Genomic DNA, 224,009 nt, shown 5'->3' with positions numbered 1-224,009 from the left:
CGCTATATCAAATGCAAGGATTTTTATTACACTGTAATTTACCGCAGCCTTCAGAAGATCTAACAATTTCTCATGAGCGAAAAAACAATACCAGAAAAAAAGGCGTACATTAATGCTCACTACCTTCCGTTTCACCCACGAAATGTACAAGTCAATCATTTTACAGTATGTTCTGCAAAGCGCTTTGAGACGTCTCACAGACGTGATAAAGTGCTGTATCAAATGCAAGGATTATTATTATTATATTATTTCCTTTGTGTCTTTCTTTTAAAAAAAGAAATGCACACAGATTTATTTCTAACAGTGGAGATTTTGATGGCTGAATAATCTCAGAGATTAAAAGCTCCATGTATGCCTGTGAGAATTTTTATTTTTTTTGTCCAATTTACAGCTTCTTTTGAATACCTGACAATTGTAACCAAGTTACAAACCCATTATATCAGAACTTAAAGGTTAGAGAGAAAGGTTAGCTTATTTTGCCTATCCGTTGAACATCTTCATATTATTCTACGACTTCATTTACTGAAGTGTAAATGCAAAGATATTTAACAGTTTAGTCAGACAATGATTTGCAATCAGTGACCCCAGATTCCACTTAGATTTTACCTATAAAAACATTTGGTCTTGAAATTTTAAGACCAAAGGGAAATTTGGAAAATTCTCAAATCCAAATTTATTTGATTGGAAAGCCAATCTCAACTCATGAAAACTGGCTTCCAAATTACTACTACTGCTAATAATAATAAAATTAAGATTGGATTCAAGAATCTCTGCACAATTCTGACCACGTTATATTATGTTTTATGGCAAAGTAATCTAACAGGCTAAGACTGGGTGGAATTTGGGTCCCCAGATTCCTCAATAAGGGAACCAAGTGAGGACTCCTTTTAACTGGATGTACATCATGTCACCTTGCAGGTACTCCACTACAAACATAATAATAATAATAATATTATTATCACAAGAGTAGATCACATCAGAGCAGTGTTACCATTACTCCATATGCCATACTTCCGTTTTCCTTATTGATGGAATCCCATTGGAAATTACCGTATTGATATTAGACCCTATTATGTGGACAGCATTTCTGTAAGATAATGTGAAAAGTGATGGGGCATGGGGATCTGAAGGCATAAAATGCTTTTGTATTATTTAATTTGATTTGTATTTTTTCTGTAAATTTGTTTTTTTTAACGTGGAAATGTATATATTTAGTTTGTGTACCGATTTGATTGAAACCTGTGTTTATTAATAAACAGCAAAGTGTCTTGCGTCCCAGCTTTGAAATAAAATGTTTGCATTCCTACCCCGACATGTTCTCCAAAGTGTCTGACACACGCGGAAACCCATCACCGTTGCTTAAGAGTATCCAAACCGAGCTGAGATTTCCAGGCATCCCACCTACACGTGGAAATCCCAGAGAGAGATTGTTGGAATGGAATGCGCTCTCTCTCTCTCTCTCTCTCTCTCTCTCTGCCTGGAGGGACGCCCCCCTGCTTACCTAATTCCAGAAAGTATTAGGCGCAGGTTGACGAGAGCCGAGGCTTGGGGGGAGCCCAGAGTGTGCGTTGGGGTAACTGCTGGAGTCTAACCAGCTAAAACCGCGCGTCCGAGAATATTGGCAATGTTTGTGCACTGAAACCAGTGCTGCTCTGATTAAGATCAGAAATTCAAGGTATGGGGATTGAACAGGGAACCTTTCTGTCTGTACAGCTGCGTGTGTTCGAGGACTTCAGCATTCAGGGCAGAAATCCAATGCTCCAACAGAAGATTTCAGTAAAGTGCACATTCCAGGAATTATCAGACCTTTGACTTTAAGGTGATGGTTCTCTTCGAGGAACACAAAGATAGAACGGTTCTGGGAAAGGGCTGATGAGTCTGATGCTCCTGTGTGTCTTAGTACCTATTTGTTGTGCAGATGGAAGTTCCCATGGGCTGTAGTTACTGCCAAGTAATGTCTGAAACGTGCAAGATTTTGATAGCTCTGATAGTGAAAGAGATCAGCATCAAGTTTAACACCTCTATGTTGTGATATCATGCTGTCTATTCTGTCACAGTAACTATAGATTTGCAAGGTTTTTTTTATTTTTCTCCCTGCTTGAAGTGGAGCTGAACCAGCAATTCACTTATATTATTGCACCTTTATTCCATCTGAGAGACTTTAGTAGTAATTATAATAATAATCTTTGCATTTGGCGTCTCCGAGATGTCGCAAAGTGCTTCACAGAATATGCTGTAAAAGTGAATTGACCGTATATTTTGTGGGCGAAAGGCGGCAGCCAATTTCGCACAGCAGAGTCCCACAAATAGTTTTTCAGGAACTAAACAAAAAGGTTTGGTCCAGTAGATCTGATTCTGGGGCACAAGTACCTGTAGTTTGAAACGAATTGGTCGATTCACTCGCAGAGGGACCATTAGCGTCTGTCAATAGGGGAAATATAGGTGTTACACTGGTGCAGGCTACTGTTGAAGTCTCTTGTTGAAGGATTAAGAGCCTTTGACGAAATACAGAAGGAGCTTGGGACTGTGAATGTGCCAAACTAACACAGGAGATCAAGGAATTCTTTCTCTTTCTCCCCCACCACCCCACTCCCAAGTCAACAAAAACACAAAGGTATCTTTATTCAAATCTTTCTTGAATATTTCTAATGGAAACATTCCCATCCCGTACATGAGCAGGAATATGCAGTGTTCAGCTGAAAACAGTTAGCAAATATCCGAGGATAAACCACAGAAAAGCAGGAATGTTCACCAAAACAGAATTGGCTGCTTTGAAGGCTAAATGAATTCAAGAAACTTTGGACAAAACCCCATCTAAATTAGGCACAACATTTAGGCAAAGCAGGGAACAAAAAGAGGATTACGTTGATAGATATGCCTTTGTTCCACCCCTGAAGTTTAGCTCAATATCGCCCACAAAATATACAGTCAATTCAATTTACAGTACATTCTATGAAGCTCTTTGAGACATCTCGAAGACGCTATATCAAATGCAAGGATTATTATTATTAAGTAAACATAACCTTTTAACCAACTAGTGATGGTATAAAAATCATATTCAGAATTAATGGGAATGTCTCCTAATTTTACTTTAATTCTGATATGTTTAACGCGTTGTACACGTGTGGAAATACATTGGCTTTCATAACACGCAGTCACACATCATATACACTGCAGCAAATAGTGTCACACATGCTGATTTGCTGCAAATAAACTGCACTCGCCTGTGTAGAGACTTAGATCCCCACCATCTGAAACCTAAATGCAAATCAGTGAGAAAAACAACAGTTAAATATCTGTGCCATGAACATTCTGCCTGTTGCAAAGCACTCAACATCTTGATCAGTCTGCAAACAAACCAATTTCAAGCCAGTAAAGAAAGCACTGTACATCTCTGGTTGTAAACTCCGCATGTTCACTATTCGAGCTTCTAACGGAACTACAGCATTTAAAAATGTCGACTGTTGTCATACTGCAGTAGTAGCTTTTTAACCCAATGACAAAATCTACGATCCGTAGCAATATCAATAAACTAGGATTTCGCCAAGTGGTGCTCACAAGATGAAGCCTAACCCTAATTGGTTCTTAAAAGTTACCGACCCATTTCGAAACGATCTACAAAACACAGCCTCTATTGATGCCAATAACATACAAGTGTTTCAATAATTAATTAATTATTAATAACATTGAGCAATAAAATAGATGTGAGGGGGTTCTGCGCTGCAATAACGGCCCACAATAAGTTGGGATGAGCTGGGATGGTGGCAGAGCATTACATTGTCCTTCCCAGCATTGAACGAATATTGGATTCATTACCGCATACCATTAAGACTCGACGTTTTTTAAGTGGTTTCATTGATCTGATGGCAGAGCTTAAGTAAGGCCCAATGTGGGAGGTAGGGAAAAAGAAACACATATGCAAGAAAGAGATCAACAAACATCCGAGAGATAGATGTGTTAACATAGAGCGGCAAAGAAAAGGAAATTCCGACTGAGGCCACTATAAAAGGTGAATGAGTGCAAGGGAGAGAGACTAAACAATGGGAGATTGTTAAAGAGAGAAAAGTCAAACACAGACAAATGAGGGAAAAAAAGAAAGAAAGAAAGGAAGAAAGAAAGAAAGAAAGAAAGAAAGGAAGAAAGAAAGCCATTTACAAGATTCAGCAAAAGGAAATCCCAAATGATTTCTCTACCCACCGCAGAGCTAATAAATCTCGGCACATTACAGATGTTTGGGCTACCTTGGCTTCGTACAAACCGTGATGAAGCGAAGACGTTCCATAACCTTGCAGACTTCAATTGAGTAACTTGATGATGATAATAATAATAAAAAATAAAGAGGGGGTTAAAAAAAATAGAGCCTGCCTGCAAAGACGGAAGGCCCTTCCATATTTACCCGAATGTTTGAAACATTACTGTATGACTCCTGGGAATGGGATGGCAGTGTTCCTGGGTTGATGCTGGCAGTGAGTATCCAACTCTATATCTGATGTGGTGGAAATTGGTGCCAGATTGCTCTGTCCCTGACAGACGGCAGACATGCTTCACATCTGATTCCACTCATGCAGGAATGGTAGTGCTTATGCCTTGGTTATGCTTTCCTCATGGTTTAGTTGCAGTACAGAAATGGGCACTGATTGCATTGACACCTGATGATGCTCAAGTCAACTGTTAACTACAATAATATCAATAATAATAATAACCATGGTTGCATTTGCTACAGCACCTCATCGCTTCTTCGAGACATCTCAAAGCGCTTCACGGACTACACCGTAAAGTGAACTGACTGTGTATTCTGTGGGAGCGAAAGACGTAATGCCATTACTGGGAGGTTTGTCACATTGACGAGCAGTTTAGAGTGGATTTTACTCTCTGTCTAACCTGTGTCCAATTGGGAAAATATGGAGGCAAGTCCTACTTTGGAAGACCTCATTGGAAACTAAATCGAATGATTGTTGCTGACACAAGATATCACCAATGGCAAAGTGTTCCTTATGAGATCAGACGCCAGGAGAGACCAGCAAAGGAACCTGTGACTTATCTGGTGTGTGTGATTCAGTGGTAAACTGTACGGTGCATTCAGTAGTTCAACGGCTGCCGCATTCTTAAAATGCTCCCTAGCTGTTTAGCTGATGATGGGTTGCAATATCTGTGAACCAAACGTGGAGGGTGTTAAGCGAAGTCGGGCAGCCACACTAATGTGGAAGCAATTTGTTCCCATTTGGGGTAAAACTCTTTACAAGGAATGAACGAGCACAGAGTATTCGGCCAGAAAGGATGACTAATTTGGAAGCTATTATGCTTGACTCATAATTGCACATTTCAGTGCTATGATTGGCACAGAATACCACAGCCGTTAATGCATTGGAATCTCAGGAACAGGTATGACTGTATTAGGAACTGACCAGATTCAATTGACCTGCCCTGCACGACTGAGAATATTGCTCATTTTAGTCTCCTCCAAACTCCATTCAAGTGCTTTGCCTCTGTTCAGTCCACTGTCCTGATAATTGCTCAGTTTGGATGGTTGGCAGCACAAGCACAGGGAATGAAAACAGCAGTGAAGGGAAATTGAGCCAGACAGGCCTGAAAGATCCTAGGATCCAATGCATACACGGGGAGTCCTGTAGCTCAGTGGTTAGAGCACTTGCCTCGCAAGCAAGAGGACCTGGGTTTGATTCCCGGCAGGGCGAAACATCGGGCAAGTTTCCTTACTCCACAGGCAAATGTTTAACTAGCAGTAAGTAGGAACCCGGTTGTTAGTCGATTGGCGGATTCCTTTTCTGGAGGTAATAATCCTTCCAAAAAAAAAATAATAATAATTTGGTCACTGAATCATGACTGTTTGTGGGACGCTGCCGTGTGCAATTGGCTGCTGCGTTCTGCCCCCCCAAATATACAGTCAATTCACTTTACAGTGTATTGCGTGAAGCGCTTTGAGACGTCTCGAAGACTTGATAAGGCGCTGCATCCAATGCAAGGATCATTATTACTATGTAGGATTGATTTTTGTGGACTGGGCAATACAGGGTGTCCCTACTGTAAGGCTCCTTCGCTAGAGTGCGAACTTGCTTATAACATGAATCTCCTTGTGGACACTTTATTTATACTCATGCAGTAGAATGATATCATGTGCCAAAATAAACTGGCCAAGATCAAAAACTCTACGTTTATTACTGTGGCTTCAAATATAGATTGCAGTTGCTTGTTCCCCACCCAATATTTAGACTCGAGTTGTACTGCAAAGCCAGCATGAGCTTATATATCTGTGGCTTTTGCCCTCAGCTTCTCTAAATAGAGATCCAGCCCACTGAATAGCATTTGGAGTAAATGTGGCCATTCTCATATAAACCCAATTTAGCTGACGGGAGAAACATTTCAGTTCTTCAACTTTGCTGCAAAAAGGTTTAACAGTTGGAGCTTTTCGCTTTGGGGATGGGACAGTTGAGAGGGAACTCGACGGAGGATTTGATAAGGTGGTTATTAATGGCTGATTCCACTTGTTGCAAAGGGCCGACTGGGGTGGGGGTGGCAAATAAATCTAATGTAGTCAGTAGATAATTTAGAAGAAGGTGGTGGGAATATGAAACTCATTATCAGAAGCTGTGGAACCAGGAAGTATCAATGTATTTAAGAGGAAACTCAATGCACACATGAGGGAAAAAGCAATAGAGAGGTGGAGGGAGGGCATTAGGAGGGACGGAAGCTCATCCCGAGTATAAGCAATGGCGTGGACTAGCTGGGCCAAACGGTATGTTTCACTGGTGTTCAGTCGACATAATTCTCTATGCAAGTAACCAGAAAAATGCACACCAGGAATGTAAATCGACCAAAAGTTTGCAAATTGCGCTGATCAAGTACGTGGTGGTGGGGGGTTAAATGATATTACCTTCTTGAATGATTTGGCCCAACACGAAGGAAAGAAAACCTACTTTCGCAGAACATTACAGTGTTGCACTAGAAATTTGACCCATCGTAGAAGTCGCTGGGAACACTCAGCAGGTCAGGCAGCATCTATGGAGAGAGGAACGTGAATTAAGGTCTCTCGATAGACGCTGCCTGACCTGCTGAGTGTTCCCAGCGACTTCTGCTTTTATTTCAGATTTCCGGCATCTGCAGCATTTTGCCTTTTGGTTACATGATTGTACTGTTTTCTTCTCGAAAAACAAACTCTTCCCTCAATATATTTTTGAAGCATCAACGTCAAAAGAGGGCACAAACCGCAATCATTTCAGGGGAACCTTGGCCTCCGCCAGTTTGGCAGATGAGGTGGGAAGATTGAGTTCAGAAGAGTTTGTGGCCTGAAAAACCTTTCGAGCAAAAGAGACGGGTCTGGTGAAAATTAACCAGGGGAGTTATGATCAAGATGTACAACTCCACCACCGTCCTCGAATCCCCAGACCAGATTTACAACTTCCCCCCACCCCACCCACCCCGAAAAAATTCCTGGCCTCCAATGCTGCTTCATTTTGTGCTACTTTCCCTTGAGACATGAAAGGAACCTGTTTCAAAGCAGCCCCTGTCTTTGTGTATCTTTGTCTCTCCGACAGTTTGAAATAAACTTTGTGTGACGCGAAGGACCAGATTGGAAACTTACCTCAGCGTAAATAATAGAGAGTGAAACAATTAGTGCTGACTGGGTGATTCTCTCTCGCTTCGTCTGGTGTGAATACCTGCCCTCAGCACGTCGGCAACAATGTGCCGGGATGCAATTAAGACACTTTAACAGCTCTCGTGTGCCTCGCTATTCTTCACGTGTCAGCCCAGACAGCGCGTCTCACCAACCTGTACAATTACAGAGGCATCACAAAGACATCACGTTTCGCCCACAAAATACACAGTCAATTCACTTCGCGGCATATTCTGTATTTTGAGACGTCTTCTCGACACGGACGATCTAATCGCTCTATCAAATGAGAGGATTATCAAGTAGTTTGAGCTTGAGAGGAACTAGGATAAAGTTGGGAGAAGAAGCACTGAGCACGGTAATATTGATAAAAAAAGATAGAATAGGTGAGGTGAGACTTTCTGAAGAGATGCTTGAAAATCCATCCCAGATGTGGGAGCAGCCCTGAAGTTTTCAAGACTTGCGATTTATTATTGGTTAAGAGTTGATGCAGAGGGGGGGAAAAAAATTGTTTGGCATAAAAGAGGAAACTGACAACACGAGAGACAGACGTGGAGAGATACTGAGAGTCTTGGCTGCCTTCCTGTTATTTCAGATAGACACCCAGTGCGAGCAATGATGCAACTCCGTACATCAAAGGGTGATAACTTGACAAGTGTTGGACTGATCAGAGAGGCAGACAAACTGAAGCTGCGTGTTATCTTCATCATGCAGCATCACATGCAAGTGACCCAGTGATGTGTTATCAAGCGATTCATCTCAAAGTAGGATATTAAACACTAAAACGTTTGGTGCTTTGTTCTTGAAAAAAATAGTCGTAAGTAGGAACCCGGTTGTCAGTCGATTGGTGGATCGCATTTGCGGGCTAATAATCCCTTCAAAATAAATAAATAATAATAATAATAATAATTTGGTCGCTTAATCAATGACTGTTTGTGGGGAGGCTGCTGTGCGCAATTGGCTGCTGCGTTTCACCCACAAAAATATGCAGTCAATTCACTTTACAGTATATTTTGTGAAGTGCTTTGAGACGTCGTGAAGACACAATATGGCGCTCTCTTTTCATCTCAGGATTACTTCCCGCTGCTGTCTCTGCTATGAATTTTGTTCGTCATCTCACAGGTTCCCACCGGGAGGGAGGGAGGAGGGGAGAGCGGACGAAGGCCAGTCTCTCAGTGATCTGGAAACGATAACGGGCTATTGTGGTATACCGGTGTCTGTGGAACCCACACACACACACAAATCTGTTCCATCAGACGGAGCAGTCCCTTTGAAAATCTGCAGTTATAATTAATGTGGTACGAACTGTAAACACTTTCTCCCGGAGCAACGTAAACACAGTTTTGGTTCGAGGGGCCTTCATGCCTTGTTTACACAAAGCCGCAAGAAGCAGACTTCGTCGAGAGGGGCTTGAAGGTCCTACGACAACCTGGTGATTTCCAAAAAATAAACTTCACTGAGAGGGGCCGTGTATAACTCTGTGTGATGGCTTAAGTAAATAAATGGGATGCACGCTGTAGCTTATAATGTGACCACACGTCTCATGTCCGTACGGCATATGACCGAGGATGTCATTGAAAGCTTTACTGTCTTGACCGAGGAGCTCAGTTTTGTACATGATGTTTGGCAGGATCACAAGGTTCGAACTGCACTGGTGCAACAACAACAAATTACGCTTGTACAAGGCCTTTCACGTCGGGAGGATGTCCCACTGCACTGGATAATCAGGGCAACCTAGACTCTGAGCTCAAATCCCAATGTGAGGCTTGAACTCACAAGATTTTTGCCTCCCCCGAAAAGAATACGGTCAATTCACTTTATAGTCTATTCGGTGAAGCGCTTTGAGACGTCTCGAAGACGTGATAAGGCGCTGTATCAAATGCAAGGGTTATTATTATTATTATTTTCGCTCAGAGGCAGAGTGCCTGGTTGATATCTAATAGATATCTCTTTTCAAGAGCTCTATCTTGTCTAATTGCTGTTCATAACATATTCCCTCTTATACTGGGTATCATCTGCGTTGCTTTCCTTTGCATTGTTTCCAGGGCCTAGAAGTACAGTATGTTTCTGAATGAATGGTAAAAGATTCACAGCCGGAAATAATTCAATGCTCATCAGTTCCTCTGAGGACAAAAGCATCAAATGGCCTATGCGTATGGATTAAGCCTTTAACGTTGATTGTCCTTAAATTGACCACTTCAAAACAGACCTAATTTCCGCTCCTCAAGTCATGTGGGCAATTATTTATTGTGCAAATGTTTATTCCTGACAAACAGGAAGTGCCAGCAATGATATTCCTTAAGGTCTGGGTCTCTCCTTGTAAACAATTTACATTGTGCTTCACGCTATTTGATAACAGCAGCTCAAATAATGCCGTTCCTGCTTTATTCTTTCTTTTGATTATTTTATTATTGATTTTATTTCCTCCCCTCAAGTTAATCCCTTGTATCCAATTCAATCTCCTTCCCTACCCCTGGGAGGAATGCCTGGCATAACCCCATAAATATCTTTGTGAGTAATGCCAGTACCATCTCTGCTATTCCTCTGCCTTCCCCAAGCCATCAGTAGGCCAAGACAGGCGTTAGGATGCCCTCTAGTGAAGGGTAAAAGTGAATATCAAAGCGCTTGGGGTAAGGAAACTTGCCTAAGGTTTCGCCCTACCCTGCCCTGCCCCACCCAGGAATCGAACCCATGTCTCTCGCTGGCGAGGCAAGTGCTCTAATCACTGAGCTACAAGACTCTGAACCTCAAATCAGACAGGGGTCTAGTGCTTTCCTGCAGCAAAGGGTACAGATGGGGTCAGGGGCAGATGTGAGGACTCCCACACCAATGCAAACCAGATCCACTTGTACGTGAACGATGGCCATTTGGGTGGAGTACTGGTGGGAGCTTTGTACCCAGTGGAACTGGGCTACAGAATGATGCAGTGAACTTTATATGGTGCATTAAGCTTAAACAGCTGTGAGAGATTAAACTACTCTATATTTTAACATCTATATTCAACCCTTTTCTTTCGGTTTACTGCAAGATCGAGGCTGTTTTTGTGTGATTAGGATGACATACTGAACTTATTTTTTTTTTATTTTGGGCTAGATGGCAAAACATGAGTGCAGTGGTTACAGGGTAAGTTAATTCCTCACTTACCCTGGCCAACGTTATGTAAAGTTCAGAGGAACGGAGCGAGAGAGAGCGAGAGCGCGGGAGAGAGATCTTGGAACTGATGCACGAATTTTCAACAGAGTCCTCTTTGTCATAAAACACTATAGGTTCTTAATAATCCTAATAAATAATCCTTGCGTTTGATACAGCGCCTGATCACGTCTTCGGACGTCTCAAAGCGCTTTACAGAACATACTGTAAAGTGAATCGACCGTATATTTTGCGGGCGAAACGCGGCAGCCAATTGCGCACAGCAGCGTTCCCGCGAGCAGCCGTGGATTGAGTGACCAAATTGTTATCATTTTTATTTTTTCGGAGGGATTCTCCTTCTGAGAACCTCCTGAATTGGGTGATGAATGTTACCATTATCAAGTAAACAGTTAATAATTCAATAACGAGTTGCTGTCAGTAATGAGATCACTGGAATTTTTTTGAAATACGTTAACAAATAAAATCCAAATATTTGCCTGATAAAGAAAACGTGATCCAGATTCACTCTAACGCACTGGCTGCCAAGTATTGGGAAGAATGATTAAGACTGTTTCACATTACTGTACAATCTGCCATTGCTAGTGTGGGAAAATATCCCACCCAACTCCGAAAGCAGACAATGCATTAATTCTTGGTTCTGCTGTCCGTTAACCAGCTGTTGAGTTGTCATAGCATTCACTTGCATTCTCATACATTTCAGAGCAATTCAAGTGGGAAGGTCTTTCCGTTGAAATCCATCTGTGAACTGATCATTCGACACAGATTTCATCTTGCACTGCCCGCCATTGTTTCGCCCATGAAATACACAGTCAATTCGCTTCACAGTATACGCTGTGAAGCGCTTTGAGACGTCTCGAGGACGTGATAAGGCGCTGTATTAAATGCAAGGATTATTCTTATTAATATTATTTGTAGCAAGCCTTTTGTTTTGCACTTACACTGCAATTGATGTGCCATTCAGTTAACTGAAAAGCTATGGTGATCTTTTTTTTTAAATAGTTTCATTTATTTTATTGAACATTGCTCCACTTCATTCTTCTTTATGACACTAATCCCTGCATTTGCAATAGCGCCTTATCACGTCTTCGAGACGTCTCAAAGCGCTTCAGAGAATGCACTCTATAGTGAATCGACGGTATATTTTGTGGGTGAAACCCGGCAGCCAATTGCGCACAGCAGCGTCCCCACAAACAGCCGTGGATTGAGTGACCAAATTATCATTATTAATTTCTTTAAATGTTTTTATGAAGACATTTCCAAGCTTTCACAAGCACAGAAAATTAAAACGCCTGATGTAGGATTTGTGAGTTGGGATGATGGCATTTGAGACCCGAGCCTTGGTGCATAATAGGATCTTTACTCTGCGGAATTGATTTATGAACTTTGTGTTAACATAGCGCAGGACACACACATAACAGCGACTAGCAGTGCGCAGCAGTGTTTAACTTGAGCGGAAGTTTAAATGTTACACCTTATGCGAATAGAAAAAGAGCCCATTTTGCAATCGGGTATAAAAACATTCTCGGTTCCGAAGCATTTTCACGGACGCTGAGTTGACCATTTATTTTCCTTTGGCTTATTTGGTCGCTCCGATTATTATTTATTTTTCAGTGTACTGTGTGGAAGGGGGCTGCTGATGGAAATTGTCGGCCCCAGGAAAGGAGCTTTGTGGAAGTTAACTGCTTGTTTAAGGTTCACCTGGAGATTAATTCCTTTTCTGAATTCTCTAACTAGGAAATGAGTCACTGTTGCTGAGGCCGGATGCTTACATTTGTCTCGAGTCCCCTACACTAGGGAGGAAGGGGGAAAATTACAAGGTTACTACTCCTGTTCCTCCACTATCAAGTGACCTCTGTTATAAAGTACATGTGGGTGGCTACGCGAGGCTAGTTTTGGCTTCCAAAATTTCTACTCTGCGTTCATCAATGATACGTCAATGGTCTTAAGGTTGCAACCACGTAGAATTTGGGGTTTCGGTTGTTTAAACGCGCCATGAGGAACGGCGTGGTTAATCTCTGATAAACTAGAATAATAATCCTTGCATTTGATATAGCGCCTTATCACGTCTTCGCGATGTTTCAAAGCGCTTCACGGGATATACTGTAAAGTGGAGTCCTGTAGCTCAGTGGTTAGAGCAAGCGGGACACCTGGGTTCAATTCCAGGCAGGGGGTGAAACCTTGGGCAAGTTTCCTTACTCCACACGTCTAATAATAATCCCTCCAAAACAAAACAATAATAAATTGGTCATTTTCAATCCACGGCTGTTTGTGGGGACGCTGCTGTGCGCAATTGGCTGCCGCGTTTCGCCCACAAATATACAGTCAATTCACTTTACAGTCTATTCTGTGAAGCGGTTTGAGACTTCGAGAAGATGTAAAAAGCGCTGTATCAAATGCGAGGGTTATTATTATTATTATTATTATAAAGTGTATGTTTTGTGGACAAAATAAGCTATGTTCAATTTCAAGAAGCAGTTGACTCAGTTCCTATAAAGCTTCAGGTAGAATGTGATGGATCAGACACATTAACATCTTGTTTTAATAGTTGTCCAGTGATGAGGTTGAGGTACTGGAGGATGATCTGTGGAACACTCTCCAACGGAAGAGTAAGGGTCTTCAGGAGAGGAGGGAGAGGAGGGGGGGGCGGAGTGGAGGTGGGAAGCTGCCAAAAAAATTACATTCTATGAAAATGCTATACAGCGTAGGCACAGTTTGGAAGCCTTAATGAATTAAACTGGAAAGGAATTTCAGCTTTAATGTGTTACACAGTCAGATCGACACATAGATTTGCATCGATTCACATGATGTGCTGGGCAGGGAGAGAGAGATCTTATATCAGGACACAGAATATCTCGCAGAGCAGTGTTATTCCACTTAACGTGTGAACAATTGTGAGTTATGGAGTGTTTGTAAGGCTTTGTCACTGATGAGATAACCGGCATCAATCACGGGTGACATCAATCATAAGCCTCGGCATGTTTCAGTACTTTGGGACGTCCTCCCGACATGAAAGGCGCTATACAATTGTAATTTTGCTGTCCTTGTTGTTGTTTTCATGATATTTATTATACCTTCGCGTATCCTTTTGGGAATCTGACCTACAGCGCAACATTCAAAACTCCTATGAGCATTTCCAGGTTTGCTCCAAAACCTATTGGGCTCTTGCTAATTTGAAAAAAAGGTGTGCGAATAATAAGGATTATTATTATTATTATTAAATATCTTGAAGAACCGAGCCTTCGTTTCGAACTGAAACACGGCCTTATTCCTCGGAGAGCCACTTACTTTCTTGTCAGTCTGAACTGTGCTTGAATCAGTTAAGCTGCTCTTGTCAGAAAGTTTAGTTTATAGTCCTTGTCCCCAATGCAGCAGAGCGGCTGTGAATGCAATTAACTCTCTTGTCTTCTCCAGACGTGTATCTTTTACACAGAGGCTCCAGGTCAGACTATTAAACACAGCGTCACCAAAAATAACAAGTTTCTACACACTCACCAGCCTGGTCTGCAAACCCCAGCAGAGCTTCATGCAGTGTTTGTGTGTACAGCGTGCCTCCCAGCAAGAGAACAGCAGCTCTGTACTCCTTCAAAGCCCCTCAATCATCAATCATATAGTGAGTTAACTGAGGGGAAGAAAGATAACCTTGGACCAGACTTTACTGCATCCAGCCTCACTCTATAGGGAGTCGATGCAGATAATTAATCTCTGATAATCTATGTTTTATTGCGAGAAGTTAGTTGACTCAGTTTTTGTATGGCGTCAGGTAGAATATGATGGATCAGACATGTTAACACCTTGCTTCAATAGTCGTCCAGTTTACAGCTCTTTTGGTATGGGCGGGTAAGGTCAGGTCAGTTCTGACGAAAGGGCGACTTCTGTTTACTGTTTTAAGTTTAGAATAGCCTGATTATTATTATTATTATTATTTAGTAATTTCTGAATTGCCTTGACAGGTCAAGTTGTCCCCAGTGGATTGCACTATTTGTCAGAGGCAGAGAATTCAGCGATCAGTCACCAGCCAAGACAGATTCCGGCAAGACAAAATCTCCCATTCAATTGCGTTGCCAATAGAGTGAAAGGAAAGTATTGACCGCAGGTCCCAGCCTGCCCCGTACTCCTGGTTAGTTGGGTTTGGAGAGCCCAGAAGCTCGCGCAGGTTTGCTGTTACTTGGTGTCCAAAAATACGAACAGATATTATTTTATTTTCAATATGAGAATCCCGCAGCTGTACAGGTCCCTGGCACATTCTGTTTGTGGGGACGCTGCCGTGCGCAATTGGCCGCCGTGTTTCGCCCATAAAGTATACGGTCAAGTCACTTTACAGTATAGCCTGTGAAGCACTTTGAGAGGTCTCAAAGATGTGATAAGGCGCTGTATCAAATGCAAAGTTTATTATTAGTAGTAGTACATTCCTCCTCTGCTTTCAAACCCACTGTTCGACTGCATCTTTTTCTCTCTCCCTCCCCGACCCCCACCCAACTCCCAGCTCAGATTCCAACTCTGTCCTTGTAAACCGCTTTCAGATGTTCTCCCTATGTCAAAGATGCTATTTGACTGTAAATGATTCATGTTGTTTTAGCTGTTAAACCCCAGCAACTCACAATGCACACTCTGGGCTCCTTTCCAACCTGCGCCTAAACTTTAAACGCTCCGAGAGACTACACCATGTGAAGGACGCAATATAGATGCAAGTTGTTGTTGTTGTTGTAAAGTCTCTGAGCTTAAGGGAGTGGGGGTTAGTCCCTACAGGAAAACAGTGCATACTTCACACAAGTCAATTGGAAACCATACATCTATGGGGCTCTGAATCATAAGCTTTGGACATCTCTTAATAATAATCGTTGCATTTGATACGGCGCCTTAACACGTCTTCAAAACGTCTCAAAGCTTCACAGAATGTACAGTCAAGCGCAGTGACTGTGTAATTTGTGGGTGAAACGCAGCAGCCAATTACGCATAGCAGCGTCCCACAAGCAGTCGTGGATCGAGTGACCCATTAAGAATGATAATGGGTTTATGAGTGTGTCCGACACCCAGCTGACCAAAAAAAATGATGAATTATGGGCGTTGTCGTGCTTTGGCCTCATGTCTATCCGCATCTGGTTTGAGATTGGCTCCAGATTAAGTTTTTCATGTAGCTATCTGGCCCGCAGTGTGGAAATTTCCCAGGAGTGCCGTGAGAGGGAAAAGATTGTGTTTTTGTAAGGTTGAAGTTATGGCACTGCAAAATTGGCTGCCGCATTGGCCTACAATGTGCACAGTCACTACATTTTACAGTAAAGTCCTGCAAAGTGTTGTTTGACACTTGTCCTCCCAGGATGCAAGGCTTATTATCATTATTAATAACTGCTTGGATAACACAGTGAACGACGAGCAGTGTAGTAGTGCGGCGTTGTACCTCGCATATTTTAGCATATTTGTAGTATTTTTAGGCTGTATATTTTCGCCCACAAAATATACAGTCAATTCATTTTAGGATATATTCTGCGAAGCGCTTTGAGACATCTCAACAACGTGATAAGGCGCTGTATCAAACACAAGGACTGTTATTATTATTATTAGCATATGTTGTACCCTTCCGTATAAAAGAGACAAATAAAATAACACTTCAATGAATTCACTACTAGTTCACTACTGAATCTGTGTTTTGTTTTCTATCAAATTCAATGATTATTATTGTTGTTATTTTTTGTTCTTCAATATCTCCCTAAACAGTGAGTTCCTGAAGCTGATCTGATCCCAGTCTTTGCAAATTGCAATAACAATAATAATAATCCTGGCATTTGCTACAGCGCCTTATCACGTCTTCGAGATATTTCAAAGCGCTTCACGGATTATACTGTAAAGTGAATTGACTGTATATTTTTGTGGCGGATATTGAGCCACACTTCAGGGATGGCAATCAAATCTCAGTACATCGCTGATAACAGCACTAAAAGCTTTGCAGCTTTATCATCCTGTGAGGTCTGTAGTTAGACCCCGACACAGAAATGTGTCTTGCTCATCAACTGCGCCAAGACCATGTTTAGTCTTTCTTGCAACAGCTGAAAGTATGAAGAAGGCAAGTGAGATTCAAGCCAAGGGTATAGCACTTGTGTCTGTGAAGCATATCAGTGGGAAAATAAATCTGAAATATAAAGCTCAAGTACGTTGGAAGAAAAGCAGACACAGTCCCTCTAAGGCTCAGTTTATAGTATTAAACTATTCCGAGCAGGAATGTCTCAGCTTCGATCCTGGTCTGCACTGAATTAGCTGAGTTTTGTCAGTGTAGGTGCTAAAGTTGGCCTGAATGTTATTTTCCATTTCTGATTGCTCCACGGAAAAGTTCTGCGTTTGTATGTGCATGTGTGGAGGTCAGGTGAAAGCACAACGGTCACCTAGCCATACAGTCTTGGTCCAGGTTAACAAGTGAAGTGCCATTTGGACAAGATATCAAAGGATGACCAGAGTCACACTGCATCACCATCATGTGCAGTCCTGTAGCTCAGTGGTTGGAGCACTCGCCTCGCAACGAGAGGACCTGGGCTCGATTCCCACCCGGGCAGGGCGAAACGTTGGGCAAGTTTCCTTACTCCTTCCTTACTCCACACGCGCGCCTTATAATAATAATAATAATTTGGACACTCAATCCACGACTGCTTGTGGGACGCTGCTGTGCGCAATTGGCTGCCGCGTTTTGCCCACGAAACATACAGTCACTCCACTTTCCAGTGTGTTCTGTGAAGGGCTTTGAGACGTCTCGAAGACGTGATAAGGCGCTACATCGAGTGCAAGGATTATTGTATTATTATTATTATTGCAGATGTAATTTGTTGTCGTTGTTGTTGTAGCTAATCACTAAAGCACAGGGGCAATCCCGCCATGGGCTTTGAAGCAGACGAAAATTCCACAGACAAATGCTTTGCCTATTAAATCCCGACTCTTAATGACTTCCATGTGGAGGTTTTATTTGTTTAAGGCACTGGTTTAGTCATCTGAATCTCAAGTGCTTTTCCTTACAGGCGAGGAGGCATAGGTTTTCTCAATAAGGCTGAGATGCACTCCAGGAATATCAGCAAACGGAAATCTCTGTGGAATGTGTGCCCCCCACCCCCCCCCCACCCCCTCTTTAAGTTTCCCGACGGATCAAAAAAAATGCCTAGCCCATCAATGATTTTTTTTGGGTAGAACATCTGAAAACGAAACGTTTCCAGAGAGCGGGATACAATAAAAAGGCACGCCCTGGTTGGAAATTCTGACGTCCAAAATGTGCAGTTTGTTTCTCCGCTCGTCCTTTCCAACAGCATAAAATTGGTCACTCAATCCACGACTGTTTGTGGGATACTGCTGTGAGCAATTAATTGGCCGCCCTAATTTTCGCCCACAAAATACACAGTCAATTCACTTTGCAGTATATTGTGTCAAGCGCTTTGAGACGTCTTAACGACATGGTAAGCCGCTATATCAAATGCAAGGATTATTATTATTATTATCATTATCAGAAACCCCCAAATCTTTTGTGGCATTTTTGAAATGAAATATCATAATACGTGCTTCTCTCTGAGCCTGATGAATATTTTCCGCTGACATAGAGTAATGTCTCGGAGACTAATGAACGTTCAAGGCAAAAAGTTGACCTCTTTGGCCTGTACACTCTGAGTGAGTTTCTATTTAGCAGAGCATTCTTATGACGTGTAAGTGCAGTCAACTGGTATTCAGCTGCACTAACAATTGCGTTAAACCCTTTGCTCGGGAATAGGTGACTTCCAGATTCCAATCAAGTCTGCAATACAGGCAGGTTTGTTCCAACTGTTGAAACCCAAACTCCCCCATTCTCACTCCTCCCTTCAGAGGGGTCGCAAGAGAGGCGATTTGGGCTTTGAAAGCGATACAGAACGGAAAACAAGGGGAAATCCTATTACCTTTAAATGAGATTAAATGAGAAGTGTTGCACAGTGAGGGATGAAACTGAATGTGGGGGCGTGCTGCTACTTTGAAAGGAAGTTACAAATAGAAACTGCAATAGAGATGTAATCCCATGCTGGATCCAAGTGATTGCTTTGCAAGATGTCTCTGGCATTCACCCTCTTTCCTTCTCCAAAAGCAGGGTTACCTTCTTCTTTGCCAATAAAAAAAGTGACCTAAGTGTCTGCGAACTCGTGCTCTGTTGTTGGGTAATTTAATTGCTAGAGTTTTTCCACCAAGTATTCCAAGGATCATTAGCTTTATCAAATCGAGAAAAGGGAAGTTGTAAGTTTAGGTTAATTTCACCCCTCATCAATAGCTCTATCTCAAGGAATCACTGACATGCTTACCTTAAGCACCTTGGGATGTCCTGCAAAAATGTGAAAGGCGCGATATAAATGTAAAATACCTATAGCATTTTCCAACAGCAGAATCCACTTTTACAGTAACGTTTCTTTGGCTTTCAGTATTAAATTGCTGCCATGATCTTAACGCATGCAACGTGCCAACAACTTTAAAGAGAGAAACGGATAGATATTTGGGAAGGACACATTTGCAGAGCTATGGGGAGAGAGCGGGGGAGTGGGACAGCTCTTTCAAAGAGCCGGCATGGGCATGATAGGCTGAATGGCTTCCTTCTGTGCTGTATGATTCTATATGCTTTTTTTTTTATCCAGACAGTTGTTACGGTCTGGAACGCACTGTCTAAAAGGGCAGTGGAAGCAGATTCGATAGTAGCTTTCAAAAGGGAATTAAGATAAGTACTTAAAAAGGAAAGATTTGCAGGAATATGGGGTAAGAGTTTGTGGGGCGGGGTGGGTGGGGGTGGGGAGTGGAACTAGTTGGGTAGCTCTTTCAAAGAGCCAGTGCAGGCACGATGGGCCGAATGGCCTCCTTCTGTGTTGTGAAATTATACTTTTGGTTCCTGGATTTTGGATCTGAAACAATAGTAAGGGCAACATTCAGACAATATTTTCGAAGGGAGGTTTGGCTACAAAGCTTTGTTGCTTTGGTTCTGTGACCAGAGTCTGAAGTTTTTCCTGGCTTTTAATTCACACTTCCCCACACTAGACTTGGCTCTTCCTCCAAACACATAGGTCTGTCTCATTGTGGGGTGAAATTCTACCAGGGATCCAGACTTACTCTATTTGTATAACATTTTGTAGTTCCTTTCAGAATTGATTTAAGACTGGATTTCAGTCTTGATTTTGGTGTTTTTCTGCTAATTTATGTTAAGGACAGGCGAAAAATCAGCTTCAAAGCTCAGATGAGACTCAATGAATTGTCAATGTTCTGGACGCTTCCAAGTACAAGACAAATAGAGTAACGTGAGACCCAGGGGGAAATTCTCCATCTAAAGAGAGTAGTCAGACACATTCCGTTCTACATTTTGTAACAGCTGTACGAACTTCTTGGACTTTAATTCTTGTTGTTGACAAAATGTATACATTTCACCATCCTTAGTATATTCCCTTCCAAACCTAGACGAATAATTATCTTAGTGATTAATGTTCTCTTTATGCTTCAGAGACACTGCAGCGCTATACTTGGCCCAGGAGGACTTAACAGGCAAAATCAAATGGGGTATTCAAAAAGAGATACATACGTAAAGAAGTAAGATGTAATAGGTGTGGAGTAAAGACTTGAAATGGGATCTAATGAGGCTCGACGAGCTAAATGACCTCTTCTTGTTCTGATCTCAGGCTATCTTACATTGCACATCAACAGAAAAAGACAAATAAAGGAGAATAATAATAAGTTGAAACATCAGCATTACTTGTTTTTCTACCAAATGACAAGGGATGCATCAGTCCTAGATTTGGGGCACCTTAATCTCAGGCTAACATTAACAATAGAATATCTCCTTATCATCTATGAGAGGCACAGAAGATTCAGTCTGCTCGGGAAAATATGTTGTTCTTTAAGTGAATTTGGATCCAGAGAAAAGTAAGCGAGTAATGAATAAGGTAAGTGGGCGGGGGGGGAGGGGGGAGAGTGGGGGGAGGATGGAAATTGGAAGCAGATAATTAAATTAGTCTCTTAGCTCCAGGCAAATCTATGCATTTTGAAGGATTACAACAATCTGAGTCAATAGGATGGGAAACAGAGCCAACAATCTTTTCAGAACTGATGCTCTGGATTAAAGTGCAGTCAAAAAGATTTCTGACCTCTCAGCCCAGACGGCACAAAGCCACAATAAAACCAAGGGAAGCAAAAGCCCTCTTACAATCATGTTTGAAGAGGTCAATCCCTTATAAGCGAAGACATCAAGAAGATTGAACTGTTTCTATTTAATGCTGATTCATGTGATTGATTTCAATTCATCATTCTCCCTCCTCTGTTTTGGCACAGAATAATTGATCCTATCGATGTTAGACTAAACAGCAAAGAGACAAATCTGCGTCTCAAGATGAGAATGGCATATCAATTGGGTCGTACAACAAAGAGCGTTAGGTGCAGTATGTACAACATTGTTTAAAAACAATTAGAGTTTCTTCGAGTTAGCCTTTCTTGGCCTCCAACCACCTCTATTTATTTGGAAAGAAAGATTTGCTATTTGTTCAATTGCACAATCTGGCAGATGAAATTAAATGGGGAAGAGATGTCTAGTCTAGGGGATGTACTTTCTATTTATATTGTCTTTATATTGCAATAATGAAAATTCTTAGCTTTAATACACTACCGAAGACCTATTGCTGCCTGGCCCCCATTCCCAAGTAGAGCACTGGGCAATTGTCATCTGAATCTGGCTTATGCAAGTAATAAAATGCATTTCAGCCCATCCTTACTCCTTTAGAAAGAGTTCAGTGGGGTTTCCTCTGGGGCTGAGCTGGCTCCAAGGTAATATGCCTGGGAATGGAATATTGGAATTGAGTTGAGCCTGTTTGGTAGTCCTGGTATTCCAGGTCCTGAGGCAGGCAGGTCCACAGTACTCCAAGGCACTGTTGCTGGCAGAACAGCCAGCCGGGCATGTCAGCAGGACTTAGAAAGGCAGACCAGTCACTAGGAGTAGGGATTCTTCCCGCTCAGTCTCTGTTAAACCTGCAAAGCAAAGTCTCAATGGGAATGTTTGTCCCAGCTTGACAGGTAGTGGGAAATGTACCAGACAGTCTTCACAAAGGCAAGCTCTGCGATCGGCAGCAACACCCCAACGTCCAGTCTGGGTTCCTCAAGCCTTGGCTCTTACAAATCTTTACCTAATACTTTCCAGAATGATGTAAGCAGGGTGTATGTCACTGGGGAGAATATGTAGTCGATTCCAAATATTCTATTCCAAACAAAGCAAGATTTCAATGAGTAGGTGGCATGCCTACATGGAGCTCGGTTTTGTTTGGATTACTCTCAAGTATGAACGATGGCTTTTCGCCTGTGTCAGGCACCCAGCTGACTGCAACAGAATGTATTTCAACCCATTTTATGTCATTGGGTCATCATAGGTTTTGTAAACCAATGATGACATTTTTTTTTTTGGCCAAATAAAAATTCATGAAGACCACTTTGAGCACTGAGAACCTATTGCCAAATTAAGATTGTTGTTTGCCTTTTGGTGTATGATAAATTAAATATTTGAATAAATCAGCATTTGTGTATTATGAGCATTTGAAGGTCGCTGTAAACAAACCGAAAGACCAGACCATTGATGGAAATTGGCAGCTTTCCCAAATACAAGGAGCATGAGTTGTGAGGCACACATTAAGCAAGATTTTTGTGACAGTATGTATTCACTGACCGGGCTCTGGCCTGCTTTGCGTCCTCTGCCTTGCCCCCCCCCCACCACCCCATCTCCACCACCCCATTGACAGGCAGGCCTTCAGCCTCTCTGCCCCATTTTTTAATCGGCACTCAGACTAAGATTTTCGAACAGTATATGGTTCGGTACCTACGATTCATCATAGTGCCGTGCCGAATCATAAACGTGCTCTTAAATTTGTAGCCTAATTGGAAGCCAAATTCGCACCTTTTTTATCCTGGAGGGCTTTAACCAGATACTAACCGTGTCCTGGCATCGGGAGCTCCACATGGTTGTTTCCTTCCATGCTTCACCTTGTCCTGCGGGCTCCACGGTCCCCACGTCCCAAACGCTCCGTGCTTTTCCTAAATACCTTATAGGCATAATGAGTATACTCAAGCACCCGGAGAGATATTAATTCTAAGTCTCTTTTGGTCAAACCCAACTCCCCAAGGGATAAGACAGATTTAGGGCACCATGCTCCCCTCCAATTGAGGGTTATTGAGGAGAACGTGGTGCCACTAGAATCAGGGAAGGTCTGGTTGACCCAACTCCTGATGGCGGGGGTATTATAATAGGTGACTTTATTACTATGGGCGGCATCCAGATTGGCATTGTCAGCCACTATTTGGCCGTCCAAGACCCATGTATAATGGTTCTTGTGGACTATTAAGTCCGGTTTACGTATGCCCGCTGGCGTGGGGATCGCGGGCTCCGATATTACTCGGAAGCCCCTTCTCCCCAGCTTTTGGGCTACGTACTTACAGACCTGGTCGTGTCTTCGCACACGAATGGAATGGGTGCGAAAGCACGACTGGGAGATGTGGGCTAGGGTTTCCCGGGAACTACACCCTCCGTCGCACCAGGGATCGGCTTCACTCCTGCCCCTTGCACGGCGACTTGCCGTGGGGAGCAGGTTGCCACGGATCTGCACGCAGTCGATGTACGATCGACCGGTCAGGACTCCCGAGCCCCCAGACACCCAATTTTGATATCCGGGGACTAAGTTGTTACTACTGAGCCCTTTCCCGTCGACAGACTGTTCGTGCAGTAACCGGGCCCAGATATTACGCGCCGACTTAGTGCAATGGAGAGTTTCGCCAGCGAAATTCCCCGCGCGTGTTCCGTCCAGAATTCGTTTCCGGAAGGAGGCGGTGTTTGTCAATTCAACCCAATAAAAAGCCTAGCGGAGCGAAAAGGGCTGCTAGGCGGAAAGCCTACGCACGAATCCAAAACATTTATAGAAAAAACCGTAGAAAATGTGCCCAGATGTGCCTGGACGGGACATGGTCCGAGGAAACTTCCTCGTCCCTTCCCACTGACACCTACAGTTATTGGGCTAAGATTTTTAATAAACCCTCCTGTTCTGACGACAGGCCTGTGGACCCCCAACGCACTATTTGGGAGCTTGTGCTCCCGATTAGAGAGGAGGAGGTCCGCACCTGCGTCCGTAGTATATCAGTTTCCTCTCCCGGTCCTGACGGAATCACCGTTGGAACCCTCAAATCTCTGCCGTCCCGTTACCTGAGCAAAATGTTCAACTTATGGCTAAATTACTCTTACCTCCCCTTGCCCTTCAGGGCTAATCAAACCACCTTAATCCCCAAGGTTAAGTCCCCAACCGAAGCAGGACAATTCCGTCCCATAACCGTTTCGTCCACTGTTACTAGACTATTCCATAGAATAATTGCAAAAAGATGCTCACAGAGCGTACCATTTAACTCCGCACAAAGAGCGTTCTGCTCGGGTGACGGAACGGCAGAAAACACAACCATCCTCGATTCCGTTTTCCAATATAGTACCTATATATTCCAATATATCTGGAACTCCATCTCACCCCCTCCCTTGCCTCCTTCAAGACCGGTCTCAAGACCCTCCTCTTTGACTGTGCTTTCGGTTGCCCTCCTACCCCTACCCTCCACTCCTCTTGATCCCAACCTCCAGCTTGGGTGCAGATCCCTGACTGTCAGCGCCTTGGGACGTCCTCCTGACGTGAAAGGCGCTGCGTAAATGTGATTTGTTGTGCTGTTGTTTATATAAAGTGTTTTTTTTAATTGATTTCTTGAGTTTTATTGATATTTCATTTGGGAATATTTCAAACTGATGGATGCAGTGGGTCAGTTCAGTCTGAAATGTGCAGCTCAGCTGTGCATCGCAAAGACCAGGAACTTCCTTTGCAATTGAAGAGCAAAGGGCCACAAATACATCTGATGGTAAGATTTTTGCTTTTAAGGTTAATGCTCTCAACCAATTTCAATCGACCCAACAACACAAAACAGATCAAAGTTTTAAAGAAGAAAAGTTCTAAGGAACTCAAACCGAAGGACATTTCATTGGATTGACCTATGTTTCTTGTTTATACATTTTAATAGCCCCCAAAACACAGATCTGCACAGTTTTGACCGGACATTTCATCCGTCACCGGGAAATTCCTTGCAGATAATGGATTAAAAATTGAAAAAAAAACACTCCAGCACATTCTTGTTGGAACCAATTATTGAGAGTCAGATGTTGGATTGAACCTTCTTTTATCTGATTTTGCTTACACGGAACTAATTGGTAGAAAAAAAAGGGATTAACATCATAACTTAAACCATCAAAAGTACTCATGTTGAGCATAAATACCTGGAATTGGATTTTATCTCATTGGATGGTTTCCATTCACACAATATACAGTCAATTCAGTTTACAGTATATTCTGTGAAGTGCTTTGTGACATCTCAAAGATGTGATAAGACCCTATAAGGCACTATATCAAATGCAAGTATTATTATTACTATTATTTGGGAGAATTCATCAATAGATGAGAAACAGGATATCTTTACCATAGCAAATAACATCATCATCTGCATTATTTAATGTAGTTTATAATGGTTACTTGTAATGACTACCGCTGAAATAATGACAGAAAGATTATTCCAGTAGTTTAACAGTAACTTGTTAATGTTATTCTGAGTTGTCACACATTTATTACAGTACAGTAATAAACACAGTAATGATGAGGAAGAACCTGCACCTTTATAACGCCTGAAACAAATTGCCTGACAGCCATTTTCAGTAAGTACTAGTTACTAGTTTTGTTGGCAAATGTGGCAACTATTTTGTATACAGCAAAATCCTGACAAACAGCGAGAAGCTGAACGATCAATTTATTTGGAGGCTTTTTTGACGAGACACTGGGAGAAACTCGCTTCACTTCTCGAATAGTGTCATGGTCATAGGTTATTATTTAACATCCACTTCAACAGGCGGATTGGACCTTGGTTTAACATCCTATCTAAAGGTTGGCACCACTAATGGTTAGGCTGTGATCTCAAAGTCCCAGTGTGGTTCTTTGAACCCATAACCTTATGACCTAGCGGTACCAACTAAGTCAAGCTAACACCTACACTTCTTAACTATGTAATTGTTCCAAAGCCTCAGTTGATAAAGCCAGTGCCTAGTGTGTAACCGAGCCATAAAATCCATGAAGTTTCCCAATTTGATCTGTGCCAAGGTAGCGAATCGTCACACTTCACAGTATACTCTGTGAAGCGCTTTTGAGACGTCTCGAAGGCGTGATAAGGTGTCATATCAAATGCAAGGATTATTATTATTATCAGTTATTAAAACTAATCTCAAACGAGGTTAGCAGTAGGTGCAGGATAATTGCTGTCAGTGTCTCTTGCTGAAACAATACGTGGGTGTTGCATTGGGCGAGGACCAAGCTTGTGCTTGGCTGAGATACCCGCGATTACAAAGGCTGAAGACACATTTATTGGTGTCTATTTAATGATATTTCATTAAGGGAACAAAAGCACCGTCACCCTTAGGAAGGAAATGATAGCAAAGTGTTAACAAGAGGGGAGAAGAATAATGAATGACCTGCGTTGTGGTTATGGAAGTGTATCGGTTGCACGCCCTTGCCTGTTAAGATCTCTAACAGGTGATTAATAGTCTAGTCTGCACAAGCAACCAAGAAATGTGTTGGGTTGTGATATCAGTGATGGATGTGCATTTAACCCTGACCAGGAACTGTTGTGGACTGCGTGGGCGGCTGGCACAGACATTTATAGCAGGGGCTGTGTTAAAAAAGGCAAACATTATAAAAGGTAATGTTAACGTTTCCAAGGGGGTGGGTGAGAGACGCAAAATGAAGGATTTTGACTTGGGCTTCCCTCTTCTGCTACAGGTGGACATCGGCAGAAAAAGCTTCCAAGCTTCCCTCCAGTAACTTATTTGTTATTGGTTTACCAAACGCCTCGCTCACTCCTCAGTGGATTTCACTGCTGTTTGAGGCAACGGCTTATGGTGGGAGGAAACAAATCTATGGGGCTATTCTGCTTTGTGGAAAGGAAAGATTTTCATTCCTCGTTAATAACCGGCACCACCCAATCACACTAAAATAGCACATGCAAGACTCTCATGACTCGCATTCGATACAGCGCCTTATCACATCGTTGAGACATCTCGAAACACGTCGCAGAACGTACTGTAAAGTGCAGTGACTGTGTTGTTTGTGGGCAAAACGCCATAACTGCAACTGCAACATGTAGCTCCTCGACTAACCTCTTATGATTCAGTTTAAGTAAATATATATTTATTTTTTTTAAAAAAATGAATTCCGTCTGCCTGATGTTAGTGCAGAACCTCTCACCTAAACTCGCATTGTTTTGGGGTTTCCCATAAAGCTGTTCAGTTCAGTTCAAGTGAGGTNAAAAAAATACGTAGGGCTTGTAGTTAGAAGCTAATGATGTGGAACAGAATAAGGAGGGCAGTGCTTTACGCTGAACTATTTCACCTCCACTTCCTCTCTCCTGTAACTGGCCGAAACCTCTTGGGTTCTGAACAGCCGTTGAACTATTTATAATGCCTGTCCCGCCTGTCATAGCGAGGTGCACCGATATGGCCGATTCTGTTGTCTCGTTTGATGTTTTGTCTCACAAAATATACAGACAATTCACTTTACAGTATATTCTGTGAAGCGCTTTGAGACGTCTGGAAGATGTGATAACGCTCTGTACCAAATGCAAAGGTTATTATTATTATATTATTATAATGGAGCTGCTGTGACTTCCGACAAGCATAAAGCCTTCTAACATCCCTTTGAAATCAACCCCCTTGCCAGTGTCTGAGATACTGAACAAACAGCAGCTTATTTACTTTCTCCTGCGTTCTTGTGCCTTGAAACATGGACCAATAGGGCACCAGAAGTGTTGTACACGTCCGATTTCCAGCTCCGACTGACCTGCTTCCTGTGACCATATCTCACTCGTTCCTCATTCTTCCCTCATCTCTTGGACAAAAACATCCACCTGCTCCCTTGACCCCATTCCCACGCAGATCCTGTCCACACAGCTGCTGCTCCTCAGCTGAAACACTCATCCATTCCTTTGTCACCTCCGGACTACATTTTCTCCTTATAATAATCCTTGCATTTGATACAGCGCCTTATCAAGACTGAGACGCCTCAAAGCGTTTCAAAGAATACACTGAAAAGTGAATTGACCGTATATGGTTCTGGGTGAAACGCGGCAGCCAATTGCGCACAGCAGTGTCCCACAAACCAAGTCGTGGCTTGAGTGACCGAAATATTATTATTTTACTTTTTTTTTGCTCACTGGCCTTTCAGCTCTTTGCTCTACAAGCTCCAGATCGTCCAGCAAGGGTCAAAAGAATCGCACGAATCTCCCTAGCCCCCGCGTAAAAAGTGATTAAGTATCAGAAATGAACATTGTAGTTGATATTGAAGAGCTCGATTGCTGTGAGAAAGTTCATCTATCCATTAAAAGATCTCTATTTTAGAGATTGGGGTTAAAAAAAAGGACTTTTTCACCAGTGTCAGTGTTTACTGTCGATAAAAGAATTTGGGCAAATAGATGAAACGCATCCGTTTGAAAAAGCCGGATTCAGGAAGGCGGACAATGCTCAAAGTGCATATGGATTGAGAAACATGTGTGAGCCCAGGACAGCCATTGGGACACTTGCCCACAGGAGTGGTTGGGTGCTGCCCCCTAGAGGTAACGCACTATTCCTTCAGTTTAAATTTTTTTAAAAATGATAATAATACTAAGCCTCGTATTTCGAGATGTATCAAAAAAGCACTTCGCAGAGTACTCTGGGAAGTGAATCGACTGTGTTCGCCACTGTCAAGCACTCTGGGACGCTGCCCGTGTGTGAGGGGCGCTGTATAGATGCAAGCTGTTGTTGTATATTTTGTGGGCGAAACACGGCAGCCAATTGCACGCAGCAGCGTCCCACAAACAGCCTTGGGTTAGGTGACTAAATTGGGGGAGGGCCTTCAGTTAATCTGTCCTCAACCTCTGTAACTCCATCCCACAGTCCCTCCTTCTTGCCTCTTTCAAGATCCGTCTCAAGACCCTCCTCTCCCTCCTCTTCGACCGCGCCTTCAGTCGACCACCTACCCCTACCCTCCTCGCCCTCCACCCCTCATGATGCCCACCACCAGCTCGGGTGCGAGAACAGATGAGGCCGTGTGGCGTAGGGTTGGCAAAAAAATGAAGGTCTAACACAAAACATAACATGTAGAAGCAGGAGTAAGGCCGTTCGGCCCTTCGAGCCTGCCCCGACATTCAATCGTGACTGATCTTCTAATCCAGATTAAGACAGATTAGAACAGATAAAACAGATAGAGCAGATTCAGGATCAGTTGCATGGTGTAGGACTGGTGAATAAGGGTCTTTTGTGCATAACATATGATGGGTCTACTGTGACTGGGGTCTGGGATAGAACCTCGGTCCTGCTCTAGAACTTCCCCCTCAATGACCGTCAGAACCTCCAGTGGTTTGAATTTCTCTCCCCCTTCGGACCACAACGTCAAAGGTGCGTCGGTGAAGAAATGGAAAGCAAGTCAGGAATCTCAGATGAGGAGAAAGTGAGTGCGTTTTTTTTTCCCCCTCTTTTTAAATATATTTCTTGCCGGTGAAAGAGTAAAATCGTTTGATCACCGCCGTGGCTGCAGTGGAGGCCAACTGCTATATTTTCTCGGGTTATATTGGAGGGTGGTGAATTTTTTCTGTCAGTCATCTTCTAACGTAACCTCTGTAACTCGCCTTCAACACAATAACTTGAGATGTTATGTCAAGGAACCCAAGATTCTTTGTGGTAGTGTAGTAACAGTCCTATCAAATAATAATAATCCTTGCATTTAATATAGCACCTTATCACGTCTTCGAGACATCTCAAGACCATCACAGAATATACTCTAAAGTGAGTTGACTGTATATTTTCTGGGCCAAAGTCTGTGTTAAATCAATATTTTGTTGCCCGTAACTACTGAGTAGCAATATTCTTGGTGTGGCCGTAAATCAAGAACTACTCAATCAAGAAAACAACTCATTTAGTTGGCCGACCAAACAGGTTGGTCGCTTTTGCTTCAGATGGAACAAGGTGTCATCTCTGTCTTTAGGGAAATATTACACCATACAATTCAGAAATGACCACATACCTGGAATACTTCCAATACAAATTATTATTATTAACTTTCCTAGTGAGGTACCACATTGCGACTCTATAATCTTGTGGTACCATGGCCAAGCTACGCCAGTTGATGCTCCCAGATGTTTCCAGACCCTATGTTAAAGTCTGATGAATATCCTCATTTAAGAGCCTCTCAGAAGTACTCAGTCTAACTTGCACAGATACTGAGCACATGATGTGACTGGTGTAAATGCCTCGGCAGATGTTTTTTTTTAAATTGCTCTGTGATGTTGCGGAGAAATAATCTTGGTTCATTCTTTTCCAGGTTCAGATATTCCGCCGTTTACTGTCACAGGCTCCACCAGGGGAGTTCAGTGAAGTCTTTAACGGTGAGCGTATTGTACTGACACTTAAAGAGGAGTCGCAGGAACACCCGAAGTGACTAAAAAGCTGGTTCAGCTGGTTGGTTTTGAGACGTCTCAAAGACGTGATAAGGTGCTTTAGCAAATGCAAGGATTATTATTATTATTCTTATGAACTCATGGTGAACTACAGAAAGATCGCTGTGTTTGGATGTGAAACACTGGAAGTTCCTTTCAAATTGGGTTTGCCTTTTCGCGTGCAACACACATGATTTAAAGCACGTTTACAACATCACTTGGTGTAGCAAGCCACAAAGTTAAATGGCAGCTTGTTTGCTTTCTTCTTTCTCCAACCAAGGTTTGCCAAACAGTTCATCGGGAAAGCAATGCGTCTTAAGAGGAGAGAACATGCTTTATATTTGCAAATTCAAAACATTTTGTTCCGACAGTGAATGTTCCAACGGATGCTTCAAAACCAAAACCTGTGGCAATGTGAATGTCACCCTGAAAATAATAATCATCCTGGCATTTGATACAGCGCCTCATCACGTCTTCGAGACGTCTCAAAGTGCTTCGCGGAATATACTGTAACGTGAATTGACTGTATATTTTGTGGGCGAAACGCGGCAGCCGATTGCGCACAGCAGCGTCCCCACAAACAGCCGTGGATCGAGTGACCTCATTATTATTTTTTTGAAGGACTCATAACCCCCGTAAAAGCAATCCACCAATCGACTAACAACAAAATGGGTGGAGGTAACAGAGGCTTTAGACTAACTTAGCCTTAACCTGCAAATCCCATTTTGCCTTTCAATTTAAGATGGTGGAGTATTGCAATTTCTTTTAAATTCAGTTGTCGTTTGGAAGCCAGCGTTCTTAAAAAGAAGCTTCCCCAAAGCTTGGCTCTCGCCAACCTGCGCCTAATACTTTCCAGAATTAGGTAAGCAGGATACAGCCCTTCAGGGAGAGAGATTGAGAGAGAGAGCGCAATCCATTCCAACAATCTATTTCTGGGATTTCCATGGGTTGCATCTAAATCTCAGCTTGGCTTGGATACTCTTAAGCGACGGCGATGGGTGTCCGCGTGTGTCAGACACCCCGGTCAGGCTGACCAGGAATTAAATAAATAAAAAAGAAACTGTGTCCGAATTGAGATCAACTTTAGGAGTTAAGTTTGTCGGGTTCAAGCCTGAGTCGAGTTTCTGTGTAAACCCATCAGAACTCGTGCAAACAACACAGCAGCAACGCACAGCTAATGGGATTAGGTTCTTTCCCTGCCGTCGGCCAGTAGTGTTTCAATGAATAATGTCTAATTTAAGGCTGGCATCAGGCCTTGGGAATACTGAGTGGTGTGAATGTACACACATTCTCAGCTGTAGATTCATTTTTTCTCTCTCTCTTGCTTGTTACAGATGTGCGGACGTTGCTGAAAAAAGATTCTCTGCTGCGTGACCACATCTCAAAGTGAGTAGCAGCTAAAATAAAATTCTCCTTTTCCCCCCCCCCCCCGCCCCCCCCCAACCCCAATGTAATTTTAAAACCCCTAGCATGCTAGAACAAGAACCCCTTTATTTTCTTAAGAACATAAAATGTGATATTTCAGTCAGTCAAACCCATTCCTTTCACTGACGGCATGAAAGCTATCCCAACATAAACATCCTCCTCCTTCCTTATGCGAAGATAATAATAGTAATAATAATAATAATCCTTGCATTTGATACTGGAGTCCTGTAGCTCAGCGGTTAGAGCACTCGCCTCACAAGCAAGAGACCTGCGTTCGATTCCTGGCAGGTCAGGGCGAAACCGTGGGCAAGTTTCCTTACTCCACAAACCTGATAATAATTCTTAAAAAAAAAAACGATAATAGATTGGTTACTTCAATCCACGACTGGTTGTGGGGACACTGCTGTGTGCAATTGGCTGCTGTGCATCACCCACAAAATGCAAGGATTATTAGTATTATTATTATATAGCTCCTTAACACATCTTCTAGACGTCTCAAAGTTTCGCAGAATATACAGAATTTATCGCGAACATGCAGGATTGGATCAGTCCGTTGTGACACTGTTGTTTTATAGGGCCGCAGCCCAGTATAACCTGGATCAGTTCATCCCTGTGGAAGTAAAGAACCAAAATGTAGGTGTACAATGACCCAGGTGAAACGGTTTCTTGTTATTTGGGCGAAATGTCGGGAGAGGACAGCATTATTGCATCTCAATCTTCCTCTTTTAGGCTCATCCCTCACCCTCCTCGCTTCCCAACACACACACACACACACACACACCCACACACTGCCATCGATTCCAACAGCTCCCAATACATTATTGGATCAAAATCCTTCTTTAGAAGGAGTGGGCAGGAAGCAGATTCTCTGGCTGGTTCTGCCGCGTGTTGCAGTGAGATTGAATGGGGCTGGATGCACGCAACAGGGAAACCAATTTGAGTTCAGTTTCAACTGCGTTTTATTCCACATTTACTTTTTGTCTCCTCCAGTCTTTTCAAACGTCTACTCCACCACATACTATTGTTATTCAGGCGCACGTAATAGGCTATTGCTATTTCAAACAAACAGAGTGTTTCTCTCAGTTATCTCGGCTTGTTTTTTCCCCTCTTAATCCAAATTGGTCTCATAATTCAAATTAATTGGCTGGGCTCAATTTATCGTTGTTTGTGCGATTTTGCTGCCACATCTTAGCAGCAATGTTCGCCGGCATAACAACATCGGCTTAATTTCTTACCAATTAAATTTTGCAAGGCACTTTGAGGCGTATAATTACACAAGAGTACATCAATCTGCATTATGGTTATTGTTGCATTGTAGCTCACACAAAAAAACCCCACAAAAATGGCAAGTTTAATATGCTGTGAGTATTTAAAGGTTTATTTATGTTGGAATGTGGTTCACAGTGCAAATGACTTATTAGTTTCACTTAGCGATGATCCTAATTAGGGCACACTGCTTTGTAACTAACTCACCACCTATCCCTTAGGTCCTGCTAACTGAATATGGTGATCTTGGGAAGGGTTACTTCCTGGATCCGGCTCGTAAGATTTCCTTTAAGGTCAATCACATGAGTAAAGAAGCTTCTGATGTCCAGACGTACGCAGCGCAGGCTAACATGGAGACCTGGAGGAGTTCAGTGGAGAGCGTGCTCACTGCTTACGTAAAGGATCACTACCCATATGGAGTGTGTACTGTGAGTAACATCTAGAATTATCTCCTGCTCGTTCCAGCTAGGAGGATTGCTTGAACAATAATAATATGAATAATAATAATATGAATAATCCTTGCATTTGATACAGCCCCTTATCGCGGCTTCGAGACATCTCAAAAGTGCTTCACAGGATACACTACGAAGTGAATTGACTGTATATTTTGTGGGGCGAAAAGTAACAGCAAAAAAAAACCTATCCGAGATGAACTAATATTGACGGATTACAGCTTTTTCTGGGTCCGCGGATGTACTCACAAACATGATTAACTTCACAAGAACGGTGACATTTCGCAAAAGTCATTGTTCTTACCCATTGCGCCCCGTACACATTTTGTAGGCACTCTTCCATCCATCTGATTGCTCGGAAGGCAACATCAATATTAACCCTCCCCTTGTTCCTCTCTCATTTTCTATATCGCCTTCCAATGCCATTGTTATTCCAAGATGGTTCATTTTATTTCTGTAGTAAATTACCGCTCGCACTTTACATTCTTCCTGAAGCCTCTCACCCTTGTGTTAGTTAGCACAATTTGACAGCCTATCCTTCTTTGACAGGTATATGGTAAAACATTAAATGCAGGAAAAGCCATCATCGCATGCATCGAATGTCATAAATATCAGCCAAATGTCTTCTGGTAAGTCACAGTTATATCGCAGTAATGTGCTCGATTCCTCTGATCTACACGCGGGCTATTTGACATAAATGTCCGTCCTGTTACCTACCTCAGTTGCTTGACTACGAAACTTGGCACCAGAAGTTTCTGGGTTGAATTCCCGGTGGATTCACTCAGATTTTCACCCTTGTGACACTCATAAAGTGGAGAGAGAGAGAGAGAGGCAAGTAAGTTAGACCTGGGATTAGATTGGTTTTGAGGAGGTAAACTTGTTAAAAGACAGATAGGTCTTCATTAACCCAAGAGATTGTTCATGGTTGACTAACTTGGGTTGTCTTATCAATGAGTCTCAGAGCTGTAGCGATGTCATCAATCCTAATAAACCATCGCACTAATCAGTAAAGCTTGGTTAATCTGGACAAGTACCATCAGTGCTTTATACCAGGTAATCATGTAATACAGGCAGCCATCTGAATCCAATTTATTTCATCTTTGCTGGAAAATATATTCCCTTTCCTACATCTTCCAACCCTCTTGAAGCCCTGATGGGGTTTGGTTTTATAGGTACTGGTAATCCTCCTGTACTTCATCCAAATGTAATGTTTCATGTGGAGTCAAGTTGTTTAACAATAGGAGGAGAATTACTGACCATCGCAATTCTGCTCACTACCCATCTAAATGCAATGTGTGCGCTTTCCAAGTCTCCAAACAATAGGCGGTTTGTTAATCAATTGTGCAAAATGCTGAGAAGGCCATTTATAATGAGAATAAATTAATAAATTATCTTTTATTTTGTCTTTTAACTTGTTTTTAGGAATGGCCTGTGGAAGTCTGAATGGAAATTTGTCCTCTCCCCACCATGCACTGAAGTGACAGGCACAATTAAAGTGCGGGTAAGTGAGAACTAAATGAGAAACAGGAAGGCTCGAGCCAATATTCTGACTCGCAATATTTCTGGCCTAGGAATTTTTCTAATAGGAATTTTTCTAGTAGGTCGAAGTCCATGTAAAATATGCATTATTATTATGCTTGCGTCATTCATAAGTTTCTAACCTATATTTGTCGAGAGTGGAGGGAACAATTTGAAAAGTGGGGTCGTTAAATTATATATTAATAAATCCTACATTTGCTTCCCAGGCTCACTACTTTGAAGAGGGTAGCATTAGCTTGATAAGCAGCTTTGAAGTGAATGAGAAGCTCTCTCTGACGGTAAGAAAAATAGACATTGCCTGCAAGAATATTTGAGTCTTAACGAAGGAGTCACAACGGGGATTAACAATATATAATAATCCTCGCATTTCATATAGCACCATAATCACGTCTTCCAGATGTCTCAAAGCGCTTCGCAGAATACACTGTAAAGTGAAATGACTGTATACTTTGTGGGTGAAACGCGGAAGCCAATTGCGCACAGCAGCGTCCCCACAAACAGTCATTTTTTTTTAAGGAAACCCTTTACATCTTTCAAGATTACACAGTATTAATGTATAAATCAGATAGGGTGCAATTCAGCTGAATACAGGTCCCTTTTCGGATCTTATTGAATTGACATCTCTAACTTTTCTTTCTCCCAACAGAATGAACTGGAAACAGCCACCAATTTTGTGAAACTTATCGAAAATGCTGACAATGCATTCCAGGTAGTCAGTTAATAGTGGGCGAAGAGTGTTTGCGAGCCTGTTTACAAAAGGCACGGAACGAACTGAACACCTCAGAATAAATAAGTTTATTCTGTGGGCGCAACCACCAGGAAGGTGGAAGGCGAACTGGAAGGACCTTGTTGTTTTTTTTGGCCTGGCATTTCTTACGTTCTTATTATCTGCCCGCAGGTAGACTTGATGGACAATTACCAGAAGTTAGACATTCTGCTCAAGGGACTTCGACGTCATCTTCCATTTACTCGCACGACCCTTGACTGGAACAAAGTCATCAACTCTAAGGTTGTCAAGGAGATGGATCTGGGGCAAGGGCAATGAGGTCCTAAATCCAAAACGTCTCTGAACTTTAATCGAGGATCGCACATTCCAGCATTAAATGTTATGGTTTAACACGCGATGGCTGATTTATTATCTCAAGAGTCAACTTATTCCAAACTAAAGCCCATAGCTGGAAATAATAGCTAGAATAAAACTTACGTCGCCGTCCTGTTTTTTGCAACCTCCACACACGCAAGAGCGACCAGGGCATTTTACATCTTCTCATGCGAGGGTTTCATGAGTACAGGGCAACCGATCTGCACTACTTTTTCATGAGGGATATACATCATTAATTGTGTGGGGTTTACGTCAGAGGCTCGGCTGGGTGGAAGTTCTTCATTTGACTTTCCCAAGCAAACGCGGTTTACCGGAACGTTGAGAGACGTCGCGGGTGTTGTGTTAACGTTACTGATTGTCCCGGTATTAAGCTCGAGCCGGTAGTGTGGAGCAGGGCCACATTGCCTGGCAATTAGTAACTCAACGCATCGCACCATTTGAGGATCAGGCGTGAGCCTGGCTCAGACGGTAGCCCTGACTTCTCAGTTGCGGGTTCAAACCCTGCCCTGGGTCGGGACTTTTAAAGATGTGCATTTGATACAAGCGCCTTGTCTCGGTGCTGAAAACTTCTCAAAGTGCTTCTCAAAGGGATTTGGCTATAAAGTGTAATGACTGCGCAGTTGTAGCCAAAAGCAACGAAAGCACTGGTGGATGGAGTGACCAAACTATATATAAATATACATGTTAAAAAAAATTTGAAGCGATTATAACCTCCGGAAAAGCGATCCGCCAACGTGTGGGCCACTGGCCGTGCGTGCGCAACCGGCTGCCGCGTTTGGCCCAGAAAACGCACAGTCACTACACTTGACGGTTATATTCTGCGAAGCGCTTCGACGTGTCGCGACGATGTGATAAGGCGCCGCCTCAAGTGCAGATTGGGATTACTACAATGATTAATATTATTATCAGTAATATTATTAATATTACTATTATTACCACTGATATCATCAGTGATGTTATTATTATCATTAATATTATTACCGTTATTGATAATATTATTATGAATGTTATTATTATGAATAATATGGTTAATATGAGTATTAATGTCATGACTATTATTATTATTATCATTAATATTATACCCTGAACCTTCACCCCAGTGAATGTGTGTGGGGGGCGGGGCGAGACGAGGGGGGCGGGGCGAGAGGGGGGCGGGGCGAGAGGGGGGCGGGGCGAGAGGCGGGGGCGGGGCGAGGGGAGCGGGTGACGTGGCAGAGGCAGGGGGCGGGGCCAACTCCTCGGGCGCAACCATTAGCGCCGCCTGAGGTGAGGGGTGAGGTCAGGAACAACCCCATCGCGAACAGCGCAGAAATTATAGAAAAAAACAAACTAAAAGTCAACAAAGACCGCGGAACAGCGCGGGTGTGTGTGTGTGTGTGTGTGTGGCGGGCCATAGAGGGTTTGTGGTGGTGGTGGTGGTGGGGAGGTGTGTGAGTTCCCCCCCTCCCGGGGAGTGAGGGGTGTGAGTGAGTGACGAGTGAGTGGTACAGTCGGCGCGGGGTGACGGTAACCATGGCGGCGCCGGGCTCCGAGGTAAGGGACTGAGGGGAAAATGGCGCCTCTCCCCCTCCCCCCCTCACTCTCCCCCTCACTCTCTCTCTCCCTCCCCCCCCTCTCACTCACTCACTCACTCACTCTCTACCCCCCTCTCTCTCTCTGGGGGAGAAGCTCCTCCTCCCCCCCCCACACACACACACAGGGCCCCGGGCCTCAGGCTTCTTCTGGCACTTTCTTTCTCGCTCTCTCTGTCCCTCACTCACTCTCACTCTCTTTCTCTCTCTCTCTCCCTCACTCACTCACTCTCCCTCACTCACTCTCACTCTCTCTCCCTCACTCACTCACTCTCACTCTCTCTCTCTCTCCCTCACTCACTCACTCACTCTCATTCTCTCTCTCACTCACTCTCTCTCACTCTCTCCCTCACTCACTCTCACTCACTCTCTCTCTCCCTCTCTCACTCTCCCTCACTCACTCACTCTCACTCTCCCTCTCTCACTCTCTTTCTCTCTCTCCCTCCCTCACTCACTCTCACTCTCTCTCTCCCTCTCTCACTCTCCCTCACTCACTCACTCTCACTCTCTCACTCTCTTTCTCTCTCTCCCTCCCTCACTCTCACTCACTCTCTCTCTCCCTCTCTCACTCTCCCTCACTCACTCACTCTCACTCTCCCTCTCTCACTCTCTTTTTCTCTCTCCCTCCCTCACTCACTCTCACTCTCTTTCTCTCTCTCTCTCCCTCACTCACTCACTCTCATTCTCTCTCTCACTCTCTCTCACTCTCTCTCCCTCACTCACTCTCACTCTCTTTCACTCTCTCTCTCCCTCACTCACTCTCACTCTCTTTTTCCCTCTCTCTCCCTCACTCACTCTCTTTCACTCTCTCCCTCACTCGCTCTCTTTCACTCTCTCCCTCACTCACTCTCACTCTCTTTCACTCTCACTCTCTCTCCCTCACTCATTCTCACACTCACACTCTCATTCTCTCTCTTTGTTTCACTCTCACTCACTCTCATTCTCACACTCATTTTCACACTCTTGCACTCTCATTTTCTCTCACCCTCTCACTCATTCTCTCTCTCACTCTCACACTCATTCTCACACTCTCTCTTTCACTCTCACTCACTCACTCATTATCACACTCACTCCCATTCTCTCTCTCTCACTCTTCACTCACGCTCTCTCTTTCACGCTTTCACTCTCATTCTCTCACTCTCTCTCACTCGCTCTCATTCACTCACACACTCACACACACACACCAACTCACTCATTTACTCTCATTCGCTCACACACTCTCGGTCGCTCACTCACTCACTCACTCAAACAATCTCATTCTTATTAAATCTGTATCTTTAATTAATTCCTGTGATACAGAAACGATGTTCCTCAAGTGATTCACTCCTGAAATAAAACATAAATCACTTCAATCCACGACTGTTTGTTTGTGGGGACGCTGCTGTGCGCAATCGGCCGTCGCGTTTCGCTCCCCCCCGAAAAACACACAGTCAATTCACTTTACAGTGTATTCTGTGAAGCGCTTTGAGACATCTCGAAGACGTAATCAGGCGCTGTATCAAATGCCAGGATTACTGTGTTATAAATTTGCCTCTAATGGAACATATTAGAGTTCCATTGGAGGCAATTCCAAGCAGAGTTTGATTCCCGGCCGGGCGGATACCTCGGGCAAGTTTCCTCACTCCACCCACCTGATAATCCCTCAAGAAAGAAACAATAATAATTTGGTCACTTCAATTCACGACCGTGGGACGCTGCTGAGCTCAATCGGCTGCCGCGTTTCGCCCACAAAATATACAGTCATTTCGCTTTACGGTATATTCTGTGAAGCGCTTTGAGACATCTCGGAGACGTGATAAGGCGCTGTATCAAATGCGAGGATTATTATTATTATATTTGTTTGCATGAAAAGCTAAAATGGGTCATATTGTCAATGAGGTAGACTCCACTTTGAACAGCTTCACCCTCCGAAATTGGCTGATAAGGCAATCCACTGGTGTGAAGACATTTTTAACTTGAATTTAATCACTGCAAACACGCTGCTTTAGTTGGAAAGATGGTACTGCACTCGAAACTGCCTCTGCCCAGTCAAACAGTCTGCCAGCACTTCGCCATCTCGCCTTTTACTGGAAAAACTGTCACTTATATAAAGTGGCTGTAGAGCAAGAACCAGAGCCATGAGGAGAGATGGGATGAAAATTGAAAGGTGGAGAGGAATTAAGGAATCAATAGCACCAAATTGAGAAATTATTTAGTCATCTCACTCAGAGAAATTGCAACCTCACACATTGGTACAATTTCCATGTTAGTCCATTTGGGGGGGTGCGGGGGTCAGGCTTTTAGGTATGCGCTTGAGCCTTTTGAGTATCAGGGAAACAAATTGCTGTGAGCTCAAAACATTTAATATTCATAATAATCCTTGCATTCGATATAGCGCCTTATCAAGTCGCTGAGACGTCTCAAAGCGCTTCATAGAATATACTGTAAAGTGGATTAACTGTATATTTTCTGAACAGCAGTGTCCCACAACTCATGGATTGAGTGACCAAATTATAATTATTTTTTCCTTATTAAAAACTTAACACTGTGACATTGATAATGTATGCTTTTATGCAGCAACGATGAAATTGAGGGATAGGCAGTCACCTGTAAAGGGAAGCTTGAGAAGGTTATGTCGTCTGAATGGATTTCTATGATGGATGGATGGCTTGAGGACAAACTACTTTATCCAATGAATAAAGGAAATTCTATTCTCTTCCTTGGAGGTGCTGACTGATTCCGAGGATATTGCTGGGATCTACAGAGAATTGAGCAGGTTCCCATTCCTGGCCAAAGCGTGCATTGGACCCGAGGTCATTTCCCAGTATGGTGGGAAATACTGCAATATCCACACAGGTATGTACAGTCAGGAGGAAGGAACGTTACTGTGTAAGAGCACATCGGAAAATTTAAATTCTGTGCAGCGACGACTGCTTCGGGGTTAGACTTGATTGAGGTCCTTTTCATACAAACTTAAACTTTTTGTGTATCGGAAAGGTTAACGTGATTTTAATTGGATGGATGTCGTACTTCTATTGCATGTAGTTGCTACGTTTAAGTTCTTAATCAGTGGCGGACATCTGTGTAGATTCTTTTTAGAGGATTTCATTTCACAGGTACCGCGAAATTGCGTTTTTTTTCTGCTGACTACTGTCACGGTTACGAAGTATTGCAGAGCTCACCAGAAAACCTGCCCCTTAAGATAAATCCTTGCTGTAGACAGTAATAGAGAGGAACGGATCATGTAAATGTACAAAAAGCCTGATCAGAGTAATCTCTTCAGTGTGTGAGAGTTCAAGGAAAAAAAGACCTTTCTGTTCATTTGTCGTTCTGCTCTAGAATGGACGCAGAGGGACCTGGAGCGAGTCGAGCGGGTGAATTTCTGTCGGCAGTACATCATATTCTACGATGAAAATTCCATTGTGTACACCGGCCCTTCAGGAAACTGCACTGAGCTACAGAGCGAGTAAGTGAAGCAATAGTTACATGCAATAACTTCAACACACTGAAGTGCTTTGAGACGTCTCGAAGACGCGATATCAAAGTTGCTATATCAAATGCAAGGATTATTATTAGTATTGTCATACATTTGACTCTGCACCACACGATCTCGGAGAGTGTTCCATTCCCGGGTGCCAACATCCCCAACTAGACGATCACAGCATTCAACCGGAACACTGCTGTACACTGTCACAGCTCTTTACAGTGTATTCGGTGAAGCGCTTTGAGGCATCTCAACAACGTGACAAAGCCCTATATCAAATGCAAGGATTATTATAATGCTGATAGAAAGAAAAGCTGTAGTATTGACACTTACTGGTAAATAATTTGATTGCTTATAAAATAAAATAATTTTAGGCAGGCTCTTGTGCCACTGGATTCCTCAAAGTATTCAATGAGGTATAAATATATATCTTGCATCGATACAGGACCTACAATATCATACATCCCATTGTACCCACAAATGCAAGGAGTTTTTTTAACCTCACAATGTAGTAGAGATGCTTCCAGTGAAATATATCACATGGATCCTGTAACAGGATAATTAGTGTGTTTGCAGTGCTCTGTTTACATTAAAAAGGATATTATTTTGTTCTTACTTTTGACCCGTAGGTTGTTGAGCAGAGAGTCGCCATCTGGTTCTTTAAGGGCTGTTCTACGGGAGCATACCAACAAGAAGGGAGAGGAAAAGCAGTTTCTGGAGGTACCTATTATTATTATTATTATTACTATTACCTACCTAATTGCAGCAGAATATTGGTTTGTTATAAAGCTCAACTCTGGAACTCTCTCCCTCAATCCCTCCGCCTTACTCCTCCCTCCCCACGTTCAAATCCCACCTAAAGACCTTCCTTTTTGATCGTGCTTATGGTAGTTTTGACAGTGTCTCCATCCCCATCTTACAGCAGTATAAACACAGTGGGTGTAAAGTGATCTTCGGGCAGCCCAAGTATATCTAAGGGACATTTGGTTTCATGTTATTAAACAGTGGATTGAATGGTCAGGTATTTAATATTTAAAATGAATACCCATGGACATTCATGGAACTCTAAAATCCGGTGTTAAGCAGCCCCGCCACTAATTATTCTTATTGAGACTATAAAGTATCATTGTTTGTTTGCTACCTGTGAAAAAACATGTGGCTGTTCTTACTTATACAGATCTGGAACAGAAACTCAAAGGAGAAGAGCATAGACCTGACTAGCCTTGACAAACATGGCAAGGTGTATGAAGATGGTATGACATGAACACGTTCAGTTCCAAAACATCGGTGCTTAGCTTCTGAGTCAACAGGAGAAACAGCCGAGATAGTTTGGATATTAATTGAGGCAAAGTTGGGAAGTTTACCATTTTATCCTCCTTTGCAGCAAAAGCAGGAAACCATCAGACTCTTATATAGCCAAGGCTAAAAATAGCGCTGATAACATGGAACAGGGAGAAGAAAAGAGCATGTTACTCTTGTTCGAGAGGATTGAGCACGAAAAACATATCTGCCTCAAAATGTTTGCACTGTGGTTTGTAAATTTAGCTTAACATTAAATATGATGGTGACATCCAGTGGTGGAATATCAATGCTGCACCAATCTGCTCTGTTATGTTGACAGATTGGCTAATTAGAGAAATTTTCAGATGTGCTCGGAGTCTTCTTCAGACTCCGCCACTCTCAAGCACTCCAGGATGCTACCTCGCGCGAAGGACGCTATATGAATGCAAGTTGTCATTGCCGTTGTTGTTTATAGTCCCCATACAGTGTTGTAATATTCTTTTAATATGACCCCTGTTTTGCCTCCCCCCTCCCCACCATCCTCACCCATCAACTCACCTAGGTCAGTTCGGCTGCCTTGTGTGGTCTCACTCCGAGTCTCACATTCTCTACATCGCTGAAAAGAAAAGACCGAAAACGGAATCGTTCTTCCAGAGCAAATCCGAGTTGCGTGTGAACGACGAGGACGAAGACTGCGTCAAACAGACTGCGGAGAGAAGGGAGAAACCGTTGAAGGTACAGTACAACAAACAACTTGCATTTATGTAGCTTCCCTCATGCAGGGCAGCATCCTGGAGCGCTTTAGGCTATTCTCATGTAATATCGACTGGTTTTTGCACGACCCAGTAGAGATTAGAGTTCAGAACAGGAGATGGGATAGGAGGGAGAAGATCAAGTTAGTGCAAATTGCTGCTGTTTATTGAGATTCAATACTGATAGAGGGTGAGGAATCAATCATGAAGTCCTTGGAGAGGATGACAGCTTTATGGTGTGCAACAGTGGTGGCATTTACAGCGTCAGTCAGAGCAGTTTGGGTTTCGGATACCCAATTAATCGTTTCTTTCATTTAGTTTTAGTGAGAGTTTTGTTTTAGAAAAAACTTCCTTTGATAGGAAAGGAAATCATGAAACCTCCCTCATCCTTCAACTGAAGGTACAGAGTCTTTTTGGAAGCCATAAGAATATCATTTGTACTTACGCAAGGATTATTATGTAGCATCATCGTGAAGGAGATGAATAATCAGCAGTAAATCTCTGAATTGCATTACTGACCCATGAAAGATCATTCAGTGAAGATTCACAAAACTTAGCTGAATGTAACTAGACAAGTTCCTGTCAACTAAAAATATTTAAGGTCCTTAATTTGAGAGATGGACATATCAAAGGGATTTTGTAGTAATTGCGTGGACTGATCTACTGCTGCCTGAATCCATTATTTATGATAGATATACAGGCTTGATGGATCTGTTCAAAGATAATGTTCCCAAGATTGCAATTAAGACTGGAAACCCGTCCTTTGGTAGAATATTTTTGTATCCATTTATCTTTATAATCTTCTATTACATTCCCAGTCAGATGTTGCTTCTATCATTTTATAAAGCAGCTAATCAGTATGAGATCCTTTGATGGATCTGACTGCTTTGATTTTGCTCGTGAGAACAGACTAGAGGGCATAATTTTAACATTAAAAGCCTAAAATGAGAGTCTAGATTAAGAGCAATGCTATCTCCTAGGGAGTAGTACATCTGTGGAAAAGACTTACACCCTGATCCAGTGATTCCTTTGAAAAAACAATGGAGTGGTATCTTTTGTGAATGGCATTGGAGGATATATAGAGATAGGCATTATTATTAATAAAAGTAATCCTTGCATTTGATACAGCGCCTTATCACATCTTCGAGGCGTCTCAAAGCACTTTGCAGAATACACTGTAAGTGAATTGACTGTGTATTTTGTGAGTGATAGTTAGTTTGCATGCTGTACGACGTACAAACTCAGTGCTCTAGAAGTTACGAGTCACTAAGCTTAAGTTGAGATATGAAACATCAGTCCGGTTGGGTAAGTCCATGGCAGTTTCAGTTGAACCTTTAACTTGCTTTTTTATCTTACAGGGCGATCAGTTTGTGTATTGGGAGGATTGGGGAGAAGCCTTGGTGAACAAGAGCATCCCTGTCCTGTGTGTCCTGGACATTGAGAGTAACAATATCTCTGTATTGGAGGGGATACCTGAACACACATCACCTGGGCAGGTTTGTGCGTTGTTTAATATATGCTTCCCCCCCCCCCCCACCATAATAAACCAGAAGCCATCTTTCTGAACCTGACTCTAATAGAGTTTCTTTTTCGAATGTAAACAACAACTTTTCCGCCAAACACATCAGATTAACTTTACGCAATGAATCTGCTGCTCCAGTAATTCGGACACTTCTGCTGCAAGAACTATAATAATAATAAAAAAAATCTTGCATTTGATATAATGCCTCATCACGTCTTCGAGATGTCTCAAAGCGCTTCACAGAATACACCGTAAAGTCTAGTGACTGCATATATCATGGGCGAAATGTGGCAGCCAATTGCGCACAGCAGTGTCCCACAAGCAGTTGTGGATTGAGTGGCCAAATTATAATTATTATTTATTTCTGAAGCAATTATGACATTATTATTACTATTGCCTCCTTTCATTCTTTCTTTCTGAGTGCTTATACTGTTGTGAAATGGAGACCTTATAGCTTACTGCCTCTATCTTACCTCACGGGGATGTCTTCCTGACGTGAAACCTGCTATACAAACGTGATTTGTTGTTGTTATTTTTATGTTTCAGGCATTTTGGGCCCCTAATGACACTGGTATTGTGTTTGTCGGCTGGGGACATGAGACACAGCGTCTGGGCCTTGTTTTCTGCACCAACAGAAAGTAAGAGGAAACCTTTAAGCACAAATTGTCCATAATATAATGATAATAATCCTTGCATTTGATATGGCGCCTTATCATGTTTTTGAACATTCAAAGCACTTCACACAACATCCCGTAAAGTGAATTGACTATATTTTGAGGGCCAATCGCAGCAGTCAATTGCGCACAGCAGCGTCCCCACAAACAGTCGTGGATTGAGTAACCAAATTATTATTATTTAAAAAAAATTTGAAAAGATTATTAACCCCGGAAAAACGATCCGCCAATCGACTAACAACCGGGTTCCTATTTACTGGTAAGTGAATAGAGACGTGTGGAGTAAAGAAAACTTGCCCAACATTTCACCCTGCCTAGGAAACGAACTCAGGTCCTCTGGATTGCGAGGCATGTGCTCTAACTTCTGAGCTACAGGAATCCTAAAACTGTTAGGATCTCATTCTGAAAGAAATTGCAGCTGTGTTGAGTTATTTGATGAATCTCTGCAAAAAAATATTTCTGAAGATGCACCACTGCATCAGCATATCAAAATAACATATTATCTTGTAAGTTACATGATTTATCTATCTCATATTACATCGCTTTAGCCAACTTGATGATAACTAAATGGTGATATGGCCAATAGCCAAGATGAGAGACATTTCTCTTCATTAATATAACTAGAATAAGGTGCAATAATAATAAGTGCATTATAATGTCTGCAGCTGTGTTGCTCCAAAAGCTTATCTTTTTTAATAGATTTTTTTATATTATCTAACGTTTCACCCACAAAATATACAGTCAATTCACTTGACAGTATATTCTGTGAAGCACTTTGAGATGCCTCGAAGATGTGATAAGGCGCTATATCAAATGCAAGGATTATTATTATTATTATAAGATCTGGAAATGAAACCTCTGCTAATTTCTACTGACCAAATCTGCATTTGGTGTTATGACAACTTATTTTAAACATGACTCTGTTTGGCCCTGGGCACTTCTGGTTCCATTCCCTTATCTCTTTATTTATTCATTTATTTGAAATCTTCCATGATTTATTTTTCTGTTTATTTATCCTCTGGAGACTGATGATCCTTATTGAGTTTGTGTTATTTTATTCTTAAAGTTGACTGGAAAGAGCCTCGTGTCATACCTCGTGAATTAAGTATACAGTGATTTTTAAAAAAAAGAGTTGATTATGTAAAGGACAAAAATAAATCAACTGATGTTGTACTAATGAAATATTGTTCCCTCGACTTTTTCTATTTCCTTTTCCTGTCTTTACACACTTAAAACTCCCTCTATAATAGCAAGTACCCCACAAAAATCGTCTGTATAACACCCTTTCCTCAGAATATGTAGGGAACCTGTGCGTTTAATTTTTAATTAATAATATCATTGATTTATGTAGGTCTGGTCTGTACTATGTGGATCTGACAAGTGGTAACTGTGGTAAGTTCTCCTCTATGGTTTAGCTCCTTCTATTTTGCTGTTAATATTGTCTGTTTTGAGGTGCAATTTGTTTTCACAGCAGTAGAAGCAGAGAGCAGAGTCAATGGTTGCCTGAAGTCCTTACAGTCCCATGCACTCACAGTAGAATGTACGTCATACAATCGACTTGTATAGTACAATGTATTGGGGAGCGGAAAATAGCTGAGGTCACAACTATTGCAGCCCACACATTTGCACCTTCCAGCGGGGGTCACTGGATAGTGATCGCATGTGGGGAAATTGCCTGATCTTGTCTTTAACCCAGGGCACAGGGCCAGTTGTACTGCCCCCATACTCATCATAGAAACAGGAGGAGGCCATTCAGCCCCTCGAGCCTGTTCCGTCATTCCTATAAGATCATGGCTGGTCTGCACCTCAAGTCCAATTACTCGCCCTTGCCTCCTATCCCCCTTAATACCCTGGCCTAACAAATATTTATCCATCTCAGTCTTGAAGATGTGAATGGATCCAGCATCCACAGCCTTTTGGGGGAGAAAGAGAGTTCCAGATTTCCAGTATCCTTTGGGTGAAAAACTGCCTCCTGATTTCACTCCTAAATGGCCCCTTGTTCTGGATTCCTCAACCAAAGATCAGCTAGTTCACCACAGATTGAGGACTGAACCGTCACAGTCTTTTACTCAGCTACTCACTGGATGAATTTAGGCTCGCTGTGTGGTGGTAGCTTTAGAGAGCAGGCATTATCTTCATTAGCAAGATTTTGGCCGATTGTTTTCTTGTTTAGGGAGGGAAAACAGCCAGAGCAACATTTTCAGCACAATGACCTCTCGAGTAAGTAATGCAGTGATATTTAAATTTTGGTACCATTCCATCGATTAACTGCACTTGTTGGATTGACTTAAAAAAAATGTTTTCATTATGTGACAGCCCATAAAAAGATAAAAGAAGACAATCACACCCGTTATCCCAATTAGGTTTTCTTTTGTAATTGCGTGTTCCTCTCTCCCACAGTGGGGCTAACCTCCCAAGCCAATGCAGTCGTGTCTCCTCGGCTCAGTCCTGACAAGTGTCGGATTGTCTACCTTGAAAGAGAAGCAGGTGGACCCCACCACCAGTGCTGTAGACTCCGCATGGTGAGTGTTTGACTGGGTTAAAAAAAACGCCAGGACGGGTTATGCTGGTGGCTCAGGATATTTATTCCGTCAGTAACTCAACCGTACAGAGAGGTTTGATAGCTGACCTGACCTGAGTTCATTGATCAAGCGCTTTGAGACGTTTCAACAACGTGATAAGGCGCCATATCAAATGCAAGGATTATTATTATTTATTATCTCTGCCAGGGTCGCATTACAACACCCAACAACTGCATTTAAATAGCGCCCCTTCACACGAGGTAGCGCCTTGGAGGGCTTCACAGTGGCAGAGTCTAACAACGAGCGAGGGGGAGAGGGTGGGTAGAAGAATCTGGCCATAAGTAAACTAATCTGGGCCTGGTGAATCACTTTAAAAAAGTAGTAAATCTCGCTCAATGTTGGAATTTATCCAACAGAATCCAGAATTTTTCTTCATGGAAGAAGTGCTCAATTTCAAAAGGTTTGAGTAATGATAATGTGCTCTCTGTAAGTCCACTTTTAAAAAAAGGATGTTGGAGATGTTCCGGGGATTAAAACGCACCCTAGTATCTGTCAGTATATGTTGTCAGTAAACAACCGCAGCATCCCTCATCTCTGTATCCTCATTTGTTTAAGAAAAATGTGTTCTTTTACAGTACGACTGGTACACGAAAATAACCTCCACTGTGGTGGACATAGTCAATCGACCGACTGAAGGTATGTGACATAAACAGCAGTTGTAAAAAAAAATATTGGAGGATTCACAGTGAAGTAATTATGATAATGGAGAAGATGACACATTCTAGACTGTACTTGGATCACTTGGCACTGAGCTTCTTGGTCTGTGATGGGTTTTCAGATGGATTTACTGGCATTTACTCTGGGAGTTTGGCTCAGAACTGCTGGACGATGAACAGCCAGCGTCTACTCATCGACACGCAACAGAACAGCAGAAAGGTAACTGAATCGACAGCGCGCAACAAGTTGGAAACAGCAAAAATATTAGGGTGGGAATGTGGAATATGAGTAGCTCCTGGGGATGAGAAACAACATTTTTAGGGCTAGGTTCTTCATGTGCGCATCCAAGAGCAAGATGTTAATTCAACCACAGGGATGATCGACTGAACAGTGCTAAGTTCTGTAATCATATATCTATCTATCTGCAGTCAGGTATCTAGTTTCAAGCACAACGATCACTGAATCCTATGCCTTTCCCTCCTCAGGATCTCTTTGTAATAGATATTGCGACAGGATCCATCACATCGCTCACCAGCAGTAAGTCACTTGTGAAGACAACTCAACGTTTTCTCAAAAGAATCTTAATTACGACGACTGCATTACGGTTTATATTAACGCATCAATATCACCTGTAGGTTTATGTAGCACTTTTCTAGAACCAACAAAGGCTTCAGTAACTCTCAATTCCACTTGTTGTGTTGCAGGTTCTGAGATTGGGAGCTGGACCCTGCTGGACATTCAACGCGACATAATGGTAGTCAGTTGTTCAGCACCTAACTGCCCCCCATGTCTGGTAAGATTGTCGTTAGCAGAAGTTCCATCCAGTTCCGTCCTTGATCAATATTAAAGGAGGCCATCTCATTAGTATCTGTCATGGGTTGTGGACTAGCTACGTGAGGGGCAGTTGTGTTGGTTCTTTTCCAACTCCCAACGATTTGCATCTATGTAGCGTCCCTCAGGCAGGGTAGCGTCCCAGAGCGCTTGACAGAGATGGAGCACGACGCTGAGCCGGGGGGAGGTGGGGGATGACCGTAGGCACGGTCGAATAGGAAGGTCTTCGGGCGTGATCTGAAGATTGGGAAAGTAGGGGCGAGGTGGAGGGATTCCAGGGTTCCGTTTTCTCTCCAAAACTTCCTCTGTCGAAGGGGAAGCGTAGAAGAGCTAGCCACAGTAAAGATGTGTAAGGCCATGTGATAGAATGACTGGCAAACTGATACTGAGATTCTTCAGTCTCTGTCCTATTGATGATTAAGTGGTCCTCTGGTTTAATGGACCTAGTTTACATAAGTTGAAATGAATCTTCGGCAATTGCAGCTGCATTTTCTCACTTCGTCTCTCCTCTGAGTCGCTCCCAACGTCCTTATATTGATTATCTGTAGATATCTTGTGTCCTTTCCTTAATTCATGTCTTATGAGCGTGTGACACTGAAGGAACAATCACAACATTGCAATCTGTAGATCATCCATTTCGTGATGACAGTTCACAGTGAACACCGGGAAGTTAATGATTGTGCTCTTATTACTGCAAGTTCATGTAGAATCCAATTGCGGTCAATGAGATGGCAGTGCTGTGGCTGTTATCTGATTTCATACATTATACATCTTCCTTAAGAGCTGGAATCGTAAAGCTATTTTCGTGCATTTTTTCAAGTTACTATTTTAAAATTGCATTTTTTCATCTTTATTAATTGCCGAACTTCAAGGGCTATTGTTTCTGTCATACTTTCCTGTCTGTACTCGCTTTGAAATTGTGCAGAAAGTGTAATTTGTTCCTATTTGTACATTGTGTTAAGTGAATGTAATAGAGGCCCTATCAGACAGTTGTTTCTTTCCTGTAGAAAGTAGGCATCCTTCCAGCTGCAGGAAGCGAGCAAGAGGTTACCTGGGTAGCATTAGATGAAGCCGAACGTTTACCTGACATAGAGTGGCAGATCCTAACTTTCACACCTCCGTGTGGACAGGAACATCCTAAGTTCCGTAAGTCAAGGCTTCCGTTAACTTGTCGCTTTGCATTTGTACTCGTGCTGTTTTCTATTTCATCCGTTGATCTAACATTTGTTTCCTTTCTTCGATGTATTTATTTCTTAATTTCCATTCATTTCCAGTTGTTATTTTTGGGCTTTGACTTCATGTTCAAATCCCTTCACTCTCTGGCACCTACCTCTCCCTACCTCTTCGACCTCCTCACTCCCCAATCCACCACCAGGCTACTCCGCTCGACTGGCACCGGTCTCCTGCTCATCCCTTGCGCCCTCCGCCCCACCATCGGAGGTCACGCTTTCAGCCATTACACCCCAAAACTATGGAACACTCTCCCTCAATCTCTCCGCCTTGCCCACTCTCTCCCCTTTTTCAAGCACGCAATAACGGGTTTGTCAGCTTTTTTTTCTCCTTCCTGATATGACAGGGTCAAACACGCTGTTTCTCACACCAGCAAGCTTTTAATTCAGCAAGTCACAACAGTGCATATTGTAGACCAGTGGGGGAACTGACAGATTTACCACAGGGTGATGGCAAATTCAGGCACCCAGCAGAGCTGCGACTGTGAAATGATAGATATGCATGAGTCGATGCATGAATTGGCCACGTTTTCACCTTTGATTTCAGTCGTCTTGGCAAAATAGGGGAGAAAAATGCTGACTTATATTGCAGCTCCAGTGCTTAATACTGCCTCAAAGATCATAGGGCAAGAAATACAGACATGGCCATAAATTTGTAATGGTAAAGTCAGATTTAACCAGGTTAGACATTGCTGACATAGAATAGCTGAGATCTGAGAGAGGACAAAACTAGTTGATGAGCTGTAATGTTGACCTTTATTAAGACTGCAAGTCTTTGGTCTTGCAGATAGATTTAAACCTTCATCTTTGTCGTAAATCAGTTTGTTTTGTTTGCTTTTCATCCAGCTGCCATGGATTTTGAAGTTGTTCTGTTAACACCAGAGAAGGGGAAGGAAGGCTCCCTCCCTCCACTTGTTGTCTCTCCACACGGTGAGTGAAAATGGTGAGGTGTAGAGCCGCAGAAATGAGATGGTGCGGAGTGAACGGGGAATTGAGACATCGTCTTGTGAAGTGATGGAATCGTGTGATCGTTATGCATCCCTTCCTTGTAGGCTGGAAAGCTTCATGTGTTACTGTATCTCAGTGCTATAAAGTTAGGATTGATAGGCACGTCCTCTGACGATCAACACAAATCTCTGAAAAGCAGCAACACTGAGAATTAGCCATTTTCACTCTTAGTATTTGTGGTATTTCGCAGTTTCATAGATTTCTTTCCTTTCTAAAAAAACTACTGAATAATAATCACTGTATTCAGGCTCGTGAGACAAAGATTTAGCTGTATTGCGCAGGATTACTACATTGGATCCTTTGTCTCCTCTCCCTTGCTGAATCTTAGTCCTTCTTTGTCAACAAGGACCAATGTAATCTCATGCCAATGATCTGAAACAGAGATTGTTTTATAATATATAGTCATCAATGCTTCCACTAGAGAGGAATCTTAAACTTAACCTCAGATCACTCTTAAGAATTGAATGTCTCTTCATAGAGGATGCATGGGGTGAGAGAAGTGACCAGAATACTTTGCCTTTATTGTGCTTTATTAGCAGAATGGCCAAGTGATGGCAAGTAAAGGGGGAAAGGGTAGCACTGGGTAATTTGGCTACAAAATTGAAGTTACTTTTCAATAAATCTCATGAAGCGCTTTGAGATGTCCTCCCAATTTGAAAAATGCTATATCAAATGTAAGGATTATTTATTATTATTATTATATTGCTGGTAGACTAACACTTAGTTTTGTTGTGCAGGTGGACCACACTCAGTATTCACAGCAGAATGGATGCTCTATCCCATTGCTCTCTGCAAGCTAGGATTTGCTGTGTTGCTGGGTAAGTAATTCACGAGCTGAACCAGTGGTAAACCGCAAACTACCTTCGTAATGTCAGCCTCGATCATTTTTGGGTGCTCCTGAGCAAACGTGGAGCTGGGTAATAGGGGTGGGAAACAAAATCAGGAAACAAGTTAACTCACATTGCTCTGCGTGCCTCCTAGTGGCTATTTCAAGTGTTAGTACTTGCACTATCCAGGTAACATCAGGGTCCTTTTAGAATCGGAGTGTCCCGCGGTTAAGCTTTCCCAAGAAAATTGATTTTTTTAAAAAAAATAAACTATAGTAGAACAGAACTGATGGGTTCAATTAGAACCAATCGAAGTATAAACATGAATTATAATCACAAATCATTGCATCATTTCTTAAGGTTGTGCTCCAAAGGGCATGCTAACATTACTGAGCAATCTGAAGGAAATGAAAACCCAAAATCTATTTCGCCCACAGTCAATTCACTTTACAGTGTACCCTGTGAAGCGCTTTGAGACGTCTCGAAGACGTGATAAGACGCTGTGTCAAATGCAAGGATTATTATATCCATAAGATATAATTCAAGAGAATTGTGTTGTGTTTGATGGGAGATTGCTTTACCAAGGATGAGGAGAATCTGAAGTGCAGAGTAGCGAGTCATGTAAATCTGACTGACGGCCTTTATCTTGCAGTGAACTACAGAGGCTCAAGTGGGTTTGGGCAGGACAACATTTACTCACTGCTTGGCAGGATAGGAAGCCAAGATGTGAAGGATGTGCAGGTAACAAACTGGGCACTTCCGGGAGCAATACTCCCTTCAAAAAAAAAAATAATAATTTGATCACTCAATCCACGACTGTTTGTGGGTCGCCCACAAAATATAGTCAAATCACTTAACGGTATATTCCGTGAAGCGCTTTGAGACGTGTCGAAGACGTGATAAGTATCAAATGCAAGGATTATTATTATTATTTTCTGCTATTGAAAATATTCATCACAGAAACTTCCCTTTGGTTTCAGTATTCAGTGGAGCAGGTGTTGAAAATGAAATTGGCCGATCCTTCGAAGGTCTTTGTAACTGGAGGCTCACACGGAGGTTTTCTTGCCAGCCACTTGGTGGGACAGTATCCTAATTTCTACAAGGCCTGTGCCACGCTCAACCCAGTCATTAACATTGTCTCCATGTTGGCAACCACAGATATTCCAGACTGGTGGGTTGTAGACTTTGTTTTGTTGCCGAAATTTCTCTAAGCCATCATCATCATCCCTTTTGGAGGAGGCAGTTTAGTTTTTTAATATTAAAACCAATTATGAGAGCAATTAACTAGCCTTAATAGAAATAATATGGAACTATTTAAACATTAGTTAACATTAATATCCTGATATTGAGACTGAAGTGTTCCCGATCTAGTGTTTTTTGGACTCTGCCACCTTGCCTACCTTTACAATATTACTGTAAGGTTCCCTCCAGCTGTCCCAACAGAGGACATTAGCTCCAATCTAGGAAGAATATGGCTTGTTTGCTCCAGTGTGACAGTTCAATTTTGCTAACACCACCTGTGTCCTTTCTGAGTAAGATTGCAGTGTAAGCCTAGTCCGAACTAAGAACTTGTCCATGAGAGTGAAGGAGGGATCCGATCAGTCTCCACTGAATTCAACCTCCGAGGTGAAAGGACAGAGCATTGACCTACATCACCATAACATAACAACATGTAGGAGCAGGAGTAGGCCATTCGGCCCTTTGAGCCTGCCCCGCCATTCAATCTTGATCTTCTAATCTACTCCAGCTAACCATCCACTCTCACAACACATATCTTTCAAAATAATATGATATTCCCCTTAATGTATTGGCCTACTCTCCAAGGGTGAGGTCAAAGTGTAGACTTGATGGTAACTTAGCACATAAGAAATGCTAGACGAGAAAAAGACCAAGGTCCATCTAGTTTGCCTTCCACCTTCCTGGCGGTCGCATGCACATATGTCCCAAACTACGTCCCATAATGTTATTTCCTAAAAGAAAACGATCTAATCTGTGTTTGAAGGAAACAACACTTCTATGAATTTTATGTATTATTTTTTATTTGCAATTACTTACTGGAGCTTATTGCCTATGATAGACCTAAGAGAATAGGCAAAGAAACATCTTGTGTGAGCCAATAAGAGCTATACACTTGTCAATGTGAACGCTAAATTCAATAGTTCCCCTGCAATTTTGTGCACTTAATTGCTGTAATCGGAAATATGATTAAACCGTTGCAGCTATGTATTATTTTGTATACTTTTCCCCTAGGTGTACAGTTGAAGCTGGCTTTAATTATACAGTTGGTCAGATTCCTACCCCTCCTATCTTAGAGGCAATGTTGAAAAAATCACCAATTTCACACGCCTCTCAGGTAAGAATTGTATTATTTTTCCTCTGGTTCAAGTACATACAGTGTTTAGTAACGAACCGTAGGTCATTTCATTGCAACGCGGTTGCACTACTGCATGTTATTTTGACAATCAGTGAACAAAAGCACAATTTAAATGATGGATCTTGTGGCCAGATTTGCAACCGATGTGACCTTTGAAGATGGGGCTGTATCATAGACATGGCCCTGTCGCTCTCTGACTCCATGTTCACATCTAAAATGATTGCTATGAACCAACAAACATTGTAGTGCCCTTCCACGTGTTCCAGGCAGGAACAGGATGATGGAATTTATCCGTGACATTCCTTGTCTGATGGTATAGGCTTCTTGCTTGTGTGTTGTTGGTGGTTCAGTGTGAGAATTGACTTGTTCCTTCCCCATCTCTCTTTCCCACAGATAAAAACACCACTTTTAATCCTGTTGGGTGAGAAGGATAAGAGGGTTCCTCCCTCCCAGGGTCTCGAGCTCTATCGAACAGTGAAGGCCAGGGGCGGTGTTGTACGGTACGTCTGGGATAGAGCAGATGGAAGGAATTCCATATTATCAGTATCTTTTATCAACCTGTCCGCTCCCCCTGCTCAGCAGGCTCCGGCCTGCTCCACGTCCCCTGACCAGCCCGCCCCACCATCGACAGTCAGGCTTTCAGTCTCTCCGCCTACCCTTTGGAACTCCTTCTCACATTCCCTTTGCCTCATCCCCTCACTTGCCTCCTTCAAGGCATGTCTCAAGACGCTCCTTCGGCCACCCTCGCTGTCCTCCTGATCCCAAACCCCCTCCCCTGCTCGGGTCCAAATGTCCAGGACCTTGGGATGTCCTCCCAACGTGAAAAGCGCTACACAAATGTAATTTGATATTGTTTTGTGTCTATAATTGACCAGAATGAAAGAGTAAGAATGGGGTGAGTTACATTTATTCCATAAATATGCTGCATAAATATCACGATTAAGTTCCTTTGTGAATTGCAAGTTACAGATCATCGGCAAATATAAGGGACAAAGTACCTTGAATGTAGTTTAGACGTATGATGTGGCAGGTAATAATTCAAGTGAGCAGTTCTGATTGGGTCATAAAACTGCAAGTAATTTAGTGATTTATTGACAACTGGGGAATAAGGAGGTTGAATTATGCCCAAACTCTCCCGTCAGATGATATTTATATAGTTTGTTCTTAAATTTGGGAATGTTTGCTAAGTGCAAGCACAGTACAGAAGCATATGTAAGTGGGCAATAAAGATAGTGACATTTGATCTTCAGGCAAATGGCATTGCAAGGATAGCAAGACAATACCGTTTCTCCTTTAATATTGTTAGTTAGGCCCCCAGTGTCACTGCCTCGGGTTTCCAAGTCGGGTACAATACAGTCAGACTCGGAATAAAGTGGCCCTTCACTCCGTTTCAACGGTGTACCTCAATTCTTCATCAGAAGACACACCCGAATAGATCCCACATTCCCTTCGCCTCGCCCCCTCCCTCGCCACCTTCAAAGCCCGTCTCAAGACTCTCCTCTTCGACCGTGTCTTCGGCCACCCACCTACCTCTACCCTCCCTCCCTTATCCTAACCCCCCGCTCGAGTCCAAATCCCTGACTTTCCAGGTCCCGACGTGAAAGGCGCTGTGTAAATGTCGTTTTGTATTGTATAAAATGAGCTGAACCTTGTTATTTTGCAGGTTATTGTGGTATCCTGAAAACAACCACCATATTTCCAAAGTTGACGCTGAGGCCGATGTATTCATGAATATCGCTCTCTGGTTTGTTAACCGTCTCTAATCTTAACGCCCACTTCCCTTCATGCTCTCTCCCCCCCCACCACCACCCCCCACAATCACCACCATGTGATTCAAGACAAATTATTGTTGTGAAAATACGGTACAAGCAGCAGTCAGGAGTCGGTCAGAGCAGAGAGCAAAATGGACGGTCTCGCAGCTAAGATACCCAACAGTCCCCGTGTTTCTCTATCCTAGAATCGTATGTTTCATGTCAGGCATTTGTAGCCCACAGCTTAAGGCCACAGTTTGAGACCATTTTCAGACTGAATCAGTTCGTTATAATTTTACATGAACCGCACATCATTTAATGGACGTAAAACTTTAATCACCAGCTTTGTTTAAAGGCAACATCAATCAAACCGTATATTTTCCAAGATCTGAAGGACAACCTTGTTCTGACGACCCTCGCTGGAATGCGGGTTTACTTTTCCGACCTGACCTGAAAGTCAAAATCAAACATAAGTAAAATCTCATCATGGCCAAAAAAATATCCTGGTGGTCAAGTCATTACTTCGTATGTGCTGTGTGCATTCATCAAAAGCGCTGTCAATGTCACTCCTCACGAAGTAAATACTTGTGGTGTTTTCTGAACAAAATACACAACTGTGCAACGTGCAGAAAAGTGATGTCAGCTGTGATCTGATAACCAGGAGTCTGCCGTGCCTCTTATAACGTGGGGGGGGTGAGACATGGACCAAGGCAACCACTGTATAGAGATGTTTCCCTGTATATTCCAGACTCGGTTTCGCGCTGTTCGAAACGTTGGCATTTTTTTGTTCTTTCAAACACAGATTAGTTTTCCGTTAGGAAACAGCGTTATGGGATATAGGACATAGGTAGTTTGGGACATATGTGCATGTGACCGCCAGGAAGTTGGAAGGCAAACTAGATGGACCTTGGTCGTCTAGCATTTCTTATGTTCTTATTTTTCTGCTCTCTGGGATTACAAAAGGCCCCATCATGAGTATCACAGGACGAAGAGAGCCTCAGAAATTGTGCCTTTCCTTCCCTTTTTTAACTGGTGATGGGAAGAAATAGTTTGACCTGTGGATGTATATTTTTTAAACAGGTCACTGATATTACATAAAAAATTGCATGTCTTAATTTCCTTACAGGCTAAAAATGATAAGTGCAACCCATGTAGTGGCATAGCCATTTGCTCATAATTTTTTTAACCAACAGCAAGGAATAAGGAAATAATTCAAGGCTGTAATCTCCAGATTCAGGCAATCTTTAGTAATCCTCTCCAGTTTTGCTGTTGTGGCTCATAATCCCACTGAAACTCCTTGACAGGAATAAAGTCGGGTTCTTCCTGCAATTATTACGTGAAAGTGAATGCCAATACTGGCAATCTTCATCTGCCGTGTGACAGTATATCTATACTGACATTGTCTGCGCCCCCACCCACTCACCCATCCATCCAGACTAATTGCTATCTCATTCATTGCCAATAAAGACTTGACCTGTGCAGGTAAACTTCCCCACTTCCAAAATCAAATCTAGTGAAAAGCTGATGGGAATTGTGTCTTTTTCGACCTTTGCAATGACCCATCACTGTTAAAAACCTATAGATTTGTTTGTAAATTTTGCTGTTACGTACGGCAGTTTTACACACTGTTCAAGTCGAGCTCACCGTTCTTCCTGGTGCAACCCTCAATTCTAATGAAGTATTTTTCCAGATCAGTTTGCAGTGCTAATCTCCCATTCAGCATTAAAAAAGAGGGCAGAATCGACGTACCTACATACCCCAGAATATCACTGATCTGTTTTTTGTTATTGTTTTATTAAAACCGGGATTACTGCACCTAAATTCAGCTTTGTTTTGGTAACGGGCATAAGAATGAGCTGACACATTGGTATAAATGAATCCACCTTAAGGCTAAAACAAAGACTACGTCTNAAAAAAAATCTTTCACGAAATCTCAGCTGACATTTAATTTAAAACCTCTCTTTGTACAAATCTGATTCACGATTATAACTGATTGTATGGCCACCGAATAAAATCAAAATTATGTATCTTATGTGTGTTTTTGTGTTTTAGTTCATTCATTTAGTTTTATACTGAGCTATATCAAATGCAAGGATTATTATTATTATTAATAGGTCCCAACTGGACCTATTAAGCACAACATGGTCAATGCCCCAGTGACTGGTCTGCTCTTCTGTATCCCGCTGATGAGTCAGGCCGGCCGGTCTGTCATTAGCAGCGCTTTGGGAGTCCTGAGCGTACCCACCGTCTCAGGAACTCGGCAAATGAAAACTCACAAAGAGGATCAACTCGATTCTAATATTCTGTTGCCAGTTTTGTTAGCTTGGAGCCAACTCAGCCGGGAGTGCCCCCACTAACCCTCCCCCCCCCCCCCCCTCCCCCACACACACACACACATCCTGGAGGGTAGTAAAATAATATAAAAAACAAGTTTGAAAACATAAGTAAAAGTAATGAGGTTTGGTAGCGGTGTTGTGCTATATCAATGGAAAGGAAAACAAAGAAGTATAATTGTTTGGCCTTGTGGCTTTCCCAGCTGATGAACAGTAATAGGCACATACTCCTCACCTCGTATTTATACTCCAATACTCCAACACAATACAAAATTAGACGAGCTCAGAGAATTATTAGCGCTCTATTTTTAGCGGATTAGCGAGGGCCAGTTCAGGTCTCGAGAAGAGTAAATTAGTTCCATGGTTCACGTCGGCATAAATTAATAATCCTGGCATTTGATATAGCGCTTTTCACATCTTCGGGACGTCTCAAAGCGCTTCACAGATTATACTGTAAAGTGAATTGACTATAATTTGGGGGTGAAACGCGGCAGCCAATTGCGCACAGCAGCGTCCCCACAAACAGCCGTGGATTGAGTAACCAAATTGTTATTTTATTTATTTCCTTGAGGGATTATTATCAGCCGTGTGGAGTAAGGTAACTCGCCTAAGGTTTCGCTTTGCCAGGAATTGAACCCAGGTCTCTCGCGTGCGAGGCGAGTGCTCTAACCACTGAGCTGCAGGACTCCACTGATGGCCGAATTAAGAGCAAATAAGACCATGAAGTAAAACAGATTTCCAATCAATTCAACAGTGAAGCGCTTTGAGACATCTCGAAAGACGTGATACGGCACCGTATCAAATGCAAGGATTATAATTTTTATTGTTTCACAATTTTACCTCATTTAAATTAGTGGCTTGAATATAGAATATAGTTTCCAAAATTCTAGCCTGATATTGCAATGCAGTCCTGGAGATGTGCTTTGAGGCATTTCAACATAAATAAGGCACTATGTGAAATGCAGTAGTTATTATATTACCGATTATCCTGAACTTCTGTCCTCTCGGTTACAGATTGACTGACCCAGGGTGTCCTTGCCTGATGATTTGATCTATACGGTTAAATACGTACAGAGATAATGAATGCCAGAGGCTGTCTTGCTCAGTCTCAAATTACCTGCTAAATGAAATCATTAATTTCAATTGGAAAAGGGCATTGTTCAACTGGCTGTTGAAGAAGGTAAAAGTTCTGCCTGACCGCAAAAAATACTCTCCGCTTCATGGCTGGACTCGACTGTAACTTCAGGGTAGAGAGTTGTCAAATGTGATGGAAATTCCTCGGTAAACAAGCACTTACTATCTCACGTTATAGTCCCCAAATCCCTTCTGCGCTTTCAGTCACAAACTGTAAATTTACTCAAACTCTCCCTTTGCTCAAAACACTTCAAAAATGCACTGGGTTTTGTTATTTCAAGGTCTTTATTGTTTTCCCATGGAAATATTTGGGTTGGACACCTTTTACACAATCACATTACATAACATCATGGTATACTGAGAACTACAACCATCACAGGATACAGTGCAGCAGCAGCAGACATACATTTACAATGTTCATACGTGGGTTAATTCATTGCACTTATATATAACAGTGTGTGTTTGCACTCCTCTTTCCAAGTATACGGAAGCCAGGTTTACTTTAGGAAATCACTTCATTTTCATACACAACATGTAAAAACTCTACACGGATAACAACTGAATACATTATTTCTCGATGGTCTATATGTGCCAGCCACAAACACAATATGCTCCATTATTGATCATTTTAAATAAAGCTTTTTTTCTTTTCTTTCCGTGTTAAAACAAGCGAGAGTTGGCAGGATTGTTGGTATGTGTGATCCACACCCAGTGGCTGTTTCGAACATTCGGACAGATTTACACACTGTACAGTTATTTACACGAGAGAAAGAGAGTGAGAAATATCATTGTCAGCAGTCCACTCAACTGCGTTAAGAAAAAAAATGTCCAAGCTTGGTTAAGAGTGGAGGCTCCAGCAAGGAAAGGCTGTTCATGTGAGGAGGGCTAGTCCTATTTAGGGGCCGGACCGGAAAATGAAGCTGAGATCAAATACGTCGTTTCCTATCTGGAGATCTCACTCGAGCAACGATCAGCTTTAGTTTCCCTCTTTCCCCACCCACCTGGGACCCTCCATTTCCAAAACAAAACAAATCTCGGAGATGTGAGAAGGTTTCATCTGCTCATGCACACTCTCAACTGAAGGTTTGAACTGGGGGCAGAGGTGAAAGATTACAATGTGGTGTCAAAACGGAAACAGCAATGGATGGTATATAACGGAAGGGGGAAGTTAATGGATGGACAATTTTTTGGGGGAAAAAAAGTTCATGAGAAACATTTTTTCCTCCGTAGAATTCCTTGTTAGATTCTGGGAAAACAAGCCAAGGTCACGTTTCGTTTTTACCAGGTGTATAAAAGAATGGTTGAAATGATATTTTGGATGTTAGTGACACAATACTGATCTCAGAGTTACAAATACTTGGTTCACTTTCATCCTTTTACAACACCCTCAACTCCCAAATGAATCGAAACCCCTTTTTACGAAGGTTTCAATGTGACTGCTCCCCCACAACTGCTCAGTAGATAGACTACAGAAGAACTTGGCTCTCACCTTAAACCTGCTGTCATCGTGGAAACTGTTGAATTTGTTTGAGTAATTGTTTGAAGTGAAGTCCAATTTACATTTAGTAAGGTTATTAAAGAGCCTGAAAGGAAATTAAACCTGAATAAATTGCAGCTATCTATTGTGGGATACTGGATATTCTGGCTCTGTGTAAGTAGCAGTGAAGGTATGTAGAGATCCCGTGATCAATTCATTCATCATCATGCTGTGTGACACATAACGAAATAGACATGCCATTCAAAACATCAATATTTTGCCCCCAAGAGGTCTTCTTGAGAAATTACATTTTTAGAATCCTTAATTAAAACATTACGACTGTATTGGAAAGTTATTTTTAAAAAAAATTCAATTTCCCAAAGGGGACAAATTTTTAATTTTACCAGTTCTGAAGGGTCAATTATTCTCTTGTACTGGGAGTGATGTTGCAACGAGAGTTTTGTTAGGCATAGAATACGCTGTGAGATTTTGATTTGAGAGTTTTTTTGTTAAGTAAATCTGTAAACAGATGTCCTCCCGACGTGAAAGGCGCTATACAAATGTAATCTTGTTGTTGTTGTGGTTGTCCCCCTTAGGTCAGTGGAATGGGAGTTAAACGTGCATTCAGATTTCCTGTTTCATTGCTTGGCATGTTTCAGATGGTATTTGAGGTGATTAAGGGCACCGGTTAGTTGAATGCAGGATAAAAGTATCGTATTTTCCAATTTGTAGTACTATTGTGTTCTCGACTATATATCTATGTTCTTCATTCACAAATACAGTAAAGTAATGCTCAATTGCACTATCCCCAAAAAAGACATGAAGCCTTACTCTTTGACCAATAAATCTCCTTTATAACTTATATAGACCGTCTCCCATATAGAATTGCAAATTATTTTATATACATTTATTAAATCTGAATATCTTGAAGTAAAATCTTAGTTTTTGTAGATAGAACCGCAACATTTGTTGTGATGTCTAACTCCAGTTTAACTGAAACACCAGCTATTGTCATTTTATATCCTGATTTAGAAGTGCGGACGCATTTCCTAAAATATCTAATCGCTATCGTGAAGGTATTTTGTTCTGATATTTTGTCACTGAACGCTTGCTTACTTGAGAACATGAATGTCAGTCAACATGGATTATTCATGCATACAGTACATTTACACATACATGTCAATGTCACAACGTACACGATGCCCATAAATCTAGCTCATGACAATTCAAAACTGCACAAGCTGTGGATAGACCAGAAGCCAGTGAAACCAGCCAGACAACTAGAAAATATAGCTTCTCAATATGTCCAGGCAGCAGCAGAAATGGTATTAATGGCTCCAATAATTAACCCAGAAGTGAGTGAAGTCAACTTCAATTTAGCAAACCTACTTTAGAGGTTTATTGTGTTAGGGGAAAGGTTCGGATATCAGTATTCAATGATTACTAATCCATTGCCAAGTGTAATGGATTTAGTTTGATCCGACTTATTATGCACCTTAATGTGAGGATACGCTGGGTGGGATTGGGAATTTGGGAAATGTGATTCATTGCCGTACAGAGCTTTGAGCTAACAGAGCTGAGGTTCCAAAGCAGGAAAAGAAAGGGATCTTTTTAAAAAAAACATAGGATGAGGCAATGATTCGGTGACAGTAACTAAAGCAGGTAAGGAGTTCCACAAAGTACACAAAATTGGTAATAGATTGGAGAGAAGGACATTTTTAGGGTTTCTTCATTCGTGAGGGAATTATCAACAATGTACATTTGATTCGATTGTACCAAGGCGGCTGGATCATAAACGAACATCAATACAGTCCCCACTGCTGTTTGGCTGCTATACTATACCGTAGATTGTTCTACAATGAAACAGGATCTCTTCCTAGGTCCTGGGTTTCAGGACATCTCATTCCATCTTATACTGAAATATCCCACTTTGGGTGTAGCAGATCCCATTGCAAGTTATGATGATAAATCAATTCCCCTGAGTACTGCTGTCCTCCCAGTCTTCTGGCTCATCAACAACAAGTGCATCCAGTAAATGTAACGCGAGGAACGCTAACAACTCCAATACATAACTAAATGGAAGGCAAGCACTGAATCAGCAAGTCATGCGCTAAACTTGCAGACAAAAAGACACGCACACACTCACACAAACTATTATCCCATTGGTTTTAACGTGGCTTCCCTTTTGGCATCAGGCCATGTTAACAGGTCAAGCCAGTTAACGGATTACAGTTACAAAACATGACTCCCCAAAATCAATAGCATCGTCTGAATTTTTACTCCATTTACATAACATGAGTTCAGTATTAAATATTAACACAGTTTTATCATTGCATAGAAAATCTGAAACGGTAATTGCTTTCCTTCATCCCATTCTGATGAGTGGAAGCCCATACACATTGCACATTAGCGTAGATGCAGAGTGGAGGCAAATTTTCTCCTCCATAGTTGTGCTCTTATCAGGCTGCTCTACTCTATTGCTTCTTATAGTACCATTACTCCTTTTCTACCCAATACATATCCAGTACCACGTAAGCAACGAGGGGTGGGGAAAGGGGATGGTGGGGGGAGGGGGGAGGGGGGGGGGGAAACTGGGGCATTTAGCTCCCAGCCCTATAAGAAGTAGGTGATGTACGAAACAAAAAACATTTGAGGTATACAATTGAAAATTGGAAATGATTAAGGCGGTTTAGAGACAGCGTCCAGAAAAACATAAACAGGCAAGCACGTTGAGGGGGAAAACATTGTACTGTATATATGGAATACACACTTCACTGCAAATGAAAAAGGACTGGGAGGACGACTGATTAATGGCTGCGTGGCGTGGTATATCTTGGCCACCAAGCCAGTCCTACGAGCAGATATCACCAATCCCGTGGCCGGTTTCAACACTTATTGGTACTTTGTGATAAATTTTTTTTTTTTTAATCGTTAAACAGTGCTAGGTCCTGGTTAAGAGGCTGAGTACTGCAATCTTACTCTCCATCACTTTGGGTCCTGCAGCGCTCTGCACACAGGGTTGCGTTCGTCCCGTATAACCAAAGAATATCAGCTGCAAACTCAACACGAGATGGTGGAATGCTTGGGAAATATGGAGCATTTAAGCTCCCAGCCCTAAAAGAAGTAGTTCAGTTCTTCACCCCAGGAAATCCTGGACAGCGAATACAGAAAAAACCTATGAAGATGGAAAACTTGAACGAGAGAAATTGGACTCTGTACTCACTCCAAGTCTTCCCCTTTCAGGGTCCATGGGGTCTTGCACAGAAACCCAGGCAGAAGGAATTCCAAATGTTGCAAACATCTTTTTTTGGAGACCGAATCATTCTGATTGTTTACCTTCAGGCAGAAGCTATCCTCAAACCGTTCGCCTTCCAATTTGATGTTGTCCAGAAGGATAGCCAATAGCTGGAGGTTCTCAATGCTTTCACTTTTAGTATTCCATTAAACCAGCGTAGCACTCAGACTTGGGAGAAAGATTGGCATCCAAATTTCTTCATCTACCGATTGTTAAATGTATCCTGAGAACCAAACTGAAGGCGTTATATGTTCTGGAATGCCGTGTAAATCTCCGATCAAACGATCGCCTCGTCAGCCGTTGTGTCAACGTACAGCATTCTCTATCGGATGCATTTTCCTACTTACTTTGCATAGACAGACATCGACAAACTTTGCCTTACGATTTCTGTTGGGGATAAACCAGAGAATCCTAAAAAAGAGAGAAAAAAAACGAAGGATTTTATTTGGAGGATGAGTTTGAGTTCTGTGTTCATCAGAGTGATAGATGTTAATGCTTGGAAATAATAATAATAATAATGATAGTAATCCTTGCATTTGATGTAGCCTGATCATGTCGACAAGACGCTTCACAGAATATATTGTAAAGTGAATTGACTGTATGTTTTGTGGGCGAAACCTGACAGCCAATGGCGCACAGCAGCGTCCCCACAAACAGTCGCGGATTGAGTGACCATATTTATTTTTCTTTTTGGAGAGTTTATTGCCCCTGAAAAGTGATCTGCCAAGCAACTAACAACCGGGTTCCTACTTACTGCTAGGTAAACCGAGGCACGTGGAGTAAGGAAATTTGCCTAAGGTTTCGCCCCGCCCGAAATCGAACCCGGGTCCACTTGCTTGTGAGGCGAGCGCTCTAACCAAATGGGAGCTTTTCCATTTGATAGCAAGGCTGATGCTTTGGGCCTGTTCGCTTTATTCTACGATATCCTGCTATTGAAGCTAACTAAACTTTGGTCTGGCTCCATGCCGTCAAGCATGTCATATTGTTACACAGACAAAAAAAAAAGTTACCCAACAGCAGATTTGCTTCCTGCAGGATAATAGAGCAGATGGAAGGAAATTCATTAATAAGACTGCTCGGAAATATAAAGGGAACCAAACAAGACATTTTAATTAGCAGCAAACAACACCTGTCAGACTAAGGCAGACAAATGAGAAGATTGTTATGGTGTGAATTCTCCCTCGCCCTAAATCTCCACAAAAAAAATACTCGTCCACACAGCCTGAGGAAACTCCGCTAGCCTTCACTAAGGTAATAATAATAATAATTCTCGCATTCGATATAGCGCCTTATCACGTCTTCAAGACGTCTCAAAGCACTTCACAGGATGTGGTTATTTCCAGCAAAGGCTATCTGAGAAACCCTTATTATTTTTTTCGCTCACACACTATCACTCAGCCCAAAGAGTCCGATTACTTTTTTTTTCCCAGCAGTAAATGCGGTAAATGTTTCAGCTTTTAAGTGTTGGTGTTTTAATCGGTCCCAAGTTGTTCTCTACGATTAAGAGGTTTACTTTGCTTTCAAGTGAAATTATGCAGTCACCAAGCGGAGGAATGTCACACTGTTATAAATACAGAAATAATCCTTGTATTTAATCTAGAGCCTTTCGCTTCAGGAGGACATCTCAAACTGCTTCGCGGGTTAGATTTACTGTCAAGTGTAGGTGAATGCAGCAGCTAATTTTTTTCAAGCAACGATATATAATAATAATGCTATTCCTTGCATTTGACACAGCGCCTTATCACATCTTCGAGACGTCTCAAAGAGCGCGTCACAGAATATACTGTCAGGTGAATTGACTGTATCTTTTGTGGGCGAAACGCGACAGCCAATCGCGCACAGCAGCGTCCCCACAAACAGGCGTGGATTGAAGTGACTAATTAATTTCTCCCCACAAATAGCCATGCCGGTTTTTTTTATATATATATATGAGGGGCATTGTTGGCCAGGATGCTGGAAAAAAAATCCCTTTTCTTTTTGACCAGAGCCATGGGATTTTTAACGTTTCGCCCTAAGATGCAGCCGTTACCCACGCTGACGCTGGCGGGGGAGGAGGATGCATTTTGGCTCGGGAAGAAACTGACGGGCCGGGTTTGAAAAGCGGCGATGTGGGTTGGATCGACTTCTCTGTGTTGCTTTTAGCACACGGCTTCCGACCGCAGAGATTTTCACTTTCCTGATGTGTGAGAGTGGGTGGCATAGTTACAGCGAGGACTCAAACTGAGTAATTATCGTGTTAACACTCGCACCCACGCCTCGCCCCGACCTTGACAGGCGAATCACACAGCAGCAGACGCTGAGAAAAAGCGAGAGAGAGAGAGAGAGAGCGAGAGAGCGAGAGAGAGGAGAGAGAAAATGTGTAACAGCAACACCCCAGTGAGCACATCTCTTGGTCACACAGGTCAGTTGTAGTGTTTATTGGTCGCAGAGACAGGAAGCAGCTGGAGGATGTAGCTCCAACGCGACTGTATATTTTCATCAATTTTTAATTCTTTTTCATTCCTTTTTAATAAAAAAAAACTTTCATTCCCTCCTGACTAAATGTTTGCTGGCAAAGGCAGGAGTGAGGGAGCAAGGGATTGCTTGCAATTTCTACTAACCACCGTCGAATTTGTACGTTAATTTTTGTGGACGAAGAAGGACATCACTGAAATCTGCTGAAGGGTGAAGCTACCTTGTGTCCCATCACCTCTGCCCCACTCTCTGGAACTCCATCCCACATTCCCTTCGCCTCGCGTCCTCCCTCGCCTCCTTCAAGGCACGTCTCAAGACCCACCTCTTCGACCCTGCCTTCGGCCACCCTCCCACTCCTACCCTCCCTTACCCCAACCCCCGCACCACCATGCCCCTCACAGAGAGCTACTGACCACTGAACGAGCGGAGCTGAGGAGGGGAGTAAAATGAAACCAGTCAGAGCTTATCCAGCGCTATCTTAGGGACCTCCGTCAGAAAACGCGTACCTGTGGGGTTTGAATAAGGACAGGATTAGGCTGGAGCGTGAAGACCTGATAGTTGAGTTGCCTGATGATAACTAAACCTGAGGTGTGCCGTGGATTAGTTGCAAGACCTTTGGGCAGATTTAGGTGTTGCTGCCTGGCGATATAGCACTAGATGGCACTGCATTGCACAAACCGGAAAATAATAAAGAATACTTCAAGTTCTTTCAAACATTATTTAGCTCAACAGCGTTCGCTCCGAGACATCTGGACCAGCGCATAGGTTTGCCGTAGTTTTAATGATTCTCGTAGTTTAAAACGTAGCAATAGCTCAACTTCCACATGCAACGAGCAGATTTCCCTCCATCAGAGGGATGGGACATCTAGTTTGTGCTCAGTATGTTGCGGTTTGCCTCAGTAGGGAATGGTAACAAGCTCGGAATATGATCTTTGGAAGGAAGGTTCAGACCACAAGAGAGCAACGAAAGAGCCAGTTGACCATCAAGCCCACTTTGTCCACTCACCAGGCAAAAAAAAAAAAAACCTTCCATAACCTAACACGGATAGCGCCATTCCATCTCCTGGGTGGGAGTTTCTAAATGCCCACAATGTTTCCGAAGGTTACAATAGAAAACAGATCCATATTATTGATCCACCCCACATCTCCGCATGATTGAAACCTGGCTCTGCTTTGTTCCGTAGACAACATGGTGCCCTCCTCCCCTCCTGACTTCAGCAAAAACCATCATGTCGGGGTCGGTGAAGAATTTCTCTCTATCTTTCCTGATCACCTCCACCGTCCCCAAATAATTGTGCCGTTCTTTTCTCGAAGCAGATAACTGACAGCATTCTACAGCGTTTGTGCAAGGAATGAATGCGATGTCGAGGGACCAAAATAGCCTCTTTGTACTCCGCGGTATCGAAGATTTACATGAAATCTGTACACGCGCAGTCACGCACACACACACACACACACACAGACACGCGCACACACTGACTAGAAAATATCAGCGCAATGAGCCAGTAACATTTCAGTTCAAGAAACCGAAACACTGCACAATGAAAAAAACAAACTCTCGGGAACTGTAAATTAATAAAGTGTTGAGATTACTCGTGGGATTAATCCATCCTTTGTTTTTAAAAGGGTTTTTCAGGTGACTGGCTCCAGGAGGAATTAAGTAACACGTGACTCTGACTGACAGCCGCAAAGCTCATTGATAAAATCCCCAGCGGTACAAACCAGGTTCCATTGATAAAGTCCTTGTCGTGCACCCAAGGGCTCCTTAATAAAATCCTTGTGCGTTCATCCACAACAGAACATTACAATTCACCTTTTAAAGTCATGCCACGACCCCTATGTTTCCATGACTGTGTTTGATGAGTATTTTAATGGCTGGTGTCCAGCAGAGGCTCAGAGGGAGAATGGATTGAATCGGTTCCTTTGCTGAACGCAGTGAAATTCATCTTGGAAGTGTCACTGAACTCTTTTATTTGAAGCAGATGGTGGCTGGCCATATATCCTGTATAAACTCCACTATTCCCCTCACATGTCGCTGTGACACAGTCCAGCCGTGGATAACACAGGAGCTGGTTATAGGGTTAGGCTGAATGCACATCCTACAATCAAGACAAGAAAAGGAATACTCAGGAGGGGTAAGGAGAACGTTTAAAGAGAAGCGCTTTGAGATGTCTCGAAGACGTGATCAGGCTCTATATCAAATGCAAGGGTTATTATTATTAAAACCACACCCTGCCCATCACACCGCTATCATTTTCTCCGCAGAAATGCCCAAAATTCAAACGCTTGGTGGCCAAGCTCTGATTTCCTGCAAGGCCCAGCTACCTTATGTCTATCTAGTTTCACCATAACACAACCTTTCTCTTCCCTAACTCTCTTCCTCTGCCACTTTAATCTGACCCAGTTCCTAGCTGCCCCTCTCCTCTCGTTACTATGCTCCACTTAAAATTTCCCTCATGGTATGACAAGTTCTATCCTCCCTTTTCCGGTCCAGATTTCAGGTGACTGAACGATGAAAGGTACATTAAAATGCCAGGAAAACACGCGGAGCAGTGATTTATATCTTTGCCAAGTTCTGATTTCCTGCGACATTTTCATATAAGATACTTGCATTTGATTTAGCCAGCGCCTTATCACAGTCTTGTGACATCTCCAAGCGCTTCACAGAATACATACTGTAAAGTGGATTGACTGTGTGCTTTGTGGGCGAAACCCAAATATAACGTTAAACCTGTTGCTGAAGTTGACGTGGAAGGAGGCAGATTGTAGGGGCGATATCTCTGGTCTCAGAGATGTCACGAGCACCTAACACTGAGAGTAATAATAATCTATTAATAAACACCAGCTCAGTTCTCAGGCTGGAGGTAAATATCTTGGAAATCAGTGTAGCATGTCAAACCCATCTGACAACATACTGCACCGTTGCCAGTTTCCGCTCTAGTATTGAAGCCATTGTTAAATGTGACGTAGGAACCAAGTGAATTTAGTTTTGCGACCTGACTTTATCTCACTCCCAGCCAAATAAGTCACGGTATTTAATTCACAAAGTGACATTTAAATCCAGCCACTTTGTCACAGGCGGTTGCTGGGGAAGGTGCAGGCTGGCATACCCCAACTATAAATTTTGTTGTATTTAATTAGAGAATCTGCAACTTCTTTTCTCCTGTTATAAATCTTTCACCTGAGCTTTTCCAAACGCTGTAGTCATATTTGACCTCGATAATCTAAAGGTACAGATTGCCATAGCACTCAGAACGCTGGCTGGTTAATAATTATAATAATAATAATCCTCGCATTTGATGTAGCGACCTTATCACATCATTCGGACGTCTCAAAGCGCTTCACAGAATATACTGTAAAGTGTAGTGACTGTGTATTTTGGCGAAAAGCGGCAGCCAATTGCACACAGCAGTGTCCCACAAACAGTCATGCATTGAGTGACCAAATTATTATTGTTTTTTTGGAGGGATTATTTGTAAAAAATTTGTGTGTAGTTAGTATGGGATACACACAAATCGAATCTTAATAATAATTCTTGCATTTGATATATCTTATTATATAGACACAAGGGCTATGAATGGTCTCAGTTCTGGTTCCAGCTTCCAGTTATTTATCCTTTGATTCCCGTTCTAAAGTGCCGTGAGTAAACGATGGGTGAGGAAACTGCCAGTCTCAGTTTTGATGCCTTCAACACAGGGCAATTATTGTCTAGGCTTTCACACCTGGAGAATGCCACGTGAATTACGTAACAGATAGCAGTTGGCACACATGGAAATGCATCACGGCCTAAATAGGTGGCGTTGAGAGGAAGGGAGGGGGAAAGGGCAGATTATTTAAAGCCAGTAAAAGATAATCATTCTCTCTCGCTCTCTTCTGCTCTCCTCTAATTAACAAAAATGTATGTCACCCATGAGCCACGCGATCTTCCTGCCTGTGAGAGACAAATAGCAGGTTTTTTTTTTAGTAGATTAAGGTTTATTTTACTCCAGATCTTATTAACGCGAACTTCACAAATGAATTCTCATTCATTTCCAACAATGGAGGCACTGTATTGTTAGCATTTATTTTACTACATTGTTTTTTCTCTCTCTCTCTCTCTCTCTCACCAATCTCCCCCAACCTCTTCTCTACTGAACATGCTAAAGCTTTCCTTCCTTCTACTAGGGTAGATGGTTGGGCACCAGTAAGCCTCTTGCACCTCATACAATAATGGATGAACCTTGACAGTGTCAGATACTGAGCGCAATATTACTATATGTGGGCCTTTTTAACATGGGACAGTGGATAACCTTGTGCTGTGGGCCTTCACGTTTACTGGCAGCTTGGTTAAGATGCTCAAGGTTTAGACGGAAGCCACCGACATTCACCATTCCTGTCCTGTAGAATATTCTCCCTCATTTCCTTCCCGAAGAAGTTTGCTTCGCTCTTCCGATGATTCAACGTGTGAATGGTTGGTGTGGCAATGAGCCGGAAAGACCAGCAGGGGCCCAGGTTTGATCTTTGGTGAGTGGTGTTAACTGATCTCAGCTCAGGTGCCAGTGACAGTAGCAACAATTATGCTGTGACTGAGATCAGAACAGACCCTGGAAAAAGAACTAGTGACGCAATTCTTAGAAATCAAAACTTTAGTGAATAATATTACTGGATTCATATCAATGCAAATGGCTGTTCAGCGTACAATGGAAGGCTCTTAATTATCACTTTTCACACTCGAAGCAAAGGAAGCTGATTCAGGCTTAGGAAGCAGACGTAACAGGAGAGGACTAAAGGGTGGGAAGCAACGACAGCAGATGAGAGCCGACGAGATAAAGCAAAGTGATGGGTGGGTGGCAGAACGACCGCAAACCAAGTGGGAAGAGAAACAGTTCTGAATGATTTTGAGCAGCTGGGTTGATAGGAATCTGAAAGAAAGAAGGCGGTTGTGAATAGCGCGTGTGGGTGAGAAACAGAAGCGGGTGGCGGATTCGCACTGAGGTAAGGCAATCACACCTCGGCTTAAGGAGAGAGCGTTTTCGATTCATGCGATAGTTGAATCCTTCAAGTAAAGGTCACTCAAAACTTATTCCACTTTATAAACAGCGTGGAAGTTCCTGTTATGCCCTGGTGGGTAAAAGCACGCCAGGTACAGCTTCGATTCCCACTCTGTGCTGACTTATGTTACAACTTGGAAGAGTGTGTGGGGAGAAAAAAAACAACCAAACAATGAACGGCCGGTCGGATTTAAATGGATTTTCCTAATCTCGTACACAAAGGCCTCCTATCCCCTACTACAGAGCAGCCCCATTATAACATGATCATCTGGGTACCATACCCCTGATCACCACTTCAATCTTATTCATTTGTTCTCCGTGGAGAAAGGCTATTTGATCATGGTAATGTATGATATTAATAATAATAATAATCTTCACGCAGCAAATCAGCACAAACGGCCATGTTATCTGGCGATTGTTGGCCAAGACATCGGGAGAAACTCCCTGTTCTTTTCGAAACGTGCCAGGATTTCCTCACTTTGCTTCCCTTAAACAGATGGCAACTTCTTTCTCCTTATGGATGTATTCTTTTGTCCAGCTTGGACAGCAGTTACCACAGAGTGTTAGCGCACTGCCACTATTTCGCTCTGAATCCAAACCCAAGTCAAAGGCATGATGATAATAATAATAATAATCCTTGCATTTGATATAGCACCTTGTCACGTCTTCGATACGTCTCAAGGCGCTTCACAGAATATACTGTAAAGTGAATTGACTGTATATTTGTGGGCAAAACACGGCAGCCAATTGCGCACAGCAGCGTCTCCACACAAACAGTCGTGGATTGAGTGACCAAATTGTTATTGTTGTTTCCTCTCTCTCTCTCTCTGGCTGTGAGACTCCGGCATTAAATGAGTTTGGGGCAGGCACTCTGCTTATAAAAGAAGCACAAACTCAAAGGACACCTGGGATGGTTGCTTTAATTAATGGAAACAGTGATAAAAACACAAGCAAGCATGAAATGGATGTGACCCAGTTCTTTTTGAGGACTTAGGTGATGCAGTATTAATCACCCTTATTACAAGTCTGCATCTGTGTTATACGCCATGAACAGGACATCAGCCTTGACCATTAATATTAATAATAATAACCATTGCACTTGATAAAGCACCTCATCACGTCTTCGAGACGTCTCAAAGCGTTTCACGAAATCTATTATTTTTCCCAAGGTCCCTGGGTTAAGGAAGGAAACAAAAAAATATACCATGAAGTGAATTGACTGTATATTTTGTAGGCAAAACGTGATCTATTTCTCTTGTGCAGTCAGCCACGCGTTGTTGCTATGGAGTTTTGCTAAGATATTCTAGGAGGAATAGTGTTCCTTTCATTATGTACACTAACATGCATCAGCAGATTCACCAAAGCCTTACAGCCTTCCTTCGCACAAAAATGAATGATTGAATCCAAAACAATTGCTAAACCAACAATAGATTTAGAGCATTTTTTTAGTTCTCATTTCGGGTCCAAAAAAGTTAATTAACTGTATCTCAGTTTATACAGTACATGGATTATCTCGAGTGTCTTGGGGGAAGAAGTATCAAAGGTTTATTTAAGTTGTAATTCACCTCATGCTGTATTCCTTCCCGTTTTAGACTTCTTTACTGTGACTACAGATTTCTCTGTGGTCCATGTGCTCCCACACACTGTGGCCTCTGAGGTTTGGATGCAGCATTTGGTTATAGCCTTGGATTATGCAGTTGGAAAGGAAAGTCATCCTGGCATCTCCTTACCTTGGCAAAGCTGTCAAATGCCAGAAGCCTTTTTTAGGTAAGGCTGGGGAGGTTATTCATTCTCTGCCTTCAAACAGATTGGGCTTTGTGTGATAATTGGCTCTCAATATTAAAAAGTCCTATTGCGATGAAACTATTCAATCTTTACACGGAGAACATTAGTAATTGCACACATCCGTGGTGAATCAAAGAACTGATTAATTGACCTCAGTCCCTGCTGATCAATAATCCCGTATCCAAATAGATAAATAACTAAATAATAATAATGATTTGTCACTCAATCCACGACTGTTTGTGGGACGCTGCTGTGCGCAATTGGCTGCCGTGTTTCGCCCCAAAATATACAGTCACTACACTTTATAGTATATCCTGTGAAGCGCTTTGAGATGTCTTGAAGACCTGATAAAGCGCTGTGTCAAATGCAAGGAGTATTATTATCAAGGCTTCGCCCAGTGTGCAGCTAAAGCACAGACCGTGGAGGAGGGGGGTGGGGGGGCGAGTCAGTCATGGTCTCTGCTCCTGATCCCTAATTCAGTGACTGAATGATTCGCTGACTCTATCCAGACATCACATGAACAACGATCACTTGAGAGGTACTCAGCAAATATGGACTTACACCCCATCATGTCTCAACATCTCGAGGAAAGCAGGAAGAAATCTGAAGGGGAGCAAGCAGATTTCTTTCAAGACTTATAGAATAGGAGGGAAGAATGCATTATAAAGCAATATAGGAGATGATTTGAGCTTGCGTAAATGCGCATACGTGCGTGTAAATTCCTTAAGTATTTGCCGAATGGATTGGATATTCTGGATGGATAATCTTAGATAAGTTTGGGGCGTGAGTGCGAGAAGGAAACCTGAGCACAATGGCACTGCGGGTTTTGGCAGAGGAACACAATGAGGTGGTCATTATTATTCTACTGATGTTATATCGTCACCTCCCCAAAAATTCTCCAAATGGCCGCTGGGAGCCAAAGGTATTGTTTTTTGTAATCTGCTTCCTGACACGAGGCCAGAGCAGATGGAGAACACACCATTCAGAGGCTGCCAGGTACTTAATGAACCCGTTCGCAGAACAATTAAACAGAGATGCTGGGTGGTTTCAGCTCAGCGCGGTCAGCGCAGAAAGCCTCTTGGAATCAACGATGAACACTCGGGTTACCGGAAACCATTGTGATTTTTATTAACTAGAGAGAGAAGCAATTAGAGGCTTCACAAATTGTGTTCGGCAGCAGCACCATCTTTGCTAAGTTAGCTGATCTCGGCCACTGCAGCAGTAACAGGGTCCCTTAGTTAAGGAGGCCCTGGGTTAAGGAAAGGAAAAACAGCCAGGGTTCCTTCCTATCTCCTGATCACTCTCCGGCGACTTCTGTTGGAATTTACATGTGTGAAAACTTCAGTTAAGCAAAGGATTGAGTTTAGCTGCGATGCGCGCTGTGATCTAAATAGCTTAGCAACACTCAACGGACCCCAGTCGTGTAATACATTTGAATGCCATCACTTGATAAATCGTGAGATTCGTTCCTTGGGTTGTTTCTGATCCTCACTGTCTACGTGAAGCAAACGGTAAACACAATCCATAATAGAGAAGGCAAGACTGAATTGATTCACAGGGCTTCCTTATTCTCAGACTTCCTCTCCTGCAAAGTGGCAGGATCTGGATTCAAACCCATTATTCTCCTTATGGGGAGATCGTGACAGACCAAGCAAAGGGCAAGTGCTTTCTCGATATAGAGATAATGTAGAACCTCAGCTAATCCAACCACTCTGCCATCAACCATCCTAAATCACTGACTCTCACAGGTAGGGAATGGGACGCAGACCAAGAAGGAAATGAACTGGAGAGCTAAGGAAGTGAAGGTTTTATGTACACTCTACAGTAAGTAAAATGATAAATAATCAGAACCATCAACTTAAACCAATTAAATGGACCAAAATCCATATGCTGATACTAAAGTCTCTTCCGCTTGAAGTAGGTAAGATGACTGTCAGCTATAGTTTCGGAACAGTGGCTGAGGAGATAGACTGTTGGCACATTTCAAACGAATACATCTGGCTCCAGTTAGCTTCAGTGTCTATTGGCTCTGTGCTTTCACTGATCCTCATCTGTTCTCCCTCCATACTATACAATACACATTGACATTGATATAGCTTTACATGCCATGTCTTGAGGATGTCCTAAAGCGCTTAACAGTACAGACCAGTACAAAGTCTGGAACACTCTTCCTCTATCTCCTCCACCTTGCCCCTTCCTTCACCATCTTCAGATCTCGCCTGAAAACCTTCCTCTTCGACAGTGTCTCCCCCCAGCTCGGAGTCATGCTCCTCCACTGTCAAGCGCTCTGGGGAGCTACCCTGCGTGAGGAGGCGCTATATAAATACAAGTTGTTGTTCTTGTTGGCTGGGCGCCCGAGCTGAGTTTAGGAGTTGAGTGGAAAGACAACCAAAATCATGGACAAAGATATTTAATTTTACTCTCGCCTGATTTTCAACTCGGAAACTGCACACCTCCTATTCCTTCCCCCGTGATTGACTGGCAGTTTATTCATCTGTTTAGTTATATAACCATCTGCGCCGAAACTGGGCTGCAGAGCTACTGAACAAGGAACAGAGGCATAACACTGAAACGCAAGAGCAGCTGACAACAGATCACTGTGGGCTTTGACGTGAGCTCGTTGCAGTGGGAACTATCTTACACCTTGGAACCAAACAAATTATTTTTGGAGAAATGTTAATCTTGGCTAGGAACCGCTGTGCTGTGAGAGCGATTGTAAATGAACGGCGAATTCGGATCCTATGTGGGTTATGAACTAGTTTAAATGATACGGTTCCTGGATATTTCCATATGTTGTTCTTTAATTATCTGCTTTGAAACATCCCCCTTTTTATCTTGTGCTCGTCAAGGTGACGGACGACAGCACTGGCTGAGAAATTGAATGTCTTTTTTTCTCCCTTTGATGTAACAGCCTCTAGTTCTCCTGATACCGTCCTTATATTAACCTGATAATGAGACGACATCAGTGCTCCTTATTAAGAATTTTCCGAGGCTGCCTGTCAAGGAGAGGAAGGTCGACGCTGAGAAATATAACACTAACATTTCTGAAACCCATTGAACATTTCCACCTCAGGCAGAGATCAGGGGACGCGACTGCTTCTCCATTTCACCACCATAAACGGGACCTCTTCTGTGAATTGGCAATTTCCACCTCTGCCATCTCTGCAACTTTCCAAATGAGAACATCAAAGCGAGTGCAAAGACTCACACGGGCTGGAAACTAGGACGAAACTGATTGAAATCTTTCCGTAACTATTTACATTTGTATAGTGCTTTACGACTCAGTATGACATCTGAAGGTGCTTCACATTCCTGTCTGGGAGCTTGAGCTGATGGTGGTGGTGGGGGGAAACGGAGGAAACCATGGTCAAAGGGTAGGTTTTCAGATGGGGATTTGAAGGTGGGGAGGGGTGGAGGGGCAAGGCAGAGGGACTGGAGTTCCAGAGCAGGGGCAGAATGGCTGAAGGCTCTCCCACTGACAGGGTGGGTAATTAGAAAATAAGAATTAAGTGGCGCTATGGTGGTGTTCGACAAGCTTTATATTGTGTGACAAAGGAAAGGAGTTGCATAGAATTGAGGTCTCGGGAAAGAATGGGTTTGTGTAGGAGATTTTGTGAATAGTTTGGATTATCACCCATTTGAGAACAAAAATATCTTGCTGCTCAGATGGGAAGACTATAAAATGGGGATCCTGGAAGAATAAGATCAAAATGCAAGGATTAATCTAAATGGGCCAAAGCCTCTCCAGCCAAACCAATCTTGTGTTCTCGTGACAAGGGTTAATTGTTCAAAAATAAGCTGCAGGATGACCTGGTTGGGTAATATATATTTTAAAAATCCTTTCGTCTGAACATTTCCGAGGATGTTTTAAAACATGAGGAGTTAACAATTTACCTTACAGTCATCCTTGAACTGCAATCGCAAATGTCAAGTATGTGAAATCTTGTCGCTGCACGTGTCTGTGTGAAAAGGCATACGATTCCGATCATTTTCAATCCCTATGGAATAACCGGGATCCTCTTACTATCCCATACAGATTTTTGATATGGCTTCTGCCTTCCCGTCATGTGTCACTGTGAACGGACTAACTACGTGTGATAGGTTGCTATCACCTAATCCCATCTCTTACCTCTCAGGAAACGGTTCATCGATCTGAAAGCTAACCCCTTTCTGGCTCAAGGGCAAAATGGTAAGCAGAAAAATCAATAGGCAGGTACTAAATTAGCCACACTTGCTAAAATGGTTTCCACACATCATCACTGTGTGGGCCGCCGTGATCTATCACATGCAACATATCCCGAGGTAGAACATTATAGGGAAAAGACTGCAATGAACTAGGACATTTCGTGAGCTGAACAAAATATCTGGTAAACAACAGTCTGATGATTATCATAAGAATAAAAGCGATAATTGAAGGCCGTATGATTACACTGTGTATTTATCTACATTGAGCTGAATGAGGTCACCTAATTCAAGATTATACATGACGGACAAAGTGATCCAGATGCACTGCGCATCAACAATTCTGCTTTACTCAAGATAGACAGCCTAGAGCTACAATCTGGTACGTATCTGTGCTAGTTTGTAGGTCTAGACGCATCGAAAGTTGGCCCCTTGCTAATTGTAAAGGCTGATCCCAAACCATTTAAACATCTAAAAAAGAACGCGTCTCCTGCCCTCGAGTGAAACGCAACAGATCTGGGAATCTGCCAGCGCCAAACAATATGGCAGAACTCCCACCAACCAGCAGGGCACAGCTCTCATCGGCCAGTTTGCTCTTCAGCTAGAACTAGCAACCATTGCCCTTCAGGCCTCATCGGTAATGAGGAAGACAGACAGCAAGAGAGACTGAAGCAATCAGAAAAGGCCAGCTCTTTTTGTGTGAGGTCGTCATGTTCAAGTAAGAAGTAAAAAGATGCCTAAAGTAGTGAGAGATGTATACATATATCCAGAATTAATTTTTCAAGCCCTTTCCTTGACGTCTTGCAGTCTGTCTGATTCAGTAATCATAATTTAATAAGGCAATTACCCTTCTCTCCTTTACTGATTGAAAAAAGCCCTTAAATCTCATATATTTATGTCTTAAAATGAAAGCGCAATCACTTAAAATGTATGGTGTGGAGTTGACAGCAGCATCCATCTATTCCGAACATTTGACTGCAGACTATTTGTGGAATGGTTTCAAACAGGCTTCAAGTTCCCATTTAGGATTCAAAGTAATATACACTGTTCAAAGTTACTGAGCCAGAGCAAAGGTAGTCGACCAGGTTGTCTCAGGTTCGATCCCCGGTCAGGCTGAGTTACTTGATATCAACTGGGGCAATGATAGATGCACTAAAATGACTTCAGTGTCCTTGTGCTGGGAAAAGGAGGGGAGTTATCTAACCGTCGTTCCCCTCCCTATATCCTCACGTTGCTGTGCGCAATTGGCTCCTGCGTTTCGCCCACAAAATATACAAACAATTCACTTTACAGTATACTCTGTGAAGCGCTTTTGAGATGTCGCAAAAATGTGATCAGGCGCTGAATCAATTGCAAGGATTATTAACATGATTCAACTCCTAGGTTCAATCCAATGTTAGAATTTGCTGTTTGCTTTGCACATACCTCCTGCCAGCATTCAATAATAACAGTCTCTCCATTTGATGTGCAGGTTTAGAATCCTTTTGCCCTTTTTTTTTTTCCTGCATGGAGAAGTAAAACATGGACGCTTTACCAAGAGGACTATGTGATCATTAAGGTTAGGGAAAGCTTTGGGATGTTCGTCCTGGACTAAGAAGATGGAACTCTTTTTCCATTGCAGTTCCCCAATATTACATTGAGCACTTAAGTAAAGTCAGATAAAGAATAAGGCTCCAATGTGTGTCTCACATCCAGCCTGTTTTGCCCCTGCAGATTAATGTTGACCGAGGCTATCTTGCTCATGTCCTGCCAGCATCTCCTCAGACTTTATAAACATTTTGAAATGTTCGCCGATGCAAAAGGCCCTATATAAACGCAAATCGATGTTGTTCTAGGCGTTATGTACTAGCAATTCCGGTTGATCACTGGAAACCTTGTTCAGATTGCTTCAGATTCGTTTCACACGTGATCTTTATATCGAGCGAATGTTGCCTGGTTTGTGATCAAAAGGCATCAATCTTACACTCAATCCTGTAGCCAATTTTGTTTCATCTGATTTATTGTCCATTATTGAACGGCACCAGAGAGACACACAATTGGAGAGGTAGGCAACAAAATGTAGAGCCTTTCTTATCCTCAGTAAAGCAAGGAGTAAATATCCTTCTATAAAATCTTACAAGCTTAGTGCTGGAAACCAGCACACTGTAAAAATGCAACACATTGTACTTACACAGCATGTTTAAGTACTCAGTTGAGCAAAACAAATTATGTTACACAATGCAACATACTGAGTTGACAGCAGTATGTAAATCTTGGGATGTTGGTGATGTTCTTGCTTGTGATTGCTGATTCTCTAAACTCCTGAATCCAGCGACAGCATTAAAACTTGCTGCCTTGCAATGCGTCTATTAATAGGCGTGATGTTAACAGTGTAGTAACGGCTCATTAATAATGGATAACCCTGCAAATACATTGTTTAAAGTGCTGGCTGACTTTTGCTTGAAACAAAATGTCACCGGGTTTATTTTTTTAAAAAAAAACTGATTCCATTTCTTCGACCCGGAACACACAGCAAAGTGACTTGGTGTTGCTGGGAAGAAAGGCACGCGAGCATGCATGGAAATAATATCCTTCTACCGGGAAAACAATAATAAAAATAATCCTTGCATTTGATATCTGGTGAAGCATCCTGAAAGAAACCAACTTGGCTGGACAAATGGAATGGAAGAAATCCTATTTTAAAGTGAGCCTAAGTCAGAGGAACTGCATTCATCATTTATGGGCTACACGCATTCCAACGTTCCAAGGATTTCATTCATCAAGTGAATCAACTCATTTTCTCCTCACCCCCATCTCCTACCATCTCACCTCATTCCTTAAGTTATGAATGCTTCATCGAGTGTGCTCACCTCTGTTCACGATCGGACTAACTTCTCTTCTAAAATAATAATAATATTATACTATATAATAAATTATCTTCTGAGTTTATTCGCCAGACAGCAATTCCCCTTAAACCTAAACACAATCATGGACTGACTTTTTTTTTTCCAAATTTGGCATTTAACACAAATTTCTATCCAGATATAAATTCCACTTAAAGTGAACAGCAGATAAATCACCACTCAATGTTTCACTCTGGATGTTAATTTGGAGATGCTGTAATCATTTTAATGGAGAGTATAGTAGTTATAGCGTTCAGTTATAGTAGTATTTATTGTACAAATGTGTTCATTTTAACTCTTCCAGCACTAAAGGTAAAATTATTATTCAAACTATAGATATTGTTGAAAAGCACACTTTTAGTTATATTCCCAATTCAATTAATATATCATTTTGATGCAATTGTCAATATTTTAGGCCTGGGCTTTCAATTGACTGGAAAAGACCACTGGAGTTTGATTTTAGCCAATAAAACACACTCCCCATTTCTTGAGCTGAAATGTCTTTTGGCATTTCTAATGAATACTAAATCAACCAGGAATTAAATCTGCAAATGACTGAATCGATTGCATTTTATGGGGAAGCTTCGGGTAAAAGCTTCAGGCATATTGAAGCTGCTGACGGTGCAAGAAGACTAAAATAGCTTTAACTATCAGACTACAATAATAGTAATCCTTGCATTTGATACAGCGCCTTATCACGTTGTCGAGACGTCTCAAAGCGCTTCACAGGATACACTGTAAAGTGAATTGACTGCATATTCTGTGGGCGAAACGCGGCAGCCGATTGCACACAGCAGCGTTCCCCACAAACAGCTTTCTTTCCCACAAACAGACTAGCCATTTCCCATTTGATCAAAGTAATTGCAGGCTGGAGTGTGTTAAGTGGTACTGCGCATTCTACTGTCAAAGGAATGGGCTTTAAGAGCAAAGGGCTATACGGTTTGAATCAGGAAACCGGACGCTAATCTTACTGACAAAACCAGTTTTCCATCACTTTTCTTTTTACTCACAAGCATAATTAAACCCATTCAAAAACAAAATGCAACCCCTGATTGCAACCTTAATGCATCTTTGCCTTGTAGCCAAACGTGACTGTGTTGTGAATACAGGTGGTTGGCAGATTCAAGCTGGGTTTTATGGAACCTCCTTTTGAACTACATTGATTTCATCCAACTCCAGATTTTTTTGAAAAACCCAAGCTTACACTATCAGAGTAAAACAGCTGGCTCCTTGCAGCCTATATACTGTAGTATAGAGCGAGGGCTTTTATTATTAGCTGCAAATCTGCTCTTCAGTATTTGCAGATTATGCGAGAAGTCAATACGGGGAGGTAGGGAACAGTTATAACTGGATGCAAAAAGGATGTAAAAAGGACAAAAACATATTTGCATTCATGAGGATTTCAGACACCAAAATTTAAATAAAACTGGCTGACAGATTTGCATTATTGAACCATCCCTGCCCAAATCTATCCAGTAAAACTCAAGGCTTAGGAATCAATTTAATTAGATTGGTTTTCGCCTTCAGTGAATTTTATGCTCATCAATTTAGGGACAGTTGTTATTTATGAGTTGCTGACATACAGAACCTTTTCCCATTTTGGATATCCAGCATCAGCACAGAGTACTCCCATATTGTACAATTTGATGTGCAGTAAAGCTTATCCTACTCTACCTACTCCACATTGTACTACCGTCTCTATCATACCTCCGTATTGTGTCCAATACTGTGAGGAAGTTGCTGTAACGTGTATAATAGAGAAGACAGTGGAATTCTACAGGGATCAAATTTATCTCAGGAGAAAATAATGTAATTGCCTCAGTACTATAAATATGCAACGTTGTACGTGGATTACTTTGGAAAAGGTCTCACGTCCAAGACCTGTGTGGTAACTTAGAAAATATTTCATTGTAATTGTCTAGCTGAGATGAGCGTTCAAATGTTTCCAGGATCATGTAGCATTTGGGTTTTAATAAACCCCCAAAACAACTCGGTTAATGTGAAACTGTCAGGAACGTGGACACGTACTTTGACATTCCTCCTCTCCACCACCCCAATCTTTTTTTCAAAATAAAATGGTGAATATTTATTCACAGCAAAGTGCGAGATGACAAAACTGGCAAACGGGACATTTTTCCATAATGATTTCTAAAATAACATGAATTCGGGAATATCTCCAAATAAAAAAATAAAAAAATTTTCAATTCATTCCAGGTCTCCAAAACTCTATGCCTGTAATAAGACTAATAATCCTGGCATTTGATATAACGTCTTATCTCGCCTTTGAGACGTCTCAAAGCGCTTCATGGAATATACTGTAAAATGAATTGGCTGTGTATGTTGTGGGTGAAATGCGGCAGCCAATTACGCACAACAGCGTCCCACAAACAGTGACCACATTATTATTATTTTTTGGAGGTATTATTGCCTCGGAAAGCGATTCGCCAACTGACTAACTAACGACCCTAATTCCCCCTTCTCACTGGGCATCATCCCTGGAGCTAGCTTTCAGGATCAGGTACGTTACAAGCAAAAGATGGAGCAGCACTGCTTGGCTCTGTTCTATAAAATATTTAATTAGCACTCATGCGGGGTCTTGAGCTGAGCACATTAGCCTTTAAGTAAAGGAGAGTTGCTAATATGTGTTCCCAGACGACATAACTGAGTAATTTCATGAGACCGCAGCTGCAATTCTCCAGTGCATGACAGATTAATATGTGCAGACTTGTGCGGATTGACAACTATATGTTCTCTGCCTCTCTCTGCAAAATCGACAGGTGATAGCAGCAGTAGAATCAGTGTTTATTTGAGAACAGTATATTCAAGGTCGTTGTTGTTGTTGTTGTATATTATTATTCGTAGGTTCAGTGAATAGGCTTCTTCTCTGCTTGTAATCTCTATGATTCTGGAGGTGTAATAAAAGTAGCATCACACACACTAAGTAAAGGCAAACTAGTTGTTGCATGCATCACATCCACCTCCCATTTCTCTGAGCAAGGTCAGGGTATCAAGGGATATGGGGCACAGATCAGCCATGATCTTATAGAATGGCGGAACGGGCTCGAGGGGTTGAATGGCCCACTCTAGTTCCTATGCTCCCAAGGATTATTTAGTGACGATATGTCCTCTCGACATGAAAGGCACAATATAAATGCAAATTATTGTTATTTTTGTAGTTGTGTGTTCCATTGCAATATAGGCCAGAATGAGCAGTCTAAAAGTAAATCTTTTTGTGGCATATTCCTCTATTTTTCCGTGGCTGTTAATGTTAAAAGGATAAAATCTATTTCTGCAACTGATCTCTTTGAATATTAAAACTCTGCAGTATCGGCTCAGGCAGATTCTGCACATAGGTACAGACTTCTGCATTATTCAGAAAAGATTAATGGGCAGGCTTCACTTCACAGAAGTCAGAATCGAGATTAGCAAAGGACAAATACTTTTCAATTGCGAAATTGGCTGCTGCATTTCATCCACAGAATATACAGTCACTACACTTTACAGCATATTCTGCGAAGCAATTTGAGACATCTCGACGACATGATAAGGCGCTATATTAACTGCAAGGATTATTATTATTATTAATTCTGCAATTTAGTCCCCAATATTCACCAGCTGTAATACAACCTCAGAGAATTCCTGTACATTCTACTTTTTGTAAATTCAAATTGACTTGGGTTTTATTGCCTTCAATATTTAATCCCTGAAGTCCTCGATATAGTGTTTGCCAATTCTGTGTTTAAGGGTGAGATGAGACATTTGCTGACGCACACATTCCAATATAGGTGTCTAACGTACTCATTATAAAAATGGCTACAGCATAATCCATCACCGCTTTGAAAAGCTAAAGGACTAAATGGAGAAAAGATTAAATGCACTAATTAATACTGATAAAAACTTCAAAATTGATGTCCATAACAAGAAATCCATTTAAATATTTCGCAGTTAAGTCTGACAGCCCTTCAGAAACCCATACTGCAGTGGGCCTACTTCTCGTAATTAGCAAGGCACTCTTCAAAGCAGAATTAACAGCATCTTGCGTTCTTGTAGTGTCCTTCACATAGGATAACATGTCAGAGGACTCGAAAGACCAGGGCGAAATGTTGGGCAAGTTTCCTTACTCCACACACGGCTCTGTTTGCCTAGCAGTAAGTAGGAACCCAGCTGTTAATCGATTGGCAGATCACTTTCCCGGGGGTAATAAATCCTTCAAGAATAAATAATAATAAATTGGTCACTCAATCCACGACTGTTTGTGGGGACGCTGCTTTGTGCAATTGGCTGCCGCCTTTCGCCCACAAAATCCACAGTCAATTCACTTTACAGTGTATCCTGCGAAGCGCTTTGAGACATCTCGAAGACGTGATGAGGCGCTGTGTCAAATGCATGGAATATTATTAGGATTATTATTATTATAGGAATGGTTTTGGATTCCAAGTAAGGAAGAAGAGGAAAGCAGCGATGCCTTTGACAAAGAGCCTTTGCAAAATGATTTGGGTAAATCCTGGCTTGCAGCTAAATACTGCCCTCAATTAGCCCTGGTTTGCAATCTCAGTGAAGGCAGGCCATGAGATGTTTCATTTCCCAGCACTACCGTGCTTCATTTTGATGAGAGGAATTTGTAGAGATATCAGTGTGGCAAGCGCTGATGAAACTAAACAACGGCGACGGCAACTTGGATTTATACAGTGCCTTTCACACAGTCACCCTGGGAGATCTTAAACCCCAACAATCGTCAGCGTGGTCAGTACAAAGAGAGGGGAATATTGAAGGGAAGAAAAAATTAGCTACTTACCGAGTATACACAGAGTCCCATGCTCTCATGCTTCTTGTTAAAATGTTTTCTGATTCTTCATAGGTTTTTTCAGTATATCTCACGTCTCGTCAATTCCTGTACCAACGTTCCTGTGACCAACCAGAGGATACTGAAACTTCAATAACTGCTGACAGCTTAAGACAAGTAACTTACCATGTAGTTCCTTAAAAGACAGACTTGGTTAGTCAACAGTACACAATAGCGACATTCTCTGGAACTCGATCTCTGTCTTCAGATTGTGGCAAGTTATAGTAATAGGTAACATAGGAACAAGAGGAGGCCATTCAGCCCCTCGAGCCTGTTCCGCCATTCTATAAGATCACGGCTGATCTGTACCTCAACTCCAATTACCCGCCCTTGCCCCATATCCCTTGATATCCTGACCTAACAAACATCTATCCAGTTCAGTCTTGAAAATTTGAGTAGATCCAGCCATAATCCACAACCTTTTGGGGGAGATTTCCACTGCCTCCTGATTTCAGGTAATTGGTATATAACTGTCTGAATCAAATCTAAATCCTATCTACAAGTTGATTGCCAGTTATATTGGTTTCCACTGCTGCCGACTGCATCAAACCAAGGATTATTTATTATTTATACAAACAGTATATGCTATTCAGTGGAGAGATGTATTCCGAGTGTACCTTTGATAAGAGTCACTCTGTTAGCAATTAGCAGTTGGGGATAACACTCTTTACAGAAATGCTGTTAGGATGCGTCAGATGGGAACATAAATTGAGAAAAATAATTAATTTTCTTCAAACTTTCTGGGGACTCCAACTGTCTCTTTCAGTTCGGAGCGTGGAACAGTCAGGCAAAAGGACTCCCTCGGGTGCTATTCATCAACACACCATAGTATTTCCAGATCACAATCCCACTTGCATCGAATACGCTTTCTCTCCCGCATATTTATTGTGGTAATGTGTGTGTAAAAATTATACTGGACACATACCAGAGAAAACGCACTAAGAAAAGTAACAAGACAAATGCATTGCTAAGACATTTTGCTCCGAGCACGTGTGTAAAAAAAGAAATAAAACTCACAAAAGAAACCCGGCCAAAAAAAAACACTCAGGAAAAACAGGTTTCTATATATAAAGGCACTGTATCAAATGCAAGGATTTTTATTATTATTGGAAGGCAATCGGTTCTCCTGAAATCATGAGGGGAAAGGAATCATCATGACATCAAAAAGAGAGAGAGAGAAAATGAAAGGTTACATAAATTGCACTACAAAGCTTTCAAAACCCAATTTCGGATCAAGACAAGAGCAAATTTTCTTTGAATTCTCCAGCTCTGCACAAGCAACACTAACCTTCCAGCACGATCACCAAAACGAAGTTAATTTACGGCCAAAGGAAGCAATGCCTGCACAAAGAAGAAAAAAAGAAACACTCGTGTTACACAGAGAGCCAAACTCTAACCCGGTGATTGAAAAGGAACAGCGGTTGTTAAAACTGGCAGAACTCCAGAATAATAATTAGAAGTTCCGACTGTGTAATTATCCCCTGTGACTTTAATGAAGAAAGATCACGCGGGGCTGGATGTGAATTCTAAGCTAGAAAGAGCGTCGTGATTTGCAATTAATAAATGAAATAATGCACCGATGATTTGGAAAACTGGAAGAAATTATCAGTTGCATTCAGAGTCCCCGAAATTGTACACGACTCTTGTCCCGATACAGAAATGCTTTGTGAGGCAGACAACTTAAACGTTATGTAGGGAAGTTGAGTGCTCTCTGGACTATTCTATGGTACAAGTCATGAGTTGCCTTGCTCCCTCTCTCCTTGCTTTCAAAACCCTTTTAAAATGATATGACGTTAGTGGCTAAAGTGCTGACTGAATCTTTGGCAGCAACACAGAATTCGCTTGATCAGCCCAGTGAGGTGGTCCTGCCTTCTAACTGCAAAATCCATTGACCTCAGTACAAACCTGCCTCCAAATCTCAACATACAGTCGAGCTCCATTAAATCCCAGAGGCTGGGTCCTTAAAATTCTAACCAGTGGTTATAACGGAGGTACAATCGCTGGTCATGACTTCCGCATTCACTGTGCATAGGCACAGGAAGTCGTCTCGCTTAAGAATGTATGGCCAAGTTGAATATTTCCATGACCCAGTCTTAGAGAAATTAATCCTTTTTTTGTTACCTTCAGTCAGTTTGCCAGCCTGTTCAGCAGCTCCACCGGGCAACATCTTGGAAACAAAGGCCCCAATCTCTCCCTCCTTTTCCGCTGCTGGCTTTGAACCTATTACCCCAAAGAGAGAAAGACTCTTATTCAATATTCATTGCTGAATAATCACTTGCTTTCTTGCAAGACCATTCAGTGCCAAACGCTTTCAAATATTTATAGAAGGTAGTTTGGAACAGCGAGTTGCACACTAGACTTTCGTCTCTTTTAGTTTAAATTGAGTCTTGACTGATGGGACAATTGATTCCTCTTTCTGCAAGTTTCGCCACAAAATATACAGTCAATTCACTTTACATTTTACGGTATGTTCTGTGAAGCGCTTTGAGACGTCTAAAAGACTTGATAAGGCGCTATATCAAATAGAAAGATTATTATTATTATAAGTTGTAAGAGTCATAAGTAAAATAAGTTTGGAACTGTCTGAACTAAGTTCCCGCGAGACATGCTTTCACAGTACAAAACTGTCTTTAAATCAGCATTAAATCACCATCCTCCCTCATTCCAAAGCCACAGGATGTTTAGCACACATTCATATTTGAATAATGGTGCATTTAAGATTGAAGCTGAGGCTTTTTGTTGGAGCAGAACAACCGAAACAACCATTTTTTTCTTTCAACAATTCAAAGTAACATTGATGTAATATTTGAAATGCAACCAGATTCTTCTCCAGCGCTCCAAGACGCTACCCCACATGAAGGTTGCTATATAAATGCAAGGTGTTGTTACTTATTGGAGAGATTGCCAGGACTGACTATAGGAACATAGGAACAGGAGTAGGCCATTCAGCCCATCGAGCCTGTTCCGAAATTCCATAAGATCATGGCTTTTATTTCCCTCTATTTTATTTCCTTTTCCTCTAACCAGAGACTCTAGTACAAAAATATACCCTTCACGGGGGCAGAATTATAGAGAGGTTCTGCTGGCATAACACATACCTGCTAGATTGGCAGCCGGCTGTGGGGTGGCCGGTTGTTTTACTGGAGGCTTTGCTGCCGCGGTTGTCCGTGCAGTTGGTTGGCCTGGCTTAGCAGCGAGTGTCTGAGGAGCAGGTGTTGGCTGACCAGGCTTTGCAGCGGTGGTTTGAGGAGCTGTCTGGCCTGGTTTTGCAATGGGTGTCTGAGAAACCGTCTGGTCTGGCTTTGGAATGGGTGTCTGAGCGATCGCCGGTCCGGTCTTTTCAGCTGGTGACTGAGCAGTTACCTGCCCTGGCTTTGCCTGCTGATAAGGGAAGATAAAATAAGACAAGATCATCATCATCATCAAGAAATCAAATGTTTCAGAACTCTGCGTTCATTACGATGTCGAATGTCAGTCTTGCGGGACATATTATTTTCTTCAAAGACAAGGACAGCATTAGTTGCCGGACGGATACTCAATATCCTATCTCAAACAACAACAACTTGCATTTACACACCGTCGTAGGCACTGGGTCGAAGAGGAAGGTCTTCGGGTGGGATCTGAAGATGGGGAGGGAGGGAGGGAGGGAGGGAGGGAGGAAGGAAGGAAGGAAGGGGCAGAGGCATAGTGTTCCAGAGTTTCAGGGCGTAGTGGCTGATGGTGGGACGGAGGACATGAGGGACGCTCACTAAGACTAAAGAGCAGCTTACCGTGGCGGTGGTGGGTTTGGTCGGTTGCTGGCGTGCCTGGGGCTGAGACGCTGGTTGCCGGGCTCCTTGCTGCGGAGGCTGTTGTTGCTGTTGCCGCTGTGGTTGCCGCGGTTGTTGCTGGGCCTGGGGTGGCTGCTGGGCTGGTGGCTGCTCTGGAGGCAGATGCCGAGCCTGTTGCTGGGACGGTGGGTACCGTTGCTGCTGCTGCTGCTGCTGTTGTGCTTGACTTGGCCGGGCCGCTCGCTGTTCCTGCTGGGACCTCGCTGGCTGCTGAGGAGACGGATGTTCGGAGTGTTTTCTGGCCGTTGGTGGCTGTTGTTGTTGTTGTGGTGGTTGCTGCTGAGCGTGCCTCTGTGACCGCTGCTGTTGCTCCGTGTCCTGATAATGGCTGGCCGCGGCCCGGGGCTGGGTCCACTCCGAGGAGCTCGGGTAAGGCTCTCGGATGGCTCTCTGCTCCGGGGGTTGGCTTCTCCTCTGCGGAGGCTGTTGGGAATACTGCCGGGACTCCGGGCGGGACTGGTCTTTCGGGTGTTGCCTCGACGACTTGCGTGAAGGCTCCTCGGCTTGGTGCCGCGAGGGATGCCTGGGGGCTTCTCCGTACTGATACGCGGACTGCTTCTGTTGCTCCCTGGTGGAGTAGCGGGACTGCGAGCGGTCAGCCGGCTGCCAAGAGTCGTCCGGTGGCTCATCGTAGTCACGGCGCGGGTGGGTCCTGTGACTACTTTTCCGCGACGAAGACTGGCTACTGTAATGCCTGGAACGCTCCGACCTCGATTCCTTTGGCTTCTCAAACCAGTCTGTCTCCTCCTGGCCTAGATGATAGGCTCAAAAACCAAAGAAGACCACAGTCACGCTGCTTTCCTGGCATGCCTCGTGGTACCCAGACCACAGCCATGCGAAAGGTTTCACGGGCAGGCAGACCGTCACATGCAGGGCATTCCCACGATCGTATATGACTTAACACAAAGAGGGGGTTAAAAAAAAAAATACACACATCACCAGACACAACACCAACGAAAACAATGTGCATCATGCTGAAAACTCTTTTTTTTTAAAAAAAGCGAAAAGGATAATTGCATACAAATGGATAAAAGGCACATGCCAACCAATTAATCAATCAATCAATCAGGTTTTAAACCTTGTAACAGCTAACAGTCTGTTTTGTACATGCACAAACTTGCACTGTGGAGAGAAATGTGTGTTTCCTTGTTGAAAGTTTTTGCGTCGAGCCGGTGAGATCACCAGTGGGGTTCATTACCTTCGCTGTCGGATACAGCGCAGTGCAGATCATCCACAATATAATCGTCCTCCTCTTCGTAGGCGTAGCTGTGAGATACCTCTTTGGCATCCTGGACGTCGGGCAGTGAGTGGCTCGAGCCGTACTGGGATCTGCTGTCTATGGCACTTGATGGGAGGGCTCCTCCCGATCCCCGTGCCGCACCCACTGGCTTCCCCATGGGGCTCAACGGGCTTTCCTCTTCGGATCCTTGGGTCCTCACTGGAGCACGACCACGACTTTGACCGGCTGATGGCTTAGAACCCCTCTGGGATCTATCTGTGGCGTCTCTTTCATACGATTTACTTCTTGGACTGGCTGGATCCTTGCCCGATCGTTCCATTCCGTACATGGAGGACGATCTTGATCTGCCCCCGTTATTGTACGTTCTATCAGAATCTTCCACCATGCCTCTACTACCGTGACCAGAATATCTCTGTTGGTCATAAATATTCTTCTTCAGACCGTACGTTATCTCATCCTGAAGCTTCTTTGCCCTTAGGATGACGTTGTTACCCGAAACGGAGGTCGTAACAGTGTAAGAGGCGAGGTCGGACTCCACATCTCTGGCTTCCTCGATCGGCGAGAACTTGGAGATTTTCTGTTCAACGTTTTGCTTTCGGTGTTTGCTGCGCTTGGAGGACACAACGGCAGGAGCCATTTGTTTGGACGAGTGCTTTTGCATAACAGGGGAAGAAGTGTGCTTCTCTGTGCGAGAGGAATATTTGGGATTGGTGTCTGCATAATAGTATGAGGATCCACTTGAGCTACTCGCTGCTCTTCCATGGCTATCCGAATTCCTTTGGTAACCATTTTTCCCTCGATAGTCTGATCCCTGCTGGTCATACATCTCTTCCTCGGATTCATCTTCAACCTTGCTATATGTGTGAACTCTACTGGAGTTAGCGCTTTCCGTCAAGTCATTCTTGTCCTTTGCATATCTTCCATTACTGGGCTGAGTGGGTTGTTCTGCCTTCTGGCTTTCTGTGGCAGAGGAATTCTCTTTGGTCAGTTCACTGATATCATCGATCATAACATAATTGCGGGCAACACTGTGCTCCAAGTTTGTGTACAGAGATTCGGATGAATAACTAGTCGAAGGGCTCTCCACTGTACTCACGCTCTCAGTCACTCTCATCTCTGTGTTCTTGTATTGGTCATAGTTACTGCTCGCTGTGGTCGTGTAAGTCATCTCAGCTGGAGTTGGAGAAATGATTACAGCCGGGTTACCAATCACTTCGTAATTGGTGGGAATCTTTTGTTCAAGGTCTGCTAGTGATGTCTGTCTTGGTTTCTGGTGCACCTTCAGAACATCTGCCGGTTGTTGGTACTGAGCGTTAGACAGAGGCTGATAGGGGGCCTGATTCGGAAAGTTGGGCTGATTCGGAAAGTTGGGCTGATTCGGAAAGTTAGTCTGATTCGGAAAGTTGGTCTGATTCGGATAGGCGGTAGGTGCTTGGTACTGGTTAGGAGGTGGAAATCCAGCTGGGTTCTGTAAACTGTTGTCAGTCTGGTAGTTTGTACTCTGGGTGAATCCGTGCGGCTGATAAGCATTTTGGGGATGAAAGTTGGGATGCATCTGAAAGTTGTTCTGCGCCTGGTAAGTGTTGGGAACCTGGTAGTGAGTTGACTGATAACCTGCTCCATGTTGGTAGTTAGTTGGGACCTGAGGAGTGGTTTGGGACGGAGGGTACTGGAATGAGGTGTATGACGATGTGGTGGGATACTGTGGGGCTGAATATTCACAATACTGATTAATCGGGGCGGTACGTGGCCTGGCAAGAAGATTGTTGCTGTCATATTGGGCCATTCGGATGTTATTAACTTCGCTATCTGACATGTAGTCCCTGTCTTCTCCCATGTACCGTACGTAACCCACTTCTCGTTTATCTGGGTCTTTTCCCAAAGTTTCTTTTCTGCGATTGATTCCTCGCTCTATGTAACGGAGTTTCGCATCAATTTCTTTCTCCTCCTCGTCAAGCTCTGCCTGTTTCTTTTGCAGTTTGTTTGATTCCTGCTCTACCTTCTCGAGTTCGTGACTAATGTCCTTGAGGAGTTTATCTCGGGTCAACTGATCAGGTAAAGCACCTCGCTTGCGAGGTAGGGAGGTGCCGAACAATTGAGGATGAGGGGGTAAAGAACCATGGATATCGTCAGGTGGTGGACTAGGCAGAGTTCTCTTCACTTTCTTCATAATATTCTGCTGTAAATTTCCAATCTGAAAAAGAAAAGTAATAGGACATTTTGTGTAAGTTGAATGAAACGTATTATGTTGCTTATGAATTAAGAACATAAGAAATGCGAGACGATAAAAATGAAGACCAAGGTCCATCTAGTTCGGCTTCCACCTTCCTGGCTGTCGCATGCACATATGTCCAGATCTACCCATGTACTATATCTCATAATGTTGTTTCCTAAAAGAAAACTATCTAATCTGAATTTGAAGGAATCAACACTTCCTGCTTCAACCGTGTCCCCAGGGAGTCTGTTCCACGAGAATTGCACCACATAGAAATCTTTCCAATTATTTTTTTTCCCCCCGTGTGAATTATTTTTGGATGGAAACCCAACAAACATTGCATCGAGGAAACAATTTTACCGATTAAACTAAAACAAGCATGGTGTAAGATGATCTAAGTGAGATTGCACCTAATGTGATTACTCCTTCACTGCTAACACTGTTGGCAACAGTTCCCCATTTTGTTCAAAACATTTATTTTCCCTAAAAAAATCCTTAACTCTTTTTAATAATTCTTGCAATTGATACGGCGCCTTTTCACATCTTCGAGACGTCTCAAAGCGCTTCACAGAATATACTGTAAAGTGAATTGACTGTATATTTTGTGGGCAAAACGCGGCAGCCAATTGTGCACAACAGTGTTCCACAAACAGTCGTGGATTGAAGTGACCAAATTATATTCATGAAGCCTAAATCCATCATCATTCTGGGGAGTATTTGTTCTCATATCTGGGGGACTCTTTGATATTCATGGAGAGAACATAAGAAAAGTCTTCATATCTGATGGGTGATCTCACTTTAGCTTCCAACTTTCGCATTCCATCACAATTTTTTTAAATCTCTATGGTTTCTGCTACACTTATTGCTCCTCTGAACATTGTTCTGAAACTTTAAACATTGCACCCACACACTCTCTTGCATCACTAGGTTCAAATCAGAACTCATTTCACTGTCTCTTCCTCTAATAATTCATTCTGCCCCAAAATCTCACGACCGTAAAACGCCGATCTTCCAAAGCATCGCCTGACCAGTACAATAATGCTCTTTTGATTTACTGCAGTGATTCTCAATTCCGCAATCATCCCAAATATAATGCACGTTACTCTGAAGTAATGCACATTTAACACTTCTTTACAAACAGAAATGATTTAATATCTCCAGTACATTCCATGACTACAGTGTTCGTTGGTATGGGAACTGCTGTTTATGGCACAGTCGTTAACACTAAAACTTTATGGAATATCTCTTATTAACATGCATCCTCTCCGTAATATGTTGTTCAGCGCCTTGGGACCTCCTCCTGACGTGAAAGGTGCTATACAAATGTAATCTTGTTATTGTTGCTGTTTATGACATTTCTATTAATACAGAATCTGCATAAAAACATAACAACAATTTGCATTGCTATAGCACCCTTCACACACAGCGGCAACTTACAGCATTTAGAAAGACTTTTGCACATTCCTTCAATAGAACATTTCGATATCAGAGACCAAGTTTATAACTCTGAGTAATAGAGAAACCACATTCTGGTGTTCATAGCTGCTATATCAATAATGAACCCATATAAACAAGCTTCTTGCCAGAGCCACTTGTTTATGACTTCTAAGCACGTTATAGAACAGTTCTAATATTCTTCTGGCAGTCTTGTAATAACATTTAAAATGACAATAATTACTGAAATGTTTAAACATTGAACTTTACCTCTAGTGCATCATAATACATCTATTTATTTATCTCGGGCATTTCCACGTGTAATAATAATAATAATAATAATAATCCTTGCATTTGATATAGCGCTTTTCACTTCGGGAGGACGTCCCAAAGCGCTTCACAGAACACACTGTAAAGTGAATTGACTGTATATTTGTGGGCGAACGCGGCGGCCAATTGCGCACAGCAATGTCCCACAAACAGTCGTAGATTGAAAATGACCAATTTAATTATTGTTTTGGTTTTTTGGAGGGATTATTATTAGGCTCTGTGTCGAGTAAGGAAACTTGCCCGAGGTTTCGCCCTCTGCCAGGAATTGAACTCAGGTGTCTCACTTGCAAAGCGAGTGCTCTAACCACTGAGCTACAGGACTCCACAAAGGTGTAGGTGGGATGCATGGAAATCTCAGTTGGATTTGGATATTCTTAAGCACGGTGATGGGTTTCCGTACGTGTCAGACACTGACCCGGCTGACCAAAAAGAAGACATGAATACAATTCTTTTTGTACTTCTTATTAACTAGCAAATATACCAATTATTGGTTTTACAATAAAAATCTAAACACAAGCCCTTTTATTATACCGAAAACAATTACCATTTAATAATGCTGGATGAATAGTGGTCTTTCTTCACCCTAGCATGATGATACACAGTAGGCAATTCACTTTAAGCAAGCTAACAAGGTTTTGTACCAGTACTTAATTAAGTTTCGACATAAGTCACAGAATGCTCAAACCCCATGAAAATCTAAGTAACTCACATACTCTGTTCAGTGCATTGATCACTAATCCTTAAATCATCTGTGAAGTTAGTTTTTATCGATTTTCACAATAAGTACATGGATTTGTCTCCAACAATGCCTCGTTCAGCAACGAACGCCGTGATCAGCACAGTGTACTGATGGGAGTGATCACTAACACTGCAGTGATCCCCAATGCTCAACTAAACACTGATTCTTTCTCACTCTTTATTTTCAATATTTCAGCAGTTTGAGTCAAGATTCCCCAGAGATAAACTGAAGAGCCTCACGAATGGTAATAGCGAAAAAATAATTGCCAAACTCACTAATATTTAAGACTCGCAAGCTTTTTCTTTGGCTACTGTAGTTTGGCCTCTTCATGTGAATCAGAACAGCCATCCATCAAGCAGGCTGGCTATGCATCAAAACCAAATCCATCCTACCTTGCCTGACACATAAAAACACACACACACATACAGGCTTTTCAATGGTAACTGAGCAGCGAGACAGAGATACAGACAAAGTGTTGTTCGTACAGCGATCATTGATCTCGTTCTCTACTGAAATATATACGGTCATTGCAAGTTCCCTTGTCACAGCTGATTATGGAGTGCTATTGCGAAAATAATTGAAACAGCCAGAACAACAGTGGAGGAAAATAAGTATTTAAAAACAAAGCGACAAACAATAAAAGTAAGCGACGCTACTTTACAGCGCAGTCGACTTCGAATAAACAGTAGTACAATTCTCGGACACATTTCCCAATCACTTAGTATAAAATATTCCCTGTTCCCCTGGTGGTTCAATAGGTAAATGGTGCGTGTTGAGGCAAGGAACTGGGAAAGTTCCAAGTTCTAGCACTGGTCTGTACTGAGTTTAGTTCATCTCAGCTGGAGACCGGAAAATAACTGGCCTCAGCATCTCTGTCTAGGCTGAAATGTGAAGAGTAGGCATTTTGGCAAAGTACCAGGGGACTCTGGTTCTTGGAGAAGTTCTACCCAACATGAATCAGCAGCTTTCAGAAATGAGATGAGAGGGAAAATGGGAGGACACATTCTCCTGTTCTCCAGCTTTTAATGCTCAGCGAAATGAATTGCAACAGTTTTTAGCCAAATTTAACTTCAACCATTTTAGCTTATCTCAATATCCGTAGGGAACACCACAACATCTTATCAAAAAGCTTTGCGCACATTAAGTAATTAAAGCATTCGTCTGATCTGCATCGGAATTGGCACTCATAACTTTCAGATTAATCACACCAAAATACTGAAAGTTACTTAGAATAGGACCTAATTATGCCAAATTCCTAAAGATGTGGGCCAAATCTCAACAAGTTTGGATGGGTTTAAGTTTGGACTCCATTTAGAGCTTGTGCATGCATGTTTATCTTACAAAAAAATGATATCAAATTAATAGTTTAAACTTCAGACTAGTATTGGTTTAATGTCCCTTCATCTATGGGATTTGGATTCAAACCCAGACCAGATTTATTGGACAAGTCTTTGTTGGCTGTAAGGGTCCCACATGGAATTATATTATGTTATACATTATGTAGGTGCCAATTTGCACGCAGCAATGTCTCCACAAAAAAGCCATGAAATGAATGACCAATTTATTTAGAGGATGGCTAGCCAGGATACACCAGAAGAAACTTCCTTCTTTTTTCAAACAGTGTTTAGGGAAACATCCACCTAACATGGCAGAAGGGACCTCAGTTTATCTTCTCTTAAAAGATGGCGTCTCTAATGATGCCAACACTCCCAAATGAGCTCAAAGTCCTAACATGTGGCTTGAACCCAGAACTTCCTTTCCCAGAAGCGAGAGTACCTCTAACAGAGCCAGGCTGACATCGGAAACTAACACTGGTGCGGGTCGGGAACACTTTTCTAAAGTTTGGGCTGTGACGCATTTGTTGGGAGCAGGGTAGAAGGAGCCTGGCTGCACAATACCTAACCTGACAGTGCGTAATGTGGGTATAGCGGGTGCCTGAAAAGGGGAAACGTCCCATTTCCCGATGCTAAAAAAAAAATGACCACAAAAAATAATATTTTTTGAAAAAGAAAATCTGACGTCCATTTTTGTCAACTTAAACATGTCCAAATTCCAAACTCGTAGTTTGATTGGACCCACCTCAGTCCTCGGTCTGAGACTTGGACCAATTTGGAGCCCTCAGCAGAAAATGGCTCCACGCTCAAATCTCGCACACTTCAAAAATGCTTCTGTCCTCTCGTGGTCAGCAGCCCCTCCTGTGGGCAACCGCTTTCCCCATACTTACCTTGGCTGCTGCATGAGATCTGGCAGAAGAGATCACAAACAAAAAATGAAAGGATTAAAAAAATTGAGGAAAACGATGGTGTTTGTGCAAGCATATATCTGCATCGTGTTTCTGCATGCACAGTCTCCCCACCCCTTTCGATTTTTTTAACCCTTTCTTTTTGAGATACGATTTCTCCTGAAAGTCAGCATGTAGCAGTCAACGTTGGGTAGAAACCATCGGGGGGGGGGCTGTGTCAGCCGTTTTTGTTTCTTTTACCTGGTGAGTCGTAAAAGCTGCCCTGGTACAAACAAGCTGCAGAGAAGAATATAGATGTGTTACTCATACAGCATCCTATTCGCCGGTTAAGGAACCTTATTTCTGCACTCAGACTTGTGGTGTTACTCTCTCATAAAACGTTTACAATTCTCACACTGCCATTGCATCACACCTGGGGCAAAAACAAAGCAGAACAGCAAGAGCATTGAACTATTAGCTGGGAAATCACAAGAAATCACAAGATGTTCTGGTGTTAAAACACAAATAAAATACAAATACATAGACATGCGACAAACTGTCCTGTGTTTTTTTTCTTCACAATCCATACACCTAGAAGTAAGTAGGAACCCGGTTGTTAGTTGATCGGCAGATCACTTTTCCGAGGGTAGTAATCCCTTCGAAATAATAATAATTTGGTCACTCAATCCACGACTGTTTGTGGGACGCTGCTGTGCGCAATTGGCTGCCGTGCTTTGCCCATAAATTATACAGTCAGTTCACTTTACAGAATGTCCTGAGAAGCGCTTTGAGACGTCTCAAAGACGTGATAAGGCGCTGTATCAAATGCAAGGATTATTATTATTGTTATAAAAGATAACTTCTTAGTTTTCTACAATTCTTCAATACGGACACTGATTCCAGCTGGAGTTACACCCTTATGTGAATGTGAGGACAGCCAATTGACTCGTTGGCTCTTCACCAGTAATAAATCTTTGAAGCCAATCCACTTAGAATTTTGCTTAAGAAACTTGCTTCGCACCAGTTTTAACCACTCCACAGGGAGTGAAAATCTGAAGAACTGTTCTGCTGAAAGGTCTCTCACCACTTGTTTAAACTGATATCAGGATCAACTAAACCTGCAAAAGTTTAGGCCTGTTTAATACTGACACACATTGTGCATACAATTGGCTTATAAATACTGCAGAGCCAATCATGCACAACAGTAGAGAATAAAACTGTCCTCTACACAATCACAATTGCAAGCTTTACCTTAAACCAACAGAGAAACCTCACACAGATTTTGCAGCCGATGGAGTTCTTGCCTCGGGTTATCAGCTGAAACTCTGTCCCTCGAGTAAACAAGTTGAAATCCATAGTCGACTACTTGATTACAAAAAATATGTATTGGAATATGGGAGATTTGTGATTCATCCCACGACAAGCAATTAAAGTGAGTGAGTTTTCTCCTGACCTCCACACAAGTATTCTATCCATCTGAATAATTTCACTAAGTCATTTTGTATGCATTCTCAGCAATAACAGAGTCCAATACATGAGGCATGCGCACTCATGACAATTCAGCTGCTTCTAGTTGTACTGTCGAGATGGCAATCAGTTCACAAAGAAATCTACTGGGTTGAAAATGTTGAAGTGCTGCAGTAATTCTGATCCCCTGAGGTTGTAGTTAAGATGCATTGGTGGGCAGGTTTGAGAAGTTTTACTCTGCATCTCAGTTATCTCACAGGTAACCTAGGAGTGTGATAAATATGGACTCTGCTGCAAAACACACAAAAAAAATATTCTCTGCCCTGACACTGTTATGCCCAATGATAAAACTGATCATTAAAAAAGAAACGTGGTCACTCAATTCACGGCTGTTTGTGGGGACGCCGCGGAGCGCAACTGGCTGCCGCGTTTCGCCCTCAAAACTCGCAGTCAATCCACTTTACAAAATATCCTGTGAAACTCTTTGAGACGTCTCGAAGACATGATGTCTCGTGCAAGCGAATGAATAAATGAAGACAATCAATGTGGTGTTTGAAGCAGGATTGTTCACTTGGTGCCAGTGTGCTGAGATCTAAGTTCCTCGCACTAACCCGGTCCATCTGTACTTTTACACAACGGAAACGAGTTGACACGGAGCACCTCGTCCTCTGTCAGAAATCAGGCTGATCACTTTCTTGTGAAGGATCCGTTCACGTGAAGGATCATGTTCCTGCTGTGAAGATAGGCCACTGTTCACTGTCGGATAACTGGGCAGGCGACTTGAATTTATACATTTCTTAATTCCAAGGACAATATTGGATAAATTCCAGCAGGCGAACGCAGAAAGATTTGATGTCAGATAATGTTTTCTTTTTTGTTCCACAGGTTCAGTTGCGCTCAGATATTCTAGTCAGGTAGACATCTGCCCTGGAACCATCCAGTAAGTGAGAAGCAATACATTCAATCTGCCTGGCGTGTGATTGAACTCGGTGCCAGGGAAGTTAGGGAGCAGAATAGGGTCTGGCCCTCAAGCATCAACAACACAAGGGAAGGAGATTCCCAAGTCAGGAGCATGGAATGATCCACCCTACTCAAGAAACGGCATCTTGTTAGCTTTTGGGTACGTGCCCTTCTGTTCCTCTCCTGCTGTGCCTTCTTATGCTGCATCTTGCATTCCCCCAAACCCTACCAGCTCTGTCAATCTTTCAGACAGTAGGACATCACCCTGAAGGACATCACCCCCAGCCATGCAATGCACTGGAGGGTCAGCCTAGATGATGAGTTCAAAGTCCAAAGGCTTTCAACCATCTTACTTACTCACTTCCCTGTCTGAAAAGGATGCCCTTCAGTGAAGTTTTATCATTTAAATTCCTTAAAGCAGTAGAAGTCTTTATATAGAAGAATAGAACCAAGAGAGAGATAACAACTACCTTTTAGATGAACCCTGCTTCAACACAAAGAAGTATGACAAGTCTAACCCACTAGACAAAGATCCCAGACACCTCACTCAGGCTTCCAACGTTTTCAGACGACAGATTCCATTCATTTGCATCCTACCTGATTTCACTACACACTTGCTTCTCCATGAAGTAAAGCTACTCGTCGAGATACTGTGCAGCGCATTGATGGCAAATACTCTTTGATTTCTCCCGGTTTGAATTGACAGATAATTATTTTCTTCTTCTGATGCTAAAGTGTCTTCTTTTCTTTTTTTTACCGTTTGTATTCTTCCCCGAATCACACACAAAAAAATCCAACCGCAAGGAAAACATTCACAATCTCTTTGCCTTAACGGTTTTCAGGCAAGCAATCAAAGAGAGAGAGAGAGAAAGAAAGAAAGAAAGAAAACAGGCATGAAAGAATTGAGGACTCCAGAGGCAAAAAAAGAGCAAGGTAACAACTCTAACCCTTCACTTATTAATAGAATGTGAAACTAGAGATCGAGATTACAGCTTTGAAAGCACTCTTAATGTATCTGTCATCTATTATACACACTGCAGAGTTGCTGGGGCAGTTTTATTTTAACTCATTTTTGCCATCAATAAATGTTACATGAGAAACTGATAACCAGGAATTCTCCATTAGGTTAATGAGCGATGACCTCCGTGCTGAAGGATTCAAACTATTGGGATGGAATTGCAGCAAATTTATCAAGTAATAATGCAGTTGCTTACGAGGCAAAAAACCACAGAAAAATACACAAAAAACACACCAAAAATGCAAGGCACAAGTTGTGTACATATTACTTAAAGTATTATTGGGATTCCTCACCACCATTTTTGTCTAAGTTACTTACCTCCGTTTGACTCCTCTTTCACCTGCTTTCCATTACACTATGATTTCGGGGGCATTATCAACTCAAAAAGGTGTAGAAACCAGACAAGAGTCTCAATCCAACCCTTTTCCAGGAATAGCTATATATATATATATATAAATAATACAAAAAATTGCCAAAGCAGATCATGGTGAATTGCCACTGATTTTCTGACCTTCCCAATGGAGGCTGAGACTTCTCAGAGTGTCCTCTTGTGATGGTTACAACCAAGATAAGAAAGTTCTTGTGAAAGGATTCACAAGAACAAGTATATGTCTCAATTACTCTGAGGTCCTATCTAGCATCACAAACCATGGATGCAGTATAGATACAGATATAATAGCGACTGATTGCCATCTTGCCCAAAAGAAGGTAAAATATCTGAATGAAAACATTCTTATAAACTACGGATATCACATGTTCAGCTCATACTTTGATCTCAGGAGTCGAGTGGAGTCTGGAACTCTAAGTGAATTCTGAGGATTCATTGAGGACTCAAGGATTTAACAGCTGATATCAACCCAATACTCCAGACCTGAAATCAGTTCTAAAAGACTCTGGAAAGAACATCTTGAACAGCAGAGTTTTGTCACCAGTATTTACTCGTGTTACAGTGTGGCTATTCGCACATTTAACCACGGTCTATTCTCAACCGACAGTGAGGACACGGTTGAACTCAGTAATGTTCAACAACCTGTCCCTCAGTACCACAGATGAGACGGTTGCAATTCTTTTGTCGCCCCACCCAAACCCATATTTTCTGTCCCACCTCAATCCTGGCACGTCCATACCTGACTACCATGCTGTCCTTGCTGCTGATGAATGAAGAACCTCTGCTTCCCGGCGTCCTCCGAGGTTGGGCTGATGGGCTTGGGGTCGGACATGGAGCGTTGCATCACCTTGATGGGCCGCGGCAGAGTCTGCTGTCGTTTGGGTGACTCTGTGGTGAAGTGTTTCTGCGGAGTCACGTGGGCCTTGTTCAGCTTCTCGTAGGAGGTGAAAGACGACTCCAGGAGCCGGTGTGGGGAGAGGGGCGAGACAGGAGAGTACAGGACCTGCGGCGATTTCGGAGGCTGACGGGTCATTTGAGGCAGGGGCTCGGGTGGAAGGTGAGACTGATAGCCGATTTCCAAAGGATCCGGTTTCTTTTTCTCAAACTTGGGGACAACCATAATTCCCTGCTGTCTGGCGGTGGCTTGATCCAGGGGACCAGACGTCACTATCTGTATGTTAGTCGAGTAAGGATTAACAGGAGTCGGAACAGAAAGCTGAGGGACAACAATTCCTTGCGATTGCATTTCGGGCTCGGTCTGGCAAGCGAGACTCTCTCCCTTCTGGGTCTTCTCAGGAGCTGATATGTACCTGATAATCTCCACCCTTGGGTCGGGCGTGATGTGAATGGCTGGAGATATTGAGCCCAGCTGATACGGTTCTGTCTGTACAGAGCAATCGCTGGTTGTCTGGATGGCAATGCTGGAAGTCGCCTTCAGCGGCTCGCGCTTGTGCTCGGTGCTGGAATCCGAATGCTTGGAGAACCTGGAGCGTCGCCTCCGGACGGGCTGCTCCCACTCCCCGTTGTCCTCGTCGTCGGTTTGGACGCTGCAGTCCACGCTTCGCTTGGTTCTCCTGCGACGGGCCACGTAGTAGCATTCTTCGCCGTCCTCGTCGTCGGTCTGCACGCAGCTGTCGGCGATCTTCTTCACCACGTACTGGCCTCGCTTCGCACCGTCCTCCTCCTCCTCGTAAGCGTCGCGGAGTCTGGGCATCGAGTTCCTCTTCCTGATGCCCCTGAGTTCCGGGTGCTCCTCGTTCCGGAGCGACGTCTCGGAGGCAGAGCCGGGGAGTGGACGCTGCGGCGAGTCTGCGGCGGGGGCTCTGTGCCGCGGGGACAAATGCAACGCCGGTTGCTCTTGAACGCTCGGGGGGGCGGGGGGGGCTTCGGCGTACGGCGGTTGGCTTACGGGCCAGTACTGGCCGTTTTGAGCCATGGTCCTCTGCATTTCGATGGCCATTTCCGACATGGTCTGCGGCGTGATTCTGCCTTGCGGCGGCGGGTCGCAGGCCGCCATTACGTTGTTGCGGACTTTCTGCTCCTCGAGCTGCTGGTGCAGCTGCTGCTGGAGGTGCTGAATCTGTTCCAGCTGCAGGCGCTGCTGCGCCAACTGCTCTCGCTGCAGGGCGAGCTGGGCCTGCCTCTCCTCTTGCTGCTGGTGCATTACCTGGTGCTTGATGGTCTGCAGCTCCTGGAGTTCACGCTGCACCAGGATTTGCTCGTTCTCCCGGTGCCGCTGCAGTTCCAAGCGCTGCCGCTCCAGCTCTTCCTGGAGCCGCTGATGCCTCAGTTTCTCGAGCTCCACCCGCTCCCGCTCGACGAGCAGGCTGTGCTCGTGCTGCTGCTTCTGCTGACGCTCTTCCTCTTTCTCCTCTTGCTTGCTGCTGCCCGCCGCGCTGATTCGACCAGCGCCGGCCCTCTCGAACCCACCGGCTTGGGCTTCTTGCTGCTGCTGTTGCTGCAACTGTTGCTGCTGCTGGAGTTGCTGTTGCTGCTGTTGCAGTTGCTGCAGTTGCTGCTGCAGTTGTTGCTGGTATTGTAGCTGCTGCTGCTGCTGCAGTTGCGATGGTTGTTGCTGCAATTGCGGTGGTTGTTGCTGCATTTGTGGGGGTTGCTGCTGCTGCTGCTGCTGCTGTTGTTGCAATTGCTGTGGCTGCTGCATTTGTGGTGGTTGCTGCTGCTGCAATTGCGATGGTTGCTGTTGCTGCATTTGTGGCGGTTGCGGATTCTGCACGTGTGGCGGCTGCTGTTGCAATTGCTGTGGCTGCTGCATTTGTGGTGGTTGCTGCTGCTGCAATTGCGGTGGCTGTGGGTGCTGCAATTGCGATGGTTGCTGCTGCTGCTGCATTTGCGGCGGCTGCGGATTTTGCACGTGTGGTGGTTGCTGTTGCTGCATCTGTGGTGGTTGCTGCGGCTGCTGCTGCTGCTGCTGGGGCTGCTGCGGAATCTGTGGCGGCTGCAGATGCTGCATTTGCGGTGGTGGCGGGTGCAGCTGCAACTGTGGCTGCAAGGGTGGTGGGGGTTGCTGCTGCTGTAAATGCAGTTGCTGCTGCAGTTGCTGCTGTTGATGTTGTTGTTGCTGCTGCAGTTGTTGTTGATGTTGTTGCTGCAGTTGCTGTTGATGTTGTTGTTGCTGCTGCAGTTGCTGTTGATGTTGTTGTTGCTGCTGCAGTTGTTGTTGTTGTTGCTGCTGCAGTTGTTGGTGATGATGTTGCTGCTGCTGCAGTTGTTGTTGATGCTGCTGCAGGATGCCGACATGCTGCTGCGCCTTCGCCTGACCGCCCTCTGCGGCGTATTTCTGAGCCATGGCGTTTTGATGCAGAACCCCACTTTGTTCTTGCCTCTGCACCGCCGGGATTGCATTGATCCCTCCAGTGCCGGCGTTACTCAGGCCAGCTGTACCAGGAATGCTTATTGCAGGCTTTCCTAGATACACGGGAGACTCCCCTACGGAGGTCGGGGTGGTGAACTGGCCGGTAGGGGGGAATCGGTAGAGACCTTGACCTGTAACCGGCATTCTCGGGGTAACGAGAGGAACTCTGGTCAAGCTCGACAGTGGCACGGGAGTGACGTTACCCGGCATGTAGGGTCTGTAGACACCCCTCAGCATAGGACGTAAGATGGAAGCCGGCTGGGTGGTGATCGGGAGAGTGGAAGCTATGGGAGTACTGATAGTGGAGTAAATCATGCCGTCTGGGGCTCTTACGGGAGTGGCTTGAGGATATATGCGGCGAATGGCTCCCACGCGCACCACGTGCGGCACGGTGCCAAGACCCTGAGCCGCCAAGCGACGTCGGGGGTCGGGGAAGTTCGGATTAAACATTAGGTCGGGTTTCACCGAAGCCAAGCCTTGCTGGTTTGACGTCGTGTGGTTACCTGAAAGTCCGCCGCAGTGCGGATTGGGTCCAGCCGAGCCGTACGGCAATGCGTCCGAACGGTTTGTGTACCGGTTCCCGTAATGATCCATGGAATTCAGAGCTGCACACATTCTGCTAATCTCCCGAGCTGTGGTCGCACTGTAATGGGCCAAACTAGCCTCCTGGAAGCTCGATAGATCATCTCTCATTGAATATCTATAATCGGAGTGGATATTGGACATTGAACTGTACCTCCTTATTGGTGTGGGTTGGCTCATGACATCTGATGCTTGTCTGAGATCAGTGAAGGATCCATACTGCATTCCGAGTCCCCAGTCCCTTCCCTCGCCAAAGGACAAGCTGTAGGAATGCTTCATTGTAGACAAGTCTACAGCCATGTCTCCTCCAGGAGGATGATAGAAAGGATCGTTCTTCATGAGATTATAATTCATACCAGCTTCTACTAGGTTAGTGTCCGACAGAGATGAATGCAGTCGTCCAGAAAATACGTGAGAGAAGGCTTTGCGTTCATCATACAAACTTTGACCTTCCCTGTAACTGGCCATAGGTTCTTTATACTGGTAACTGTCAATAGGTTCATGTGCTTTGTTGTCATAGTACTCCTGAGCATTATTCCTTTCAATCTGCTGTAGCTCAGTCATTGTTTTATCAGGGACCTGAGAACCTGGATTATATGACCCTGTGCAACTGCCAGCAAAAGGAAACTTATACACAACATCACAACAAGCAGCCCTTTCTGATTTTGCTCCAGTCAAATCCAAGGCATTTGAAGGAGGAAGATCTTGTTTCACCAGCTTTGTGACTGTGCCTGCGGTTACATTGTCCAGCTGCACCATCGTGTGATGTGCTTTCACTCCAGTCAGAATTGGAGGAGGCACGGACGGCTTGGATTCTACTGATAAATCGCCGTGTACTTGCGAGGCAACAAGGCTGCTGTCTTGGGGTACTGACTGAGGAAAGGTATTGACAACAATAGCATTACTGAGGTTACTCTGACCCACCATAATGTCTACCTTACGCACGGGAGGTGTTTGATTAGCTAGGTTAAACCGAGCAAAGCAAGGCTGTGTGTGACAACTTAAATCTGGTTTGGATATGAATGCAGCAATATCAGTGTTGGTTCCACTCTCGGTTATAGTTGGTGGTTGAGGTGCAGATTCAGGTTTGGTTTGTGTGAGACAGATTGCCGGTCCTGTCCCATGTCCAAAGTCCACACGACTCTGGAATGGGTCTCCGTAGATCATTGGTACCTTTGCTATGGTTGATGCTGTTGTTATACCCACAGGCGTGGGGACGACAACATTGGGGTGTTCCTGCACGTTCAGATTCATGATTAACGGCTGCACTGCGCTCATTTGACGACTCGGAATCTGATCTGCATCAAGCGAGTACCTTCTACTCTCTGAAGCCAGGGATGTTAAATCCATGCCGTGATCCGTTATGATGACAGGAGTTGGTTTAGAGGCTGTTCGAAGATCTACAACAGAACTACCTGCCTTTGGGCCTTGAGCTGAGCTTACAATTGAGTTCTGGTAAGATAATGACATTCTGCTTTCAACAGGAAGAGCTCCTCGACTAACCACAGTGGTAGTTGTGACGACCGTTGCAGCAATCTGAACTCTAGTTGCCGGTTGAATCATAGAATTGGTCATCGACGCCCTATCAATCTGCATTGAAGTCACAGTATACACCAGTTGCTGCTGCATTTGTTGCTGTGATGAAGTAACGACTGTTTGAGCCCAACCGTGCAGCGTCTGTTGTCGATTCAACCGAGTTGGCGAGGAGATTGGTGATGTGGAAGAACTGACAGTCAAAGGCTGAGTCGAGGTTGCGACATCCGATGCCAAAGTAATCACCATGAACGCAGATTCTGGAGATGATATCTGGCGAGTCAGGCGGGCTGACCTCACCGATGTTTGAGTACCTTGAGCCGTGATTGAGGACGGCGAGGAAGCCATCGTTACCCTGGTCGGCGAGAGATCTCTGGGGGTGGAAGTCTGTGTTGAAAATTCTGCAGTCGATCTATTACTCGGCATACTACCCGCTGCTGCACTGGTTTGGGATACCGACCTCTGCGTTCCAATCTCTGAATGAGCAGTGCTGTGATACGGTGAAGAAACTGGGGAATGAGGACCTTCTGGGCTGGAACCTTTGTAAAATGCCCCGGGTTGCGTAGAGGCGTGTGGAACATCGGGAGTCGAAGAATATGCATCGACACTGAATCTCCTATTTTTGGAAACATCATCATACTGAGAACTGTACTGTCCTTTTCCGACTGTCATTGCAGGATCTGATGGTTTTGTGGGAATGTATCCCGTACTTCTATCTACAGAGGTAGACGTCGCAGAAGTAACTGTTTTATTGAAGGACGTTGGCTGAGCAAAACTCTCTGACGTGGTAGAGAAGCTTGGTGTACTGGACTGACTGACGACGACAGCAGTTGTAGCCACACTTGACCTTTTGTTGTAGTTAGCGTAAGAGATTTCAGCAACACCTGACGTGTTAACATTTCCTGCTGTAGAGGGTGAAGTCCGAATTTGATCGTGCTCATCTCTGGTGAAGTACTGGGTAACCCTGACATCAGGGATGCTTCTACTAGGCAGCCTGTTTGGGTCAGCGTTGGATGAAACGAATGAAACGGGGGCAGACAACTGTGTGGGGCTTGTTCCAGGGGTCAGAAGGGCGTCGGTTTGCTTTGCCGGGTCAGAGTAAGCACTCTCCGCATCCAGAAGCTTCTTCACCTGAAAGGATCGCTCAAGAGTTTGCAATTGGATGTTCTGTTGCTGCAGTCGGAGGTCAAGGGAAGGCGAATAGGACATTTTAGGGGGTTGCACGGAAGTCATCAGATTGTTCTGCTGGTACGCTTCCGATTCCTGGAACTCACTCGGTACGTTCGTCTGTGATAATTCTATGTCATTACTCGAGTAGCTGTACTCGTCTGCTGTTGTTTGGTATTTGTAATGACTCTCAATGCCATCATCCGGCTTATAAGCAGCGCTGAGGGGAATGATGCTCTGTGCGGACTGCGGTTTCTGCGTCTTAAGCATCTCAGCTTTCCTCATCATCTCCTCATACGCCTCCTCTGCACTTTTCAATGGCTTTTGATTCCCTGAAGAATTTGTTGTGGCGCTGGTTGATTTTTCGGTCGGCGAGTATAAGGACATGAACGACGGGAGGTTGTACTCGCTGCCCGATTTGTACAATCTGCAGGTTGCTATCTCGAAACCTTCAGCTTCGGAGTCCATGGTGGGTGAGTACTCCGAGCAGGAAGATCGATGCAGTTCTTCCATTTCTGCAGCCTGTCGGAGTTCCTCGGTGGGAGAAGCGTCCTCAATGGGGGAAAGGTTACTTGGAGGTGTCTTGGACCTTTCACGCCTCCTCTGTGCCCTTAACTCCTCTTTGTCTCTCTTCGCTTTTCGAGCTGTGCTTCGAATGCGCTGCTGCTCAACCTCTCGCATCTTTTCCTGCTCTCGAAGCAGTTCTTCTTCCTCCCGCAGCTCTTCTTCCTCAGACGAATCTTCGATAGTCGGCAACAGAGGGCCGTGTGAACGATGCCGAGCTTTCCTCTGTTGCTTAACCTCTTCCAGTCTATGCCTGCGGCTTGGACTGCTATCGCTGTCTTCTTCCAACGACGAGACAGAAGTAGGCGAGGCACCCGATGAAAAACTTGTCGTGGAAGCTGGCAACGTCGACGAGTATTCACCCTTTGATCTTTCGTCTGGTGATCCAGTCAAACTCTCCATCTCAAGTTCAGGTTCACGATCAAGACTAAGATCCGGTTCGTTGCTGAGTTCCTCATCTCTACTCGTGTAAGTATTTGTGTTGTTCAAATCTATGGTTTTGAAACGCCGTAACCCAGCTGTTCCCCCCATCGTGTCGACTTCTACGCCACTTTTGGATTCGCCATAGCTATCATCGTGCCACGACTGGCTTTCTTCTTGTGCGTAACTTTCTGTTGTTGTAGCACCTTCATAATTGCTGCTTGGGATCTGAGGCAGTTGTCGTTTGGAAGGACTTTGTTTACTGGACGAGTCGTGTTTCTGACTCTTCTTTGTGAGGCGTTTAGTTTGACTGTGAAAGTCCTCATCTTCCAAAGAAGCATTATCCTCATCGGCACTCATTTCCAAGATTTGCCTTCGCATAAACTCTTCATCGGTTAGTTCTTGCTCTACTTTTGGCTCCTTACTCTGAAGAGCAGTTATTGCACTCTTCCTGCCCTCTTCAACATACTCATGTTGCAATTTTCTACCAAATTCGTCCAGTGATTCCAGGCTCTCTCTTCGATTTTCCCAATCAAAAGAATCTTCATCCTCCTCCTGTATATCTTCAAGCTCTTCGTCTGAACTGTAAGACTCTGGTGTGATCGAAAGCGAGCGTGGGCGATGTCGCTGTTCTTCACTTTGATCCTCAAAAGACCGTCCTCCCTTAGCCTGACCTTGACGAGTTTGGGATTCAAGCAGTGGCCGTACAGTACTTTCCAGCTTGGTAAGTTCTGAGATGCTCGGGGGACTGTGTGCCTGCAAGCCGGACTCATTGAGCTTCTGCCCCTCTTGATGCAGTAAAGTTGTGATCTCACTCTGTGAGCTAGATATGCCGTCGGATGAGTAGCCTGTGTCACTTAAACTCTGTGGACTACGGGATGAATCCTGGGGATAGGGTTTGTTCAATTCCTGAAAACAATAAGATACTGGTCAGCAAAGAGTTAAAATAAGCAATACTCTCACATTACGAGCTTATTCTAACACATTAGTGTTCTCATCACTAAATATTAGGGTTGGAGTCTTAAGATGATATCAAATTATGCTTTCCAATTACATTGTAATTACACAATTAAAATAATAAAAAGAAAATGTGTAATATGGTTATGTCTGAAGGACATTTACCAGGAATTATATCCTTACCCAGAGGGCAATTAACAACTGGAACAGGTTATCAGGGTGGTTGAAGCTGGGACCCTGGAATCATTAAAAGAAATCAGAACGTTTGAACGGGTGATGGAAAGATACGTTTCCTGGAAAGAAGAAACCAAATGGCCCGAATTATACTCTCTTGTGATCACCCATTTTGAACCACAGCCTGCATGTAGAGAGCACCCGTCTAAATTCTCAGTGCGTTCTACAGAGACGCTGACGGATATCGAAATGGGGAGAGCGTAGACAGCAATGTCTCGCTTCTTGGGAAACAAGTGGAGGGATAGAACAATTCCCCAGAAGTCATGACTTTTAACTGAGATTATTCTCTTGTTTCATGACCAACAAAAGCAGTGTGTAGTGAAGGTTGCTGTCCCAGGACAGCAGAGGGCAGGACTCAAAAGCCCAGAGAAAAAAAACCCGAGGTCGAGATCCTTTACTGGAAAACTAATTAACCTGAAAAAATAATTAAAATGTAATGTATACGTTCCGACAGATTTATTGTTAATGCACAGAAAAAGAACTAAATCATTTTTTAATGGTCCTTTTTGTTTTCAGTGCAGCGTGATTGATGCTGCAACTGAAAGCCAGTTAGGAAAGATCACAAAAGTTTGCTCAGCTGATGGTGTTTTAACCCACTTGATCTCATCGTTCCAGAATACCCACCCTACCCTACCTCCTGGAGTAGTGGAGAGTAATATCTGTTTGTGTCTGTCAAACACAAGATGGGAATAATTTCCAAAAATCTTGGATTGGAATTTACTTGACTATATTCAGAAGAGAAACATCATTTTCACATATATCTGTGTGACTCTCTAATGTTCCTCGTGCACACAGAAAGCAGGAGCTCCATTTTGAATAACTATGATGCATCGACGATTTCATTAAACCACTACAGAAATAAATAATAAATTCAAATAAAACCGTAAGGCTATCAAATTCAATTCCCTTTGACCTGCTTCTTTGATCTTTGACCCCATTCAAGCTCAAGCCACTCACCTCCAGCACTTTTGTTTTCTGCAGATCGGATAACTGAGAGATCTCTTTGGGGGAGGAATCCACCTTTTTGTCTGTGCTGACGCCTTTGGACGTTACGGGCCCAGTGACGCTCTGGAGTAGAGGTTTCGGCTTCTCCCTTTCTGACGGTGCCCTGTTTGGGGACGCAGCCTGGGTCAACAGTTTGGTCTCAATTCGTTCAGGAACCGTCTGTACTTGCTGAAGACGTGACTTATCCTCAGCAGAAGGACCTTGATGTTTGGTTGGTGTGGACTGCCTGCTTTGGGGAATGGGTTGATCCTTCTGGTGGGCCAGTTGTTGACCTGATGCTGAAGTGGCCCTTTTCTGCTGGATGCTGGGGCTGCCTTGCTGTTGCTGTTGCTGACCCATGTCTTTCCTTTGCTGTTGACTGGTCCCCATCGGTTGGTGATGGGGTGACATTGTTGGCTGCTGTTTCGATGCCAATGATGGGACAGGAATCGGTGCATCTCCTAAACTGCCAGATAGCAGTCGCTGGGTTTGACAATTCAAACAAAGCCATTCTTTTTTCTGTATAATGGGGGGGGAAACAAAGCAGATAAGATTGCAGATCAATATCAATAAAGTATAAATTTAATAGCAGCCATTAATTGGAACTCTATGCCATAAACCCAGCCTAACTGTGGCTTTCTAACTGAAGGAATCATTTCATTGTTAAACCACAGAACCCAAGTTCTAATGGATTTGTGGATAAATCCACTGTGCGGGACACTATTGAATTATTTGGCCTGTGATAACCCAGCCTAACTGATCTCAGCTGGAAATGCAGCAGGGCTTATAAGTGATCTCAGCATTTCTAGGCTGGGGAGAGGAAAATCACACAAAGGTTTTCTGTCCTGATTGTTACGCGGTGATATTTGCGAGAGAAAAAAAATATTTTTGATCACTCAATCACTAGTGTTTGTGGGACGCTGCTGTGCGCAATTGGCTGCCACGTTTTGCCCACAAAATATACAGTCAATTCACTTTACAGTAAATTCTGTGAAGCGCTCTGAGAAGTGATAAGGCGCTATATCAAATGCCAGAATTATTATTATTATAAGGCTCACTATAACGCTCCTTATATTCAAATAGCTTGTCAACATCCTATCTAGGTACATTGATTGGAAAATATCTATTTGAGTGAATAGTAGAGGATTCAGATTCGGATTCCAGCATAAGTCAGCCCATATTTTAAAAAAAACACCCATTTTCCAGCAGTAGGATCTATTTTGAAGCAACATTACAAATCACACTGAATAACCGCGGGTTATTGATGACTGCTGTCCTGTAATAAACACATGACAGATGCTGTTTCAAGCCCAGGTTTTCCAAAATGGTTATTTTAGCAATGATCAAGTCGATAGATTTTATAAAACAAAGTACCGTAGGTTTAAAAAAAAACTTAAGATAGATTGTTTAAGAAGGCTTTGGGCACCAAATCATTAATGATTTAGTGATTTTAATTATGCTGTACAGCTCCTTCGAGCAGAATCTTCACTTTACTTATTAACGTCCACCAGCCAAGGTTCCACTTTGAATAATTATTTTCTATCATATTCCGAGTGGTTTTTTTTTCTTCCCTTGAGGGGAGAGAAACCGTAGGCAAATTTCCTTACTCCACACATACGCCTCTGTTTACCTTGCAGTAAGTAGGTCGTTAATCGATTGGCGGATTGCTTTCCGGGGGTAATAATGCCTTCAAAAAATAATAATAATAATAATTTGGTCCCTCAATCCACGACTGTTTGCGGGACACTGCAATTGGCTGCCCTGTTTCACCCACAAAAATATACAGTCAATTCACATTACAGCATATTCTGTGAAGCGCTTTGAGACGTCTCAACGACAACAACAACTTGGATTTATATAGCGCCCTCCACGCCGGACGGCGTCTCAAAGACGTGATAAGGCGCTATAGCAAATGCAAGGATTATTATTATTCCTTTGCTGTCCTCTATTCTATATCGTGGCAGCTCTGAAGCAGTTTCTGGACCAGCCTACTCCAGGCTCTTTGAGTAGTTGTCATATCCCTCCAGGGGAGGAAACACTTTGATGGGATGAAACCACATCTACAATCTCTCCAAGATTAGTTTTTTTTCTAAACATGTATTATTCTCAATCTCAACTAGCTTCAGTTCCAACTCCCATATTGACACGGTGAGGCAAATCCTGCCCCCATGAAGATGACAGACCCAGGACTGTGATTTAGTGTTTAGCCATCAAAGTTGGTCTGCAGTACGTTCCCGTTATAACTCGGGGAAGACAACGATTCCTCTTCGACTTGTGCAATGGCTACTAGAGCTTCGTTACAATAATTGTGCACCTGTTTCACACATTGTGACAGGTTACAAGAATAGCACATAGGTAGTTCGGGACCTATGTGCACGCGACCACCAGGAAGGTGGAAGGCGAACCAGATGGACTTTGTTTTTTTTTTTTCATCGAGCATTCCTTATGTTCTTACAAGTATGATTTCCTGTACATTTCTCGCAAAATATATTATGGCGTATAAGGCTCATCGCGTATAACACAATTAAGATGCAAAATTTCTGCTCCAACAATTTGTCTCTGAATGATATCACCCTGACGAGCTTACAACACATTTAATTTCCTACATTGACACCTTGAATAATTTTGCCCAAACAGATAATATTTCCCCCACACATTAAGTTGCTTGCTACAAAACGTAAGCAATTTTTCTGATGGTTAGTTTTGAAATTGAGGCACAAATGAAAAATCGCCCGTTTACAATGAATCACGCAGTTCGGCAATGTACAGAAACAGAAGCTCAGATTTATTGCATACTTTACGTCTCTGTGTTTAACGAAACAAAGCAGCAATATACTTTCTCTCCCCCCACCCCTCCCCCAGCCCCTCCAACATTTGATTTTACTGATGGAAGAAAAACGAAACTGTGTAATAATCTGTAATCAATCAGACATTTTTGACAAGATCTTTCAAAATATAATTGTAAGGATATCAATTTGAGTTCAGTGAGTCACATAGCAATCAGCAAACCCTGCTCATACTGAGTTGTCATCTCCGAATTGTTGCTGGAATGAAGTCTCCTGAGACTAAGAATATATTCCCAAGTGATTTCAGTTGAATACTTGGCACCTTCCGCCAAGCTATCTCCAGACTTGGTCTGTAATCATATTTAAGTGACATGGTAATTAAACGCAATGGTTTGAGATGTGCAAACACTCCCCTCACAGAAAGATAAATTTGTCAGCTCTTGGCACCAACGAAATGTGTGATTAACTACTATTTTTTTCAAATTGAGGGACAGGAGCAAAGGACGTAGACCCATATATTGTAGGTCAACAGCAAGGTTGAAAAGATTATGGGAGAAGACAATATATAGATTTTAGCTCTCTTTATGATTTATTGGTTTGAAGGAAGAAACGGATTCTTGGAGGCACCTACAGCAGCAAAGATGTGAGACTTATATTTGACATGAGAGATATGACGGTCAAAAATGCGGATAAATACATCGACAAATGAAGCAGAATAGTCGAGCCTTCAATATAATTACTGCAGTGAGATTTGCAAGAGACCTCGAGACATCTTTAAGGTTAGAGTACTCTCTGATACTCACTTGCTTGAAGCCATCAGAAGCACCAAATGAAATCTTCCATTAAAGCAATGGCTTGAGATCATTGCTGAGGTTATGCTCTCTCTCTCTCTAAGTGCTGAAGGTAGACAAGATTTAGCTTCTCCTGTTTGGCTCCCGTTAGTGCCTTATTCCCTCAGGCGCTGACTGCACTGACCTGTATGGATGCTCACTCCAGCTCAAGGAGTGGTACCTCTGTGTCTTGTTCTACACCCCTCCCCATCCCGTTGTCTTTGAAGCCTTGCATGTGGACTCTCACTCGCACAGCTCCCCTCACCTGCAAAATGTCTCCATCAGCACCTCTCTCCCGAACTGCTGAGAACCTCATCCACTCAAGAACAGGTTCAATTATCCCAATGCCCTAGCTTTGATTACTTTTAGTGCTTATAACAGCATAGACATAGATAGTTCATACATTCTGGATTATAGGTAAACAGAGGTATCCACAATGAAAGAAGGATTATTGATTCTGATATCAAAGCTTAAAAATTTACCAAGGAATACTGTAAAGTGGCATCTGATTACCAGAAAAATCATAATTTCTTTCAAAAGTATTTACTACCGTGTTTTGAGACTGTAAAACGTCTCCACCAATCCCTTCCACAAAAAAAATAATAGTTTGATCACTTAATCCACGACTGTTTGTGAGGCACTGCTGTGTGCAATTGGCTGTCGATGCGAAACAAAGCAGTTAATTCGCTGATGCGAATCACATCGGTTAACCTAAAAACTGATCATGAACCACAACTCAACGGGCAGGCCAGAATACGCTAGAAGGATTTAGTAAATTTCAGTTTCAAGAAAAGCTGCTTCAGGGCCCCATTACTCTTGGTCGAAAAAAAATCAGCTTTCAAAATTATGTTGTGTTATGAAAAGTAGAGCAGATCAATGACTGTGGGAAATCCCATGGTCTTATATTGTATTGCAGCTGACATGTTCCTGGGTATTGAGGAAATAAGTTGGGGAAGAATTACTTTATTTTGTGGAAGCCAATTGTAATTTCTACAACTTCAAATGCTCAATATACATTTCGGAGCGCTCCCCCAAAGCCCTCCACGTATATCATTTGTACGATGTATGCACTTCACTGAAGCCTAAAAAATAATTTGAGTAGTTGAAAATGTGGACTTGAGACCAACTGCTTTCTTCCAATCATCACTGCATTATTGTACTACACCGTCATTTACAGAAGCAATGAGAGGAATGGAAATTTCCATCCATCGGACTTAAAGACGGAAATCTTCCAAGTAAAGGTCTCTCTAATGCTTCAATTTCCTTCAGGCAACTCTATATCTTTTTCCATTCAAAGACCTCCATCTACTTTAGATTTCAGTGGTTGAATTAAATTTTCCTGCCTCCTGTATCAGTTGATTGCACCCTTGGGCTGAAACCAGGAACCCGACTGGCTTAAAAGGAGCCACGTGACAGAAGAGTCTGAGTTTATTTTTGTTGCATCCTAAGGAAAGGATCGCTGAAAAGAAAGTGACATAAGAATATAAGAAATGCTTGGATGATAAAAGACCAGGGTCCATCTAGTTCACCTCCCTGGTGGTCACGTGCGCATGTGTCCCAAACTCCCTATGTGCTATATTCCATAGTGTTATTTCCTAAAAGAAAACAAGCTGATCTATGTTTGAAAGAATCAACAGTTCCTGCTTCAAACGTCTCCCTCGGGAGCCTGTTCCACAGGAAGAGCTTTTTCTTCCATGTCACATAAAAGTTTTTACAAATATTGTTTTTAAAAAAATAATGTAAATACTCGCCTCACAAAATAGCACAATCCGCAGTTTTTAATCTGTCTCTTTTGAATGAATAAAATCCACATTAAATAACGTTTCAATAATGTTTTAGCGCTCTTAATCAATGTCATTTTTTTAAAAAAAAATTTCAAATTCTTCCTCAGATGTTTCTATGGTCTCAGTATATCTCTCAACATCACAAGAATGTTTAATTATTTAATTTCTGGGAATGTTAATAGCACATTTCCAATTTTGATGTTCTTTGCTGTAATTTTGCAGATTTTTAAAAAAAATCCAAGATATTTAGTGTTTGTTTGTTGGATCAATAAAATCAGTTGACTATTGTCAAAAGTAGCACATCTGTCCACTCATATGTGTTATTTGGTGATAATAATAATCCTTACATTTGGTATAGCCCCTATAGTCATATGATATATATGACTGTATATATATGTCGTGATATTTTCAGTATTAATTTAGAACCCATTGTACCTCGAGAAACTCTACAAACTAAGAGAATAAACCAGTTTTCTTTTAATGTTTGTCAGTAAGAATACAGGTGCAATTGACTGTGAGGTGGTCTGTGCAACATGCTGCTGTGCTATAGACAAAATCCAGCTGGGCAACATCCAATTTGTTCGTCTCATAAGCAACCTCATTGCATTCTCCCTCTAGTATGTTCTGGGGAGCATGCCATCGCTGGCCAGCCTTGGGCTCTCCAGCTGAAATCCTTCAGACAGTTTCCCTTTTAAAACGCCAATTCAGTACAAAGTTATATAACCTCAGCAACAACAGAATGAATCAGATGTACTGAAGAAACAATAGCTATTGTGTGTGGCAATGAGAATCTTCAACCTTGCAAAGATGAATTCCCTGTGACGCAAGAGCTAAACCATACAGGGTCCAAAACGTTCGCCGGAGGACTTTGTTGGTGAATTAACTGTTTACAAAAATGTTTTCTTACCTCAAATCAAATAAAACACTTACTTCCTCGTACCTGCCTCCTCACTGACTTAAGATCAATACCAATACCTTAGTCCTCTAGTCGACGTCAAAACTGAGCAAATCCTCAGTTACCTTAACCTTCCGTTCATCCTCCAATCTACAGATTTTTAGATTCTATGGTTGGCATCGCAAACCCTTTGATTGATTTTATCCTCTGAACACTTCTCAACAAGGTGGTGACCTTCAATTATGAGTTTTGCCACTTGACCTAAATATTGCAACGAAGAAAAGTTTTAGTTTCCAGCACTTCTTCAACCAAACAAAAAAGCTACATGGGGCAGATGATCAATCTTAAGATCTTGCTTCCCTCACAGTGAATGACCATTACTCCAGCAGAAAATCTTTTTCTGGGATGTTTCTCATCACAGATTTGATGAACAAAACATGAGACCAAGTGAAAAATTGTGTGGTGCAATTGCCATTTGGTGCGCACGTATCTGCATGTATTCATAGTACATCCAAATTCATACAAATATATTCTTTCTATGTAGAGTTTCTATAAGTTCTGTATTAACATTAAGATTCCTAAAAATCAGAACAGGCAGTTATATAACAGTCGTTCCATTCTGTTTTCAAGCCTTGCTCTGGAGACTTTGTGAATGGACTTCACATTATAGCTATAGTGGTTCTTTAATTTCTTCCATGAAAGATTTGCACCATTCTGATTCCACACACAGCCTCGAGAGCAGATTTATAGAGATGGGCTGTGAAGTTTCTAATTGACCATTGTAAAATGATATGCTTGAGAGCCGCAAAGATTGCACAAGGCAAGCATTATTTTCATAAAATTTGCATTGTAAACGTGATGGAAAACTTGCAAATGGTTAACATTGCTTTTAGTTGGCTTGCTTCTTGTTCACAATTTGCATGGAAATGATCATCCCTTGAGTAACAGCCTGCGATAAACACTGATCAATCCCTACGTTCCAGGTCTGACTTGAATTTAATTTCTGTTTTTTACTTCACATGCAGCTCACTCCCAGCAGTAATGAGTTGATGAATTGGAACATTAGAATCCAGACAACAACAGCCAGAGCCGACGAAGGATCAAACGTGCACCGGGTGCTATGCACTGGGATCTTAACCAATTGTAATTGCCTGTAGGCTGAACTGAAACAGCCGTTCAGTAATATTTGTGTTCCTATATCTTAATGTCATTAGCAATTTATTTCTTCTTAATTATTTAAGGGCAGTGATTCGGGTTAAAATACACACGAATGCTGCATAGGCACACTTTTGAAATCTCAACATCTTGTCGGATTGTTCACAGCTCCTGATATCAGGTTTTTATGCCATTTAACTATTTGGATGTTGTCCCACATTAGGGATTAATTGCTGTTCTCGAGTTAGAAATGACTTGCCACTGTTGTGGAATATGTGGCAATTAGCATGGGGGTGGGGGTGGGGGAGATTGACCCAAACCCATTTGTACCTGAGATCCTGACAGACAGTGGAAATTTTCATCCCATCTGTCCCAGCTTGATTCAATCCCAGATCTCAATATTATAAACCATTCAGCAACTGTACACAGAATACAATTGATACCATATCTCCTGTTCTTCGAATAAAAATGGAGTGGATTATAGATCAGTCACTTTTCTTAACAGAACGGGCAAAAATAAAAATGTTAAAGTGTTGGCGAGGACAGAATGGGGCTCAGTTGGAATACCTCCTGTGGTTGGATAACCTAATTATCCAGGCCAAGGCATTTAGAATATTCACTAGGATAATGTACCAGAGGTTGCCAACTCCTGTTGAGCATAAGTCATTCTTTGAAGAAGAGATAAAACCTTTCCAAATAATCATTAGTTTTAACGCACAGGCATTTAGCCCACAAACCAGTCAATTCACTTTACAGTATTTCCTGTGAAGCACTTTGAGATGTCCCAAAGAAGTGATAAGACGCTATGTCAAATGCAACGATTATTATTATATGCTCAGTAACAATGTACCATCTGGAATACAACTGTATACAGCATCTTGTCAATTTATAGTATAAAGCTCATGTTGACAACATTCTGTACATCTAAAAATGCACAGCTGAGGTTATCTATATATTTGTCTAAAACGAAAGACTCAACCTTCATTTAGTATTCTGTCCATTAGAACTTCGTCCTTTACCATAAATGTTTGATGCAGTACAAGAGGAAGATAATGTTGACTAAAACTTCTCTACCTGCCGGTCTCCATAGGAACATTCACGACTGATTATAGTATGGTTTGGCAAATTGTGTGAGATGCAGCAAAATGTCTGCTCTAAATGGATGGAAGGAGGGGGGAGAGAAGAAATGAAAGCAACTCGAATAAACTTGATGGATTAAATGGCATTTATTCATTTTTTTTATATAGTGCTATTACATCGTTCGGTATTTTACTGCAAGGCATATCATCTCTGCTCTCTGTCACATAGCCTGACCTGCTCATTTACTGAGACCCAGAGAGTTGAGTCAGATAATAAGTGTTTTAGCTACTAATCAAAGGCTATGTTGCTCCATCTTCACCAATGCCCACAGCATGACTCACCTGAAAGTGATTATATCTGAAGGCTGTCTCTCCTTGTCTCATACTTAGCCTTACTCTCAAATCCTAACCTTCCCACTGAACATCATCTATTACCAATAGAAGGATTGAAATAAAGTACAAAATAAACAGAACAGACGGTGTTAAAAAAATCTCATTTCAAACAACATAATGAACTGAGAGGCGAGAACAAGTCTTGTTGCTCTCCAAAGCAGTGCAGCCCTATTAGAATGCACTTTGAAGCAGTGCTCGCTCAAATGACATGAGTGCAGTCAGCTGGCTCAGGCCCCATGTTAAAGTTGGCCTTCGTGTTGGGTCATTAGATCAATGCTGATACACTTGTACATGCACAGCAGTGCACAGTGGCGACTTAATGGGCCAAATTTTTCTCTTGCACAGGAACTGGCTTGGGTAAGAACATGCCAGCTGCATGTATGCACAGTGAAACTTTCCATCGTGGCTTCATCCTGACTTGGGGCTTGAACCCATAAAACAACAACTTACACTTATATAGCGCCCTCCACGCTTAACAGTGGCGGAGCCTGACTCTGAGCCGGGGGGGAGGGGGGAGAGGTGGCCGTAAGCACGGTCAAAGAGGAAGGTTTTCAGCCGGGACTTGAAAAAGGCGAGAGGGGGAGCAAGGCGGAGGGATTGAGGGAGAATGTTTCAGAGTTTTGGAGCATAGTGGCTGAAAGCGCGGCCTCCGATGGTGGGGCGGAGGGTGCGAGGGACGAGCAGGAGGCCGGTGCCAGTTGAGCGGAGGTGCCGGATGGTGGATTGGGGAGTGAGGAGGTTGGAGGGAGATAGGGAGGTGCCAGGGAGCGAAGGGATTTGAACATGAGTGTGAGGATCTTGAAGTCGACTCAAGAGGCAAGAGTTAAATCAGATAGACATGTCATATGTGTAATCATATTGCATTCATTTGTATAGAAGAACTAAAACCTTCTGTAACTTCTATTGGATCCTGATTTGCAGCAGGAAACTTGGCAAGTTTACTTTTAATGTTAACACCAAAATCATCAAATGAGATCAAGATGGATAACACTTGAGGGCTCTATCATCCAACATGACAGCCTGGAAATGAACCAATGAGTTTCTCCCAACTCAAAGATTCCATTTTGAATTTATTGCTATTTGCTGTCTTTTTTATCTGTAACATAATAATAATAATCCTTGCATTTGATAGAGTGTCTTATCACGTCTTCAAGGCGTCGCAGAGAGTTTCACAGTATACACTGGAAAGTGAACTGACTGTATATTTTGTGGATGAAATCGCATGAAGCAGAAATTGAGCTTCTCGTTCGTGTCCGATTCAATCTCGAAACCTGGTTCTATTTAAATCACTCATTTCCTGGGTGTAAGATTGTAAGCAAAGTTATCTTGACATTTTCACTGAACTAGCTCCTTGGCTCCAAGTAAGCAGCAGCTTGTGTCTGCAGCTACAGCATCATTAGGAGAGCCAGCAAAAGAAAATGATCACATTGATCATGTCCCATCTGCAACCTCTTTCGTTTAATGGAAAAAACAAGTCAGGAAGCCTGAAGAAGCACTTCCCTGCACTGAACTGCGACGAGTCACCCTGCTCCCACTGGCATTATCAAATCCTCAAACCCTTCCCTGAACACAAATCCTTTTTTTTTAAAAAAGTTGCAATCTTGCCAAGGTGGAAAAACTCTCAAATCCATATATAGAACTGGGACGGTGAATGATTATCTTAACAGCCTTTATAAGCCAGAGAGCGCACAATTAACCATTGTCCTGAACAACAGTAACAACTTGCGTTTACACAGCGCCCTTCACGTGGGGTAGCGTCCCAGAGTGCTCAACAGTGGCGGAGTCGGACCCCGAGCCGGGGGGAGAGGGAGCGGGGAGGTGACCATAAGCACCATCAAACAGGAATTGGCACACTGGGCTGGCCACCAGATCAAACAGTTTATTTTATATTAATATAGTAACTTTATTTTTTTTCTTGCCAACACGAGTGTTTGGACTGGGAGGGAGGCCTGATCTTGACAGCTGTTCCTCCCTACTGAGTCCGAGTTCCCTAAATAAGTGCTTAACAAAAAATATATGAATTTAAATGGGTCCCTTCTGCTACAGCTACTGTCTTCGCACCACAAGTTGCTACCTTCTCATCAGCATTCTTGCATTCTGCCATCTTTCCACACCACCTACATCCATCTGAAAGCATCTTATCTCATCTGCATCTCATTTGGTTTGGGAGTTTCTGCTCCGTGCGAACTCCTACTCTGTCCACACACAGAAGCTTCCTGCTCTTACCACTAAAAATTAGAAAATAGAAGGGCAGTAGTGCATCAATTGATGAAGGTAACAAGCACATTTGTAATAATAATCCTTGCATTTGATGTCGTGCCTTATCACGTCTTCGAGACTGGCGGTGGGGTATAATAAGACTTGGGAAAATCCTAAAGTAGTGATGCAGAGATATAAGTAATATGGAGGATACCATTAAGCTGACTATGTTCATCTATTTTCTCTCAGTACGCCTTCTCTGTCTGCTATTCACTGATTTTGGAAAGATTCCCAACAGCAGCAAAACTTTTGAAAGAGTTGAACTAAAACATAGTAAGAAAGGCAAGCACATGAGTCGAGCTGACAGCTTTGCTGGGCCTTCAGAACTCATAAATCATGAAGTTAGGCAACAGAGTGCTTTGTATCGCACTAACCACTCGCTTCCTGCCAGTTGGGTGTCTTATATCATGTGCCCACTGAAGGCTAATCTTTCACAGAAAGAGCAAGGCTAGTTATTAGGCTTCGTAAAACAGTAGAGGATGCAGCCAAGTCACTTCAACTTATCATGCAGAGGTGGACGGAGTACAGTTGTCTTGATGTTATTTTAATGTGTTTACTGATGTGTGATGTATTATTGGGTATTGGACCTGAGGCTAAATTATTTGCATTTCTGCCCCAGACTCTTGAAACATGAATTTTAATTTTAGAAGTCAACATTACTAAGATGAATTAATTGAGGTTGTCTCAGTCCAAATTCCGGTCTATAGAAATACAAAACACTGAATTTTTGTCGTGAATTTCTGTGTTCGAGAAGATAACAGATGTCAGTGGAGGAATGACACGTTTTCTACAATGTTCACTCCGTCTCAGCATCAAGCACCACTAGGTCATCTGTAGCATGAGTAAACTGCAGATAAAAGCTTCCATTGCCACAATCTCTGAAGAGCTCTCTCTACTGCACGCACCATCATTATATTTCTATTTCCCACACTAATACTTCCTGTGGTCTTAGATCTCTCAATGGCAAGGGATGCAGTTTTAGTTGGTTGGACTCCCAACGCACATTCTGAGGTCCCCCCCAAGCATTGGCTCTCGTCAATCTTCACCTGATACTCTCCGGAATTAGGTAAACAGGATATGTCCCTCCATGGAAAGAGAGAGAGAGTGCGCGCATTCCATTCCAAAAATCTCTCTGGCATTTCCATGCACACGAGGGATGCATGAAAATCTCAGCTTGGTTTGGATACTCTTAAGCATGGCGATGAGTTTCCGCATGTGTCAGACACCCACCTGGCTGCAAAATATGTATAAATTCGGAAGGGGGGGAATAGATGTTTCATCCCTGCCTTGCCCACCCCATTATTGGTGGGCAGGCCTTCAGCCTCTCTGCCCCACCACCTGGAATTCCATCCCACAGTCCCTCCACCTCGCCACTTCCCTCGCCTCCTTCAATACCCGTCTCAAGACCCTCCTCTTCGACTGTGCCTTTGGGTCAACTTCCTACCCCTACCCACATCCCCCCCACCACCACCCCCCCACCACCACCCCTCCTGATCCCAACCACCATCTCGGGTTCGGATCCCTGACTGTCCAGCGCTTTGGGACGTCCTCCTGACGTGAAAGACGCTAATACGTTCTCAACAAAACACAATTAAAAAAAAAAAAAATTCCATTTAGAGTTTGCATCAACCACTTCCAAGTCATGTCTCACTGCTGCTGTGACACTTTCCTCGAAAGACACAGAAGAAATCTACCTCGACACAGGTCTCTGGTGACTGTAGCAAACTACCTCAATTACCTTCTAAAGCTGCTGTGGATAGCTCAAGCTGCAAGAGCAGCATTGCTGAATGAGATGAAATGGCAACACACTGAACCCTGTCCACTTCGTGAGCTAATCTCGTGATTTCTCCGAGCTATTAAACGATCTCAAGACCAGCGATTGATTAATTGCTTCTAAAGTGCTTCATGCTTTCAAAGTCGTAAAACACAGAGCACAGCAGTTCATTTGGTGCAATATATTAGCTGTCGACGACTTCATGCAGATGGACACAGCTTCTGTGCCCATTAATGAATTAGTTCCAACCGAAGAAAGAAACAGAACAATGAAAAGAAACAATCACGGTCTTATAAGGAATTTAATCGCACTTAAAACAAATTGAAAAATCAATCGATGGAGAAAATACGCTGGCATTTATAATGAGGTGCTGGAGCGAACCCAAGCATTATCGCATCACACCGAGACATTGGAAAGTGAGTACATACGGTACACGCCCATTAGCTTGACCTCAATAATAGGAAAACTGATGGGAGTCAACCACCAGAAAATGGAATATTCATTCCCTGCTTTAAAAATAACCTAATAAGTGACAACTTGAATGCAGAAAGAGTAGATCTTGTCTGACCAACCTAATAAAACTACCCCCACCTCGCCATATCCTGCAACACGACTGGCCCAGCTAGACCTTGTGATCAGCAAACACCAGCCTGCCTCATCCCCACCTGCTGCATCCCGCCATTGGAAGGAACGCTAAGCACTAAAGTACTCCCTCGTGTAGTAAAGAGACCTTTTGTGCTGAGTTCACATTTTGCAATCTGTTTGAGAATCTCTTTAACGTTAATTGCCTATCCTTTTCGTTTAGAAATCCCATTCATTTCCAATTTTTCAATCCCACTGCTGTGCGCAATTGGCCGCCGTGTTTCGCCCACAACATATACAGTCAATTCACTTTACAGCATATTCTGTGAAGCACTTTGAGACGTCTCGAAGACGTGATAAGACCCTGTATCAAATGCCAGGATTATTATGATTATTAATTTTGCTTCTGCACGGACATCATCATATAGGAGACACGATATCACAGGCTCAGTGCAGGCACAGAAACATCAACAATGTGCTTCTTGATCACTACATAAACAACGTTCGCTTAGACTGAAAACTGCCTGAATATCAGGCAGCCTTTGTCTGGACAGTTTAATATAACAACAATTGTGTTATGGTTTTGAGAAACAAGTGTCCTTGGACCTGTAGCAAAGATAACCAATTCAATTACCCATTAACAAAGGTCTTGCTTAAAAGGCCCTTTCTTGATTTATCTTTAAAATCACATTTATTATATTGAATCCTAGATTGCAGGCTGAATAGGCAGCTGAGTTTGAAGTATTTAAATATTTTTTATTTCTACAAAGTGCTCCAATGAGATCCAGGGTATCTTTCACAATACATCGGCTTTTATCTTCATAATGTCTCAATTGTATTGTAAGATTTTTTTTAAAAAATGGCTGGCAATACCTAGAGTGGCGTCCGTTAAAACAAAAATAAAATTATCCTGCAGGGAAAAGCTGATGACAGGTATTGCAGTGTTGTGATAAACCATAGCCACAGTGTACAAGTCAAGCAGTTAATGCACCTTATGTAACTGTAACAGTACATTTTCCCCAAAGCATCACTCAAGGCACGCTCCATTACAATGTGTGGGGAATGATGTGGAGGCTTTTTTTTCTGTATTATTATCGCCAAAAAAATTATAATTTGGTCACTCAATCCACGACTGTTTGTGGGATATGGCTGCCGCGTTTCACCCACAAAATGTACGGTCTATTCACTTTTTACAGTATATTCTGTGAAGCGCTTTTGAGACGTCTCGAAGACCTGATAAGGCGCTATATCAAATGGAAGAATTACTATTATTATTACAGCCAGTCTTATTGCATTCAGCTCAGTTGATTCTAACAGATACTATGGAACAGGAAGAAGAGCAGTTATCACTGAAATCTCTCTACAACAACAACAACAACAAGATTCCATTTATAAAGCGCCTTTCACGTCAGGAGGACGTCCCAAGGCGCTGCACAGTTGGGTCATGACCCGAGCAGGGGGGAAATGGTCAGGGTGAGGGAAGGGAGGGAGCGAGGAGGGGGAAATGGTCAGGGTCAGGCTCTACAACCCAGAGCAGGTAGAAAAGACAATTAATTCCAAACATTAGGCGTCAAAACTTATTTTTTGGGGTATTGAATAACTGGCGCTCTCACATCAGTAATAATAATCCTTACAATTGACCTTTCAAATTAAGAGGACATCTCAAACTGCTTCACATAATATATTGTGAAGTCTGATGGTTGAATGAAACAAAGATGTGCATTTTATTGATGATGAATGGCGTATAACTATTGAGTACAATTACAATTTGGGGAAGGATACTCATTGATAATGATTTCAAAGTGCTGGAGAAATGAGACTGTTAAATCTTGTGGACTGTGTTTCAATAAACATGCACCTGGAAAAAATTCAGTATCATAAACAGTCGTCTTTACCAGACATGATAATCAAATTTGATTCTGTTTTTAAGAGATATGTTAAACACAGTCAATGATGAATGACTGAAGGCTGTAAACCAGAACACAATCGATATGAGAATGTCTGTTTATTCCAAATTAAGAAATTACTTGCTTATCTAATTTATGCATCGTCCCTTCAGATCGTCCAGTACTCTGAGGGCTAATCAGCTCCTGTTCTGCAAAAGCTCAATATTGGAAAAGCACTGCAAATATCAGGATTAATATCCATTTGATCCTACAACCATTTCCTAATCAACCAATTTGAGTGAGTATAAGGAGTATAAGCCAGTCCTAAATTGGTAGCTTGCAATAATAATAATAATCCTTGCATTTGATATAGCACTTTATCAAAGCGCTTCACAGGATACACTGTAAACTGAATTGACTGTGTATTTTTGGGGTGAAACGCGGCAGCCAATTGCACACAGCAGTGTCCCACAAACAATCGTGGATTGTGTGACCAAAGTATTATATATATATATTTTGAATAGATTGTATCATTGTGTGGGCCTAGAACTCTCTTTCTGCTCTATATGTTGGGCATCTATTCCCGGTATCAGGAACCTTTGGGTTCAAAATGGACATCGTTCTTTGGAATCAGGCTAAAATATTTGTTTTCCTCGGCTCACTGCAAGAGTGTGGGAGAAACAAATTCTACAAACTTGCATGCTCCAGTGAGGACGGAAATCTTCATCACGCCTGGTTTCCCAGTGTCATTCATCTTTGTGCTGGAACTGAATACATCTGGTAATGCAGTTGACACAGAAGGGAGAGGAATTTGCTCCAGGCACTCCGCATGTGTGTGTGTGTGTGTGTGTGAGGGGGGGTGGGTGGGGTTTGTGTTTTTCTATTCTTACAGAAACTCTGTGAATATCAGCAACATGCCATATGCCTGTGGTATACCATTATATTAATCTATAGTATAGAGGATCAGCTTAACATTCTGGCCTCTGAAACAACAGAAACAAACCTAAAATGTTACTCAGTGAGGTGAAAGTTAATGTTTCAGCGACCTAAATAGAGAAACTGCAGCTGGCTGAAGAGGCTATTGCCTTGTATAGTGATAGCTTCACTATAAAAATAATAATAATCCTTGTATTTGATACAGTGCCTTATCAAGTCTTCGAGACGTCTCAAAGCGCTTCACAGAATATGCTGTAAAGTGAATTGACTGTGGGCGAAACGTGGCAGCCAATTGCGCACAGCAGCATCCCCACAATTGGATTGAGTGACCAAATTATTATTGTTTTTTAAATTAATTCACTATCTAAGCTGCTGAAACTTTAGCAGCAAAATTTATCTCATTGGGTAACATTTTGGGTCCGTTTCTCTTGTTTCAAAGCTATCTCAGGCAATTCCTGAGCAAAGGCAGACGAGTACAGTAAAACTCAGTTGCCTGTGAGATTAAACTGAGATCCAAACAGCAATGATTGATGTTAAAACCATTAATGAGGATGAATAAAATGCTTTACCAGTTGCGGTGGGAAGGGGGAAATATTTCAGGTGGGTCAGGTGGATAACTGTCTTTCTTTCCAGTTGCGTGCAAAGCTGTGCAAATCAGGATTGATCAGGACCTTTTTTTTTTAAAATACAATAGTGCCACCCACACGGAACAATTTCCTTTACTTTCCTTATTCGAGTAGCTAAATAATAAATGCGATGCGACTTGTTTCTTTCATAGTGACAGAAAACAGAGGACACCGAACAAAGGAGCATCCAATTATTGTGAACGAGAGCAACACAGAAATGAATAGTGAAGATTTATAGATATAGAGTTGATCAATTAGGTGCTGGCGGAGATTGTGAAAAGCACAGGCTGGTGATTAGCTAATGATTTAACTCACAGGAGTGAAGTGTCTCGAGCATTTCCTTCAAATTCTCTTGTCTGTGGGACAATTCTGTGTGCAATTGGCGGCCGCGGCCGAGCTACAGGCCAAACAAAGAAACTTGTCTTTCTGTTATTTTTTAAAACCATAATCCTTGTATTTTGATATATAATATGTTAGAATGTCTAATGTCCCAACGATTCCTTGGTGGAAATGTGGCAACAGGAAAGAATTCATCAACTTCTAAATGCAAAGCCGCAGTGATAGCTGTAAATGAGGTCCAGGGATTGCAGTCATTCAGTCAGGTTTGTATCCCTCAGTGATGCTTAATGCGTACGTCAATCCTTGTGCTGCTTAAAATGACAGGTAAAATGATCCTCAGCTTTACATTTTTCTTTGACCGACACGTATATATAGCGCTCAGTTGCCTTCATCACACAATTTAAATCAGATCAAAGGCAAAGATGGTATCAGTGGTTTTATGTTATGGGCATTATATAATGATGGAAAGAAATATTCGGAGCACAGGAATTAGAGGCACTAGACTGTGAATTTCCAAGTGCTTTGAGGTTTCTAAATTTGGAACTCAGCTACATTCATGTTTCACTAATGGGCCCAGTTTCTCAAATGGAGGAAAAATATTTTTTTGCTTGAAAAATATTTTATTATTCCGCTTCCTCTGGTTGGTGCATTTTATCTGTGGAATGTAACAATGCGCCGTACTGGTACTCACAGTAAAAATCCTTGCATTTGACATTGTGCCTTTCACGCCAGAAGAACGTCTCAAAGTGCTTCACGGGCTTTAATGCGAAGCGTAGAGATTGGGATTTGTAAGTGGCAATTTTAAGAAGGCTGTACAAAACGTTATGTGTGAAATGGGATGTGGGGAGAGAGAAGGGAAAGGCAATCCGGGCTGGTACAATCCTCAATACTCTTCTCACGTTTACAAAAATAATAATAAATAATACTAATAATCCTTGCATTTGACATAGCATCTCGTGACGCTGACAAGACATCTCAAAATACTTCACAGGATACACTGTACATTGGTGTGACTTTGTGTATATTGTGGGTGAACACAGCAATTAATTTGCGTGCAGCAGTGTCCTACAAACAGCCATGGAATGAGTGACCAATTTTATTTGAGGGATGATTGGCCAGGACACTGGCACAAACTCCCTTCTAATCAATAACAGGAAAATCATCTGCCCTGGATATCGTATCGCTTAGCAATTTAATCTAATTTTAAATGTATATTTTTGCAATCCTTTGGCTATTCATCAGCAAATCATGTGACAGGCTGGGGCAGTAGTAGCATCCTCGCAAAATCGGTCATTCGTTTCTCATGACTGTATTGGCTGCTGTGTTTTGCCTACAAAGCACACAGTCAATTCACTTCACAGTGTATCCTGTGAAGCGCTTTGAGATGTCTCGAAGACGTGATAGGGCGCTGCATCAAATGTAAGGATTATTATTATTATTATTAGGTGGACATTGTTGTGTGCAAATATCGGATTTAGGCCATACGATGTGAACAAAGTTGATGAAAACTACTTTCCTCCATTGGAAAACAAGTAGATGGGTTTAGATGAATGCTGGGGCACTATTGATGAGGAGAAGGAATGGAATGGGTGGAAGAAATTGTTTTACATGCTGAATCGCCCCACCCCAAAACCTCACACATGAATTATTCAACATGTTTACAGTAGCAAACTGAAGAATGCAAACTTCTACCTTTTCCACTTCTAAAATAACGGCCATAAAACTAGCAGCAGTCACTTTGCATAATAGAAGCAAATAAAAACACCCTAGGGACGGAGGAACAATTTAACAAATTTGTCGAAACAGATAGCATTTTGCATATTGATGTCGCCCAGAAGAAAACTTGCCAACAAAGAATTAATAGCACTGGTTTGACAAAAGAAAGGCAGACATTCTCAATTCACGGCTTTTACGAATGGGATCCTTAAAGGCACACGTGAATTCTTATGATGAACGCCGTGCCCCTGGTTCTACAAAGCTCTTGAGTTTCCCCACGGACACATTACACCAATCAGTTTCGATGCCTCTGAAAACATGATCTTCAATTGTCAGCACCACTGACCTGTCATCATCTAATTCTGCATCAAACTGGCAATCAGTGGGGTCACAAGTTAATAAAAAATCTTGCATTTGATATAGCACCTTAACATGGTGCCCAAACCTCTCACGGAGCTTGACATGATTTACTGCAGTGTGTATTTTGTAGGCGATCCCGACAGCCAATTTGTGTACATCAATGTCACAAGAGCAGCCATGAAAGAAATGACCAATTTTGTCTGGGGGATTGTTGGACAGGACACTCTTCTCTACTTAAAATGTAAATGAAAATGGAACTGAAAATAGCATATGAATCTACAGAATGAATGGGTTTTAGTGACGGTTAATCTGAGGCTGGGATTTCGGAGTCCAGGTTGCATCTGAGCAGCATTCGACAACATGCCAGAGGAGACTGTTCTGCCTTGTGTATAGATCATTCATGACACAGTACTTGTATACATCACTGTACAAGCAACATTGAGAATAATGCGCTTAGTTTTGAGCAATCGACCTTCAAAAGGACATTAATAATAAAAGTAATCCTTGCGTTTGATACGGCGCCTTATCACGTCTTTGAGACGTCTCAAAGCACTTCACAGAATGTACTGTAAAGTGAATTGACTGTATATTTGTGGGCGAAACGCGGCAGCCAATTGCGCACAGCAGCGTCCCCACAAACAGTCGTGGATTGAGTGACCAAATTATTATTATTTCTTTTTTTTCTCTTTTTTTGGAAGGGATCATTACCCCCAGAAAAGCGATAATTCAGAAAGCGTTCAACAAACAAAGAGGAACAATGATGATTCTGTGGCGATGGGATCAAAGTTATTCCAGAGCACAGAATAACCTCACTGGAGCTATCCACTGCAAACCATTCCCTACCCATTAATCATTTTCCTCAAGTATTTATCCAATTCCCATTTTAGAGTTTGTATATTTAGCATTTAAAAGGTTCAAAGTTATACAATTTAAGAAACAACAGTTCTTCTGAGAGTCTGGGATCTGTAGAAATCTTACTGTGAAGACTGTAAAGTAAAACACCAATTTAAAATGCTGCAGTAAATATTGTACAACACTGGAGGGAGCATTGTGTGATGCCCGAGTAATAATAACTAACACTAATAACTGGGACCTGAGCCTGTTAATCCCTACCTATCCCTATCACATGCTATTGGATTCCCAGGAGTCACACTGTACTCTACGTCATGTATATATGCTATGTGCAATAACTACAGCATCACTATGGTACAGCACACTGTATTAAATAAATCAACCAAACAATTGTAAATCTAAGGTACTGCTCTCTGTATTAAAGTTCTCGGTAACAATAGATTAGCTGAGTAAGGAGTTGGAACACACTGATACTAATCAATATGTCAAAGAGCACTTGATTCTCATTAAATGCCTTGATTAATCTTCTACCCATGGGATCATCTTTCCTGGAAATTCTGATCGCATCGACCAATTCAATGGGAACTGGAAAATAGGCAAGGCATCACCACCCACTTCTGTCGTTGAGCACACGGTGCTTTTCATATTAATTTGAAAAATACTTGATGATTTCAAATGATAAAATTGTAGCGATGACACCATATCTTTCCATAATGATTCAATATATTCCTGGCTAGGTTGTTTACTCTGAACTAGTCGTGATGTTGCAAAAAAAAATCATTAATCCTGAGTTTAAAAATAATAATCCTTACATTTGGCACAGCGCCTTTCGGGTGATGAGGATGTCCCAAAGCGCTTGACAGGCTATATTGTAAAGTGCAACGATTGTGTGCTTTGTGGAGTATATCCTCCTGATGTGAAAGACATCACATAAATAGAAATTATATTGTGCTGTATGTTGTCATGCTGCAAACAGCAGCACACTCCTCAATGGGTTGTTGTGAGATACATACATTGCTCACAATAATATAGTCAAGCTTAATAAAAGCATCTCATGATGTCTCATAGTAACCGAGAACTTTTACGGCTATAATTTAACCTCAGTCTTTAACAGTTACAAAACAGCCTGAACTTTCATTTCACATCTTATAACGAGATCTGAATCACCGCAGATTATTGCCTTACTGTAAACATTCCCTTAGATTTTGCTGTGAAACAAAGATCAGTTATCCCTGGAATGAGTCACGCCATCAGTTCAATACGAGTCAAAAAGGTAAAATCGCAGGAATCTACCAAATGTTTGAAACATACCTAAACTTAAGCTATGGATTTAGTTTCCTTGATGGATCAACAGTTAACCTAAAGAAGTGTTTTTTAAAGCAGTAATGCATGCTTCAACCACAATGCATAAAATCACAAGCCGAGTTCCAATATTTTCCATATTAACACAATAATAATCCTTGCATCTGACATAGTGCCTTATCACTTCATTCAGACATCTCACACCATTTACCTTAAAGTATAATGACTGTATTTGTAGACAGCATACTTTTATATGAAGCAAGTAAGTAATTATTAAATCCCTTTAATAAACAGTAAAACACTCCCGAGATCTAGTTAAAGACCATAAAGGCAGTTTTTAAAATCACAAAATAAAACAAAAAATTCAGCTATGGAAGGTTTTTAAAATTCAAATCATTGAATAATAATAATAATCATCCTTGCATTTGATACAGTGCCTCGTCATGTCTTCGAGACGTCTCAAAGCGCTTCACTGAATATACTGTAAAGTGAATTGACTGTATATTTTGTGGGTGAAATCTCACTGAAACAAAATGCTACTTAATCTGATTTTTTTTTAGTAAATACGACCATATTTTTACTGCATCAGGCGACGTCTCCAACTCAGTGCCGGCTTGCACACCTCTGTTTTTGCCTGCTGCAGTGTGGAGTATTTTGTTTATCAATCGTGTTGAGCTGGCACTATTTGCTGCACCAATTTATTAGTTACCTCATCTGGATTTAGTAAGTACTCAGGTATCATCAGTTTGACAGCTTTGAAACCTCACTAATGGCATTTCAGTGCTGAATCGATAAAGCCCACTAAACTCTTCGGATAAGCTGTGCATCTGAACTACAGTTTATCCCACCCACCTTCTGCTCATCCCCTGCTCTTTCTGATACATGCCATATTGCCAGTCCCTTTTCTTTTTCTCTCTAAATTTCTACCGTGTTTTTCAGAATACGGTTAGATCCCAATAATTGTTTACCAGAGCGCGTTTCAGATTTGGGATGATTGCCTGGGAAACAGGTCAATGAGAGAGATGTCTTGCAGTGCTAACCTCGATGGCTTAGTGTTAGAGTAGATAGCAGGCGAAGAGACTTTGCTTTCCTGTACTGAAAGCAATTTTCTCGTAAGACGAGGTCTTAGGTCAAAAAAATAAATGGAGTGCTGTGCAGTGAAGAAATGCGCTCACTACCAAAGCAAACAAGTTATGATGACTACAAATCCAGTGTTACAATGGATCATTCTCTGTCACCAAATAATCTGGATGTCATTATTATTATTATAAGATATTATTATTATGTCGATCTACTTTTCCTGATGGGGAAAGAAACCAATACAAAATAAAAAAAGTGATCAAATCTGATTGAATTTCTTCTCTTTCTAATCTTAATTTAACAATCTATTACAATGATAATTGTATTACATTGTATTGTATTACAATGATAAATTGCATTTGGTATAGGCGCCTTATCACGTCTTCGAGACGTCTCAAAGCGCTTCACAGAATAGACTGTAAAGTGAATTGATTGTATAGTGTGGATGAAATATTATGAACCTGTTAATTCACTTATTCTTACGTGGTGATCACCACATTTCATTGTGCAGTAATGAAGATCAACTTTGCGTCCTTAGAATTAGTTGTTTAACATTAAAACATTTATCTTTGTATCTGAACTAACCCACTGATGCACGACTATTGAATAGCGCATAAACAGCAAAATAATGCCTAAGGGCTCATTCAAATTTGGGTATTTCCAATGTAAGACAAACAATCTCTTTTCTTTAGTCAAAGAAAATCAATCAAAAGACAAGATCATTCTCACGTAGTTAATCGGCTCCATTTCACTGCATTTCATTTAATTAGAGCTTTCAAATAAAGAGTTTCTTAAACTCTGGGGCTTATTTACATTGTTTTGCATAATATAATCACTGCTGCATCTCAAAAGTGTGGACCTGAGAATCCAGGACTCTTGTTTACTTGTACAGCATTTCATCATTCTTTCTTTTGGAGGAAGATCTTTGCCAGGCTTCACTGACTCCCCATCTCTGAACGGATCTACTTCAACAACCTCACCTCAATTACATATCATTTCATGCCCTCGCGCCTTCCTATGTCTCTGTCCTGCTTGTACCCCACTCCTCTGCCCACCCGCTGCTAACAAAGGCCTATTGTGCGTCCCTCAACCCCTCTATACCATCTTCAACGGCTGTGCCTTCAGACACTACACCCCTAATCGTTGGATTTCCCTATCTCATTCCCTCTGCTTTTCCCCTCTTTATCTTTAAATCCCAGCTGTAAATCTACCTCTTCAACCCCACCTACAGTCACTACATTCAACCCACTACTGTACAGCGCTCCGAGATGGAATCCTGCATGAATGGCGCAATAAAAAAAGCAAGATGTTACTGTTTGGACCAAAGTCTCTTTCACAAGACAACTGCTTTCAGCAGGGAGGTTGGGCAAGCAAAGCTGCAAATGCTGGTACTGCACGAACATTAAGCCTTCGGCCACTTAAGTAAGCTACTGCAAGGCATTTCTCTCATTGGTCTGTTATCCAGGCAACCGGACCAAATATGAAATGCACAGTGATATGCAATTAGTTCTAGTTCTATGAAGCATGACCTTTTAATAATGTCAGGTCCTAGGGCATCAAGTCAAGGCATGTTTATCATAAACAAAATACGTGTGTCCTTTTTTCTTTCTTTCTATTGCTGAGATGCTGCTAAGGTAGTTTACTCCGACTCTATTTCAGTCACACTCACTTTTTAAAACGCCAATTCTCCTCTCCTGAAGGAGCAAAATATCGTCTCAAGGGCACCTGACCAGATTCCAGTCTTCATGTGTGAGGCTAGAGGGTGCTAATAGGTTACAAGATGTTGATAATAATAATAATCCTTGCATTTGATACAGCGCCTTATCACAGAAGTCTCAAAGCGCTTCACAGAATAGAGTTAGAATCACCGGCTAGAATTTGAAACAAAACACATTATCCTTCTATTCCCACATCTCCATTATTCAAACCTGGCCTTAGAACATGTTCCTCTGAAATGAATATGATGTTTACAGTAATGTGCTTGGGGTCTCACTCCATCAAAAAATTCGATGAAATTAGAGATACAAGTGATTGAAAACCTCTCAGAAGATAGGACAGCAAAGAAGTTGCGAGATGTACAATTGTTCTTGCTGCTAGTTTGTGACAAGTCTGTCTGGTTCACGTCCGTGCCCTGGCCACAAAGAACAAAATCAAACACGGAGCAGCAAAGTTGGGCTCCGTGGGTGTTGGGAAGTTGTCAGTTTGGCTGCACAGCGTCAGATTAATCTGGGCAGCAAACGGGATTATTGAGACACACTGAGCACAACTGGAACGGTTAATCAGTGTCCAGGTCAGGCGAGGCAATAGGCGGGTTTTGCCAATTGATTTTTCTACCTCTATGTAATGAAACACTTCAGGATACGCGAGGCAGCTTCAGTTTGCTTTTCTCGCTTTGTTTGCTTGCCAATCTTAATGAGTATATTCTGGAGGAGAGATAAACCATTTGAAAAGAAGTTGGGAAAAGTGCGGATGATGTAAATGAATCCAAGGAAAAACGCACATGGAAGTTTAGCAACAAGAAATAACTGACTAGTAGTGGTGTACGTTTCACAACTATACGGCAGGTGGCAAGTCTGTCTAGTTCACATCAGATCAATAAAGGTCTCCCTCAACAACAACAACAATGTGCATTTATATAGCACCCTTCACACGGAGTAATGTCTCAGAGCGCTCCCTCCTATCCGATCAGAATTCACTGATCACACCTCCGAGCTCGAATATCTTACCAATTCTTACCAAAAAAAGGAAAGCAACTGATACGTCTGGAGGACAGAAAACAAATCGATTAGAAGGAGAAGCCATCTAAAACCACTCTCTGGATGCTCTGCGACTCAGACAGTGTAGTATCTGTATTGTAAGTAATGTGCTTCTCTTTTCCTTATGGTTATTCGATGGCTTCCTTCACTTCCCACTCAAATGGTCATCATTGTGCTTCCGTCAAGATAGGCTGTTATTAACATGTTAGTACAAAATCCCCTGCAGACGGCTTATTGCGTGCTGTTATGGTGGGCACTCAGAGAGCAAAAAGCACATAAGTGGATGAACAGACCAGCAGCATTGCTACTTACTCTGAGATTTCATCGTACGCCCTCCCCCTATAATTTAATTTTCAACGAGGAAGGAGAGTACATAACATAGAGCTGCCAGCACTGTGGATCGAGACCACAAAAAGTCTGTCCTGCCAGAGTGAATAATAACAGTAATCCTTGCATTTGATATAGCGCCTTATCACATCTTCGACACGTCTCAAAGCGCTTCACAAGAATAGACTGTAAAGTGAATTACACTATATTTTGTGGGAGAAACACGGAAGCCAATTGCGCACAGCAGCGACCCACTCAGCGTGGATTGAGTGACCAAATTAAGGTTAAATGAGGAAACACACTGACAATGTCACTCGCAGCCTCAAAGGTAATGTTACAAAACCTGACAGTCATAAATTGATAGAGAGGTTTGAATGAAGAAGGTTGCAAATTCAGGTCATTTACGTGCTCTCAGTAGGAGTGATCCAAGCACATGCAACAATCAGACCATTTATACTAAAGTACTAAAGGGATCATTGGCAGAAGTGGCCTTTTTTTACTATTAGATAGAATTAGCTGATTGAGATGTGGCAGTAGGTTCCCAATACAACCCCCACTGGGCTGGGCTGGACTCTGCATGCAGCAAACACGAGGTTTAATTCAAGCAACGCACTTGGAAATAAATAAAATAAAGACTCTTAGTTTTTGATCAAAGTGCTGCAATCCTGCTACAGTCCTTAGAGGGTTAAAACCAATCAGTATATCGAAATTTGCAGGACAAAACGAAAAATGATTGCAGACAATATTTAAATGGAACTAGAGACAAGAGATTTGAGCTTCTACTTCACTGGGTTTGCAACTGGGATTTGTATTCTAACTGTCAGTAAGTTCCTGCCAATGACAAGAAAAAAATGTATTGTGAATCCTGACTCTGGGTAACAGGAGATATATTTGTTCTGAATGATTAAACTTACCAGTCAGCCAGGTTTTCATATGCAGGGACTTGCAGAGTACAAGCAGTGAGCAGAAGAAAGTTGTGGACTGCTTTATCTCTACAACACATGCATTTGGCATTATACAGCCAGTGATAGGATTACCAGGAAGTTTTGTGAATTTAAAACACATCTCAACATTTTTTTTGAAAATGCAAAAGAAGAATGCCACGGAATGAGCTGTAATTTAAACTCACGCTAGGAATATAAATGTACTGCCAAGTTGCATTAATGTATATTCATAGCAACCACGATCTACGTTGCTTTTCCTCAACAATAATAATAATAATAATAATCCTTGCATTTGATATAGCAATTTTCACGTCGGGAGGACGTCCCAAAGCGCTTCACAGAACACACTGTAAAGTGAATTGACTGTATTTTTGTGGGCGAACGCGGCAGCCAATTGCGCACAGCAATGTCCCACAAACAGTCGTAGATTGAAAATGACCAATTTATTATTGTTTGGGTTTTGGAGGGATTATTATTAGGCTCTGTGTGGAGTAAGGAAACTTTCCCAAGGTTTCGCCCTCTGCCTGGAATTGAACTCAGGTCTCTCACTTGCAAAGCGAGTGCTCTATCCACTGAGCTACAGGACTATTGTAGGAGAAACAATATTCTCCTACTGAATTAATTTAAAATTTCTTTTTGCCTCACTGTGAGATATGATTCATGAAGCACCATTCCACCTTTCGTATATCACAGGATTCAGGCACAACAATAATAATAATGATCTTGCATTTGATATAACGCATTATCACATCTTCGAGATATCTCAAAGCACTTCACAGAATACACTGTATTGTAAATTGACTGCATATTTTGTGGGCGAAACGCAGCAGCCAATTGCGCACAAACATTCATGGATCGAGTGACCAAATTATTATTAGTATTTTTTGAAGGGATTATTATCTCTTAAATGTTTATACTGAAAAGGTCTCTAGTCTCCAGCTGTCATGATCATGACTTACATCATTCTTAAGATATGTATCACGTTCCCCGTATGTTCAGCCTTGTTAGGATCTCCTCATAAGTCAGAATTTCATGCTGAAATTCATCTTGAAAAATAGTTTTTGTTAAGCACATTGAAAAGAATAGCAGGGATATCCATTCATAATTTAGCAGCCCCAAACTGAGCTCCTTTCACTTTTAGACAGAAATGTAGACACATTCGATACCATTAAACCACTTGGGACTGAAAACCTATCCCAGAAGACCACGATTATCTTTAGAATTACAGCAAAAATAAGGGGCCCTTGCTATACTTGTTGTTCTAGCCTCCGGGCATCACATGAATCCTGAATACATAACTAGCATTGTGAATCATTGAGGAAGATTTTCATCTTCAGCGTAGACAGAATTCCATGTTTTGGGGGCAAATGTGTTAGCAAATCCAATGGGTGCTGCAGGGAGATATTAGTGTCTTGGGTTTGAATCCACCCAATCGTCTGGAATGAAAGTCTCTTCTGCAATAGTCATATGAGAAATTTATCTTGGCAATCCTACTTTATTGTCAGTGGGTACAACAAGCCTGAACCCAAACTATTCACAATGTGACACAAATTGCCAAGATCACTCTGGTATTCCATGTGAGAAGAAGAAAAATTCTCACCAGTGGAGCAGAAGATACTCACCTGAGGCTGGGATTAAACAATAATAAATAATAATCCTTGCAATCGATACAGCGCCTTATCGCGTCTTTGAGAGTCTCAAAGCGCTTCACGAGATATACTGTAAAGTGAGTCGACTGTTTATTTTGTGGGCAATATTCTTGGAGCAGAGAAAATCAGCCTTTATGCAAATAAAGAGCCAACTCTCTTCTCTCACTACAAGGCAACCATTCCAGTTAATTTAGATTAATTTTACGTTTTTCCACATTAATTTTTTTTTGTGGAATAACCATGTTTATCTCAATAAAATTACCCAATTTAAAGTTACAAGTTTTTCGGATGAGACATTAAACCGAGGGCTCACTTAGGCCTGTTCAGGTGGATGCTAAAGATCCCATGGAACTGTTCAAGAACTATTCTCCTGGTGTCCTGGACAACAACCCCCAAATAAAATTGGTCGCTCACTTCAAGGCTGTTCATATGATATCATTGTGTGCAATGGGCTGTCGTGTCACTTGCAAATGCAAGATCACTACACTTGACAGTATATCCTGTGAAGCACTTTGAGATGTAATCCAGACATGAAAGGCACTATACAAAATGTAATTATTATTATTCAGCTCAGATTGAAACTTATACGAAAACAACTGCAGTCCAATCACCAAGACGGTACACTGCGCTGCAAGGGATAACTGTGGGCGAAACACAAGTCAGAAAATAACAACCTGCCACCTGGAATTTGCATATCAAATCATAAGCTAATTAAATAAAGTTTCAATTAAACCTAGATTGAAAATAACCCTTTTTTCCTCTATTCAGAATTGGCAGCTGGGCAGGCTGTTATTTCGTACCCTATTGACTATGCCTCCAACTGATGCAACTTTCTGTACAAGTCAACTGCAAGGAAGATCATGAGAACTGTCAACACTGCCAAATTTAATGGGATTCAGAAAGTTTCAGCAGCTCTCATGATCTTCCTTTCAGTCGACATGTGCAGAAGGTTGCAGCAGTGTTTATTGGGCAAGATTCCAGGGTGGAGGAGGCGAGAGAAGGTTGTGAGAAAATATTCTCTCTCTCTGGTGAAGATATCTGGGTTGCGCAATGGGTGAGTACAAGTCTCAATGTTAACTGGGGCCAAATGAGAAATGAATTGCTTCAATTCACTTTACAGTATATTCTGTGAAGCGCTTTGAGACGTCTCAAAGACGTGATAAGGCGCTATATCAAATGTGAGGGTTATCATTATTATTGTAATACCATTTCCTGGATTTTTAAAATAGATTCGAGGTGGCACATTCTAGATAGACCCTGTTACGTGTACCACTGCAGTTTCAGACTCACTTGCTTCAACTAATGTCTTTCATTTGTGGGCAGGGAAAGAGATAGTGAAGCTTCCTATAACAAACTACAATATGCTGCACTAGTAGAAACCTCAAGAGATTATACCCAACCTTCCTGCCAAGTCCTCACCCTTATTCAGAGAGCAAGTAAAAAAAAAAACTCCAGGCTCATTGCAATGAACCCTCATGAGTTTGCGATAAAGACTTCATGTGCAAGAATCTAGGATTGCAGAGGTTATTATTACACACAGAAGACGTTAACTGTCCTCCAATCCTCCCAGGATTTTCCTGGCACTTAAGCACTGAACAGATATGCTCATTTGCTTACAGTTACAGGTTTAAGAGCAGCTGGTACCAAAATACACAACTGCAATTAATTTTTCATTGGCATCCAATGAAACATCCAGTTTGTCATCCATCATCTGAATTCAAATTAGGTCATTTTCTTGCTAAGTACAAAACAAGTCCAAGTATGTCCAGTGTTGTATAAGTGCTAATACTGTTTATCAAGATAATATTCACAAGTACACCTCAGTAAATTGAACCACAAAATAATCTAACAGGATGTTTTGTGGCAGGACAGAAGAGGTCAATACTCTGCATATTCCAACCAGTGGATTTCAGTTGGGTTAGCTCTTGTAAGGTTAATACAGTCAGAAAAATCCATTGATACTTAGTTAGTGATATTACAGCGGACACCACCTTTGTTAATGGACTTGGACACATCACTCTGGGCTTCTCAGTAATCCACCTTAATTAAACCTTTAATGTGTGTAGTATGCATTCAGCATCTCAATGTTCAAGGTAACACAGGAAGGTTTTCTTTAAAAACAGGAAGATAATTAGCCTCAACAAGACTATCTGGCTTTAAGAGAACTCCTTTAAACTGGTCACTTTATCACTGGGAGTTAACTTTATAAATAATAATAGAAAATAATCTTTGCATCTGATATAGCACCTTAACACGTCTTCAAGACGTCTCAAAGGGCTTCACAGAATATACTGTAAGGTGAATTGACTGCATATTTTGTGGGCGAAACTCAGTTTAATTTTCCTTGTAATAAAAGTTCAAAAAAACATTGATCATTATCTTTCTGTGGCCTCTAAATATTTATTAACGCCTAGCACTGCAGTGAAATTTGCATTAATAAATGGAGAGTAAACAGTTTAAGTGGGGTCACATTTAAAAAAATATATTGAATGCATAATTGCTGCACACCACGCAGATTAGTTTCACAACACCCGAAAGAGCAATGACTAAACAGAGTGTGACTGGAACAAAAAACACACATGGCAGTCACTTTATTATAAGCAAAGTCAAAGATTTGCTGACAGCTATCAGGCCTATGGATGATTGCAGGTAAACACACACAGCAGTTTTGTTCGATGGAAAGCCTTCTGATCTGCACCATTGTTTTGTAAGAGTTAGAAAATACTAGACTTCGTTTTTCTGAAGTTATACATTTGTTTTTCACTCTCTTACAAAATATCTCGCCCACAACATATACAGTCAATTCACTTTACAGTATATTCAGTGAAGCGCTTTGAGACGTCTCGAAGACATGATAAGGTGCTGTATCAAATGCAAGGATTATTATTATTACAAAAAACTACGAGGTGCCCATTCTCCTCGAGTTGGAGTCTGGAGTGGCCATGTTACTCTACAAACACTTGTCAGGAGATGATTTTCAGTTACTCATCAGTCTTTGTCAAGTACAAGAGTCACATTCCCAAGCCACAGGTCTGTAATGTTCACAGTCCACTCCTCAAGGAAACTGTGTCATGAAGTGATGGATTTTGTGTCTGCAACTGTAATTCCTGCTGAGTGAAGTCTAGACTGTCTGGTGAGAAAACCAAAAGCAAAATTATTTGGCTCGATAATCCAAAATAACCTCACTTGCTCAGCCAATTGGACTGGTCAAGGTCAAGTCCTCCTGTGATGAATTTTTGAAAAGTATTGAAAACCTATAGGGAAGTCTTACAGTAAGCACCGATTTACTGCTAACTTAACTCCATCCTCAGCCAATGACGTAATTCAACATTCAGAAAAATCAACTGCACAAACACCATTGTACTAGAGATCATCAAATTTTTCCCATCCTGCAAGTCAAAAGAAGGAACTGTTATTTCCCATAGAAAATAATGGAGGCTCATGATAATTACTGCTGAGAATTACTCCTCTTCGGCCGTGCCTTCGATCACCCTCCTTCCTCCCCGATCCTGGCCACCAGCTCGGGTCCGAAACACTGATTGTCCAGTGCCTTAGGACATCCTCCAGACGTGAAAGGCGCTAGGTAAATGTAATTTTGTTGTCGTTGTTATTGGGAAATGTTTTGCTAGGAAAGAATTCAGCAGATGTGGTAACATCACTCGCTATTCCTGCTTCCAACCTGCCGATTGCTTTGACTGAAGTCCTGACTTGGGGCTTGAATCAGGCAACCTTCTGACTCAGAGCTACCAAGTGAGCCAGTCTGACCCACAAATGAGTTACTTTATTCCTTTACAGTTGCATCCTTAGCGTGCGTACATGTGCACACCAACATAATGGTAATTCCGGGAAATGTTTTGCTACTTTCAAGCTAAAAAATAGGATGAAGAGCTAAAAATTCAGGCGTGGCACATTTTATCAAACAAACATGAGAGAGCCCTTCCATTAACTTGGCCAGCCAGCCCTCAGGTTATTCATCTTTACCACCCACAATGGTAGCCTTGTCCAAATAAGTTTGCATAATTCAAACAGAAACACCCTTCTCTTTTCAAATAGTGCCATGGGATCTTTAACGTCCACCTGACTAGCCGGATGGGCCCCCAGTTTAACGTCTCATCCAAAAAATGACACATCCAACAATGCAGCCGATGTCCAGCACCTTACAGGAGGGTCAGACTAAAGACTGAGTTCAAAGTCCCGATGTGGGGCTCAAACGCACAACATTCCGACTTGGAGACGAGAGTGCTACCAACTGAGCCAGGATGACACACTAGCTGAATAATTTACATAACACCTTTCATGTAAAGGTCTCAAAACACTTTACAAATATAATTGATTAAAAATGAATGTGAACATTGCTAGCAGCCTATCTGCACTAGCGATGTGCCATAAGCAACGGGATGAGCAACCGATTAATTTAAATTGGGAGTAAGGGGGGAGGTAACCGTAGGCACGGTCGAAGAGGAAGGTCTTCAGGCGCTATCTGAAGATGGGGAAGGAAGGGGCAAGGCCGAGGGATAGAGGAAAAATGTTCCAGAGTTTCAGGGCGTGAATTAAATAACAATACCAAAATCCCACAAAGAAATTAAATTTAAATTGGGAAAAAGGGGGGAAAAAAAACAAGAGAATCGAGGAAAGAAGGAGAAAAGGCATACTTGACAGCAATGCGGGGGTGGATTTAATCACAGGCTGGTCTCATGCCTTGAGCAAAATTAGAAAGGATTATTGCCATTATCCTTAAGAATTATTTTTAACTTAACAGGTTTTCTGCACACCAGTATCTTTTTACCTCGTTTAAAAAACTCTTGCCTCTGCAAAATTAATGAGCGATGTGAACTGCAAACCTGCTGTGGACTCCTTCTAGTGGAGGCAGGTGTTGAATAAAAATTGGTGGTGGAGCGAGCGAGGAGAGAGGACGAGAGTGAGGCTATGATTTTAAGGGGCTTTTCTGTTTTTGTGTGTGTTTTTTAAATATCTGTTTTGATGTTCAGGGTGTTAGTCTTCTCTTATTGTAATGACCAAACATTGAACCTCACCTCAGACAACCAACTAAACTAGTTAGGAATTCATTATGATGTCTGAAGAAATGCTAATATCCGACTATTTACCAGAGAAAAGTGAACTCTCTCTTTCACCAGGAACAGAGAAAAATATACATTTCTAAAACAAGATGCAACGTTCTCTTGCTCAGAACTCATATAGTTCAGTACCACTTTGAATCTGTTTGATCTTAATCTTCTATGGAGATGATTTCTTTGAAACTTTCCATCCGTGGCTCCTTTTGTACAAAGCTATACAGTATTTTCAAAACATGCAATCATTAGTAAAGTTAACAAATATTGATAACAACAGTTTCCAGGAAAAGCTATCGAAACAAACAGTATAGGTAACTGAATGTACAGTATTTCTGGAGAGAAAAGATTGATGGATAGGATGAGGAAACAGTTATTTGGGGTTGAGACCCAACAAAAACAAAATAGATCATAAGAGTTATTGTGCTGAATGGCCTTTTCCCATCCTAACAATTCGTCCATTCCTTAAGCAGGTACCTCAACCCTTCCTTTCAATTAGGGAAGGTATGCTACAGGGAAACTTAAGGGCAGATCGATAATTACAATAATAGCCTTTAAAATCCCATCTGGAATCATTGATGAACCTCATGGTAATCTTTTATTAATATTACAGCACATTACCAGCACTCGATTGCATTCATTTTCTCCATAAGGAGCACATTTTAGTCATAGTTAAAGCTACCAAAGTGTATCATTTATCAGTAGTGAGCTGATTCACTTCGAATAACTGTTGTTTGATCTTCTCCTATCCCATTCCTCCTGTCATCCCCTCCACCAGTTAATATGTCCGTAAGCTCTGGAATTCTCTCCCCTTACTCTTCCATCGCTATCCTTGTTAATCAGTCTTTAAAGCTTGCCCTAAGACCTACCTTTTCAACCGCGCCTATGGTCACCTCCATCTTCTTCCTCCGACCTTTCTCGTCAATGTAAAGTACTCTGACATTATCCTATGTGAGGGACACTATATAAACGTAAGCTGTTATTGTTTTGCATTCTTCAAATCGAATGCTTCCCAGGAAAAACCAACGATGCAGCCCCAGGTCCCAATTGGGTCATCATCACATTGTACTTTGGTTCAGCCACACTGTGCTCAAATCCAACATTCAGACCAATGTGCCTTTGTGATCCTTGGAACTTGTGTCTAACCTGCCTTGATTTGAAATTGTCAATGATCAGTTAGACAGAAACAAATTCTACTCATTACACTACCAATATATTCACAAGATAATAGTAATAATAATAATGCGTGCATTTAATATAGGGCCTTATCACGCCTTCGAGACGGCTCAAAGCGCTTCACAGAATATACTGTAAAGTCAATTGACAGCATATTATGTGGGTGAAATGCGCACAGCAGTGTCCCACAAACAGTCGTGGATTGAGTGACCAATTCATTATTATTATTTTTACCCCAGAAAAGCGATCCGCCAATCGACTAATAAGCAGTCTCCTATTTACTACTATATAAACAGAGGCGTGTGGAGTAAGGAAACTTGCCTAACATTTCGCCCCCTGCCCAGGAATCAAACCCGGGCCTCTCGCTTGTGAGGCAAGTGCTCTAACCACTGAGCTACAGGACTCCACAGATGCTGTACAACATCAATTACAATATGTACGTAGGAACCCAAAAGTAATGCCACGGAACTACGTGAAGCAGCTCAAAGCACAGAATATACCTGTGAAGCGAATTGACTGTATATTTTGTGGGCGAAACAATAGGAAGGGTGTGCATTTTGATGATAAAAAGAAATGGTAGTGGTTTGTTTTATGAACAAAAATGTTGCAAGTTCATTGTGAATGGTAACGGTTCACGTGATCTGCCATTTTGTTGACTTTCCACCTTTTTTAACCTCTCATTTTGTAGGGCTACATTATTAAGAAACTGCATTAAAACTTGGTTTAATCCATCTTTTTAATGCATAAAGGGACTCAACGTTGGACTGGAACGAGTCAAAAGGCTATGCTACTGCAGATGGGGAAAAAAAATCCCTGGTCAAGAGAAGGTCAATAACACAATTTGTAAGCCTATTCAAATCTGGATTTCTACAACACTCAGCTGGATGCTCGTAACCCAAATCATTTTCTTGGCTTAATGAAAAGAACCATCTTGTTGCCAGGGGAACACTGCTATTCATTCCTATTTGTATCACGCTTTGGAAGAAAAAGCAAGGAAGACTACTCTCCTTTAATTATGTTCAGAATTGGTCGTCAGAAAACACCTATGGCCTCTTCCAGGAGTGTTGTAATTATTGTATTAATGAAGCTCTGACAAAGGGAGTAAACAAGATAATGTGACAGCAATGAAAGGAAGCATTGGAGAAAAACATCCAAGGGGTGTAGGAAAGAAGACAATTAGCAGGACACAGGCAGACTAAAGGATTGGGCAGATGAAATACAATGAATTGGCAAGTGTTGGAACATTTTCTCTTGTCGGCAGTGTTTTCTGAATAAAACCAGAAAATAAATATAGCTTACATAATTAGACAGTCAATTCATCATGGTTGTAACCAACCATCACAATACAATAATAATTGCCAAACAGTAATTCTTCAATTCTGCAAAACTTGACTTTTCTTAGAAATACTGTATGCTCGTTCTTACAGATCAATCCTCTCGAGCGCTGTGACTTGAGGAAGACAGTGAAATCCTTTATTACTCCAGCAGTATTGCTGAATACAATTCCTTTTGGGCATCTGCACTGGCCAAGGTGAGGTGTGACATTGCTCGTAAATGGAAAATGATTCTCCTTTTTATCTAAAAGCTGCATTAACGCCTCCCTAATTGAATTCATCATGGGCTAATTGCAATAGAGAATTCATACTGAACTAACCCGACAGTAAGTTGAAACTGCAGCCTCTGTTTTCATCCCTTTCCCCACCAGGATACTGTCATTCCCAACACGATCTGTCTTTGTGACTGCTGAGTTAGATCGTCAAATCAGTGCCAATTAGTGATGAAAATTATGGACAGGTTTGGTTCGGCTGTTGTCTAGGAATTGGATGATGATTGTTGGAACTCATTATGTTTAGGACCTTTATCAGTGATCAAATAAGAGGTTGTCAACCCCTTCTATTTGTTCTGTGTTCAAACCAATGTCTCAGAGGTAAAAGGATAAAAATGATTTATCTTCTTATCTGACTTGCAGCATAAAGTGAGTGAAAGCCTAAAGAAATTTGAGCTGGCAACGTCACCGAGAAGCAATGTTAAGTGTGCAGTGTCCAAGTTCCATTACTGTCTGAAATTCTAATTTGTCAACAATGGTTGAGGTTTGATTGGGTGGGTCTTCATCCAGAAATGGGGCAATTCATGACAATATTGAGATAACAAAAAACTGGGCTCTGTCACAATCTGGCACAATGATATGATGTGGCAAACCCGGGGTCAGACTCTGCTCCGAGACACTACAACAACAACAACATTCCATTTATAGAGCGCCTTTCACGTCGGGCGGACGTCCCAAAGCACTTCCCACGTGATGGTCGCTATATTAATGTATCGCACAATATCTGAGCCCTGAAAACATCCAAGACCCGAAGCGCTTTGAGACGTCTCGAAGACATGATGAGGTGCTGTATCAAATGAAAGGATTATTATTATTGTTGTTGTTATTATTATTATTATTATTATTTTGCCTATTTTATCCTTCAGTGTGAAAGAGCCACGCTACCAATTTCCGCCATGCAGTCCAGGAAGATCCCAGACGCAATACTGAGAAGTGTTGATATATCATCCTGGCAGGTTATTGGGGACATTACAATTGGCTTCAGCGCTTGCTGGAAAGTGTTGCTTATTGCTATTCAGTGACTCCCTGCTGAAAGATATTCATGTTATCAGATAAGAAAATTGTGGACACAGCTGTGATGTGCTTTAAGATTCCACAGCCTGCTGACACTCCTGATCCAAACTCACTTATCAAGAATAGTAATTTTCGGCAAGTAATTTTGTTGAATGGTGCCCCCTCTATGAGTCAGTGCCCTTTGGTTAGGAGGCAGACAAACATTTCGGAGTTTTATTTAAAAAAGTATAGCTTCCATCCACAATCTTTATTTGAAGTGGTATAAAACAGATTGTAGGTTAAACGGATTATATTTTTAAAGGATGAAAGTCACCAAAATTAAAACAATGAGGGAGGATAGAAAATCAGTAATTTCAGAGAAATACCATTCGGCCCATCATAGCATTATTATAATAATAATAATCTTTGCATTTGATAGAGCGCCATATCACATCGGTATGAAGTATCAAAGCACTTGATAGAATATACAGCTAATATTGGTTCCACCTTCTCCATTGGAGCTAACTGCTCAAATCCCAACTTCCTACTGTTGAAAAATAAATTATTATTTGTCTTCAAATGTCCATTGAATTCCTTTACATCTCATGATCCCAACCTCAGTCTCTACCTATGGCAAAGCATTCGATGTTCTAACTATCTTCTGCCCATAAAAGTATAACTTCAGATTAAATGTTAATCATTCCTAATGCGCAGTAACCGACGATACACAGAAAACAATAGACATTGAGGTGTATTGCATTACTTCTCATTTTGTTTAGCACAGCACTGGGTGTGTGTGTCTGCAGTAATGGAAGATGCTGACACTCTTATATTACTAAGATTTACAAATGAGTGAGTCACTATTCAGGTACCAACTCCACCACCCCGATCAAATTAATTAAACATGATATTCAAGGGTCTCCATCACAACCCAATTTTACCAGATATCCAGTTAAACTTCACAAATTCTGTGCTGGTCGGGTTGTGCTGGTTCCAGCTGGATTTTTCTTGCTCTCCCTGGTCACAAACAGAATGATTTAGTGCATTCAGGATTTGTCTGTCCCTGACTTACTACAATCTGCTGTAACGTAATTTCACTGAACAGACTTGCAACCTGCAGTCTCACGCCGGTTAGAGGTCTTTATCGGACTTCCCTGGTTCTGCTGAATCTTTAAATAAACTGTACCTTATGCTTCGTAACTGCAATTAATTTGTTTTAAACCTTTGGTAGATGCCAAATCATCCAATTATTGCACACTTAACAGCAGGTCATACTGTATTTGAATATGCCTATTATCTGTATTTCAAATTTAGAACATGTTTAAACATCATCAGGAGCAAACATTTTGAGATATTTTTAATTTTGCCCGCTTATTTGCCCTTCATCTCCATTAATTGCTCCTCAAATTTCTATAATTAGAAGACAGTCAACCTTTTCTCCACAGATATTTTGCCAATGTCACTGCAAGTGTGAAACCAGCCTGTTCCTGCACTAAAAGATAAAATGGTCGAATTCCAAATCATCTTCTTGTTTGTTTGCACGTGCAGTGAATGGCGAACCCCTGCAACCTCTTTAACGCTGAATTTGCACAAGAAAAAAGCATGTTATGATGGAACTATATACTGATTGTTTTCCCTCTGTTTGAGAGGCACCAGGGATCCTTGTTGAACCTCTTTGGGCTCCGATACCAGAGTAGCATAGACGGAGACTAGGTGTACAGTCACATCATAGTAGCAAAAACAGAGAACAGATTCAGAAGAGCGTTGAGACATCTGAATGACAAGCCTTTGCTGACAGACATTAAACAATAGCTGTATTCCTCTTATGGTAACAAACAATAAGCTTTCAGGTTTATTCCAGGTCACGTCTCTGATGTATGAACCTGCACAATATGAAGGATTAGAGGAAAGGGATTCTCATTCAAAAAGCAAATATAATAAAGCTATAATCAAGAATTAAAATGAGTAAGCAATTGAGTTGAAGTGGCTGTTAAGTTCAGTCTGTTCCACTTGCACAGCACTTGGGAAATCAAAAGTAGACACAAGTCAAAACCCCTTCAACTCTGCTTGGCTGTGATTTGTTCCAATCTCACATTAATTTCACTCAGATAGTTGTGAAGAGGAATACAAATGAAGCATCGCAAGACCACGGTACATTAGCAGGTTTCTTCCCGATAAAACTCAACATTTCCATTGGGTGGCAAGATTTATATTTAAACAGTCTCTACGATGCTAACTTTATTAATTATTTGAAGAATTAGAGGACTATTTCATTTTAAAATGCCCTTCAAGGCAGATTCTATGCATTTCTGATTAAAAAAAAAACACACACTTTTTCATCCCTTAACAAGGCTTCCGTTTTAAGTTTTTTTTTATCCACTTGGTGGTAATGAAGCAGACTGTCGAGGGGACAGTAAATAGACTGCAGATGTAAAGGCAGATTCCTGGTGAATGGGATCTCATAGAATTCTCCAAGGCTGCCCCATGGGCTCGGCTTGAATGCAATAACTTGCATCGTGTGAAGAGATACTAATACAGGCTCAGCAGTCAAATATGCCTATAAGAAGTGATGGAAGACTCCAGTATTAGGTGGTACAAGCTTCTTTTTTACGCACAAAACATACAGTCAATCCACTTCACAGTATATTCTGTGAAGCGCTTTGAGACGTCTCAACGACGTGATAAGTCACTATATCAAATGCAAGGATTATTATTATTATTATTATTATTATTATAAAGGCCACACGCTCACTTCTTGAAATTTCCTTTTTCCAGTCCACAATAGCAGGGTCAAAAACTTATCAATTATGGAACATTAGCCTATTTTGCCAGGAATTAGACTCGTTCCAAAAAGTTCAATCCTGGAAATTTCTAGAGAAGCTCCCCCCAAAACAACTCCTGTCAATGAAACGATGTCGTCAGGCTCTTGCCTAACCCCACACTTTGACTAAATCCCATTGCGCATGACTCTCGTGCTCTCACTGGGAGAAGTCTCCAAGTCTGAGAGAAATATCCACTTGTACAAAGTCTCAGCTCGACGAAGACTCCGTTTGGCATTAGAGTTGATTGAGGAAGAAGAGGATTATGCTTAGATGTGAGACCTGTCAAGTTAAATGGCACAGTATATAACAACAACAACAAATTACATTTGTTTAGCGCCTTTTACATCTGGAGGATATCCCAAGGTGCTGGGACAAACAATAGTGGCTGAGGTTCGAAAGTATAGCAACATGATTCAGCTAATCGAGGTAAAGGCCAATTGCAAGTCGAAAAGCAATTTTATCAGAAAGTCCACGTCATAAAGAAGTCATAAACCAGCAAAATATTCCAATACGCTCCCAGATATGTTTTGGGGGAAAATCTTTGCAAAAGGAATCATCGTGGTCTGGTTCTAATCTGGTTTGTTTTGTTTTTAAATCTACCTGTTTTGACATTTGTTCTCTCTGGATAAAGGTTAAACCCTGTATCGCTAAAATCAAAAAGGAACAGAGATTTTGGCTCTTTGAACTTCACCACATGTAATCAGTTGCTTCCTGGGATTAACTGTGAGATACTAATTAATGGATTGTAGAGGATAGAGAGTCAAAGTAGATTGCTGTCTTTTTAAGCTTATAGCCAGTTTGCAAAGGCACCAACTCGCAGCGGAGAGCTGTACTGAAGATTTTTTTTCCTAAAAACACACAAAACATCTATAACTTAATACTGTCATAATAATAATAAAGAAACACACAGCACCGGAGAAATACTCTAGCAGAACAACAAATAAAGTCACTGTGTCAGTATGATGGAGCATCTCAATACCAAGGATACTAAACAAAGCTCGGTACAAAAGTTATAATGCACAATTGACATGCTACCCTGGCAGTCTAGCCAGGTGCAACCGTCACATTTATTTAGCAAGAACATGGCAGGTTTAAATGAAGTACATGCCTCTTACTGGCACTCTTTCATTTAAAGGCGACACTTCACACAGGAATGGAATGGGCAGGCCAGGTTTACAGAGGATTTCGTAGAATGTTCCAGCTCAGAAACAGGCCATCAGCCAAACATATAATAATATAACACAATAACAATCCTTGCATTTGATATCACGCCTTAGCACGTCTTTGAGACGTCTCAAAGCGCTTCACAGATTATACTGTGAAGTGAATTGACTGTATATTTTGTGGGTGAAATGCGGCAGCCAATTTTGCACAGCAGAGTCCCACAAACAGTCACGGATTGAGTGACCAAAATTATTATTATTATAAAAGACATATTTTTTTATACATCACATCCTCTAGAGCTTGGATGCTTGAGCTCCCAGGACCTATGCAATCAAAGGATGTCATGAACCATGAAGCAAATGGACCTTTGAGTTAAGAACTTCCTTAAAAACTTCAGAAGCGTAAAATACTGGAGTTACAGATTGTAGTTGCACTCTCCTGGCAAATATGACTAGATTATTTTAGGATTGCAAAAGACTGCTCTCGTGTATTTCCTAATACTCAGTGACATGAGCAGAGACCAACAAAAATGCACGGTAATTTGGAGTTACAAAGCGAAAGGGTAGAAAACACAGAATTAAACAATAAAACAAACCCATTTTGAAATTGTTATGTGAATGTTGCCTATCTAATTCTAGCTTCTGCTGCTATATTCACCATTATTTGCCATGGTTTGTATTCCTTTGTGGATCTCAAATATCATCAGTCAGATCAATCCGCAGTGGAGAGTTCCAACACGCTTACAAGGATGATTGGTTAGCAGATAATCATATTACAGTGTCCTTAAGTGTCATCTTAAAAAAAAACAGTAGTTTTTCAACTAATCGTTACCTAGACGCCAGAGTTTTAGGGCTCCACAAACACCTATGTCAACCAGAGTACAATACTGACAAATTCTCAAAGTGCCAACAGACACTTTATATTTCTTCACATTAATTATCTCCAGTCCAACCCCCCCTGCGTCTTCCCAAGGATATACTGCAACAGTAGTTAGGCTCTCAAGTAGCCATCGATCATGCATGAGCCTTGACAGTGCATGAATCACCCGTACGAAGCATCACAACCAAAACTGATCCGGTCTTTACATCGTATCTGCACACTCGTACCTTCAGGCTGCTGTAGTGGATAGCGAGAAGATACCCGGGCTGATTTTATCCTCCTTGATCCAGGGCACTGAGGCCAAAGTAATGCCTAGATTATCACTGGGGCTGACACCAGCGAGCTCAGCATCAAACGGGGATTGGCAATGGGATCTTCCCAGTCCACGTATCTCACTCACTACCCACTGAATTAATCTGCTCAGCCGTCCAGATTGTAATGCTCTATTAGAAATCCCAAGGTATAAACTTCTCTGTCTTTCAACACGAAAAGGATCTTAAGACAACAACAATTTGCACTTATAGAGAGAACGTGTCAAGTCGAGACAATATCTCAAAGCACTTTAATAAGACTGAGGAGGAGCCCGAGATGGGAGGGAGACAGATGGAGTGGGTGAAGGGAACAAAGAAATGTGTTTTGAGATCGGTTTCGAAAGAGAAAGAGGAGGAGGAGGGGTTGAGGGAGAAGGGAGATCATTAGGCATTTTTCCACAAGATAAATAAGATAAATAACACAAGTCATTTATTTACAAAAAAACTCTCACTACATGATCTAATTGCCGTTATCTAAATGTATTTCAATATCACCAGAAGACAATACTGCAGATGGGACGGCTGCTGTAACGGTGACAATTTTTCCACCAGAATGTTGTAGCCGTGATGGAATCAGAGCCACTTACACGCTATAAAAATAGGATCAAAACAAAAGAAGTATGACTAGTGCTTTCAGACGGCAATTTTACCTTCAACAAAACTTTTCCATGGAAAGGTGGTTCTCTGGCATCTCCTGTGAATATAAAGAAATTACCCAGTGCAAGCGCTCAAAGTACTTAGTTATTGTATTCCTGCCAAAGCTCTCTTTCAGTGGCTGCTCTTTTGTTACCTGTAACTTCATAACAAAAATACTCCCTGTCTTCACTTGATATAGCACCTTATCACGGCTTCCAGACGTCTCAAAGCGCTTCACGGGCTATACCGTAAAGTGTATATTTTGTGTGTGAAACCTCAGACAACAGTGACACTCACAAAAACCAAGGGGATTTCTGTCTTCAGATCCACCTGCATCTAATATTATTGTTAATGTATTCACAGAAGGAGCGAATTACCAACAGACAAAGGCTACTGCCTTGAAAGATATTTTAATATAAAACACGCAGTGATTTCGCTACCAGTTAACCTTTTCCAATCTCTGCTCATGCACATCAGGCCAATTTATATATTTGTAGTAGAATAGTTGCCAATAAACTATTGGAGGTTAGATGGCCCTGAAAAGATTTTTTTAAATCAATGTCACAGAACAATTGCACATAATAAAGCAACCAATGCCAGTACAACTAAAGCTATCAATTTGTGTTAAAATCTGAATTAAAGTCTATTCTTTAAAATATTTTAAACAACATTCCCAATGCTGTTACTGACCCCTATGTAAACTCAAAATGACCTTGGTAATTCCTTTACATATCCCTGAAATACACACCCACGCCTTCGGTCACCCTCCTGCTCCTACTCTCTCTGACTTCCACCCCTCTTGATCCAAACTCCCTGCTCGAGTCCAAATCCCTGACTGTCCAGCACCTTGGGACGTGCTCCTGACGTGAAACACGCTATTCAAATGTAATTTGTTGCTGTTGTTTCCATTTCTCTTGCTGCATACAATCCCAAAAGGCCAATCACTCCCCATGTAATGTTGCTAATACAGCCCCAGATATTAACAGCAATCTCTTCATATCTTTTCATGGAGAAGGAAAAACAATGATATGAAAGCATTAAATCCCAGATCAATACAATATTATTGACTCTGCGAGTGGTGGAGGCACGCCGAGCAATGAGAAAGAATATGAGCACTGTATCAGCCATGAATGAAAATACCACTCATCACTCATTTCGCAATAAAGGAAATTGTGAATATTTTGTCCAAAATAGGACCAATTTAGCATACAAATGCTTCCTGACGCATCTGCACGGGAAACAGACTCCCCAACTCCCTTCTCATAGACGATGTCCAGCGGGCAATATCTACAGCATGTACATATTGAAGAGAAGATTTAATGAACCCTCCAGTGCATTGTGAAAACAGGAAACAGAAGCTGTACATCAGTGAGTTGAAAAATACCCTCTCAAATGAAGGCATTTGTTCACACCAGCAACTGCGGCAAACGTGTGTTTAACCAAATGTAGTTAGATCTTCGCCTGACGAGTTTTATGGCAGCTATTTTAATCAGACAATGGTCAGGAGCCATCCAGCGAGAGGACAAATCAACATTTATTTTTAACATCTGAAGTTTTAAATAGGTACTGTCTGAAAGACAGAAGGTCTTTCCATAAATAAGGGATGATGGAGAGGAAGGGAAGAGAGCAGATGAATTAATTCTTGGCACTCTTATTTTCACAGTACATTTTTTTTCCAGCAAATAATTTTGAAGAGGCAATAAAATAAATTATTTCCCACATATAAATCAGGGAGACTCTCATAGCCAGGATGGAACGTATAGAAAGCTGTTAATCTCTGCCACGCCACCAGCGGAAGGCGCTTAGTGGAAGTAAAGTACCTCTCTGTATGGCGGGGGTAGAGAGGGAGGAGTGGAAGGGATAGGGTTGCAAAACGAATCATCGGAGAAGATCATTCACCATCAGTGCCCTCAAAAGCCCCAAAACATAATTGTTGGCTGCTCCCTTACAGGTAAATTACCGATAGAACAGGGAGGCCTTAAAGAGGAAGAAACTCCACGAATGAATAATGAACAGTTTTGTTTTTAATCCATCAATCACTGGCAAGATTGTTTTCTTGCCAGTGTCCAGGCAGCAACTGATAGCTGGGAAGCTGGAAATGCCCAAAATCCTTTGAAGGATTTCAGGTAGTATTTAGCACTGGGTCAGTCTAATTATAGTTAGTCAGTATAAATAGGTTATAAGAATCCAGGAGATCAGAGCCACGGATTTACGTCTAAGCATAGCTTGTAGCAAACTCGAAGCACAGTGATGTTACTTTCAGTTGGCTTTTGCTCCCCTTAGGGAAGGTCTGAAATTTCATTACGCTCACCATACCATTTATTTGGAGCTTAGATCCTATTTGCTGTTTCTGTGACAATTAACAGCTTTATTGTTCTATAAACTATAAGTAACTGAGAGAGAAAAAAAAAGGTTACTGTTTTGATGGGAACCTTCACCAGAATAGGTAGAACCAGGGTGCTTTGTGGTGCAAGAAAAATAGAGGCAGTTTTTTTTAAAATCAAAGCTAAATTTACAAAACTAAGCTGCATTTTATCCTGGTGCCTTGGACTGTGAAATATGGGCCTTTAAACATAATAAACTTGACTGTTAAAATATTTTAAATATCATAAAACCATAGCAAGGATAATAACAGTAGAGCACCTTATTACGTCTTCGAGACGTCTCAAAGCGCTTCACAGAATATACCATAAAGTGAACTAATCGCGGGCGAAACGATCTGCAGGAGTATAGTGAGCTGCAATCGAGGACAGCGATGTGAACAAAGGATTCAACCTGCAATCTCATCACTCAATCAATCTGCTTGTCCTCAATTACAACCTACTGCACTCCCACACATCCATTTACTGCTTAATTACATTCAATGAATTCAGAGTGCATGGGAAATTCACGAACCCTCCATAGCTCAGTGTTCGCAAAAGTTAACATTAAAAACTTAAGGATAACTTGGTTTTAAATGGATTTTTTTTTTAAATTTCAGAAGGTAATTCAGGACGCAGAAGGTTACAAAATTTGCTTGCACCACAGTACGACCACACGTTTTCATACTGTGCGTTGAACGTGAACGTTCATATTTTCAATCTTTATTGAAATACAAAGGCAAACGATCAGAAATCCACCCTATGTAAGTTTTGGGTGTTTATTTTAGGGGGAAAAAAATAGATCGAGTTAAAAATGCTTGCGAGTGCACACATTACAGTCGCTTTCATAATGCACATTTCACTCTGTAATTTTTTTTTACAACTGTACAACAATTAGCTTGTACCACTGCTGTATGTATGAGGAATCTCTGAAGACTTGAATTAGATGATTGGGTTCCAAGGCTGTATCGATGCAAAACAAAGAACTCTGTGAGAGCAAGCAAGAGAGAACACACACACACACACACACACACGAGCTGCCAGCTGGGACAATTGTGCATCCATGTCTTAAAGCCTGGATTAACTGGCAAATCTGATGTATATGGACTGCACCACGTTAGAATTTCCCCAGGCAGCCGATAGAAGTCAGTCATGAAGCAAAGCTCAATCTGCTTCTCCGCAATAAAATCATCGGCATTGTGAGAAGCACAGTCTCTTGTAAAGGGAAAACAATGCATTCCACAATTATTAATAGCATTCTCTCAAGAAACCAAAAAGGAACACACAGAATTCTCCTCCATCATGCTTTCGCCTTCCAAGTGGTTTTGAAAGTAAATAATTCCAAACGTACAGTAAAACATGTGGCCCAAATGAGATGAGAGCTGCTTAATTCTATATATTGGGATAAAACATATCCGTTTGTAAAAGGTAATATATGAATTTGTGCAAAGTAAGATTTGTTCAGTGCAGGGTTTATTATTGTGGTGCACAATGCAAAACTGAGCTCCCTTGATGACCTACACCTGAGGGTCAAATGTGTTCAGCCTTTGAGGCCAGATGAGCAGATACACAAGAGGTCCAGTCTAAGATTAGTTTATATTGAAATTACCGCTCCTAACTGCACAATTCCCTGAATAACTGGGCTAATGCCAAGACAAAGCCCAGCATCAGTGATTTTCAATAGTCATTATTAATGACAACAAACAACCAAATTGTGTTTATACAGTGCCTTTCACTTTGGGAGGACGTTGCAAGATGCTGGACAGCAGAGAATCTTTATTTAAGTTTGATATTCTTTTGATAACATGTCTATTCACTCTACTTGAAACTCTGCAGATACACTGTCCACCTCCACGGAAAAAAGGAGACACAAAACAAATCAAATCCCACTTTCTGCCATTTAAAAATCTTGAGAGTCTCTGGAGAACTGGAAAGGGGTCAATTTTCACAGAAATCTTGCGTGCTAACCAGATGAAAGTCTGGAAATTTGTGGGCAAAGGTAGAATGTTGGAAAACGGACCGGTTGTTTTCATGCAGTTTCTCTCTGACAGTTGAAGCTTCAACTCAAATGCGCACAGCACGCTCACGTCGGTGTGCGCGACAAGTGATTACACCCTTGAAGACACATTTTCGGAGCATTGAACTATCCGGTCAAGGATTGTGTACCCAATTTTCATCCGGCAATTCAGTACTTCACGATGTATTAGAATGCACATGTTGATCTCACTCTGTCCTCACTGTGCAGAAATGTTTCAAGCTCTCTGGGAGGCTACTCTGAGAGCGGGGCGCTATATAAATGCAAGTTGTTGCTCCAGCTCAATACGTAAAACTTTCAATGCTAACTCTGGTGGAATTATGTCTGGCGAGCCTCAGCCCAGTTAGTAATTTGAGTGCTGTGCCCCTGACCAGGATGGAGTCATTGTGTTCTGGCTTTGTCTGCGGTGTGACAAATGGAACTGGCTTCACTGTGCAGCACCTAATAAAGGGCCTCAGGTGCTTGATACGAATGAAACAAAGCAACTCATCCTGTCCAACCGAGAATAGCTTCAATTTTAACCGAAAATACTGCAGCTATCTGTAATGGAATCCAGCTAGAAAGGCATTTGATTCAGTTCACCATGGCTCAGTCGATTGTGAGCCATGGAATCGCTAGGCTTCCCGTCACTTTTTATTAACTGTATTCATTCTTCTTACACGAATACTATTGAGATCCTCTCTCTCCTTTCCTCTTTAACTTGTCAATGATGAGAACATTAACACCCGGCTCACGGGCACAGGGACCTTTCTGGGTAGTGACTTCAGTCTTCCAGCCCTGGTGTTTGCGGATAGCTTTCTGTTGTTTGCATCCACTCCCATAGGTTTGCAGAGCCTACCTGGCCATGTTTCCAATTCATTAACCGCCGCAGGTCTTTCACTAAATCCATCCAACTCTCACACGTTATCATCGATGGGCAGCAGTAAGACTACCTCATCGATGGCACTCAAACCTTCACAGTAGATAACCAGCCACTAAACGCTTTCTTCATAATAGTCCAACTTTAATACCTTGGGAGTTCATCTCCATCATCGGGGCCTCATTGGCTGATAAATAGTGGCGTGAGGGAGCCCACAGGAGCTCCTGGCTCAATTACCAGCGCTTTGTAAACATAAAGTGTCTGGTGATAAAATCATATACAACTGAGCTTCCTTGATGGCCTAGGGCAGAGATGTCAAATTCATTCAACCTTTGGAACCGGATAAGCACATAAGCATTTGTCTGAACTGGCTCTCTGAAAATCCATTTAGTCCCTTTCTCCTGCCTTTCCTCCCATATTCCTTTAGATTTCTCCTTTTCGGATATTTATTCAATTCCTTCTGAATTCAATTTTGAAATCAACAAGAGTCACTTCCAATAATTGTGACACACATCTGTATGGAGAAAGAATATCTGCACAGCCAGGGAGATCTATAAATCTATAGAAACCTTCTCTTAAGGATCCATCAACTTTACATAGCTTCCCCAAGGGTTTAGTCAATTTGTACACACACATATACAGCACACACATACACACGCTCTCTCTCTTACAATCTTCTCCTCCTCTCCTGGGAAATCTATCAGTCTCATCAACCCCTCAGGATCTATCAATCTGCTTATCTTCTCTCCTGGCATCTCATCTCTTGTTGCTGTACGAGTCTACGAATTGGACAACCTTTTCACCACATTTGCATGTGTGCTCAAAGGGTTAAGCCTTTCAACGGCAAATTCATACAGGAACAAAGGAAATGAATTCAATTAATTTCATATCTCAAACTGTGGCCAGAGTTTAAGGATATCAATAATTGAAACGAGAAATAGCTGGATTCCATCCCTGATGGAATGTGTCACTTATGTAAGACTGTCAGCAGCATAATTTCTCATCTCTTTCTCCCACCCACTGTTTAACTTGCTATAGATTATATGCGTGACCAATTTGGATGCCATCAAAATATAGGACTCAAGATGAATACTTGTTGACCAGATAATCTGACACTGTGAGTGATGAGTCTGATGTCTTCTTATTTTTAAAATAAAGTGAAGGATTGGAACAGAAATCCTGACCGATTACCTGAACTGCGGGGGATACTGTTAAGCCTCGTTCTTTGAATTAGGAATTCACACCACACACACTTTTGAGGTCCACGGATTAATGTTCCATCGGCACTCAAGAGAAGCAATAGAAAACATCAGACAAATCTCTTATAATGTGCTTCGCTGTTGCATTTTATGACATGGTTGGATGCCTTGAGTGCAGTTGCCGGCATTTCTGTGCGAAATGGTGTCAACCGTACCCATGCGGCCACATGGGAAGCATTGTCAGTAGTGGCCTTTTTAATCATAAAATGGGCAGCAGGCACAGGTGATGTCCTGGTTGCCATCTTGCCCTTGTTTTACACTCAAACGTGATAGTTGAGTTTGTGGAGCCAAAACAGTGCATTATAGCAGGTTCTACAATCTACATAACAATCATTGCACTTGATATAGTACCTCTAACAACTAATCATCTCAGAACTTCTCAGGTACGTTTGAGGTTAAATATGTGCAGATAAAACACACAAAATACACCCAATATGTGGAGTGATCAAAAAGAGATCAAAGATCGGATAGTGCAATAGTTCAGCAAACTGCTCTTTCACCTCTAGGATTTGGGTTCTATCTCTGTCCAAATTGATAGGATAAAAATGTTCTCTATTTGTTAGGGCCATGGGAAATGAGTGTCGGCCAGTATAATCCAGCTCCTGGGAAAGGCTGATCCATGGCACAAATCAACCTTGTCCTTCATCATAAACTGGCACTAAATTGGGATAGGAACCACAATAGCTAGTGTGAAAAAAAGAAAATGGATACTGAAAGAAAACAAAAGGAATTTGACTCTGCAATTGCCCATACTTTGCTTGATCTGAAAGGACTTGAAAAATCCAAAAAGAATTCTATTCCCCTTAGTGTGATGATCACAATTTTTTAAATTAAACTTGAGCTTTTCTTCCATCCTGAGACACAAAAACCTGAAAGGAGGATCTATAGCAGATCAAGAAAAATAAAATCTCATGTTGGGCAAATTCTTCTGGATCCTTTATGTCTTAACAAATCCTCATGTAGAATATGTAAACTCGCTGTTTCAGGTGAAATGTGGCAATGCAAATAAAGGCTGAATTCTCTCTGCAATAATGCTGCACTGCCCCTGCTATCTCCCTCTGTTTTTATAATAATAATCCTTGCATTTGATATAGCGACTTATCAGGTCTTCGCGACGTCTCAAAGCGTTTCACAGTATACTGTAAAAGTGAATGGACTGAATATTTTGTGAAGTGACGGTATATGTTATGTAAGTTTTCCAGCCACAAGCAATGGAATAACATGCTTCACTCCAGTTTGCTTTGCTTACTGGCATTTATCAATAACAGAATAACTGACCCGTGAAGATATTGCTGCTCATGAATTAATCAAACTGGCATCTTATTTGCACAGAACTGAACCAATACCATCACACCTATGCGCTCAGATCATGCTGCAGTCGTATACATCAGTTGGTACTGTTATGTAACTTATATTTTTATAACATGCTCATACTAATTAATGAGAAATGCCAATGAATCTGGACTTTTGACTTTGAAGGGACTTGTCACTTCTAGGGAGCATTGTATTCAAATGAAAATTACACATTTGAAGAAGTGCTGAGTACTTTTTGACAAACTCCCTTACTCATTGATTCTATGTTGTCCAACACAATTGTGCAGCTTTTAAAAGCAGGAAGATAGCTGTCAAGGTAGCTTAATGATTCAATACAACAAGAGTCTGGAACATGAAAAGGCTATTGAGTCCATTCCTCCTACAATTCGCATCTCTCATCCTCCATCAAAGACTCTCTCTCTCTCTCTCTCATTTCCCCTCATCCACCCAATGCACACTGCCTCCTCATCCTGTTCCTTGGTACCCAGCCCTTGGGACATCCTCCTGGCGTGAAAGACGCTATACAAATATAATTTGTTAATTTGTTGTTCCAACACATTCCCTCTCCATTCAATCTCCCCATCATTGACTCTTTCTCTCCCCAAATATTCATCCTCCCATACATTCATTCGGTCTCCCTCCACATTCCCCTAGTCTCCACACTCTCCCTACCCTGCAATCCAATGTTTTTTTTCCCTTTTCCCAAATGGAGGGAAGTTATACTAGAGTACAGTTGCATAGATCAGAAAATGACTGTTTTGTCTCTAGAATCCCTAAGCAGGAGGTATCATGGACAAGCCCAATCAACAATTCATACATACATCAAGTGACAGACGTACTAATCTAGTGATCTGTACCATCATTCCCTGGTGTACCTTTCTATTCATATTCAATCTTACCAATAAATCCTTTGATATGCTAATGAATAGTTACAGCCACCAGTACATCGAGGAGAAGTGTGCATCATTTAAAGCCATCTGTCGCATGACTCCTACAGCACAATTTCCTTTGAGTGGGGGAAGGGTTGTGTCCGGAACAATGCCAATCTGCCATTCACAGTGCATATTAATTGCATTGGCACATCATATTGAAACCTGTCAAATGAGGGGAAGTAATCAGGAAGACATATGGTACTGTTTAACCAACTCTCCCACTTACAAAACCTGCTGCTCTGACTTGTTCCTGCAGGACACCATTCTTGTTTGCATCTGCATTTGTTTGTTTTCTTCAGTCATTTATTTTAAAGAGATGGCTGTTCTACTGGGAGAGTGGGTGGGTGGGAGATGGTTCAGCATTTTGGGGGGCAAATATGTTAAACATGAAGGTGATACAGCTATTGAGCAGCTTGAAGGTGGCATTAAGGTGGTCAGAAAAAAAGGTCAAAGGACAAGAGGCACGAAGGGAGAACATTTTTCCAGGGGTAGAATGAGATAGTGGGTGGGTTGGCAGAGGGGAAGTGGATGTGAGAGGAGAGTGAGTTAAGGAAGTGATAGGAGATGGTGAGCTCGGTGATGTGAGTTCATGGGGGGCAAGAGAGGAGAGTGTGAGTCGGGGAGTTTATGTGGAGGGTGAGGTTGAGGAAGAAGTGGAAATCGGAGAAAACATTATTATTTATTATTATTATTACTTCCGAGTATCAGGGATGCTCGGCAAGAGATCAGTTTAACAGAGATGACACATCATCTCAATGCAATGTCTTCCGGATCATCAGATTATAACACAAAAGTGCAGCACACAAGGAACAGGCCAACAACCTGCTCGTTACCTTACAACCTGCTGGGTTATGCGCATTTCAATCAATAGGGAATCCGCAGGTCAAAGGAATTTACCATGGATATAGCAGCATCAATTTCTGGATCAATCTCTACACAGGCAGCCATCAGGAACTCAGGATCCTCATTATACCAGCTTCATATTGAGGAACGACAATCGAGAGTTTTGGAGAATTAACAGAGGGCTGGCCATTGGAACATAACAAATACTAGACCAACACACAACTCAACCACATCAATATTTCAGTTGAACAACACTGATTTGGCATGCCATTAATTCATAAATATGCGTATGGCTCAGGTTTCAGATTGGATTATTCAAACACCAGTATCAGGAATTCAATCAACAACTTACATTTACACGTGTCAGTGCTGCAAATCAAATATTAAAAGGGCACAGACTTAATGGAAAAAGTTTGCCGACTGCTATAATTTTAATTAAATTTTAAATTGTACAATTTCTTAAATAATGAGTGGGAATTAAATATGTAACGATTTGTGAATTATATTCACTTAACTGAAATGTCGATGTAAGCAGAATTGACTACTGTCTGCTACTTCGGCAATACAGAAATGTAATGTAGTGATGTGCTGTGGTTTACAAATAAAGTAGGACCTTCACAATTATGAATAAGAAATTGAGCGATGATACAGATTTATTAATGTTGAAAATAGAACAAGCATCTGGAATTCATGGTGCCTCGGTGGATGAAAACACCATGTGATGTGGCAGTGAATCATACACAATAGATCACAAGATCACACGTCTGATTCTGATTAAGATCCTTCAGACCATTTGAGCTCATCGTTCCAGAATACCCACCGTGCTGTCTTCTCATCACAGTGTCCAGCTATTTTTTTTAAAAAAACGAGTCCAATGTCCTGACCTCAACCACCTTTCCTGGCAATCTGTTCCAGTCATTAATTACTCTCTGGATAAGGGAAAGGGGCCTGACATTTGTCCTGAAATTGTCGTTTACATCTCTGAACCTATGTTGTCTTGTTGTAACAACTCCAACAACAACCACCACATAACACCCCTCACGTAGGGCAGTGTTCCGGAGCACGTGACAGTGGCAGAGCACAACGCCGAGCCAGAGGGTGGGGGAGGTGACCGTAGGCACAGTCGAAAAGGAAGGTCTTCAGGTGCAAATTGTTGTTGTACTGAGTCGTTGCAACCTCTTACTGGAGATGATCCGTATTTCCCTCCTCTGCATTGCCTCCAAGGCCAGAGCAGCCCCTTTACGTCACGGGAACCAGAATTGTACGCAGATCTCCAGATGCAGCCTGACCAAAGCAATATATAGCTGGAGAATGACGTCTTCTCACCTGATTGGCAAAAGAAGCCCGGCATCCTGCTTGCCTTGTTTATTCCTGCCTCCCACTGTTTTGACATGGTGAGCGATGAGTCATCTAACACCTCTAGATCTCTTTTAACTTCCCCTTTGGTAAGTTTTATGCCATCCATGGAGTACATTTGTCTCATAGTCTTACTTCCGATGTTTAGTACCTTGCATTTGCCTGTAGCAAACTAGGCAGATACAAGGTTCAATATCATACCTGAGTTAAGATAGCAGACCTCGCCTGGATGAAGAAAGAGTCCCAATGATTACCACGGACACTAATAAAGAAGAAAAAGAAACCAAATCTAGCATACTGTCAGAGTTCAGACTCCGGTAGCCACTGTGGAAACATGTCTGACTCAGCTTAATGTGGAGTCCTGTCGCTCAGCGGTTAGAGCACTCGCCTCGCAAGCGAGACCGGGGTTCTATTCCCAGCAGGGCGAAATGTTGGGCAAGTTTCCTTACTCCACACCCCTCTGTTTACCTAGCAGTAAGTAGGAACCTGGTTGTCAGTTGATTGGTGGATCGCTTTTCCAGGGATAATAATCCCTAAAAAAAACCCAATAATAATTGGTCACTCAATCCACAACTGTTTGCAGGACACTGCTGTGCGCAATTGGCTGCCGCGTTTCACCCATAAATATACAGTTTCACTTTATGGTATATTCTGTGAAGCGCTTTGAGACATCTAGAAGATGTGAAAAGCGCTATATCAAATGCAAGGATTATTATTATTATATGCACCGAGACTCATCCAGACTCACATTTAAAGAGTAAGATGTGGGCAGAGGGCTATCAATGTTCTTTAGTGTGTTCCAGGATGATTTGCCAAATTCAGGAGTGGAAGCGCAAAGGAATTGGAAAGGAAGCAAAAGTCCATTCCTGATCAACTGTATGAATGCCACCAAGCCCGGTCATAGTGAGGAGAGCTGACAATCTCAAACAATTGGGCAATGGGATGACACGCATGAAAGCCTCATCACTGAATGCAATGTCAGTTTCATTCCCTTCGACGTTTGATTTGCAGAGCTGTATGTTCCAGTACCACTACTCAGGGGATTATTCATTCGGCACTCAAGATAAAGTAATATCCATGTGTCAGAACACGAGTCAGTTAAAAGTAAGGATAAAACTTAGCTGGGCAGTTACTGAGCTCTTCTTTACAAAGCTATGGACAGTTAATAATAATAATCCTTGCATTTGATACATCGCCTTATCACATCTTCGAGATGTCTCAAATCGCTTCACAGAATATACTGTAAAGTGAATTGAATGCACATTTTATAGGTGAAAGTTTCCAATTTAGGCAGATTTGAAGGGATGAAATCTGGACAGAAAGTCAGAATATTATTTGGATTATTGCAAAGGAGTACTTGGTATTATTTTTTAATTTAAAGAATTGCAGCTTGGTGTGTCTCCTATGAATTTTTCTTCTTTTAATTGATGGCATGATTTAAATCAACCTTTTTGCCATGTAAAACCACAACAAAGTTAATCTTTTTTATAATCTTGGTGCTTGAAATGTACAGTCGGTTTATTAGGATCACAGGATACTTGCCACAACAATGTTTAAGACTATTTATTTAAATAGATTATATTTCATGACCTAAGCCTTTTCATGCAGTGCATGCCGCTCATCGGTAATAACAGGCTGCTCCTCCAGTAACAGGGATGATAACAATGATTAATGATAACAAGATCTGCACTGGAGCGAGGAACAAAGTCATTCTGGAAAAACGAGAAAGGTGAAGAGTTCAACTGGAGTGTGAAGCTAAACTATTTGACATGCAAGAAAGCTAGAAGACAAATGTAAATTTGGACGAGCTTGGACTCCTGTTATTAATCATGTTGATACACGAAGTCAAATCAGGATTTCCTTCAGTTATCAGCTAAGCCGTTGGCTGCAACATTTGCTGCCACACAAAACTGCTTCACCCATGTCTGCCTCTGGATGACCTGATCAAAAAATGTAATGCAAGAATCAGAACTGTGCAGATATTTTAGGTTCATACCCAGCTATAGCTGAAATGTCTCAGTCAGACTTGCACTCCAATTGTTGCACAAGTTTCTCTGTTCTTGCTTGACTGTTTTATTGGTACTTTGAGCTCACGGTACAGGCAACATTACAGCCAAAGTGCTGGGGCGGTACTGCATTGTCAGAATATGGATGAAACATTAAACCAACGTCTGCCTACCTATTCAGATGGTGTTAAAGATCCATGACAATATCAAAGGGAATTTATCCCAATGCCCTGGCCAACACTCTCCCAGATAACACTGATCAGTCACTTCAAGGCTGTTTATAGGATTGTTGCTGTGCGCAAATTAGCTTTCCTGTTCAGCTACATATCTGTAGTCCATCCACTCTGCAGTCAATCCTGTCAATCCTGTGAAGCATGCTCTGATCACTCATCACCCTCAAATATTGAGATGTTTCTCATTTCAAATGCAAAGATTATTATTATAACACCTGTTTCACAATTGGGCTTTGTACTAGAAAAACATTACTTGCCGATGATATAAGATGAAAGGAGTCCTTTTACATCAGTGTACAATTTTCTCGACATAAACACAATATTGAATACGGATAGACCAAAATGCAACTTACAACAATGCTGCAACAGTAGACCAATAGTTGGTGCTTTGTGTATGTAAATGTAATACAAGCAAATATATTATATTCTGCTCTTCCTCCGCCTCCCCAGCTGCTTTAAGTAACAAACCAGCATTTTAGTTCAGAGGTTAAGCAATTTATCTGTGGCTTTATAAGTCAAAATTAATCACTCATCACAATACATGCTCTGATCACTCATCACCCTCAAATATTAAGTACATACTAATATTTAGAGATTGACCGTTTTTGTCATTTCCATACATGAGGCCCTTTAGTGAATGTTTGAGAAAATACCCAACAGAAATTTGTTGCAACCCTACATAACCTACCTATTACAGTCCTGTCATTCTCACCTGAAACCCTCATCTGAAATACCTGGGCTCTGCAACTTTATAAACTCAGCTGCTGCGGTGAGCGTAACAACAGAAGTGGGAAAGAGATGCTTTGGGAGAACCAACCTGAACCCAGATACATTTGTAGGTAATCCTTCTTAAGCATGCACAATATCATACAACAATGATTACAACTCGGAGCCGATCCTACCTCTACCAGATGTGGAGCTGGGTTGAATCCACACAGATTGCACACTTGGGTTTTGCATTCAGTGCAGTTGTTAAAGTTGGGAGGCTGGCTTGATCCCACATTCAGTTCAGTTTTGCAAAGAGGGCACAAGACCTTGGGTTTGGGGGGATCCTTCTGCTGAATGACTGGTTCGGGTTTCCCTTGTTTAGAGGTGCGGGCACCACTGGTTTCAAAGTGTGCTCCAGCAGGCTGACCTGGCACTTTTGAGCCCAAACCTGTGCTTTGGTCACTGAAAACAACCTTTGGAGCCTGTTTAACTGAAGTCCCTTTAGCAGGCGATTGTTGATTTTGTGGTGTTTGTTCTGGCTGAGTGGAAATAAGGCTGCTGGCCTGGCTGAAAAGGGAAGTTCCAAACCCAAAGAGTTTGCCAGTAATGCCATCCTGCGACTGCTGCTCTTGAGATGCACTGGAGGATCCTACTTGAGTTCTTGCAGGTGAACTCTCTACTGATCTCCTTTGTTCTACAGGAGAAGGCCTGGTTTGCTGGCTCTGACCCAAAGGCCTAGTTGTCTCTGCCTGGGCACTAGGCTTTGGTTGGGTCTGGTTAGTGGTTGGCCTCGGTTGCTGCTGCAGACTGGGCTGCATCTTGGTCTCAGGTTTAGCTTGCTGTGCACCAGATGGCACTTTAGGAAGCTCCCTTTTTACTGGCGTGGTTCTGCTTTGTGGGGGCACACGGTCTGCTGGAGGCTGTGTCCGTGGTTTGACTTGGGATTCTGATTGGGGCTGACGTGATGGTGAGTGAGGCTGAGATGGTAGTGTGTGGGGCTGAGGTGATGGCGAATGGGGCTGAGGTGATGGCGAGTGGGGCTGAGGTGATGGCGAGTGGGGCTGAGGTGATGGCGAGTGGGGCTGAGGTGATGGTGAGTGGGGCTGAGATGATAGTAAGTGGGGGTGAGGTGATGGTGAGTGGGGGTGAGGTGATGGTGAGTGGGGGTGAGGTGATGGTGAGTGGGGGTGAGGTGATGGTGAGTGGGGGTGAGGTGATGGTGAGTGGGAGTGAGGTGATGGTGAGTGGGGGTGAGGTGATGGTGAGTGGCGGTGAAGTGATGGTGAGTGGGGCTGAGGTGATGGTGAGTGGGGCTGAGGTAATGGTGAGTGGGGCTGAGGTAATGGTGAGTGGGGCTGAGGTAATGGTGAGTGGGGCTGAGGTGATGGTGAGTGGGGCTGAGATGATAGTGAGTGGGGCTGAGATGATAGTGAGTGGGGCTGAGATGATAGTGAGTGGGGGTGAGGTGATGGTGAGTGGGGCTGAGGTGATGGTGAGTGGGGCTGAGGTGATGGTGAGTGGGTCTGAGATCTTAGTGACTGGGGCTGAAGTGACGTTGAGTGGGGCAAACGTGATGGTGATGGTGAGTGTAGCTGCTGCTGGCTTTTGGATCGTGTTGCAGTTGTCATGTCCATTCCCAGGGCTCTCTGCATCTGACAGTTTAAGCACAACCATTCTTCTACCTGAAAGATATAGAGTGTGTGGTTAAACCATCTATTAGGTCAATCAAACATTTCGTCAATCTCAAACATTAATCCCTCAAACCCACAAATGTTTTTTTTGTAGTAATTGAGTGAATTTACGTGATTAATTTGAGAAAATTGGTATCCAGAGTCCTCCTGGGTCCCAGAGGAGCAATGTGACTGGTGCCCATTAACTCAAAACAAAATCAAATGCCCGAACTACTTCTTTGGGCCATTCATACTTATTAGATTAAATTAGCTGCCCATTAGCAAGCGTCCTCACATTCCTCAAGATCTTAAACACACATGGTTACAACCAAGAGGTAACTAAGGTTGCTGTAATTGACCTTTTTGGATTACAAGAGTACTATAATTAACTGGATATTATGGAAACAAAGCTGAAGCCTCTCATCTGGGTTTGCCAATCAGAGGTACCTCCATATACAAAAGTTACATTGAATTTTAAATATCAACATTACTTCCCATTACCGGGATCATTTGATATGTAGCACAGAATTGATGATGTAAAACAAAGCAAGTGCACTGCACCAAGAAATGGAGGTTGTCAACCAGTTTTGAGCAGCAACTCAAAGTAATTACATTACATAAATTAAATGTCTAAATGCAGATATCTAGAGGGTGCACACTAGCGCTTGCCAGACATCAAATTATAACAGCTGGGTATTTATATAATCCCTGCACTTGATATAATGCCTTATCACATTGTCAAAGTTCTTCTCTAAATTTATTGTAAAGTGTAGTGACTGTATTTCTAGCCAAATGCTGCAGCCAATTAACAAATAGCAATTTCGCACAAACAGCCATGAAGTGAATGAGCATCATAGAAGTCACAAACAAATTAGCTGTTGGTGGAGGCTAAGCCGATGATATAAGAGGTCCCCTCACCTAAATGCAAGAACAAATGTACATAAACAGCAATTTCCTACAAACAGCAAAGAAGTGAATGAGAAATGTTATCTATTAGCCAGGACACAGGGAGAGAAACTCCTTTCACTTTGAGTCAAGCCACAGGATCTTTAACTGAATGGGCAGACAGGACCTCAAGTTAACGTCTTATCTGAAGGATGGCACCTACTAGTAATGCAGCTCACATCCAGCACTGCACTGATTGTTAGCCTATACTATGCAAGTTCAAAATCCCAACTAGTGGATTGAACCCATAATCTTCTGAGTCAGAGATGAGCTACCAACTGAGCCTCCTGGTATGGTAGAGTATTACGGTTATCTATCAGTACTTTCACAGTGGAAAGTTAACCCTTTGAAAATTCATCCACTATTCAGCTTTCAAATGCATTCCCAGACACATAACTTTCTAGAGAATGTTTTCTATGTATTTGAAATGAGTTCTGATTGTTAATCAAGACTAATTCTAGGTTCACGAATCTGTGGTGGCATTGCAGAGGTAACCATATAGAAAAACAGTCAATAAAGTACACACCACTACTGTGTGAGGGGAGGCATTGTCTAGAGAAAGAATAAGTAAAGCAAAATCTTAAAAACGGAGAGAGGGAAACTATTTAAAAAGCACAGGACTGCCAGAGGCCTTTAATTTTCAGATGGGAATGCTTGTGTAGGATGTTGAGGGAACAAGGTTACAGAAGCACAGCATGTGGTTAAGTAAAGCCAGGCATTCACTCAATTAGAATACAGAAAGTGTTGTGCCAATTCAAACCCATCTGCTGAAATGTCTCAACAATGAGGCAGCCCGCTATGTTTTGGGGATAAAGTAAGACTACATTAAAAAGAAAAAACAAATGAAAACTCACAATTATATCTGAAAGAATGCAAGACATTCCAGTCTTGAGGTCAGAGAAATAATCAGCAAGAGATGATGCAAGGATTTTAACTTCGTTTGGAGGAAGAGAGGTGAGACAGACTAATGCCAACATCTCCATCGCTCACAAAGCTTGTCGTACAAGCAAATGTTAACTCCGGAGCTGTACACTTTATGCAGTGTACAACAGAGACAATGCTTTTGGAATGAAGGGCTTGAAAGGTTGGCAAAAGGATGAGAAAGATCCACTGTTCAGACGGCAAAAGCACGAATAAGAGTTTCAGCAGCAGTGGGGATGAGTGGAGAGCAATAGCAGGGAATATTCCAAAGTCGGAACAACAACAACTTGTATTTATATAGAGCCTTTCACACAGGGTAGCATCTTGGAGCACATAACAGAGGCAGAGCTGGGGAGATGACCATAGGCACTGTCAAAGAGGAAGATCTTCAGGTGTGAACTGAAGATGTGCAAGGGAGAGGCGAGGCAGAGAGATTGAGGCAGAGAGGTCCATAGTTTCGGGGAAAGAAAGCAATGGATAAGATGTGATGCTTGAAACTCAACGTGGGGTGAAAGAAAACCTCAAGGGTGTGTACTATCTGGATTAGCTGAAGGAACAGCCAAGGAGGTGAAGGAATCAAAGTCAGAAGGAAATAAATGCTGGCAAAAAACAAACAAGATGGAATGAGTCAGTGTAGTATAGTTTAGAGGTGAATATATTGCATTGATATCGCTTTTAATATAAGCATTTCTAGAGGAAGTTCACAAGCAAAAGCTAATCTATTATCCACATGGTAAGTGTTCTCCCAATATACGAAAAAGACATGAAGTCGCTATGGAACATCAAAACATAGACTACATTAGCAGAGTTGGTTTTCTACTCTGAAGTGCTCAGCAGTCAATCCTATGCAAACCGCAAACAATTAGCACCAAAATGTGTCCACAGTGAGCTTCCTCATCCAAAAAGGGGAGGTTTCTGCTGCAGTTGAAAATCTACTGCGCACCAATTTTTTTTAAAAAAAGGTATTCTTAATGCTCTTGTAGTGACAGGCAACGAGTTACTGTATTATTATACTAATAACAATGAGCCTTGCACTTGATATAGTCCATATCAAGTCTTCGGGAAGTCTCAAAACACTTCACAGAATATACCGTAAAGTGAATTGAATGTATATTTTGTTGACGAAATGAGGCAGCCAATTACGCACAGCAGTGTCCCACAAACAGTAGTGGATTGAGTGACCACATTATTATTATTATTATTATTTTATGAAGGGATTATTATCATGGCCCTCCTTGGAATACTAAAAACACAATAAAATATCTTAAAATACACAACAGCATGTAGCACTACCATATCAAAGTACATCCAACTGTTTGGGATACATCATTCACAACGTCTCACAATAATTTTGTTTTAAATTCAGCTAACACATCAATTATCTTCTGGCATCCCCCGTCAGCGTTCATTTTAGCTGATGTCCAGAATAACTTGCTTATTCATTTTCAGGCATCAGATACAATTTAAACAAACAGGTCTGTCAGTTTAATCCAGTTGAGAACTGCTAGGATCATGCAGTTATTTATCTAGCACCAAGCAATGCAGGGCATCAGCAAACCTAGTTAGTTTGCTGATCCATACCCAAGAGAGTCAAGCCTGTTCGTATTCATGATAAAACTGCTGTATCAGGGTTACTCGAATTCAGTGGCCATCAACCTTGGTTCATACAAAACTCTGAAAGGGTTCCACAATCCTAAAACTAAGTGTTAAGTTGAAAATATTCCACTCATTGCCAAGATTACGAGCAAAGTGCTGTAAAAGAGGTGAGCAACCCTTCACAAAAATAGTCATCTGCTCAGGGCAGATAGCATTAGTGAGCCTTTTAGTTAGTTGGTTGGTTGTTTAGCACACCTATGATTATTATTATTGTTGTTGTTGTTTTGCGTTTCAGCCTTGGACATAAATGTATGTGAGCTGGTAACTGTGAGATATCCAGATACAAACAAGTGTAGTAAGAGTTCTTGGTTGAAGATCATGAAACCAGCATGGGAGGACCTCAGGCACAAAGCTGCATACTGCTGGGTCTCAATTTCACTGCATTTTTGTCACCCAAAGAGTGGTGAAAATCTGGAACTCTCTCTCTCTCAAAGAGCTGTGAATGCTGAATCTTTTCAAGTTTTCAAGACTGAGGTGGGTAGATATTTGTTGGGTTAAGGGATATGGGGCAAGGGAGGGTAATTGGTATTGAAGTACAGATCAACCAGGATCTTATAGAATGGCGGGACAGGCTCAAAGGGCTGAATGGTCTAGTCCTGTTTCTATGTTTGGGGGGGGTTTGGACTTGAAAAAAAAATAATATTAATAATTTGATCACACAACCCACGACTGTTTGTGGGACACCTCTGTGCGCAATTGGCTGCTGCATTTCGCCTACAAAAATACACAATCACTACATTTTGTGAAGTGCTTTGAGAAGTCTTGAAGACGTGATAAGGCACTATATCAAATGCAAGGATTATTATTATTATCAAGTTACGCTGTTCCTGCTACCAAAACATCTTACGTATTCTGGAGGAAAGAATAAATGAGATGGCCTTGGCCTATCTAAAGGGCTGCTTACTCTTAATAGCTTTGCTTGCTGCAACAGATCTCTCATCTGTTTACCCAAAGCACTGCTGGAAATATTGGAGGAGAATGGTAAATGTGAATCTTCAGACACTTAATAAATTAATTGTACACTTGTTGGTTGGCAGATTTTCACTTCAGGGCATTTGTAATCAAGCATCTGATGTTACTATCTAAAAAAAATATACATATTAATGCGTTTGTGTTGTAAAATGAAAACTAAATGAAAAACCTCCCTCGGGGAATAGTAGCCAACAAAGAAAAATCCTACAAAGGAGCGTGGGATAATAATGCAATGTCCAAGGGGAATGTTTATTGGCAATGGCAATGTGAGGCTTTATGTTCAATCTGTGGCCACATTATCTTAGGCAAGTTTCCTTACTCCACGCACCTCTGATTACCTAGAAGTAAGTAGGAACCCAGTTGTTAGTCAATTGCCAGATCACTTTCTGGGGTAATAATCTCTGAAGAAAAAATAATAATTTTCACTCAATCCACGAATGTTTGCGGGACACTGCTGTGTACAATAGGTTGCCGCATAAGGAGGTATACCAAATGCAAGGATTATTATTAGTAGTATTGTTAAACCATTGAACTTGAAGAGGAATCAAGACAGTATATATCCAAATGTGACAAAAACAAATTTTAAAATGCTCCAAAATCGATCAACAGAAAAACAAAATATAGAATCAAGATGAAGAGGTGATTTAGAAAACTTGCAGAAACAAAAAAAGAGGATGATTATTGGGCTGAATACATGACAGTAAAAAGAGATTTAAAATAAATGTTTATAAGGACCCATGAGAGCGCTGGAATGGGAAATAGCAATAAATGCAAAAAAACATAATGGCAAATAATTATTTCAATCTTTCAGTAAGAGGGTAATCAGAAGAAATTTGTGCAGCATTTATAACAACACATTACATTTATATAACACATTTCATGTCAGAGAGATGTCCCAAGGTACTGGAAATTCTAGGGATTTAACCCAAGCTGGAGGCTGGAATCAAGAGGGGTGGTGGGTAGAACAACAACAACAACCAAAATTATATTTGTAAGGCACCTTTCACGTCGGGAGGACATCTCAAAGCGCTGGATAGAACAGGTGAGGGTGGCCGAAGGTACGGTCAAAGAGGAAAGCCTTGAGATGCGGCTTTATGGAGGCAAGGGTGGGAGTCATCACTGGAATGAAACAGTACTTGCCAATATGGAGACTCAAAAAAATCTGGGGGGATTAGTTGACTCACTCAATATTGTGAGGCAGCAATAAACAAAGCAGACCGGCAGTGACATAAAAATCAAGCTAAAATTTCATGCTCAAGGTACGAATTCATGCTCAAGTTGCACAGTACTCAGGGCAGGCCACAACTGAACTATTTTTAGCTCTATTTCTAGATTTAGGGGGATTATTATTGCAATAAATGGAAGTATGTTCTCTTATTGCTTATAATGTCCTTGCATCTGAGAAATCTTCAATATGGGAAAGTGCAGCAGGAAATAAAGGAGAGATGGATAACTGGTTTTATGTTATACATAGAGAAGAGCATATGAGAAGTCAAGGGCATTGACACCAGAGTAACGTAATTACCCGATTCTACTGAGGGTCACAGTTTCAACTGTGTTATTTTGGAGGGGAGGAAGGAAAATGTTTTTCTCCAATTTGTTGTTGCGCACCTCCTAGTGGCAGCTAATAGCAACACTGGTCAGACCTGGGACCTTGAGAGCCTTAGTTAAAAAAAAAGTCTTCATATTTTCCTCCAGTTTCCAAAAAGAGGAAAAAGTGATGAGTTTTATTCTTTTGCGAAACTTTTATTTCTAGTTGACAGCAGGAGTCTTGGTAGCCAGCATCAACCAGATAAATTTGGGGTTTATTTCTCTTCAAGGGAATGAATGTATTAGAAACCAATAAAGCACAACCTACAGAAAAAAACATGAGTGTTTTGGGAAGACACATGATTTACTTGCTGCTACTTGAGACATCAAGCAGCCCATTAATAATATCCATGTTTATCCGACAATTTGTATCAAGCGAAATACTACATACTTAAACTTTTCGCCCACAAAATATACAGTCAATTCACTTTACAGCATATTCTGTGAAGCGCTTTGAGACGTCTCGAAGACTTGTTAAGGCGCTGTATCAAATGCAAAAAATATTATTATCCAAACCAAATCACAAACCTCAATATTATTTTTTAAATTGAAAATCAATTTATCACTTCATCAAAATGCATAGAAAATAATAATAATACACGCATTGTCATTCTGCTTTCAGTTACTTTGAACTTCTACTTTGTACTTCTTAATAATAATAATCCTTGCATTTGATATGGTGCTTTTCACGTCTTCTAGACGTCCCAAAGCGCTTCACAGAATATACTGTAAAGTGAATTGACTGTATATTTGTGGGCGAACGCGGCAGCCAATTACGCACAGCAATGTCCCACAAACAGTCGTGGATTGAAAATGACCAATTTATTATTGTTTTTGGTTTTGGAGGATTATTATTAGGCTCTGTGTGGAGTAAGGAAACTTTCCCAACGTTTCGCCCTGACCTGGAATTGAACTCAGGTCTCTCACTTGCAAAGCGAGTGCTCTAATCACTGAGCTACAGATCAAGAAAAAAAAACAGAATATCTAACACGACCATTGATTTAAACAACTTAAATAACCCATTTACTGCTGTTTTAGAACAAAAAACAGTTCTCTTACATTATATATACAACCAAATGTCAAATTTTCTTCCAAATCTCACACGTTCCAAGAAAAAGAAAAACGTACCTCTGTGATGTGAGGGTTAGGGTTAAATCCACACTGTTTGCACACGACTGATTGACACTGAGTACAAGTGTTGAAATTTGGCTGCTTTGGAGAACGGTTGAGTTCTGTGGTTGCACAAATCGGACATAAAGTACTGCTGGGCAGCGGAGCTATCTGTGGTACTGAATAAGGGGATGTTGGAGCGCTGATTCTGTCTGGGGATACGGAAGGGGATCTCCCTGTTCTTCCTGTATTCGTGTCCACTTGAAGAGTTCTCTGTCCCTGTTGCTGCAGAGATGGCAAGTTCTGCTGTGCGGAGCTACCTTGGTTCTGTATTCGTCTTGCACTTTCGTTACTGGGAGCAGTCTGTTGGAGGGCCACATTCTTTGCACCAGGTTGGCCCACATGAGATGCTGCCTTTTGTCCTATCAAATGATCGCTCTGATGCAGTCTTGCACTGTAAATTGGAAGACAAATCCCAGTCACTTTATCACTGTTGTTCCAATGAAAAACATAGCCAATATGGAAAGCTTTTTTTTTAAAGAAATAATTCTACTTATTAAAGTAGAATCATTGCTACGTTTGAAGCTACATTTACAAAGTTTGTAAATTGCTAACTATATAAATGTAGCTTTAAAAACACTGTTGTGCATAGTCTGACAACTTTAAATGGGAACAGTTAAATCAATGGGCTTGAAGTTTTAATGATGTTAAAACTCAGCATTAGTAAGTATATGTCCCAATTGTGTCAGTTAGATACAGCATGTTAATGATACACAGTTTTACAAGAATTTGGGTATTATATTCCCACTAATCTCAATGGCTTAAATATACTATATTCTTCTAAGAATTTCCAAAGGATGAAAAGATAACGCAATAATTTCTTAAAACATCATAAAATGGTACAGGCCATTCTCATGTTTTTTTGTTTCACTCTCCTAGATAAACAATAAAAAAATCTTGCATTTCATAGAGCAACTTATCACATGGCTGAAGTATCTGAATGCTATTCACAGAATTTTTTTTTTTATTATGAACTGTGGCGACTGTGTATCTGCAGATGAACCCGATAATATTTCAACCCAGATGAGAAAGAAAATAGACGCCAGTCTTTGTCTTCTGCAGCTGGTAGAAGTGGCCAACCCAACTAAAAATGCACAAGCATAATGCAAAGCTGGAGAATTTGTTTCCCTCCTGTTTCTAAGAGAGTGGAAAGTGTAAATAGTTCTGAATCTAACCACCCACCAAGCTGTTGTATTCTCTATAATGTCACTGGAAGTATGGATAGAACTGTATTTGAATGACTAAAATATTGGGGAGGCTACTTTTAGAACAAGCTTCATCAATGTGGTAACATGCAGATTTTGGCCTATAAACTCCGGAAAATGAGTCACTAAACAGATTTGTGTGACCAGATGAAGGCATGGAACACATTCAACAAATCATTTCCTTCCCCTCAAACTGGTAGCAATTGACAAAGAGTCTGGAGGTCTTTATGTTAAGCTTAAATTGATTAAATCACTGGTTGAATATGTAAACAGTAACACTGGTTTTCATGATTCTATTTATAGTTCACATTAAGATTTATAAGCTAGCAGAGAGAGCACTCAAGATTATATACCTGCTTTATTAAATAGCAAGCCATCCTAAATGTCTTAAGATTTAATACCATAAAAATCAAGTTGTCATTCAATGTCAGTTTCTCAAAAATATTATGTCCAAATAACAATTTCAGTCTCATAGTTTTAATTCACTTTAATTATGATTACTCTTGGGATTGCATTTGTACTTCAATCCTCATGATCCTTTTTTTAAATGATGAATATCATTAATATTTACTGCAGAATTTGCTGCGAGTTTTCTGCCACTATATGAAAAAAGTGGAAAAAGTGAAAGCCAATATTGAAAGTTTAGAAAACAAGTGAATAGCAAGTGCTTTTTTTTTTTAAGTTGTCAGTAATTCCTCACAGAACACTAACATGTTATGTGATAAGGCCCTAGAAATAGGTGTTATTTTCTTTCTCACCCTTCCACCCTAACAGAACTCGAAAACAACAACTGCACTTACATGATTCATGTTAGTCCATTCTCACACATTTTTAGACCCTGTGTGGGATTGTGAGAGGTAAAGTGGGGCAAGGGTGTGAGGGATTTAAAGGGTCATGGGTCTTGAAGTCAATCCAATGGGAAATAGAAGATCTCAAACCCTAGTGGGAGAAAGGATAGACAGTTGCAAAGGTGTTGACCGTCTGGAGCTTGTGGTGGGTTCAGCTTGGAAGGCCAATGCAGAGGGCATTGGAAACATCAAGAGTAAAAGGGACAAAGGTGTGGGTGAGACAGGACGGAGAGGAGCTGTTCTGCAGAGATTAAATAAAGCAAGTGGCCTTGGCCAGAGATGGTATAAGAGGCAAAGATTGAAAAAGTGACTAAAACATTAGTCAGTGTTCATCTGACAAATGTGGAATTTTACTTTAAAAATTGAACAATGAGAATGATTCCAATTTACACCACATTGTCACACCACCCACAAAATACACAGTCAATTCGCTTTACGGCATACTCTGTGAAGCGCTTGGAGACGTCTCGGAGACAAATGCAAGGATTATTATTATTATTATTATGCCATCATTGTTATGATAAGGCGGTGACTTAAACGCTATCTACCGTACAGCTTGCTAAAGTGAGACGTGGATTCCGGGGAGACCTGAATTAAAATCAGCAGCCGGCGGAGTGGATTCAAATTAGAACGCCTAAAGGTTTGTTCCGACAGGGCAGCTCCTGGTATCCATCAGAGCTGGTACGGCCGCGGACAGTTCCTCTGGTGACCTGCAAGTCCTACGGAACACAGGGGGGGGTGTGGGGGGGTTATTGGTGCTGAAAAGAACAGCTCCTTACAATGAACGGGTGGTACTGGAATGGACAGCTCCTCCCTGGCCTTAGCAAGACAATGGGTGGTGCTGAAGTGGACAGCTCCCTCTACCAACGAAAGGTTATTTCAGTGCTTCTTGAGCAGAGGGGGTGGTGTGGGGTTGGGTTTGGGGTTGGGTTGGGGGGTTCCAAGTCATCGTAACGCAATGCACGTGGCAATAACACAAGGTTAGATCCTACTAAACACTACAGGAGGATATGCCTGTGGCAACCGAGCGCTGTCATCCACCCGAATGGCCAAGAGTTATGCCAAAGCAAAAAGAAAAGAAAAAAAGAAAATCGTACCAAAAGTCAAGTCACGCACTGGGTAGTGTAAATGCTATTAAAAGGATCAGTTCTTACGGTTGATTGCAGTATGGACACACACACACACACTCATGCATGGGGTTAAAACGAACAGAGATTATAGTAAAGAATGGTGCACGCAAGAGTTGCTGAATAAACGCATATTGCAATTGCAGTCCACCACAATGCACACAGAAGTGATGCTGAAACTGCTGGTAGATTGCAGTCTTACAGTCGAGGAGAGTACTCATGTGAATCTTACAGCTTCTGTTAAACGACCCTACTATCATTCGGGGACACCTGTGATAGGAATCGCTCTGCAGTATTTATTACTGCAGCATTTACTCCAGACATTCTACGTCTACGAATGGTTAATATATTAATCAAAGCAAGCCACTGAAGGCACTCCACAAGGAGTGACATGAATTTTTCTCCACTTCCATTCAAAAAAATGTGTCCAGCACGATAAATGTGAAGCGAGGACTAACACACCACACATACAGAAGCAATAGACTGCCTCTGTGTTTTTCTTTGTTCTCCTCAATTCTAACTCCGTTTCTTGCCGTAACGATAAAAATTATCTGCTACAAACAAATTAGTTGCAGTGACACAAAACCATCGCATCGTCACATCATCTAGTACTCCGAGAAACTTCCATCGTTTCTCCCCAATCGGGATACAAAACCATTTAAAAATCCTACAGGTTAGCATTTTCAGCTCTTCTTTTCGGACATAGCATGAATCCTGTCTGAAAATAGCAATCTTTGCCCAAGCAAAAGTCTTGCCCAACATAAGTTTGCAACACATCACCCTCATTCCCCGCCTTTACTTCCCTGAATTTAGAAGTTACGGTTAATCTGTATCCCAATCGAGCACGGTTTAGATGAAACTACTGACCCAAGGATATTTGCGGCACTTAACCACGCAACGAAGAATAAATAAAAGTAATGCCTCGTTTAAGACCGCGCTAATGTTGTTAGCCAAGGGAAGTATTGTAAAGGATTTTGAGGTTTAAGTAATATTCCAATTGGTTTCACCCCCCACACACACTCCCCTCCCTTTCTTCCCTTTGGGCGACAGTTTCTCATTGAACCGGGTTGACCACGAACCAAGTGCTCGGATTCCCTGGATTTTATTACACTTTCTCTTTATATACATATAATATATATATATATACACACACACACAAATGCAGAGATGACAAGAACGCCTCGTGACCTTCCTCCCCTCCCCAATTACAATTCCTCGGGCAAGTCATCAACCAGAGTATGTTTCCCCTTCTGGTGGGGTGGGGGGTGTAGAAATGATTGCAGCTTCTGCCACCCCCCCCCCCCCCTACACACACACACACCCCACCTTTCCTCCTCCAATTTAAACCCCAACCCTCCCCCCCCCCGTGGCTTCTCTTGCTCCCCTTATCCCCCGGGCCTCGTTGGATCCCCAGTCCCCATGGAGGTGGCTAAACTGTAGATGGTTTGACTGTCGCTCTGCACTGCACTGCCCCGGACACTCTCTCTCTATCCCTCTCCACTGCCTCCAAGTCTCTCCCCCCCCCCAGACCCTGCCCCCGGGGGGGGGGGGGGAGTGTGGTGGGGGGGGTGTGGTGGGGGGGGGGGGGGGGGGGGGTTACGGACCTGCTCGCTGCTCCCGCTGCTGTTGCTCTTCCACCCGCTCCGGCCGCTCCGTTGGGGGCCACGGCTTTGAGAGGCTGACCTGCCGGCGGCTGAGGGTGTGCGGGGCCGAGCCCCCCCGGCGCCGACACAGGAGCCGAGCCCGGCTCCCCGCTCTCCAGGCTGTTCTCGTTGCCCATGTCGGTCGGTCAGTCGGTCGGTCGGTGCCTCGGTCCGCGGGGAGACTGTCCTCCTCCTCCTCCTCACCACCACACCGCTCGCTCCACCATCGACACCATCTTTTGACCCTCCCCTCCCCCCCCCACACAGCACCACACTCACCACTACCACTACCACTACACACACAGTGACAGGGGCGCGTCACCGCGCATGCGGGCTCGCCCGCTCACTGGCTTCCCGGCACCGCGCATGCGGGGGCTCACCCGCCCGGCACCGCGCATGCGCCGAAACACACCCGACACTGCGTCGAAAGGGCAGTGTTGCACGCACTGAGCATGCGCGGCACGCAGCCGTGGCTGTCCCACTGCGCCTGCGCGGGAGACTTGGCCTGCTTGGTCCTGCCCCTCGGTGTGCCTGGTCCGGTGGCTCTGTCTCTCCCGATTGAATGGCTCAGGAGAGGGAGGCAGAGGAGGGGGGGGGGGCAGAGGGGGGGGGAAGTGGAAAGCTTTCCGAAAGGTTTCTCTCCCGCCTCCCGATCCCAAGTAAAACCTTCAGAAGTACGTTCCTCCTTTGCCGTCCCAGCCACGCGGAAGCACTCTTCTTATAATAATAAAACCCTGCACTTGATACAGCGCCCCCCCATCGCATCTTCGAGACGGCTCACAGCGCTTCGCGGGACACACTGTAACGCGAATTGACCGTGTAACTTTGTGGGAGGAACGCGGCAGACAATTGGGCACAGCAGCGTCCCCACAATCAGTCGTGGATTGAGTGACCAAATTATTTAAGTATGAATGAGGACCACAAGCATAAAACACAGCAATGAGGGAGGACACTGAGACACCAATAAGTGTGCAGATATCTCCCTTTGCAACACATGTAGACTTCCACTCCTAACCCCATTTCCAAGGAAATGTGTGGTGTAGTTAGGGAATGATTTAACATTTGCCAGCACCTCTCAAATAAAACCTCACCTGGACACATAATGTGAGGGTGGGGGGATGGGGCTCAGACAAAAAAGAGAGATAATATTGCAGGAATATTATTTTGAATTTGTATAATTTATTTAATTTCTAAAACAATGCTCTTTGGAAATATGCACGTTGTAACAACATTTTTCAGCAGTCACTGCTCAACACCAAGTATCCAGTACTATAGAGCCACCTATTGGTAACATAACATTGATGCCTATAAGAATTTAAGAACAGTGCTGTTTAAGAACAGTGCGATGTTTAGAATCAGTTCATGTCTCTAAAATAAACTGCCTCATAAAGCCAAGACGCGAAATCAGTTAAGGGATTTGAGATACTTTGAAATAGATGCTGACTTTATGTTGGTATGAAATTATAACAGAAATTTCATTCGCTAATCCCAGTCCAAAATATTGTGGGTTGTACTTAACAAACTGCTCAACGGGGTAAAGTTTGCCACGGTTCAAAATTAATTCCCCACCAGATGGCAGGGCAAACCCTCTAGGTGATAGGCTAGAGGGTTTGCTCTGCCATCTGGTGGACATTGGATTAGGTAAGTGGTTTCTTTCTTTTCAGAATCAAATTAAATATTTATTTTCCAATGTTCAATAACCTAAGATGGATGAAACCAGGTGTCAGCTTGGCTCAATCGATTGCATTCTCACCTCTGGGTTTAAATGTCACGTTTGGACTTTGAACTCACAGAATGCAGTGCTAAGGGAGTGATACACTGTCGGGAGGTGCTACCCTTCAGATAACACATTAAACCGAGGTCCTGTCTTCCTGTTGAGGTGGACACTAAAGGTCCCATGGTACTTCTCCCAGTGTCTTGGCCAACAATCCCGCAAACATAATTGATCATTTACTTCATGGCAGTTTATTGGAAATGACTTTGTGCAAATTGGCTGCCTCATTTTCCTATAAATACTGTCACCTTGTTTCACAGTAAAATCTAGTGGAGGGCTTTGAGACATCTTAATGAGGAGTTTTGTGAAATGGAAGGGTAAAGAATCAATGTTCTCCCTAGCCTAAAACATTGTTTTATCAATCAGACATGCTAGGCCCCAAGGCCTCTGTACTGATCAGTAAATTTATCCACAGGCCTCTACATAGAAAACAATTTTAGCAAGAGGCCTAGGAGTTGTGCACTGGTCCTCAACCTGGTGCGATATACAAACTGTAGGATATCAACTGCCCATATGAGCCACTGTGCTCACCTACAACTCTGCACTTAATTTCTAATTGTAATTTACAAAACACTTCAAGGTGTTTCTTTTAAGTGCAAAGCTCTTGATAAAATAATCATTGTTTTTAATATTGCACATTGAAATATATCAAAGGACTTAAGAGCTTTTCTCTGAAGTGCAGTGACGTGAAGTCTTCTTTTAGATATGTGTAGACTTTTCACAGTATTGTGGTGCGACATTGTAAATAATTTTGCATTTGTAACACCTAAACTTGTCAATGGTCTTCTAAGCGCTTTAATTTGCCTGAAAAAAAATGCAAGAATCACTTCCAACAAGTGGAGCTGGTTGTCCTTGTTCCGTGTTAAACGAGTTGGGCCGGGGCAGGTCTGTCAAGTTTTCTAAAATAATAATAAATAATCCTTGCAATATGACAACAGCGCTTTAGTTAATCGCGTCTTCCGAGACGTCTCAAAGCGCTTCACGGAACATACCGTCAAGTGAATTGACCGCATATTTTTGCGGGCAAAAACTTAGGAAGATACTAGTGTGTGTGTGTGTGTTTGAAAGGGAAATTAAAAGCCTGGAAGGGGGGGGGGGGGGAATAAACCCTCTCCCTCCCCCCCACCCCCTTCTCTCTCTCTCTCTCCCAGTTAAAAAAAAGCGGGTGGAACTCGAGTGCAACTAGTTTTCTGATTTGCTCCGCGGGTCGAGGTGGAAGGGGATCAGGGGGTGGGAGTGTGTGTGTGTGGGTGAGGGGGGGGGGGGGGAACTTTCTGCCATTTCCAAATTGGCGGCTCTCCCCTTCATTTGAAGCCATGGCGGAGGGTAGGTGGCCTTCTTCTATTATTATTATTAATTTTTGCCTCAAACTATCCTCTCACCTCACTCGCTCGCTCCGCGGACATGTCTCTCTTGTCGCTGCTGACCGACCAAACGGTCGGGGTCGGGGAGAGGAGGGGGTGAGTGGGGAGTGGGGGGCGTTTATATCGCAGTCCGGTTCCTCTCAATGGTGGCGGCGGCGGTGAGGTGGTTTTTTTCCCCCTCTCTCTCTCTCTCTCTCCCTCCTCTCCCGCCCCCTTTGCTTTCCTCGGAGCGTTCAAAGGCGGAAAACCCCGCACTTTGCGGTGGCTTCACCCGCACGTTCAAGATGGCGGCGGCCCGATCCGGTCACGTGAGCCGACCCTTTACCGTTGGAACCGCCTCTCTTGTCTCCTCCTCCTCCCGCGCCTCGCCTCTCGGCCGGTGGTGCTGCGCAGGCGCGTCGGGGGGTGGTGGTGGTGGGGGGGAAAGGGGCGGGGCCTGGGATCCTGGCAGGTGTCTGTTGCCGGGCGGGGGGGGGGGGAGCCGTTGTAACTGCGCAGGCGCAGTTGTTGCGGCGGCGGCGGCGATGACGACGACGGCCTCCCGTTTGGCGAGCGTCGGACTGCGCAGGCGCGGCCATCCGGGCCGGGCTCCCGTCCGTCCGTCCGGCGGTTGGTGCTCGCGGGCCTTCACGCTCTGGGCAGTCGCGTCGCGTGAGGGAGAGGGGCGGTCGGCGCGCGGCTGAGGGCCGGGGCGCGAGCCGTTGTTCCCCCGCCTCCTCCTCCTCCTCCCGCCGTCGCTCGAAACAATGGCCGAGGCGACATTCGGCGGCCATCCCCGCTCAGAGGAGGCCTCGGAGAGCGGCGAGGAAACTTCTGGAAGCGGCGCCGAATCGTCGCCGTCGTCCTCCTCTTCCTCCTCCTCCTCCTCCTCGGAGGGACTGTCGCGGCCCTTCTCGGTCGCTCGGTCGCCGCCGCCGCCTCAGGCTCTGCCGCAGAAGCCCGCGAACCCCGCGGCCCGCGAGCGGGTGGCCGGCCGCCTGCAGGACAGCAAGAGCCTGGACGGCATCAGCGAGGTGTTCGGCGGCGTCCGGGCCCGCGACAGCAAGTCCGGGGAAGGGAGGAGGGCGACCATTTCCAGTGCTTTGGAGCTGGAGGGTTCGGTCAGCCACGACGGGGACCTCACCCACTTTGTAGCCAACAACTTGCAGCACAAGATCAAGATGAGTTCGAGGCAGAGCCTGGAGTGTGAGTATAGGGGGTGGGGGTGTGGGGGGGAGAGGGCGTTACTCGCAGAGCTTCACCTAAAGCCTCTCAACACACCCAGTGCTGTGCGTTGTGTGCAGTCCATATACACACACAACACACACACACACACACCCCACTCCCCTTGTACTTAAAGGGACCGACCGGTGTGTGTTATTATCCTTGCATTTGATATAGCGCCTTATCGCGGGGAGGTTCATATTACCGTAAAGCGCGGAGACTGTGCGTTTTGTGGGCGATGCGCAGCAGCCAACTGCGGGCAGCGACGTCCCACGCAAACAGCCGTACGCATGTTGTACGTTCAATCCAACTTCTTGTAAGGTGTAAGAACAGAAGTCGCCGGGAACACTCGGCGGGGAGGGTGGGGGGGCGGTCAGGCAGCATCTATGGAGAGAGCAAAGTGAGTTAAGGTTTCGGGTCCACGACCTTTCGGCGGTTCTGTTTTTGTTAGCTTTCCCGCACCTGAGGTATTTCGCCTTTTGTTTACATCTTCCTGCGTCGTGGGCAGTATGTTTTTAAAATGACCAATGTGCGGCCCCACTCAGTGCGATTGAAGAAGCAAGTGTGTAATCGCTGAAGCACACGGCGCAATTAGGATTTTAACTTTGCTCATGATCTGGTTAGAAGGGTGGAGATTCAAGGCCCTCATCAGAGCTGAGCTTACATTAGTGCATCATTGGGAGAATAGTTTTTTTCCCCCAGTCATCCAGCTGATGCGCGCAGAAACCTGTCACTGTGGTTAAGAGAATCCTAACTAGTCAAGAGTTCCACAGATGTTTGCCACCTAAGCGTGGAAGTTTCCTGTTTGTCTCGAATGGAGTGCACGCTCTCTTCCCAGAGGGATGCACCTTGTTTACCAGATTCTATCAGGAAAGAACAAGGTTCAGATTGGCAGGAGTCAGGGGCCAGAGCGTGCATTGGGGATTACTGCTCCAAGAACTGCAAAGGTTAACATTTCTAGCAATTTCGTCTTGTTGCTTGTCCAGCCAATACTATCTTACCTGTTGGGGCTTTAGCTTACATCATAAATGCAAATAACTGAATAATTACATGCTGCGTTTCATCCACATATATACAGTCAATTCACTTTACATTATATTCTGTGAAGTGCTTTGACATGTCTCGAAGTCATGAAAATTGCTATATCAAATGCAAGAATTATTATTATGATTGAGTAGAGATGAGCAGAAATAATTCCCCCCAGTGGGGCGTATGCAACATTGTCAGAGTTGCTGTTAAACCAAGATATTAAACCAAGGTTCAGTCTACCCATTTGAAAACAATGCTAGTGTGTGCATAAAATTCGCTCTGAGAAATGGCAGCCTCTCGTATTGCAAAGCTACTTCCACCTAAAGCGACACACTTTCAATATGACTATGGTATTACTATTGGTAAAGTGCAAAAACAGAAGTGTTAATTGCAGATATGAAGATGCATGTTATTACATAACAGATTATGAAACCACTACTTGTTTTGCCGAAACCTGAGCTTCTGTTTTAAATCCAAAAGTGACTACTTTTAATTTTTTAATGATACAATTTGAAATATTTCATTTAGACTTAAAAAAAATTATAGTAATTCTTACACTTGCAATAGTGCCTTATATCATCAAAACATCTCAAAGTGCTTCCCAGGATTTACTGTGAGGTGCAGTAACTGAATATGTGGGCAAATGAGGCAGCCACTTTGCACATTGCAATGTTGAGTCATGAAGTGAGTGACCAATTTTATTTGGGGAATTGTTGGCCAGGACACCGGAAAAGACTCCTTTCTCTTTTTGAATTGTGCCATGTACACGTTATGTCTACCTGAACAGACAGACAAGACTTCAGTTTAACCTCGCATCTGAACAATCGTACTTATGATAATGCAGCTGAACTCTGGTACTGAATTGGAGTGTCAGCCGAGCCTGAGAGTTCAAGGTCCTGATGTGTGATAAGAACCTACAACCTTCCAACTCAGAATTGAGACTGCTATCAACTGAACCAAGCTGATATCCCCTTGTTACTTTTTTTAAAACTTGAAATTTCCAGCTTGTCTGTGCCCTTACATTGCAAAGTGATTATTGCTTCCATTGCTGTAAGGAAAGAAAACAAATTCAAGTCTTGTTTGTTAAAATAATGTAACCAAGCCATAATATCTGGTGGTCAGGGAGTTGTCATTGTCATTGTATAGTTTGAATAATAATTTCTGTACTTGACGTAGCAGCTACAACTTGTCAATGTCTCAAAATGCTTCGCAAGCAGTTGCTTCAAAGTGCAGTAACTGTATTACATGATCACAGAGGCCAATTTGTGCATCTGTTCCACAAATCAATGTGAAGTGAGAATTGTTGACCAGGATACCAAGAAACCTCCCCTCTCTTACTGAATATTACTTTTAACATCCATCTGATTTGGGTACAGGTGGGACATTGGTTTAACATTCATTCAAAGGATGGAATTACCAACAATGCAATGCTCCCCCCCCCCCCCCACTGTAGTGTCAGCCTTAACTCGAGCTCTAAAGGTACACTCTGGAACCTTCTGATCAAGAAACATTCTATAATTATTCATAAATAAACTAAATTAAGCCTATTTTAATGCAATTCAATAACCATGTGACTGTATTACAAATAAGGTTAAACTTTCCTGCACTTTTCAAAATGTGAACACGGGTTCTGTTTATCTCAGTTGCACTGATTCATTGTTTTATATTTGTTCAACCCTTTATCTTGTTTCCCAGCTGGAAGCGGTGTAAGAACTAGAAGTATGCAGAGGTTAAAATCAGACATACCTCCTATTGACCCTGCGGTGCTAATAGATCTTGAGAAAGACGCACAGGATGTAGCACAGAAAGTCGATCTGATGATGAAAAGCCTAAATGCCACGGTCCAGAATGTAAGTATTGATTGATGCAAGTTAAGTAGGCTGGGGATCCAGGGCTCACCATCATTTTCACCTATTGCTTGAATCATTGGCTGAATTACAAGAAAATGGTAAACACACCACAGTATTCCTTCCTACAATTGGTTTAGCTTATTCAGTTTTTGTTCAGTTCATAACCTAAGTACTGCTGACCTGCTCTACCATGAGTTTAACAGTCACTGACGGAAGAATGTATGCCCCTGATGGGAAACTAAATCCATGTTAGGGATGGCAATAGAGGTGACCTCATCACGTAACCCCATTGCTGCATGTACACTTCTTGTTGAAAGCTGTGTATGAGTGACTGAGGCCCAAAGAAATCTGTCACAAATGCAGGGTAAATGTAACAGGAAGACGGCCATCCAATTGTCTCCACAAATCATCTGATATCAATGAGTGCTCTTCTTGATGGATGAAAATGAGTATCCATTGATTAGGTTGAGGCCTACGCTCCATAACAATGATTTGATTTTGTCACTGAGCACTGAGTACTGCTTTTGCCTATGCAGAAATGAATACTCAAAAAAAGTTAGGATAATTATTAATTATTTGAAGTACACAAGACATAAACAAAATATGGATTGTGTTGTGAACCCAAGAATATTCAATGTTTCTTCAAATCTGTTTTGAAAATATTCTCAGGAATGTGGTGAGGCATTAATTACCATTTCAATTACAAGTATATGTCCAGTACTGATTCTATAATTTTAATTTGTTTTAAATGCAGATGACAGCACTAAGCGTGGGCTACATTCAAACATATCGTGATTCCGTGGACAGTTTAGGAGAATCGGTGGATATGAGTATAAAGGTAAGGGTGGAGAAACAAAAATGAAATCCGATTGCACCTTATAAGATTTTCTTAGTTCTCAACATCTTTGTCTTGTGTTTTGAAACCAACATTATTGTAAATAACTGCATTCAGTATGTTGAATTGTACTTTGTATTATACAATAATCATAATTTGTTTTCCAGTCAAATTTCTAGTCCTTGTTTCTCATGATGTTCGCTACTTTTCACTATTGAAAACACTGCTTTGTGTTTACAGGGTATGTATACACTAATGGCCCGCTGTGAAGAGCTAGACAGATCCATGCAACCCATTCATGCTCTGGCTAAACAGATCCGTGAGGTGAAACGAACTCTGGAAATGTTCGAAACTCTTTGTAAATAGTTCAGTGGCTCCATCAATATAATATAATTGAGCATTTATTTTTTTGCTGAAATATTTTTGCCAAGTGTAAAGTATCAAGAACTGATGCACTGAAATTATAATTCAAGACTGAAGACAAACAACAGAGAAAGAAGCTATTAAATCCCTGCAATCAACAGTTAATACTTAATCCTGTAGTGAAACATGCAAATCCTTCCAAGACTACTACTCTGGTAAATCAAAGTTCATATCGCTGGCTTAACTTACTTTAGAAGCACTTTAAGGTTCGCATTTTAACCAGAAAGAAAATTACATATCAGTTATGCAAGTATTCCTAAGTTCATTCTCTTTCTTCCCTCCCCACCGCCTTCAGAACCTCTTCTCCCATCCCACGTATGGTACTGATATTAAGGTTACCTGATCAAGGTATTTGGGCTTAAACTACACACATAGTTTAAAATGAGTCAGAAAGTTGGCAATGGCGGCAGCAGGCTATTTTTCTGTAAGCCTTGCTGAATAGTGCAAACACAAGTACTGTGAAACTGAACATTTGTGCTTTCCAGTAGTTTAGAATTTTGGTACTGGGGGCATCTTTGCATTAACTTGTACTGTAAAATACTTCGGCTGAAAGAGACATGTAGAATTTCCATTCAAAACAATAGTATAGGATGTTTGTTGGGGTAGTGACGCATTGAAGTTTGATCAAATCCATTTACAGTGAGAGAATTGCTTTGGAAATGCAATCCTATGTATTTATTTAAAATACAAGTTTTACAAAGACATAAGCGAACAAACTTTAGAATGTGAAGAAGGTAGGTGATCGGTAAAGGTAAACCATGTACATGTCAAACTGAAGTGAGATGAAATTTGTTTTGTAACTCTTTGATACCAGAAAATACAGAGCTTTGAATTCATCATAAGACAGTGACTGTGTTCTAGGTATGTGGCTAATGTGGCCACCTTTTCCAAATCATGTTAGCTGTTTTATGAAGCAGCCAAATTAAAATTTGTACCTTCAAGTCTGGACATCTGTGTATTCAGGGCCATTCGAATGGATTCCATGGCAAACTAAACGTCCATTGCCTGCAAAACCGTGGTACTGCAGATCTCCTGCAAAGAATTTGTGAATGATCACAAAAGTGAAATGAAAAACAATAATGCTTCTCTGTGTCCATGTTATTTAAAACTGGACATTGTTTCTGCCATTTAAGAGAAGGTAAGTAAATGGTTCTAGATGTTGCTTTTGTTGTAATTATGTTCATATGTAATAATGTCCCCTGACAGACTCACAGAAGTGATAAAGGGGGTTCGGTGGATGCAATTTATAAGGATTTTCAGATGACATTTGATAAAGACCCGGGAAGGTGAAATAACCTGACATTTTAGAACCAACATGGTTTTAGAACTGATGTCATTTCTTTACGATGGAATGTAAAGAATGTTCTGCCCCAGAAAGCTGTTGAATGGGATCAACAGAGGCGTTGAAAGGGGAGATGGATCTCTACTGAATTTATGCAAAAGCTGCTTCTGACTGTCTGGAAATGGTCCAACTAATGGTGGCTAACAGATGTGCTTCAAGGGTGATGCAACTGGATTGTGCCCTGTAAATACATGAGATCAAGAAGGGAGAAGAATCTGTCTAGGGCCAAGAATTTCAAAATGTTCAGAATGAGAATAGATCATTCCTGTAACATGACATGAGAGCATCCTGGCAGCCAAAGTGCTGGACCCAGTGAGAATTCTGCCCTATAAGTCAACTATAATTTTTGAAGGTTTATTTCACTTCTATTGTTATGAGGAAGTACTTTGGACAGATACTTTTTTCTTTAAGTCTTGTTATTTACGAGCCATCCTAAATTTTACCTATTGACCTTTCAAAGTAAGCTTCGCGAACAAGAGACCCAGTAAATATATTAAATATTGATTATCCAGCCTAAGAATTACGGAGCCGCACGCAGCCGCGCAATCTTTCTCTGCAGGAAGAGAGTACGTCCAATTATTTCGCAGAAAATAGCTGCAAAATTGATCAAATATTGCATTTATAGAGCGCTTTTCACGGCGGGAGGACGTCCAAAGCACCAAAACTCCTTGTGTAATGCTGGAACATGGTGCACTACTCCCATAAGATTTGTTCTTTGCTTTTTAACACTGGGTTTCAGCCAGGACATATTTAGAAATTAGTGCAAATAAATCTATGTAGCGACTATGTACAACATTTGGTAACTACTGTATTAGCAGATATGTTCAAGAGCTAATAGACAATGTGTTCAGTGAGGAAATCTTTTGATTCCAGTCATTGGAATGCCTTCACGTTAAATCCCTCAGCTGAAATAAGCAACTCACTCCTGGATTTTTCAGAGAAAATAACAGGATGTTTCCACAGAGCCTCACGTTGCTTAAAATTTGAACTGCTTCACACAATGGAGTTTGAGCATATGGAATACACCTGCCCCAGAAGACCACAGAGGCTGAATTACATGAGTAACTCACAGAGCAGATGGATAAATAGTTGAGATTGAATGTGAAGAACTATGGTACTGTATTGTAAAAACAAACTTTTATCCACTGTTCCCCCAATTATGTTAATTTGCCAAATGAGCCACTAGAGGGTGTGCGCTAAATGGAAGTTGGGTGCTTTTGCCAACGTAATCCCGTTGCTATTGGGTAAGTCTAAGCAGTTGCTTGAAGAACAGCATCACCGGAGGCCTGGAAAAATGATGAGCACTTCTGAAGAGGTAAAAAGCGGGGGAAGGAGGCATTTTGAAAGGGAGATTGTGTGTGCAAATAAAGCTCGATCTTAAGAATTCTTAACGAGTGTATTCTATCAGCTCTAATAATAATAATCCTTGCATTTGATACAGTGCCTCATCGCGTCGTTGAGATGTCGCAAAGCTTATCATACTCAGTGCACAGTTATCAATTTATTTTTGGTGTGAGCGAGAATGCCCAGTACAAATTAGCTGAGTACGTAGGCAAACTGAACATGATGGGTTTTTTTTTGGTTTGGGGGGTGGGGTGCAAATGACATTGTGTCACCATGCATCGCTTGAGGGTGCTGTTGAGTACACAGTTTGGGACATATTAAGATTTTTTGCACAGGCTGAAACCTTCTGATACAGTGAAGCTGCCGGATGGATAGGTCTTTGGCACAAACCCTAGGAAATATCTGCAAACTGCTAGAAACCTAGTAACAACCCCAAGCTGTATTGATGACTGATGGCTAGTTACTCCATTAAACTTGCTATTCCCAGCTGGAGCACAGTAATTGCAGCAGCAAAATGGTCCTGGTGGAAACATTTGTTGTGACTTGAAGGGAGTGCAGCAAAGATTAATCTGACAGCAGATGAACCACTGGAGGGTGGTGGGGGTGGGGGGGAGGAAAGCACTGGATTTGCCCATCCCTACCTCCAATCAAGACAGACAGCGAGTGAATTCATTGACCAGAAATGTTAGAACCAAAGCTGTGCCCGATTTATGATGAAAAATATCGCTGGAAAGAATTTTTCACTGCATAATTTCCTTTTAACGATTCAATTATCAAATTAGTGTGAGAGGGGAAGATTAGGGAAAATAATTCAAATTATAGCAGGACAATTTCAGAAATTGGCATTTACTGCTCTGTGGAGGACCCTATCACCCCCCATCCTTGCCCAACTCCACTGGCTTCCTATCACACAGAGGATACAATTCAAGATCCTGGTACTCACCTTCAAAGCCCTCCATGATATTGCTCCCCCCCTACCTCGCCGACCTCCTAAACCCCTACCACCCCATTCGCTTCCTCCGCTCAGCAGGCTCTGGCCTGCTTCATATCCCCCGCCTCGCTTGCCCCACTATTGGCAGGTGGACCTTCCGCCACTCTGCGCCCACCCTCTGGAACTCCATCCCGCAGTCCCTCCGCCTCGGCCCCTCCCTTGCTACCTTCAAGATCCACCTCAAGACCCTCTTCGACCGTGCTTTCGATCTCGCTGCCCTCCACCTTCCCCCACCCTGACCCTCAGCTCGGGTCCGTAACTCTGTCCAGCACCTTGGGACTTCCTCCCAACGTAAAAGGCGCTGTAAGAGATTAGAGAAAGTTTGCTATTGTTGCTGCTGTACGACAGGAGGCATTCTCTAGATCTGACATTGGACAGTTGCAAAGCAACAACAGTTAAAAATTTAAAATTAAGTGAAAGTCACAGTTGTGAATATTCTGAAATTGTTGGTGTGGCTACATTGAATTCATTAGGTGGGAAAGTAATTCTGCAGGTAAGTCCCAGAGCATAGGGACATGGTTGTGAATGCTCATTTGTAATATCCTGCATTTTTTCTTCTTTTGCTGTTTTTTCCCATGAAATTGCAAGCCTTCGCTATGTCTCGTATATTTACAACATTGAGTTCCTCACGTTAACAAATTATTGCTTTTGCTGGTAAAAGTTATTTTATGTTCCTGGAAAACAGTCTATTTAATTGCAATATACAAAAAAATCTGATATGTTTCCTCTGGGTAGAGACTTTTCCTCTGCATGTGCGCATGTAAATAATCCCTCCAAAAACAATAATAAATTGGTCATTTTCAATCTACGACTGTTTGTGGGACATTGCTGTGCGCAATTGGCCGCCGCGTTCGCCCACAAATATACAGTCAATTCACTTTACAGTGTGTTCTGTGAAGCGCTTTGGGACGTCCTCCCGACGTGAAAAGCGCTATATCAAATGCAAGGATTATTATTATTACATGGAGGGAAAATATGAACGTAACTGCAATGTCATTTAAATTGGAGCGGTGGTGGTGGGGTGGGGGGGCGCTGGGGATTGATTTCTCATTTGTAAATGACTGCTTTGAGTAAGTGGAAGATGAACATTTAACTTGCAGCAATAGTAAACCTGCTATCTATGAAATATGATTTTCTCAGCATGTAAATAAGTGTTGCTAGGTAACTGAGCTGCCGGATTTCAAGGTGTTCGGTAGAGGCCATGCTCCAATCTTCCCAGTGGGTTCCTGAATACTTTCCAAATTACGTCGTTTCATGTGATTCCATTGAAACAAACCATTTTTCATTTCCCGTTAACAATAATGTCATGCGTAGACTAGTTAATGCTTCATTAAAATTAACGATGGCACTTCCTTCATTGCATTGTGAAGTATACATCCAATAGCAGGAGCAACAAGTATGTGTTATCCATGGAATAATGGTTGGGTTCAAATGTTCCACAACTAGAACAACATTCAGGCACATTGTTGCACTACAATACATATAGGCTGGGCTGAAACCCTATATTGCTCCACCAGGATATACAGTGTTTTATAACTGTATGGAGGTAATTCATGTGGCTTAGTATCAAACGAGTGGGTGTTTTTGCAAACTTTATTTTGATTATGTAGATTTAAGTTCTGACGAGCTATTGAAAGAGAACTGCCTTATGGTACTCCTATTCCAGTGTTTCATTTTTCAGGGTAACGTAGCACTAAATTCAGATGCATTTAACATTAGTAATAAAAAAAAAGATATTTGTGTACTGTGTAGTTAAGGAAGCGCAGGCTTAATTAAATAGCGCATAACGAACAATTCAGAGCCGCATATATGAATGTAATCTGAAAAAAGAATGTCAAATTGTATAAGTGGGGTAAGTTTAAATGATTCCCAACTTATCTAAACCTCAAGGTTATATTTGTGTTTTCAATTTACTCACAGCTACCCATTTAATCATGTCTGTTGTTGGAGGGCTGCCTGGTTCACTAGATTGGAACACTGCCCATTTACCTCAAAGTTGGGTTGAAATGCATTGACACTGATGGGATGAGAGTATCCTTGTCTAAGTGGATTAGATTTGGGGTAGTCTCAACTTGTTTTCACATCAAATTGCTTGTAAATCAGCACCAGTGGATGAATTCTGCAATCTCATTCGGTGCCGGAAATGTCCGGTGCAGTCGAGTGATGATAATAATCCTCGCATTTATATAGCGCCTTATCACGTCTTCAAGGCGTCTCAAAGCGCTTCACAGAATATACTGTAAATTGACTATTTTGTGGATGAAACGCGGCAGCCAACTGTACGCAGCAGTGTCCCAAAAACAGCTGTAGACTGAAGTGACCAATTTATTATTATTCAATATTATTGATCTTATGAGGTTGAAAAGACAGCTACTTTGCTTCAACTGGGCGAAGAGAGTGTTGCTCCGTATCTAACTCGCGTTACCTTTGACCAAGTTTTTTGATGTCGGCACCAGGGGTGAAAAATTGAAAGGCGCCTATTCCGCGTCGATTGGCTTTTTCCCACGTTTGGATGAAACACAAAAGCATCCATCAAACTGGCGCACTTGAGGACACGCACTCATTTTGTCTTCGAGCAGTGCATTTTATTATCCAATTCCTAAGCAATTCGAAGTGGGAAAGCCTGGTGTCTTCCCAGTATTTATATACACACACATATCTATATCTATATGTATATATATCTATATATATATGAAGTCGTGTGCCTCCTTTTCCTCCCACCGAGCCTCTTGCACAGGTACCATTCCATTTTCTAGGACCTCATCCGATTGAGTTCTCTACATAGATGCGTTTTGGGGGAAGGAAGGCTTTTGATCCACACAGTGCATCGCCACCCCTGCCTTGTCCTCGTCCAACATTCAAGCACAGGGTCCCTCCACCTGCAGTAAGTGTCACCATAACCAGTGTAGCTTTTATCTGGTGCTCGTTTTGGGGATCTCCCAATTTGAGGACCACAGGACTCTTTTTTTTTCTCAATGGACCCGTCGGTTTGGATACGCCTCTCGCTTTGGGTGCTGAGCTGAATCTTCACCCTGGGAACAATTTATGTGTATGTATAAATGTGAGTGTGTGTGTTAGATATATAATTTGGGGGGTGGGGTGGGTGGGAGGGTGTTGTTGCAACATTGCAAAGTCTGTGGCTGGAATTAAATCAGTGAGTGAGCTCCTTCTTGGCTGTGTTGCCTTTGCCTTCTCTGCTGCTGCTGCTCCATCCCTGTCTCCACATAGAAACTGAGCAAATCCCTCCAGACTCTCTCTCTCTCTCTCTCTCTCTCTCATTCCCCCCCTCCCCTCTCTTCCTTTCCTCCCCACCCCTTCCATCCCCCCCCACACCAGCTCGCACCTCCATGGCTACCTCTCTGACTGGTTGGACCCGGGACTGGGCTGATTGTGGTACCATCGCCTTTCCCTTTTGTCTCCTCTCCAGTTCCTGATGCCCTTCTCTGCTCCCAAATGTTCTCGTGGTGGAGAAGGGGTTCCCAGTGAGTCCCGCTGTCGGGCTCCAGAGGACCTGCTCCGGACAACGGTGCCATCCACACCCGGGACACTGAGGATCTGCAGGTGAGGGGGAGAGGAGGAGGAGGGAGGGATGGAGGGAGGAAGACATGAGCATCATAAAAGCAAGTAAGAATAAACGAAGCTTTCGTTCATGTGGGTTTCGAGAGCTCTTATTTGCGCACAGAAGGTTTGGGAAATCAATCAGAGGATTTTCTTCTCCAATTTACAAAGAATCTGCACCTTTCTCTCCCCCCCCTCCCTCCCTCCCCCTCTCTCTCTCTCTCCCTCTCCCTCTCTCTATCCCTCCCCCCCTCTATCTTCCCTAATAATGTCCTTTTGTATTTGGAGAACCAATATTAATAGCGATCGATTGATTTTTTTCCCCCCCGTTATATTTCTTCTGTTGCTTTGCATGTTCATTTCAATTAACCCCCTCCTAAAATATCAGTAACCAACGTGTTTCCTCCCCTCCCCCCCCCCCCCCATCACACACACACACACACACACCCACACACACTCCTCACCACCAATTCATCCATCAGTGGATATAATCACATTAATCATTAAAGAAAACCGAAAAACATTGAGCTGAATGCATTTCAGGTTATTTTCTTTTTGGGGGGGGGTTGGGGGTGTGTGTGTGGAATTGGATGGCAGTAGTTCTATTTTGGGAAGGAATGGTGTTGTTTGCTACCCAGCTGTCCTGGTAACAAAGAGGAGGAGGAAGGGAGGGGGAAATGTGTTTGTTGTCATGGGTACGAGGTGAAGCAAAGGTTTATAATGTGATAAGTTTCTATAAGACCCTCTCTGTCTGTCTGTCCGTCTCCCCCCTCTCTCATCCCCCCCACCCCCTCCCCTTCCATCTGAAATGTGCTCACTCACTACTGCTTCCTGCGGTCTAAAATAATGGGATTTTTTCAAATTAAGATAGCGTCTTGAGGTGAGAGATGCTTCTGTCTCTGTTTCCTTGATCTCCCCTTCATTCCCCCCCCCCCCCCCCACCCACCGCCCCCAACCGCGCCATCAACCCCTCTCCTCCGCTTTGCTACTTAGGGCCAGATTTTTTTAATTCTGGTTTATCAATGGACATCCATTGAGAAACCCATCTGCAATGTAATTAAACTTCTCAATGGCAAAGGTTAATAACTATGTTTTGAGTATTGAAACCTTTGAATTTTTTGTATTAATTTAGCGAGGGGTGAATGGTGCTCTGGAGAAGCTGCATGTCTTAAGAACTGCAGCTATAGAGAATGTTTCCAGTAGAGATGGTCGGGAGCGAATAGCAAGGGTGCAGGCTCGGGGGGTGGGTGGGGGGGGACGTTGGAGGATAATAAGCCACAAAGACTGAGTGGTTTTATTTGGATAATTATTTTGGACATTATTTTGAGATTTAATAACCGCCTATTGATTCTGTCAATATCAACTGCTTCCCCCCCCTCACATACACACAACCAATTTCTCCACTCCTCGGGATAGTGATTAATCCTGTGGCTCCACACCTGTACCCCTCCGTTACCTCACTTAAGTATTCTTTGTTTGTGTTCCCAGTGAGTGACAGCTGACTATTTGACGATTGAGGACATCACATTTGAGCCTAGCCCTATTCCCTCTGACATTCCCCTGTAAGTAGTGCTGCACCAACAATAGTCACTCCATATGGGATCCAGAGCAGGAACCCTGGACAGTGAAGCCAATTGTGGTGGTCGTATTTTTGTCCTGGAGATATTGGGTAGGTCAGAATAGACTAGGGATTGAACTTGAGGCCTTCCCGATCTGTTTAATCTCTCACTGCACAATACATGGTCTCACACTGCACAACACTGAGGCTTGAAAGAAACTCTTTTCCAGCAGTAAAATTCATAGTCTAAATAAAATGAAAATAAGGCTCACTGATAGTTTAAAAACAGCACTGCAATAACATTGATTGGAGGCTGCAATGTTGTCACACCAAGGAATAAATACATTTGTGACACGTGAGCAAATAAGGGAATTCGATTTAATCGATTATGGTTGCTGATAAACAGAGAACCAGTTTCTCAAGAAACATTATTCTTGGATTGGGATATCTAAACTGAGATTAAAAAAAATTCAAGTTGCAAAGTACTGTACACTTGCAAATCTTGCAACGGTGGAAAACTCAACAAAACATATTCTATCAAAGGTTAAACTGCTAAACAGTGCTGGTGTTGCTGGATTGAACATCTTTGGAGAGAGTGTAGCTAAAAGCTGATGGATTTGAAGGGTACAGTGGACCACTAAGAATGGTGGCTCTGCAGTGCTATGAGATGACTCCAATAATCCCCATCCAGCTGACTCTAGAGATCAATTTGAAAATAAATCTCAAATCATATGAAAATTCAAGTTAAATTATGTTTTTTACTCTTTCATTTTAAACAGGGTTCCACTTTTTTTTAATGGCTTTTCTATTTTACAGAAATTCTGTAAAGCAGAATCAGATTTTACAAATTCACAGATTATGTCACAGAACGGAATGGATAGTAAATAGATGGAACTTGCAGGAAAGGCATTTTAGACTGACATCAGTTTAATCACTCTGCAAGCTTTATCGAACAAGATATCATTTAAAATGTAACTATCGTTTCGCTTTTAATGATTCTTTTAAGGTGTCTTAATAGAATTTCTCATGACAAAGCACAAGGTGCAATCTTATGTTACACTGTAGGATAGATCTTAGTCAATAATGAATGCATCGTGGAGTCCTGTAGCTCAGTGGTTAGAGCACTCGCTTTGCAAGTGAGAGACTTGAGTTCAATTCCAGGCAGAGGGCGAAACCTTGGGCAAGTTTCCTTACTCCACACAGAGCCTAATAATAATCCTCCAAAACCAAAAACAATAATAAATTGGTAATTTTCAATCTACGACTGTTTGTGGGACATTGCTGTGCGCAATTGGCTGCCGCGTTCGCCCACAAATATACAGTCGATTCACTTTACAGTGTGTTCTGTGAAGCGCTTTGGGACGTCCTCCCGACGTGAAAAGCGCTATATCAAATGCAAGGATTATTATTATTATTATGATTTGCCCTATCATGGTATATTTATGTGACTTGGCTTCTCATCGCGAATCCTCTATATTTGCTCAAGGAAATATTTTGATATTTCAGCAACAGACTTGAGGTATTGCTGGATAGCGGTCAGCCTGGCTCATTTTTCACTTCTTTAGTCTTGGAACACTGAACCCAACTGTGGTAATCACACTACCACTGAAATCACAAACTATGGGTTGAAGCTATATAACCTTTCTCAGCTGCAAGGCTCATTAACCCACCATATGGCACGGGTATCTATTGAAGCACTACGAGCCTCATTTTGATTTACTGGTCTGCTTTTTCAGTCTTGCTTGCTGCGTCTGCTCTCATATGTGTTTGACAAGATAGGCAGACAGGAAGGCCATCTACTGCCTTTATTTTGGACATGACATGACAGGAATATGTCAAGTGCAGAAACCCATCACCGAGTTTAAGAGTAACCAAACCAGACAGAGTTCCAAATCTGTATGTCACTTACACGTGGAATTCACATTCTCTTCTTGGAAGAACACGCCCTGCTTAACTAATTCCGGAGAGTATTAGGCACAGGTTGGCACAAGCCAAGGCTTGGAGACCCTAGAATGTGTGCTTTGGTTCTGTTAGGGTTTAGCCACCTAAAATCACAGCTTGCTTTTGAGTGCGTTGTCTGGAAAGCTTCCCACTGTTGTGGAGTGAGGACCACCCTACCTATAGGGACCTTGGCTTGCAGAGTTAACAGGAGTTGAGTGGGAAGAACACCTACTCCCAGGAACTGTTCTACCCCTCCAAGTTCTGCCAATGAGTCAGACTGTCTTGGTCTGTCATTAGCAGCAGTGCCCTGGATGATTAGAGATCCATCTGGCTCAGGAACTGGAGGCTACTGCAACCGACACAGATTGTCTCGATTTCTAACATTCACTTGCCATCGCACATCACGTTGGAGCCGGCTCAGTTTCCTCCTTCATCCCTTCCCAAGGATAATCACTATTTGGGTCAACTGCCTGGCCTCTGCCATTGCTAGTGTATGACTGGCTGCGAGGAGATCCATGACTTGGTTTGGGGCAATTCTGAATCTTCCGCCCTGACAACTTGGCAGAGATGGAAGGATTGCGGACATGAATCTCAATCTAACCTTTCTATGAATAACCAACATGATGTGCATTACTGTGCAGTCCTGAACCTTTTAGTTTTAAGTGAATAAATGTCTGAAAGAAGAAAAGGCAGAAAATTCAACATTTAAAATGCAGGTATTCATTACATTCGCTTTACAGTTGTATTTTCTTGTACATTACTATCGCTGTTGGACATTCGTGGAAAAAAAACATGAATAATGTAACATTAAATAACTTATTCTATTTGTACTGTTGCAGCTTCTATGAGCTTAATTAGTCAGCGGAATTTTAAAAGGACATGGAGTACATTGACATCCACTGAGGTTAATTCAGCAAAAGCTACAGTGAGTTGAATGGATCTGATTTTTAATCATGGGTTAAAGTGCTATTCATTCAAAGTCCGGTGAATGCTTTTTGTTCATGTGTCACTGGCTGTTTTGAGATTGAAGTGGCTTTTAACGGCAATATAATGCTCTTGTGACTGAAAGCCAGCGGAATGGATAGTTCAAGTAGTTGTGTTACTGGTTATTGCAAATGTATTCATCTAAAATTGTGACAATTCCGAATGTTATAATTGTAGGTATTTCTACAGATTGCTGGTATCTCAGTACTCCTGTATCCCAGTACTTCATGCTTTCACCTGATAGTCAGTGGGTAGCTTGAGAGCTACTATATTTATACAGAATTGCCTCCAGTGACATTATGGAGTTCGACTTCGCTTAAGTTATGAGTGGCAATGAAGAGCTAGTAGCTGTGGCCATTCACATTGTCTCTGGAGTGTACAGTAAGACTGGGAGTCAACAGAAAGAGTACAAATATTTCCCAATTTAACTATTATGACCAGTCATTAATTTAGACAAAGGAAGTTCTTTACGTTTGTAGGTTTTTTTTTACTCGAAAGGTTTCCCCACATGCAGACCTTCCCTGAATAGGAAGATAGATTTAGATATTTGCTCCATGCTGTTACAATGTGCTGGTGAAGGCATTTTAGTGTTCCACTAAACCAGTGGAGGGATTCACACGATGCTGTTCGAGGGGTCTGCGCTTGGAGGGAGGAGGTGAGGTGGAGGATCAGTTCGCAAGGGTTGGGGCAGGATGGGTGAAAGTTCACCCACTGATAGTGGGGCAGATCAACTGGGGGACATGAAGCAGGCATGTGTTAACTGAAGGTTAAACAAGATGATGTGATACTAGTTCATTAAAAAGAAAAACTGTCTGAACTATTCAACTGAAAGACATTAGGTTAGTTAACGTTAAAAGCTCTGAGGTCAGTACTCGATGAAACAGGCATAGATTCCTGAAAACTCATTATCGCACTTCAAGATTAAATTATTCATTAAATCTGTCAATATTACTGTAGTTGGGAGCAATATCTTGTTTTGTTCCCCAGTATTAAAATAACCGACAAATTGGAGCAGTGGATAGAGGACAGTGCTCGGTAGTTTTAGTCAAAATGTAAATGCGAGTAAACTGGAGTGGAATGACAAGATTGTACCAGTAAATGACACTGGAGTAAAAGAAACAGTAACGGAAATGAAGAATATAATTTGGCATCCTCAAGATTTGTTAAACTAGTTCTGGAGTCCATGGTTGCAAAGTCGCATTGAACTCCTGGTGTGAAGCACACAAATGGGATCTGGTGAGGACAAGTTTGCTATGGGCACTATGGCTCCTATGATCAAATAGACTGTCAACATTCAGATGATGAATTGACATGGGTATAAGATGGCAGAGCCTATCTGAGCCTGAACTGATGAATAAGATAATATTTGTACGCTACATTCCAATGATGACCTACATCATTGAAATCTCTATTTAACCCATGCCTGGTTATAAGACCACAGAACACATCACTGCTGACTATCTTTTTGCCATTTTAAAAACCAAAAAAAGGCATTCATACAACACATGCACTTTATTAATAATGTGAGAAATATTTGGCTCCGAGAGCAATGTTTGAGTGAGGCCAGAGTGCATTAACTAAGTTAATTAAATGTTTCAAGTCATAATTCATTCAACCCGGACCTTTCTATATTTAAAGTATATTAGGCAAGCAATAGTATTGAAATTCTGCAGCACTGAATGGATCAATGCCATGAACAGTCCCAAGGCTAAAACTTCTCATTGATATCATGTTGATTATTTTTCATTCCGATGTATCAGCACTGGGTGGAAATGTTCACTTCACGCCATAACCATAAGGCCATTCAATGAATAATTTACGTTTTTAATCAAGCCTCCAGTTAGATTTTTTTTTGGATGAATTGTTTACAAAACTTCAATTACTACCTCAGTTGCAATGAAAGATGGGTTCAGAAAAAGTGAAGTTTGTTAACCTTCAACTTCATTCAGTTCTCCTGCTGTTTTTTAAAACTCACTTGGTATTTTTGTACCCATTTTCTTGTTCCCATTTTCTTAAGTTTTGTTCCTTCCATGCTGTAAGTTTCCATGATTTACCATCTCGAGTTGGTGATGCCTTAGCACCAAGGAATGCAAGAGTAGTTTGCGTGGGGCTGAAATTGTGCTGCCATTAGCAGTCCAACTGAAATCAGTGCTGCTCTTTAATAATAATAATACTATAATAACCCTTGCATTTGACATAGCACATTTCATATCTTCGAGACGTCTCAAAGCGCTTCATAGAATATACTGTAAAGTGAATTGACTGTATATTTGTGAGTAAAACACGGCAGCCGATTGCGCACAGCAGCGTTCCCACAAACAGTCGTGGATTGACATTTATAGTTAATGTTGAGCTTTGGCTTATCTATTACGCTTTGTCTTCAGTGAGTCATTAAAAACTACAAGGAATTTTTAAGAAGTAAAATACTTTACAAGTCTGATTTTCATCTGCTATGTGAGATTGAAGAATTAAGGAAGGATGCACTGAATTCTATTTTGGGCAAGTTGGCTGATTGAATTATTTATTTCTCTGCTGAGGGAACAATTTATAAGTTGGGTGGGTGGGGGGGAGCACTCAATTCTAGAGAGCTAAGTGGGTAAATGTATTGCTTTATGTCGTGTAGCACAACTAGTGAGAGGTGTTCACTTTCAGATCGGATGCTGATGGAAACATCATCCTTGTCTGGGACCATATTCCCAAGAAGTGGTTTAATGCCTTCTAGGTGAGAAAGGAAAGACAGTCGGAGGGGAAAACAATTCTTTGTCTTGTTTAAACTTGTGGTATAAACTTAACATTGTAGAAATCTTGGTAAATATTCATGAATCACATTCATGGTCAATTTATGGATCTTACAGTATTACCTCATAATCATGTATCTTGATTTTTTTTTCATGTTAAACTCATACAGTCAAGCTCTATATGCTCACAGACCAGCAAAGAATAAGGCATTTCGCCTGGTGAGGCGGATAAATTTACTGACCATCAGAAAATTGCCCGTCATCATGGCAAATTCTCAAAATAAATTTTTTTTTTTTTTTAAAAAGTAGTGAATTGTAGGCAGTGGCTGCAAAGAGAGAAAAAAAATATTAAAAGTTCTCAGCTCAATCCCCAACTGGATGAGCACCACAATTGCCAAGAAATACAAATCTTTGTGTCCGAAACAAATGTACTGTATGCGTCGTTGTTTAGGTTTCACTCAGGTCTGGTGAGGTGCTCTCACAGAAATAATTTCACTTCTCTGCCTATCATATTGCAATATTCAATAAATGAACGGCACTATACAAAGGTGAATCAGAATCGTTGTGACAGAAATGTTGTGACTTTCACACAAAAGGGATATTGCTGAAGAGACTCCAGCACACAGGCAGGAACAATAAAATATTCATAAAAGCCAATATCAACGCCAGTGAATAAAATTCTCCGGTAAGTTTGTGCTTTAAATTCTTAAGTGGTCCTTATCGTAAGGTGACACATTGAATTCAGAACACTATACTGCAACAAACTGATTTGCAATAGACGCTCTGCTCTGTGTGTAGTGTGTGGTGTTGGATGCATTCCAGAGTCTAGATGGCTGAGAAAAGAAGAGCCAATGAAGCAGAGGAACTACTGGACTTAAGGGAATTGTATATGCTAAGTAACAGCAGAAGATAGTAATACTCGTATGAGGAGGTGCACGCATGCATTTCAGGAATAGCTACCTGTTTTTAGAAAAGTGCCCTGAGGCTATGCATCAACTCTCGTAGAACTGTTTGCGACAGACTATCACTGAATGTCTCACTTTATTTGTACGCCCCGCTTCGTACAAACTCCCATTTTAAAATGGAACACGTAAAGGGAAAACTTGGTGCCTTTGGTTTCGTTAGCACATTAGCCTATCGCGTGTTAGACCTGGACCATGCGAGGAAAATCACCTCTTTGTCATGACTTGAAAGGGTTGTATGAGAAATGCATCAGTATCAATTTCAAGCCCACAACGTAAATATCAATAGCTGGTAACTCTCTTTCTCCCTCCCTCCCCCCATTGTTTTTCCACGCACAACTGCCTAATAATCCTGCGCACATTGGCATTAAATTGTTTGTCTCATTGCGAGACTGACTATGTGGATGACTTGTGTGGAAGTTAAAATATCACACTAGCCAAGTTGGGGCTGTGACCTGAGGGTGTGATTGAGGTTCTCTCCTGATCCATTGAAGTTGCCTCACTATATCAACAGCCTGATGTGGGAAACTGGCCAGTGATCCTGACCCACCAGTACATGCTATCATTAGACGCACTACCTCAGTAATATTGAATTTCGAAACCGTGCGAGCATGAATATAGTTTAATATTCTTTTTTGCTACATGTTATTCCTTCTCAGTCATGCATCCAAGTGTAGATTGAATTGGAGTCAGAGTTGTTTAAACACAGATGCACACAAAACAATCTGAAGTTTAGTATCGGAACAATGTGGCCGATTTGTTATCTTTTCCCACTGCTTTGAAACTGCCATCTGGCTCTGCTACTGTATACTTTCCATTAGGTGCCTTTAGGATCATTGTCTCTGAAGTGATTAGTTCAATAGTGAAGTTAGTAGGTTGGTCTCCAGTGGCAGTGATAAAGCAGTCTTCATCCACCTCCCAGTATTTATCCAGAGAGACAACCTTGAACTGGTAAAACCCATTTTCATCTAAGGTTATTTTGCTTGCATCATACATGGGCCTGTTGCAGACTAACCTCGGTTTCCCAGGCATAAGTCCAATAAAGCCATAGTCACTCTGGAGAATGAGCTGAGACCTGTTGACGAGCCTCAAGATAAATTCTTCAGGTTTACCAATTGAGTTTGGACCGACCAAGAGCTGGCCACCGGCATTCACAGTCACATATCTTCCATCTGAAGTCTTTAAAGCTGCCTTTTCCTCATTATACACAATATCAAACCCACAATTGAAGTCCAGAGTATTGCACACTTCAATGAAACCTTTAGGACCAACAGCTAAATAATCATTTGAAATATTCTGAAAGCAGACCTTCTTTGTCGCGAAATCAATTATAATCTGAAATATCTCAGCGTCCTTCATTTCACTGACATTTGCATGGACACCTGAAATTGATTTACTGGACACAAATTTTTCATTAAGTACAGACTTGATATTGACTTGCCCAGAACTGGGGTTAATTGTGAATAGCTCATCCATACTAGCATTCAATGTTTTGATGGTTCTGACAGCACTGTTCCTCCCAGTTAAGAACTTTCCATGACTGTCCTTCAGACAGATCATTCCATTCTTTATCTCCAGGCGATATAATGTCCTGCTTGTTACCTCTGGTTCAGTCTTTCCATCACAGGCAATGAAGCTCCCGTTCCCTGTCCTTATAGCATATTTCTTTTCTTTGATGTCAAAGTAAAGTGTCATGACACAGTCGGGCCCCCAGGGTAAATCTGTATCGCAGCACACCATGCCGTTTTTTTCATCAAACCGCAAGTACTTTTTTCTGCCAGGATTGAACATATTGACACTGGGATGGATGACTAAGTGTGGCAGCCACTTCTCACTATCAGAAATAGACTGGGCAAAACAAGTGATGTTATCCTGATTTCCTCCTAGGTACCGTTTTGAGAGTTCAGACTGGAAGGAAACTCTTCCATCCGAATGTAGGGTCATGAGGAAGATACAGTTGGGATTGGGAACTTCCTGATCACAGGTGATCTTCCCATCCTTATCTGCAGCTATATATCTGTTAAAGGAGCTCTTGATGTAGACCATAGGGGATTCCTCTGCGGTGAACTCAATGGTCCATATCTGACTTCTCTTCAGTGAAGAACCAGTGGCATTCACTTTGTAGTTGAAGATCTCTCCGGTTAGATATTTGTGGGCTGAATTGATTAAACCAAATGTTAGAACCTTAAATGCCATGTTCGAACTGGTTCACACTTGGTGTAGTTATTGTATTCTATCTGTACCTCTGGACAGCAGCTGATATTATATGCAATTGACATCACAGTGGTACTCCTCAGTGATGTTTGTGACCTAGCAGAAAGGTTCTGTGACATGTAGCAGTAACCTGTCAGAGTTGTCTCACAACTTGTCATGCCATCCCAGATATACTGTGCTTCATAAGAACATGAAGAAGCATAGGTTGAGAAGAAAATTTATCATTTTTAGCCCACTTTATACAATTTACCCTGTTATGGAGCTCTACCATATTTCGACATAAAGTATTTGGTGTCCTCTGTTTGTAAATGTTTAGTACCCAATGTGAATTATGAGCCTCTGATCCTCTCTGCACCATATAACTGCAAATTGTTGTAGTGACAACTCATTTGAGGTTGGGGCTAAGGCATATTACTGAGGTAATGTACGTTATATGCTTTTACCCAGCATATAACCTACACTATACCTGCCTGGGAGTGCATGATCGCAATACTCTGTATTACAAGAGGAAAAGATACTCCAGTGACCACCTCCAGCATGTATCACTTTGAAAAGTTCAGAAATATTGACCTGCAATGAAGCAGCTTACTTACATAAGTCACTTGATTAACAACATTACATTTGTGAAGTGCCTTTCACGGCGGGAGGACGTCCCAAGGTGCTGAACAGTCAAGGATCAGGAGTTGAGATTAGTTCAGTTCATTAGAAAATACCTGAACACTTTGAAGCCTATTTGCTCATCGGGTTACAGTTTGTTTGGTATCATCAATATCAGAATGGCTGCCTGGTGACTTCATATGAACTTAAGATGTCCAGTGCTTCTCTTTTGTATGATCTGTACGGTATACATCATTGATATACTACAGCCACCCAGTCTTTGTGACGAAGTTTCTGAACCATCAATGTAACCCAAACAGTAACCTAGTATTATTGAAGGTTACTGAAGGGGATTCAGCCGCACCTGAAAGTCTCTGTCAGTGCCCAATAAAATCATTTTAAATAAACAGTAAACCTTGGTGCAATAGTATAGCTAATACTGTGATTCTACCAATAATCTCACAGTCATTATTGAAAATAATTAGCTCACTAATACTCCCATGAAAATACAATGAAACAGTCACTCTCCTGCTACTCCAATAGAACCACCACTATTTTGATTTGTGAAACTGGGATTTTATTCAAAATGTTTTGAAAAGGAGTTCAAACACTTGATTGCCAGGTTTGTCTACATACAGACCTCTTTAAGCAGTATGGCTTACTGATCATTCCTATTGTTAAAGATCATTTAAGATTTTTAAAATTAATCTATTCCCCTGCAATTGAATTACAAATTGAATTGCTGGGAAGAGAATTTCCTTCCAGCAACTCTGTTGCTGTGACGACCGGCTTCCAAACAGCATTACATTGAGCCATTTGGCATTTTGTAATTTGCCCAGTGTCGAGATCTTTACCACTATCTTTCCTTCAATGACTCTCTTTGTACTTGAATGTCTACTCCATTTCGCCCACAAAATATAAAGTCAATTCACTTTACGGTATACTCTGTGAAGCGCTTTGAGACGTATATCAAATGTATATCAATGAATTATTATTATATCGAAAACACACGTTTCCCAGTCCATTTTTAAAACTAGATAGGAAAAAGTGATACGCGTCAGTTTCCAATTAGAATTCTTTAAAACACTTTTTCGTACTTTTGTAAAAAAAAACACTATTTGACTGCTTTCTCATTCAGAATGAGAGTTGGGTTTTGTCTGGAATCTCTTAAAGATTGAATGGCAACATGCTCCAGTCAGCCAAATACTCTCTCTCCCATGAATGAATGATGAGCAAGGCATTTGCGCAGCCTACCATAATGCACCCAATTTCTTTCTGATTGATGCGATGCTGGTTTGTATCCAGGCTTGTTTGAATGTTTTTTTTTGGTCAAAGTGTATAATAGAACGTGTGTAAGATTTCAAATTGCACTAACTCTAAACGAGAATTGCAATTGCCTTGTTAACATTTAAGTAGGCTGTTATCTGTGATGTTTTGCAATCCATCTCCTCTGCCTATTTGTCTGCTATAATAACTTAGTTTTATGCTAAAATACATAGTTGTAGGTTCAGTTTCCTGATAACAACCCATATTTGTATTAAACCCTATGGGATTGTGGTAGCAGAAACAAATCATGTGTCCAAGTAACTCAAAACGTAATCATTTCACATGTAATCATTTCAGGAACAAAAACATACATTTTGGGTACCATGACTTTGCTTTTCTTTAAATTTGCCTCTCCTCAACCCTTTATTCTGATTCATTATTCTTCAGAGATAAACTTTTTACTCATTTTCTAGGAAATGATTTGTTAAACATCGTTCTTTTTGTCCAATATAGGTCAAGCCTGAAAAGATCACGTGAATGAATATCATCAATTTCTTCAAATTAGAATTTTTTTTAAAGTTTATTTTTTATCTATCTGAGTTGATCCATTGGGAGACAAAAGTAACGCTTACTTTCAAGCCCACATGAATCCTTCCCTGTTTCTGTTATCTTATTTGTTTAACATTGTAATAGGTCATCAACATCTGTCACAATTTGAAATCTGTCATAAGACATTTCTACAAATTTGCTCTGCCTAAATGTAGTTGATACCATTTAAAGTTATTTTTATATATGATTTGACAATGTAAAGATTTTACAATTCAGATCTGTTTTCTCATTCAACGCGCACCAGATTTTATCTACAGTTCAGCTGTTGTCAGTACCATTACAGAAAGAACACGGAAAATTCAGTCGTGAGTTCTTATACAGTAAAAGCCCAGAACTCCTTGCTATTTGGTAAAGTGTGGTATATCTTCTTCAGTTAATGTAGGCGTAGAAATACTGGTAAGACATTTTAATGAGAGTCAACTGAGTTTAGAAGCAAGAATGCTTCATCAGGTGGCACTGCTTCATAGTTATGGCAGCGAGAGTCATGTTGTGCGTATTAATGTGATGTAAAGAGTACTAATCAGAGACAAGCTAATTTAATATCAAAATAAAAAGTCCAGCAAATCAGGAATGGAGCACATCTGAACTTCAGGGTCCAGAACCCACAAAATTAAAGACCTACCAGTTAACTGAGGTACAAAATATTTCCCTGAAGGTTTCAATGCTACATCAAACCCTTTATCTAAAATGTTGGGCGACCTGGATTTTCTAAGTGAAGTGCAAACGGAGCTTTACCTTGTATCTTCACCGCACCTGAGAGTTCTACTGATAGTGGGTCCAAAAAAGAAGAAAATGTCCTTTTTTATGAGAAAGAACCCCCAAAATTCAAAACATAATCTAGTAATTAGATACAGGACCAGAAATTAAGATGTTTTAGTGAAACGACTATAAGGTTTATTAGCAAGGTGGACATTGGTATTTTTGATTTGCGACTGCAGCTCGCCCTAAATCACTGGGAAAGGTGAAACATCATCGATTGTTCACCGAGGGCAGAAATTAGCAGCTACATCTCACAGTATAAATCTGTCAGGTGTAATTGGAAGGCTTTCTATGACATCTAGCAGCAGGACATTTATTAGTTTAAGTGCAGTGTAATGAGCTAGTAGTGAGATACTGACTACCAGCATGCCAATTTATCTGAAGTACACTGTGAGACGTCAATACTGCAGATCAGGAACACTTAGCAGATGATAGTTTGGTCCCCTATTTGTTGAAGAACAGAACTATTTTGAAGAATGAAAGAAAAGAGGCACATGATAATTTTTCATGTACTTTTCATATAGATTTCCAGAGTTAGGAAAGCTAATGTCAACACTAAACAAACCGAGTTTGCGCTGATAAAAAAAACTATACTGTCTTGTTTGAACCATTATTGTAGTGAAATTTGTCTGTGATAAACGGATTCCATAGGTTCAATGCGATCAAGATAAGAACATTTGATATAGCACTTTTCACATCTTTGAAATGTCTCAAAGCGCTTCACAGAATATACTGTAAAGTGAATTGACTGTATATTTGTGGGCGAAACACGGCGGCCAATTGCACACAGCTGCGTCCCCACAAACAGTTGTGGATTGAAGTGACTAATTTATTAATTTTATTTCTTGAGGGATTATTATCAGGCAGTAAGGAAACTTACCCACGGTTTTGCCCTGCCGAGAATCGAACCCAGGTCTTGCACTTGCGAGGCAAGTGCTCTAATCACTGAGCTACAGGACTGCATTTATCTTCATCAAGAAGTGTAAATGGATGTATATGTGTCTTCTGTTTCAGGAAGGTAACTACATACGTACCATGAATGATCAGTTTCACATTGGAGGTGAACCACACTTCCAAGGTCAAGATCTGTTTGAGGATTCACAGGTAAAATGGACAGCACTCTCAACACCAAATGACAGTCTCAGTAGCAATGGTAAGAGTTGCCTGCCTTCGTATTACCTGGAGAGCTCTTACCAACGGAAAGGTAGCCCCAGTTTCAATAAATCATGTGATAGCTCCACCAGGCTCAAGGCTGAACCAATGATGCCAGAAGAGGCAATTAAACACTACATACAGAAGCTGACACCTTATGAGGAACACGAAATCGCCAGCTATTCCGAGATCTATTTTGTTGGACCAAATTCTAAAAAGAGACCAGGAACCATTGGAGCGCCGAACAACAATGGTTACGACGATGAGCAGGGTTCGTACCTGTATGTCCCGCATGATCACATCGCCTACCGATATGAGGTTATCAAGGTGATCGGAAAAGGTAGTTTTGGCCAAGTGGTGAAGGCTTACGACCATAAGCTCCACCTGTATATCGCTTTGAAAATGGTGCGAAATGAAAAGAGGTTTCATAGGCAAGCGGCTGAGGAGATCAAGATACTGGAGCATCTGCGGAAGCAGGACAGGGACAACAGTATGAACGTTATCCACATTTTCGAGAGCTTTTCTTTCCGTAACCACATCTGTATGACGTTTGAACTGCTCAGTATGAATCTCTACGAACTCATCAAAAAAAACAAGTTCCAAGGGTTCAGTCTGCCGCTTGTCCGTAAATTTGCACATTCCATCCTGCAGTGCCTTGACGCCTTGTACAAAAACCATATCATCCATTGCGACTTGAAGCCCGAAAACATCCTGCTGAAGCAGCAAGGGCGCAGCGGAGTTAAAGTCATCGACTTTGGATCCAGCTGCTACGAACATCAAAGAATTTACACGTACATACAGTCGCGTTTCTACCGAGCTCCCGAAGTGATCCTAGGAGCACGGTATGGGATGCCCATTGACATGTGGAGTTTGGGATGTATTCTAGCCGAACTGCTGACTGGATACCCGCTGTTGCCCGGTGAAGACGAGGGAGATCAGCTAGCTTGCATGATGGAGTTATTGGGAATGCCACCTAAAAGACTGCTGGAACAATCCAAGCGGGCCAAAATGTTCATCAGTTCGAAAGGTTACCCCAGGTATTGTCCTACGGTAACACTTTCTGATGGGACCCTGCACTTGAACAGTGGGCGATCTCGGAGAGGTAAAGTTCGAGGCACTCCTGGTCAACGGGACTGGACGAGTGCTCTAAAGGGCTGTGATGACTCATCTTTCATTGACTTCCTGAAACACAGCCTGGAGTGGGATCCTGCCTTACGTATGACACCAGCACAGGCCTTACGACACCCTTGGCTGCGAAGACGTCTGCCAAAGCCTCCAGCGAGTGACAAAACGACTTTTGTGAAACGCATGTCTGCGAGTCCCACTGCCCTGATGGACGCAGTGTCTAAACTACCTCCACCCTCTCCAGCCAGCGTTCCGAACAAACTGAGATCCAATCTTAGTCAGAGTACGGACTCCAATCCTAACATGACCCAGAGGACAGTACTGCCAAAGCTGGTCAGCTGATTGGGTGTGTTGAACGAAAATGAAAAAACAAATATTAATTCAGCCAGAATATGGATTTCCGTGGCATGGAGTACACAGGGAACATTTCTTCCTTTCTACATTCCAATGTGACTTGAGAGAAACAGGTCTTTAATTACTGCAAAACTACAAGTGAGCACTGAACATAATCCTGTGAGACTAAACTATATTCATTGATTTACACTGCAAAACAACATTCACAGTAAGGCAATTAGGGTCAAATATGTTCTTTCATCGATCAGAAATTTATTTAACATTTTCATAAACTTTTCCGGGAATAACAATGTTAATCCTTTCCTGAAGTGCTAAAAGTTCTTTTTTTTTTTTACCTGCAGTGGGCTGTTAGAATATGGAATGCTAGAATATGGAATACCTTTCCACACATTGCTGTCAAAAGCTGAGTTCGTAAGATAATTTTAAAGGGAATTTGACCGATACCACCAGCACTAATACAATGCGCCAAATAGTCTCAACAACAATAACAAATTAAATTTGTATAGCGCCTTTCATGTTGGGAGGGCGTCCCAAGGAACTTGACAGTCAGCGATTTGGACACGAGCTGGGAGTTGGGATTAGGAGCATTGGAGGGCAGGGAGCGTAGAGGTAAAAGGGTGATCGAAGCTGTGGTCGAAAAAGAGGGTCTTGAGACGTGCCTTGAAGGAGGGGGGGGGGCGAGGCAAAGGGACTATGGGATGGAGTTGCAAAGGGCGGGGGCAGAGAAGCTGAAGGCCCGACCGCCTCATTCTGTCTTGTAAACGTTGAACGATTCTTTGATTTCCAATTAATGCGTCTGTGAGTAAATGCCCACTTGACTGAATAACTAGGCTGCTGCGATAGAAAGTTGCTTTAAGCTATTCAATCCTAAAACACGACCAAGGAAGACTTCAATTCAAAATTCCTGACGAAATCATGATTTTTGCTGGATTTACATTTATTTTGTGCGCCCCACCCACCCTCCGGTGAGGTAATGAGCCAAAAAAGAACAGAAAGTTTTGATTCAAAGTCGATGCTGATTGATTTGCTGAATTCAAGGGCTCCAGGACGCTAACTCATGTGGAAGGCTGCTAAGAAATGCAAGTTGATTTGATTTGTCTTAGGCTAGGGCATATTTCTGGGTAAGGGGGAAGAAACATCAACATTCCTGCTCCTTATTAATTCCTCCAGTAATTCCTCCAGGAAAGTGTACGTGTGCTGGGCAAGGACAGGTCCAGGCTTGGCTGTGACAAGCTCCACTATCGAACAGCTTACCAACACTCGTCACCTCGGCTCACACATGAAGAATAGCCATGGGAGAGTCTCTTCCCTCCTGTGTGAGTCACCTCCTTCGGGCAAAGGAGTTCAATAAAAGGGAGAGAAACAAATACAGTTATACAAATTGAATGGAAGAAAGAAAAGAGGAAAGAAAATACAGTTACGGTAGAACTTCAGGCGTTTCATTGAAAGCAACAAAACAGATACTTCCTTAGCATGGTTTTATTTATTTATTGATTTATGAATTATTTAATATTTTCTCATTCTCCTGTTTTGTTTTGTTTTATATGCCAAACAGCATTTTGTAGCCAAGAGAGTAGGTGCCCAGGTATAATACCAATTTGTAACTGACAGACAGGGTATGCTTGACAACAAACTCATCAAGAAGAACAAGTTCTCTCCCAAAGCAACATGTGTTTCCCTCCAATCTGCATCTGGTTCTGATGGCACGACTGCGTCCTTGGATTACTTCATTAAAATACCCAATTGCCCCCCCAAACCATTTCTGACGCTCCATTGATCAGAGAAGGAGCAAGACTTGCCAACTACAAGGTCAGCATTTTAAAATGGCCCATGGCACCTTCCCCCTCCTCTCCCCGCCCCACCCTCTCACTAAAAAAAATGTGTCGTGTGCCAAAGATCTTTCAAAAAGAGGGCAATGCAGAAACAAAATGCATCGTCACATCTTTAAATAAAGAATGCATTTCAATATTATCCTCGTTACCATAAACGTTGTAATTCAGTGATTGTTTTTTGGTCATCCGGGTGTCTGACACACGCGGAAACTCTTCACCGTTGCTTAAGTGTATCCAAACTAAACAAATTTCCCACCTACACATGGAAATCCCAGAGATATTTAGTAGAGTGGTATGCACATTCTCCCTGGAGGGATTCATCCTGTTCACCTATTTCTGGAAAGTATTAAGCACAGGTTGGCAAGAGTCAAGGCTTGTGGACCTCAGAGTGTGTATCAGGGTATCTGCTGGAGTCTAACTAGCTAAAATTGCACAGTTTGCCATTCATAGCACTGTCTGGCAATCTTTCTCACTGCTTGTCCAGCTAGGATCATTCTAGTTGTTAGGGCTTTGGCTTGCTGGTTTAACAGGAGCTAAGTGGAGGGATTCCCTTCCCCTAGTAAGTGGTCTGTCCTTCCAAGTTCTGCCGATGATCCAGGCTGGCTGTGCTGTCATCAGCAGTGCCCTGGAATACTACAGACCCGCCTGGCTCAGGAACCGGACTACCGAGACCACCACAGAGGTCTCAAAAACACAGTCAGTTCCCTCTGAAACATTTGGATCCCAGGGAGACACCACTTAACTCCCCTTTCTTTCCAAGCTTATATTCAGACATTCGTTATATCGACCTCAAAACAGTAAAGGGCCCACTAGGATTCAAAATCAAGTTGGTGCTCAAGAAACTGAGTTATCCAGACTATTTCATTGGACATCCTCAAACTTGAAAGTACCACCAAGGAACTTCTTGGGCACAGAGTTTACCCTCTTAAAAACCTAGGCTTTCTATTTCACTGGACACGAGAGAAAAGGTTGCTTCAGTGGTAAGTGACTGCTGTTGTTAGATCACAAGTTGTAATCTCAGGTCAATAAGAGCCAACAGTGAGATATTCATTGATTATATCATAATGCAGACCGTGAATTGTGTTCCACAATACAAAGCCACTCAAATCAACAACTCTAATGGCAATAACAGACCTAAGCTGCACTTATGTTTTTTTTAAATCACACTGGTAATTAATTTAGCCCTCAGGTTTGCTTTGCCCTAACACAACAGTCATTTGCATGGTTAAACACCCACCCCACCCCCGGGACACACTTTACTGTTTGCTATCACAATATTTTATCAGGAGTATTTTGGGAATGGCCACAACTTAAATGAGCCAAGAGGATTTCAAAGGTCATCACCAGGGCATAATATTAATAAAATTACCTGCCAAACACTTCTTAACATGTAATGACGATAAATATTATCAAAAAGCTACATCAGGTGGTGAAACTGCCATCGTTTGCGGTTGAAGTACTACATTTCCGTCAAGTTGAGAATAATGCACCACACCTGCAGTTTTTGACCAACATTGACAACCCCTCTCTAAATTTTCTGCACACTCCTATTTGGTGATGACATTCAGTCCTTTTGATTAACACCAGTCTCTGCCCCTATTTGTACAATACTGATATTTCCATTAAGTTTCAAACTTCCAACTTGCAGGCCTTTGCCTTAACTCACTGTTGTCACAGTGAAACCAGTACTGTTCATGGTACAGGTGTCTATCAATTAACTGCTCATTTATTTCACCTATTCGATCTTCTTCTGTTTCAGTAAACAGATGTGATTCATTCACCTCTGATTATTTAACTCAAATTAATGAATGAAAAGACTGTTCTCGTGGTGTATTTCTGTAAAAAAAAAAGGTGTTGGACCAGTGTAAAGATTCAGATTTGTTTGTGACTGTTAGAGATAGAAGTTGTGTTAACTTGGCAATAGATACCTTCTTAACATTGTAATATTTGATATTTATGTATTGTAGGAACATATGGCCATTTGGTGAACAGATTGGATTCAAAGCATAATTTAGACTTTTCATTAGATGTATCAATACAGTATGAACAGACTTCTACTAAAGTGTTTAGCTTATGGAATATATGTTCATTTGGACCTTTTAAATTTTTTTGATTAATATGAATCGAACGCGAATAATAAAAAATAATTTTACTATCAGTGTTGCTGTGGTTATATAACAATGTAAGTTCGAGAACAATCGACTAAACGACTGCTTAAGTGGATCAGAATAACTGAAGCCAGAGAGTTACGTGCGCACACATTGATTCTTATTCATTCATTGTAATCGTGTAAAGTGCTATAACATTGTAATTGGCTTTAAATGTTTTTTTTTAATCTTGGGCTCTGATTATAAGGCGCAACATTAAGTTTACAAAGTGAAAGCTATCAATTCAGTTATTTTCAGCAACTACATGACAGTAGAATGGTTATCTTTGCAATTAACCCCTTGTTAACTACAGTACACTGTCTGATAACTCGACCCTGGCTTAACTTGTCACTTTGCTTTTCTATCTAAGTCTCTGTGAATGCTAGGTTGAATTTTGTCGATATTTTTTTCTTAATATTGGTCTAAAATTGTTCACCTATCAGCGAATTGGCAGAGCTCTCATTTCATGGTGCGTTCCGAAACGACACATGATAAAACATTTCAGCAACCACAATCAGAAGAGGTACTGAATGGCAGGATAATATCAGCATGGTAAGGAACCCCCTCATCCTCTCCTCTCTTCCGATAAAACAACATTGAATTATTGATGTCCTTTCAGATGAATTTGAATCACAGCAATTAATGTTTGCAGCTGCGATGAGATGGAGCTCCACTTCCTTCTAAAGGAAACCAGTTACTGGGAAGAATGTAGTATAATGAGATTCAGAACAAAGCTGTAATGAATTCTTGGTTATGGGCATGTTTAACAGGCAAATATTTGCTGTTGAAAGTGAGAGGATCAGTTACCTGCTCCTTTTTTACACTACTCTGAATAGCCTTCTCAATAGCTACCTGACTATCCTCTTGACCCAAAGAACGGTGTATATTCCAAGGAATAACGATGATAATCCTTGCATTTGATATAGCGCCTTATCACGTCTTCGACATGTCTCAAAGCGCTTCACAGAATATACTGACAAGTGAATTTGCTGTATATTTTGTGGGCAAAATGTGAAGGAAGGGTCCAGACAATATATCCACTCGCAGTCTGTCTCTGACTACCAGTTCTGAAGGGTCTTCATTAGCTACTGTCTTCATTAAAACCTGTTTGACAATCTTATTTTTCCTTTTGCTTGCAGGCAAATGACAGAAAGGCACAAATCCTGTCGCTTCCTCATATTATTGTGACACAAATGGTTTGCGGTTCTTGTTCAAGCCCCACAAAAAAAATTGCTTTTAAAAATCCATTTCAAGGGAAAATTGCAACAAAGAGGGCTGACTGAAAGTAAGAGTAAACACAGAATGATGTTGACCTTTTTCAAACAGGTCCAGCAACCGAGTAATACAGATTTACTGGCTTGAGATGAAATTGTTTGTTACGTTGCATTAAGGATGATTAATGAGGATATACTCCTACAGGAACTGCCATCTAATTTCAGGCTTTTTATGGATAAATATTTGAATCTCCTGGCTAGGCTTCAGGAGTTAGGATGTTTAACCGTCTTATCCATTTGGTATCAACAACAGAGCACGCGGGGAAGGTTCCTTATCAATATTGTGCTGTTTAAAGCTAAACCGTCAAAACTATTTGTGCATCTGCACTGATTGATTTATTGCTCTCTTATCCCTATGACTGTATAACTAGCACGGAACGTTTAGTGCTGAGGCAATGTGCCAGAACGTTGCCCTGTATTACAGCACTGTTCTGGTCTGTAGACCTCTCCCTTATATGCAATTAAGATCAGGATCAGCAAACTTCCAAGAAGAAAAGATGAACTAGCAGTGGGATAGGACGAGGCCAGTCTCAAGGTCAAGAGAATCTGGACTCTACTTTGAAATCATCTATCAACATCCGTGGCCTCACTATGTCTTCTGATCTCATGTTGTTTCCATTTCCAATGCTGCTTCCAAGAAGCTGATTCCTCTTTCATATTAAATACTGCGGCAATAAACAATTACTCTGAGTACACTAGTAATGAGCTGTGTATTTTGTAGGTTGAATGCAGGTGATTGGATTTAAATGCCATTACGATTCCACGAAGCCGATAAAGAGTGCCTGAATCCCTTCTCCTGAACTGTATGTGAACTGGATTGCTGTTGGTAAAGAAACAGTTCTTGCTAAAGCAGAACCTCCAGATTCTGTACTGCCTCCTTCACTCCCTTTCTTTCAGTTAGTTGGATTCTAAACAATTAAATCATGTTTAGCCTCAAGTAACTTTTAATTGGAAAATTAAGATAAATCTTCTTGATGGCAGAGAAAAATCAGTCCCTCGAGCATCGGTGGGGGTTGTCAGCACAGGATACATTTACGTTTCATTGAATTAATTGGCATAAAAATGAAGCTTTGGTTTCCGTCAGTTTTGCCGCAGGTCTAAACAAAACCAGGATATTTTTATTGGACCATTTAAAAAAAATTGGAACATTGTTTTTCCTCTCGGCTGTCTTGTTAGAAAGGTTTATACGAGGGCAAAAGAATATATCCGAGTTGCCTGAGTCCTGATTTGCTATGTCAGGTCAATAGTTCTCTCTGTCTCTTTCTTGCTTTCTCTCTCTCTTTCTCTCGCTCGATTGGTTCCGTGCCATAAAATAGAATTAAAAAGGGACACTGTTTTCCAGAAAAGTGTAGTGCTGAAGCTGTGTTTATTGTCGCAATACCTGCCAAGGATGAAATAATTAATTTCAACACAATGGGAGCTATATTGCAGGCCTCAAAGAAGTTACGGTAATTTGAACACAATCAACGCTTCTCCAAACCCTATTTACAACACTGATTCATTCTAGAATTTGATTTGCACAGTATAAAATTTGTTTCAAAGTAGTTGTTTCTCAACACATAAGGATAACAATCCTTACATTTGATATAGTGCCTTATTAGGTTGTTGAGACGTCTCAAAGCTCTCCACAGGATACACTGTAAAGTGAATTGACTGTATATTTTGTGGGAGAAACAAAGAGTGTTGATTCTTTCAAGAACAAATTAGATAGATTTCTGTTAGGAAATAATATCTTGGGTTACAGTATATAGTTTGGGACATGACACGTGCAAGTGACTGCTAGGACAGTGGAAGGCGAACTGTATGGACTTTGTTCTACTTTCGTCTATCAATTCTTATGTTTTTATAATAATAATAATCCTTGCATTTGATATAGCGCTTTTCACGTCGGGAGGACATCCCAAAGCGCTTCACAGAACACACTGTAAAGTGAATTGACTGTATATTTGTGGGCGAACGCGGCAGCCAATTGTACGCAGCAGTGTCTCTCTAATTGAATGACCACGTTTTGTTTAAAAAGGGATTCGTACCCAGGAAAGTGATCCATCAATTGACTGACAACCGTATTCCTACTTACTGCTCGGTAAACAGAGGAGTGTGGAGTAAGGAAACTTTGGCCCAAGGTTTCGCCCTGATCGGGAATGCCAACAAGCAGGGAGTTAGCATAATCAAACCGGGATGTGATAAAATACGCAACCAATTGATTAATAGCTGACACGAGTGGTTGATGGATCAGTGCAAATCAAGCTCTCCCCCTCCCTCCCACCCACAGTACAAAAACCTGCCATCATTCACTGTCCATGTTCAACCATACAGAACCTCTCTTGACTGCGATCTGAGAAGATGGCCTGGAATGCTGGAACCATTTGTTAGCTTGAGTCTGCAGATTCAGGAGGGAAGGGATGAAAATATGGGAAGGGGCAAATTCTATTTGCTTTAATTGGCTCGCCATTCTGGAGCTGACATGTTGAGTGACTGTATTCTGTGACTTGAATGAGCTTGAAGATAATTGTGAGGGACGAACATAGCCGAAGTGTGATGCATCCCTGTTGCCACTGTCAACTCCCTGTAACATGCATCCTCCATGTCCTACCAAGGTCTCTCTGTGATTACAATAATTAACACATCACTTCTGTGTGCATTGACAGTAATACGGCATCACATGCTCAATCACCATGTCAGGAGTAGACAAAAGGAAACTTGTCTTTCCTTTCCTGCTTTTCCTTCGCTGATGTGTTTTATTTATAGTATAGTACAGTGGCATGTAATTGACTTGAGGAGCAATGAAGCTTGGTTAGCAGAATACCCAGTCAGCTTTGGAAACGAGAAAATAAAATCAGGGGAAAACAGCAAATTCTTAAAGGGAACGAACAGCAAATCATACGCAGGTTTTATTTTGAATACGAGATTCAACTCTTTGCTGAAAACAAAAGGAATTTTAAACTTGTTACAGAAGCAACAATGTGGAGATTATGGCTGTTTACCAGCAACACCAATGAATTTGCTTAAAACAGGATCATTGATTACATATTTGTAACCACATTGTATATTTATTTAGACTGTAAGTTACTATAATGCCTGAGGGATTTAGTCTTCTTTGCAAAATATCTAACAATAATAATAACAAACCTTGCATTTGATATAGTGCCTTATTAGGTTGTTGAGATGTCTCAAAGCTCTCCACAGGATATACTGTAAAGTGAATTGACTGTATATTTTGTGGGAGAAACAAAGAGTGTTGATTCTTTCAAGAACAACAGGTCGTTGAAACATCTAAAATGCTTCACAGATGGTACATGTGTGTACCATTTTACATTAGAAACTCTGTTTTAATTCATAATCAGTTTGATTATCTTGTTGGAAAAAAAACACGATTAAGTTTCTTTAGAAAGTCTGGCAACTTGTAATTGTGAATCCTCGAGTATTTTAACTTTGACACTGATGCTGCCTCAGTGTTTCAAATCCTATTAAGGCACGTTTTTCTCGAGCCTTAAGGCACCTCGATTCTAAGACAGTCATATAACTGCTTAGACCTGAACAGTGCATCAATGCCATCTAGTGTTGAATTGGCATTGGATTGCACTTGAGATTGGATTGTTAAGAGAGTTTCAAGCACCCCCATATAAAATTATATATTTTAATATAAAGAAATGTAAACTCAAGATGAGCGATCAGTACTAGGAAACCCAGTGCTAGAGTTCGCACCAAACACTTCAGATCAGAGGACTATGCGGCAGCATTAGTAATAATAATATTCGTAATAATCCTCGCGTTTGAAATCACATCATTGAGACGCCTCAATGTATGTATGAAATATACGTATGAAACGCGGCAGCCAATTAATTACCCACAGAAACAAACCGAGAAGCTCACACAGGAGACCAAAAGAAACCCCCCACCCCCCCCAACCGCAAAGCAGAAGCCCAGTTTGGGGTTCCTGCTGGTTGAAATCTTGGACAGTTGTGTTACCAGCTGAGGTCCCTAAAATCATAACGACATCCCATTGAAAGGCTAATTACACTTAGTGGGGGGTTAATGAGTCATAGTTCTAAAACTCTCCTAACTTCTCTGTGATTAGGTTGAGGGGGAACAGATGCTCCTTCTGAGGTGTCCCCACGCAAGAGAATCAGTGACTCGTTGCCTTGGCTCCTTGTAAGTTTATTAGTGGTTTGAGTGAGTTAAACAGTTGATGTGGTTCTTCTTTGCGAGAGACTGCTGGATTCTCCCCCAAAATTATCCCCTTCTTATCTCACCTTTCAGACCCCAACCCTGGGGAGAAAATGATGTTTTTTAAGCGAATGTAAGATTTTTTTTGAAAAAAAATTTGGTGTGGGAGAGAGTGAGAGAGAAATAAATAGATAGAAAGAGGAAAAGAGGAAATTTTGAAGGTGTGTCGTGCTGGGAATTGTTTGACGCACGTTGGAAGCTTCTAAATGCGAATGTGGATTATTTTTGACCAGCTAAAGTTTGGGAAAAGTTAAG

The 224,009-nt window shown here is 42.0% G+C and overlaps 6 protein-coding genes across 6 annotated transcripts; 4 read left to right on the top strand and 2 right to left on the bottom strand.

The window, feature by feature from the left end:
- The first annotated feature begins 29,286 nt into the window (after positions 1 to 29,286).
- Positions 29,287 to 36,102, top strand: LOC103176809 (F-actin-capping protein subunit alpha-1-like). Its single transcript, XM_042339711.1, has 10 exons — positions 29,287 to 29,322; positions 30,193 to 30,256; positions 31,642 to 31,693; positions 32,308 to 32,365; positions 33,220 to 33,426; positions 34,000 to 34,079; positions 34,873 to 34,951; positions 35,196 to 35,267; positions 35,636 to 35,698; positions 35,888 to 36,102. Exons 1-10 carry the CDS (start codon positions 29,287 to 29,289, stop codon positions 36,032 to 36,034), a joined length of 858 nt encoding a protein of 285 aa, XP_042195645.1. The 3' UTR covers positions 36,035 to 36,102.
- A 1,421-nt stretch (positions 36,103 to 37,523) lies between these two features.
- On the top strand, positions 37,524 to 58,645 carry apeh (acylaminoacyl-peptide hydrolase). Its single transcript, XM_042339551.1, has 22 exons — positions 37,524 to 37,624; positions 40,368 to 40,497; positions 40,981 to 41,107; positions 41,755 to 41,845; positions 42,303 to 42,378; positions 42,969 to 43,141; positions 44,517 to 44,654; positions 45,227 to 45,318; positions 46,706 to 46,746; positions 47,755 to 47,876; positions 48,512 to 48,572; positions 48,715 to 48,812; positions 49,079 to 49,130; positions 49,298 to 49,386; positions 50,432 to 50,570; positions 51,500 to 51,583; positions 52,399 to 52,479; positions 53,141 to 53,229; positions 53,469 to 53,659; positions 54,739 to 54,841; positions 55,256 to 55,362; positions 56,526 to 58,645. Exons 1-22 carry the CDS (start codon positions 37,604 to 37,606, stop codon positions 56,623 to 56,625), a joined length of 2,205 nt encoding a protein of 734 aa, XP_042195485.1. The 5' UTR covers positions 37,524 to 37,603; the 3' UTR covers positions 56,626 to 58,645.
- Positions 58,646 to 64,216: 5,571 nt separating this feature from the next.
- LOC103176808 (protein bassoon) lies at positions 64,217 to 182,542 on the bottom strand. The gene is made up of 15 exons (XM_042339709.1): positions 182,264 to 182,542; positions 177,438 to 177,873; positions 169,821 to 170,237; positions 168,750 to 169,691; positions 111,658 to 112,203; positions 104,917 to 110,418; positions 104,605 to 104,835; positions 102,610 to 104,532; positions 91,057 to 93,292; positions 89,799 to 90,622; positions 89,127 to 89,409; positions 88,150 to 88,248; positions 87,317 to 87,369; positions 85,981 to 86,090; positions 64,217 to 65,263 (listed from the first exon to the last, which is right to left on the bottom strand). The coding sequence occupies exons 1-13, from the start codon at positions 182,437 to 182,439 to the stop codon at positions 87,329 to 87,331; spliced, it is 13,656 nt and encodes a 4,551-aa protein (XP_042195643.1). The 5' UTR covers positions 182,440 to 182,542; the 3' UTR covers positions 64,217 to 65,263; positions 85,981 to 86,090; positions 87,317 to 87,328.
- A 3,644-nt stretch (positions 182,543 to 186,186) lies between these two features.
- On the top strand, positions 186,187 to 193,508 carry borcs6 (BLOC-1 related complex subunit 6). Its single transcript, XM_007890467.2, has 4 exons — positions 186,187 to 186,625; positions 189,368 to 189,522; positions 190,277 to 190,360; positions 190,598 to 193,508. Exons 1-4 carry the CDS (start codon positions 186,187 to 186,189, stop codon positions 190,721 to 190,723), a joined length of 804 nt encoding a protein of 267 aa, XP_007888658.2. The 3' UTR covers positions 190,724 to 193,508.
- Positions 193,509 to 206,930: 13,422 nt separating this feature from the next.
- LOC103176807 (fascin-like) lies at positions 206,931 to 208,394 on the bottom strand. Its single transcript, XM_042339708.1, has one exon. The coding sequence runs from the start codon at positions 208,392 to 208,394 to the stop codon at positions 206,931 to 206,933; it is 1,464 nt and encodes a 487-aa protein (XP_042195642.1).
- Positions 208,395 to 212,660: 4,266 nt separating this feature from the next.
- Positions 212,661 to 214,335, top strand: LOC103176728 (dual specificity tyrosine-phosphorylation-regulated kinase 2-like). Its single transcript, XM_007890466.2, has one exon. The coding sequence runs from the start codon at positions 212,679 to 212,681 to the stop codon at positions 214,260 to 214,262; it is 1,584 nt and encodes a 527-aa protein (XP_007888657.1). The 5' UTR covers positions 212,661 to 212,678; the 3' UTR covers positions 214,263 to 214,335.
- The last annotated feature ends 9,674 nt before the right edge of the window (positions 214,336 to 224,009 follow it).

The sequence above is a fragment of the Callorhinchus milii genome, unplaced genomic scaffold, assembly GCF_018977255.1.
Source record: "Callorhinchus milii isolate IMCB2004 unplaced genomic scaffold, IMCB_Cmil_1.0 Scaffold12, whole genome shotgun sequence".
NCBI lineage: Eukaryota > Metazoa > Chordata > Chondrichthyes > Chimaeriformes > Callorhinchidae > Callorhinchus > Callorhinchus milii.
Note: the sequence above shows the minus strand (reverse complement) of the source record. Positions and strands in the feature narration are given on the sequence as shown.

Excerpts from the sequence above, each read along its gene's own strand:
- LOC103176809 (XM_042339711.1), top strand. The coding sequence starts at position 29,287 with ATGGAAAGCAAGTCAGGAATCTCAGATGAGGAGAAA. Across the intron at positions 30,257-31,641 it reads GTTCAGTGAAGTCTTTAACG|ATGTGCGGACGTTGCTGAAA; the intron begins GTGAGCGTATTG and ends TGCTTGTTACAG. Across the intron at positions 35,268-35,635 it reads ATGAGAAGCTCTCTCTGACG|AATGAACTGGAAACAGCCAC; the intron begins GTAAGAAAAATA and ends TTCTCCCAACAG.
- apeh (XM_042339551.1), top strand. The coding sequence starts at position 37,604 with ATGGCGGCGCCGGGCTCCGAG. Across the intron at positions 40,498-40,980 it reads ATACTGCAATATCCACACAG|AATGGACGCAGAGGGACCTG; the intron begins GTATGTACAGTC and ends GTTCTGCTCTAG. Across the intron at positions 50,571-51,499 it reads ACAGGAACATCCTAAGTTCC|CTGCCATGGATTTTGAAGTT; the intron begins GTAAGTCAAGGC and ends CTTTTCATCCAG.
- LOC103176808 (XM_042339709.1), bottom strand. The coding sequence starts at position 182,439 with ATGGGCAACGAGAACAGCCTGGAGAGCGGGGAGCCGGGCTCGGCTCCT. Across the intron at positions 112,204-168,749 it reads CAGCTCCACATCTGGTAGAG|AAAAAAGAATGGCTTTGTTT; the intron begins GTAGGATCGGCT and ends CCCATTATACAG. Across the intron at positions 104,533-104,604 it reads TGCAACAGCAGCCGCCACAC|ATGCAGCAGCCACAGCAATT; the intron begins GTGCAGAATCCG and ends CAACCACCACAA.
- borcs6 (XM_007890467.2), top strand. The coding sequence starts at position 186,187 with ATGGCCGAGGCGACATTCGGCGGCCATCCCCGCTCAGAGGAGGCCTCG. Across the intron at positions 186,626-189,367 it reads TTCGAGGCAGAGCCTGGAGT|CTGGAAGCGGTGTAAGAACT; the intron begins GTGAGTATAGGG and ends CTTGTTTCCCAG. Across the intron at positions 189,523-190,276 it reads TAAATGCCACGGTCCAGAAT|ATGACAGCACTAAGCGTGGG; the intron begins GTAAGTATTGAT and ends TTTTAAATGCAG.
- LOC103176807 (XM_042339708.1), bottom strand. The coding sequence starts at position 208,394 with ATGGCATTTAAGGTTCTAACATTTGGTTTAATCAATTCAGCCCACAAA.
- LOC103176728 (XM_007890466.2), top strand. The coding sequence starts at position 212,679 with ATGAATGATCAGTTTCACATTGGAGGTGAACCACACTTCCAAGGTCAA.